Here is a 288,358-nt window from a genome sequence, read left to right as displayed (position 1 = left end):
AGCTTTTGAACCCATGATATTAAGTAGCCCCATAATATTCAGACATGGTATTTGATGTGATATTGGAATGTTCCATATATTTCATTCTAAAATACATGAAGTGGTAAAATTAATCATGGTGAATGAACTCATCTTATATTTTATACCATGACACTTTGTGTTGAATGAAAGATATAAAAATATGTACAAAATCATTCTCTTTTAAATATCAATACCTTTCCCGGATGTGGGTGTGTAACATGTCAAGCTGTATGAGGGCGGCTTGGTGGGTTGGCGCGTGGCTTATTACCACCGCCATCCGGCCTCGCATGAAGCTAGTTTTAAAGTCTTCAGCCAACAACATCAATGCCACATTAATGCAGCTCGTCCCCCCTCTCCAGCCTGCAATTTCATCTGTTATGGCGCCCCTCCTAAATTTCATTCTTGCTCCTCCCCTGCGCTCATGTCATTCCAGTGTTGTCGCAGAGCCTCGCTCTCGAGCCAGCCCAGGGAATCGTCTTGCTCTGGAATGTTGTGCTAATTTACCGCTGGGATTTCATGCTTCACATAGCCCTTTTTGAAATTTCAGCTGTCACTCCTCCTTAGTCTTTCCCACTGCTACCTGTTCTGCTCTTCTTGCTCATTTCAACATGCCTAGATTGTGCCTGAGAATGAGCTGCAGGAGAGGAAGTTCTCGAGGCCGCGTCACCCGCCAGCCCTCCTCCTCTACCTCAGACTCCTCGTCTGAAGCCTCGAACTTCTGCTCTGACAGCTATCCCGTTACCAGGAGTGGTCGTGGTCGGGGTCGAGGGCAGCATAATACAGCAGCGCGCTCTCAGAATTCCCAATCTCACACCGCTCATTTTCGGTTCCCCTGTACTCTCAGTAATTCCTCCTTCATAGCTTTAGTCACCATTGAGCTTCGAGAGGATACTTTTGGTTCGGTTGCTGTTACACCAAGGGTGTCTCTGGAGACGAGGGCAGAGGACAAGCATGGTACTTCTCAAATTAACAATATGCAGAGTAAGGATCCTGGTGGCTCTGCAACCTAGAACATGAACATTCAAGCCGGTTGGAGCGTCCCTACTTGTGGCGATTCTTCAGGCAAAGAGGGCCATCCCTCTGAGGATGAAGACCCCTACAAATATGGGTGTCGCATTGTTGAAGAGTCGCCTTCCACCTCTCATGAAGCTTAATCAGGTCTGCGTTTATTGGTTTTTGATTCTCTGTTGTTCGAAGATGCTCAATTCCCTCCTGGTTTATAGTCATTACATGATTTACAGTTCTCAGGCTCAGACCTTTTTTCCAATGTTAAATTTCCAGTTTCCCCTGCGTGGGCAACATTCTCCTGACTGTGTCTTTGGGTCTCAGTTTCGGATTAAGCTGTTTTTTGGGTCAGACTCCAGTTTTGAAAGGGCAGCGCTTTACTGTTTACTTGTACGGGCCCAGTCAACTTGTTTTGGTCTAGATATACCTCTGGTCAGTCTTCAGCTTCAGTCTGGGCGTTTTCTGTTTCATGGAAGCTCTTCTAGTCAGTCTTCAGCAAGTCTTTTGGTCAGTGTTCAAGCGAGGTATTGTGAGCATGACGCATCTATGGGTTAGACTTCTCGAGGCCACTGGCTCTCTGTAATTTTATTTTTGTATCAATATAGGAGTAGACAAATTCAGGAAAAAAAAAAAAAAAAAAACAAACAAACCTTATATATTACATTATATCTAAATAATTTAAATAAAAAATTATAAAATCTCATAAGGATATCATAAAGGTTATGAAAATTCATGAAATTTTATTAATTTATGTTTTGAGTTTCAAATAAGCATTTAAATATAAATATATATATATATATATATATGGAATTTTATAATTTTCAAGAAATGATTTATAACTGGACATATAACTTAAATGGTCAAATAAGTCGTGAGAAATGCATTTTTTAACTTTGTGTTCTACATTTTTATTAGTATGTTGCATTGAATTAATTTTACTCAAATAAATAATAATATTTATAAATATGATTTTCTTTATAATTAAGTAATATGGATAGATTTATATTTTTAAGTTTCTAAATAAATATCATGAAAAATAAAATTATATGAACCTCCACAATTTTAATGAAAAGAAATAATAAATTTATATTAATGGTTTAACATATTTTTATTTTACTTGAATAAAGAATTATTTTAGCCAACAAATCTATTTGTTCCTAACTTATATAGTAAACAATGAAATACTTATAGGGAGGTAAATGATAACTTTTTTTTTTAAGCATATTGAAAGATATATTTGCAAATTGAACATTGAATGTGTTTCTTTTGTTATGTATAACATTACATGTGAAAATACATGCACGCACACACACACACACACACACACACATATGTGTGTGTGTGTGTTTTTCCAAAGTATAAGTTCTTGTATAAATTGTAGTTATATGTGTTTTTTCAATTTATATTTTTTAAAGCCCATGTGGAGCAGTTCACCTAGTGACTATAAAAGCTTCACTCAAGGTTCTCCTTAGAGCTATATTGTAAATGTGATGTAAATATTATGTAGTGTTGAAATCAAAGCAAAAGGGGACTGAGTCAAAGGGGTACATATTCCAAAGATGAGGGAGGAGAATTTTTGTTGAGGATGTGACAGTTTCTTATGCAAAGGAGAAACTTGAATTGTATAACAATCATGAATGTTGGTTGGTGCATGAAGTAAAGGAATTGATCCTTGAAATTAAATGGGTTGAGGGAAATTACTCAGGCCCATGCTTCCTTAAGAGAGCACCACAAGCAAAGAGGATATAAATTATGAAGGACTAAAAAATAACAAGGACATAGTAGTAAAGAGGTTAACAAAGTGAAGAAAAAAAGGGGGTGGGCTCTCATTCAGAAAGGGGAGACTTTCATTCTAGAGGAGAGCATTGGAAAAGGAGGAACCCTTTGAACTCCTCGCAACAGAGGGGAGGAGACACCTTGTTTTGGAGGAAGAACAAGAAGGGAACTAGAGTCAGCCTCCAATGAAAGCTTTCAGTAGGCAACGATGAAGAGAAGAGAAGAGAAGAGAAGGGGATCAGTTCTCTATCCCTAAAGGCTATGGGTTGAGTGTTAGTCTCTGATGCCCTATAATAGCTTGGGTCCTTAGAGGTTGTGGGTTGAGACAGAGGTCTTTGAAGCCTTGTAACAACTTGGGTCTATGGATACTATGGCATAGGATGGAATCTCTGGAGCCCTGTAACAGCTTGGGTCCCCTTGAGGCTATGAGTTGAGATAGTTACTTTGGAGCCCTATAACAACTTGGGAAAATACCATCTTAAAGTGGAAATAGAGAAAGTATTAATCAAATACTTTGGGCATTCCCTATTGGTACAATGGATTCTGGAATCCCTAGAAGGGGGTGAATCATTGTGTGTGTACTTGGGGGTGAGGTGGGACACCTCTGGACTCCATGTGCTAGCAAAGAAAGCATCCATTAGCTGGTGGGATTGAGCAAGAGGCCTTATGGAGTCCCTATGTTAACTGGCATTGGTGTGTAATCCTAGAAAAAAGTATATCCCCCCTCATACTGTGGAATCTTGCTTCGAGGTAGCAGCTGCAAGTGGAAGTGGTTATAACTGTCCACGGTTGGGTGAAGAGTCATATTCCAAGACCTAATTAACCCGCAACCTTAAAGATGAATATCATGTGAGTGCTTGTTTATTCCTTTATTGAATCATGTTTCATTGTTACTAGTGATGGTTATGTGTTTAAGGACTACGTTTGTGCATTATTGCTTGTTTATGCGATGCATCTTTGTGGGAACATTCGATAGATGTATATATATATTGAATCTGTATATGTGTTTGTGCTTGCATATGGAAGGAAAATGGTGTGATTCTCAGGACTGGTAAACACTATGTGCTTGATGCTTAAATGAGCAATTAGCCATATCACAATAATTCCTAAGCTATAGAGCCAAGGTTGAATCTTAATCTAAATAAAATTATCAACTATGTTAAAAATAATACATTAACAAAAATAAATGAACTCCAAGAGAAGTTACAAAATCATGACTAAAGCCAAGAGAGCTTGAATTGAGCCATTAAAAGAAGTGGGTTCTGAGACCCTTTTTATTGATGTACAGTTTACATAAAAGTTCCTATATTCAGCAGAGCTGGTTATTTTTTTGCAAGTTTTGCATTCGTTTACGAGTTTTTGTGCCATAAGGAAAGCATTCTTTCAATGCAGTAGAGGGTTAGCCCTGGGCAAGGGGGCCACAATATTTTCCTAATCAATCTCCAAACTTGCAATTGCAAAAGTCTCCATTCCCTCCACAGGGACTTTAGGGATGAGGACTACATGTCCATGTGAGCAGCCAAATGCCCAAGAAATCAATGATTGGGGTCAAGGAGCCACTTTTAGAGTTTGCATAGACTTTGGAACTATTGGCGTGTAGCAGGAGAGGTTGGAGAGTCTCGAAAGGTTGTGCCAAAACTCTTGTAGATGATGGACACTGAAGCACCTATGTCACCATATGAGGAACTCCCTCCCTGAAGGCAAGGAAAGCTCATGAGTGAGGAACCAATTAATGAAGTTATCACCTAAGCTAATGAGGGGTAGCACTAGGAATCGCACTAGTAAACCCTTAACATCTGCATTAGAGCTTGATGTTCATTGAGGGGTCTTCCAGAGCTATGACTTAGATCCATAATCAAACATATTGGCTTGAGGGAAACTAGGTAGTAGTCAAGCTTGTCCTTAGGGCTATCATGAAGAACCCCTTTTGTTTCATCGCTTAAGGTAGAGCCAAAATCCCCTAACTAGACCATAGTAGATTGGTGAGGGAAATTGAAAGGTTGTGGAATAGAGGAGTGTAGCTCTAAATTAACTAGATAGGCTTATCCCCTTGTAGGTTTAGAACCCTATAAGTCAAGGCTTCTTATTGACACGCCATATTCCCTTCCAACGTGATTGGTTGGGAGAAGAACCACGTGGCTGGAGGAATCTTGAATGAGTTGAATATGATAAGATAATTTAACTAAGTCATTGAGAATCTTGTCACTTGATGGAACAGGGATTGTCACCATATGAATCCCGTAACGGAGATTGATTTCAGAAGTTCCAGGAGGTCGATATCTCAGGATATTGTAACCACATGTGAAATGGAATTTAGTTGGAAAGATGAGATCAACAAGTTTGTCACTTGACGCACTCAATATCATTATGTGATGGATCTCATAATGAAAATGTGATGTCCAAAGTCTCGATGGTCGAAACCTTGTAACCTTGTAACCCATTGCAAAAATAACTAGATTAAATTGTAGGGATCATGCGGCAGATGACGTGAGCCTGACAGTGTTACTATTGGTGGGCAAGTTGTCCCACAACCCACGTAACCCCGACGGTTACACCCCATAACATTTCAAGTGGGGCACAAGTGTGAGTGTCGGGAAGGAACAGAGTGAGTGTAGCCAACCCGGTTGTGATAACCCGGAGGTAATCACTTGGCATGAGGTAAGTTGTTAACCACAGAGGAAAGCAAGTGCCAATGCAAAATGCACCAAGAGGACCCCACACGACACATCATCCCACAAAGTTCATCCCGAAGCATTGCAAAGAGAGGTAGAGTAGAGGCACCAAGAGATGGGCACTAGGCCACGTGGCAGTATTCCAACAAGCCTTAAGATGGTAACCTTATTATGCCTCGGAAACCCAAAAGAAATTTCTCATACTGTATGATTGGCCGGAGAACATAATGGGTGGTCCCACTACATATCCTAGCCCGAAAATATCTCACTTGACACGCTGCAATATCACGCACTTGCTTCTGACCAAAGCTATCATACTTACCTCTGCACACTACCGTGATTAAAGAACTACATTACCACCAATTGTTGGGACTCCTACTCCAAACGGTTTGAGGTATGGGATTTCTTACCGAGGAGATCCCCTTGACATGTTGGCGAGTCCAACACCATCAACATTTTTGGCGCTAGGAGGGCGAGATGACAAGCTGAGCCCTCAATTTTTTTTTGAATCTCTGCACATCATTCATGACTTACATCACAATCTAACCTCTGACATGTTTTTCTCATGCACATGATTTTGAAGTTTCAGAGGATTTCATCGATGACTTGTCACGAATCAAATACAACAGTGAAGGCAGAATAACCCTGTTAAGACATGGAGTTTCCTTCTTAGGCTTTTGTGAGAGGAATGAAGTCCCCTCAGATGACATTGCCTATGGGTTGTTCGCTCACACGTTCGGATGGCACGTTCAACAATGGTGTCTCACATTTCCCATAACCTCTATTCACTCTTTTAATCACATGATCAGAGAGTTAGGTAATGCTTTCTTCTATTATGACCATAAAGCACTTAATAAAATAATTATCGAATTACGAAAATCACCTATGAATCTGTCGTGCAATTTTGGGATCACTTCCATAATCTTTATTTTCAAATCCCTGAAGATGAAGTTGATTGGAAATTTCTCAAAGAAATATTTCAGTATCTTCTTCACATATCTGAAAATCCACATGAGTTAGAATCATTCAAACCCCTCCCAACATACCTCAGTGTTAGAGCTTCCAAATCTAAGACATACAAGGTCACTGTCACAAGTGACTCTCCATCCTCTTCTCATCAAACAACTCTAGCTCTGCAGGATGAGGTGGGAGAAGTTGCAAACCAATATGTTGAACTTTCACCTACTCCCACCCTACCCGCCCTAGATATTTGTGCATATTTGGACTGCAACACTGATGGTTTTCACGTGATCCCGTTTTTTCAATCTTCGTCCTCTAGTTCATATGATCCTCCAGATTTTACTGTGTTTTGTTCATTTGTTCCAAACTCCACATCTGTTTTTCATGAGGATCAAGTTGTCGATGGATTTGGTGGTGAGAAGCCAACCTGCGTTGTCATTTTTTATGAGTATGTGTGGGAATCTGAAGAACAACCTAAGGTGAAGGATGACCTCCTTCTGTCCACACCTCATACGCTTTATACTAACATCTTCTTTGATTCTTTTATTTCTTATTTTTCTTGTCAAAATTCATCCTGAGATGTTTCTACTTCCAATCATTCATAGGATACATGGGATTTCATCCCATCATTTGATTGCGGAGAGGAAAAGTCCCTCTTTCCGAATCCACTTAATATTTCATCTTTCATTTCTGGAAATTCAGAGGGTGAATTTTTTTTTTCTCATCAAACCCTCTGTATGATTACTCATATTTGAGGATGTTGATGCACATCTCGAATTTTCTGATTGTGGCTGTCGTGATCTTTTTACTCATTCATTTGATCATGATTCTGATTCACTTACTATTGATCTCTCTAAGCCACTGATATTTGATGATTTATCTACTAATGAGGAGGAAACCCCTCAAGATGTTGAGGTACTTCAACCACATTTGATGGTTATGTCAGGTCCTCGCAACCCTCAGGTCAGTTCCACTTCTGATCGGAAATATGTTTAATCACCCATAGGGATTATCCAATTCCACCCTTGCCAGGGTTTATCATCAACCCTGGAAGTCAAGAGCTATGGTTTCTATGAGGGAACAAACAAATTAGGGTAATGGTTTCTCACATAACAAGGGTTTATAATTGAATTCCCCTCTAGGGTTTACAATCCCTAGATACCAAAAATGATGAGAAGTCTACAAACCCTAGATTAAAAACATGTGACAAAACCCTAAATTGTTTCATACAAACCCTTTAGCAAAACCTTAAAAATGAGTGTATAATACCTTGAGATCATACACACCTTCCTGCAACCTTACATTATCCATTCATATAAAGGACTTCATTTGAAAGGAACTTCTTCCCAAGGATAAAGTCTTCCTCTCATAGTTGAAGTTGTACTTCCTTAAGAGTTGTACTCAAGAGAAGTGCCCCTTGGAAGCCTATAATAGTATGTAGCTTGAAAGGAACACAAGAGAGGATTGACATCACAAACTAAGATATAGAATAGTCCACAATATAAAGTGATGAGTTAATACAACAACACAGTTTCAACAAGATTCATATAAATGCAAAAGAAATAGTTCATAAGCATAAGCATAAGTTAAATAACGTACATTGCAAATACAATAAGAATAGTCCTACTATATTCACAACATATGCATGAAACCGTGTTGGTTCTGATTTTATTATTATAAGTGAAAGTTCCATTCATACATACGCCATTGAAGACAACTAGCCCCAATAGTGGAACACTACAGTCAAGAATTCCTTCTCCTCCAAAGAAGTATACTCTCTCTATGCTACAGAGAAGCCAAGGCTCTTCACAATAATCCCAATATCATTCTAATCCTAAGGCTAGCCAAAAGATTGGCTCCCAAAATCCCTTTACATGAGTTATGAGGTTATATTTATAACAAGAGGGGGTGACTCTTCAACTCCCCATTGTGACCTTTGGACTATCCTCATGACTCTTCAACTTCTTTACAAAATGACACATTACATTACATGATGACTCTTCATATTCCAATATTGGCACTTGGAATTTTACTTACAACATAATTACAGATAATATTACGTTTTACACTTGTACCCATATGAAACAAAATAGGGAAGAGCCAACTTGATAGCCTAACAAGTCACAACACTATGATGCTTGATTTTGGGAGAAGTTTAGCTCAGCAACCTCCATTTGTTGCTTCTCGATCACATATTGGTGCCAGGCTTGATCCTCTGTGATGGTGTTTGGCTGGAAGCGGACTCTGGCCTCCATAGCCTCTAGGTACAATGTTTTGGAACCTATATCTAGTTTGTTCTGAAGCATGAGCAACATTGTTCTAACTTAGATAGGACCATTGATGAAATTTTTCATGTTATGTTTGTTTAGCTCCAAGTCTTCTTTGATGGTATTCTATCTCAACTACTCGAAGTACTCTTCGATCTCCTCCCAGACTTTGTTCTTAGATTTGGCTTTGGTGAGGGAACTGAATGATGGGATGTGGTGTGTTGTCACCAATACATCCAAACTACTGAAAGACCATACATATGAGGCTTGAATTCTACCAATTAATTAGGTGAGTTGCTTGTTGTTCTGAATCAACAGTTGAACCTTTTCTTTCTCCATCTCTTCCTATGGCTTCATTTTCTTCACTAAGTCAAGCGGTGCCCCTTTGTATCACATTGTTCACTCTTTCACATAGGTCATGGAAGCTTGTACGTTACTGAGAGTTTTAAAATACCCTTTTCTATGTTGTTGTAGGTCATGCAAACGAATAAATTATTTATGTACAGTGACAAAACCTCTCATATATCTTTTGCGTGGCTTCTCCAAGTGTTGATATTTCAACAAGTATCACTGCTCTCATCTCCTCCAAGTAAACTTGTGTGGAAAATGCATTCTACACTGTTATGTAGAGTTGTTCTGCCTCTTTCCAATTAGCCTACAATTTATGTGCCAACTTCTCATTTTTGGTCATCAAATACTGAATGTTTGATCTTGTTTCTCCTGCACAGGCCAAGTTGGCTTCAAGAATGACATTTGGATGCTTCCTGATGTCCGACATTATCACCCTTTTTCTAATAAATGTAGGTGATGTGTGATCATCTGAAAAGTGTTTTCTCAATGCTTGTACAATCCTCCTTTGGAAATAATCAAATGATAGATTGTACACATCCATCACCAGGTCATCATGAAGGGGAACATCACCCCCCTGCTCGTTCAGGGTTGGCGTTGCTGCTGGAGGTGGTGGAGATTGAGGGATGACCTATGGTGCTCTCAACATCAAATCAACATCTTAATTTGGTGGCTCGTATTCCATCTCCATGTCTGTCACTTCTATCAATTGCTCAATATGTTGAGCAAGCTCTTGATCCTGCATTTGTTCAACTTCCTCCTCAGCTATTAGTTTGTCATGTTCCTGCTCTTCAACCTGTATCGATGTTGTTTCCTCTGTCATTAAGCCTTGCCTTTTTTCTTCCTCCTACTTCTCTTCCAATTCTCTCCTCCTCATCTCCTATTCTTCCTTCAGTTGCTGCTCTATCTGTTTTAGCTTCAGTTCTACTTCCTTTAACCTCTTCTTTTCTCTCTTCCTCCACTCTACTCTCTACATCCTCTACTTCCTCTTTGATTTTGCTACCAAAGTTTCTTTCATGAGAATAAGATTTGCTTTCATATTGCATCTTTGTTCTCCCTCTATACTATCAATAACCTTCCTCTTTCCCTTGTCCTTCATGGGATTGCTGCCTTTTGTTGTTGTTGCTTCTGGAGTTGTTGCCATCTATGGACCTGCCAGGATATGTAAGCCCGAAGGTTATTCCCCAAGAGTACAAGGTGGGATACACCTTGAAGAGAAGAAATATGACACAAGCCAAGTTTTGTGACATTAAACCTATGCAAAGGTAGAAAATCTTTGTGACAAGAAATACCATCAACCCTAACATTCATGTGATATATTTCACTCAAACATTTTTTCAAACACTTTGGTGACAGGCTCAAACAAAACTCAAATTCAAAGTTACAAGGCAAATTTGAAATATCTTGGGTGCATGGTGTCCAAGGTGAAAAAAGAAGATAATTTTTATACGAAAATTAAGGTGCTCTAAATGTACCTCTCATGCTAAAAACAACCCTATTTCCACATCTCTAAAGAACTTAGAAATCTCACCAAAAGGCATTAGAAAAGAGATATGAAATGCAAAACATAAAAGTTAATAAAAATAACTAAATAAGAGCGTGAACTTATTACACAAGAAGGAGGACCTACACGGGAGTTTTGAAGCAAAAGTGAACAAATTTGAAGCATGAAGAAACCACATTACCATTTTTGTGCTTTTTTGGCCAGCCTTTCGTTGTGTCCCTAGCAGATCAATGTCTCCTCTGATAAATCCATATTAGATGAATGTCTCCTCTAACACATCCCTATCATATAAATGTCTCCTCTGATGAAACCCTAGCAGATCAATGTCTCGATGCTCAAACGGGTGGGTTTACATTAACAAAGAAATGTAGGGGAATTCTAGCCACAAATTTGTGGTGATTGAAATCATGGATCAATTTTTTAGCCTCCATGGTGATTCAAATCATGGATTGATGGTCTGGGTGTGGAGGAAGGAGAATAGAAGGGGAAAGAAGATTATGGCATGAAAGAAGCCTCAGTGGGAGACAAAATTTAATATATTTTATATATTATATATAATTAGTCATATATATTATATATAATATATCCAAGGCCAAGAGGCAACCTAGCTAAAGGAATCCAAATGAACTATCAATTTTGGTTCACATAGGAGGAGTCAATATGCTTAGATTATGAAACAAAACAAATCAAAATTTCCCTAATGCTAGGTGATCTCAAAAGCCTCCTACACCATCAATTCATGCATCTGCTATAGCCATTTCACATTTCAATGTGTACAAGCACAAATTGAAAAAAATCAATGTTGGCCCCATTCACAGTTCACTATGTTCAAGGTCAATTAATTAAAGCATCATTTCGTTCATTAATTATTAGTAAATTTTAAGTGGTGGCCATTGGTCCTTAGTTGAGGTAGGCCGATAATTGGTAACAATAAACCTGAGATAGGTGCATATAATTGGTTCATAGCCATCATTTTTGCATTCGTCGGGACTCATATTGTTTGAGATTGGAAATAGGAGCATAAGAGAGATATAATAAAGATGTCATGTATTTTCTGTGACAACAACTTGAGATTAGTGTAAATAATCAGCTTCTCTTAGTTACAAGAATAATATAATATTCTCTACTGAACAAGGGAAACCACATGAAGGTGGAAGCTCTTAATGCCCCCCCACACATCACTCGCAATATTCCCAATACCCAATTTATCTACAATAAATTATTTCAAAGAAACATCGTAAGAATCAAGTATCTTTAGAAATTACTAAGAAAGAGAAAATTACGTTTTAAATGAGAAAGAGAAATCAAATTAACACATATAAATGCAGCCCTTGTACATTTCAACATTTCGATGTCATTAATCTTCTTCTTCATGCAACTCAACATTTATGTCATTCGGTTCGGTAATGCATTGAAATGATCAACCATTTCAATATCATCATCGATGTCATCTTTTGGTTCAACTTCTTCAAGTTCTTCATCTGAAATTACATAATCAATATCATCTTCATTGAGAACATTGTCTCGAAGATCTCCTTGAACGTCTTCAACATATTTGTGATTTGACACATGTTCAACTAACTACCCCTCCACATCATAATCCTCTTCAACATTATCATATTATTCCATGAAATTATTCTTTATTGGCCTTCCTCTTGGATCATATCTAACAACATATGACCAACCTAATCTAGCTGGAATCTCTAAGTAAAAGACTTGTTCACATTGGCTTGGAAGAACATAGTAATCAGATCCTAGCTCAAATGACCTTGTATTAACCATGGTAAATACATTATCATGTTGAATAATAGTTCTGTGAAGATCATGTTCATTCATTTGTATCCTATACCATTTCATGTCAAATAGAACCAGATTGAAGGAATCAATGTCACACTCAAGTGTGTCATCCAAATACCCATAGTATCAATTTTCAAAGAATTGTGGATGTTTTTCACTTATGGAGGAAACATTAGTGACCTAGAAGACTACATTTATCCCATAATCTATTGTTTTCCTCTTTTCATCCCACTTTTTGATGTGAAATTGATGACCATTGCGGTACATAGCCTTATGGTGTTTTAACTACAATATGCTAAACACATAAAAATGCATTGTGAATTAATAAAAATATTCATATAACTCAGAAAGTATCTAAAAGAAACACACCTGCATACACATTAATAATATATCTATAAAATATTGTAAGCCAGTGAAAATGCATACTTTCCTATTTATCATTGAAACCATCTTCTAAATCAATTTCCCTCTATGTAAGATTGGCATCTCAAGCATGACGAGCTTATTTAACCAATGTAGATACCCATTTCCATGATAATTTACCATGATATTATTCACCTCTTTTAATCCATGGCTTCATCCAATAAATATTGTTTGTAATGTATAAATGTAGTGCATCCCACTCTTGACCAACTGTATTAGAAAATCATAATTCACCAATAAATATTAGTTACCATGGTCAATATGATATACAAAAAAAGAAAAGTCTTATAATTCTTATAAAATGTCTTATAAATATTCACATTAAATATTTAATTAATTATCTCTCACTTTTGTCATTATACCTTTCCCCAACAGGTGCTCCCCTTTAATTTTTTTGATGTAGTTCAGATCCCAAATGTGATCCACATGCATATTTTCTACTAATTCAAGAAGATATTGACTAATATACACCATGGATTGATATTCCATATATCCCTCCACCGTAGAACCCTTAGGACATGGTCTTTGTCTAACCAAAGTCTTCAATGATTTCAAGTGCCTCTCCACCATCCACATTGATCTTGTCTATACACGTCCACACAATTCAATCTCCACGACTTGGTGTATGAGGTAGTGTTCTTGTGTATTGAAATATGTTAGAGGTAGATAATTTTTCATTTCACACATTAGCTGAGGAATTTCTCTCTTCCAATGATTCATATCGTCTTTATGTATTTCTTCCAGTGGAAACAATCTACAAATGGTGCAAGAAAATAACATGTTTCAACAAACCATAATATATTACATTACAAGTAAAACAAATGTCATTAAGTTGGTCAACAACTAATTGAAAATTCACTTGACCTATAAATTATTAGTGTGAAATTTCTTGGAATATGTACCAAAAACACTTCACTTAAGTCACTAGGTGACAAGTGACCCTGTTGACACCTAATCATAGGGATTGGGTGAACAAATGTAAATAGTGTAAATAAATAATAGAGAAAATGGAGAGTCATTAGGAGATGAAACTCAACAGTCACTCCCTCATGTATATAATAATGAACAGCCTAAATGAATAATAATAATATCATTTGAGGAGTTACCTCCTGGCCTGACATGGTATCAGAGCCATGGCCATTCTTTGGCTTCCCTCTCTACCTTGTAACTCCCAGTCTGTCATATCTGCCATTATTCTATCTATCCTCTGGCTAGATTACTTCTCTGCATTGAATTAATTGGATGTTGTATTATTATGGTCAATGCACTCTGACATTCCTTCTCTGTCACTGCAGCCCGCCTCCTGCCACTATGCCAACTCCAAAATTTATATTTATGTTTTTTGTAACTCCTAAAATCCGTGCCATATTCTTTGTCTATTGAATGCTCTTTCGGCTTAATATTGAACGCGTTGCTTGTTAGTTTGTTGTGTACGCTCGATGTTGGACTGTGCATTGAATGTCACGCATTAAAATGTAGTGAACTCCATGGCCATTCTGCTATATTGTTCATGGTATCATTCCCTTTTAATTCTGTTGGTCGAATCTTGAGAATAGAGGTTGTACTTTGGGAAAAGAGAAAAGGTCGAGTTCTAGTTTCTGATGGCACCAATTCTCCCTTAAAGGAAATCTAATCTCCCTCTTGTATGAGCGCAACTATTTACCACAGTCTAGATGTAGTTCTCTAAGAATAAAGGAAAAACACCTTTATCATGGGAAGAATCACCTTAGTTCTAAGTTGAGTTTCTGGCTGAAGGGATGAGATTCTATCACTATTGAGAGCCATATTAAATTCTGAGTGTGACGTTGAACCTACCTCACTAAGGGACCAATTTTATGAAGTGATTTATTGGCTATAAAGAGCATACAACTGGCTGGAAATTATCTTCAGTTCGGGCGTGTTGCAACTCTCTTCCTTGTAACCGAGTTGTGGACCAATTCATCATCTACATTTGACTAGTATGCTATGCATTGAAGTTTTTAATAATTTTAAATGTGTCCATGCAATAAGCTTAAGAAGACTGATATCGACGTTACGATTGAAGAGTGACAGAATTGAAAGACTGGTATCATCATTAAGAGAGCAACGATGGGGAGACTGTGCATTGAATGATCATTGCCTCCTTCAAAGATGGGAACACAGTGTTCAGATTTCCTAAATACGTTGTTTGGCATTTGATATTTGTGCAATCATGCCATTTGGCATTTGGTAAGAGGTGCAGTCATATAATTCAATGCATACATAAACGTTGAGTCTTTTTTTCTGCTCTCTCTCTCTCGGTTTCCATACCCCGTAACTCTGCCTTCACTTGAATCTGCTCCCCCATATATATAATAATGTTATCTAGGTTTCATATACAGTGGTGTATATATATATATATATATATATATATATATCTCATTTCATTGTTTTTACTATCTTGGAATCATGGTATAACGTTGTTCCGTATACCACCTTCCCTTACTGCATTTTTTATATATTGACAGCATAATACATTTTGTAAAATGCACTCATTAATATCTATTGTGGGAGTGGTCTTCAATGAGAAGGAAAATATCCTGAGTGGTCTCGGAAAATCAAACACACTCTCATTTTTAATGAGTTGTGGAAAGGAGTGTGTGTTGGAGAAGGAGACAAAGAACCAGAACAACCTACCTCAGACAAGGAATTTGCCATTTGGGAAAATAAGAATAGCAAGGCTTATGCATTGATTGCAGCATCAGTAAATGAAGAGGTGAGTTGCCATATTTCACCATTTTCAAATGCTTTCGAAGGCTTACAAAAACTAAAGGAGCTCTATGGCTCACACTTTGCACTTGAAGTTGTTCAACTCAAGATTAAATTTTTCAGCCTTGAGTTACAAAATGATGATCCTCTTGCTCTTGCATCAGAAGTAAAATCTATTATGCATGATATCAAAGTCACTAATGTTGAACTAGACATTCCTCTGATAGCTTTTCTCAGGGAAATTTATCCCACTTACTCAAATTATATTGAGTCATTACAAGCAAATGGAAACCTCAAAGATATTACCTTTGACTCCCTTGTGAAAAAAAAATTTGAAAGAGAGAAAGATTTTGGGAAGAAGATAGCTCCTCAGTATTCTAAAGAAGTTGTGTGTCTTGCACATAGAAGAATCTTGCTCAAGATTCTTCCAGAGGAAGAGGTGGTCGAAGAGGAAGAGGAAGAAGAAATTTCAGAGGCATGGGGGGCAGACACTCTCAAGGAGAAAAGTCATATTTACATTGCATACGTTGCAAAAGAGATGGATCACATGATGCATCCACATGCAAGTTGCCTTGGGATAGAATTGAGTAGGAAAGAAGCCAACCCAAAGGTAAAACTAATGACAAAGAGAAAGGTAAAGCACATGAATCCGCTCACTATGTTGTCGCACACTGTAATATTGGAGTAAATGAAGACTTATTTAATGCTTCACTTGCTTCTTGGAAACATGATTGGTTGCTTGATTCAGGAGCAACTTGCCACATGACTTTTAGAAGAGATTGTTTTGAAGAATTTACTGAAAACGTTGATGGAGCAGTATACTTTTCAGAAAAATCAAAACTCAAGCCATCAGGCCTTGGCACAATCAGGCTTAAATTTCTTGGTCTTCTAGAGTTTCTTTTGCATCATTTTTTATATCTCCCACAACTGAGGAGAAACTTGTTGTCCTTGGTCCACATTCGCCAGCAAGGACACTCCATTCACATGTTTGATGGCAAGGTTGATGTGAGAAAAGCATCAGACCACTCACTTGTCATGACAGGGATAGAAGAAGAAAGGCTTCTCAAGCTGCAAGGTACCTCTACTCATGCACAAAATTTCTCATAAAATTCTCATTATGATGAGGGTACATTTCCATCAAGTTTATTATGGCATGCTAGATTTGGACACATGAACTATGACAACCTCTGCTTGTTGAAGAAAAATGGTGTTACTGGTTTACCTAAAATTCCTAGGAAACTTAAGCAATGTGATGCTTGCATTCTAGGAAAGCATAGCAAACAGTCTTTTCATGATTCACATTCCAGAGCACATAGAAAACTTGAACTCATTCATTCAGATTTACATGGTCCAATGCCTGTTCCTTCTGCAAATGGAAATAAATATATGATGACATTTATTGATGACTACACTAGAATGTGTTGGATTTATTTATTGAAGAACAAATCTGATCATTTTCAAACATTCAAGAACTTTCATACATGGATTGAAAATGATGCACAATCTCATATTGGCTATATTCACACTGATAATGGAAAAGAATACACTTCAAATGAATTGAAAACTATCTTCGCCAACATGGGATCAAACATCAAAAAACTGTGCCTTATAATCCCCAACAGAACGGAGTAGCTGAAAGAATGAATAGGACAATCTTAAATATGGTGTGCTCCATGATGTTTTTCAAAAATGTAAAATTAATGTTTTGGGCTCATGCAGTTCTATGTGTTGTCTATGTAAAGAATAGATGTCCATCTAATGCTATTAGAAACAAGACTCCTCATGAAATTTGGTATGGACACATTCCTTCTGTAAAGCATCTCAAGGTCTTTGGTTCCACATGTTATGCCTTGATACCAAAGGTACATAGAAACAAACTCGGTGCAAGAAGTCATAAGTGTATCTTCCCAGGGTATTCAAACACCTCAAAAGCATATCGTCTCTATGATGAAGTCAATAAAAAGTTTATCTAGAGATGTAATATTTCTTGAATCATCCAAAGATGACAATGTTTTTGACCGGCAACTTGATCGCTTAGATAGATTCGCAAATGAAAAATCATTTCAAGAATTTGATAATCAGATTCCACATCTTGAAGGGGGGATTCCTATACTAGATCAACCTGTGGAATCTTCTTCTGAAGCACTCTCTCCCCCACATGAAACTCTAACAATGGATGATGCTTTGAGTGATGTGATTGACAAAATTGGGAGACTTAATCTTGATTTAGTCCCAACTCAATCAAATGAGTAGTCTGGACCATCTCAGAAAGGTCCCCCAAAGTAGATGACAAAGACACTTGAAAGTGTTCATCTTGATGAGGTTGGAAAGACAGGAACTAGAAATTCAACCTGACAAAATGGAGATGATGTAGATGACTCTGATTCACCTGTTGATATGGATGTTTCTTATGATTGTGAATTGAATTTGTCTACAGATTTTGAACCAATTTCCTTCAAAGAAGCTACTTCTCATGATGAATGGAAATAAGCAATACAAAATGAGTATGATGCCTTGATAAAGAATGGCACTTGGAAGCTGGTTGATCCTCCATTTGGAACTAGACCAATTAGCTGCAAGTGGGTCTACTAGAACAAGTATAAAGTTGATGGCTCACTTGAAAAGCACACAACTAGGCTTGTGGAAAAAGGTTTTGCATAGAAGGAAGGGGTCGATTATGAGGAGACGTTTTCCCCCATAGCAAAATGGGCTACCATCTGGACACACTTTTCCCTAGCAGCTCAAAACGGTGGGAAAGTCCATCAAATGGATGTAAAAACTGCTTTCTTGAATGGAGATCTAAAAGAGAATGTTTTTATGTCCCAGCCTAATGGATTTGTTGCGAAAGGACATGAACATAAAGTATGCAAACTTGTGAAATCCTTATACGGCCTTAAACAAGCACCGCAAGCCTGGTATGAAAAACTAATTTAGCATCTTCTCAAACTCAATTTCAAACATTATGATCTTGATGATGCAACTTTGTTTGTCAAGAAAGTTGGCAAAACAGTTCTATATCTTGTGGTATATGTAGATGACCTTTTGATGATAGGGAACAATGAGAGCTACATTGCATCCATAATGAAGGAATTGAAGAAAGGTTTTGAAATCACTGATTTGGGCTATGTTCATTACTATCTTGGTATTGAAGTAACTCAACATTCAAAGTCCATATTCCTTTCTCAAAATAAGTACATTGGAGATCTGTTGAACAGGTTTGGCGTGACTGAATGCAATCCTCTAACTACTCAAATGGAACAGAACTTAAAGCTCACATCCATTGAAGGAAAAGAATTTAAGGATGCAACAAAGTATAGACAGCTTGTAGGAAGTCTCAACTACCTAACTACTACCAATATAGACATTTCGTTTGTTGTTGGAATCCTCTCCAGGTTTATGTAAAAGCCTTGTGAGGGACATTTGTCTACTACAAAAAGAGTTCTAAAGTACTTGAAGGGAACTCAAGACTTTGGACTCAAGTATACAGAGATGGGTTACTTCAGCTTGATTGGATACTCTAATTCAGACTTCGATGGAGACAAATAAACTAGGGTATCTACTCCAGGTTATGTTATGAGTCTTAGATCGGGAGCTGTCTCCTGGAGATCATGCAAAAAATCAGTTCCAGCAAATTACACAACAGAGGCAAAATATGTGGCAGCAGCTGAGGCAACAAAAGAAATTGTGTGGCTTAGGAAAATTATGGAAGATTTGCAGGTAAAACAAGTACATTCGACTCCACTCATGATTGACAATACCTCGGCAATAAAGTTGGCCAAGAACCCAAAGTCCCATGATCGAATGAAGCACATCAATACAAAATATTGTCTGATTCGACATCATGTTGAGGCCAAAACAATCCATCTTCGCCATTGTTCCACTAATGAGCAGAATACAGACATCTTCACCAAAGCACTTGGAAGAGAAAAGCTTGAAATATTCAGAACGATGCTTGGACTCACCAACATCCCTTCAGATTAAGGGGGGGAATGTTTACACCTAATCATAGGGATTGGGTGAACAATTGTAAATAGTGTAAATAAATAATAGAGAAAATGGAGAGTCATCGGCAGATGAAACTCAACAGTCACTCCCTCATGTATATAATAATGAACGGCCTAAATGAATAATAATAATCTCATTTGAGGAGTTACCTCCTGGCCTGACAGACCCTAACAACAATTTGTCACTTCTTACAATTCAAATCTACAATAAAAATGGAAACAATGCAACAAAAACATATACGATTCAGAATAGCAAACAACAGTAAAGATATACAATGCAATAAACCAAATGGAAAGACTTTAAAATGAATAAATTCTTTATTGATAACACCTGGTGAAGGAGATGCACAAAAAGGGTTTGTAAATCCCACTCCATGGGGTGGGACCTTTGATGTCCTTGATGCTTTAGTAATCGATCTTCTCTCTCATTGTGTAAAAAACCCAAAACAGTATGAAGAACTCTAATGGGAGTTCAAAAGAAAAGAGACAATAATGGTGATGATGATAATGATCATGGTGAAGAATGAATGGAAAACCCTCTTATTTATAACAAAGTATTGAGTTAATATAAAAAATGGAGAATAATAAAATAATATTGACCAAATCAAGATCTAACTGCTAGGAATACTATATTATATTTATTGGAGAGGGAAAAGATATTTAAAGTGGTCAAGTATCTTTATTTAAAAATAATTAACAAATAAAATGATTTAATAATTATTTTGCAAGGATTAAGAATGGTGTGAAATTGAAATAATTATTAAATAGTGATTTAACAATTATTCCAATAATAGAAATAAGGAATAATAAATAAATAGTGATTTATTTAATTATTCCTAGGGGATTTAGTCAACTGTGATAAGGAATAATTATTTAAACAATGATTTAATAAGTATTCTTACATAAAAATAAATAAATAATGATTTATCTAATTATTCTCATGGGTTTTTTTTTATTTTAATCATAAAATGGTTTAACAAAAGTGGTTTACTAAATTATTTTCCTTAGTGAAAATGATTTTATTATGGTAAAATTAATCCTACATGGTGTATTTTGATCCACCTAGTTAGAAATGACTAGGTGATCATTTTTTGGTGATAATAGATTGCCCCTCAATGTATAGTTAGGAGCAAATTGTATGACCGAAATATGTTGTAGCTTACACTTCCACGAGACACCAAAGGGGAGTCAAAGAGAGAGAGAAAGAACTGAAGTGATGTAAGGAAGGACAAAAATGGAGGGGGTGAGACCTACTAAATTGGTAGAAGTCTCCTTTTATGTTGGAGTACATGATCCCAAATGAGGTGGGGGAGGCATACCTATACGCACTGAGATAACTGAGTACAAAGAATAAGGGTGAGCCCAACAATGTGGGACTGAGCTACAAAGTACATGATATATGCAAGGATAATTTTAGGGGCGAATGTTCGCCCTTTGGCGAAATTAAGGGGTTTTAAATTTTTAGTGGGCGAATATTTTGTATCATAGTACATTTTTACAAATCACCTCAAATAGCCCACCTTATTTTAAGGGAGAGGGTAAAAAAGGTAAATTTAGCCCTTGAAATTAGGACTTACAACCTTCCATTCGCCCATTTTCAAGAATAGGTTTTATTTAAGTGAATCCATTCGCCCATTTTCAAGAATAGGTTTTACTTAAGTGAATCCTATGGGCCAAATACCATATTTATAAAAGAGGTATGGTAAATTAATAAAAATATAAATAAATGAGAGGTATGGTAAATAAATAAAACATTTTTTATATTTACTCCATAAGTCACCTTATATACATGTAAGGGTGTAAACAAATAAAAATATAAGTAAAGTGGAGGTATGGTAAATAAATAAAACGTCTTTTTATACTTACTCAAAAGGTATGGTAAATAAATAAAAATTTAAATAAACTAGACGTATTGTAAATAAATAAAACCTCTTTTTATATGTAGTCCATAACCCTCGTTCTATTTATGAAGGCTCAAGAAAGAGGTTTTATTTAAGTGAATCTTATGGGCCAAATACCATATTTGTAAAATAGGTATGGTAAATTAATAAAAATATAAATAAACGAGAGGTATGGTAAACAAATAAAACATTTTTTTATATTTACTCCATAAGTCACCTTATATTTACGAACACTCAAAAAATGGGTTATATTTAGGTGAAACCTATGGCCAAAATACTATGGACAAATACCATGGACTAGATTGTTATTAATACCATGCAAAAAACCATTATTAACCCTAATATTAGAATTAATAAAAATAAAAATGGCACATGGTATTGACCCATGGTATTCACCAAAATGGCACATGGTATTGACCCATGGTATTCACGTGGAATGTAGCCTATTTAAATGGGGGAATTAAACCAGCATGTAGCCTATGCTAAGATTCACTAGGACTTTACAAAGTTTTATTATTTAGTGAAAGACTCGCCAAGATCTTACAAGATTTTATAATTGAGTAAAATATTCGCCATGCCTGGTGAGAGATTCGCCAAAAAATTATATATACATATTATATTATTGATAAAATCGCCTTCCATTTTTCCAATATACCATGGAGATTCGCCCTTTTATTATATTTATAAATTTAGGGGGGTTCTTAAAATTTTCCCTGGATATATGATATGTTGGCATTAATGAACCAGAAAATAATACAATGGATCCCATATACATAGTGCGTCTGGAAAGACATAGGAAAGGACTGAATACAATAACGTCTGAGTACATGAGACATAATGCCCCTCGAGATGGCATGGTGAGGGAGGATCACAAATAAAGAAGATTTTTTGAACATGAAAGGGCTCTAAATATTTGAATGGATCACCTGAAGGAGACATGCATGTTGGGGGCGCTACAAGTCATGGAAACTGAACCCATCACATATGTGGAATTGTATCTAAGACTGGATTAGCATCGGTGGATATCTAGGCATGTGGGGGAATACCTAAAGGGACACCCCCTCATGAGGTATGGAACATCTCACGCACACCCGAGAATCACTAGGACAATCATTTGGATCACCGAACCGACAAGTGTATGATTCTAAATCATGCAATAAGGAGTTGGCGTCGAGAACATGAGAAACAACCAAGTCAAATAGAAATGATGATTCCCTTTACTTGATCTAAGGCACAAAAAAAATATGAAAGTTCGAACCAAGGTACACCGCCCTCTAGAACATGCATCTAGAATAAAAGTGTTGAATTCAACAGAAGAGGGCCAGCTAGAGTTAAGGAAATAAGGAATCCTTAACAAAGGTGCAAGGTATCATACTAGAGTGACTGGTGGACTGATACCAAGGATGACAATGAAAGAGAACAATATGAGTGGAAGACTGACGACTTCCCTTTTTAGGGCATGATATGTATGGTTGACTTGAAGTGGCTGACTCGATTTCAGAGGGAATGATCAATGTCTCAAACAGGGGTTTGGAAAGGGGAAGCAATAGAGATGGAGGAAAAATATGAATATAATTGGGGGAATGGGACACAAATATGTATGGAATACTATAAGTGGACTCAGGGGGACTCAAAACAGACTCCATAGATACAAGGGTGACTCATCTGGGATGCCCTGAACAAGGGTGACTCGATGATGTTTCCATGTGGGAGGAAGCCTGGAAGGGACTATAAAAACATGAGTAAATGATGGTTACTCATGACGAAAATTGACACGAGTCAACTATTGAAAAGGTAAAGTGGTACTAGAATATGGGTGACTCAAATGCAAAAAATTGATTTTAAGAGGCGGAAAAGTGAGACATCAAGGAAAACATGGTGTCCTGATGAAGTGTCAAATTACCAAAAACAAAGGGAGACCCATTATAGAACTTGGTGAGAGTATACCAACAATGCTGGTGGTTTTTTGAGTGAAGATATGATTTGGTCGCAATGGGCAACAAAAAATATAGGTTTTTTTCCTACTAAAGGCCTTCTTTCCCCTAAATCCAATTCATTTGCAAGTGAGCTATTGGAGAATTTGGAGAGGAGGAGAACACCCTAAATCTTGTGGAGATTGTAGTGGACAAACCAACCATTATAATTCATATCTATGACTTTCAGGTAAGTGGTCTTACTTGTCTAAAAATGGCCTTAATGCTTCTTGGAGGGTTGGTTCCTGGTGAAGAATCAAGGTAAGAAAGAGATACGGGAATGAACTACTAGATAAGGTCTAGGATCATCCCCTCCCACCAAGTCAAACATGGGGACCTGGTGGTAAGTGTAGCATCACATACAATAGAATCCTTGAATATGTGGTATCAATTATCTACGATATGTGATGTGTATATGGCTCGTCAAAGAGGCTAGTAGGACAAACTATCTAAGTAATGAGAGGATAATCAACCATACCTATATGGTTGGGGTCTAGGACGATACTTATGTTAATCAAGTGAGAGGATGGCCAGGGGCCATCATGCCCCCAAACATGAGTACTTCCCCCCAACATGTGATGATGGAGGGGACTAATCAAGTGGGAATGATGCCCCCTAGCTAGATGAGTTTGCGCAGCACCACTGTGTTCCAAGTTCTTAAATAAGGGATTTAATAAGTCGGCCAAAATGGCACGAGATCCTCCAAAGGATGATGTGGAGATGTAGGGGCATATGTTCCCCTTAGTGTTGAATGGAAGGATGTAGTATTTTATGGGCATACTAGATTTATTTAGAGTATTGGACTCAAAACACATTTTGATGATGTGGTTAGCCAATGGTTTATGTTATGGATGTCTTCTTATTAGAAGAACAAATAAAGGATGAAGTAAGAGAAAGGAAATGGTGGATTACCAATCTCGCTTGCCACTCCATATATGAATCAAATGGATTGAATTTCCAAGGTTCACATACATGGTATCACTATACCGAAGAGTGGCTTCAAATATAATGAACTAATGCTAACCTAGAAAACATGGTGGTTGAACAAGAACAATTTCTAAGGGACTGGGTTGTTGAGGTAAAATCTAGGGATGAGTAAGTGGATCATCCCAAGAGTTATCTAAATTGATATGAGACTCTATAGGTTTTTCTAAATGGGGAATAATAATGGTACTAGAGTTAGGACTACTAGATGCATGAGGAGGGTTGGTTAGAATTGCTTCTCCCAGACTCTAAAAAATGGATTTCGCCTTACCAAAAAAATATGTGGAAATGTAATGGCCATAAGGTGTATGTGTTTCAAATTCATGGGTTTGTAGTAAGGGTTGATTGAACCAATTGATCTCACGGTGGATGAAGTCTTTGGACTCCACAAAATATTGGTTATGGGTGTGTTGCGGAAGGAAGTACGGATGATGATGCATATCATCCCAAGGATAAGCTGGAGTGGTCATGGATTCCATGATGTATTTATTAGAATGGAAGATGGGGGGGACTGGAAGAAGAGGGACCACATGATGGAGAATAGAAACCTTAGGCATATTCATGAGAGACAATGTTCACATACGCATCGTCGAGGCTGGGAGACATATGACTAGTAGATGGGACATCTACCGATGTTGAGACCGAAGTGTTCATCTAAGAAGGCTCAACAAAATCACAATAGGATACATCAAGGGAGTTCCAATGCATCAATCTCATGGATGACAACATGTAGACAATGGTAGTGGTGCTATCTGTCATATCAACACCAGGAGGAGGGATCAAAATGGGTGTTTGAGTGACCTCTTGTTTCAGTACAGGGGTGGGACCAGAATCCACAGGTAGAGGAAAGGTGGACTCACTACAAGAGACCTATAATTCGTAAAGCACTTAAAGTGTATCATGAAAGTCTTCGAGATGGGGATAGTGATGACAATAATGGCCATAATTATCACACAAAGCACATGGGTTATTCCTACATAATGATCTATTTTTCTTAGCTAACTTAGGTAAGGTGATATGGACCTCAGGAACTTTAGAATCAGGGAAGGTACCAGAGACCACATTCTTGACATGAGGGAGTTTAGGAAAATTATTGGTGGCATGACCAACAACATCACACAAACTGCATGGAGGAATAGGCTTCAACAGCTTAGGAGAAGTTGAAGTTGTTCGAGGTGCCTTGTCTTGGGCTCCCTTTTTCTAAGCTTTAACTCCCTTGCTAGATGCTTTCACAATATGAGTGGGTTCCTCTAGAGGTTTTTATGGAATTGAAGCAAAGGCAGAGGTAGGAACAACAAGTTGGACCGGGCTCAAAGCAGTGTAATGTTTGAGTTGATGGGGGAGAGTGTTTGTGGGAGGATCAATGTACCAGACTGGGATCCACAAGGTAATGTTAGGAAAACTCAATGTGGCCATGGCAGGTGTAGTATAAACTCCAAGGGGTGGAAATAAGAATGATATATGACCAAAAGTATAATGGCCTAGAGGAACTGCTCCGAGATGGTTAATGCTTGGGGGAATAGTTTCAGGCGGAAAAGGATTAGGAGAGATACCAGCAAAAGGAAGGAATCCTTGCCGAGTAGTACTGAAAGGCTAGGTTGAGTTAGGAATAGCAGGTTGCAGAGGTGATGTCTGTTATGAAATCATACCAGGCTGTTTGTGGGTGGCCCCTGATGCTTGGAGCATGCAAACATTGGATGAGTTATGCTCATAAAGAGTAGGTGGGGGACAATAATAAGCACCAAGAAAAGTGGAATCTTTGTAGACTCCAAGAAAGACATTGGTAAGGGACAAGACAACCTTATTGTCAATCATGGAAGAGATGTTGGACTTAGGTGAAGTCTGGGATTTGGGATCATAGTACGTCAACTGATCAACGGTGACAATATTTCCATTGTGGGGAAAGCACATATTATGGTGAAACACAGATGTGAGAACTGACATAACATTGGTATAACTACGATCCAAAAGGATATTATAGTCTAAGGTAGCATCGATGACTTCAATTTCAATAGATATAGTCTTGTTGAATTTAAGCTTCTGTGATCCATATCAAGTTTAATGAGAAATATTTTGACGGAAATCACATTGTAATATTTTTGTTGACATCTTTCAAACCAATGAGTGTGGTTAATCGTCAGGACAATTCGAAGAACCAGATCATGGCTACAATTTAAATAGGGAGAGTAGATCTTCAACGGCTATATTTGACTAGGAAATAGCTATATTGGACTTGGCAATTTGACTGAGAAACGGCTAAATTTGACTGGTCAACTCGATTGGACCAAGGGAGAGGAAAAGGTATCAATGTTATTGTTATATTCATTACCACCATTTGAATAAAATTAAGAAAATTAATAAAATAGTTGTTACTATTATAATTAAATAAGTAAAAGGTTAGTAAATTAACATGGAGGTTTTTTTTTTTTTTTTACACCACCAAAAATTATAATCACTTAAACAAACATTACTCATTAATAACCTAAAAATAGCTAATATGGAATACTAATTAAATCAATATGTATCTTATGAAATCAAAAACATTACATCAATAATATAGTATGGAAAGATATGTAAATATATGCATTCTGAATTTAATGTAAATATATGAATAAATAGTTAATAAGTTATTATGCAAGATAGTTTCTTTTATTATTAATATCATAGACAGAAATTGTAAGAAATAGCTCACAAGACCCTCACCTATTAATAGACCTATAAAAACAAAATCAAGGATATAATAAGGATATATATATATATATATATATACACACACACACTAATATGGAGTACTAAATCAAAACCTAAAATCATTAATATAATATGGAATAAAATGTAAATATACCATTTCGAAATTACATATATAAATAAATAGTTAATTAGTTACTATACAAATTAGGTTATATATATATATAAATATATAATATATAGATATATATAGATATAATATATATATATATATATATATATATATATATATATATATATATATATATATATATATACAATGTGATTTCTGTCGAGATATAGTCTTGCTGAAAACTGTGATTAGGCAGTTGAAATATAAGCCAAGGTGGTTGTGAATGATGACCATCTTGGGCATTAAGAGTGATGGTGGATGGGGACAGTTCAGGGGAACCAGGTTGCTTCCAAACACTAGCAGCCATCACATAGGTTGAGGTGCCTTCGTCTATTATACACCACTGAACATTGGTGTTTCTAATGGAGACTAGTATTTGAAATGTAACAAATGAAGGTAGGGGAGGATTTTCCGACTTGTCAATGTGAAAAACACTCATATGATTGTCTTGGGGATCCATGACACCCAAAGAAGAGAGTAGAGATTTTCATTGGGATGCCCATGTCTGGGGGACTTCTAGAATTGACATGGCAGGAGGAGACTGTGCCAAGTCATCTACAATACTATAGGTATGGATGACTTTAGCGAAAGTAACATTTTGACGTAATGGCCCTTTAGGGAGCTTGGGAACGACCTCAACCTTAGTCTGAGGGATCTGTAAGGTACCATTAGATGGTGATAAAGGCTCATTGGAAACTTGGGGTTGGGACTCAGTCGTAGACTTATCGATGGCTTGTCATATTGGCGTGATCGAGTTTAAAGGTTGACTTGCTTGGTATTGACCTCATAAGAATTCATCATAAGAATATAATAATCAGAGTGACCAAATGGTGGAGCTGGGTAGGCTTCCTGACCTAATGTTGGCTGGGCAGAAATATATCCTTGGTGAGGAAAAGGATTGGTAAGCACTACCGTTTGAGATGAAGTGGGAGGGGGAGGAGGAGCGATGGGATGCGGTAATCCAGAAGAAATTTCTTGAGCTTCCCATACTTGACACATCTGAGGTAAAAGGGGACACTCATGAGTATAATGACCATATATGTTGTAACACGAACAAGGTTTATTCATATGAAGAACCTTGTTTTGCTTGGGCTGACTACCCTGTTGCTGGGTTGTGGGATTAGGCTAAGGACCCTAAGGGGCATTGGGTGGAGGACCATGGTTGTCGTGATTACCTTGAGATTGCCAGTTCTGGTTACCCTTCCCCTTCTTCCTTTTATTGGGGTTAGGGGGATTCTGTCCGCTCTGCTGAGCATACACTTGACCCTATGGAGGAGGTGGCTACTGTGGTAGAAGCGGAGAAGGCATGGGGAGTTAGGGTGCTGGTGCTGGAGGGGTTGGAGTGCTAGATGGTGCATACGAATAATAAGATGAAGGGGAAACAGTGGGATAAACAGGCAGTGCAATAGATGTCGCTCACATCTATTGATATGGACACAGATATGTATATGGCGTGCTGGGACCTAGATAAGAGTTTCCATGTGGAGGATTGGGGGAGGGATAATTGTAAGAGGAACAGGTCCCTCCCTGAGGTGAACGATAACTCATCGGAGGTGGAACATATAGTTGACGGTGTGAAATGGTTCCAACTATTCCATTCGTGACATGAGATTCCCTCAATGCATTAGCGGGACCACGCCGAGGCCAATTGGAGATGACACTATATACATAACTTGACTGGGCATAAATTAGATAAAATTTTAAGGCTAATTGAAGCACATCTTCCTTAGACTTGTTGATGTGTTTCACTTCTGGAGGAAATGTTAGTGACCTAAAAGACTACATTTATCCCATAATCTATTTTTTTCCTCTTTTCATCCCACTTTTCGATGTGAAATTGATGACCATTGTGGTACATAGCCTTGTCGTGTTTCAACTGCAATATGCTAAACACATAAAAGTGCATTTTCAATTAATAAACATATTCATATAACTTAGAAAGTATCTGAAAGAAACACACCTGCATACACATTAATAATATATCTATAAAATAACGTAATAAAATATTGTAGGCCAGTGAAAATGCATACTTTCCTGTTTATCTTTCAAACCATCTGCTAAATCAATTTCCCTCTATGTAATATTGGCATCTCAAGCAATATGAGTTTATTTAACAATTGTAGACACCCCTTTCCATGATAATGTACGATGATATTATCACCTCTTTTAATCCATGGCTTCATCCAATAAATATTGTTTGCAATGTATAAATGTATTGCATCCCACTCTTGACCAATTGTATTAGAAAATCATAATTCACCATTAAATATTAGTTACCATGGTCAATATGATATACACAAAAATGAAAAGTCTTATAATTCTTATAAAATGTCTTATAAATATCCACATTAAATATTTAATTAATTATATCTCAGTTTCGTTATTATACCTTTCCCCAATAGGTGCTCTCCTTTAATTTTTTTGATGTAGTTCAGATCCCAAATGTGATCCACATGCATATTTTCTACTAATTTAAGAATATATTGACTAATATACACCATGGATTGATATTCCATATATCCCTCCGCCGTAGAATCCTTAGGACATGCTCTTTTTCTAACCAAAGTCTTCAATGATTTCAAGTGCCACTCCACCATCCACAATGAACTTCTCTATACACATCCACACAATTCAATCTCCATGACTTGGTGTATGAGGTAGTGTTCTTGTGTATTGAAATATGTCAGAGGTAGATAATTTTGCATTTCACACATTAGTTGAGGAATTTCTCTCTACCAATGATTTATATCATCTTTATGTATTTCTTCCAATGGAAACAATCTACAAATGATGCAAGAAAATAACATGTTTCAATAAATCATAATATATTACATTACAAGTAAAACATGTGTCATTAAGTTAGTCAACAACTAATTGAAAATACACTGGACATATAAATTGTTAGTGTGAAATTTCTTGGAATATGTACCAAAAACACTTCACTTAAGTCACTAGGTGACAAATGACCCTAACGACAATTTTTCGCTGCTTACAATTCAGATCTGCAATAAAAATTGAAAAAATGCAACAAAAACATATACAATTTAGAATAGAAAACAACATTAAAGATATACAATGAAATAACCCAAATGGAAAAACTTTAAAATGAATAAATTATTTATTGATAACATCTGGTGAGGGAGATGTACAAAAATGGTCTGTAAATCCCGCTCCATGGGGTGGGTCCTTTGATGCTTTAGTAATCAACCTTCTCTCTCAATGTGTAAAAAACCAAAAATAGTGTGAAGAAATCAAATGGGAGTTCAAAAGAAAACAGATGATAATGGTGACGATGATAATGATCATGGTGAAGAATGAATGGAAAACCCTCTTATTTATAACAAAGTATTGAGTTAATATAAAAAATGGAGAATAATAAAATAATATTGACCAAATCAAGATCTAACTGCTAGGAATACTTTATTATATTTATTGGAGAGGGAAAAGATATTTAAAATGGTCAAATATCTTTATTTAAAAATAATTAACAAATAAAATGATTTACTAATTATTTTGCAAGGATTAAGAATGGTGTGAAATTGAAATAATTATTAAATAGTGATTTAACAATTATTCCAATAATGGAAATAAGGAATACTAAATAAACAATGATTTATTTAATTATTCCTAGGGGATTTAATCAAATGCAATAAGGAATAATTATTTAAACAATGATTTAATAATTATTCCTACATAAAATTAAATAAATAAGGATTTATCTAATTATTCTCATGGGTTTTTTTTTTAATTTTAGTCAGAAAATGATCTAACAAAAGTGGTTTACTAAATTACTTTCCATGGTGAAAGTGATTTTATTATGGTAAAAATAATCCTACATGGTGTATTTTGATCCACCTAGTTAGAAATGATTAGGTGATCATTTTTTGGTGATAATAGATTGCCCCCCAACGTAGAGTGTTAGGAGCAAATTGTATGACCAAAATACGTTGTAGGTTACACTTCCACAAGACACCAAAGGGGAGTCAAAGAGAGAGAGAGAGAGAAAGAACTAAATAAGCTAACATGTTCACATCATAAACTCATACACAATTTTCATTCATACATAATAATCACATCTACACAGTCAGTATATATTAGAATGACATAATATCACAACGTACTAACTCATACATGAATGTCATAACCATAACCATTTGCATAGAACAATCCAACTTAGTATGATACATATAACATCAAGGTCTTAATGTAATAACCCTAATCATCAAGTTACTAGCATATAACAACAACAAGTTATATATCATGCTTGTCAACAACATATAACCTAATCATCAAGCTAATTATCATATAGAAATAACAAGTTAACCTATAATAGACTCATCAACAACATATAACATAATATTCAAGTTAACTAATGTAAAAAAGCAATAGCAATGCATACAACCACATGTTACTATCATTCATGACTATTTGACACATGTGCATATGACTACACTAATCAACTAACATTTATCATATATGTAACCATAACATCACAGACATGTACATAAGCCTAATGTATATAACCCTTATTCATATAACAATCCATTAACTAACATACATGCATGTCCAACATACAAACTTGTATCACGACATGATCTTGCCTCGAGGTCCAGTTCTGCAACTTCACCTTGATGATCTGCATCTCTTACTCTATCTCAGCTAACACATTAGCATCATAACATACCAATATCATCATGATAACCTAATTGCGGTACAATGACCTCACAATGCATGTTTGACCTGCTATACATGCATAACTATAACCATGACAATGCATGCATAACAACATATAGACACTTAAATGCATAAAGAAATGCATATACAACCATACACTCATGATGACACATTCCAAAAAAACACCATCAACCTTCACTTGGCGACATCACTACAACCATGACCCATACCATACAAATGAAACAAGCACATGGCCTTACAACACAAGAAACACATATGCAACTGACATGAATGCATGACAGACACACTTCCCATCTAGTCTGAGGGGTGAACCATGCTCTGATACCACTCGGTAACACCCTCCTTCCACATCTACCCAAGTAACCAGCCAACCAGGGTAAACATGTGATGAGAGGCTACTATGATATGATTCAACCTCCTAGGAGACTTTAAGGAAGTGTAATCGATGGAAACACATCAAACATACCTTCCACATCAATAATAACACTCCTATGAGCCATCCCAACCACACAACTATCATGCCCCTAGGTCTCATTGAGTTTTTAAGCTATTAAACCTTTGGATGCTCCCATGCTATGGGCATTTCAACATCCAGAGAGCTCTAGAAGATCCCACAAGCCTACATTTTTGCATCTAGGGACTATTTCTAGTATACCTATGCTAGAGTATGTGGGATTTAAGGCACTTTTCAAGCCTAGAATTCCGGAAACTACCTAGAACTTGTTGTAACTTCTGGAATCCATTAAACACATGATGACAAGATTAATAAACCAAAAACTAACTCCAAGACCAGGCTTGACCATCCCCAACCAAGACTAACATTATGTCAAACACTTGGCATCAATGCAATCTACAGGTATAAACAAGAGATTTAAGCATAGGAGTCTCATACTCATCTGAGAATCTCTAAGAAGCATTGTTCACTTATATCATTTTTTGCATTATCATCTATTAGATCACAGATACATTGTCCATTCATTTACAAGTAAAAACATGAGGAAATCCATACATCATCACTGTCATAATACATGCTTATACCCAACATAATAACAATAGAAATATCAAGGATACATCAGCCATAGAATCCACATATTAGCCAATACATTTATACATAAGATATCAAGGAAATAACCTCTTATTAATGAATGAAAAATCCAACCCAGTATGGGACTACCACGTTCCACCCAACCATAGAATGGCTGAGACAAATATCCTTTCAGCCATTCACCCTTGTGCCATATTCCAAGCATGAATGTGGGTCTCAAATTGAAAGAACCAACCAGGGAATCCTGAGGCTAAACCACCTCACCCTCATCAAAAGAAACCAGGCTTTATCGTAATCCATCTCGTATCACTAGGCCAACATAATAATCATGTAAGAACATGCTTTACCATGATCTCCACCAGATCACTAGGCCAAAGAAAGCATGGATTCCACCTTATTTCTCCACCTACACCGTGAGAAATTTTCCTATCTCCTATTCTCTCAAGATTTACCGCAATCCATACCGGATCACTCGGCCCTAAACTGAGACCCACTCTCTAGGTTTTATTGCATATCCCATCTCACGATTACTAGGATTGATGGAGAGCACCCACATATAGGATTTATTGTATATTCCTCCATCCACCGATCGAGGATTCCTATGCCCATCAAGGAAACAAAAAATCTAGCTGTACTGCAACCCACATTCTGGTTCAGGGGTTACTAGTTTAGGTGTTCTATCATTCGTAGATCCACCTCACTCAACTTATAATCCATCTGGAAATCCATCTCAACTGAAACATGCGAACCCCATCACACCATGCTATCCGGAAATGGTAAGGCTAGACTGAAAACACTGCCACACCTGGGAAAACCCATTCCATAATTGCAAAGAACCACATGCAATACCATTCATGCCAAATCTAGCAAGGAAATCACACATGCAAATCAATACCTATAAAGAATCCTGTTGTAGTTGTGTGATCCTAATCTTCCCTGCTTTCTCTTTCCTTCATCTTGCCTTCTTTGCCTTTCTTGCTCCAAAGCAAAACCTGAGCAGAATCTTACACAATGATCCTCAAAAGCCTTTTTATTAATGTGGCCTCTATCTTCTTCATTTTCCATTATTTTCCTTCATTTTCCTCCTCACATGCAACCTATGACCTTTCACCTTCATTTTCTCCTAATTTTCCATTATTTTCATAAATAAATGTGCCAAAATTGCCATTTTACCTTTCCAAAGCCTTAGCCATAATAACCAAAATGAAAACCCACTAGGATGTTTGGCCCACCATTTAGCTTGGAATGTGTGTTCCATCAACCGTGGTCTTATATTTTTTACATGGATTTTTAACCAGGGTTGTTACATAAAAAAATTATGATCTCCGTTTCTATTTAAATTTAATTAAAACTCAGAAAGAAAAACAAAAAAAATCAATACTTACCTTAAACCCTTGATTCTTCTTGCTTATGTGACTACAAAATTTCACCTTAGAGTTTAACTCCCTCTACCACTTCACAATTAGGGTTTTTCATTTTAGGCATTTTAGATTTAATGGATTTGTGTACTTACTATATATAGAGTGTTTGACATGTAAAGTAGGGGGATCACTTATTGAATTAGATTTAAACCCCATTGACATTGTCCATTTTTTTAAAAGAAGATATATGTTCTATAGTGCGCTAATGTAATATAACCCATTAGTGCGCCTTGTGTAATTCAACGCACCAGTATATTATAGCATGGTTGGTTCTCTCCAATTTATTCATCGCTGCTCCCGGTGTAATATAAAACACCAGCGCACCTTTTCCAAATAACACAGTTATAATTTAAAATAATTTTAAAAAAATATTTTTTGCTAACGGTGCTGAACAATTAAATGCCTAGTCCATTTTTTTTAATGGTGTTTGATTCGTGATGTGTCTTGTGTAATATAATGCATCGATGTTAGTGGTGTTTCTATCACACTAAATCTTGTTAGCACTATCCATTTTTACAAAACATGATCTATTTATTGGTGCACCCGTTGTAATATAACACATTGGCTTGCCTCTGTCAAATAGCATTGTTAAGTGACTTGTATTTAATTTTTTATGTGTTCATTTTTTACTGTGATGATGATGCATTTATAGTTATAAATCACACCTTCATAATTTAAAACTATTTAAAAAAATCAATTTTCGATGACAATGCCAAACAATTAAAGGTCTCATGTGTTTAATGGAATAAACACACCTGTGCATTTATTCAAATAAATTCATTGGTTACCAGAGCTCTTTTTTCTTGATAATTATGTGATTTATGTATAAAATATAATTAATGGCTTATGTATTGAATGGTACATATTGTATATTGATTAAAAAAATGTCCACTATGAAGGTGTTAATTAACAAAAAGATTGGTCGAAACAATAATAGCACATCAAGAAAAGCAGAAAAGGCAAGTTCTTTGTAAATTCTTTACAAAATTAATATGTTTGAACTATATGTAAGTTTAACTAATATATATTGGTTAGTGCGTGTCATGCAGAGCCACAAAATTAAGAAGGTCGATAAGATTATTTCTAATCTAAGTGTAGAAGAGCATAAAATCCTTATAGAAAAATTGCAGAAGGATGAATAAGGTGAATGAAAAAATACTATTCATTATGAGTTTTTTCTTTTAATTTTCATTAATAATATACTTAAGAATATTAGATAACATGTTTCAAACAATCTATTAATTCATGTGTGTTTAATGTTCTACAGTGTGCAACAACGAAGTAAAAGATCAATGTCATTCTCAGAAAAGAAAAATTATAGAACATGTAAATAATGATAAATTGGTCCTTAGCTCATCTAGAGTGGTGCTGGAGCTTAATGAAAGGGGGAGAATTTTTTAGAAAACTATAAGGGATATAGTGGAACAAATGTATAGACGTACTTTCCACTTACAATACAAAAATAAATCCAATAATTCTAAGAACCAAATTACATCTAAACTATAGGAAGTGTTTCCAGAGAAATGGCTAATGAGACATGTCAGACGTGCCATAGCAAAAACATACAACAACAAAAAATAATCATTCAAAAGGTAATATTCCTAACTAAAATGATTTTCTAGAATTATATGTATATATTACTACAAACCATTCATTTATTAATATCAATTTTGTTAAATTTAGTTTCCGTATATCAATATAAAATTAGTTTATTACTTTTTTCAGGAAGATTATGAAAATCCCAAATGATCAACGAGCTAATATGTGAAACATGCTAGTAGGAATGACCAAAAAAATGTATAAGGAGATGGTCAATGAAATGGACATAATTTCATCACAAGAGGAGTCATCCCAAGAAAAATGTTCTTCAAATGTATGTAATCGTGATTGACTTTGTACATACAAAAAAAATTAACATTAATATTAATTTTCAAGTATTTTCTTGCAAAAAGAAAACAAAATGGAACTCATTCAATGCATAAAACGGGATGAAAAGGAAGAAAAGGGTTGATATCAAAGTTTGTGAGTAATTGTTAATATTTCCTTATAGCAACTGAAGGTTTCATTTTTGTATATTTTAAGTTGTTTTACAACAACCATACCTGAATGTCTTCAAATAGGTGCTAACATACAAAGAAGAGCTATCAAAAGAATTGATTGACATTAGGTTAAATATGGGTTGTGAGTATATGTTGGCATATCAAAAATTAATTATGGATTTTGTCAGTATGTTTGTTGTTTTAACTCTCTGATTTTATAATTAATAGAACAAAAAAATCTTTTATATTAAATCTGTGATTTATAATGGAGTTTAAAACATGCAGGAAACAAAGTATAGAACTACGCCAACAAAAGTCTTGTTGCAACAAGGCATGAGACTTGGTTTTGCAACCATGTGCACAGTTTATGAGTCACTTCTTGCTATGGTACATTGTTATTTAATTTACATTGATGTATATTATTTATTTCAATTTTCATTATTCTCACCAATGTAGATACAATTATTACACTTTATTTTTATGTTCGCAGATGGAACAAGATCAAGAAGATGAAAAAAATGATGCAATCAACAAAACATTCCTCCAAATAACTCAAGTCATGAAAGTAGCACGAACACTAACAACAGTTCCAGTGAAGAATGATAATCTATTTGGATATCAACGCAACAGTTTGTATTTTTTGAAATAATTCTTTGTGAAAATTAAACACTTTGTTTAATGTAATGGACATAGTGCCCCAATTGAAAGACAATGGGTTACGAATAACAATCCCATTTTGTATGACAAAGAGCCTCTTATTAATATATAATAAAATACATTTTAATTTATTCTATTGTGTTATCCAATGTCGTTGTGAAATGTTACACCACTGATTAAATATATGGACGGTTAAATATTATAATGAAGAGATGTGAAATCAGATAATATAAAAAATTAATCCAAACATCATATACAAATGCACTGATCAAATTTTAATTTATATGAATACTGTTATAAGATATATGTTGATTTTTCGATGAATAATAGATTTTAAAAATTACAATAATTGCACTTTCACAGGTCGATGTTTGCAAAAAGGAGAAAATATCATACAAAAAATTGGTGCGTCGATAACATAAAAATGCACCGATGCATTATGTTATAAAATCACCGAGACGACATCTTTTTGCATGATCGGTGTCTTTTTGGAAAACGATAGCACCGAGGTGTTTAGTTCTTCAAGCACTAGTATTATTTGCAATTAACATCTCGATGCATTATAATTCTTAACACACCAATGCTTTCATAGAACTAACACCTGGATCCTACAAAATAATATTTCCAACCCTTGTGCATTATTAAAATCAACAACACTGACCCTTTTATATAACTAACGCACCAGTGTGTTTATACAAACAATATGCATTTACATTGCAATTTTAAACAAAAGCACTGGGATTGCAATTATTTTTTGTGTGCCCTGGTGTTGTTCCTTAAAAGAACATTCTAGGGCTTTTTTTTATATAAACGCACTAGGGTGGTATACATTTCAGGCACCAGTGTTCTTTCCATTCAACGCCTCAATGATTTTAGTTATATATGTTTCCTGGTGCATTTATAGATGTAGCACACTGGTACTAATTTGTCCATGAAACACACCGCAAAAAAACATCCGCTAAAACCTTTGTCTGCCCAAAAATTTTCAATTGTGATGAATTTCCATTATAATCTCTGCTAAAACATCTTCTATCACAAACGGATGGTTTAGCAAATGTTTTTTTAATAAATTTTTCCAATTTTATAACACTAAAAACCCTCGTTATAACCTTCGTTAGAAGGTATATTCCTTGTAGTGCTATTAGGCTAACTTGTCCAAGGGGGGTCAACTTGGTCTCGTGATGACACTTTGACTCAAAAACAAAAGTATTTTTCTTTTTCTTTCAAAATTCAAAATGGGACTTGACTCAAGTAAATATTTTTTGACTCGTAATAAAATCTTCTTTGACTCTATAAGCATGAAGAACATGATTTTGACCAAAACTAAAAATAATAATGATGAATATGGTAAATATGTCAAAAAAATACATATTTTAGTACATTATGAAAACTAACGCTGGTTACATTTTTTAACACCATGATCAACATAGAATAGAGAAATAATTACAGGTGGGAGACAAAGTATGGGCTATAGGGGCCTGGTAAGAAAATCAAGGCTCTATGGTATGGTCCCTTTAGGATACTAGAAAAGGTGGGTGATAATGCCTATCGACTTAATTTACCACCATATATGCACATGTACTCTGTTGTGAATGTAGAGAATCTAAAACTCTATGAGCCTTCCACACTAGATTAGGAAGAGGAACAAGTCGTACCTTCTGTGGAGGATTTAGCAGTGTATGCTTAGGCGAAGCTGATAGAAGATATAGTTTCACAGAAGAGGTACAAAACTACAAGATAGGGGCATCATGACCTTTGGCAGATTGGGTTGAAAGGACAACTTCCAGGTAAAGCTAAATGTTATACTCAAGAGAAGGCGGAGGAAAAATGTCTTCACCACATTCAGTAGAATCTTTTGGGGACTAAAAACCTCTCAAAAGGGGAGGTGTGATCCAAATTGGGTTATTATATTTTTTTCATCCATCTGAATGATTTCAGAGTGGAAAAAGTGGAGAAATAATCTCAAATTACCATTTACCGACGAGACCCAGATTAGAAAAACGTGGTCTGAAACCTTTCGAGAGTGTTTTGCGGCATTAAATGACTTTTTGGGGGGCTAAAAATTTACTGCTTTAGGGTATCACCTTTCTTTCTTATTCTACACAGAGACTTTTCAAGTGGAATAAGAATGACGCTAATCAGAGTCTGTATGCAAAAGTTATGCCACTCAAAAGTTGACCTTCCTATTTTCACCACCATAAATTGAGAGGATGCCATGTCAGCCCCATAATTCATGGAAAATGGGCTAGACACATGATTATGATAAATAAGACTTGACAATATTATATATTGTAACTATGGGTAAGAGTTGAGGTAGTTAGACCTAACCACTAGTAGGCTATTAGGTTGTGTTATAACCGGACCACTAGGAGGAAATTTAGGTGTTTTCTTCTTTCGAGTGCATTTGTTCCATAGATGAGTAAAAATAGCCTAGATTGATAGGAGATAGAGCAAGATTATTTGTGCATTGTAGTATCCACAGGTCATAGGTCATACTTCTTTGTACTCACATACATTTTCTATTAAAAGAAAGAGAGAAAAATGACCTCACCTTCCAGTTGGGTTTTTCTCTCGAAAGGGTTTCCGAGGTCATATCTTGTGTCAAATGTGTGCGTGAGATTTTATTTCATTTTTCTCTATTTTCTGCATAATTTTAATTTGCATACATACACTATTAACAGTATTCTATAGATATATAAATCTAAAGAGAAATGTAAGACTAGAATAGTGTATGATATAAGATTTTAAATGTAATTTTATTATATATGTTGTGACGAACTATCAAGTGGAATATCCAAGTCAATTTACAGATCATAGAATCCTTCAGCTGGAATCATAGAAAAGGAAGATTAGGCAATTACAACAACAATTTGATGATCTCCAAATCCCTCACTATTAAAAAGAGCATAATGTTCTAGCATATATGCTCTCAAAGGAAGTTTTACTTTTGAATGTTGGTATTTGTACCTGTTTAGAATTCTGCAATGGTGTTTTATCATCAGTCTTTTCCTTCAATCTTTTTAATATTTCTTTTCCTATGACGAGTTAGCGTTTCTTATTTATGTATGTTTAAAGAATACTTTGATGCTAAGATAAAATTTCTGCTAGGAAATCAAGTAAGTTTCTATGCAACAAAGAGGTTATACCTTTTTATTTCTATTTTAGAAATAATAAAAGTATGGTTTAAAAAAAAACAATGTATAAGCCCCAACATTTAGCTCAAGTGGTTTAGAACCAGATGTGAAGTTTTTTTATATTGTTGCTAGTTGTTGTTGATTGTGGATTTGATTATCTTCTATTCCCTTTGGGTGAGGCCCCATAATTAGGGTTTATGGTTTAACCAATTTACCATCAACGAAATGTAGGGAAGTACTATGGGGTTTCATATGCTTAAATTCAAAAAAAAAAAAAAAACCAAATCCTATTTACAAATCTGAGAACCTCCATGATAAAGTGAGGGTGAATGTATATATGCTTAATTCATATGTTGATTTAATAATAATAATAATAAAGTTAATTTTTACAATTGTTTTAATCTTGGTAATACGAAATGTATTATAAAATATGTATTTTGATGCTTACCGGCATTTAGTAAGCATTTAATTTATATAATTATATTAATATATATTATAATTTTAAAAATGATAGAAAATTAACAAATATAAAGTCAATTTTGGTTATCTTGGATGTACGGATAGAATGCTTGTTATCTTCCCCACCTAGATTCAATTCCATGCTAGTGACATAATGGAGAGAAATATTGTTGTAATGGATTCCTGCCTAAAAATATTGTTGTATTAATCCTCACCTTTACCCTCGAACTAAGAAAAACATAATTTTTCTAAGAAAAAAATTAATAAACACAAAATAATTATACCAAATTAACAATCACTTTATGTCTTCCCAATGCCATGATCATGTACATCTATGACATGAATATAATTTATTATAGGTAATGTTTTAAATATATAATACATTGTACATAGATTTATGAATATATTTATTCTTTTTAATGCTTTTTATAATTTCGAGGATGAATATATTTTATTAAGTTTAGATTTTTGTTAATATGTATTATGAATTGCTTAGGTGCCTGAGGTTGTGTTATCTGACCAGCATAGATCCATCTTAAGTATGGATCTAACATGAGCCGAGAGGGATCAAATTTCTTCACGTGCAAACTTTTTTAGAGTGAAAAATACAATGTGTTATTTTTCATTGTTTAAATTGTATTTTTGAATGCTAAATAGAGTATATATAGGACCAAATAAAAATTTTAACCATAAAAACTTAATTTTTTTTCTATATATAAATATATATGAAATTGATATCAACATAAATTAGTTAACATAGATCTCCAAATAATTTATTTAAACCTCTTGTTGGAATATATGTGTAAAGTATAAGATTTAAACATCTGATTCACACATTTTTTTTACTTCTAATTACTTTACAGCATATTCATTTTTTTTAATTATAGCCGACATTATTTTTCTATTTAGAACATAATTTTTTATTTTATTTTTATTTTAAAGGGGCATGGACGGATGGACAAACTTACACATCCCCTCATACTAGGCTGTAGAATGAGTCTCTCGGCTCAATGAGACAACTGCAAGGGATTTTTGAGATGGATGCAAATTCAACAAGGTACTTAAAGTTCATTTGGTTATAGTTTGGCGGTTCTTTATATTCATTTATAGTTTAAAAACTTGTAATATGGTAAATTGGTTTTTTTTTTAATGATTTAAATAATAATAACAAAAGAGAAGAGTTGTATATTTAATGTGAAGTTTTAAAAAAATCATTTTAAATTAATAAAATTATAAATATTGATAATGATGATGATGATTAACAAACCAATGAGGTCTATAGGACCTTAAGAATGAAAGATATTAATTGAAATTTTTTAATATTTTATCTCTATGATCAAAGAGAAGGGAAAAACTTTTTGTTGAATAAACAAGTCAAGAAGGTTGGTAGTTGGAAAATGTTTTGGAAATGGGGACAGATGTGAGAAAGAGCTAGAGAATCCAAGATAAAACATTTTTCATCTTTAACCCTCTTAGTATCACATAGTTGACAGATTCTTTCATCCCAAGGTGTTTTTTGGATATACGAAGCTCATGGACATGAGAATAATGGATAAACTTATTGTTGTTTAGAAATTTGCTTCTATTAGGGATTAGTTCCTGATTTCTAGGAATTAGTTCTAACTATCCTAGTCATATGCATCTTTATAAGGTTGTAATTAATTATGTTAATTCAATGAATGTATTCGTACTTGTGCGCAGCCTCACGGACTTCTCTCATGAGGTTTTCCAATTTCATTCATTTTTTGTCTTCCTTTCTTTCTAGTTGGTATTAGAGTGGTGGATCAGAGGCCTATGTGTGTTGTCTGTTGAGTGAGCATTGAGTCCTTGAAGGTGGACTGCATGATATCTGGTGAGGAGAGTGAAATTTTGAGTGGCAAGAGCAGGGGATTTATTTATTTTTTGTTACACTTGTGATCAAAAGTATAGTTAAGCCCTTATAGGCATTGCAACAGATCCTCGAGACGAAGAAGGTAGTTCTTGCCAAGGTTTCACATCATTCCCCCCGGTGAGGTGCAGAAAAACTTCAAGGAGATTCAAAATCTACGCATTGATCTTCCCGATAGAAATCGTGGTGTTGAGGATGGTGTGTTGTTTAGGTGGAGAGTCAAATTTGATAGTACGCTCCCAATTCATTAGTTTTGGTGATCTTTAACAATTTAGGTGACATCAAGGCTCTAGGTCAGTGTTCAGCTGTTTTGAAACGTTTTAATGGTTTGGTGCCTTTGTTCATGCTTCTGTGGAGCATCGATTATGCATGTAGTTTAGTTAGATCTTGGAGCCGCAGTGGTGTCTATATTTTGGAGCGGCGGTGGTGTCTAATCTTGGATCTACCCACAACTCCAGTGGTGCATGTTTTTATTTTGGGATTTGTTGATGGGTAGCCTATTCATGCCTCTACAAGTTCTAACGTGAAGCTAGCATGAGATTTGTGCCAGCCAGGGAATCAGAGTTTGGAGCAGTGCCAGCATGAGAGTCATGCTAGCCTATGTGTTGTGAGGAGGTGCATTCGATGTACAGTGTGAGGGAACTGTGTGGGAAAGAAGTGTGCCATCACCACATCCCCTTCAAGAGACTGAGATGTATTGATAGTAAGTAACCTTACGAAATTAAATTTCTTGTTGTGCAACGCTCCAATTCTCCTTCGAAAATTGTCGTGATGTACCTTTCGGTCAAACCAATAGACCAGTCTGGTGGTGCAGGTTCTGATAGTCAAGTGGTGCTTTGCTAGAATGTGGATAGAGTGACCGTATTTTTTTATTATTATGTTCTATTGTAGTGGTGGAGTTGCACCCATCGTGGGGCTTTTATTGGAGAGAAGCATTTTATTACTTTAAAGGCCAATTTTTTCATTATTCAAAAAATCTACTCATATTTTAAAAGGGTTATATATATATATGATTTTTTTTTAATATTTATAAAAAGGGCCTTTTTTTATATTGGGAGAAGACGGTGAATCCCCTTGCAGAGACATACCTGAACGAAGCCAATAAGTTAGATGGCACAAACTACGTCTACTAGAAATTCAAGTTGCAGACACTGTTGGAGGGCTATGGTGCCTGAACTATTACAAGGGGGGATCAAGAAAAACTTGGTGCAGGCACGACAACTATAGCAATTCAAGACTGGGAGAATCAATAAAATAAAGCAAAGGTATTGCTTAGAATGTCTATCAAAGAGATTATAATTCCTCATATCCGTGATTGTAAGACTTTTGCTGAAACTTGGAATACACTGAAGGAATTATATGAAACTAAAAACACAAATCGAGTTCTCTTCTTGAAAAGTAAGCTCATGTACATTAAAATGGAAGAGAACAAATTTGTTAATGCCTTTATTTCCATAATTAAAGAATTGAAAGACAAGTTGGGAGACATAAGGGAGTCAGTACCTAGTATTGATCTGGTAACAATCACGTTAAATGGAATGTCAGAAGATTACCAGATGTTTATTATAGGTCTCACAGCAAGGGAGAAAGCACAAAACTTTGAGGAATTGACAGGTATATTATTTCTGGAAGAAGAGAGGCACAAGTACTTGAAGTATCATAATCTATATTTGGCACTTGTGGCGAAGAAGAAATTCTTCAAAGGGAAACAAGGAGGAGTAAACAAGGAAGACGCTCATCCCATAAAATTCCATTTCCAAAATCAAATCAAGGTATGTTATCTAAATGAAATGATTTTACTATGGTATAAGTCGGCATCTAGCGAGAGATTGTTATAAGAAGAAAAATGATGAATGTAGACATAAACATAGAAGACAGTCAAGACATTTTACAGGGTAAGCCCTGAATTCTAATCTCAAAAATATCAAGTTATTTGTGTCTAATGTTGTGTTGTCTGCTGAAATGGATGATGCTAATACATGGTTTGTGGAATCTGGAGCATCAATTCATATGACATGAAATAAGGACTGGTACAAAAACTTCAAGGAAATTAGCAATGGTGGAAACATCTACCTTGGAGATGATCGTGCATATAAGATCATGGGATATGGTGATATACTTGTGACTTTACCAAATGGAAGCATTAGGTGCATCCATAATGTTATGTTTGTGCTTGGGATCAAGAAAAAATTGATCTCTGTGTCTACAATTACAGATCAGAACCTGAAGGTTGAATTCTTCAAAACTCATTGCATAGTGAAAGATCTGTTGGAACACTGCAAACATGTTGCTTTAGGATTTAGAGTTTGAGCCATGTACAAGCTTGATGTTACCAGCAAAATTCATCAAACATTGACTTCTACAATTATGTCAACATAAATTCTTTGGCATCAGAGGTATGGTCACATTAGTTATCATAATTTATTATTGCTGCAGAAAAAACTATGGTTGAAGGTCTCCCTATGCTAAAGAATGAATATGCTGCTTTTGAAGGTTATGCACTAGGTAAAATTCACAGAGATGAATTCCCCTCTAACTTTGATAGAAGAAGAAGATATGTATTAAAACTTGTAAATTCCATTGTTTGTGGACCCATGCAAACCAAATATTTAGGAGGAGCCTATTGTTTTTTGTTGTTTATTGATGATTTCACAAGGTACACTTGGGTGTACTTCCTCAGGAAAAAGAGTGATGTTTTTTAGTACTTCAAAGAATTCAAAAACATGGCAGAAAAGAAGACAAGGAAGTTTATAAATATTCTCCATTCAGATCAAGGGTGAGAATACAGATTGGGGAACTTCCTGAAGTACTGCAAGGATCCTGGAATAATGCAGCAATTTACAATACTATACACTCAATAGCAGAACAGTGTTGCAAAAAGGAAAAACATGACATTGGTGGAGTGTGCACGAAGTATGATCAAAGGTAAGAACCTCTCAAATTCTTTTTGGGCAGAAGCGTTTTTATCTAAAGAATAGAATTCGAACAAGTTATCTTGATTTCAAGACTCCATTCGAATCCTTATATGGATTTAAACCAACAGTTCATCATTTGAGGATATTTGGGTCTAAGGCCTTTGCACATATTCTAAAGGATAATAGAAAGAGACTTGATGATAAAGGTATCAAATGTATTTTTGTAGGATATTGTACAGAATTTAAAGCATATAAAATGTTTGATCCATCGACTCACAGAGTATTTGTGAGTAGAAATGTAATTTTTCATGAACAGTCAGATAACGGAAACAAGGATAACATCTATGAAAGATGGCACATTCTACCTGAAGTTGAAGACAATAAAGAAAAAGCAAAAGCAGAAGACATTGAGCAGCAAAAGCTTGGGGAAGAATCCAGTGATGTGGACATCATGAGAAGTCAAAGCCCAATAAAAAATGTAGAATTAGAGAACAGAGGTGAAAGCAGTGAAGCATGCAAGAAATCTACTTGGCAGATTCGACTACCTGAAAGGTACAAGGACTATGCTCTCATGACTAGTGTTTTGAATGTCATAGAACCCATGAATTTTAATGAAGCTATTGAATATGAAGAGTGGAGAAAAGCTATGGAGGAAGAATATGAATCTATAATTAAAAATAAAACATGGGAATTGATTGAATTTCCTAAGGGAAAAGAGACCATAGGATGAAAATGGCTATGCAAGCCCAAGTTTAAAGAAAATGGTATCATAGATAAATATAAAGCTATATTGGTGGCAAAAGGGTACTCGCAAAAAGAGGGTATTGATTATGAAGAAATATTTGCACTTGTAGCTAAATTGAACACTATTAGATTGTTAATTGCATTATCTACAAGGTATCATTGGAATTTTCACCAGCTAGATGTAAAATGTGCTTTTCTGAATGGTGACTTAAAGGAGAAGGTGTATTTGACACAACCTAAAGGGTTTGTGAAAAAAGGGCAGGAACATTTAGTTTGTGGATTAAATAAAACTTTGTATGGGCTTAAACAGAGACCTACGTCATGGTATGAAAATATAGATTCCTTCTTTTTCTAGCAGGGTTTTATGAGAAGACAAAGTGATCTGAATCTATATACAGAATTTGATGCAAAGGGGTATGTGGTGTTGATTTATTTGTATGTTTATGACTTAATCATTACAGGAAATTCAGTGAAGTTAATTAATGAAATTAAGATGCAGATGTCACAAGTATTTGAGATGGAAGATCTCGATGAGTTGCATTATTGTTTAGGTCTTGAATTTTGGTGAGATGTTGGTCAGACTTTTGTTTCATAGGGTAAGTATGTCAGAGAGGTGCTTAAGAATTTTGAGATGGATTAATGCAAAGCTTCTTTTGTTCTTATGCACCAGAATGTGAAGCTTCATCTTGATGATGGTTCAAAACATGTTGAGGGTACATTGTACAGACAACTAGTTGGAAATCTAAATTACTTACTACAACTAGACCTGACATTGCATATCGAGTTAGTGTGCTTAGTCAATTTATGACAAGACCTCTAAAAATCCATTGGAGAGCAGTGAAAGAAGTACTCGGGTATATTGAAGGTACAATTGATTTTGGTCTTAAATATATTGATTCATTTGATGTTGATCTAACAGGTTAATCAGATTCAGATTAGGCTGGTAATCTGGATGATAGAAGATCTACTATAGGTTATGCATTTAGTATTCGATCCAAGATTATTTCATGGAGCAACAAAAAAGAAACCAATTGTATCTTTGTCATCTCAAGAGGTAGAATATAAAGTTTTGTGTGCAACAATTTGTGAAGTTGTTTGGTTGAGGCGAGTTCTTCAAGATGTTGGAGAAGAAAAAAGGAAGGCTACAGTGATCAACTGTGACAACCAGAGCTCAATCAAGTTGGCAAATAATCCAATCTTTCATGCAAGGACAAAGCATGTTGATGCCCAATTTCATTTTATTAGACAGAAGATACAGTTTAAGGATTTTTTTATTGAATATTGTAATACTTGTGAAAATGTTGTTGACATTTTCAAAAAACCCCTTGGGAAGATAAAATTTGAATTGTTTAGAGAGATTCTAGGATTGGAAATCAATCATTTCTCCATTAAGGACGAAACTTGAAAATAATGGAGAAACAAATTGGTGTTTAGAAGTTTTCTTCAATTAGGGATTATATCATGATTTCTAGGAATTAGTTCTAACTATCCTAGTCATATGCATCTTTATAAGGTTGTAATTGATTGTGTTAATTCAATGAATGTATTCACAGTTGTGGGCGGCCTCAGGGAGCCCTCTCCTGAGGTTTTCCAATTTCATTCATCTTTTGTCTTCCTTTCTTTCTTGTCATGGGAGTTAGTTCTTATCTTTGCAATGTTCATCTTCTTCTTGGCACTGACTAAGACACAGAGATAATTCTAGTTACCAAGAGTGGGGTTGATCAGCTCCTTATAATACCTTAACTTCCTTTTCCCCTCTGAGTGCTTATCATCGCACAATTTTGCCTTAAATTTGAAAGTAATAGTATTTTTAATATTATCTTTATTCAAGATGATCTCCTCCTATAATCCCCAATATCTAAATATTAATATTTTAGAAATTAATTAAATAATAATAATTACAAATATTATTTTTTAATTAAAAATACAATATTCCTTTATTTAATATTATAATTTAATAAAAATTACTTTATATTACTTTTTATATATAGTTTAGATAAATAACCTGGTTGGTCAAAGGGTTTGATGAAGTCCTTAACTTTGATGAAGTCCTTAACTTTGGGTGTGATAAAGTCCTCTTTGAGTCCATTCGAGTCAAACTCACTCAATAAAGTTAATTCGACATAAGACCCCTTCAAATGAACACACATAGATCTACTATTTTACTAACAACAATTAGTCAAACTCACTCACGGAGTAAAACCCCCACATATATATATATATATTAATTATTTTACTAACAATTTAGCCTAATTAACTTTGGGTTGTGATGAAGTCCAATGAACACACATATATATACTATTTTACTAACAACAAATAATCAAATTCACTAAAGAATATATATATATATATATATATATATACCGCATTGAAATATATATAACGATACTAGAATTTCTGTAACATTTACCTCGTAGAGTAACAACTTTTCACGTCCCCACAAATCCAACGAGTATGTGTGCATTGATAAAAATTGCAGTTGTCTATAATGCGATTTTTTGGAAGCTTTTCTGGTGGGTTTTCTGGTCAAAATCCGACAGCCATTTATTGGAATCGCAACTTTGATAGCTAGTTTCTGCACAATCAAAGCATCCCAGGGGTTTTTTAGGGTGCTGAATCCAAATATGCAGTTAAAAAACCATTTTAAATAATACAAATTAAGATTTAACCTCAATTTTTACTGCCGTGGGAATTTCCAAAAAATCACATTATAGACAACTCCATAAAAATTTAGTGTTTCTCTATTTGAGCACTTGAGCTAGCTTTGAATTATAAGTGTCGCAAGTGTGCTCCTCACGAGCTCTAGATTTCACGACAAGTGTGGTTCAGGTCCATCGATCCACCTCAGACCTAAAATATATGGAGCCACAGAATCTCAGCGATGATGCACATGGAGGTACTGTGATGCGTTTGTCCGATAGGTAGGCTGACACCAGAGCGGGGAATGGTTGCCGCTTTCTTAAAAGGACTTAACATACATGGGATTTCGGTATATGATGAGAATATGTTTAATGCTCAGATAAGATGAAGCATCGCATAGCATTTTTGGAATATGATGTGCATATCCTTAATGTTAGAATATGATGTGGATATCCTCAAATTATTCGCATACTGCTTTTAGATTAGGTTTATTGAATACCATGTTAGTTAGGTAATATATGAGATGTATTGTATGGTGATTAATATTAGGCTTAATGTTACTGCAATGTGATTGACCTTTCACAGAAATACTGTTTATTGGATTTCGGAATATTTTTGTGAGAATATGACGAAGATATCTTCAATATTACTGCTATTCAATTAACATAGAAACTGTCTTAGATTTCAAAATATTCCTGAAAAAACGATGTCCTTTCCGATGTTATTTAATTCCCTTCTTCGTTATCACAAAGCTACACAAAAAAATTCAGGGAGCAAAGATTTTCAGCAGAACAATGGGAGATTGCAGTAAGTATATGTCAAACTATGATTTTTTTTTGCTGAGTTCTGGTTTAGTGGTTAGTACAGAGTGATATGATGCAAACAACTTGGATTTTCAAATCTTAGTAGTTGTCGGACCTTTGTTAATGGAGCAGTATTTGGACCTTTGTCTGGTTTGGTTTCCAAAGACACCCTGGTTTAACTGAATTGTAATCTTTGTGAACAGACGACTTCACCGCATTTCTGTCAACCGCAGTAGAAGCGGCAAAATTGGCGGGGGAGGTGACAAAATATATATACACTTCACACTGCGTTTTGGGTATATACATACACGTACATATACATATTTATGATGAATATCATGTTTATATAATGCAGATAATCTCCAAAAATTTCCACCTTCAAAACAAAGTCGTCGAGCATAAAGGACAGGTAACGCTTTTAGGTTTTTTTTTTATATTGTAAGAATTCGTTTAAAAGGGGCTCCGGCTCAATTCTATTAAGTACCTGTTCCTGGAAAGCAGAAACATTTGTGTTAGTTTTGAATTTGAACTTTTATTTCAAATACAATTCCGAAGTTCGTGCTCTTCTTTATTTGTGTTAGTTTTGAATTAGAACTTTTATTTCAAATACAATTCGGAAGTTCCGGCTCTTCTTTGCATTGTTGACAAGAGCATTGTAAAAATAGTAGAGCATGCCTACTATAGAATTCGTACTGTCTCATGGTCTATAGAAGTGCTGCTCACGCCATCCTCTATATAAAGTCATACTCTCAAATCAATTTAAATTATAAATTATAGATTTAGGTTAATTTTGCTTTATAGATTATTAGTCCCTGCCATCTGGCATCCGGCAGGGACTATTGTAATCGATCGGCAGGGACTTAGCATTAGTTTGCAGCTTTCCTGCGGTGTTATTCGGCGTTTATAATAAAGTTTGCAAATTCCCTTTCCGCCGATGTGCCTGATAACCTAAAGTTCCATTTGCAGCTCACCCTTCGCCATCTTATTTGGCCTCTTCCCGAGGCGGAAGAGGCCCGATCATAGGTTAAATTACCTTTATCCCAGTGCATTCTCCCCCTAACCGTCAACGGTTAGGTTTTAATGTTAACATTAATTCCATTAATTCCTATTTCCTGCAGGGGTATGCTAAAGTTTCCTAAGCTTTGGTGTTAAGCTGCAGGTGTCCGTGTTAAGCTGCAGCTGTCCGTGGATGCCGGCAGGTGTCATGAACCTGCTCTGCCTCTGTACGAGCCCGGGAGAGTTCTGGAGCACCGATAAATATCGCCTGCTGAGCAACCCAATTGCCAAACCTCTGCAAGTCATCCCCTCTTTCGTCTTCCACCTGCTCTTTTGTGCGTCTGGAGCTTTCCACCTGCTCTTTTGTGCGTCTGGAGATTTCCCATTGCAGGCTTCAGATCCTTGCCGTTTTGTTGCAGAGGCTTTCTTTTCTGAACTCGGCCATCTCTGAGACTGTCTCGGCTGCATGCCCATCAGTATTCATCTCAGACTTTAGCAGCTTGCTTTCGTTACCCAGAGTTGCAGATTCTTCGAACAAGAACTGGGGCAGATTATTATGTACTTTGGAAGCCTCAATATTCTTTGAGATTATTTCAGCCTTAGCAAGCTTTTTCTTTATCCAAGAGTTCCAGTAGTTTTTGATCTCATTATCTGTTCTTCCAGGTAAATGGGATGCTATGTATGCCCACCTGCGCATATTTAATTCATTAATGCACTGCCCAGAACAAATAGAATGACAGAAAGTGTTTTTTTAGAATGATAGAAAGTGCTTTTCTTTCAGTTAGGCTGACGCAGCCCAATGTTGAATGCAAGAACAAAAGAAAGAGATGTTTTTTTCAGAGAGAACGAGAATGCAGTAGCCAGCAATGTCAGCAATATTCTGTTTACACCAGAAGCTAATGCTCAAAAAAGCCATAGTGTATACGTTGATTATCCAAAATATCTACAAATTAATGCCTGCAAATTCTGATCTAAGCACATGAATTCAGATAACTTTAAAATTATTATTGGCATGGCATGAGGATGAGGAGGCCGAGCAAGCAAGCATGTGATAGGTAATGTACTGAACATAATTTTAGGCTTTACATCGATGAACTGATCATGTCAGGTCAATTTGCAGTGTAGAAAACACTGAATATCTGTAGTGGTCCCGCAATTCAGAAATTGTTGTTTCACATTATCTGTTTTGGTGTAAAAATCTAAATATAAAGCGATCACTGAAGCATAGCTATAAAAAAAAATTCTGAATATATTGCTAAAAAATTCTTTAATTGTGCTGTAGAAAACAGGGACTTAGCAATTTATGGTGTTGCTAAGCAATTTAGGTTTTATGTTGCTGAGAGTTCTCGTGTTGTTTGGCAGTCTAGAGTAAAGATACTGGACTTTGTGAAAAAGGCCATGGACGAGAGAAAAAGACATCCAGACATACACTACGACGACCTCCTCAGCAATGTCATGGATGATGGAAGGCTTTCGACTGAACAAATACTGGATCTCATACTCAACATCCTCTTTGCTGGCCATGAAACTTCTGCTGTGGGCTTAACTCTGGCCTTGCATTTTTTTGGCCAAATCGCCATGGGCAGTGGATACTCTCAGGGTACGTACCGGTGTTAAAAAAATCACCTGGTTTTGTATACATATTGTCCAAAACATTTTCATTAGGTCATGTAATTTGGGCATTCTGTGCACTATACTACATCTAACTATATTTTGCAAAAATTCGTCAGTCAGAGCATTTGGGTATTGTCAGAACAAGGCAACAACAGAGCCCAGAGAGGAAAACTTTAAACTGGGACGATTACAAATCCATGGATTTCACTCAAAATGTACCTGCGGGATTGTTGGGTTCCATTTTTTCTCCATTTTGCTCCTGTCCAGCTAAACTTGGGGACTGCCCACCAGATGGGATTTGCCTCTTTAGCTCCTCTCTTAATTCTTCCTCACCCTTTGCAAGCCCTCTGCCTCCCAGTAACTGCCACAGATTGAATCTCTCCCTTTGCAAGCCCTCTGCATCCCAGTAACTGCCACAGATTGAATTTCTCTGCTCATTTCCTTCATGTCCAAAAAACCTAAAAACCCCATGACAAACGAAAGACATGCATCATGTAACAGCTCACGATCTCCGAGGCTCAAATTGCAGACACAGTGCACACACAGAACCTCTACCTAGGATTTCAGTCAGTGTTCAACCTAGCTGCTCCCAGATTGCAAAGAAAAACTGAAAATATCGAGAGTCAATCACAATTCAAGGTGACGAAGGAGGGTATTGACGTGTCTAATGAGATGCAGCGGATCGACTTCCGAATACAACGACACAACGACACGGGTGTAGGACATGCACGAAAAAACGTGGCAGGCATTACGAGAACCATGAAAAGTGCGGGATTTGCTTGAATTTTCTGAGCTTTGTAACATTCTTTAAAAAATTACAAAGAGGGTAAGGGATTCTTGTAATCAGTACCTACTACAAAATCATGTAAACTTAACTTCCATGGATCTTAATAGATTTCCACCCAAGAGGTTACCATAAAAAAAAAAATTTCGCTGAGAATTAATAATGTCAACTAGAGATATTCTTTGCACTATGAACACGTTATTTGGTTGCCCCATATAGACTTCATCCACGTCAGAATAGGGAAGTATATTGTTTTTTAAATTTTTCATTTCATCATATTCTCGTCATCAGTCATGTTTTTCATCATTAATAAATTCACTGTTTTTATTTATAGAACCTCTTGACATGTGCGAAAACTCAAAGATAAATAATGTCAAGAAGCGGTGGAGTTACATGAATTGCAACTATTCCACGGAGCGCATATTCCTAATCGAATAATCGAAAAACTCGAGCTCAATGGGCCTTTGGTTCGCTGGAGAAATCGAGGGTCGGGGTGTGAATCCAACATTGAGATTTGAAATTTAAAAATTAACTGAATCCTAAATCAACTTGCATCTCTCAAAGCATGCTTAATCAAGGTATCTTTGTTCCTCAGTATCCATCCATTTATCTAGTGAGCTTGGCGGTGTCTATACTGCCTGCTTGATTCCGGTATCTGTATCTTGACCAGTGTATCTTGGGTGGTGTTCATCGCTGGAATGATGTGGATAGCTCGGTTGGTCCGTGCTAGCTGAGAAGTGCTTGTGTCTAGGTTGATAGCCCTGTTTGTATAGCCTAGCCATTTTGCTCTTGCTTGCTTTAGCCAGGTAGAACCAGAATCAGTAGTAGCAACAGCACCACCAGAAGCAGAGGTAGCGGCAGTATGTCACATTGTTTCTCAGTTCCAACCATCGGTCTATTTTTCTAGTTACCGGTAGGTGGTAACTCCGATCGGAGCGAGTAACTAGCACTAAGCACTTTGCCTAGCTTACACAGTCTGGAGTTGGTGCTGTTTGTGGCAGTTTGAATATAATCATAATAATCGGGCGTTTCAATCGAGTGGAGCACATACTTCGGTCCAACTTACCCACCTTTCTGTTTTCATCATCGCCTTCTATATTGACCAGCACCATCTTAAAACCATTACAAAGGAGATCAAGGAGAAGTATGACTTCTGTCACTAAACTGCATTTTGATTTTGCATCTTTTGTTTTAGTATTTTTCACGTTCCTCCATTGCTTAGATTCAGGTGTTGAAAGATCTTTGAGTTCCCTTGAATCGCGAAACCAGTAGGATTTACATGGATTTGTCTATTCTTTTCATGTCCTGTTCTGATATGAAACTCTGTAACGGATAAGCTTTATTGGCAATGAGAATGTAACCAATCCCCAAGGCAGGGACTAGCTGCGATGCAGCCTCCCTGCCTTGGTTCGTTGATTTCATTAAATTGTAACTATCGAAACTTAATATAATATATCGAATTTACTTGAATATTGAAACTTACCTCTCACATCAATGTTTTCAATGTTTACCTGCATATGATGGCTAGGCTCCTTGAAAGTTTTTTCATAAAGTTTATAATTTCAACTTGCTTTAGCAAAGAGATATTTTCTGAATGCCTTTCATTCGGCTCCAAGCTCGTCTTAGTCATCTCTTCTCATGACATGGCAAGGGAGCTTATGAAGACTACGCACAACCAAAACTTTGTATCAGAAGCTCTACAGCTAGGCCAAAGCCTGTTAACTATTTTTTAACAGTGATTCATGTACATTGTTGCTGGGCAACTCTTTAATGCAGTGGCACTAACTTGTAAAAGTAACTTGGCAGGGAATTGCTGCGATGCAGCTTCCCTTGTTTTTTTTATAAATGTATTTTTAAATGTAACATTTGAATAAATGTATGTATTTTGGTAAATTTCATCCCCTTAAATTCATAAATTTAGAATTAATAACCATTTATTTTGGTTATATATACATAATTTGTAAGCATTAAAGGAACTGCAAATTTCCTTCAACTTAAATAACACACTAATAAAATATTTTAATAATAAAGAAATTTTTATTGATTTTATATAATATATATTTAATTGAAATTGAAATATATTATTTAACATCATTGACATATTTAATTTACCAGTTTTTTTGTTATTAATATATTCTTAAAATACATGTAAAAAATTTATATTCATGAGATAAAAACACATTCTCTTTTTTCTTTTTTTTATATATGTATTGAATTTTTTTTGTTTTATATATATAATTAATTTTCCATGGGTAGTTTAATTGGTGATTAAAATAATGTGAACACTGTGAAAACTAAAAGATTCAAGGTTCAAATCCCCCGCTTACCAAAAGGCTCTTTTCTTGAATTAAAAAACACACATTGATGGAATATATATATATATATATTTTTGCTTAATGTGAATATTGAAATTTTTTTTTTTTCCAAACTACATTATTGTTAATAATATTTTTTTAAATGTGACATATCAATTTCATATTAAGAATTAAATAAATTTCACATTTCCTTAATTGGAAAGTGAAAATATAAGAAAAAAATGAAATTCAATAATATTATATAAAATTATGTTACTTAATATCAACTCTGAAAAATATTTTATTTATGTCTAAGATTAAAATATTTTTTATCAATATCAATATTATTATTACATGCTACGTGTCAACTCATATTTAGTAGTGAAGAATTATAGAAATTTTATATTTTCAATTACTTTACCTTTTTATATAATTTTTTTTTCAACTGTGGTTTATGGTTCTTGAGTGGCATCCGGGCAGATCCACCCGAAGGGGTCTACTCACCATCTTATTTGGTCAGGGCTAACCCCAAGGGGGTCGAGGAGATTTGACCCATGACCTATCAATTGAAAAGGTACTTAGCAACTGGACTATTGAGCTATTGCTTGAAGCTAAAATTTATAAAGTAAAGGGAATTTTGTTTAATGATCAATATTGAATTTTATTTTATTTTTTTATTAATGTAAGTATTATTTAATTATTTTTTAAATGACAATATCCTCTCTTTATTTTTATTGTTGTTTAATATTACTATTGTTTTTTTAATTGATATAACATTATGTTTCTTATTAGTATGTTAGTATGCTTTGATTTAAAGCTTCACTACAACATCTACTCTATACAACAACAACATGGGTGGGACTACTCTATACACAAACTACAATAAACCAATCTACATTCATATTAACTCCTATCAACCCCTGAGAGGGATCAAATCTCTAGAGGTGTAAACCTCTTTTTTGAGTGTAAAAGTTGAGAAATGGTTTGCACTCAAGAATGTTTTAATTAGTAATTATAAAATTAGTAAAATGTATTTTTATTTTTATTTTTATGTAATTTGATCAGTCGAAATGTTTATATAATATAATATAATAAGATATTACAACATCTCTTCCATATTGGGGGTTAGAGAGTATCTCTCGGTGTAAAAATATAATAAAATAAAATAAAATTAAATAAATAAATATATATATATATATATATATATATATAATTGTCTTTAATGCAAAATTTTGAAAGCTTTTACGATTTAATTTTTCTAAAATCCCGCAGGATTTCATTGAAATCACATGGGATTTTTCAAGGTGTTGAATCCATATATGCGGTCACAAAACCAGTTTAATTTCTGCCAAAAGTCACATTATAGACAACTCCTATATAAATGAGATGGTTTTTGGGCATGTGGTATTTATGACCCATGGTATTGACTCATAAGATTGTAACAAAACCTATTTACAATTAATAATATCTATGGCAAAGTAAGCATGAATATCTATAGTTAAAAATATTGTTATATTGTAAGTTTATTGTAAGTATTAAAATTTTATATGTTTATTAATTAAATTTAAATATTGTTACAGAATCATTAATGGATCTTAACTTATAGCTACTACTTATATATTATAGATTTTAATGTTATATATATATATATATATATATATATATATATATATATATATATATATATATATGATATTCTTTTATCTAAAATATTATTCATAATTTTATTAATAAAAACAAAATTACAATATAACAAATTGATTTTTTAGAAAAACTACAATATATATTTCATACTGAGATTTATATTATTTTTAATATTTTATTATTATCTAATTAAACCTTTATGTAAATATTTACCAATATTTTATATTTTATAAATTGAAAATATTAAAATAAATTAACATATTGAACTTACATGTAAAAATATTTAATCTCTTTATATTTGATGGTGCAATTACAATGTATTTGTATACCTTGTGTTTAAATAAATATTATTGTGAATCTAAAACTGTGTATGATTTTACCATACAAATAAGATATTTTCTTTAAAATTTAATTTCTTTCTATGTTAGAAAAAAAAAGAAAAAAAAATCTATTACACATTTGAAATAGTGGCAAATAGGCCCGAAATTTCAAATCCTCTCTGCCTGTTAAATGGAAGTTTGTTGATGTTTTTGTATTTTTCATGCCTTTCATTTTAAGTTCTACGCAAATTTGTGAATGTCAACCTCCCCTTATCTTGAAATTCTCTTTCAACTACCTTTGCATCTCAATTTTCATTAATCTTCCTCTAAAAGTGCCTTGTTTTTCCTAAGTTAGCAGAAACATGTTAATTGTTGCAATTTTATTCCATAGTAATATCTTTTGTTTAATTCTCTCTCGTTTTAATCATATGGTCTCTTATTTCCAAATTAAAGGAATAAGTTATTTCATTCTCAATTTTATTTTATGTTATAAAATATTTGACATTAAAAACTATTTCAATTTGCAAAGTGGATTTAAGGATATAGATTTTGTTATTCATATGATAACTTTCTATTTATATAATGAAAAATAATTAGACCTTGATTCCATTAATTTTTATATCTTTAAATTTTATATGATTTTAATTTAGTGTATATATATCTGTGAGAGAGAGAGAGAGAGAGAATTGATAAAGAAAAAAACTACTAAGACTCATACTTAATGCTTTTGGCTAAAAGATTTATAATAATGAGATATCCATAATTTATTTTTATTCTATCCATAATTTATTTTTATCCTTACTCATCCAAAGCATTATAAATTCTTGACTTTAGAAAATATAAGCAAAACAACTAATCCTTACTTCTTATTTGAGAGTTATGTGTTATAATTATATTAAATTGAACTTCAATTTCATTTAATCATTAAACAATTAATTTATAAAACAACCCAAAATATATTATAACTAATTAAATCAACATTAAACCTAAAAAACAATTACATTATTTTTAAAAGTCCACCGAAAAATACAATTAAATTATTTTAAAAAATACACAATAACATTTTGATTTGTTTTTTTTAAATAAGAAAAGCCTCCAACCTTAAGTGCATACCACTCGCTGAAACAACTAAGTTTTTATTAACCTCAAACCATGTACATTCATAAAACTCATAAAACTATCTGCCTTAGCATTTCTTTAACAAGTCAAAAACACCTCAAAATACTTCAGTGCTTTACTACACTGATAGCAACGATGTAAGCTATAGGCATTTTAAAACCTAGTTGGGCATGGAGTGGGATCAGGATGGCCTCTCAACTCTTGAGGAAGTGTGAAGTGCATAAATAGGCTTATGTCAATAAATTTAAAGTTTTAGGTGCATTCAGTGCTATTAGTATGAATTCTATCTCAATCCATTTAAATTTGAATATGCGAAGTTTTAAAATGCATATGACAAGTTCACACAAATAAATAACATATCCAATTTGGAATTTGATATATGCAATCAATCATATTATTATATAATAATCATTTTAAAAACTTATAATCATATGGTGTCTTCTTAAAAAATTATTCCAGAAAGTTTTTAGTTGAGACAACAATTTGGTTATTAGGATTGTACAAAGTTTGAACCCTTAACCAATTTAGTTATAAACACACAAATTCTAACTAGAAATAATTATGGGTGTTATATGACATTGCATTATACAACAAATTGACGTGAATCGTATAGATAAAATTCAATTGCATTCGGTTTCCAAAAATAAAAATATTTTACCAAAAATTCTATGAGTATTCCTAGTTATAGAGCTTGAGAGTGCAGAACAGTTGTTGGAAACCTGAATTCCCAGTTATAAATATTCAATGCAATTATGCTTTATCATGGAGTTATGGATTCAATACGAGCACGCTGGAGAGATTGAGAGTGCAGCCAACTACTTGTATTTAAACTTATGCTAAGTGGAAAATCCCTTAAATGGTATTGGTATTATAATTTTTGACGGTTTAAATTTGAAATCAGACGTCATTCTGACGGGTTGCAGATATAAAAGAGACGTCACATCTGATGAGTTCTATTTTTATCTCGCCATCAAATACGTCTTGAAACCCAAAATACATCTTACAGCACGTCAAATTCCAGGCCTGGTGGCAAACCCCTTATTATTATTTCCACTTTGAAGCATATTTTCCCATGCCACCATGGCCTGGACGAGAGTCATAGGAGCTTTATCTCATAGTTCGAAGAGATCAAACTCGTGCAAGGGAAGCAAATATTTTATTGACCAAGCCACCCCTTGTAACAATCTAACCTGAGAAAAGAGGACCTTAAGCTTGTCTAATGAAATGATTATTTACGTACTTACCCTTCAAAAGGAAAAAATGGATGTTATGGTGCTCAAGGGAAAATGCTTCAGTTAGGTTTAGTAATTTCAATCACTTCCATCCTTCTTGAGAGCTTTAGTAATTTGAATCACTTCACCCTCGTGACATGTTTAGTAACTTGTGAACCAAAAAGGATCAGAAATAAGATTGGAATCTCCACATACTTTGACGAGAGCTTAGAATCGAAGCAACACAAATCATAAGGGTGTGAGAATGAGTTGAAGAAAAATTCCAAGTTTCTAATGGGGTCACTTCAATGCAAGATAGCTATCTAAAGAGTAGCCTCGGATATCATATCTTCAACCAGGGATAACCATAGACACAACATGACTAACATTGGAAAAAAATTAGCAAGATGAGACTACCCTGCTCCAATGCAAGAAACTGAAAACTACAACATATAAGTTTATTATCCTTTAGGTTCATTATCGCTCTAAAACTTAATAATACAAAATGCCAAAAACAAACTACAGAAATGCATCTTGTCGACTTAATGGAAATGCTTACAAAACATCATATGACTTACAAAAAAACATAGACTAACCCACAATAAACATTAATACGATATGCATGCTGAACTTATTAATCCAAGATGATCATTGGCAAGAGAGGAGAAGAGTTTGTGTGAGGAGAGGTCTGAGATAGAGCATTGATGATCGTGGGCATGTCCTGTTGCTCATTAGACGTAGTCTTTGAATCAAAGACCACAAAGCGCTCCACCCAAGTCAGTATTACCACAATGTCATCCAAGTTGTACTTGATGTCCCTCAAGATTCTCTTTTTCTTCTCCTAACCTGCAAACAACTTGTAATTATATACTTGCTTATCCTGAATTACCATGCTTATTAGAGTTTCCAACTGACAATGCAAACTAATAGAAAGGAGAAAGTAAAGCCTTCTCTTACAAAACTTCCCTGGGTCAGGAACCCACTTGAGGCTACTTCCTCCAATCTCTGAATCAAACAAATATACATGATCACCGAACTCCTTGGCCTCTAAGTGAAGAATTTCCTTTCTGACTTTGAGAGGAGTAGACTCAAAGAAATTGGCCATGGACTCCCATCCAAACGAGCCCCAATGTTTTGAAGAGGATGACCCAGGTGCGCCATCTTTGCAACTAGGCAATCGCTGCCCAAGAGTCATATAAACATATAACCTGCAGACAGAACGAGAAAAGACAGCTCTCGAAGAATGAATGATGGGGACAAACGGAGCGAAGGGAGGGTAGGACCCCAACACAATGTGAACCACAAACCCTGTAGTCGAAGAGAAGGGAGGGTAGGACCCCAGCGCAATACGAACCACAAACTGTGTAATGAAACAAGAGAGAAATATTTATGGGCAGAGGAAGAAAATGAGGAGTTCACAACCCTTACAAACCGATAATTGCCCTAACTTCTCGAGACCCCAAATTTTGTGTGGGCAGAGAACTATATACATTAGAAACTTTTGGAGAAATGAAAATCTAACGATAGCCATTATCATAACCAAATGGAGAAGGTACTAGGGTACCACACTCTGCATACCAGCACATAGAAACTAAAGGAAATCGTAGTTGGGTTAAATTTTTGAGGTGACGGAAAGGGTAATACTGCTGCCAATTTGAATGAAGGACCAGACCCCTAGTTGTGTAAAAAAAGCACAAAGAACAATGACTCCGATGGTGAAAAACCAAACTACCCAAAGATAACCAGACTACCTTGTTGTTAATGACCATACGACCAAGAAATAACCAAACCACTTCGGGACTATGATGCAACCACACAATTATAAATTGAGGATAGTACGAAGAAAACATACCTCCATGAAGTCCAACATAAATCACCCTTGTCCACCATGAATAAGTTGACGCTTATGGATTTTTATCAACAAACACCAAAACAAAGTCTTGTCACCACCCTGGGACACGAACCATTCATATATAGCAAGGTGAGGAAATGAGAGGTCAGAGTTGTTGCGTGATGTGAGAAGCATGAGCACTCATCATGGCAAGCCAAGTGTACAATCTAACGCAATACTTAGCCATCCCAAAAAACTTTAGAATGGTAATCTCATGAATGAATTTTCCCCGGTTGTCAGGAAATTCTCCACCCATAGCAAATCCGCCATGAGAGGGGCGACTCATCTCAGAACATACAGGATAAATTTCGTTGCAAAAATGAATTTCATACCCATAATCCCAACCTCCCACATGTGGAATTTAAGTTGATCAGACCTAGAAATTGAAACATGGTTTGAAAGCAATGAGGTCGCCACGCGAAGGGCATGCAGAGCCAAGTGTAGAACATGGTTCTTACATCGAGGTTTACCACCCCATGTACCATACATATGATTTGCATGCCAATTATACCTCCTGCTAAGAAACTACCACCGTGGATGATCTACATCTCGATTATACCTCCTACAGGGAAATGATCATCGTGAAAGCAATCCTATAGGGGGCGTTTTCTTCTGCTAAGAATTTATCATGTTCCACCTAGTACATGATTTCTTGGAGGTCCTCCCTACATGTCACTGCTAACCAAGACTTAGAAAAGGCCAGAGTCTATTGATTAATACCTTGGTTGGAGTGAGCAAAAGAGAGAAATTCTCTCAATAAAACCCTAGATATTTTATAGGAGATTTAAGGTCAAGAAATCATATTTTGAGTTTCCTTGATGGACACTAAGTGACAGATATTGTAAAGGAGATTTTAAAGCCATAAAATGGTCAACATATTATGAAAATTTCATAGACACCCTAATTATATGAATTTTCAAAATGGAAGAATATAATCACATCGAAAGAACATAATTCACCATAGCATCACTTCGTCAATCCAAGAAAATCCATCCAAGCAATTTTATCCTGCCTAAGACAATTCACTCAACTTGAAATATCCATAGCCAAATTTTTATAAGAGAAAAATTGTAAAATTTCATATTTCAATGGGATCTCTCCCTCAAAGCTCCATGAGAAAATGAGGTGAGAGTTTCCTCTATTTATAAGAGAGAGCCTCAACTCAATATTATGATGAAGTAATATTTTCCAACCTAAAATCCCTTAAATTGGCCTAAGGTGGAGCAAAAGGCCCTCTCTACAAATTAATCAATCTAAATCAATGTAAAATGGGGTTTCTAATGCAACATACAAAAACTAGGGGCAAAATACCCTCACAAATGACCCTTTCCTCAAATGAAGAGTTGTTGGTACAGTGTCCAGCCTCCAAAGACCCTTCAACAACATTAATTTTTCCATAGATCTTCCACTCTACTACCCAAAGCCCTCTAAATTGGACACACAATCCCAAAATCCTATTCCAAGGAGGTCAAGTATGCTCCAAGAAGCATGTCTAACCATACAAATCGATTCCAAATAATGACCAGCTCTAAGCACCCTTCAAGCTAAGAACACCAACCCTATAGAATATGACATCTTCTTTACCAAATCTGTAAAGTACATCCTTATGTGTAGCTAAAGGGGCTACAAGGTATGTTCCCAACTCAATTTCACCATACAAGTAGACATGCTAACCACCAAATCAACCCAAAATCCATTCAAAATTAGCTTCCTTTAATGATCATTTCCTAGAATTTGGTCACCTTAACATACTTTTGCTAGATTTTCATGGAACTTCAAATGTGGTTGCATCAATCATCTTTGTTTATAAATCATTTCAAATGAAGTTTGGTCCAACTTTCCTTTTTTAAATTTCGCTCACAAAACCTTATTTCAAAGCTATCAAGGTTATCCTTCCTTATTACAACACAAGTCGGCGCTAACTTTTATGTATTCCAATGATCATATATACATAAGGTCTCTTTTTTATAGGATCATTGTTCCATGCCACATTTGATATGATTGTGCTCTTAAATTTGTTGCAGGTTTGAGGCACTACAAGAAGTTTTTCAAATTGGGAAGATGATGAAGAGAGGCTCCACACACTTTCTGAGGAATGTTGGAATGATTTATTTTTGTTGCTACAACCTCAAATTACCTTGTATATCTACCACTTGATCTCTTCATTGTATCAAGTACCTTTTCTTTTCTCCAATCATTTGTGACAGATTGCCATTAACCTTGAGTATTAGATACCTTTGGTTTTGTGTTTGGATCTCCCAATCAGAGTGTACTTCTACTCATAAACACTAGCCTAAAAAAAATCAATTTGTTTGACCCTACTCTTTGTTTCCTTACAAAAGCACCTCCATTTCTTCAATACCTATCCACCAATTAGTGTCTTCTTTGTCGAGGTAATGCTCTCAAGGTTAACTTATGATTTTCTTATTGTACAATACATAGTTAATATGTTTCTCACTTTGGGATTCTTGTCCATATCTTACTTTTGTATTAATACCTATTGAAATAGCACATAACTTTGAATTATTAACAATTTTCATAAATGCTTGGGATGTCTTTACTATCATATTTTCATAATATGCATCCTAGTCATCCTCAACCATTGGAGTTTAGGTTTTAACCCTGTACAGAAATTACCTGCATACGAATTCTAAATCATAGAAAAATAAACAATGCGAGAGCATAACACATAAAACACATATACACAAAGATTTCCCCTGGATCCCAAAACTGGGACTACCAGCTTGATTTTTCATTACATTCCTTTCAATGTTACAATACATATTTATACATGCCGAAGCATCCAATACCATGGACTAAAAACCATCGCCTCCAAAACCATGGACCGAAAACCATAGGTAGGTGATGAGCCCCAATTTTGGTACAATTCGGGCTCATTTTGGCCTATTCTATTTGCTCAAACCATTCACTTTTTACTGCTTATGCATGCATTTCTTAGTTTATTCGTGTTGTTTGTAGGAATAAGGGTAGACACTTTATCTACGTGACTAATGCATTATGATTTCAGGTTTTTTGCATTAAAAGGGAGTAAAGACCACGTGAAAAGGAGACAAGGAGGCAATGAGGTGGCACTGCTGGTTTCTAGGAGAGGATGTCCACGGTCTTGGGGACATTCCTCGTGATTCCCACCAAGAACTCCGAGCTCCAATCCATCTTCCCTCCGAGCTTAGAAGCAGCCAGCTGTTCTACAGGAACAGCAGTTATAAATTGCTCTACAGGAACAGCAGTTATGACCGTCCTACAGGATCTGCAGTTGAACTCTAGTTGGACAGCCGAGCTCCTAAAATCAAGGACACCTGTTGGATAGTCGTTTTTGCATAAATACTGAGGCCGTAGCCTTGTAGAGAAGCTTTTTGAACCTTGGCATTACTCTTGTAATTGGAAAGTACGAGCTAGAGCTCAGTTTTTGTCCCTTTTTGTAAGCCAATTTGGCATGACATCAGATTATGAATAAAGAAGGCAGATTTTGATCTAGCTCTGAGTTTTCTTAAGGAGACTATAGCTCTCAGGTTAGGGCCCAACCTAAGAGCCATAGATCCCCTCTGCTGTAGTGTTGTTTCCATTTCGTTTCAGCACTTTGAGTTTTCATTTTCACATGCAATTCGAATTACAGGTTGCTAATTTAGTTGTTTTCATGAGTTTAGATAGGATTTGCTTATGATGAATTGGTTTACAGTTGCTTAGGTTAGAAGAGGATAGATACAATCTATTGGAGCTCCAACAAAAAGGTTGTTAAGGCTCACTGCCATCTCATCTGGGATTGGAGTGCAGTCCATGACTAACCACCAAAAATACACATTTCTTTATTCCATGATTGCTGCAAACACAGTCACGTTATGTTAGATGCTTCCACATGATTCACACCTGCACCACACTCCTTTACCACAGCTTCATGCACATTCTCCTTCGCATTTAGATTGCTGTTCATTGAATTTACAAGCATAGGTAGTTTAGGATAATGCATTCTCGGTTTGGTAACAGTCACAAGCATTTGTTTCATCTACACTGCTTTCTCTCGTTTCATCACTTCGTCCTTCACCTTGATCACACCTGCAAACACATCTTTTACCCCTGCTCCGCTCTGATATCTCCCAAAGTCTTTCACTCCTCACGTGATTCCATCCTCTAGCCCTTTTGTTGACCTAGCCCTCTACCTTCCAACCTACTCCCTACACTCACTCCCCATCCCATTCCTCCACTTCTACAGCCATCACCAGCCTCATTCCTACCTTACACATCTCCCCCTACCATTTCATCACTCCTCCATCACGCCAAACACTCACGGTAGGTCATCCTGTAGCCGTTTGTAGACATCTTGTAGAAACCAGAGTATCCTGTAGGATCCCCTGCAGACTTCCTGTAGGAGGCCACTCACTCGGTTGCCGAGCTTCTGAATGTGAGGAACCTCTGTGGATGGATGCTAAGGATCCCTAGGGACCTCTCCTAGCCTCCCCAACCTATCCCACGCTTTCCTTCCTTCTCCATCCCATCTGCACAACCAAACCCTAGTTAGCACAAAATCACAATCATTCCACACACTTAAAGGAAAAATACAAAAACATGTCTTTCATGATGCAAGTAGTTTAGATCCATGCATTTGCACATATTAGAGGTAACAACAGCCTTGGTTGAAGTTTCATTCACACTCTTTGCACTGTAGAGGATAGACTAGTTAAATTAGGGTTTCCTAGGTTTACATGCTTTGATTTGCTTTCAGTTCAGTTTGTCAAGTAGAGTAGCTTTCCTTCGAGTTAGCTTTCGTCCATCATTGATAAAGCTTCTTCTGAGAGCCTATAGAAGTTGGCTTGAGCCCTAGCGGACTTGTGCCAGCTGACCAAGTGACAGCTGCGACAAGAGCTAGTACTTGTGCATACAACACCGTCGCTTCCAAGTTTGTACGAACTACCGGGTTGATAAAATTAAGAGACAGGAAGCCCCAGGAGTTGTAGCATTATTGCTACAATACTGGAGCTCACCAGTAGGTTCGCCCAACCTAATATAGGGTCCAAAAAATGTGCTTTGTCTTTGAATGATAAGCAGGGTTCTTTGCCAAGAAAATTGCACTTTGGATGTCACAGTCTATTCTTATAGCTCCCTATACTAACCCCATACTTGAACACAATCTCTGCAACCAAACTGCTTCCTTGCTTGCATGAGTGGCTGCCATGTATTCTGCCTCTGTAGTTGATAGTGCCACTACAGATTGTTTCTTACTCATCCAACTGACTGCACCTCCAAATAGGTTAAACACATACCCACTTGTAGATCTTCTCTGATCCAGATCTCCAACCCAGTCTGCATCAACAAAGCCATGAATATCCAACACTCTGTCCAATCCTGGTCTTCCTTGGTAGCACAAACCATAATCACTAGTGCCACGAAAATGCCTGAAAACCCGCTTCACTGTTGTCCAGTGCTCCTTCCCTGGTTTTGACATAAACCTGCTCAATACTCCCACTGCATGTGCAATGTCTGGTCTAGTACAGACCATTGCAGACATCAAGCTACCGACTGCACTCACATATGGAACACGGGACATGTCCTCTTCCACTTCTTGTGTCTTGGGACACTGTTCAGCAGATAACCTCACACCTACAGGAATAGGAACCTTCACCGATTTACTATCCTGCATATTAAACCTCTATAGTATTGTCTCGACATACTTCCTCTGGTTTAACCAGAGTTTCCTCTTTGCCTGATCTCTTTTAATTTCCATGCCCAAAATATAGTTTGCAGCACCAAGATCTTTCATGTCGAATTTGGAGGACAATTGGGTCTTCAAATCCTGGATAATTTCTTTGTCATTTCCAACCAGCAACATATCATCCACATACAAGACCAGATAAATAACACGGTCACCAATTAATTTAAAATACACACAGTGATCTGCTTTGCTTCTGGTGAAGCCAAGTCCCCGTATAAATGTATCAAATTTCTGATACCACATCCTTGGTGACTGTTTTAACCCATACAGAGACTTCTTTAACTTGCATACCAATTTTTTCTTACCCTTCACCGCAAAGCCTTCAGGTTGCTTCATGTAGATTTCCTCTTCCAAATCCCCGTGAAGAAATGTTGTCTTCACATCCATCTGTTCTACCTCAAAAACAAAAGCAGCAGCAACAGATAAAAGTAACCTAATAGAAGTTACCTTAGCAACAGGAGAAAAAATATCACCAAAATCAATACCTGGGAATAACCTTTTGCTACCAACCGAGCTTTGTATTTCTCCACCTTCCCTTCTGCATTTGTCTTCCTTTTGAACACCCATTTGCTGCCAATGGGTTTCCTTCCAGCTGGAAACTCCACCAGATCCCAAGCCTCATTTTTGTGCAAAGATGCCATTTCATCAACCACGGCCTCTTTCCAGAGTTTTCCATCCTCTGAATCTACTGCTTCCTTCACAGTTCTGGGATCATCATCAGTAACAGACAAAGCAAAATTTGAACAGAAAGCAGAAGGACTATACCTTTCTGGCTGCCTTCTTTCTCGAACTGATCTTCTCACAACTGGAGTTTGTGGCTCTTCATCTTCTGATTCCTCCTCTGCTGCAGAGTCTGATTCTTCCTCCTTTAGCTCAAACTCTATCTTCTCAGGTTCCTTTGGTTGGACTTCATGTTTAATAACATTTTTTACCTCTCTGAACACCACATCTCGGCTGTACACACCTTCCGTGTGACTGGGTTCCAAAGCTTATAATCCTTTAAACCGTCCTTATACCCAATAAAGATGCACTTTTTAGATTTACTATCCAACTTGGTTTGTTTCTCCTTTGGAACATGTACATATGCATCACATCCAAATACTCTTAGATGTGAAAGAGAGGGTTTCTTACCAGTCCATACTTCTTGTGGAGTCTTATCCTCCAATGCTGATGAAGGTGACCTGTTGACCAAGTAACATGCAGTATCCACCGCCTCTGCCCGGAATTCCTGTCCTAACCCGGCACCACTGAGCATGCTTCTTGCCCTTTCCATCAACGTCTTGTTCATTCTTTCTGCGACTCCATTTTGCTGGGGTGTATATGGAGTAGTCTTCTGCTGTGCTATACCACACTTCTTACAGAATTCTTCAAATTCCTTGCTGCAAAAATCTCCACCATTATCTGTCCTCAGCACCTTTATCTTCTTCTCTGTCTGATTTTCCACCAGAGCCTTAAATTCTTTAAACCTGTCAAAGACTTCATATTTCTTCTTAAGGAAATATATCCATGTATTCCTTGAGAAGTCATATATAAATGATACATAGTACACAGACTTACCCAGTGATGGAACTTTCACAGGTCCAAACACATCACTGTGCACAAGCTCTAATATCTGTTTCACCCTCTTAGCACCAGAGGGGAAACTCACCCGATTCTGCTTCCCATATACACAATTTTCACAGAAATTAAAATCCAGAGAGCTATGAATCATACCTTCTACCATACTTTTACCATGAAGTATTCGAAGGCCCTTCTCTCCAATATGTCCAAGCCTTTGATGCCACAGCATGGTCTTCTCTCCAGAGACCACTAGATTTTCAGCTCCACGTTCAGGAACCACAGAACTGTTGCACCCATCAACAACAATGCTACCTTGCAGCTTGTACAGAGTTCCAGTCCGAACTCCCCGCATCAATACCAGTGCTCCCCGAACCATCTTGCATGTATCCTTCTCGAACACTGTTTTTACACCTGCATCATCCAACTTGCTTACAGAAATCAGATTTCTGGCCAATGCAGGAATATGCAGAACACCCAGAAGTGTTCTAACCCTTCCACCTTGCAACTTCAACTTTACTTTTCCACGACCAATGATTCAAGCCTTCCTATCATCTCCAAAGAAGACATCACCACCATCGTATTTCTCATACTCGCAGAACCACTCTCTATGGGGAGTGAAGTGAAAGGATGCACCTGAGTCAATCAACCATGCCTCATGATCTACATGTGTACTTGAAGAAGCCAAGTACACATCCCCACCTTCATCTGAGGTGGTTTTTGCCTCTGCAGAAGGAGCATCATCAGATCCCTTTCCTTTATCAGGAGCTTTAGATTTACAGTCCCTTTTGAAGTGCCCTTCCTTTCCACATTTCCAGCACACCACCTTTACAGGTTTTCTTGGAGATTTAGATCTCCGTCTAGATTTAGATCTCCCACTCGATGACTTATTTTTGTTTCTATTCTGGGACCGTCCTCGTACAGACAAGGCATCACCATTCTGGCTCTCCATATTTTTCCGTCTCATCTCCTCCGTCAGCAAGGCTGAGACTATTTCATCAAACTGCAAAGCAGTTGCATTGCTACCTATTGCAATAACCAGACTATCCCACGAATCTGGTAGAGAACACAACAAACTGATGCACTTATCTTCATCTGAAATTTTAATATCAACAGACGCTAACTGACTTACCACAGTATTAAATGCGTTCAGATGCTCTGTCACCGAGTCTCCATCTTTCATCCTCAGGTTATACAGCTTTTTTCGCAGGAATAGTTTATTCACTAGAGACTTAGATTGGTACAAAGTCCCTAACTTGTCCCACAAAGCCTTCGTCGTAGCTTCCCCTGATACATTCAGCAATACTGAATCTGAGACACACAATCGTATTGTGCTCTTTGCCTTCCGATCCAACTTCTTCCATTCTTCATCGGTCACTCCCGTTGGTTTAGTACCTGGATCTACCGCGATCCACTGATCTTTATCCACCAACAGATCCTCCATCTTGAGTTTCCACAACTCAAAACTCTGACCATTGAACTTCTCGATCTCTATCTTTCCGCTGCTCGCCATCTTCTTTCACCACCAGAATCGATCTCGCAGATCTCCCACTGAACAGGGTCTACCACAGGCCCGAGCGAAACCCCTCAGCAACAAAGGCATCCCCTTGAAGCCAAAACCTGGCTTTGATACCAAATGTAGGTTTTAACCCCGTACAGAAATTACCTGCATACGAATTCTAAATCATAGAAAAATAAACAATGCGAGAGCATAACACATAAAACACATATACACAGAGATTTCCCCTGGATCCCAAAACCGGGACTACCAGCTTGATTTTTCATTACATTCCTTTCAATGTTACAATACATATTTATACATGCCGAAGCATCCAATACCATGGACCGAAAACCATCACGTCCAAAACCATGGACTGAAAACCATAGGTAGGTTTGCCCAACCTAATATAGGGTCCAATTTTTTTTTCCCGGGGCGCTGCCTCAAACCCCATGAAGGGGGGCTCCGCCCCCCCTCTAACCCATCGGTTCACTACCTAGGTTAGTCGTGGAAAGAATATAACACAACCCAACATGGAGAATCAATCAATTCACCCCCCAACTCCCCAAGACTATCAAATTTTGACATCCCCAGGGTTACGCTAGACACTCATGGGTAACAGGTACAATTATAATGAAAGGTTTAGCCTTCATAAAAATATAACAATAAAAATGTAATAACTCGATGTCCAGGGCTTAATAAGGTGTTTCAAGGGCTTAAAAATATTCCCCAGGGATAACAAATATCAATGTGTGGTGACATACAATGTAGAGTGGAAGAAAGATAAAGCTTATAAAATGGAAATAATTGTTGGATATTTTTGTAAATTTTCTTGTGTCGGATGGAAGGGAAGACTAGTGCCTTATTTTGCTTGGGCTATGGGCTCATGCATGCAACATCAAAGGGAAAATTATTTAAAGGTCTAGGGGATGGTTTTGGCTATATAATATGAGCCTCTAGTAGCCTTGGATTTGACATAGAATATATTACAAATTGATGGAAGGGAAGGGACTCTAAGGTGAGCTCCACATCCAAATCAATACAAAAGTGACCTTATCTAAAGACAAAAACTATGTATTCATTGAAAAAAGGGTGCTTGGGGCATGGATTTCTTTTCTTTAAGACAAAGTGACAAAGATAGTTTATGAATAGCTCCTCCAATGTAGCAAGACTACTCCTCTATGGCTCCCAGATTGACTTTGATAATCCAAATCATCAATATAATTTTATCAATATGCATCAAGAATATCTACCACAAATATAAAAAATTTGTACATGCATTCCACAATAGCTTAGACAAAGATAAAACACTTTTAATCCAAAGCTTGGGAGTTCTTTCACTCACACTTTACAATTGGAGAGATTAAACCCTTGTATAGGTTTCAACTCAATCTCATTTTATAATAAACAAAAAATTGTTTTCCTAGATCCATTAGCCCTTCGAGGAATATCAACAAAATAACCTTCACAATAGCTTGCTTACTAAAAATAGCTCCAAGAGGTTACAAAAAAATAGCCAATCAAAACAATACGCTTAATATCCTTAAGTAACTCTAATAAGAAAGTCAAACAATAGTAAAATAATGGAGTTAGTTACAACCATATCCAAAAATATATCTAGATAATGGGGAACCTCTTTTAGTTGATGGATATGCCATGTAATAACCTCCAAAAATAATAGATAAATCACTATCCACATGTGCACCCTCCAAGGTATGTCCCATGTTGTGAATCTAAGTCTCAAAGTTAGGATGTCATCAAAAAATGGCATGGAAATCTACACAAGACACCTCCATGTGTACAAATAAATTCAATCCATGAATAGATCCTCAAGATATGTGCTAAATAACCAAATCCATCTAGATGTGTGGCCTAGTTTTTCCCATAAAATGTGATGAAGGATGCACAATAGAAAATCCATGTGGCATGTGCCATCATCTAAAGGCAGAAGACCAAGTTGATATCCATCATTGTGAACATCCTAAAAAAAACCATGGGAATTTGTACAAAGAAACCATCTTAATGTAGATGTATCCATCATCACCATGAAAAGAGTGTGAAGGATGCCTCAATAAATTGAGTGTTGAACTTAAGTGGGTTGTAAACCATACAGATCAAGCTCCAAAACATAGCTACCGAAAAGATGTGCAACAAACCCTTCAAGTAGCACATGTGGCTTCAAAGTGTAGCAACCATTCATCAATTAAGAAAAATTATGTGGATCTCATAGGAGGTGGTTGACTAGCATAAAATAGATGCCATGAACCAAGGGCTGTGTTAACCTCTATCCAATGATAGAATAACCCCAAACTATGTGAAATGCCACCATTTGTGTGCAAGTAAGAGAGCACTCCATGAGAAGGAAGTGTATCTCTATCATAAAGTGGAACTTCATTATCCGAATTTATATAACAAGGAAATCAAGCGCTCTAGAAATGACTTCTATTTGTGCAACAAGGAGTGGGTTTTCCTCTCCAAACATAGGATGCAAACCTAAAGAATCATGAAATAGTGGATTGCTCCCTAATATTGAGTGTCTATTCATCAAATATTACCACAAGCTCTTGATAGACACATCAAACCCTAGGGAACCATCACAAAGAAGTACAACACCATCAACCTCTATCTAGAGGCTAAAAATCACCAAAATTTTATGCCTCATTACTAGACCATATATACTAAAGATATACCATCATGGAAGACCTATGACAAGGCTCCTTTAGCATTCTAGGTGGATTCATCGTTTCCAATGCATGGCACAATGCCCTAGGAAATATCACAATGACCTAGGAAATGTCACAAATCTCAAGGAAAAATATGTCACAACTCTCAAGGCATCTATTACGATTCTTACGGCATAGTCAAATTCTTGTTACTGATCTGATTAGTAGGGTTTCAAAGGTTCGTCCAACCTACTAGGATGGGCACACACAGGGTAAGGGTTGACTGTCATCTTGGCATGAACCCTTGCTCTTTAGGCCCAACTTCCTCCTACAGACCAAAGGAGGATTTCCACTCAATAACTTAACTAACCCAAGTAAGACTAGTGTGTTAAATGGGGTCAAAGATGAGGTGGAGGACTTAATTATCTTGGTTATCTTATTGACTTTTGTGTATAAAACTACAAACAAACAAAAAAAGACTACATAAAAAAAAAGTTAAATATGGAACATAAGTACTTGAAATTGATGTAGGAAAAATATTATAACTAGATATGAAGTTTTTTTTTTTTTTTGGATTATTAGTTAGATGGGTTACAGGGCAAATCAACTTGTTTCCTTGTAACTGTAGACTACAAAATATGTAGTTAATTGTAAGGATAACAACTTGTTTCACTTAAAGAGACCACGTAATGAGTGTTGAAGCACTTCTAATGAGCTAGAAGGTGAGATATAGATTTTAGAAGACCACTTCCAAGCATTAGATTGTTGAAAATAACAATTTCTAGTAATCTAAAAATTGTCTTTATGCGGTCTTGGGATCAAATCCCACTGGGTTCTATGCTCAAATAATTTCCAACAACAAATATCCAATCAAAACAGCTAAAAAATCATATTTTTAGACTCTAAAGTGAAAATTTTGGATTTCCACTTAATAACTTAACTAGCCCAAGTAAGACTAGTGTGTTAAATGGGGTCAAAGACGAGGTGGAGGACTTAATTATCTTGGCTATCTTATTGACTTTTGTGTATAAAACTAGAAACAACAAAAAAAACACTACATAAAAAAAGAAGAAGTTAAATATGGAACATAAGTACTTGAAATTGATGTAGGAAAAATATTATAACTAGATATGAAGTTATTTTTTTTATTTTGGATTATTAGTTAGACAGGTTACGGGGCAAATCAACTTGTTTCCTTGTAACTGTAGACTACAAAATATGTAGTTAATTGTAAGGATAACAACTTGTTTCACTTAAAGAGACCACGTAATGAGTGTTGAAGCACTTCTAATGAGCTAGAAGGTGAGATATAGATTTTAGAAGACCACTTCCAAGCATTAGATTGTTGAAAATAGCAATTTCTAGTAATCTAAAAATTGTCTTTATGCAGTCTTGGGATCAAATCCCACTGGGTTTTATGCCCAAATAATTTCCAACAACAAATATCCAATCAAAACAACTAAAAAATCATATTTTTAGACTCTAAAGTGAAAAATTTGCAATGCAGATCTATAATAGAGTCTTATATGCAAGATTCCAAAGGATACATACTTAGTATATGCACAGAACCTTGATATACATGCATATTTATGTTGTAACAACTACTTAAATATGCAACAAAATAACTTGATACAAGGGATGAAACATAACCAAAATATTTCAAATTAACTATATACAACCTTAGCTAAAACATTATTCAATTTTAAACAATCCAAGGAAAATTAACCTGCTATTTTGAGATGGATTTGGAAAAACTAGCAAAAATACTAAACTAAAATAGAAAATGAAAAAGTTTTGGGTTTTATGAAATAGATGATTGTTAGAATTTCTTACCTTGTGCCTTCAATACTTACCTCAAGCACTGGGTTGTGAAACACACTCCTCTCTAAGACAATTTTGCACTTGATTAGGGAAGTCAGATTGGTTTATAAGAGAAATCACACCCACTTGTGACTTAAGGTATTCTCCACTTTTAGGACCCAAATGGGAGTGGCCCCTAGCGTGGGGTTCTCTAGCCTTCAATTTGAGTATGTGGTGAAATGCAAGATCCCTTCCCAATTGAAGCTCTACACTGGAATGGTTCAATCCTTATTGGAATGACCCACCTGCAATAAAATAACAAAGTGGGATTTCTCCCTAATTCCATCCCCCTTTTACGTTGGCTATGTATCCCTTCAATGACCCAATCCTCTAGCTCCTATGTATTCTTACTAAATGAAAAGTAACTTGTATTAAAATATTTACAAGAATTAATCAAGAAGAAAAGAGGTAGTAAGAACCAACCCATAAATGTAAATTGATTACACATAGTTTGCAAATGAGTTATTTTATTAATGGAACTGAAATCACAAGACAACAACCTTTTGCTAGAGTGGAAACTAATCCTTTACAATAAAAAATCGAACATCTAGTTAGACTCCTCTAGAAAATAATTTTACTAGTCATCCACATGTTGGAGACTTAATATTTTCATAAAATATTAAATTACAAAATTTTGTTTTCCACTAAGGGGTCAAATTAACCCACAAAATTCAATTCGGCCCAACATTCCCTTTGCATTGTGGTCCAAAAGAGTAATGATGAAGAATACTATCCATGAGAAGCCCAACATCCCATCCCAATGTCTCCTTGGTAGCTTGACTTGGTCCAAGGATAATCTGATTTGGTTTTTTAGATGCTTCTTTGACTTCATCACAGTTAATTGATGGTCTTTTCATTAACTTCTTCATCCAAGATACTCCCAACAACTAATTTGACCCTTCAAACAACTAGTTGGCTCACCGAATGGCTAGTTAGCTTGACTTTTCCTCCTTAGTAAATTCAACTTGACAACATGTGCTCTAGATCTCCAATTCATTAATGAATTTGACTTTTTTGACACATGGGTTTGCTTTAACCTAACCTAATATGAACTAGATGTGCCTTCAATTTTCCATATCATTCCTAATGTTGCCACATCATCATTGCTATCATTAGAGAAAATTTCAGCCTAAAACTAGTCTCTTAAGGAAAAATAATAAAATAATAGTTAAAATAATAAAATAAGCGTTATGAATTTTGGGGGAAAAAGAAGAAAACTAATTTTTTTAATTATATTTTTGGCTTATCTCCTTATAGGTTTACTCAAATTTCAAGTGTAGACACTCGTTGGATGTGGAATTAAATTCCACATCCAACGAGTATCCATTATGCATAGTTTTGAGAAGACCTACATTGATAAAAAAATGAAGATACATTAAAAAAATGTGTTCAAAGTGAACACGTTTTTTTAATATATCTTCAATTTTGATCAATGTGGGTCTTCTCAAATAATGGGTACTCGTTAGATGTGGAATTTAATTTTGCATCCAACGATTTTCTATTCTTGAGATTTGAGTAAACCTATAAGAAGATAAGCAAAAAATACAATTTAAAAAAATAGTTTTTCTTATTTTCCCTCCAAAATATTTACATGCACCTCTTTTTAAATTTAAAGGATTTTGATTGATTTACATATTATGAGATGGAAATTAGGTGAAAATTTCATGGGCACTTTTAGGCTTATATTTCCTCTAATGGTCAACGTCATCATGCCCCTATGATGGTTCTTTAATGCCACGGGGAATTTGAGGATTTTGATATTTGGGTTTTGTTCCTCTTCCTTTTTAGATTATTTTTTACATAAGGCATGTGCAAATCTACTCAACATTTTGATATGCCACCTAAAAACCTGGATGACTTGTTTGACCACCTTTGACCAATTATAACTTGCCACCACCTTCACTGTTTGGGAAAATTTTGATGCGGCATCTCACCCTTTCATCAAGTTGACCTGTTGACTTCCAAGACCACTTGCATGGGGAAATGTGAACCACCTTGGGAAACATGAAAAGTTATCTATGTGAGATTGTGATATATGAGAATTGTCTAAGGGATATTGCACCAATGCCAAGGCCACATACATAATCTGTAGACACATAACTATGTGGTATGACATATGTGTACCTTGATGTGGGTTGGACAAGCCCATACATTGGTGATCACCTCTACAAAAGCAAGTTCCCCTAGAACCATGAGTCCTCAAGCAATCCCATCTAAGACCCTCAAATTTTATTCAAGAAAAAAAGTAGCTAGAGATGAACCCAGAGGGATCGATCACAGTGCGACCAAACAAGTCTAGGACACCTAATATAGAGCATCACATGATTTTACAAAACTTTTGACTTGTAACCTCAAGCTTATAATAGTGGTGAAATATGTTGCAAAAAAAAAAAAAAAAAACCTATATGCACCTCGGCTGACATGAGGGGTAACAATTCATAAGGTAGACAACTTTTTCAAAATTTGTAAAGAATAATTTTCATGAATCCAACCATGTGAAAAGTGAAGCGTTCCTCAAAGATAAGTGCCAAAGCCATGCCATGTTCACATAAAAACCTCAGAGTGCTTCATCACCAACATTAAGTAATATGCCTGTAGTATATGTAAAAAAGTGGGCTCTCAATAAAGTTTATTTTCTATTTTACCAATAACCATCATAAAAATATAATAAACATTTGAAAGACTAAAATGTTCCTCCACAAAAATCATAACTCATCAATCCATATAATCCATATAAACATACGAGAAGCAACACCATAAAGCAAAAAACTAGTATTATAATTAATCAAATTGAACCAAAGCCATATTATCATATTATATCTACATAGATTTAGGTCAAATTGACCCAAAAGCAACCATGTAGATATCCAATGGGCCATCCACCAATATCATATCATAAAACCAAGAAGCATGTTGCCCCTATCCATCTAAGAATCAACTGTAACCATAAAAAGAAAACTATGCATCAAGATAAGCAACCATATAAACTACTAAACCAACATGTAACATCCCATGCATCGTGATGAAGTAAGAGGATCCACAACCATGAAAATGAACTACTATGCATCAATATAAGCAACCATATAAACTACTAAACCAACATGTAACATCCCCTGCATCGTGATGAAGTGAGAGGATCCACAACCATGAAAATGAACTATCTCCAAGCAAAATAAAGTTGTATATCTGAAGCGCATCAGTACCCTTGAAAATCATCCATAAGCGTGACGAAGATCACACGTGCTAAACGTCATGTCCAATATGAGGGCAAGAGGGCCAAAAGAAAAATGATGATAACCCCTCCTACTGGTTTCTAACTTCAGTGCTTTGATGTTGTCCATCAACTTGGCATAATGCTAATGATGTCTTCGCATAATGCTAATGATGCTAATAAAGTAGGAGTGGCTTTCGACGAAATGGGTTGGCTGTCATACCAGAGATATTTTGCTATCCCATGAATTTCAGTTTATCCTATATAATGAAAGAATTATTACATTTAACTTTTTAAACAGATATTACTGTTTCTCCGTTTACCAAATTTCATGAAGTTTAATTGTCAATCAGCTGCAGGTAGTCTGATCTATTTTCATTCAATTTCTTGTATAGAGTTTGAACCATATCAATTCAACTTTCTTGGTTTTATATGACACTTTGCTATCGTACAAAAACACCTCTGCACGCTTTCTGAGGAGGTTATGACATGCCTTTGATTGGCATGCTAGTCGTTTCGACTGCTTAGTTATAAATGACACCTCCCCAAGTGGAATTCTAATGAAGCTAGCTATACGCTTCAGTCTTAAACAAGAATAATTGCTAGTAAAATGTAAACATATAATTAACTGGAATTATGTTTCATTTTTAAAGATTGCAACACCTCCCCAAGTGGAATTCTAATGAAGCTAGCTATACGCTTCAGTCTTAAACAAGAATAATTGCTAGTAAAATGTAAACATATAATTAACTGGAATTATGTTTCATTTTTAAAGATTGCAATTTGGGCATCCAGATTCCAAAATGGCCAAGACATCCAATGTAACTCAGTTCCAGTTAGATAATTCAATGCCACAAATTATAGTGACTGCAATTTCCTATTCGGTGGCAATTTTGGCCTTGTCATCCCAATTGAGGAAGCATGGTGTATACTTTTCAGCATTGATCATGGATTCACAGACAAGCTCCTCTTTGATTTCATTCGCTAAAGCTCCTCTGTAATTAGTAGTTATTTTTATGGGTTTCTGAACTATGTGATAGTTATCTCACTTGAAATTCCACCATGTTCTTGATTTTATGTTGCCTTTTTGTGTCTGCTGCGTACGCAGTTTTGGTGATTTTGTCTGCTGGAAAAAGGGGTATTTAGCATCTTATCATGTCTTACAGAAGAATTAGTAAATTTGCGTTTAAAGTCTAAAATTTAAAGGTTTTACTTGTTAATGTTATTTTTATCATGGAGATGCGAGATGCTTCCTGAACAGTAAAGTGTTCCATAACCAGTTTTTTGGAATGTAATTCCCATTTTTTGCAACGCAGGTGGATTTGGTTACAGAGACGGACAAGGCATGTGAGAAGATAATTTTCCAACATCTAAAGCAAAAATACCCAGATCATCAGGTTCATGGTCAATATTTTAAGGTCCTGTTGTCTCTCTGTTTTCTCACTGTAGGTAACATATTTGGTTTGCTGTGCAGTTCATAGGCGAAGAAACTTCTGCAATCCATGGAACTGCTGATTTGACTGATGCACCAACTTGGATAATTGACCCCCTGGATGGAACAACAAATTTCGTTCACAGGTATGAACTTACTAATGCATTAGATTTTAAAGCATCTGCTTACCTTGTGATGTCCAAATGCAGGTTTTACCACTGTGAGATATTGTATGTGATATATATTGCAGTCCTATTGGCTGTTTTTCCGGTCATCTTGGAACATTTATATAATTTCTTTCTTCTGTAATTTCTTCCATTTAGATGGAAATAGGTGGAAAACTATACAAATTTAAAAAGCAAAGTGCTTCAAAAGAGTATTATTTAATGTTATTCTTATTTATCTTCTAGAGTTTCCTCTTATAGCTGTAATAATATAATTTTAAAGGTTGATATTTTAAGGAAAAAATTTAGCTTACAGGACTTGGCTGGCAGGTTTCCCTTTGTTTGTGTGTCAATTGGACTTACGATTGGAAAAATTCCTACCGTTGGGGTTGTATACAATCCGATACTTGACGAGGTGAGAAATATTGCTCACTTTGTCATGACTTGTATGCATGAATGCATTTAGGTTTTGAATGATCCAAAAACTCTACTTCAGCATATTTGGATTTCCTAGTGAACATTGTTTGAACACACATATCATTTCGGTAAATAACGATGTTTCATCATGCAATTAATCAAGCTTTGATATAGATTATCATTTTCTAGACAAGATTCTTTAATTTGTTCATTTTTAATGCTTCAAGCACGCACCAGAGACAGTTATGATAGGGGACAATGCCACACACCTAGGATTGTATTGAGGGTATATTTATGAAAACTCAAACTCCAAACCATTATGTTGGACCGTTTTGGATAACCTGCCCTAGTTGTAGCATCATAATGAATTAACTATGAACATTGAAAATATATTATCCTTGTACTATGAAAGTGTTTTTTTTTGTTTTTTTTTTCCTTTCATGTTTTAGACATGCCAATTATTTATTTCCTAATAATTGAAAACAACAATTTATCGCAAATTTCTTAGATATGACCAAATTAGTGTTAAGCATTTAATGCATCAATTTCATCACTGGGCGTTGAAAGCATTGCTGAACTTTACAAACGATCATGTAGGAAGCTTTTTGAGAGAGTTATAAGCAGTGTTCCACGGGGATGCGCTCCCCAAGGTCGAGTGCACACACACTACACACCCCATGCACTCGGGATAGGGAACGTATGGGGGTGCGTTTCCCCATGCACCCTTTTGGGGATTCATGGGGAGACGCAGGGGGATGTATTTCCCCTATGTGGGGGGTGTGACTCCCCAAAAGGGGTGCTTCTGTGCGTTCCCCCCCAAAAGGAATAGACTTTCCTCTAGGAGAGCGGAGAAGCTAGTTACAGTGCACAATTCTCTACATCTTACACATAGGAAGACACCAGACTATCGGAGGGGACCAACAACACGATGGGATGTGGATCTAGAGGATAGTGAACAGATAGATGATGAGGATGGACCAGACTCAGTTGCAGCATTGTTTGGTTGGATTTCTGTTGGTTACTCAAGAGAGTGATTCTGACCCAAATAGCAACATTCTCATTGATGGTCCTGATGACTTCATGCATTAGATGGATGTAGAGGACCAATCATTGAGATTGAGTCCTTGATGTTGATTTTATTTTCAGTGTTCATTATCCATTTTTACTTTTCAGTTTTAACTTTTGAGTTGTGACACTAGATATTGATGACCTCAAACTGATTCTTAACTCCTCACTCTTAACTATTTTTGAGTTTGAGACTTTGATGTAGAGGACCAATCATTGAGATTGAGTCCTTGATGTTGATTTTATTTTCAGTGTTCATTATCCATTTTTACTTTTCAGTTTTAACTTTTGAGTTGTGACGCTAGATATTGATGACCTCAGACTCATTCTTGAATCCCCACTCTTAACTATTTTTGAGTTTGAGACTTTGAGTCATATAAATTTTGAATTTAGTAATTTACTATTTTAGTGTTTATACTTCAGTATCTAGTATATAGTGTATATTAATACTAATATTCTAGTTTTTTTGCTTTCAATTTAGATTCTAGAATGATGAATAATGATTTTAATTGTTAAATCAATGCAGCTTGTAAAATGATGAGTGATGAATGATATGGATCAATGTATTTGAATATTTCATTATTGAATCTCATGGTATGGATGAATGATGAGTACATCCTATGAATTATGTATGTATCAAAATGAATGATGAGGATGGATCAATATATGTCATTATTTAATTCAATTATGAATTTAATTTTATGTGTAGATCAAATTTCAATGTTCTACTATTAGTCTATTTATGCTTTCATTATTGAATATGAACTTGAATTATATGTGTGTGTGTGTGTGCATGTAAACTTAAAAATTATTTACCCCGATACCCCCCCGCACCCCCAAAATTTCCCTAAAATTTGAGGGTACTCCCACACTTCCCCCTTGTGCATCTCCTCGCACCAGAATCTTGGTGGAATATTGGTTATAAGAGTATAGGGAAAATCTTCTTTCTTTCATGGACACGGAGTAGTAATTTTTTTTTATTGTTTGAGAGATTTATTTTGCATTTGCATATCACATATCTTTTATAGCTATATATAGTTATATAAATCTCAAGTACCCTATTTTTTAGAACATCCCAAATATTATATTTGGGTTTTTTGTAATATCCCCAATTTTGTGAGCATCAGAGTCACTAAGGAATTTGGCCCAATTTTAGTAATATTAATTAAAAAGGGGCAAATAATATTGGAGTAAGTTCGCTAGTATTATTTTATTGGAGAATAACATCAAATTATTATTTTATTAAATGGCGGCAAAAGTAACTTAGTGGAAAATGGCCCCCACCAATAAAATAATATTAAAAAAAGGGTCTAGAGGCATGAGGAGAAATTATAAAAGCAGGATGGGCTTGTTTTGTGAATTATTTTTTGGCTATTACACTTCATATTTCATCTTCTCTTGGAGTTGTTTAGCACAAGGGCCAGAGTTGTTTAGCACCAAGAATTCCAAGTAGAATTCCACCCTCATTTCGGAGAACTTCGAGTGTCTCCCTAGTGAGGTAATTTGGGAGTCTAATTCAGGGCTTCCCTTGAGCTTAATGCAAGAAGATCAACTTTGCGCATTTCTTGGGCACAGGGGGAGTTCGTGGTACAACTTTTGGAACAACAGTTGTGGGCCAAACTCTTTCTGGGTTTTGTTGGGATTGGCGTGCAGAGACAGAGGTTAATTTTTTAGAATATTCTGAGCGATATATAGGGTAGAAACCGAGTAGGGCGTATAGCCAGTCAGAGAGTCATTTGCATTATTTTAGAGGGATTCTTCATCATCTAGATCAGCCCAAACCATTTTTGGGTTTTCTGGGTTTTGGGAGAGGAGTTCAAAGCTAAATTTTCAGAGTATTCCATGGAGTATTCAGCCTTTAGACTAGAATTCTAGCCAACAACGGATTATTTCTTAGTAGTGTGCATATCACTTTAGGACCATTCCTACCACTTGGGTCCAAGACAATTTTCTGGGTTCTTCTCAGCGTGCAAAGCAGGCCCATGTTCCAAAATTTTAGCTCATTTTATGTACTCTTTTATCATAAAATTAATAAAATGGCTCAGATTGTGTGGTTAGACACTTTGGTGTTTTAATTATTATGTATGAGTTCCAGTTTATTTATTATTCCTAGTCCATTACTCGGTATTAGTGGTTAAATTCCAATTATGAATATTACAGTGGTATCAGAGCATGATCTTGGCCAGTTGTGGGAAGCTAGCAAAATCGTGAAGGTGTTGGGAATGTATGCATAGTGATGGGTGAAACCATAGACACCATGGCTCAAGGAAGATTTAGTATGCAAGAATTCTTGGGTGGAATCCATTGGAATGATGAGAGGTTGGCCCTGCTGAGGAAGGTGATGGAATAGATCCATCCTCATCCTTATAGCAGAGACACTAGAAGTGCGCAGTCCATGGGGTTGTAGTCATTCACACCATGTGGGGAAATTCGACAGAATCAAGGCACCAGATCTCCTCAAAAGGAGTGGATGGGACAAGGGTAAGACCAGGGGGTGCTTCTATTGGTGGAGACGTGGCTTTAGATATTAGGAGCCTGAGGAGGAGGTTGAGCATGAGGCAGAGGACACGGATGATTGTAAGGAGCTTGTAGATATACCCGGTGAGATGCGAATGTAACCCTTGTTGGAGATCCCCTTGCTAACTCTGGTTGACACCTTAGTGGAGAGAGTAGAGCATACACTCAAAGGGCCATCTATTGAGGAGGTGCCACCCATGGATGAGGTGCTAACAATTGATGAGGTACCCAACACTATGACCGAGTTTTCAGATGATCGCTGCCAACAATAGATTGATGAGGTGCTTGGAGACATATCCATTGGTGACAAGGTGCCAGAAGACACAAAGGGGTCCAGAGCTATGACCAAGTTTACAGATGATAACCACCCACAACAAGTTCTTTAGTCCCAGGCCAACCTTCTAGCATTGAAAAAGAAGGCCATGAAAGTATGAGATTCCATTATGCAATAGAACAAGGAGCTGGAGGGCATGAGAGCGGTTTGTGTCGAGTCAATGGCCAAACTAACTCGCATTGGGGAACGATTGGATTCCTTAATGGTACATATAGAGTACACATTGGAGCGTCGAAGCAGCCATCTTCGTACATAGATGGGGCTTGTAGGACTAGTAGGTTGCCTCTACACGTTGGAGAGGGAGAGGCAGAGTCACCTCGACAGATTTTATGTGTTGACTAGGATGGTGAGATGAGGCGACATGAGCTGCGCAGGGTGCAACATTCACAGGATGGAGGGCTTGTTCCGCATATGGGAGTTTGTGCATTTGATTCCTCTCTTGGGGTTGGATGGCGAAAGATTTTGGGTTGGTACTTAGTGGAGTGGGTTAAGTGTCAGGATATATCCTTGGCCATAGTTTTGCAAGGGTTGTGGGCTACCAGAGGAGCTCCAGGGCCAAACTATTATTGGGATCCAGGTGGGATCCCCCATCACATTAGGGATTTGGTTGATGATAGCAGCAATTTTTTTATGGATCCAATGCCTGAGCGTATACACACTTTCCTATTTCCATCAAATTTTTGGACAACCCTACTAATAGGGTGGATTGATAAGGTAGTAGGCAGATTCTGTGAGTTTCCATGGCATGCTAGCTGGACATGGGGCCATAGGAGGATCAACACACTTTGGTAGGGGCTGATCGGAGGAGGTGGCATAGGTTTGCCAATAGAAAAAGCGCTGTATGGGGATGAGGATTTTTCACGGATATGTGGGGCGCAGAGGTCACAGAGCAACAACACCTTAGTGACACTGCCACTAGAACTTGGGGAGGTTTTCCTATCAGATCTCTCTGGGAGGATCAGGAGGGGAGGTCCACTCATCTTAGTTTATGGAGGTGTGGTAGTAGATATGGCGACCCTAATAGGATGTAGGATGATTCCTATGGATTTAGTCTTAGGCCTTGATATCCAGGGGTGTATAGGGGTTTGCAGCAGTATGCGGAGGAGCACAGAGGTGTGCAGTGGTGTGCAGGGTTAAATCGTGGTGTAGGAGGAGCAGTTCACATCACAGTGAATTTCCTCATAGAGTGGCAGAGACATCGATACATGAGGGATACAAGTTGATCCGGGATGATGCAACAACATGTAGTAGGGTTCAGTAGTGCAGATAGATGTGCAGTTGGGTGTAGGTGTATGCCAAGGGACACGAGGATACATGGTTATATGCAATAATGTGTGGGGTTGCATTGCGAACTAAGGGAGTGATACTAGCAGGGAGATTCCTTGACGAGGATGTCCGCATGCCATTAGAGTGGACATACCCAGGATGGGAGAGCGGATCGGTCACGGGACAAGCCAAGAACGTCCACATGGGTTCTTAATCATACCCATCAGAACCCATGCATCTTCCACACATTGGCACAACATGTAGTTGATGGGAGCCTTGTTGTCTTCAATCCAGACCCACAGTGTGGATAACGGGATTTGAGGGATTTACCTGAGACGACGCTATGCGATTCAATGTCTCAAGGGCATGATAGATATTCTCCAGTGGAGGAACAGGGTCGGTGCACGAGTTGACAGCCACAGGCTGGGGGATTATGTGAGCTTCTGTAGGGGTGGAATATCGTTTATCACTGATCCTACACCTTGGGAGCTGGTCACGGGGGAGACATGTGCCACTCTTTCGACAAGGCATGTTGAGACCCTGCATGAGCAAAGGATATCGTGTATGATTGAGGCAATTTTCCAGTGAGTGTCTGGGCTCTAGACATTGTAATGGCACATTATCGAGAGGGCGGATGGTAGAATTAGTGGTGATGGTTGGTAGGAGCAGGATGGATCCAGACGCACCGAGTCTATTGCGTGTATCGGATACCCATCTATTGGCTGAATTCAGGGGGTAGCTATTCAGCACATGTGGTTTCCAGTAGTCATCAGTACTATGTAGTGGTAGGCACAGGATAGTTTAGCATGCATTAGATTAGTTCATGATATATGGAGCCTATATATTGATTTCATGCAGGGACTGGAGACGAGGCACAGATGGATTTCAGCAGTTGTCATATTTATGCCACAGCAGGTCTGGCTATGGGATGTAGGGATTCAGTTGGTTGATAGATCACTTTGTCTCGTGATGAGCGGAGTCATGGAAAAGAATGATCTGGTTCATTCTTGAGTTGACACATGGGGGTTCGCAGAGGCCTTCATCATACGGCAAGGAAGGCTTTCCCTGTTGTTGCATAGCTTCAAGGTTAGCTTTGTATTGAGAGGCTTTGGCATCATGGAGATACTTGGGCAGGATGTATTTGGCCTTTATCAATATTTCACCATCGGGTTCCAAGAGAGGAGGATATGGTATGTGCACAATGGGCAGTCAGTTGTAATCAAAGTGGCGCAACGTTGGCATGGTGGCATCTTTTTGAGATTAGCATGGGACTTTAGTATTGAGGGATTCATTTATGAAAGGATGGTGCACGGATTCAGGGTGACTTAGTGGCACATTTGGGACCCTGGTATTGTTTGCAATGATAGTCTGGGTCAGAGGACTGTAATGTTCCAAACTTAAATAAACAGTGATATGCAAAGCAAAAACGATTTACAACACAAAAAATTTCAACAATCAGTAAATGCTCATAAAAACTCCAGAAGTAGAACCAGCTGAGCCATTTTATTAATCAATGGAGCAAGTACAATAGTATGGAGGAATGCACTTGGGCTTGCCTCAATGGCAAGCGTGACAGAACCCAGGTGATAAGACAATGATCTCAAATACTGGAAATGACTACTCCTCTAATGCTCTGCACTGTCCCAGAAAACTAAACTGCAAGAAACTCCACCTCCACTACTCATAAAAGGATATAACTTCAGCCCCAAGCTCCTTGAGAAAAACCCACAAAAACCCAAAAAGGGTTTGGTTTGAATCCAACCTCCCAAATTCAGCCTCCAATATGCCCTATGCCCTCCAAACTGCTCAAGAATACGGCCTGCAAGGAATACTAGAAAAATCCTCCATCCAAGCTTCAGAAATGTAGCAATCTCCTCCACAAATTCTTCCCTTAGCTCCCCCGACAAAGTCCAGCCTCAAAGACTGATACTCTGTTATGAAACTAGCTCACAAAAAGATAGAAAAGATAGATGAATGTCTTAGAAATAAGCCTATTCAACGGGGGAACCTCCTTTACATTACACAAATGAAAAATTCTTGGATGATACAAATGACAAGACCTCCTTTCTATATATATGAGTCCAAGGGGTCATAATATAATCAAAGCCGACATAACAATAATAATGTAAGGGAACAATAATAACAATAGTGGGCTTCTATGGGGCATAATAATAACAATATGGGGACTACATGGGCACAACAATATAATAAGGTGGTTGTACTAATAACAATAAGGGGTTACATTAGTAGTATAGGGACCTAACATGCCCCTCTCCTTCAAAAAGTGTTGTCCTCAATGCTTTAGTAGTTCTTGATGCTTCTATATAAATTCTTGTCCTCCCATGTGGAATCATCAGTGGGTAAGTTCTTCCAATTGATGAGATACTCTGAAATTGATCTATTTCGTAGCTGTCGATTTCTCAGTTCTGTGACTGCTTCAGGTTCCAATATGATTTTTCCTTCCTTGTCAAGTTCTCGCAATACTGTTTGAACTAGGATCTTTTGCAACTTTTGAATGAGTTCCCACTCCTTTGGGCATATGGATATCTGTAAGGCCTGATGTTTGGAGGAACACTTCCTGGAATCAAATGAATAGCATGATCATGTTCACGAATAGGTGGGAGGCCTTTGGGAGTCTCAAATACCTTGGAATGATTGTACAAAACGTTTTGGAGATCTGGAGAAATACATGATTTCGATGTGGGATCCTCTAGTGAACATAATTGTGCAATTACGCCCCGTTTTTATTTATTTAGAAGCTTTGTCATGCTGTTAGAGTTGATTATCTTTCCAGGTTTCCCTTCGATACCCCTCAATTCAACTTCCTTTCCTTCCCAAAAAAATTTCAAGAAAAGTTCTTGAAAATTAAAAGCTATCGTACCCAAAGATTGTAGCCATTGGATGCCTAGTAAAACATCAGCACCACCCATTGGAATGGAAAGCATTGGGCTATTCAATACATATTCTCCCATGGATAGTTTGATATTATGGCACTTTCCAGAGCAATTTATGGTTCCTCCACTTGCAACCATCACTTGAGACTCTGGTGCTGGATATAGGAAGCAATTCAATTCCTTGGCTATCTTACAATGAATAAAATTATGGGCACTGCCCGAATCAATCAACACTATTACCTTTTTCTTCTTGATATGTCCTTCTATCTTGATAGTTTGAGGAGTGGTAATTTCTTCCAATGCATTACAAGATATGGTCGGATTCATTTCTTGATGCGCGATGTGATCTTTCAGTTCTTGAACATTTTTCTTCTTGATATGCCCTTCTATATTGATAGTTTGAGGAGTGGTAATTCCGGCCAATGCATTACAAGATATGGTCGGATGTATTTCTTTTTTCTTGATGTGATCTTTCACTTCTTGAATCTTTTTCTTCTTGATATTTCCTTTTATCTTGAGAGTTTGAGGAGTGGTAATTCTTTCCAATGCTTTACAAGATATGCTTGGATTCATTTCTTCTTTCTCTGGGGTGGGTTTCTGGTGTATATCCTCTTCTTTTGATGCTTCTTGATCCTTTTCTTCCTCCTCTTCATAATCTATGTAAAATAATTTCTTCTCATCACACTTATGACCTTTAGTGTATTTGCTATCACAATTGTAACAAAGCCCTTCTTCTCTTTTTTCTTCCAATTGTTGTGGTGTAAACCTTGTAGGTTATGTAAGTCTAGGAGAAAAAACACTTCCATAATTATAGTTGTGAGAGGTGAGATTCCTTGTTTCCATAATTTCACTTTCAATTTTTCTTGCCCACCTAAATGCCTTCTCCAATGAATCAGGTTCCCAAAGACGAACCTCGTGTTGAATGGTATCCTTTAAAGTCCCTATGAAGACATCAACCATTTTCTTCTCTGGAATATCATGTACCCTTATATTCAATTTTTGGAAGTCCTCAATGTGGTCTGTCATTGAACCCTTTTGTTTGAGATTTATCAATTGGCTAAAGAAGGTGTTTCTCTTTGTATCCTCATAATGTGCTATCATTTCCTCCGTGAAAATTGACCACGTGACAAGTGGTTTACGAGAACAAAGCACTTTATACCATAAAAATTGATTCGGTTCTAAATAATTAGATGCAATATATACCTTTTGTAACAGTGATAAACCATGTATATCAAAATATTTCTCCATCTGTAGTATCCAATTTACCGGATCCTTGCCATCAAAATTCCTCATCTCGCTTTTTCTTGATTTTAGGAGCTCGATCTTGAAACGACTGTAACTCTGTACTTTCAGATCTTTAAGTTCTAAAATTTCGGTCTGTAATAGCCCTCTGAGTCCTCTTTCTAACCCCGCAAGTCTGATCAAGATTTGATTCTCCAATGAAGGGTTATGCCAAATCTCCCACGATGACCTGAGTATAGACTGGTTCAGTAGAGCGAACTTGTACGACGTGCCGCAGGTCACTGTTTCCACCTTAGGTTCTGAAAATGATACCCAAAAAACTACAGTCCGTCCTCTTTTTGTAACTTCTTACGAAAATTCAATCTGATGCTCAGAGCCAAAGTTATGACAATTTTCCCAAGGTGACCTGTTTGGAATGTAATTCGGGGGTCTGTAAAAACCCTAACTTCTTCAGATTATATCTCTGAAAATATTGCGAGACAAGATTTGAAATTTGGAGCCGAGGTTCAGACCAATTTCTTCTCAAATGGGTTTTTTTATTAGCTTCTGAAACTTTGTAGCGAAAGAGTTATAGTGAAAATTCCACGATGACCTGTTTTAGATGAAATTCTGGAGCTTGCAAAAACCCTAACTTCTTGAGATCATATATCTGAAAATATAGCGAGACGAGATTTGAAATTCGGACATGAAGTTCAGAGAGATTTCGTCTCAAATGGGTGTTTGTTTTATCTTCTGAAAAGTCACCGAAAAAAAGTTATAGCGAAAATTCTACGATGACCTGTTTGGAGCAGCGAAACCCTAGAATCCAAAGCTCTGATACCAAATGTTATGAAACTAGCTCACAAAAAGATAGAAAAGATAGATGAATGTCTTAGAAATAAGCCTCTTCGAGGGGAAAACCTTATTTACATTACACAAATGAACAATTCTTGGATGATACAAATGACAAGACCTCCTTTCTATATATAGGAGTCTAAGGGATCATAATATAATCAGAGCCGGCATAACAATAATAATGTAAGGGAACAATAATAACAATAGTGGGCTTCTATGGGGCATAATAATAACAATATGGGGACTACATGGGCACAACAATATAATAAGGTGGTTGTACTAATAACAATAAGGGGTTACACTAGTAGTATAGGGACCTAACATATTCTACCTCCCACGTGTGCACCAAATGTTGTCTCTACGTTGGCCCAGGAAGTGCGAAAGTCACACTGCAGAGAAGCACTCTCCTCCAGCTCCCAAACTCTCCAAAATGACAGAAAAACTATTATGCCTCCTCTCCGGAAATCCTCTCGGCCAAAAATCCTTTGCAAGATGCCACAAACAAAGTCAACGTCCCTTCACTACATCCTCCAGAAATACGCACCACCTGGAGATGAATGCAACTGCTGAAAACCACAATGAAATCCTCCTCCAGAAAGACTGAAGAAAAACCTCTCTAAGGTGGCACTTGAAGTCCCCCGAAGAAAGGGTGATCTCTTCGCTTGAATAACTCTTGCTAAACAGCAAGTGACTCGGTTAAGCAACCAAAGAGAAATTCGATATGCCAAATGATGAATGAAATGAGTGGAGCTTCCTTCCTTATATAGATTTCATGGAGTACTTTTCCCTCCATTCTCCCTCAATCGTGGGTCCCTCACTTAACCAACGACTTATCCTCCATGCAATTCGAACTAGGGAATGCATATTCTCCTAGTGTGGGTGGTCCCCACGTATAACTTAACCACATCAACTTAACCACAACAAAATAACTTATGCTAAGTCTAACCTCCTAATAAAATCGAATGGGCCCCATCACCTCCAAAATTGGCCCCAAAATGTAATAATTAATCTTGTTCCGAATTAATTTAGGAAGGGAAATGATAGTCTTCCTACAAAACCGACAAATTTGTGACCAGCATGTATGACAGAATATCCATCCTTTGGGGTATAGTTTCCCTTCTATGCATATCCCCAGATAAGGTCATCATCCACATCCCTTAATCTCACATGGGATTCGATTAATGCCTGCAAGGAAGTCCTCCACTCCACTTGCCATTGTACTGGAATATCCAAGGCCTCCCTAGATAGCCACGCTTGCTGATAAATAGTTGTATTGTGAGGGTCCCCAAGTTGTGCTATGTAGTCCACTCCATTGTGATTGAGGAAGGTATTCAAGTCAGGTGGGAGATGGTAGGAGTTGCCACTGCCAATCCATGGATCGATCCCAATGCGGATAGACCCACCATTACCAATCCTCCATGTGAGACACTTTCTTATGGTGGGAAGGGTATTTAATACAACCCTCCAGATCACCGATATACCCTTCTTGTTCCATGTGGGTAATCTTAACCAATCCAGGACTGAGCTCGGCCAAATGTATTTGTAGGTGACCACCTTCGACCAAAGGCTCTTGTGTTTCAGGAGTAGCCAACCTAGTTTGGCTACAAGTGCTTGTGCAAAAGCAAGGAGATTTTTTAAGCCCCAACCTCCCCATTTTTTAGGAGTTGCAATTCTACTCCATTTGAACCATGCATAGGGTTTTCCTTCCTTTTGGCCCTTCCATAAAAGATGACCACAGACTCATTGTATCCTTTGTAGTATACCTTGGGGGATCTAGGCCAGAGACATCCAAAAGACTGGTGTTGCTTCCAGAACCACTTTAATGAGCACCAATGTACCAGCTCTAGAGAGTAGACAATGGCTCCAAATGTTTAATCTTCTTTCCACCTTGGCAATCAACCATGTCCAGTCTGCAATTTTGTATCCATCTGCTTTTATCTTGAAGCCTAAGTACTTCAATCCATCCTCTAGTGACAGGCTTTGATAGGGGAAATTTTGTAGTGCTAGGTGGGTTTCCAGTTGTGAGCAGTCAGAGAATGATATAGTAGATTTGTCCCCATTAATTTCCATCCCTGTTGCAGTGCTAAATAGTTTCAACACTTCAGAGAGTGTGATGATGTCTTGTATTCCCCCGTCTAGGAAAATGTGTATGTCATCAACAAAAAGCAGATGAGATAGTGTGCATTGATCCGTTATCTTGAGGCCCATGAACCGCCCTGCTCACTTCTCTGTCGCAATCAGTCTGCTTAGGCCTTCCATGACCATGAGAAATAGCAGAGGGGATAGTGGGCACCCCTGCCTGATTCCACGCTCCGCCCGGAAAGAGTGGGAAGCTGATCCATTGATTAAGATTGCGAACGATATTGAGGTGATGCAGCACATAATCCATCTGATAAAAACCAGTGGGAACCCCAGATGGGTAAGTATCATCCTTAGGTATAACCAGCTGACCCTGTCAAAAGCCTTTGAGAGGTTAATTTTTAGCAACACCCCTTTGAGTTTCTTCAGTTTGATGGAGTGAAGGGCCTCTTGTGCCGAGCCTATGGCCTCATGGATTTGTCGGTTTTGTAGAAAGGAAAACTGTTCTAGAGAGATGTGATCTGACAAGATCGGTTTAATGTGGTTTGCAATAATCTTCGCAATAATTTTATAAAGGCAATTACATAGGGATATAGGCCTGAAATCATTGAAAGATAGCGGGGATTCTGACTTGGGGATGAGGGCTATATAGGTGGAATTGATAGGTTCAAACATTCGACCCAATAACCGGCTTTCTTCGACCACCCCAAGTAGGTCCGGTCCAATGATGTCAAAAAAGGTAAGGTAGAATTCCACTGACTAGCCATCCGGCCCCGGACTTTTGTCCTTCTTGAACCACTTCAGGGTGCTCTCCAGTTCCCCCATAGTAATAGGTTTAATGAGATCCTCCATCAAGTCAGGTTCCACAAATATGGGGAAATGTCCAGCAATGCGGATGATTTCTGCAAGTGGTGTGCCTGGGGGGGCTTTGAACAGCTGCTTGAAGTGAGTGTTACCCAGCCGGGCTAGCTGTGGGTGTGTATTTGCAATCTGACCTTGTTCCGTGGGCATCTGCCAAATGGTGTTGCTGGCTTTCCTTCCATTTGCAAATTTATGAAAGAATTTTGTGTTATCATCCCCCACTTGTAACCAGATAGCCTTGCTTCTGATCTCCATGTTTCTTCGTGTTCCAATAGAATATTTGATCTCTGGGCTTCCAATTCCACAAGATGTAGTTTTTCTTCTATGGATATGAAACCTATTCCCTGTTCATCCGTTAAAGAGGCCAGCTGATTTTCTATGTCAGCTAGGGTGTGCTCCTCCCTAGCTTTTTTCCTTTTTTCCCAATCAATGGATAATCGCTTAAGATTATTCAGGTTACTACAGAATCCTTTGGCCTTCCTCTGATCAATTGGTGGGGGTTGAGCTTTCCAAAAATCCGAGACCATCCTGAGATAGTTGGGATCCTTTAGCCAGGTCGAGTTGAACTTGAAAGGCGCCCTTGGTTTCCTGAAAGAGCCAGCCACTTCCAGATATATAGGGGAGTGATCCGAAATTCCCCCAGTGCCCACCCATTGTCTGTAGTTTGAGAGGGAATTTAGAAGGTCTTCTTGAATGAGATACCTGTCTAGTCTCCTCCCTAGAGCTGCATCTCTAGTCCGTCTATTATGCCACGTTGGCATCTTCTTGTTCATAGGAACATCAATGAGACCATATTGCTCCAAGAGGGTGCTCAGCTGATCTGAGAGTGGATCCAGCTGCGAGTGGTGTCCCCAGGATTCCTCATGTCCGATGGAGAAATTTAGATCACCCCCTAGGATAGAGGTTTGGTTGATCAGGGGATTATCCAGGAACTGTTGCCAGAAGGCCAGTCTGTTTTGATTAGGGGCATAAATGTTTATGATATGGAGATGTTTACCCAATTCAGCCAAGAATATATCCATTCCAAGGAAACCTTGACCTCCCCATGATGAAGTCACCTTAATGGATTGAGGGTTGATCCCAATAGCAAGACCCCCAGATCACCCAGCAGCATCTAGAGCTTGGAAGTGCCAGTCGGGCATGATGGCTTGTAAGGTCTTAACAATCTGCTCGGAATAACCTAGGGTTTCCTGAAGGAAAATAATGTCATAGGGTTCATAGCGCAAGAGTCTCTTAAGGGCTAATTTTTTGAGGGGCTAGCCAAACCCCTGCAGTTGTAAGATAGTCACTTCATCAGGGAACAGAACCAAGGGCGTCTGGTGCTCTAAGTACCCTTTCAATGGTGTTCTGGGCCCTGGGCAACATCAACCCCGACAATTTTGATGGCTTTGGACATCTTGGAAGGCCTCTCCTGGTAGGGTTTATGCTCAATGGTAGAAGATGGGATGCCCAGGTCAAGCATATTAGGGTTTGTCTGATGTCGGGAACGGAGGTTGTAGGAGTGTGAGCCTGAAGCGGTAGGGGAATGAGGAAGGTGTAGATGTCCCTATCCAAGGACAGCCGACGGGGTGGTGGAGAAGATAGGGGAGAGAAGATCAAGTGCACAAGTGATGGGGGAAGTTACCAAACATGAAGTAGATGCAGATGGTGCCAATGAGACAATAAATTGATTAAAAAGCAAAGCAGAGGATAAGGAAGAAGAAACAGTACCCGATGTAGGAGCAACCTCCGCAGCAGACCAGGATCTAGTCAATGGGGGGGATATAGGCGGTATCTGGGGGGCACTGGATGGCTGAGCAGTGACCCCAGCCGCATCCTTTGGACGATCTGGACCTGAGGGTTGCTCGTCCACAATCAGGTCTTCCGTCTGTCGATGCTTCGTTCCCTTTGTAGCAGTCAGAGTAGCAGGCGAGAGCAGTGGGAAATCCTTGAAGAGATGTCCGACCTTATGGCATCATCTGCACCTAAATGGAACTCCTTCATAGTCAAGATTTTGACGACGAGAGAAATGCCGCCAATGGAGGGTTATCTTTTCCTCCAGCCCTTCCCTCGTGTCCAAATGTACCAGGATGCGAGCCATAGTCATGATTCCTGTCTTCTCAAAGGATTGATCATGTTCCAGGTAAGTACCCAACGCGTCTCCAATGCGCTTGAAAACAACAGGAGTCCAGAATTGCATCGGAAGGCTCGACAAACAGACCCAAATCGGCCCTACTCCCAATTGTTCCCTCTCAGGGTCAAACAGAGGATCCCATCTCTTCAGTAGAACAGGTGCTAATTCAATATGCCAGAACCGAGATAATATCTAGTCTGTGTACTCCTTGTGAAAGCGAAGGACAAACCAACCTCGCGCTAGCACCTGAAGGATGGGCAATTCTTTGAGTAAGGAGCCCCAAATCTCTGTGGTCCAAAGATGAAGCCTCTCGATAGAATAATTCTGCCCACAAACTCGGCCTACCAAGACCTTCTTGGTAGTCTCAGTGACTTCACCCATCGAGATGTCTTCGCCCAAAGCAAGGTTGATGTCCTTATCCACAGCTTTGAGGCACCTGCATTTTTTGAGTTTATCAGAACGGCGGGCCGTCGGATAGTCCCGAAGAAGGCCACGGATGCCCTAGTTTACAGTATGAGGGGTGGATTTAGGGTTAGGGATTGGGGAGCTAAAACAACCAAAGCGGATAGGTGTGTTGGGGTTAGGGCCACCAGGGTTTAAGGTAGCGCTGGAGTGTGCAGGGTTTGTGAAGGAGGTAGACCCAGGTGGGGGGATGCCTGAGGAGGACGGGGTGCAGTGCGGAGCAGAGATGTGGGGGAGCTGGGGAAGCGGCACGTCGAAGGTGGGCGAAGGTTGAAGACAAGTACCGAGCAGGTTTAGGGTCGCCAAGGAAAGAGGTGGACAATCCAGGCCAGGGGCGTCATCGATGTTAACCGAGGGCAGGGGATGGGGCACAGATGGCCCTGGTCAAACCGGGGCAGTGTGAGCAGCTGACAGTGGTCGCAGTGTTGCAGCAAAAGGACCAGAACCCGACACGGTGCATTGGTGTGACCAAATGACCTCATGGGGATGAGGGTCCTCCTCATAATCCACATTATCCAGATCCATTGTTACCGACAGTAAATGGTCGGTGAAAGTAACTGATGGAGAGAAAAACGGGAAGACCACGAGGGCAGAGGGCGCCAGGGAAATCACAAGGAGATAGGTAGTTAGGACGGATGGGGTCTGCCGAGCCGTAATGGTTTAGTCCAGACTGTCAGGCGTCGTGATGCTGAGCCACAGAACCCCCATGGTCGCTTTCCTTCAGAGCTCTAGGGTTTCGTCCCCAACTCTCCAACTATGTTATACTGCTAGTTAGAAGTATTATCCCATAAATTTCCCATTTGATAGGGTACAATTCATAATCTCTCTCTAGTATAATTGTTGGAGACATCTATCATAGTAGTTGTCAATTTCCACCATATAACCTCCAGAGTCCATGACTTCCTATAGTGCGTCTCTCCCATCAGTCATCAACAATCCTTGAAATAGACCACCATGTTAATGTAGCGCTACTCTGATTATAACTGAGATGCCACCATACCATAGTTTTGACTCCTAATTTTGCATCCTGATATAGTTGCCATGTTATAGGTTGTTGCCTGGAAGATAGGGATCCTGCTATGTACCATCCATCCATCCCTTGCTTATGTGTCATCAACCTCTCTCTCTGTGGGCTGAACAATAATATGTAAGGCTGCTTATTAATCATATACCTTCTCATATGCACATGTGGGTTCAAGTTTCTGCATGTCTTGTCTATGTATTTATGAAGAGGGATATTGTACATCTCACCTCTTGCTCTTGCTACAAGAAACTCAAGAGTATATTTCTATTTCCTCACTATTAGGAGTTTTAAATACTCCATTATACTAGGAAGCTTGACAGTTGTCCTAACACCCTCTTTAGTTTTTGCTTCATTGCTAGCACACTTTCTACAGGATTATTAATCTTTCCTTTAATGTGCTTTGTTACCACAAAATCTAGCAGACCTTGGAGAGGGAAACCCTACATGAAATGAGCTAGACAAAGTGATAACAATGGGGTAGAGGCCCAATGTCATCTCTGCCAAAACACACTTCTCTTTATGGAATTTCACTGATGAGAGGAGTCCCAATAGAAGGATGATCACTCAAAATAGATATGTTAGGTGTAAAGAAAAAAGTGATCAAGCTAGAGCTCATTCGAAAGAGAGGATCAATAACGATGCAAGGCTTCAATGAAGCAAATCTCTCTAGGAAAAGCCCTAGAAAAGAAGGCACGAGACCTAGGGTTTTGAGGTTTTTCAATGGTGATATGTTATGCTCTTAACCTGCAAAATGATACCCAAATACAGAATATGCGAAGAAAAGATACCCAGAACACAGAATAGCAATGATTTTATTATTCAGAGAGTAATGTTCACTTGCCTCTTCGAGGGGGCAACCTCCAATAGAGCAGAGCTCGATTACAAAATAAGACACGATGCTCCTCGCAGGGAGTCTCTATCCTTTATATATGACTCATACATGCAATACCACGGACCAATACCGTGGGTTTTATTAATACCATCTATCTAATACTACGGCCCATTTGCAACTAACTGTGGTCCCGTCATTAATTGCGGATTAACCACTTACAATTATTAATATGGGCTTTATTGACTCTTGACTATGATGTGATCCTATTACATAAATAAGGGGGTTAGGGTGGGACCCTAACATGATAGGTGTTCACAAGGTCAAGGCCCAAGAGAAAAGTATTCTTATGACATACTTCAACAAGTACTAACCTCATATAACCATCAAGAAATTCCTCAAGTTGAGGGAAAAGAAACTAAGGTTTCCCTCTTAGAGCAACACCTAGGGCAAGAGATTGTATGGATGAAATCTAAGTGGATGCCCACCAAACTTGGAGAATAGGTAGCCTAGACCCTAAGCTTGATGTTTAGGCTCTCAGATCACCAAAAAATCCTCCTATCTAAAATTTTTCCCTAAGCCCTAGATTTTTGCCTTAGCCTTAAAAGGACTGATTTTGTGAGGAGAAAAATATGGAAATTGTTTTGGGATGATCACCAAAGACATGGACTAGTGCCTTGTCCTTTAGGCATATGGAGTCAAGGATGTGATAGATAAGCCAAATTCATTGATAAGAAGGCCGAAATTTGATGCCCTATGTATCAAAATTCTAGCATTTACCCATTCAATGATAAATGGAGTTTGTTGGAGAGTTATAAGAATTGCTCCACTAGGAGCATTCATTACATGCTATACAATGAGAAACATATGCAATTCTCAACTAGATAGACATTAAAATTTATTTTCAACAAATTAGGGCACAATCAAGCATAACCTAGAAGCAACAATTCCATACATTAGACAAATCCAAACTGATAATCTTCAAAGAAATAGCTCCAAAGACAATCCAAAATAGCTTCCAAATATCAAAATGCATTCCAAGAATCTCTAATAGCCAAGAAGGAACAAGTGCGAGTTTCTCCCAAGAGGTCGAATTCCAAGTGTGATGATGATAAGAGACTCAAATGAGATCTTATCTATTTATACATGTCCAATCAAGTTTGATATTAGCCTAAAGCCCCTCTTAGTTGTCAAATGGATGGCAAAAACTAAGTGTGGTTACAAGCCAACCACATAGCCAATGTAAAATCATAACAATAAACCCACAAGAGGGTCAAAATGCTGACATCATCATGATGTAGGCCTCTTGGAGGCATGTGCTGAGCTCTCTTTTTGCAAAAGTGAGTCAAGAGGGCTCCAAAAATCATCTTGTAGGGGTTGGCACCTAGATGTCCATGCAAATCATCAAGCGGCCCCAGTTTTGTGTTTGGGGCACGAAATGGGTCTCATGGGTCTCCTAGTGATAAAATAGCATGTATTTGCTCCAACATTGAGGTCTCAGAGGATGGTGCTAGCCATCCCATGTCTCAATAGTGAGACAAATCTCATCCGGGCCTCAGATCAGCTGCCAAAACCATATATACTGCTAAGTCGGTTGGGGCCACACTGGTCCAAGTGCATCATCTCATGAATAATGTGGGGCATGGTGCAGATTTTTTGGGGTGCTGAAGGTTCCCATCGAGTAAAATTATGCTCTGCAAATGATAGGAGTTCCATGGCTCTCAACGCTTCACTTGTAGGGTGTCCTATGCTTCTCTAGTGGACTTAGGCCCCAATCAAGTTGCCCAACCCATGATGAAACCACCTACCAATCACACATAATGTCTAGTGTTGTATCTTCACCATCAGGTACAATAATTCATTAGTGCATCTAAGTGAACCAATCTTGTTATTCAAAGGCATATTAAGACTTTATATGGAGTTTCTCTTCCAAATTTGGGGTTTTTATCTCAAAGTAATGTTACCTCCGTAGGTAAGAGTGGTTAATAAACAATCCTATTAGGTGTGCCTAGCCCCTAAGGGGAAAGATAGGTCCCTGGTACATCCTTCAGTTAATAGGTGGCATGTGAATGATGATGAAATGGATGGGAAACAAAGGTCTCAAAGCCAAATTCCATGGGTACAAGGATGGCAATGATGAGGGATGTACTCATATTGACTATATAGATGTAGGGAGGCGCAATTGTGGATACATGAGTTACGCCAACCTTTGTCTTTCCACCCCTTATTTTCCTTTTGTTTTTCCTTGATTTTTCTTTGTATCACTGCTTGAAGATCCGGGAAATAAGAGCAACTTGTGAATGATATAAAGCAGTTATTACCCCCTTACAAAGGGGCAGTTCATCGCCTGCCAGGGGTTAGGATGTGCATGGGTTCTTTTAATGATGTGAGGGGTACTCATGGGCCCTAGGAACCAGGGTGATGACCATAATGATAAGGGGTAGAGTTTGTTGAAGAATGTAACTAGTGCTGGTCTTTGTAATTGTATTTGTCAAAAGAAAAATTTATTGTAAGAGAAAAATATTTTTGAAGCATGGGTTTCATGCTCTTTCTAGGTCATAGCCTCCATTGAAGGCTTCTAGGTTTTTTTCAAGTATCAAGAGAGTCATTGTCATATTTCTTAGACTCTTCTTGGGCTTTTGTATAGTGTAAAGAAATTTATTTTTCAGTCAAAATAGTCATTTTGTCCCTCCTCACCAAGTCGGCCCTGTCCTGGAGAATTCACCCCTATTGGAGGCAATTCGACCCTATGGAAGCAACATAAATAGAGGCATCTCGACTCACTTGAAAGGACACTCACACAAGTTCGATATATAAAGATAAAGAGGATGAAAAAGAGAGCGAAGTAAAGGAGAAGAAGACCTAATCCAAGAAAGAAGAAAAATCAAAGTTTCTGGGCATCTCTCTCACACATGCGAAGTTTGCTATGGTTTCTGCACTGAAGCTAGGGGCCAAAACTTGTGAATTAATTGCAGGTCCAAAATTTTAAAGTTGGTGGTTGAAATTCTGGATTGAAGCCGCATTTGAGGAAGTTGATCATCTACTTGAAGTAAGAGTTTACTTGGTGATTGGAGGAGGTATTTGTCTAGGTCTAAAGGATCTTGGATTGTCTCATCTTGATTTCAATCTACTAGTAGAAGAGTTGGACTGGGTTTTCCCCTATATAGGGGTTTCACCCTCACTGAGTGCCTATGTCTTGTGTCTTCCATTCTTGTGATATTCATATACATTTAATTTGGTAATTGCTTGATGAAAGCCAACATAATAAAGAAGTAAAAGAAGCCAACATAAATCACAAGTAATTATCAAGAAAGAGGAATCAAACCCTAATACCTACATACATTTATTTCTAATCTTTGAAGTTAGATATGTGTATCTAGCTAAACCTTAGTAGTAGTAAGAGATTGTTATAAGATTGAATCGCTAGATATGAAATGTTAACTTGTTTGTTGATATACATGATTTAGTTTTATTGATGAAACTAGGGTTTGTAACAAAACCATGGTAAAGATTTACATTGAAACCTTAGATGTAAAATGATGTGATTGGATTACTATCCTAATTTAGTTTTTGATGTACAAGGCTCTAAGTCTCAATGATGGAGTCTAGGGTTTGCAACAAAACACTAGCAAGTTATTGAAGTCCATAATATAAAAGATGTAACCCTTGCTGACTATGAACCTAACTAGGTTTAGATGTCTAAAGCTTGATTATTTTGATGCTTCCATTGTAAATGACATGATTTTGATATAGTTGAATTCATTCTTCTGTATATTTTTACTCGGTTGTACTTGTTAAAGATTTGTAGGTACATAATCTTCAAGATGTTGAAGATGTTCATAATTAAGGATGATTAAGCATGATGGAAAGAGGGAGTTGATGACATTAAAAATGAATATATGATCTTGTTGCCATAGAAAGTATGATGTTCCTAAAGGAATGAAGATTTGAAAGATCGAAGTTCTCTGATGTAATGATGATGCAAAAGAAAGAGTCTGTGTGGTTGAAAGAATAAAATTTGTTGATGGGCTTATTCACTAGTTGAGAGGGAGCCTGGTTGAAAAGATAATATTTTAAAGTTAATAACTTGATATAAAGAGCATAAGAATTATTGAGATTGGAGAATATCTAAATCACTATAGATAGGTTGTTTGTGATTGATGAAGTTGCAAAAGAAAAAAACTTGGTTACGTTGAAAACTGTTGAGGCTGAGTTTGGTGTTGCTAGAAAATTGATGGAAGCTTCTGACAAAATGTATTTGGATAATGTGATGATGATTTAAGCATCATCAAAATAACTAAAGGCCTCGAAGGTTTGTGCTATATATATATATATATATATATATATTGAAAGTTTATTATTTATTGGGGTTGTTATTGAGCAAGATCTCTCCATAAGAAGGTTGAACGTTTGAAGCATGCTTGGATTAGTGGATATATCTCCTTTAGTTGATAAGGAGAGATGAAGCATCTTAGAGCAACAAGATGCTTGGGAGTACATCAAGTCGGCCTGTGATGATGTCTAGATCTTGAAGTAGGGAGGATGGCATTAGTCTTGGAGCTCTGACCTTGGATGTGCACGTAGATCCCTGGGTTGGTGTTAGAGCTAAAGCTTGATGGTACCTAGAGAGGCTGAAGCTTGGAACACACCTTAGTCCCACCAGGTTAGATATTGTGGTCAGGTATCTAATCTATAGCACTATGTGTGCTATAACTCTTCATACAGCATATCATTTTGAGATCTTCCATTTACCTCTGTATATATGTAATTATGAATACTTCCCTAATTAAGAGGGAGCGTTGAAGAATGTAACTAGTGTTAGTCTTCATAATTGTATTTTTCAAATGAAAAATTTATTGTAAAAGAAAAATATTTTTGAAGCATGGATTTCATGCTCTTTCTAGGTCATAGCCTCCATTCAAGGCTTCTAGGTTTTTTCAAGTGTCAAGAGAGTCATTGTAATATTTATTAGACCCTTCTTGGGCTTTTGTATCATGTAAAGAAATTTATTTTTGAGTCAAAATAGTCATTTTGTCCCTCCTCACCAAGTCAGCCCTATCCTGGAGAAGCTGGCCATATTGGAGGAAATTCGACCCTATGGAAGCAGTATAAATAGAGGCAGCTCGACTCACTTGGAAGCACACTCACACAAGTTCGATCTACAAAGAGAAAGAGGATGAAAAAGAGAGCGAAGTGCAGGAGAAGAAGACCTAATCCAAGAAAGAAGAAAAATCGAAGTTTATGGGCATCTCTCTCACACGTGCGAAGTTTTCTAGGGTTTTTGGACTAAAGTTGGGGGCAGAAATTTCTGAATTAATTGAAGGTCCAAAATTTTGAAGCTGGGGACTGAAATTCTGAAGTTAGGGGTAGAAATTCTAGATTGAAGCTGAATTTCAGGAAGCTAGTCATCTACTTGAAGGAAGGTTGACTTGGTGATTGTAGGGGGTCTTTCTCTAGGTCTAAAGGGTCTTGGATTGTCTCATCTTGATTTGAATATTCTAGTGGAAGAGTTAGACTGGGTTGAGTGCCTACATCTTGTGTCTCCTATTCCTGTGATCTTCATATACATTTAATTTGGTAATTGCTTGATGAAAGAAAACATAATAAAGAAGTAAAAGTAGCAAACATAAATGACAAGTAATTATCAAGAAAGAGGAATCAAACCCTAATACCTACATACATTGATTTCTCAATAGATCTCATGTTTGGTTTTTGCCCACGTGCCACATTAAATGCCCCAACCATCTTTTGCATTTTATGATCTTCTTTTTCTTTTGTTTCTTGCTTGTGTCCATGATGTGCTCTTAGCTTTCTTTTAGTTGCATCAACCTCTAGAGCAACATTTCCAACCCTGACCTAGATATGTGGACAATGGGAGGGGGTGTGCCAGAACCTTATGGACCCAGTGGTCATGTTGACCCAAGGAATGAAAAATGTGAAATAGGGCTTGTAATATGTGGAGGGGAGTGAAAAATGTGAAATGGGAAAACAAGACCACACTACCAAAATCGGGGTTTCCCAAGTAATTCCCTTCTTAAAGCCATAGGTCAATAGGGGAGATCCCACAAGACTAGGATTGAATATTAACCCCCCATTTAAGGTGAGGGAACAAAACCACGGTCAAAACCTGCCCTTCTTCCAAGTCACCCAATAATCCATGTCCAAAATGCCCAATGAAAAATAAGCATAAGTTGATCTGGACTTATACAGGAACACGATAGAATACAGATATAAACATAAACACAGAGATGCAACAAAAATAAATCTTCATTTCATTAATATCAAACAACTAAAAGATGCTTACACATAGAATGGAAATAAACTAGCCCGGGCAATGGTAGCTTATCTTTAAGAAGAGATGTTGTCACACGGAATCTGTCAAGGGTGCGGACACGACTGACCTTCCTAGAAGTCTAAGACATTCTAATGACAAACAAGACAAAATGGAGTGATCTTTCTCTAAATACACCTTTTACAACATGAAAACTACAAGTGTTTAGGCTTACCTTATTCCAAAACGCTGTTGTTGAAGTCCGTTCTTGACGATCCGGATGAGCTCCTCCTTCAAGTCAATTCCTGCAACCACAAACAATCAAACAATTACCAAGCACTTGCATTTCATATAATAAAACATATATTCAACATGCAGACCAAGGAACACATGAAATAACTCATTAACACAAGCTATTGAGAAAAATAAACCAGTTTGTATTAATAACGAAACAAAGAAACTCTTACAACCTGGCCTTGGTGTTGTGCAAGTTCCTCCCAGGGTCCATCAAGGGTTTTCCTCTACTTTGACAAAGCTCACCCTCTCCCAAGTAGAATCAAGTGAAGACAATCTCTCCTCACAAAGGCTCTAATGGAAGACCTAAATCCTGCAGCATTTACCCAAAGAAAATGTATAGCTCAACCTCCTCTCCTTCTGGCTCAATGCCTTTATTTATAGTGCTGTAAAGAGGTTATTCAGGTCCACTATCAATGGGATCATCCCCCTCTATGGGTGGGATAGCTCCCTTATTGATGGGATTAGTTCCCCCTTAATAGAGATACATGAACCAACTGGAGGCGCATCCATTTCATCAAACCGACCTCTAGAATGTTCTAGAAGTAACCACAAGTAACTTTTTCAAGATAAAACTCGCGCATTTTGCCTTTTACAGAGGGACGCACCTGTCCCTTAACATACAGAGCGTCCATGGACGCAGATTTTGTGAACATGGTCAGCGTCCCCGCAGGTAAGGCTAGAGAGAACCTGCGACCCCAGAGATAAACATAGTTTTTACAAGACTTTCTCTCTTCTTTGAGTTTGAGATGGATAACAGAGGCATGAGACTTGCCTAAGAGGGTAGCATGACTGTTGATTTGAGCCATACTAACTGTAAGTAGTCAAGGTGACATTTTTTAGTGTAACAGATTGCCCCCTAAAGTGCGAAGCCTGGAATAGAATAGGGTTTTGTAATTCTAGGAAGGGTGAAGCGCTTTATCATTTCAAGGATTGCCTTGTGGATGGCCTGGTTGGAACCTGCAATTTTCAACACAAAATACATGGATAAGATTATATCATCACTGAGGTAGGCATTCCCATACTCAGATTCAAAACTTTAACTAATGGACTAACTATTCTGATACAGGAATGATCTTGCAGTACATCATTTTTATAGACTTTTGTAGACACAGTATGGACGCAGCCATCTGTTTATGATTAGTCTACATAGATAATGAATACAAAACTCCTCGCAGCCTGGATGGTAGAAACTAGATCCAGGGTCTTCACTTCTACTTCCCGAATTGGTACGATTCTAGCCATGTGATTAAATGATTCGATGTCGAACATGTTAGAAACCACTTGATTACCAGTCGATGATGCAAACTGTTAACAAGCGTGAGAGAAACCACCAGTAATGTCAATGGTTCTCAAAGTACCAAGCACAACCCGTGAAATGTGAATAGATGTTTTGATGTCGAACACTTCACGGAATCCTCTGATCGAAAGTCAATGATGTAAACTGACGTCAAAGGCGAGAAACCTGCCATTGATGCATGCAGACTTCAAGGTACTGTCGATTCCTAAGTCATCTTTCTAGATAATGTGTCGATGTCGATAGAAAGCGACCCGTTGCAGGCAAGCCCGCAACACGAAATCATTGTTCAAGTTGAAGAAATGTTGCTGTAAGGACTGACTCAGGGATGGTCAAATGGATGACAAGTATTTTGCAGATGAAAGTTTTTGCTTGCAGACCTCTTGAACACATAACGACACGACAGATGGCTTGGTGACGAATAACTCAAAGTTAATCCCCGAAACCCGGTTAAAGACTTTCAAAGTGATTTGGTCAACTGTGAGGTAAAAGATTTCCCAACCCAGGTGAATGAAAAGTGTCGTGTTCAAGAGCGGTAATAAAGTTTCTTCTGAGACAAAAGGTGACAAATAGGTTCATTCTTCTCTCTTTTCCCCCACCATTTCTGGCAAGTACCTCTTTATTTTTAACAAGCTTGAGGAGGATAACATATGCTTGATTATAAGCTCATCCTTCGGACGAGTCCAACCTAGTTTAAATTCGAACCCTAGGAAGGAGTGGTTCGTTCCTGTTTGTAATTGAACAGGTCCTCTACTGTAAAAGTTTAACGAGCCCAGTATAGGAGAAACTCGGCGTTTTTCAATTTTAGAGAGTCTGAAAAAACTAAAGGAGACTCCACGTTGAACTTTTTCGTATATTTGTGTCCCTCAAGCCCGAAAAAGTATAAAATAATACCTGGGGGAACCGCTTGATCTTGCGACCAAGGAGTACTTTCATAATAGTGTCGTTAACCTGAAAAGTAAAAAGCGATCAAGGACACGTCGTTTTATTTCCTTATCGAGTTCGAAACGACAAAAACCCGGCAATCTTTTCCTGATTTTGCGGTCAGAAAAGAGCTAAAAGGGGACCGTCTTTTAATTCCGTTTTAACGAGTGAAAAAGAAACACTCGGCGATCTTTTCATGTTTTAGGAGTCAGAAAAGGGCTTAAAAGATGACTCTGAAATTTTGTTTGTGAAAAATTACAATTTCCCTCGAAATCCCTTTGTCCTGCACAAAAGCGACACATTACTCATACCTGTTTAAAATAGGCAAAAATACATTCAAAAACATCTTTTCATGGTAAAAAATGAACTAATTCATCCAAAAAACCTATAAAAAGACCTTTTACCATGTCATTTTTACCGTTTCACTGTTGAGGTTGAAAAAGGAGCTTTTGACAAGAAACTTCCCGTGGTCGCTGCGGAAAATCTGACCGTTGGAATCGAACGCCGTCTCATCCAGGTATTTTACACATCCTACTCTGCATTTCTATCCGTTTAGAATCAATTTTTAGGTTTTAGTTTCATTTTTTGGGGGGGTTTTGGTTTTGGAATGCGCCTCTCGGCGGACGCAGGTGCCCTTCGGGTGACCTGCGTCCCCCGACTTTTTCTCATACGGGAAAACGGTCGGAAGACGCAGCCCGCCTTCAGGCCAGCTGCGTCCGGGCGCCCTGTGCTACAAAGCCGGGGTGCGTCCTCCGAGAAACGCGCATTTCAAAACCCCAACTCTCTCAAAAAACCACCAAAAATTCCCAAATTAATTTCTAATTGCTATTTTTGATATGCAGGGCATTAATCATGTTAGACTGGAGAGAAAGAGAGCATGTAGAGGAAGATGAAGCTGCAATAAATCATCAACCTTCCCTGGATGCCCTAAGAGCATGCGGATTATACAAATATTGGACCATACCGGGCATGAGGGGCCAGGTAAGATTCTTGGAATGGCTGGTTGAGCGATGGAACGTACAAGAACAATGCTTTTACATAGGAGGGCACCAGCTCGAGATAGAGCCCTCGGATGTATACTTTCTCACTGGCTTGCCAAACAGAGGTGAGCAACTCAGTCTTGCGGGGACTAGGCCGGGTGGCCAATCCCTTGATAGTCTCCGCGAGAATTGGTGCACACCTGGGGCTCACCATTCAAAAGGCATAGAGATAAAACACATCACTCTGCCGGAACTCAAAGTCATAGCGTTCACGGTTACCAGAATTTGCGGCGCGGCCGCTTTACACATTGCTTCCGGATCCCAAATGCGGATGGCAATTGACTGTTACCAAGGCACCATTTTCAACTGGTGTGAAGCTGTGTCGGCTCATATGAAGAGCCAACTGACCAAGGCAAAGAACGGACGACTAAAGACTTTTGGATATGGGCCTATAGTCGTGAGCTTTGCCTTGGAGAGAATTCCAATGCTGATCCCTCAGCAACTCACTGTTGATATCTTGGGTCCCCAGCAGCCAAAGCTGATACGATGGGTTGCGGTGATGGCCCGGCATCCTGACGAGGGCGCGACAGTAGTTCGATTCTCAGATAGTTATTTTGACTGGTTAGAGGGCCAGCTTTTTGTGATACAGGACTTTCCGTATGCCGGAATGGATTTCAGAGGTGATCCGGACATGGTTCTTCCACAGGGAGAACAATGGGACGACAGAGGTACTTTTTATTTTCACAAGTTTTCTAGTTATGTATTTTTTTGTATTTTTTATATATATCGTCTCAAAACTAATAGTAAACTTTTTCAAAATGCAGATGTTGGTCCACAGCGTCCAGCCAACCTCCGGCCTTATGATAGACTACATCCAGCTGCACCGGTACCGGCCCCACAGGATGCGACAGCAGAAGTACTAGCTGAGTTGGAGCATGATCTAGAGCGTCTCACGGCAGATATACCTGAGACTACTATGGACGACATTCCTATCAGGCTTCAGCGCTTCGTAGTCGCGGTCCCTGGACCGTTTAGGAGATTTTTGCGTAAGGTAGCCCGCGCAGTGGTGTCGTACAGAGAGCACCACCAGTGATTGACTAGTCACTTTTGTAGTCACATGTGACATTTTTGACTTTTTGTACTATCATTTTGCCGATCATAAGGTGTTTTAAACCTATGATCGAAGACGATGTATATATTTTTTGACACACTTCTATCTATATATATCACTATTACCGGCTTATCTTGTTTAACATATGTGATGAAATGTTTTTAAATTTACTTGCATGATTATCGTAAATGTCTGTCCAACATTCGAGAAGCAATTGCATCTGCTAATGTATTCAAAGACCTTGGAATATGTTGATATTCAATGTAATCAAATTCACGTTCCAAGAGACGCACTCTCAAAAACAACCTTAATAACACAGGATTTCTAATGGCATAAACTCTATTAAGCTGTAATACAACAAGTTCAGAATCTAACCTCACTATCAAACGTCGAATTCCAAATGAAATAGATTCGGATAATAATTCAACCACTGCACTGTATTCTGCAATGTTATTCGTTGTTTGACCGAGGCTTACCCCATGCATAGAAACTAACTCGTCAGAGGGCGAATAGATAACCCAAGCTGCGGAAGAGATATTCCGTGTATTACGACAAGCACCATCAGCAAATCCAATGTATGTTTGGAGAGGCGTCGACATCTACAATATCAAGAGTAAAACCAAGATAAGCCAGAATAATGACGAAAAACCACACTTGCTAAGCTAAGCACACTGACTAAACTAACACACTTGCTAGCTAGAAAGAAAATCTAACCTATCTAAAAATTTCTCCATACCCATCATTTTAAGCATAATACCTCTTTAGGTAAAGTCCATTTCTGGGTTTACCCAAAGAGTCCCCATCAAAATCAACTAACTCATAAGCCCCTTTTGCTAACTTTCGCTTTACAATGTAGGGCCCATGCCACATGGGAACGAATTTTCCGGCACCTAGCTTATCGTTAGCTTGATCATATAATAGTACTAGGTCTCCTTCCGAAAAACTTCGAGGGGTTACATTTTTATCGTACTGAGCTTTCATTCGTTTCGCGTGAGTCTCGATAGCTAAAGTAGCGTCACGTCGAGTCTCATCTAATTTAGCCAAGTATAATAACCGTTTCTCCTCTTCGGAAGTAGCTGGAAGTAATTCGACAGCCATTTGAAGTGATGGGATTTCGCATTCAATAGGTAACACAGCTTCTAAGCCATAAACTAGCTGGAAAGGGGTGAAACCTGTTGAATTTTTCACTGAAGTTCGATATGCCCATAGCGCCGAAAATAACATGTTATGCCAATTCGTTCGATGGATACCAATGATCCGTCGAATCATGATGACTAGAACTTTGTTGATTGACTCAACCAAACCGTTGGCTTGCGGATAATAAGGAGTAGAGCTATCGTGGCGCAAACCAAGCTGGCTTGTAAGCTCAGTCATCATGACGTTTCGAAAATGGCTCCCATGGTCAGTAATGATTGCTTGTGGGACACCAAACCTAGTTATGATATGATTGAATACGAAAACTGCAGCTGTCTTGCCGCTTGCGTCGAATGTAGGCATCGCCTCGGCCCATTTTGTAAAATAATCAACCGCGAGGATGATATACGCATGCCCCCCGGCCGAGTGAGGGTTACAAGTAATAAAGTCAATGCCCCATTTGGCGAATGGACCAGCGGCAATTATAGGGTGGAGAGGAGCAGGTGGAGCGCGCATCTTTCGATCAAACACTTGACAGTTGTGGCATGTTCTGACAGCAAGGATACAATCTTTAAACATAGACGGCCAGAAATAGCCAGCGCGCAACACCTTCTGAGCTGTGGCATACCCAGACATATGACCGCCACATGCTCCAGAGTGACAATCATTCAAAACTCTCTCAGCCTCTTCGTGAGTTAAACAACGTCGAAAAACTAAGTCTGCCCCCCGGCGATAAAGTGTATCTCCAATAATTCTGTATTGCTGGGATCGAAACCGAATTTTTCGACGGTCTTCCTTGGAAGCTTCAGGCCGAAAGGTTTGGGTTTGGAGATAGATGATTATATCCCCATACCACGGATCTAAAGTGCTAATAAGAAACAAAGATTCGTCCACAATGGACTCCTCTGCCACAGTCTCTGTGTCAGCACTCGGGAAATCACACATCAATTCCGCAAAAACTAAAGATTTCTTAGACTTGGACTTCTCGAACTCCAAGTCGAACTCTTGCAGGATAACAATCCATTTAGAGTACTTGCCCCCTAGCAGTTGTTTTGTCAAAATATAAATCATAGGGTTGCAATCCGAAATAACTGTAGTCTTGCGGAGAAGAATGTAGTGACGAAAACGCTGGACAGCTTGAACGGCTGCCAGGGCCAATTTCTCCACATGCGAATATTTTAACTCAGTGGGATTTAAGGTTCTACTAAGATAATATATCACATGCTCTGCTTTGAATTCATCTTCTTGAACTAACACCATTCCAATGGTGGAATGCGAAGCTGCGAGGTATAAGAAGTAGTCCTGGTTGTAGTTGGGATGATGCAATAACGGTGCATGGGTCAACGCGTGTTTTAGTGCATCAAAAGATTGTTGGGCAATCTCGTCCCAAAAGAATTGTGCGTTCTGTTTCAACAACCGTGTAAAACCTTTAGTGACCTCGGCGTAGTTTGGGATGAATCGGCGTAAAAAGTTCGCTTTCCCTTGCAAACTTTGGAGTTGGCGCAAACTCGAAGGAGGAGGCAATTTGATGATAGCCTCGACTTTCGAGGGATCGACGCGAATGCCGGCTTTTGAAACAACAAATCCCAGCAATCGACCTGTTTCTATACAGAAAACACACTTGTGGGGATTCAACCGAATTCGATAATGCCTACACCTCATAAAGATTGCTCGTAGGTGGACAAGGTGATCAGCTCGTTGTAAAGAATGAGCAAGCAAATCATCGAGATAGGGTTGCACAATGTGCTTGATGTCATGAAATGCATAAGACATCGCCCGTTGAAAAGTAGCGCCGGCGTTCTTAAGCCCAAAAGGTAATTTGTAATAAGCAAATGTCCCCCATGGACAAATGAATGCCGTTTTTGGTTGATCGGCAGGTAGAATATTGATTTGATTATAGCCTGAGAAACCGTCCATGAAGGAAAACATCTCACTTCCGGCACAATCATCAATAATTTGATCGATATAAGGCGTAGGATAGTTGTCTTTTGGACAAGCTCGATTGATATCCCTATAGTCGATACAGATTCTTATTGTTCCTTGTTTTTTATTGACGGGAACAATATTCGATACCCAATCCGTTAACGGGATCGGATAAATGAAACCTGCTTTCAACAGCTTTTCGACTTCTGCTTTAATCGCAGCCGCTTTTCGAGGGTGAATCTGACGCAACCGTTGCCGAATGGGTTTAGCATCCGGGTAGGTTTTGATTTCATGAACAACAATGGCAGGATCAATTCCCGACATTTCCTCGTAAGACCAGGCAAACACGTCGCGGAATTCTTGGAATAGGGCCTTGTAAGTTTGGATTTCTTCTTCAGTACATGCGGCACCTATATGAATGTTCTCCTCGATTCCGGGCTTCACTGAAATATCAATGGGAATAGTACGAGAAATATTCCCTAAATTCAGCTCTGAATCAGAATGTTTCGTTGGATCCTGAGCGTCTTTGACATATTCAGCGGTAAAGATAGATGAAAAATCATTTTCAAATGCATCATCCTTAGGTAAAAACGAAGATCTGTGATGGAGATCTTCCCATGGTAGATCATCTACACTTAGGATTTCGCGAAGTTGTTCGTCAGATGACACTTCTTCGGGAAACGTTATCCGTTCTAAGGGTGAGGTGAAAAGTGACTCTTCACTGACCACATTCATTTGGTCGGTTGAATGAAAGTCGGTAAAAGACATAAGAGCTTCATAAGCAATCTCATACGGACTCAACGGCATAACATCACCGAGTGAGTCTAGCTCAGAGTCAGAGGGAACATACCAAGGAACACATGAAATAACTCATTAACACAAGCTATTGAGAAAAATAAACCAGTTTGTATTAATAACGAAACAAAGAAACTCTTACAACCTGGCCTTGGTGTTGTGCAAGTTCCTCCCAGGGTCCATCAAGGGTTTTCCTCTACTTTGACAAAGCTCACCCTCTCCCAAGTAGAATCAAGTGAAGACAATCTCTCCTCACAAAGGCTCTAATGGAAGACCTAAATCCTGCAGCATTTACCCAAAGAAAATGTATAGCTTCAACCTCCTCTCCTTCTGGCTCAATGCCTTTATTTATAGTGCTGTAAAGAGGTTATTCAGGTCCACTATCAATGGGATCATCCCCCTCTATGGGTGGGATAGCTCCCTTATTGATGGGATTAGTTCCCCCTTAATAGAGATACATGAACCAACTGGAGGCGCATCCATTTCATCAAACCGACCTCTAGAATGTTCTAGAAGTAACCACAAGTAACTTTTTCAAGATAAAACTCGCGCATTTTGCCTTTTACAGAGGGACGCACCTGTCCCTTAACATACAGAGCGTCCATGGACGCAGATTTTGTGAACATGGTCAGCGTCCCCGCAGGTAAGGCTAGAGAGAACCTGCGACCCCAGAGATAAACATAGTTTTTACAAGACTTTCTCTCTTCTTTGAGTTTGAGATGGATAACAGAGGCATGAGACTTGCCTAAGAGGGTAGCATGACTGTTGATTTGAGCCATACTAAATGTAAGTAGTCAAGGTGACATTTTTTAGACTCGACGTGACGCTACTTTAGCTATCGAGACTCACGCGAAACGAATGAAAGCTCAGTACGATAAAAATGTAACCCCTCGAAGTTTTTCGGAAGGAGACCTAGTACTATTATATGATCAAGCTAACGATAAGCTAGGTGCCGGAAAATTCGTTCCCATGTGGCATGGGCCCTACATTGTAAAGCGAAAGTTAGCAAAAGGGGCTTATGAGTTAGTTGATTTTGATGGGGACTCTTTGGGTAAACCCAGAAATGGACTTTACCTAAAGAGGTATTATGCTTAAAATGATGGGTATGGAGAAATTTTTAGATAGGTTAGATTTTCTTTAGGATATAATATCCCAAATGCGACTCCTGTTCCTAGTTATCCTGGATATCCTCCTCCTGGGGCTGGTGTTGTGACTCAGAGTTTTAGAGATCCTAACCGGCAGTTACCGTTTATTGCGACTTTAGATTTACCCGACTTGACGCGCCTAACGAACGATCCAATTCAATATCTTCCGTTCTGGCCGCCAATGCCAAATAAGTTGCCCAGCGATATACCCAAGTTCGAAGGTAAGTCTGGAGAGGATCCGTCTAATCACGTGATGACTTACCACCTCTGGTGTGCATCAAATTCCATCTCAGATGATTCCATCCGCTTACGTCTTTTCCAGCGCACACTCATTGGTCTCGCAGCCAAGTGGTACATTGAGTTACCACGGGCCTCTTTTTACAACTTTAGCCAGTTAGCTACGTCGTTCTTAACTCATTTTCAGTTACCAGTCAGATACGATAATGGTACAGAATTATTAACTTCGCTAAAACAATCGACATCCACGTACATTTCTGATCACATCCATGAGTGGAGACGTCGAAGAAGATTAGTCAAAGTTTTTATCCCGGACCAAATCTTAGCTGAATGGTTTGTCAAATCATTATTACCAAGAATTACTGAAGATGTCGCTAAGGCCGGAGTAGTTACTGAGGAGCAAGTCATTGCTCAGGCACAATACCTTGACTTAGTTTACACTCAGTCGGGTACGTTACATGAGAAAATTCCGGATCTTCCAAAGTCAAACCAAATCGCTGCTGCTCCTTCGGGATCTCATGCCGCTGATGGTATGATCGGTATCGTGACTACGAAGAGTAAGAAGAAGTCTTCCAAGGCCTCCAATACTCCAATTATCACTTTGCCTGATTCTCTGACAGGAGAGTCTTCTCCTCCTGAACTTACCGCCGACATTCACGCCGTAGAGTCATCTACGGCCAAATCCAAAAATGGTGGAAAGAAGAAAGGAAAGAAGAAGGCTAAAGCAGACAAGGCTCCAAAGGAGAAAACGGAAAAGTCGGAAACCAATGACGAAAAGCGCAAACCTCGCTATCCTTGTCTTATTTGTGAAGAAGATCATTTTACGCGAGACTGCCCTCATCGGGCCGAGGTAGTGAAAATAGTCAAAGGTTCTCCCACTCCTGCTGTGTTAAAAAATCCATTTCCAGAGCAGGAGAATAAGATGATAGGTTCTTCTTCGAATGCCAGTGAAGAACCCATTTTGATGATGTCTCATGTCAGGATTGCGACTCGATCGCAAGATTATGGTAGTAAGGCTCCTGTTGATGGTAAGGAAGCAGAATCTTCTCACTCTAACCCATCAACCTCAGCTCCTGGTTCCGATCCACTACAGATCGAAAAACCTAACCCAGACTTAGTGATTAAGCCGCCCGCCAAGGGTGTACTTCGAAGGTCTGCTTTCAATCCACATGCGAGAGCAGCCCAGAATTACAACATTGTTGAAGACTTAGCTGTTTCACCTTCAGCAATGTCGGCACTCGAAGTGCTGCAATCATGTCCAGCACAACGAAAATTGCTTTTGTCGGCTATTGGAGCTGTCGATGTTCAGGACCCGAACCTAATGATCTTTGATCTAGAAAGTAGTACACCGCGTCTCCCCCATCAAATGGCTTTCCAAATTCCAGTGATAGTCAAAAACAGGCCTATTCATCGGACTGTGATTGATGAGGGAGCTTCTACGTGTATTATGTCGATTCAATGTTGGAGATCGCTTGGTTCTCCTTCATTGAACCAATCCCCCACCATCCTTAAGGCCTTTGATGGCCGTGGGTTCCGTCCGTTTGGTATTCTACAAGAATTGCCTATAGGGGTCGAAGGTAAAACCGTTAGTCTGGATGTGGAAGTGGTTGAGCCCCCCAGGCATTAACGAAAGTTGCCCCCCAGGCGGTAATTGGCCACCTTGAGGTTGGTTAATGGGATTTGAACCTGACATCATATAAACTTCACCTATACTCAATGGTACATTACCACTGTTTCCAACTAATAACCCATGATCAATGGGTTGAGGAGATGCTCCCGCAAAGGTACCAGAAAGTGATTGATACCCAGTAGGAACAGAAGGACCGCCATGTAAAAATGATTCAGGACTTTGTGAAAACACAGATGACTGACCAGACATATTTACAGGAGAATGAATTCCTCTAGGTGGAACCGGAGTACGAGGTGTAGAAAAACCTACTGAGTTGTCTAAAAAATTGGTTAATGCAAGGTACCAAGATTCACTTCTAGGAGGACTGTAAAAGATGGATTCACGCTCCCTTAGATCAAGGGTAATTAGATCTTCAGAATCAGAAACGCCTATTTCTTCCTCTGGAACAAGTTCTTCTATAGCAATTAATCCAACAGGAAGATTTTCGGTGATAATTCTTTCTATTCTTGGTGAATCAGGAACACTAGGAGTTGGAGTAACAGGTTCTGAAATTTCAGGTTCTTCGCCTGTTTCACTGGCAGATGAAAAACTACCAGCAAGCTCGGAAACTGTAACAGCTTCGGGATTGTAACCTGTTTCTAAACTTTGGTAATCTGGATGGACTACCAAGGAAAATTCTCCTTCTTCAGGTGATCCTACTCTACTGCCACTAGGAGGAGTTACAAGGACCTTTAACCCTTCTAAATTACCTGGGTCGTCTCGAGGAGGGGACCCCCTAAGTCTACGGGATCTTCTCAACAATTCGGCCACAGAAACAACTTCAGGAGACTGGCCCGCAATTCGACGGGACCTTCTCGGTAATTCCGCCACAATTAAAGATTTTAACTACAACACACGAAAACAAAGTAAAAAATTTCAAATCAAACCACCTAAAGTCTTCTAAAGAACCAATCAAATTTGAAGCACACGCCTAAATAATCTAGAGCGTCAAACCACACACAAACAGTAGTCTTCCGGACCAAAAACGCTAGTTGGTGATTAGGCCCAACCTCGCAGGATTCAGTACAAAAATAGTGGGTGGAACAGTTACCCCGGCAACCTGCTTAATGAATAGACTGGACCAAGTTCCTCCACTTTAACCGTCTCGAAGTGAAGCGAACCCCCCAGAAAATCCAAGTGAGTATAACCGACGTCTGCTCCAGGTACAGTGGGACCTTCCCTCCACCGTCACCTTGGGTAGAATCCTAGATATTATGGCCACTAAGGTTACCAATCACAACAATTACACCTGGGGGAACAGTCTAAACTCCGACAGCACGCAAGGGCAGAGTAGCAAGCTCCAATCCCCTTACCGGCTCCTTGACAACAATCCAAGGTTTACCGATAAGTGACCCCTGGCTCCTCGACAATGGTTAATCCGAGGTTTACCGTTTGTAATACGTACTGCCTGGCGTCGTTCCCAACGAGGGAGGAATGATCCCCTCACTGGTTCGGACACGAGCTCGTGCTTCTCCTTTAAGAGGAGCTTTCCCAGAATGTAACTGAAACAATTGGATTTGTTCTACTCAAGATAGACTATCTGTTTGGTTTTGTAGTCTTGGAGAGTTAAGTACTCACCTACTCCAAGACCCTAGCCTAAGCTATGTTGGTGCTTCAGAGCCCTAGAGAAATAAAGATTACTAGATTGATTTTAATTTAAGCGTTACTTTTAAGGTTGTTTCTTAAGTCAAAAGGTGATGGAAGTGAAACTATTGGTGTGTTGACTCGACTCGAAACCACTACAAAATGCACCTAGAATGATTTATCCACTCCTTTACTTTTTCGATGAATTGCTTAACTAAAAAGTTGAGAGAATGCAATCTTTATAAAAGCAACTTCTTAATTGAAGACAATCAAAGAAACAATTCGTTTGTCTTTTCCAAGCATAAAAACATAACCTCTCTTTACATGCACGAAAAAACTCTTTTCTTCTTTTGAAAACAAAAAACTACTTGAAACAAGACTTTTTAAGAAGATGTTTTTGTATTTTTCTTTTAATAAAGCAAGTAAATCTAATATAACCAAAAATCAATCTTAACAACTCTTAAAATCTATGAAAATGCACTCATAAGCAAACTAAAGGTAAATTTACTCTAAGCAATCTTAACGAGGCCAAAACTAACAATGATTATTTCTAAGGTGTTTTACTTGATCACAATCAAATCAAGGACTAGCTTATTGCAGAATCAAAAACTAGCCAAAACAAAACTGTAATCTTTTTGTTCTTTTTGTAAAATGGAAATCAATACTTTATAAACAAGTAATTCGAAATTTGACCCAAAACAACTCAAATGGCAAGTTGCTCACAAAAGGAGACTTTACGACAGGCCCGACTTCTAAGAAGGTTGACTAACCAGAGAGATCTAAGGCTGGACAACTTTCTACTATCAAAGTCACTACAAAGCCTTTCCAAAAATCAAACCCTAGGTCGAAACTTCGTTGAAAACCACTAAAACACTCAAAGCTCACAAAACTAGTTCAGGTGAAAATTCTTGACAGGGTACTAAAGGATCTGGGCAGAAAACACTAAGGAAAAACAAAATCTGAAAGCAATTTGAAGCAAAAATGGAATTTTCTTAAGTTTTACAGGAAGACGCAGGCAACCCGTTGTCACAGGTGCGGCCCCGCTCTGTGCAGACGGCAACAGCGCGTCCAAAGACGCACTGTGCAGTACTCAGAGACTGCGTCCTTCTGGGAAAATGAAGAAAAACCAAATCTAACTAAATCTAAAGCTAAGCCACGCAAATACTAATTCTCACAGTCAAAAACCAGAAAATAAAAATGATTTTCTCAAAGCAAAGTTCATATAAAGGAAAAGACTCTCTCATTAATGGATTCCCCAGTGGAGTCGCCAATTTGTCACACGGAATCTGTCAAGGGTGCGGACACGACTGACCTTCCTAGAAGTCTAAGACATTCTAATGAGAAACAAGACAAAATGGAGTGATCTTTCTCTAAATACACCTTTTACAACATGAAAACTACAAGTGTTTAGGCTTACCTTATTCCAAAACGCTGTTGTTGAAGTCCGTTCTTGACGATCCGGATGAGCTCCTCCTTCAAGTCAATTCCTGCAACCACAAACAATCAAACAATTACCAAGCACTTGCATTTCATATAATAAAACATATATTCAACATGCAGACCAAGGAACACATGAAATAACTCATTAACACAAGCTATTGAGAAAAATAAACCAGTTTGTATTAATAACGAAACAAAGAAACTCTTACAACCTGGCCTTGGTGTTGTGCAAGTTCTTCCCAGGGTCCATCAAGGGTTTTCCTCTACTTTGAAAAAGCTCACCCTCTCCCAAGTAGAATCAAGTGAAGACAATCTCTCCTCACAAAGGCTCTAATGGAAGACCTAAATCCTGCAGCATTTACCCAAAGAAAATGTATAGCTTCAACCTCCTCTCCTTCTGGCTCAATGCCTTTATTTATAGTGCTGTAAAGAGGTTATTCAGGTCCACTATCAATGGGATCATCCCCCTCTATGGGTGGGATAGCTCCCTTATTGATGGGATTAGTTCCCCCTTAATAGAGATACATGAACCAACTGGAGGCGCATCCATTTCATCAAACCGACCTCTAGAATGTTCTAGAAGTAACCACAAGTAACTTTTTCAAGATAAAACTCGCGCATTTTGCCTTTTACAGAGGGACGCACCTGTCCCTTAACATACAGAGCGTCCATGGACGCAGATTTTGTGAACATGGTCAGCGTCCCCGCAGGTAAGGCTAGAGAGAACTTGCGACCCCAGAGATAAACATAGTTTTTACAAGACTTTCTCTCTTCTTTGAGTTTGAGATGGATAACAGAGGCATGAGACTTGCCTAAGAGGGTAGCATGACTGTTGATTTGAGCCATACTAACTGTAAGTAGTCAAGGTGACATTTTTTAGTGTAACAGATGTGGCGGCTACATGTCTTTAAACTGTGTTACATTGAGGCTCAAGGGCTTTTTTATTATTGAACAACAAAGTGAAACCCGCACCCTGGGAGATGGAACTCCAAGATTTTGTGGGCCCCGTTGGGGTTAGTTGGGCAGCCAACTTCTCGGGGTCGTAACTTGGTCATACAATCTTTGTTTGGCATGTACAATACCTCATTAGAAAGGTCTTTTCAAGTACTACAAGATTTGCGGCAAGCCCTACCTATGGCTATGGGCTTGTTGTGAAACTCAAAAACAAACATTGTTTAGGGTGTCAAAACAACTCTGAAAGTTCAGGACCTGAAAAACTGCTAAAAATAGTAAATGTTGCTATAATCAAGGAAATTGATGAAACAGACTAGAGGTCTAGGTGGAATAGGCGAGTGGCCACCAATATCCACCTGGATCAGTCCTCCCCCCTTAAGAAGCAATGGTCCCCATTGCGTGCAAATCCTCCATGAGGTGAGGGATGTTTTTTTGAACTTGGTCCTTGGTGAGCCACTTGCCCTGGTGAAGAAGTTGGTCTTCTTTGACAACTCAATATAGCTGGATCCTTTGCTGGCAAGTGTCCATGATCCTATCAGTTGTGGCCTATTCGATACAGCTTGGGTTGAGCTCTATTGGTGTCAGCTGCTCAGCAACGTTGGATGTGTCCAACAATGGGGGAAAGTATGGCCGCAACCAATCCACATTGAATACTGGGTGCAAGCCGAGGAACAGTGGAATGCTAAGCTCAAAAGCATTGTCCCCTATAGCCTTAGTGATGGTGTAAGGCCCATATCGGAGCATACAAAGCTTGCGGTGGGCCCTAGCGAGGCGCTCCTTCTGAAAATGTAACCAAACTTTGTCGCCCAACTGGAACTTGTGTGGCACCCAATGCTGATCATGATGTTGTTTGTACTTAGCATTTGCTCTATCCAATATGTCATAGACTTGCTAGTGAATGTGTTGGATGCGCTCAATGAAGTTGTTAGCCCTGTCAGCTTCGAATTAGACATGAGCTGAATCGGCCTAAGTAGTTGCAAATGGTATGGCAACATCAATGGGACATAGTGGATGGAATCCCATTCCCACCTGAAAGGGGTTGTGGCTAGTTGAGTTGTGGAGAGCCCTGTTGTAGCCGTGTTGGACATAGGGGAGGCTCTCATCCCATGTGCAAGGGTGCTTCGAGTTGTACATGTGCAGGCTATGCACGATCATCCTGTTGACGACCTCTATTTGGCCATAAGTTTGGGGGTGGAAGGTCATGAACTTAGTGAGCTTGGTATCCAACAATGACTAGAGGCTTGACCAAAATTCACTTAGGAACCGATTGTCGTGATTTGAGATGATGAACTGTGGGATCCCAAAGTGTACCCATACTCATTCAAGGAAGAGTTTGGCAATGGCTTTTGCTGTGATACTCTTCTTGCGGGCCGCCAGAATGGCCATCTTAGAGAATTTGTCGAGGACCATGAAAACACAGTCGTTGCTATGTTTGGTAGAAGGAAGGCCCGACATGTAATCCATGGAGATGGATTCCTAGGGCTGGATAGGAGTCGGTAGAGGAGTATAAAGGCCTTGCTTCTTGATTGTACGTTTGGCAATGTCGCAGGCATTGCAGAATCTGATGTACATCCCAACATCTTATCGAAGGTTTGGCCAATAAAAATACGTCTACAACACTACCACTATCTTTTCTATCCCAACATGTCCAATGACCTGACTGTAGTGCACCTCCCAAATCATCTTGGCACGCTCGCTTTAAGGAACACAAAAGTGTCCCAGGTGCAATAACAGTGTGTCTTGGAGGTGAAACTATGGAACTTGCTTATCTTCTAGAAGCATCTGGTATGTGGTGTCAAATTCTGGACCACTCTTATGAATATGCGGCCATCTCAAAGTCTCATGTCCACAAGAGTTGAGCGCAGTGGTCAACGCCATAATCGGCGGTCAGTTGAGGTAGTCTGCAACGTTATTGGTGTTTCCCTTCTTGTTCTTAATGTTCAAATGATTTTTTTCAAATATGTGGACCATTTTTTATGGCAATCGTTCTGCAACTTTCCTTGTGTTTGTATGAACTGCAAGGGTCGGTGGTCTTTGTGGATGACTGTTTCCTTCCCCATAATGTAATGCTTTCATTGTCGACAGACTTGCGCAATGGAATACATCTCCTTGTCATAGGTGGGATACTTTCAGACTGTATCTGAAAGTGTCTTACTGTGATATGCCACTGGATGCCCTTGTTGGGTAAGAACTGCGCCAACAACATAGTCGAAGGCATCTATCTCAATTTCAAATGGTTGTTGCAGGTCTTGTAATGTGAACACTAGTGCAGAGTAGAGGGGATGCTTCATATCAGCAAACGCCTTCTGCTGGGATTCGAACCAAAAGAACTTTGCTTTCGCTCCGCCCTTGGTGACTTGACTTAAAGGCCAAGTGATATGAGAGAATCCCAACATGAACCTGTGATAGAAATTGGCAAGACCTAGAAAGTTACGGAGCTCTGTTAGAGTGATTGGGGCTAGCCAATCCCGAATAACTTGTATCTTAGCTGGGTCCACATGCACACCTCGCTCATCAACGATGTACCCCAGATATTGAACTTGGGTCATGCCAAAAGTGCATTTCTCCAAATTGGCACACAATTTGTGTTGTCATAGGGTTTGGAAGACCTGTCGAATATGGTGCATGTGCTCTTCCCAACTATGGTTGAAGATCAGGATGTCGTCCTGGTACACTACCACAAACAAGTTGGTGAAGGGCTGCAAGATGTCTTTCATCAGCCACATGAAGGTTGCAGGGGCATTCGTCAACCCGAAAGGCATGGCCAACCATTTGAAAAGGCCCTCCTTAGATTTGAAGGTAGTCTTCCACATATCGGAGGGTTCAATCGGTACTTGGTGATAGCCAGACTTAAAATCAATCTTTCTGAAATATTTGAGCGCCTTGAGCTTGTCCAAAAGGTCATTAATCCATGGGATTGGATACCTATTCCATACAGTGATCTTATTCAACGCTCGATAGTCAATACAGAACCTACAGGTTCTGTCCTCCCTTTGTACCAACGTGATCGGCTCCCACTGGGTGATGAACTTGCCCTGATGTGCCCTTTCTGCAACAGCTCCTGAATATGTCTCTTGATCTCATCGTTCTCCAGATTGGAGTGTCGGTAGATTGGTCCATTGGGTAGCAACGCGCCCGGGGTCAGATCGATGGAGTGCTTGACCTGACAGTGTAGGGGTACCCTTGTGGGTGAGGTGAAGATGTCCCTATACTCCTCCACGACCTTGTCCATCTACTGCTTCCATGCAGAGGAGCCCTATCTGGAGGATGTGAACATTGCCAAAATATTCCTCTTGTTCAGAGAACGAATCATAAGGAAGACAAATTTCCTAGTATGGGAAATGATCTTATTGCATTGTTTAGCAGAGATCAAAGAAAGGACAGTAGGTGGCGCTACCTTTAGTATCCTATATAATTTTTGACCCAAAGTAATAATAACAAACCGAGGTCTAGATTCATATAGAGGCTTACAACATGACGATTCCATAGGTATGGCTGACCTAATAAAACATCATAGACTTCCAAAGGGGCAACATTGCACAATACCTCATCTACAAAGGGCTTGATGCTATGAGCCAGACAACACTGCCGGCTGAGACGGAGATCTAGCCCTTGGTGGAGCCATCCGATGGTGTACGTTGTGGGTGCGACATTATTGGCAGCTTCAATCTCTTAACGACCTTAGCTGAGATCAGGGTCTTCTGGATCCCACTGTCAACGATGAATAGCACCAACAAACCCTTTACCCACATCTGCGAGTGGAAGAGGCACTCCCCCTCCTTTGGATCCTCAATTTTCGCCTTTTGGAGCTTGGTGGTGGCTACCGTCGCAGTGGGTTCAACGTCAATGATCTACTTTCCCTTGTCAGGTTTCGTCTTAGAGTCAGAGCATTCATCCATCTCTGAGTCTTTCAGCTTGGCCACCAGCGCCTGCTTCGTGCGACATTCATTCGTGTTGTGAGTGGGGGTTTTATGAAATTCACACCACTTACCGATGTCTTCTTCGCCTTCCCATTATTCTTGGCTTGCGACTTCGAGGAGTTTTCTTGGGGGGTCGCAGCCTGACTCTGCACCTTGCTCTATGGCTTGGGGGAACCTTTGCTCTACTTTGGATTTGCATATCCAAAGTATCACTTCTTCTACTTGAATTTCTTCTCAATCATGGTAACATATCGGTGTGCTGCACCAAGCAATGGGATGTCCAAGAATTCCATTTCCTCCTGAATGTATTTGTGCAAACAACTGCGGTACTTGAGCACGAGATGTTTCTCAGAATCTTTGATACACAATTTTGTGTGCAGCGTATGGAAAATATGCGTCAGCACATGCACATCTTGATCCCTTTGTTGTTGCAGTGTAGTCCATTGTATGTACTTGTCCTCATAGCTCCCCATGGGACGTCTTGGAAATAATTCCAAGTGGGTGTGGCAAAAAATAGTGAGGGTTCTCTCTCATCCCTCTGTTCATAGTAGGTTTCCCATAGGTCCTTGAGATGGGGGGACAGATTTGAGGAGTGCAAAAGAAATATTTTCCCTACTGGAAAATCATGAACAAAAAATATACTTCCAACAGATTTAACCATCTATCTACGGCATCTGCATCTATATGGCCTTCAAATATGGGAATGTAAAGTTGACTTGTACCTTGAAGGGAGTGGCGCCTCGAGAGTGGCTGGTAGATGAATATGCGTCACCTGTGGGCATCCGTCGAAGGATCTGAGCAAAGTTATCCATCATCGTGTTCCTTTGTCGCTTGAGGGCTTCTTCGAGCAATATTTGCAAGGGATTTCCTGCTCCCTTGTCTTTCTTTTCTTCTGCCATGGGAGGTCGTCAGGGTTTTCGAAGCTAGTCTTGCAAAGGTTCAACTAGTTCGAGCCCTAACTCCTTATACCCCGGCCTTGTTGGGGACATGCAGAGAAAAATAGAGAAAGAGCAGACCGCTCTGATACCATTTATCTGGACTTATGCAAGAATGCAATAGAACATAGATATAGACATAAACATAGAGATTCAGTAGAAATAAATCTTCATTTCATTAATATCAAAGAACTGAAAGATGCTCACATATAGAATGGAAATAAACTTAGCTTTGGCGATGGTAGCTTATCTCTAAGAAGAGATGTGGTAGTTGCCTCTGAACAGTGTTACAATGAGGCTCAAGGGCCTTTTTATTATTGAACAACAAGGGGAAACCCTAAACAACCAAAACACTAACCCTAGGAGATGGAACGCCAAGAGGTTGTCGGCCCCGTTGGGGTTAGTTGGGCAGCGAACTTCTCGGGGTCGTAACTTGGTCATATGATCTCTACTCGGTGTGTACAATACCTCATTAGAAAGGTCTCTCCAAGTACTATAGGATTTGCAGCAGGTCCCTACATATGGCTATGGGCTTGCTGCGGACCTAAAAAAAACGTCGTTTATGGGATCAAAATAGCTCTAGAAGTTCAGGACCCAAAAAACTGCTAAAAATAGTAAATGTTGCTATAATCAAGGAAAATGATGAAACCGATTGGAAGTCTAGGTGGAATAGGCGGGTGGCCACCAATATCCACCTGGATCATAAGCACATGATTGCACAATGAAAAACATACATTTTGGGTCAGATTGTGCACCTTCTAACATATGCTCTTGACAGATGGCCGAGGAAACATACAACTGATGCAGGGAGTGGAGATAAAGTGGCACATCACATCGGCTACAAAGTGGCTCTCAAGGGTTCATTGTCAACTAAAGAAGATGAATAGAAGAAACGTTCTCCTAGGGGTCCAAACTTTTGGTGGGTAACAAGTTCTTGGTGACTATCATCTGAAAGCCTTGTAGGTACAATGGATGTCTTCATGCTTGCTTACACTTCATTGACGGTTGGTCCATAACATGAATAACCATCTCACCCAATATTGTGGTTTGAGAATTTCATGATTTCTTCGGAGGGGGTGATTCATGATCCTTCTGCGGCAAACTATATCTTTTCTCAAGCCCTCCAAATCTGTAAATTCTTTGTACCTATTCAACTAACCCATCCGATCTTGAATGCCAATGCTTTTGTCATCCTCGTATGCTATGGCATCTGTAGATGATGAGGATTGTACTTTTCCATCCCTTTCTCCTTCTACCCATTCTTCTTCTTGAAGTATGGCATTGACTCCACGCTCCATAGTTCCAGTCACTCCTTTGTCCTTAGCAACCTTTAACTGCAAAAATTATTTTCCTTTACCAATTCCACCCCAGTGACTAGTATTCCTCCTTTCCTGTTGTGATGGACAATTTTGCTTCCTTCTTTTTTGGTTCTTACCCTTGTTGGCATATCATGTGACCTACAACCCCATTGAATTTAGCTCTCTTTCAATCAATTTCCCTTTGAACCCCTTAAAGTTATGCCCGAACAATCTTTCTGAGAATTCAAGAGCGGTAGGTGAAACAACCTACTCTTCCTCCAAATAGCCAACATGTTTGATTGCAATCTCTTGCAAATGGCATCGTATTAGCCTAAAATTAAAGACAATACTTTGCATGTAGGTTTTTACAATGCTTGGATATTCTCGGATGTTGGTGAAGAAGCATTGGAATATCTGAGAAATTAAAGCGATACATTCTAGATTGAGCATAATGGTACAAAAATTTGGTTAGGGCCACCATATCTAAGATCTTGACTTTTTCACCAAAGGTAAGGTTCCCCATATCATGCGATCCTTGGAAGTTCTCCACAATTCGTTGTAACACCCTTCTTAGAATTTTATTCATTGTAGGGGGGAACAAGAGCAACTATCCTTATGATCGCACTGAGGCAAGAAGCAATTGTAAGTCTTACCTCCTTACAAAGGTGTTCCATAAACTTGTGTTGGATCAAGGAAAGCGTCAATGACTTCAATGCCCAGCTTAATATTCTCCAATCAAATTGGGCTACTTTGGACAAGCATGTGTCTAACTCCTCCAATTTAGAGAGGGCATCCCCTATCTTCATAAACTTCAGATTTGACCCCAATCTAAACAACCAGCTTCCCACTTCTTTTTCTTTCTGTAGATCCCTTATTTGTTGGTGCTGAAGAGTAGCATGGACCCCCTTCGAGAAAGGTTTGTTGATTTACTTTGTTCCTTTCTCCATGAAAACATTATTGTCATGGATCTAACCTACATATTATTGTACTGATGCAGGAATAGTGTTGATTACTTGATGAAACTCCATCATTCACAATAATTCCAACTTTGTCCACCAGTTGCTTCAGAAATTTAATTTTTTCCACCAGTTTAAATTCATATTTTTGTTGCTACAAGAATCTCATGAGTATTTTGTCAAACATGATGAATTTAAACATGAGGATTGTTATTCCTTGAAGATCTAGTGTTAGAAACCTTGTTCACATTACTAGTAAATTCCAAACCCTAACTCGAGGATCTTGGGGCCACCATTTTAAGCAATTGTTGCAAAATCTGATTTCCTAGAGACTTTATTCAGCATATGCACAAACGATATAAAACTGAAAGAATGCTTGATATGCAAGAGAATCCAAGAACTCCCACTTGACTAAACTCATGAATTACAAGGAATGATAAACTCAACTTCTCATAGGGAACAATTTGACCGGTGCAATGTCCCTTATATGGCGCTCCATAACTGTTTTTAGTACAATACCTCTACCTTTCCTTTTGTTGTAATGGCTACAACCACACTCCAAAATTTTTCCTATGCTTCGTTTTGGAGCCTCCCTCCTAAATCTCAGCAGCTCATCTCGCACTGACCCAGGTATTTGTGCTTTGATTGAGCTTCATCATTTGCATAATGGCTTGTGTTTTCTTACATGGTTTACTGTCTAACCCACAAGCCGATCTCTTGACTTGGTTTTCACCTTCCAGGCTTTCCTTAGTGAACTACACAATCCTTGAGGGCAACCGGCCTTGGTCTCGGGAATTGCGCAGTCCAAGCTGACAGTGAACCTTCAGCTCCAAAATTGTGCATAGCCAGTTGAAAACCACACTTCACTTGGGAAACTACGTAGAGCATGAGAGGCATCCCAGAGCCACTTAGCCCAGAAATTGCGCAGAAGCTTTTTTCTCAGAAGTTGCTAAGTGCATGAGCCAGTGGGTTGCCCAGTCCTTCCCAGAACTACACAATCTCTCTAGGAAATGCATGGCAACTTTTCTTGAAAAAGAAAAAAGCATCCCTAGAAAATAGGGATCTATTTTTAGTAGCCCGGAGGAGACACTTGAGTTATTTTGGAAACCGCTGCCAAGTGTTGGTTTTTCTTAATTTTTGGCCTTCGTGTCATAAACCCTAAATTGACCAAATCTATTTAATCGAATCTCCCATAGCTCATTTGCACATTCGATCTTGGAGCTTTGTCATTCTCAAGGAGATCAAAATACCTTCAGTGCAATCGTCGTTGCTTTTTCGGGTAAGTCTTGCTTTTCTAGTCTTTTGTTGCTTTTGTTTGTTTAGCTTGTGAGAGTGTTGTTTCACTCGTTTTGTTGAACGATCGTTGGCATTTTAACTTGTTTTAGCTTGTAGAAGTGTTGTTTTAAGTTTTTCATTTCCTTTCCCAAGTGTCGCATGCATTACCCAGTTTTTGCACTAACGGTCGTCATTGCGGCGACTCTCTCCACATGCTTCGTTTTCCTTCAGTTTGATTGATTCCTGCACTTGTTTCACTTGCATGCATCATCACTCAATTATATATGCACTCAACATCACACAATCTTTCAAATCTGTTTGATTTCACACACTTGCGTAGATCTTGGCTTCCTTGGCCCGGATCTCGTTTTCCCAACATGCACTGCTCATTTCAGGAGCTGGAGCTCAAGGCCTCGGCCTTGGCTTCTGGAATTGTGTAGAGTTTACCTAGGCTTGGCTCCAACTGTGCACTATGCAATTCCAAGAACCATCCCCAAGCCTTGGCCACTAAGACTGCGGAATGCACAGTCTCACCTAGCCTGTGCCTAGACTGAACTGCGCATTGCATAATTTCAGTCAGCAAGACCTCCCCACTGACTGCTGGGATTGCTCAAATGCGCAGCTCTAGCAGGCATCCAGTGACCTCTGTGAACCAGGATTGCACAATCCCTCCCAACACTAGCCCGGTTTGTTGATTGGTCTGTTCTTGAAGTTGCTTTTCGTTTTAAGCTAACATTTGCATGCCATGAGTGTCCTCTTTGTCTCTAGGTACAACAGTTGTTGAGCATCTCCCTATGCATTACAGTTAGCATGGCCTCCAAGAGAGTTGCATCAAAGGATACTGTCGAGAGTAATACTAGGGAAGCAGTTGAGTAGGTGTCAGTGAACTTGCCAGTTTATGCATACACTTAGTTGTTCATTGAGAAAGGCATGAAGTTGACATGCTAGGAAATCAAGGATACTTTTGCAGAGGACTTCAAGGAAGACTTAGAGGATTGACATGTTTATATCAGTATCCAACAATTAGGTTGATACAATGTTGAATGTAGGTACCCTGCCTTCCCATGTGCGGACATGATCCACTAGATTGTCTCACACACAGATCTAAAAACTATGACATTGATCAGTGCCAGAGGGATAAACTTGGCACCGTCAAGGCGGAGAACTATCATCAGATGTATCATTTACCTTAGTCAGTGAACCGCATGGACACACTTTTCTATGCCACCCATAGCTTTGTGAACACTAGAGATATTGTCAAGCGTTGGGTGAAAGAATCATCAAAGTTCAGAATGACACCCAATCATGTTTACAAAACTATGTCTCTCAGGAAGGCCTACCAGTTCTTGATCATCTTTTCATGTCGATTATACGGTCAAGAGAGTAAGGAGACCTTTCCTGAAGGTTAGGTGGTTGTGTTGGACCAGTTGGTGAATGGTGGAAGGCCATTCAACTGGTCGGACTTGTTGGCTCTTCAGTTGAAAGTCCATGTGACTAACACCCGGAATCCACCCAAGGATAAGCAAGCAAGATTCTACATGTCTGCATACTTGCTGCAATTTGTGCCCAACATTAGTTCCTGGCATGAGTTGGATGTGGACACTGATAGAGATTGCCATCAACATTTTTTGCAAGTTGCTTTCTGACTGCGGCTACCGAGGAGTTATGGCGAGGCTGACTGACCATTTCATTATGCAGTTGTACAAGTTGATCTTCGAGCAGGATCCACCTTGCATGTCCCAAGAGGCGATGGAGGCAATACTTGACATTGCAGATTGGTATGACTCACCCAGTGGCACCTTCATTAGGATGTTTAGCGGAGAGAAGCCTCTGCATGTTCTACCAAGGTATGCCACGGAAAAGTTGGTCATGCAAGAGGTCTCATATCACATCCCAACAAGGTTATCAGCAAGGCTACATAGGAGGAAGAAGGCACCATGGCCCGCTCTTTCTTTGCGGATTGGATTGTATGAGATTAAGAGCTTGAAGGATGCAAGTGCCGAAGCTAAAGAAATAGTGAAGTTCGAATTCGACACCAAAGACTTTAATGTGTATGATCCCCACAATATTTGCAAGAACCACTGTGCGAAGGTGTACTATCCATGGATCCATAGGACATTTCATTGGCATGAGGAGGACCCTTGGAGGTACTGCTACAATGACTCCAAGCTCCACGAGCCGGTCAGTATAGCCACATCTTGGAAAGCTACTCTGCAGGCAGAAGCAGCGCAGGAAGCAACAACAACAACAACAACACGCAGAAAGCCAGGGAAGGACAAGGGCAAGAGGAAGATTGCCGAAAACCCAAAGACAGAGCAAAGCTACAAGATGAGAGCAGATCCTATCTTGGAGAAAGTAGCTTTGGCAGCGGAGGCAAAGAGGGAGTAGCGGCTAAAGAGAGCAGAGCGAAGGAAGAGAGAAAAGCAAAGGTTGGAGAAAGAAGAATGAAAGTTGCAAGAAACGGAGAAGAAGTTGAAGGAAGAGCAAGAGTTGAGAAGGAGAGAGAGGGAAGAGAAGCAAAAATAGGAGGAATAAGAAAGGCAAGGCACGATGATAGAGAAAACAACGCCCATACAGGTTGAGGAGTCAGAACAAACGACAGCTGAAGAAGAGGATGAATAGATGCAGGATTGGGAGCTTGCTTAGCAGATTGAGCAACTGATTGAAGTAATAGACATGGAGTTGCGGCAGGAGCCATAGGATCAAGACATTGACCTCATGTCGAAAGCACCCAAGGCCACCTCTCACTCTCCGCCACCTCCAGTGTCAAAACTAGACTCAAGCGAGCAAGGAGAGGTTGTTCTCCTTGATAATGATCCGTTGATGGATGTGTAGAATCTATCATTTGACGAGTTGCAGAAGAAGATTTTAAAGGCACGGAGAAAGCACTTTTCGGATGATTACGTGTCACCTGCATTCGTGAAGGAAAGGGTGATAGTGCCAAATGTTAGAAAGCATCCAGTTGCCCTTGTCGATGCCACCTTGGCTTATGCAGGAGCCACGAGCTCAAATGTTAAGTTCTTGTTAGCCGAGAATGAACAAATGGAAAAGAACTTGCAGGCAGCCAGGCAAGAGGCAGAACAGTACAAAGAGCAAAGCGTAGTTTCCACAATGGCAGAGATGAGGAAAGCGATACTTGCTGAAGTATCAACACTTGAGACTACCATGCGGAAGCTCTATGACGGATTCATCACCGTGCATAAAGCAGTTGTCCGTGTGCATGGCTTACAGCAGCGAAGCAAAGAGTTTGTTCAAACTCTCAAGAACATACATGCTGCCATCACCCATGTGCAAGGTGGACAATGCAGTACAAAGGGGCCTTGGTTCACTTGCAGAAGATGATGAAGCCACAGGCAGAGCTAGCCAAAGAAAATGTCCGGATGTTGATCCAAAACTATGAGAAGATCGCCCCATTCATCAGCAGCATACAAGCTTCATATGCATAGTTGTATAAGTGTTTGGATGTCATGGTGAGAATGCACAAGATCTGTCAATCGGTTCCCTCACCGAAGCTAAGCACAAGAACCAAGTTCGGCTAGAGATTGATAGGTACATGGAGTAGCTAAGGTGAGAGGCCACCAGGGATAACTTGGAGCTACGCGCACAAAACACACAAAATTACATTGGTGTTCCTGTCATGGTCAACACCATGCTGCACATGCTTCAGGATGAGATGGACATAGGTTCCAAGACCATATACCTAGAAGCTATGGAGGCAAGAGTCCGCTATCAAAAAGACACCATCAAGTAGTTTGGGGACATCATCGCACAATACCAAGCTTGGCATCAGTACGTGACCGAGAAGCATCAAGTGGAGGTTGTCGAGTTGGTCTTTCCCCAAACTTTGGAGTCATAGTGTTTTGTCTTGTTAGGTTGTCTCTAGCCTATTTTGTCTCACATGGGTACATGTGGAAAATGTAATATTATTTGTCAATATGTTGCAAGTGAAATTCCAAGTGTCATTAGTGGAATGTGAACAATCGCTATGTAATGTAATGAGTTATTTGTAAAGGAGTTGAAGATTCATGAGGGTAGAGTCACAAAGGGGAATGTCAAGGGTCACCCCACCCTTTGTTATAAATAGAACCTCATAACTCATAGAAGAGGCTTTTGGGAGCAAAGCTTTTGGCTAGGCTTAGGCTTAGAAAATGCTTGGGAGTATTATGACGATGCTTGGCTTCTCCACAGCGTAGAGCAAGTATACTTCTTTAGAGGAGTAGGTGTTCTTGATTGTAATGTTCCACTACTGGGGCTAGTGGCTGTCAATGGTGTATGTATGGATGAAACCTTCACTTATAATAATAATAACAGAGCTAGCACGCTTTCATGCATATGTTGTTATTGTAGTTAGACTATTTGGGTTGCTTTAGCAATGTATGTTGTTTAACTTATGCATTTTCTTATTAACTACTTTGTATGCAATTGTATGAATCTTGTTGAATGTGTGTTGTTGGATTAACCCGTCACTTTAATTTGTGGACTATTCCGCATTTTAGCTTGTGATGCCATTCCGCTTGTGTGTTCCTTTCAGGCTGTGTACTATTACAGGCTTCTAAGGGATACACTTCCTTTTCCCCTCCGTGTGTTAGAACCCCCATGTATCTCACTTGACTTGCTGCAAGGTCACACACTTGCTTCCACCCAAAGTCATCATACTTATCTCTACGCACTACCGTAGTCAAGGCACTACATTACCACCCACTGCTAGGACTCCTACTCCAAACGGTCTGAGGTCTAGTTGGGACTTCTTACCGGGGAGATCCCCTTGAATGTTGGCGGGTCAAGCACCGTCAACATTTTTGGCGCTAGAAGGAGGACTAGATGACAAGCTGAGCCCTTGAAGTCTGTTTTCAATTTTTGTACATCATTCATGACATATGTCTCAATCACAACCCCGACATGTTTTTCTCACGTTGTTGATTTCAATGTGTCGGCAAATGTTATAGATGACTTTTCAAAATACAAATTCAGTGGCAATAATGGAACATCCCTGTTCAGGAACATAGTTGCCTCTTTGGGCTTCTGTGACAAGCATGATGTCCCCTCAGATGACATTGCCTGTGGGTGGTTCGCTTTCACGTTTGAAGGGCACGCAAAGCAATGGTGTCACTCATTGCCCGCAACCTCTATACACTCCTTCGATCACATGTTTAGAGAATTATGTCATGCTTTCATTCTTTAGGACCGTAAAACACTTCATCAAAAAAATTTAAAATTGCGAAAATCACTTGAAGAATCACTTGAGCACTTTATGATCATTTTCTTCATTACTGTTTTCAATTTCTTGAAGATGAAGTTGACTAGAAATTTTTGGAAGGAAGATTTCAATATCTTGTTCACATCTCTGAGAATCGGCACGATTTAGAAACTTCTGACTCTCTCCCAACATACCTTGGGGTTACAGCTTCCGCATCTGATACGGACAAGGTTGTTGCCCCATATGACCCTTCGTCCCCTTCTCATCAAGCAGCTCTAGCTCCGCAAGATGAGGTGGGATAAGTTGTGAATCCCCCAGTTGAACTGTCACCATCTCCTCCTAACCTACCTGCTCCGGATTTTTGCACAGATTTCGACTGCAAGTCTGATGGTTGTCATGTGGTCTTATCTTCTCAGCCTCTATACACTGGTTCCTTTGATCCTTCGGATTTTGGTGTGTTGTGTTCATCCATTCCAAATTGCACATGTGATGTTCACGAGGATCAAGTTTTGGATGGAGTTGGTGTTGAACAACCAACTTGTGCTATCATTTTTTATGAGAATGTGTGGGAGTCTAAAAAGAATCCATAGTGAAGGATGACCTCCTTCTATCCGCACCTCGTCCGCTTTAACCAAACATCTTCCATGATTATGCCATTTTTGTTCCATCTTGTGAAAAATCATCTTCTGATGTTTCCACTTTTGATCATTCACAGAACAAGTGGGATGTTAGTATTTCATTTGATTGCAGAGAGAACAAATCTATCTTCTCGAATCCACCCAATCTCTCATCTTACATTTTTAGAAACTTAGAGGGTGAAAATTCTTGTTTTTCATCACCCCCTCTTTATGATTCATCAGATCATGAGGATGTCGTTGTCCATCTTGAATTTTTTGATCGTGGTTGTCGTGATATTTTCACTCATTCATTTGATCACGATTCTGATTCACCTATTGTTGATCTTTCTAAGCCACCAGTCTTTGATGATCCATATTCTGATGAAGTGGAAACTCCTCAAGTTGTCGAGGCACTTCAGCCTGAGCTGATGGTTATGTCAGGTTCTCGTATCCTTGAGGTTAGTTCCACTTCTAGTCAGAAATCTGTTGAATCTCCCCAGGATCCTCGTCACTCTCTTGTCTACATTGAAAATCAATCCAATTCACATTTTTCGCATCCTCCACTAGAATCACACGATCCTATTGCTCATGGATTAGAGGAGTCATACGTAGCAAGCACTGTTGCAAAATGGAAGTTTTCTTCTTTCTTCATGTTTGCTCGTTTGCCCAGATGGAAGGTGTGTACATGCTCATCCTCCACGCGCAATGTGACAGAACACCATGATACATATGCAGAGTGCCTTTCATGTGCTTTCAATCTTTTCTTATCTGTGGATGCATTCGAACTTCAAATGATTTGATTTGCATTTTTCATCTTTCTTGTTTGTCGGTTTGCTTGAATATTTTCTTGTCAATCGTGTTGTCGCCTACATGGGTCAACCAATGTGTTGATGCCTGCATTGGAAATATCACTTCACGTGAGTTGGCCCATGCTCTGCTTCGCTTAGTAGTAGTAGTGTTTTATTTTGCTTACTCTGTTTTTCTTTGTCTTGCTTCTTTCCTTTGCGTGTTTGCTCGTGCACCCATAGGTTGGTTCCCACATGAAACCATGTTTGGATTCTTAGACAAGCAGGGTGAAACCCAAGAGGACTTGTACAACTATCAACACTTGGTTATCTGTATATTCCCTCTCTTTATGAGAATCTTGCATTTCTTCTAGTCAATGATACCCTGATGGAAAATACGTTCCTTTCAGAGAGAATCATGGTGAAATCACGATGCTTGCACTCTTAACTAGTACCACCTACTCTAATTGGTTTTCTATATTCGGTTAACCCTTGTCAACTCAGTCAAGTAGAGTAAGGAGAGGGGGAAAACCTTAACAAGTATGTCAAAGGTATATATAAACATCCTTCTCTGAAGGGACAACCTCTTCTGCTCTCAATAAGTCGGGATCCCTCTTCTGCCTCATGAAATAAATAAGTGCCTATGCATAGTTCTTTGAAAAATGAAATGAAAAAATGAAATAAAGGTGAAAGAAGAGAAAGGCTTCCTGCGTAGAGAGGTGAATCAAGTAACTTTGCCGAGGTACTGTACAAGTTCGCTGGTAGTAGAGTAATACTTGTGTTCCTGAAGTGACTCCACCGGGATACTAACCAGGCTTGCTGGAAGCGGAGAAACACCAGAGATGAAACTAAAACTATAACAGTCTATAATACTTGTGCATCAATATACCCCTCATTCTCAATCGAAACAATTCAATTTGACTTGGCTTGGTATGTGTGTTGCCAATAGAGAGAATGGTTGGGACTACATCTCTAACTCAAGCTAGTGAAGAAGCCATGACAATCGAAGAATCGAACAATACTTCTGGGAGAGTTAGACTCACTTTACACAAGACAAGGTCCATACAGAGAGCTGGAGTTCTACCAGTGTGTCTCCAATGTTGTAGTGGCTACAACCACCCTCCACAATTTTTCCTATGCTTTGTTTTGAAGCCTCCCTCCTAAATCTCAATAGCTCATCTCGCATTGACCTGGGTACTTATGCTTCGATTGAGCTTCATCCTTTGCATAATGGCTTGTGTTTTATTACTTGTCTTACTGTCTAACCCACAAGCCGATCTCTTGACTTGGCTTTCACTCGGTTCTAGGCTTGCCTTAGTGAACTACACAATCCTTGAGGGAAACCAACCTTGCTCTCGGGAATTGCGCAGTCCAAGCTGACAGTGAGCCTTCAACTCCAAAATTGCGCAGAGCCAGTTGACAGCCAACCTTCAGTTGGGAAACTGCGTAGAGCATGAGAGGCATCCCAGAGCCACTCAACCCAGAAATTGCGCAGAAGCTTCTTGCTCAGAAGTTGCTCAATGCATGAGCCAGTGGGTTGCCCAGTCCTTCCCAGAATTGTGCAATCTCTCCAGGAAATGCATGGTAGATTTTCCCAAAAAAGCAAAAAAGCATCCCTAGAAAATAGGGATCTATTTTTAGCATCCCCGAGGAGGCACTTGAGTTATTTTGGAAACTGCCGCCAAGTGTTGCTTTTTCCTTGATTTTTGGCCTTCGTGTCATACACCCTAAATCAACCAAATCTATTTAATCTACACCGCCATAGCTCATTTTCACATTCGATCTTGGAGCTCTAGCATTCCCAAGGAGATCAAGGAACCTTCGGTGTGATCTTCGTTTCTTTTCCGGGTAACTCTTGCTTGTCTAGTCTTTTGCTAGCTTTTCTGTCATTTTTGTTTGTTTAGCTTGGAGAGTGTTGTTTCACTCGTTTTTTTGAACGACTGCTGTCGTTTTAACTTGTTTTAGCTTGTAGAAGTGTTGTTTTAATTTTTTCATTGCCTTTCCCAAGTGTCGCATGCATTACCCAATTTTTGCACTAACAGTCATTTTTGCGGCGACTCTTTCCACATGCTTCATTTTCCTTCAGTTTGATTGATTCTTGCACTTGTTTCACTTACATGCATCATCACTCAGTCATATTTGCACTCAACATCGCACCATCCTTTAGATCTGTTCGATTTCACACTCCCCTTGGATAGATCTGGGCTTCCTTGGCCCGGATCTCATTTTCCTAGCATGCATTGTGCATTTGTGGAGCTCAAGACCTCGACCTTGGCTTCTGGAATTGCACAAAGGTTGCCTAGTCCTGGCTCCAACTGCACATTGCGTAGTTCCAGGAGCCAACCCCAAGCCTTAGCCACTAATACTGTGCAATGCGCAGTCTCACGTGGCCTGTGCCTAGACTGAACTACGCATTGCACAGTTCCAGTCAACAAGGACTCCCCACTGACTATTGGGACTGCGGAATGTGCAGTTCCAACAGGGAGCCATTCACCTCTGTGAACCAGGATTACGCAATCCCTCCTAGCACTAGCTCAGTTTGTTGCTTGGTCTGTTCTTGAAGTTGCTTTTGGTTTTAAGCTAGCATTTGCATGCCATGAGTGTCCTCTTTGTCTCTAGGTACAACAGTTGTTGAGCATCTCTCTAGCAATTATAGTTAGCATGGCCTCCAGGAGAGATGTATCAAAGGATACTGTCGAGAATAGTATTGGGGAAGCAATTGAGCATGTGTCAGTGAACTTGCCAGTTTATGCAGACACTCAGTTGTTCATTGACAAAGGCATGAAGTTGACATGGTAGGAAATCAAGGATACTTTTGCAGAGGACTTCAAGGAAGACTTAGAGGATCAACATGTTTATATCAGTATCCAACAATCAGGATTATACAAGGTTTCATGCAGGTACCCTGCCTTCCCATGTGCGGACATCATCCGCTGGATTGTCTCACACATAGATCCAGAAACTATGACATTGAGCAGTGCCAGTGGGATAGAACTTGCCACCTTCAGGGTGGAGAACTATCATCAGATGTATCATTTACCTTAGCCGGTGAACTGCATGGACACACTTGTCTATGCCACCCATGGCTTTGTGAACACCAGAGATATTGTCAAGCGCTAGGTGAAAGAGCCGTCAAAGTTTAGAACAACACCCAATCATGTTTACAAGAATAAGTCTCTCAGGAAGGGCTATCAGTTCTTGATCATATTTGCATGTCGATTATACAGTCAAGAGAGCACGGAGACCTTTCCTGAAGGTTGGGTGGTTTTGTTGGACATGTTAGTGAATGATGGAAGGCCATTTAACTGGTCGGACTTGTTGGCTCTTTAGTCGAAAGTCCATGTGAGTAACGCCCGGAATCCGCCCAAGGATGAGCAAGCGAGATTCTACATGTCCGCATACTTACTTGATGCAATCTGTGGCCAACATCAGTTTCCTAGCATGAGCTGGACATGGAAACCGAAAGAGACTGTCATCAAAATTTATTACAAGTTTCTTTCAAACTGTAACCACTGAGCAGCTATGGCGAGGTTGATTGACCATTTCATTATCCAGTTGTACAAGTTGATCTTCGAGCAGGATCCACCTTGCATGTCCCAAGAGGCGATGGAGGCAATACTTGACATTGCAGATTGGTATGCCTCACCTGATGGCACCTTCATCAGGATGTTTGGCGGAGAGAAGCCTCTGCATGTTCTACCAAGGTATGCCACAGACAAGTTGGTCATGCAAGAGATCTCATATCACATCTCCACAGGGTTATCAGCAGGGCTGCATAGGAGGAAGAAGGCACCATGGCCCACTCTTCCTTTGCGGATTGGATTGTATGAGATTAAGAGCTTGAAGGATGCAGATGTCGAAGCTAAGGAAATAGTGAAGTTCAAGTTTGGCACCAAAGACTTTAATCCCGTCTGATCCCCACAGTATTTCCAAGAACCACTATGCGAAGGTGTACTACACATGGATCCATGGGACATTTCATTGGCATGAGGAGGACCCTTGGAGGTACTGATTCAATGACTCCAAGCTCCACGAGATGGTTAGTATAGCCACAACTTGGAATGTTTCTCTACAGGCAGCAGCAGAGTAGGAAGCAACAACAATAGCAACAATAAGTAGCAAGCCAACGCAAGACAAGGGCAAGAGGAAGATTTCCAGAAACCCAGAGATAAAGAAAAGATACAAGATGAGAGCAGATCCTATCTTGGAGAAAGCAGATTTGGCAGAAGAGGCAAAGAGGGAGAAGTGACTAAAGAGAGCAGAGTGAAAGGAAGAGAGAAAAGCAAAGGTTGGAGGAAGCAGAACGAAAGTTGCAGGAAACGTAGAAGAAGTTGAAGGAAGTAGAAAAAAAGTTGCAGGAAATGGAGAAGAGGTTGAAGGAAGAGCAAGAACTGAGAAGGAGAGAGAGGGAAGAGAAGCAGAAACAAGAGGAAGAAGAAAGGAAAGGCACGATGACAGAGCAAACAATGCCCATACAAGTTGAGGATTCATAATAGCCTGCAACTAAAGAAAAGGGTGAACAGATGCGGGATTGAAAATTTCTCAGTAGATTGAGCAACTGATTGAAGTGATGGACATGGAGTTGGGGCAGGAGCTACAGGATCAAGACACTTACCTCATGCCAAAAGCACCCGAGGTCACCTTTCATTCTCCACCACCTCTAGTGTCAAAACCAGTGCCGAGCGAGCAAGGAGAGGTTGTTCTCCTTGATGATGATCTGGTTATGGATGTGTACAATATATCATTTGACAATTTGCATAAGAAGATAATACAGGCACAAAGTAAACACTTTCCGGATGATCATGTGTCACTTGCATTCATGACGGAAAGGGTGATAGTGCAAAATGTCAAAAAGCAACTTTACCCTTGTCGATGCCACCTTGGCTTATGCAGGAGCCACGAGCTCAAATGTTAAGTTCTTGTTAGCCGAGAATGAACAAAAGGCAAAGAAATTGCAGGCAAACAGGTAAGAGGCAGAACATTACAAAGAGCAGAGCGCAATTTCTGCAATAACAGAGATGAGGAAAGCGATACTCGCTGAAGTATCAACACTTAAAACTACCATGAGGAAGCTCTATGATGGATTCATCACCGTGCATAAAGCAGTTGTCCGTGTGCATTACAACAACAAAGCAAAGAGTTTGTTCAAACTCTTAGGAACATACATGCTGCCATCGCCCATGCACAAGAGTGGACAATGCGGTATAAAGAGCCCCCGCTTCACTTGCTGAAGATGATGAAGACACAGGGAGAGCTAGAAAAAGCAAAGTTTCGGATGTTGATCCAGAACTATGAGAGGCACACCTCGTTTGTCAGCTGCATAAAGGCTTCATATGCACGGTTGTATAAGAGTTTGGATTTCATGGTGAGAATGCATAGGATCCTGTAAAACGATTCCCTCACCGAATCTAAGCACAATAACCAAGTCTAGCTAGAGATTGATAGGTACATGGAGTAGCTAAGGCTAGAGGCCACCTGGGATGACTTGGAGCTAAGCGCACAAAACATGCAGAAGTACATTGGTGGTCCTGTCATGGTAAACACCATGTTGCACATGCTTTAGGATGAGTTGGACACAGATTCCAAGGCCATATACCTTGAAGCTATGGAGGCAAGGATCCACTATCAGAAAGACAACATCAAGCAGTTTGGGAACATCATTACACAGTACTAAGCTTGGCGTCAATGCGTGACCGAGAAGCATCAAGTGGAGGTTGCCGAGTTGGTCTTTCCCCAAACTTCGGAGTCATAGTGTTTTGTCTTGTTAGGTTGTCTCTAGCCTATTTTGTCTCACATGGGTACATGTGGAAAATGTAATATTATTTGTCAATATGTTGTACGTGAAATTCCAAGTGTCATTAGTGGAATGTGAATAGTCACTATGTAATGTAATAAGTTATTTGTAAAGGAGTTGAAAAGTCCTTAGGGTAGTCAAAGAGTCACAAAGGGGAATGTGGAGGGTCACCCCACCCTTTGTTATATATAGAACCTCATAACTCATAGAAGAGGCTTTTGGGAGCCAAGCTTTTGGCTAGGCTTAGGCTTAGAAAAGGCTTGGGAGTATTGTGACGAGCCTTGGCTTCTCCGCAACGTAGAGCTAGTACACTTCTTTGGAGGAGCAGATGTTCTTGACTATAATGTTCCACTACTGGGGCTAGTGGCTGTCAATTGTGTATGTATGGATGGAACCTTCACTTATAATAAAAATAACAGAGCCAACACGCTTTCATGCATATGTTGTTATTGTAGTTGAACTATTCTGGTTGCTTTAGCATTGTATGTTGTTTAACTTACGCATTTGCTTATGAACTACTTTGTATGCAATTGTATGAATCTTGTTGAATGCGTGTTGTTGGATTAACCCATCACTTTAATTTGTGGACTATTCTGCATTTTAGCTTGTGATGTCATTCCGCTCGTGTGTTCCTTATAGGCTATGTACTATTACAGGCTTCTAAGGGGCACACTTCCTTTTCCCCTCCGTGTGTTAGAACCCCCATGCATCGCACTTGACTCGTCGTAAGGTCACACACTTGCTTCCACCCAAAGTCATCATACTTATCTCTGCATGCAACCACGGTCAAGGCACTACATTATCACCCACTACTAGGACTCCTACTCCAAACTATCTGAGGTCTAGTTGGGACTTCTTATCGGGAAGATCCCCTTAATGTTGGCGGGTCCAACACCATCAATACCTTCATTAACAATGCATCTAGTGTAGGTTCAACATATGACTTCTTGTTAGCCAGCCAATTATTCCTCTTGCATGGAATTAGGGCTTCAATAAATGAGATTGTTGTGCACTCTGGAATTCATACTCGATCCCTTAACTCGAAACGCTGCTTAGTTCTGCGCTCTACCACTATAGGGGTATTTTGTTAAAAACACAGGATAAATAAATCATCCTACCTACAATTATGAATCCATAAGCCTATACAAATTTTCATGGACACCACTTATGCGCATTTGAATCTCAATTATAGTTTGTCAATGTATTTTGTTAAAATGCAGTACAAATAAATCATCCTTCATGCACAACTTTTCATGCACACTATTCACACCCATTTGGATCTCAATTATCATATGTAATGGCACCTCAATATGTGAAACTTCTTTCAAAGGTTTACCACTATATAGGGGTATTTTGTTAAAAACACAGGATAAATAAATCATCCTACCTACAATTATGAATCCATAAGCCTATACAAATTTTCATGGACACCACTTATGCGCATTTGAATCTCAGTTATAGTTTGTCAATGTATTTTGTTAAAATGCAGTACAAATAAATCATCCTTCATGCACACTATTCACACCCATTTGGATCTCAATTATCATATGTAATGGCACCTCAATATGTGGAACTTCTTTCAAAGGTTTATTAACAAAATATGCATATAAAGCTCGTAGAACAACATGATGAGCAATTACTACAATAGGAGCACATTGTCGTTCCAACTCAATAATGCAGGTTCTAATCTCTAGATGACATCAAGGTAGGATTCATCATGAGGGTAATGGTACCTTAGTTTATCAACTTTTCGATCTACAACACCTACTCTTATTCTTGAGGCTTGTTTTTCTTTATTTCCTCGTAAGTCATTCCATCACAAATTCTCGCATTTATCTTGTATCTTTGGGATTCCACCGATATGGCACATTGTCAATATTGTTCTTTGCAAAGTGCTTGCTCATATAGAAGCAGTACGGTCATATATTAGTCTCTTGTTAACAAAATCAAACAATTTCTTTGCATGGTGTTCCCCATCTTCACTGGTTAGCAGAGTCACACTCCACAACCCTAAAAATTTGTTGACACAAACACGATTGGGAACTGATTATGCGTTGTTACAGAGATCAACTTCAGCTTGTGATCAATTGTCCACATGATCCCACAGATCTCGGCTATGACAATAAGTACTAGGCCCCAAGGGAACTCTTGACCTACACAACAAACATAAATTTCAACCTCTCTATCGCTCATCACAGTAAATAAAATCTCGGCGCTTCGATTAATTTTCCAGCTTCTTCTATGGCTTTGATCCTAGACCTAATGAATCGATCTTCTACCCAGGTATAGAATGATTCTCTTCGACCATGAAACCTTGGCTAGAGTTTATGTTTTTTTGTCCCCTGCGAGGGTTTCTGAACTCGACCCTGTCTTCAATGTATGGCTAGGGTAAATCGACCGCAACTTTGGGCCTTGTTGTCGCGCGGATTGACGCGACAACGCTCAGACCGGGGACTGTCACCTTGATCCCCGATCCCTCCATTTAAGCCTGTCTCCCGCGGCTAAGGGGGGTAGTCCCTGTGAGATGATGAGGCCAACTGTCGACCAGTTGGTTGGGAGACGAGAGATACGATTAAGATAAGCACCAAAAAGATTTAATTAATTTAGCAGACCAGTGCCTTAAGAGATTGTTGTTAAAATGATTACTTGTTAGATGATATAGAAAAATAAACTGTGAACAACAATCATTTGTCATCAAAAGGTATCAGCTAAATGACATAACCAAAACGATATCCAGTAACTGAGAATTTTGAGAAGATAAATGCTTAAAACCACCAAGAGAATCGTAAATCATTAACCAGACATCATATTCGCATCTCGACTTGAAAATTTTAGATCTCAGCATGAAAGATGATAATTCCCGAAAATAACTGGATCTGACGAAGAAAATTTTCCCAAATTTTTTTTATAAAACAAAAGTTAAAAAAATGAAATCTAAAAATTAATCTAAAACTAAAAAATAAAACTAAGCCTAAAATTTTATTTTTTATTTTTTATTTTTTATTTTTTATTAAATCCTTTTTTTTATTTTTTATTTTTCATATTAAAATCTAAAATCAAACAAAACGATTTAATATGAAAAATTAAAATCTAAAAAATTAAGTCTAAAAACTAATTGAAATCTATTTTAAATATAAAATAGAACTATATAAAAAAAAAACTTTAAATCAAAGGAAACTTGAACTAAACGTAATCCAAAACTACGCACACATATACATAATCGTAAAACCCAAGAGAAAACGTTTGAACGATGATACTCAACCACGGGAGGAAGGCGACCCGGCCTCGAATTTTTACAGGGAAACCCTAGCCATAAACTAAAAATCGCATCTAAATTTTAATACTGACCTAAGGAAACAAAACGCATTACCATACAGTTTAATCCATGCCCAAGACCAAGACGAATTACCTGGCACGCGTTTACAGTCAATACCTGGTGCTTGACGAAGGAAGGCGTTTAACCGTGAAGGATTTTCAGTCAACGTTCCTGATGCCTGCGTGAAATTCAATTGTAACTGAACTGAGCGTCGATTTGAAACATCTGCGTAATGAGGGGAATGCGTTCTTGCTGCGGGCGGATAGAAAAGATTTGAAATCGATTTTGAGACCACGCTTTTGCTGAACGCTTGATGGAACGGTCAGATCAGGGCCTAACTACATTCAATTTGCTGGCGTATTTTCTGCGAAAATGCAACCACAACTGTTTGGCCCGTATCGATTGATCACCTTATGCGTTTGCAGGTGCGTGGCGCTGAGAGCAAACTTTTCCTTTTGACGGCGGACAGAGATATGAAACAATGAAACTGTGTGAAAGTTGAAAATCGATGGATATAGACAGGTGAAAATGCGTGTGCAGGGTGGCTTGTACAGAGCGTAAGCGTTTTTTACAACATTGGGTTTTGTTGTGGGTATGAAAATTTTGGTTGTAGTAAGTATGCAGCGTGATGGGGTGAACAAGAGAAACAACATGCAGAAGGGCGATGGAACTGGAAAGGCAGCAGTAAAACTGAGGCGTAAACTGATCAGATTTCTCCACTTGATGCTCACGGGATAACACAAGTTTAAATTTTCACTTGATAGTGCTCAATGCAGTAAGGAGCAGGGAGTGAAGATGACTGAAGTATGCATGATTTTGTTAAGCCTTCACTGAAAACCTTGTAGCTGCAAACACAAGAAAACAAAACCATAACTTTAAATCTGTGTATAGAGCAAAAATTGAAACCCTAAATCCAAAAAAAGAAATTTGAAACCCTAGAACAGCTAATTTAATTTACAGATTTGGCCCCTTGACAGCCAGATTCATCAATAAGCACAGAAAACATTTTAAAAATAAAAATTTAAGGTTTTCACTGTGAAGAACTTCAGAAAATCTCTCAAGCAAATTTGAAAAATAAACCGAATGATAGACCCAGGATCAAATCCAACTGGGCTCAGCAAAAAATGCTTGCGGGAGTTGGCTGGTTCAGCCGAGAACTTCCCCGAACGCCCACAAAATTCCTTCAGAAAATGCTTTCTGCACAGCTCAAAACAACTGTCAATAAAGAGGGCAAAAATGCTGCTAGATCTCAAACAGTAATGGAGATACCTGCCATTACTTCAGAAACCCTAACAGCACTCAAACCCTAGCAAGTGGACAAGATACCTGTGCCCACAATACTCTACAAAAAGCTATTATTAATGGCTGAAAAGAAAATATGCAGAAAATTAAACAATCTCACAGCATTTCAAGAGAGTAACACCAGCAAGATATGGACCCCAAAGTCTTCTTTTATTAACCATCAACAGATTTACAAGAGAGCTTCCTCAGTACCAGACTCACAGATCTTCCGTCTCTCAAAATGACCCCTAGCACCCTACTTAAAGGAAATGCCTCCAACGGCTAGTTCGAGTGATCCATGTAAAAATGATCTCGACCGTTGATGAGGATCAAGACATCTCTTGATCTCATCCGTCGATTTATTCACTTAAAATATTATTATTTTATTATTTAGGGTTTTTGCTTTATTTTTTAATTTTTTTTTATTATTTTTTTTTATTTCATTTTTTTATTATTTTTATTCATTTTTTAATTTTTTAATTCATTTTAAAATGGATCATCGAACTAAGCCTTCGGAAACATCACCTAGGACCTAGGACTTAGGACTCACGAGGGGATTTAAAACATTTTTCAACCCTCAAGACACATTACATCATGACTTTTACAATTTACATCTCAAGGGGATAAACCCATTTAATACAGACCCTCACAAATCACCCAGTTCTGCGACACAACTATAATCTAGCAGATCAACACACTAGGATTCTCCTAAAATTCCAATGACAAAATCCATCCCGGCTTTGGGGTCAGGTTTGAAGGAAAACTCTGCCGATCCATGGATCGGTGAGACGAAAAACCTTCCGGGACGTAGATTACCACTAGAAAGTTAGGTCCACCTAGGCAATTCACATACACGACTCATATCTGCTAAGATTATTTACAATTAATACATGCAGACTGGGTTTACAATTAGATTGATCAAGCTGCTGATGACTGCTAGATGGCATGGACACGCTGATCAGGTGCTGCCCCTTTTTGCAAAGAAAAGGGGGGTGTACTACATGGGTAGTTGACCAGTAGAGGTCAACATCTGGCTCTACTTAGGGACGCGTTGCTGCTTGCAAGAATGTGAGAATCCAGAATCTGCATCCATACAACACAAAAATAAGTAGCGTCCAACCAAAATAATCATATACATTAAGCATAGGAAAGATAAAAGCTCTTCATTTATTAACTATCTAAAGCAGAAATAAAAATGCGGAAAAAACAAGGAGTAGGGTTAGAAATACGATACAAAGGATGCCCTACGGCATCAGAGGTGTTCAATATAGTGCATACTGAGCATTTTCCTGCTTTCAGGCAAATCTGTTGGCTGCTTTTCGGATGTGCCATGTCCAATTTTGCTTATGGTAGGACTCTTTCCTATCCGAAAATCAAGCTGCTCACGGCCGTCTGATGCATCAAATCTTCTTCTTATTTTCTTTCTCTTACGCTTTTTCTTTGTGGCAGGTCGAATTACTGATGACCTGGAACTTTCTGTTTCGAAACTATCAGATGAAGTATGTAAGATATGCATGCTGAGTCTTTTTGTGTCTTGCATCTGATTTTTATCGTTTTTAAGCTTATCTGGATCACCTTCAATTAACCACCTAATGACCTCCTCATAATAAGATGGAACTTGTTGCGGCAAATGAGAAGGCTCCTGGTTTCTCTTATCATCTGACCATTGTTGAATCTTTTGAACTTGTATTCTAATGGCATCCATCTGACTAGAGCATTCATCCCTTATAGCACTGATTTGTATGGCATGGTGTTTTTGCATGTGTTTTATTACTTTATCATTCTTTTCCTTTATGTCCATCAAGCAATGTTGCATGAAATTTATTTCTTCTTTATGATTCGCTTGCATGTCAGCCAACTGATTGTTATGATTGAACGTCATGATAGTCATTTCCTTATCCATAGTTAATAACTTGTTTTGCATAGAGTCAATTTCCCTATCATGATCAGCGTTCATGGTCACCATATTTTCCTCTAAGACTGACATCTTTCTTTGCATGCTTCTAATTTTTGTTTCATATTTAATTTTCATGGCCTCAATTTCCTTAGCATGCTGATTTTGTGTGACCTCCAACTCCCTATTACGTTTTTCCAGGTGGGTGCATAAAGTTTTAACATCATTGATAAGACTAGTTTGATTGCTTTCCATATTTCTTACCAGCATCATTAGATCTTGTATAATTTGTTTTTGTTCTTCCCTTTCACTATTATTTGTCCTTGATTTTTCACTATCATGAACTTGGTCTGCGATATTTCCGGTGGATGACACATTCTGATCTTGAAAACTTTCTTCAACAGCTGGATTTTTTATAATATTACTTTCTTTCTTTTGCACAATTTTAGAGGTAGAAGGCAAGCTGTTTGGACTATCATATCTATCTTTAAAAGCATTGAGAATGTCTTGCAAAGAAGTGAAAAAATCATTAGGAAAATTATTAAACCAATTCAAGGCATCACCCTCTAAAGAATGGACAAATAGACGCATCTTGAAATCTTCATGATTATATTGAGGAAATCTACAATATAAGATCATTACACAAGTAAACATGTTTAAATGCTTTCCAACAGCGACCGAATCACCACCCGAGAACTTAAATAATTTAGAAATGGCCTCTTTCGGAAGATCATGGAGATTATCAGTAAAATGACATGGTTTAAATGAATAATCCATGATGAACAATAAGGGATCAAATGGATGATAGAAAGAGATTTCTGCTCAAGAAAATTAAGAGATGAAAGAAGTGGAGTCGCCACTTGAACAATGAATCTGATTCTAGGATCCAAAAAGTAACCACAAGAAGATATGAGGAAAGCTCCTTGTCTGGGAAGAATGAGAAAGTGGAGTCGCCACCCAAACAAGAAACAAACCGAAGAGATGCTATTGATATGGCGAAAAATAAGGCAATAAAAGATCCAAATGATAACCCAAAAGGTTGAATTTGCCAGCTCAAAATGAGAGATGAGAAAGATGAGAAGGTGAATGTCGATGAAACCTCCAGGAACAGAAAAACTCTATCCCCGGCAACGGCGCCAAAAAATGTTTTCGTGCGGATTGACACGACAACGCTCAGACCGGGGGCTGTCACCTTGATCCCCGATCCCTCCGTTTAAGCCTGTCTCCCGCGGCTAAGGGGGGTAGTCCCTGTGAGATGATGAGGCCAACTGTCGACCAGTTGGTTGGGAGACACGAGATACGATTAAGATAAGCACTAAAAAGATTTAATTAATTTAGCAGACCAGTGCCTTAAGAGATTGTTGTTAAAATGATTACTTGTTAGATGATATAGAAAAATAAACTGTGAACAACAATCATTTGTCATCAAAAGGTATCAGCTAAATCACATAACCAAAACGATATCCAACAACTGAGAATTTTGAGAAGATAAATGCTTAAAACCACCAAGAGAATCGTAAATCATTAACCAGACATCATATTCGCATCTCGACTTGAAAATTTTAGATCTCAGCATGAAAGATGATAATTCCCGAAAATAACTGGATCTCAAGAAGAAAATTTTCCAAATTTTTTTTTTTTTTATACTTTTTTTTTGATTTTTTTTTTTTTTTTATAAAACAAAAGTTAAAAAAATGAAATCTAAAAATTAATCTAAAACTAAAAAATAAAACTAAGCCTAATTTTTTTATTTTTTATTAAATCCTTTTATTTTTTATTTTTCATATTAAAATCTAAAATCAAACAAAACGATTTAATATGAAAAATTAAAATCTAAAAAATTAAGTCTAAAAACTAATTGAAATTTATTTTAAATATAAAATAGAACTATATAAAAAAAAAACTTTAAATCAAAGGAAACCTGAACTAAACGTAATCCAAAACTACGCACACATATACATAATCGTAAAACCCAAGAGAAAACGTTTGAACGATGATACTCAGCCACGGGAGGAAGGCGACCCGGCCTCGAATTTTTACAGGGAAACCCTAGCCATAAACTGAAAATCGCATCTAAACTTTAATATTGACCTAAGGAAACAAAACACATTACCATACAGTTTAATCCATGTCCAAGACCAAGACGAATTACCTGGCACGCGTTTACAGTCAATACCTGGTGCTTGACGAAGGAAGGCGTTTAACCGTGAAGGATTTTCAGTCAACGTTCCTGATGCCTGCGTGAAATTCAATTGTGACTGAACTGAGCGTCGATTTGAAACATCTGCGTAATGAGGGGAATGCATTCTTGCTGCGGGCGGACAGAAAAGATTTGAAATCGATTTTGAGACCACGCTTTTGCTGAACGCTTGTAAATGGAACGGTCAGATCAGGGCCTAACTACATTTAATTTGCTGGCGTATTTTCTGCGAAAATGCAACCACAGCTGTTTGGCCCGTATCGATTGATCACCTTATGCCTTTGCAGGTGCGTGGCGCTGAGAGCAAACTTTTCCTTTTGACGGCGGACAGAGATATGAAACAATGAAACTGTGTGAAAGTTGAAAATCGATGGATATAGACAGGTGAAAATGAGTGTGCAGGGTGGCTTGTACAGAGCGTAAGCGTTTTTTGCAACATTGGGTTTTGCTGTGGGTATGAAAATTTTGGTTGTAGTAAGTATGCAGCGTGATGGGGTGAACAAGAGAAACAACATGCAGAAGGGCGATGGAACTGGAAAGGCAACAGTAAAACTGAGGCGTAAACCTATCAGATTTCTCCACTTGATGCTCACGGGATAACACAAGTTTAAATTTTCACTTGATAGTGCTCAATGCAGTAAGGAGCAGGGAGTGAAGATGACTGAAGTATGCATGATTTTGTTAAGCCTTCACTGAAAACCTTGTAGCTGCAAACACAAGAAAACAAAACCATAACTTTAAATCTGTGTATAGAGCAAAAATTGAAACCCTAAATCCAAAAAAAGAAATTTGAAACCCTAGAACAGCTAATTTAATTTACAGATTTGGCCCCTTGACAGCCAGATTCATCAATAAGCACAGAAAACATTTTAAAAATAAAAATTTAAGGTTTTCACTGTGAAGAACTTTAGAAAATCTCTCAAGAAAATTTGAAAAATAAACCGAATGATAGACCCGGGATCAAATCCAACTGGGCTCAGCAAAAAATGCTTGCGGGAGTTGGCTGGTTCAGCCGAGAACTTCCCCGAATGCCCACAAAATTCCTTCAGAAAATGCTTTTTGCACAGCTCAAAACAACCGTCAATAAAGAGGGCAAAAATGCTGCTAGATCTCAAACAGTAATGGAGATACCTGCCATTACTTCAGAAACCCTAACAGCACTCAAACCCTAGCAAGTGGACAAGATACCTGTGCCCACAATACTCTACAAAAAGCTATTATTAATGGCTGAAAAGAAAATATGCAGAAAATTAAACAATCTCACAGCATTTCAAGAGAGTAACACCAGCAAGATATGGACCCCAAAGTCTTCTTTTATTAACCATCAACAGATTTACAAGAGAGCTTCCTCAGTACCAGACTCACAGATCTTTCGTCTCTCAAAATGACCCCTAGCACCCTACTTAAAGGAAATGCCTCCAACGGCTAGTTCGAGTGATCCATGTAAAAATGATCTCGACCGTTGATGAGGATCAAGACATCTCTTGATCTCATCCGTCGATTTATTCACTTAAAATATTATTATTTTATTATTTAGGGTTTTTGCTTTATTTTTTAATTTTTTTTATTTCATTTTTTTATTATTTTTATTCATTTTTTAATTTTTTAATTCATTTTAAAATGGATCATCGAACTAAGCCTTCGGAAACATCACCTAGGACCTAGGACTTAGGACTCACGAGGGGATTTAAAACATTTTTCAACCCTCAAGACACATTACATCATGACTTTTACAATTTACATCTCAAGGGGATAAACCCATTTAATACAGACCCTCACAAATCACCCAGTTCTGGTTCACAACTATAATCTAGCAGATCAACACACTAGGATTCTCCTAAAATTCCAATGACAAAATCCATCCCGACTTTGGGGTCAGGTTTGAAGGAAAACTCTGCCGATCCATGGATCGGTGAGACGAAAAACCTTCCGGGACATAGATTACCACTAGAAAGTTAGGTCCACCTAGGCAATTCACATACACGACTCATATCTGCTAAGATTATTTACAATTAATACATGCAGACTGGGTTTACAATTAGATTGATCAAGCTGCTGATGACTGCTGGATGGCACGGACACGCTGATCAGGTGCTGCCCATTTTTGCAAAGAAAAGGGGGGTGTACTGCATGGGTAGTTGACCAGTAGAGGTCAACATCTGGCTCTACTTGGGGATGCGTTGCTGCTTGCAGGAATGTGAGAATCCAGAATCTGCATCCATACAACACAAAAATAAGTAGCGTCCATCCAAAATAATCATATACATTAAGCACAGGAAAGATAAAAGCTCTTCATTTATTAACTATCTAAAGCAGAAATAAAAATGCGGAAAAAACAAGGAGTAGGGTTAGAAATACGATACAAAGGATGCCCTACGGCATCAGAGGTGTTCAATATAGTGCATACTGAGCATTTGCCTGCTTTCAGGCAAATCTGTCGGCTGCTTGTCGGATGTGCCATGTCCAATTTTGCATATGGTAGGACTCTTTCCTATCCGAAAATCAAGCTGCTCACGGCCGTCTGATGCATCAAATCTTCTTCTTATTTTCTTTCTCTTACGCTTTTTCTTTGTGGCAGGTCGAATTACTGATGACCTGGAACTTTCTGTTTCGAAACTATCAGATGAAGTATGTAAGATATGCATGTTGAGTCTTTTTGTGTCTTGCATCTGATTTTTATCGTTTTTAAGCTTATCTGGATCACCTTCAATTAACCACCTAATGACCTCCTCATAATAAGATGGAACTTGTTGCGGCAAATGAGAAGGCTCCTGGTTTCTCTTATCATCTGACCATTGTTGAATCTTTTGAACTTGTATTCTAATGGCATCCATCTGACTAGAGCATTCATCCCTTATAGCACTGATTTGTGTGGCATGGTGTTTTTGCATGTGTTTTATTACTTTATCATTCTTTTCCTTTATGTCCATCAAGCAATGTTGCATGAAATTTATTTCTTCTTTATGATTCGCTTGCATGTCAGCCAACTGATGATCCATAATTAATAACTTGTTTTGCATAGAATCAATTTCCCTATCATGATCAGCTTTCATGGTCACCATATTTTCTTCTAAGACTGACATCTTGCTTTGCATGCTTCTAATTTTTGTTTCATATTTAGTTTTCATGGCCTCAATTTCCTTAGCATGCTGATTTTGTGTGACCTCCAACTCCCTATTACGTTTTTCCAGGTGGGTGCATAAAGTTTTAACATCATTGATAAGACTAGTTTGATTGCTTTCCATATTTCTTACCAGCATCATTAGATCTTGTATAATTTTTTTTTGTTCTTCCCTTTCACTATTATTTGTCCCTGATTTTTCACTATCATGAACTTGGTCTGCGATATTTCCGGTGGATGACACATTTTGATCTTGAAAACTTTCTTCAACAGCTAGATTTTTTATAAGATTACTTTCTTTCTTTTGCACAATTTTAGAGGTAGAAGGCAAGCTGTTTGGACTATCATATCTATCTTTAAAAGCATTGAGAATGTCTTGTAAAGAAGTGAAAAAATCATTAGGAAAATTATTAAACCAATTCAAGGCATCACCCTCTAAAGAATGGACAAATAGACGCATCTTGAAATCTTCATGATTATATTGAAGAAATCTACAATATAAGATCATTACACAAGTAAACATGTTTAAATGCTTTCCAACAGCGACCGAATCACCACCCGAGAACTTAAATAATTTAGAAATGGCCTCTTTCGGAAGATCATGGAGATTATCAGTAAAATGACATGGTTTAAATGAATAATCCATGATGAACAATAAGGGATCAAATGGATGATAGAAAGAGATTTCTGCTCAAGAAAATTAAGAGATGAAATAAGTGGAGTCGCCACTTGAACAATGAATCTGATTCTAGGATCCAAAAAGTAACCACAAGAAGATATGAGGAAAGCTCCTTGTCTGGGAAGAATGAGAAAGTGGAGTCGCCACCCAAACAAGAAACAAACCGAAGAGATGCTATTGATATGGCGAAAAATAAGGCAATAAAAGATCCAAATGATAACCCAAAAGGTTGAATTTGCCAGCTCAAAATGAGAGATGAGAAAGATGAGAAGGTGAATGTCGATGAAACCTCCAGGAACAGAAAAACTCTATCCCCGGCAACGGCGCCAAAAAATGTTGTCGCGCAGATTGACACGACAACGCTCAGACCGGGGGCTGTCACCTTGATCCCCGATCCCTCCGTTTAAGCCTGTATCCCGCAGCTAAGGGGGGTAGTCCCTGTGAGATGATGAGGCCAACTGTCGACCAGTTGGTTGGGAGACACGAGATACGATTAAGATAAGCACTAAAAAGATTTAATTAATTTAGCAGACCAGTGCCTTAAGAGATTGTTGTTAAAATGATTACTTGTTAGATGATATAGAAAAATAAACTGTGAACAACAATCATTTGTCATCAAAAGGTATCAGCTAAATCACATAACCAAAACGATATCCAGCAACTGAGAATTTTGAGAAGATAAATGCTTAAAACCACCAAGAGAATCGTAAATCATTAACCAGACATCATATTCGCATCTTGACTTGAAAATTTTAGATCTCAGCATGAAAGATGATAATTCCCGAAAATAACTGGATCTGAAGAAGAAAATTTTCCAAATATTTTTTTTTTTTTTTTTTTTTTATACTTTTTTTCGAATTTTTTTTTTTTTTTATAAAACAAAAGTTAAAAAAAATGAAATCTAAAACTAAAAAATAAAACTAAGCCTAAAATCTTTTTTTTTTTTTATTTTTTATTTTTTATTTTTTATTTTTCATATTAAAATCTAAAATCAAACAAAACGATTTAATATGAAAAATTAAAATCTAAAAAATTAAGTCTAAAAACTAATTGAAATCTATTTTAAATATAAAATAGAACTATATAAAAAAAAACTTTAAATCAAAGGAAACCTGAACTAAACGTAATCCAAAACTACGCACACATATACATAATCGTAAAACCCAAGAGAAAACGTTTGAACGATGATACTCAGCCACGGGAGGAAGGCGACCCGGCCTCGAATTTTTACAGGGAAACCCTAGCCATAAACTGAAAATCGCATCTAAATTTTAATATTGACCTAAGGAAACAAAACGCATTACCATACAGTTTAATCCATGCCCAAGACCAAGACGAATTACCTGGCACGCGTTTACAGTCAATACCTGGTGCTTGACGAAGGAAGGCGTTTAACTGTGAAGGATTTTCAGTCAACGTTCCTGATGCCTGCATGAAATTCAATTGTGACTGAACTGAGCGTCGATTTGAAACATCTGCGTAATGAGGGGAATGCGTTCTTGCTGCGGGCGGACAGAAAAGATTTGAAATCGATTTTGAGACCACGCTTTTGCTGAACGCTTGTAAATGGAACAGTCAGATCTGGGCTCTCAACTACATTCAGTTTGCTGGCGTATTTTCTGCGAAAATGCAACCACAGCTGTTTGGCCCGTATCGATTGATCACCTTATGCGTTTGCAGGTGCGTGGCGCTGAGAGCAAACTTTTCCTTTTGACGACGGACAGAGATATGAAACAATGAAACTGTGTGAAAGTTGAAAATCGATGGATATAGACAGGTGAAAATGAGTGTGCAGGGTGGCTTGTACAGAGCGTAAGCGTTTTTTACAACATTGGGTTTTGCTGTGGGTATGAAAATTTTGGTTGTAGTAAGTATGCAGCATGATGGGGTGAACAAGAGAAACAACATGCAGAAGGGCGATGGAACTGGAAAGGCAGCAGTAAAACTGAGGCGTAAACTGATCAGATTTCTCCACTTGATGCTCACGGGATAACACAAGTTTAAATTTTCACTTGATAGTGCTCAATGCAGTAAGGAGCAGGGAGTTAAGATGACTGAAGTATGCATGATTTTGTTAAGCCTTCACTGAAAACCTTGTAGCTGCAAACACAAGAAAACAAAACCATAACTTTAAATCTGTGTATAGAGCAAAAATTGAAACCCTAAATCCAAGAAAAGAAATTTGAAACCCTAGAACAGCTAATTTAATTTACAGATTTGGCCCCTTGACAGCCAGATTCATCAATAAGCACAAAAAACATTTTAAAAATAAAAATTTAAGGTTTTCACTGTGAAGAACTTCAGAAAATCTCTCAAGCAAATTTGAAAAATAAACCGAATGATAGACCCAGGATCAAATCCAACTGGGCTCAGCAAAAAATGCTTGCGGGAGTTGGCTGGTTTAGCCGAGAACTTCCCCGAACGCCCACAAAATTCCTTCAGAAAATGCTTTCTGCACAGCTCAAAACAACCGTCAATAAAGAGGGCAAAAATGCTGCTAGATCTCAAACAGTAATGGAGATACCTGCCATTACTTCAGAAACCCTAACAACACTCAAACCCTAGCAAGTGGACAAGATACCTGTGCCCACAATACTCTACAAAAAGATATTATTAATGGCTGAAAAGAAAATATGCAGAAAATTAAACAATCTCACAGCATTTCAAGAGAGTAACACCAGCAAGATATGGACCCCAAAGTCTTCTTTTATTAACCATCAACAGATTTTCAAGAGAGCTTCCTCAGTACCAGACTCACAGATCTTCCGTCTCTCAAAATGACCCCTAGCACCCTACTTAAAGGAAATGCCTCCAACGGCTAGTTCGAGTGATCCATGTAAAAATGATCTCGACCGTTGATGAGAATCAAGACATCTCTTGATCTCATCCGTCGATTTATTCACTTAAAATATTATTATTTTATTAGTTAGGGTTTTTGCTTTATTTTTTAATTTTTTTTATTTTTTTTATTCATTTTTCAATTTTTTAATTCATTTTAAAATGGATCATCGAACTAAGCCTTCGGAAACATCACCTAGGACCTAGGACTTAGGACTCACGAGGGGATTTAAAACATTTTTCAACCCTCAAGACACATTACATCATGACTTTTACAATTTACATCTCAAGGGGATAAACCCATTTAATACAGACCCTCACAAATCACCCAGTTCTGCGACACAACTATAATCTAGCAGATCAACACACTAGGATTCTCCTAAAATTCCAATGACAAAATCCATCCCGGCTTTGGGGTCAGGTTTGAAGGAAAACTCTGCCGATCCATGGATCGGTGAGACGAAAAACCTTTCGAGACGTAGATTACCACTAGAAAGTTAGGTCCACCTAGGCAATTCACATACACGACTCATATATGCTAAGATTATTTACAATTAATACATGCAGACTGGGTTTACAATTAGATTGATCAAGCTGCTGATGACTGCTGGATGGCATGGACACGCTGATCAGGTGTTGCCCCTTTTTGCAAAGAAAAGGGGGGTGTACTGCATGGGTAGTTGACCAGTAGAGGTCAACAGGCCTCGATTCCACAACATTAATTTTGTCTTCAAACAGAGGAAGTTGTACTCCCTAATAGCACTGTATCCACGACTGAATTATGGCTGCCACGAATTAACTACAACCTCCTTAGTACAAAACTCAACCTCCATGAACGAAAGTCGAACCTTAGCCAAGACAAACTCAATTTTAGAAAATATTTCAGCCTCTAGGAATTAGGGCTCGATCTACACAGTGAATTCGATCCCTATAAATTTAATGAGAATTGCTCTACAACTTTACAAGTCTGGTAGAAGCCAGTAAAAATTCGGTCGATGGTTTTTACCCTTTCATTCGTCTTCAACAAACAATTTTGTCATGATGTCGTTACAACATTTCTTAATTAAAACCCTTATGGCAGCAAAACTAGTTGTGATACCATTGTAACATCCCTTTATTTATTTAATTAGAATTTTCCAAGTTTTATGGTGATATTTATTCAAAAAATACACTCTAGAATTTCTACAGAGAAACAAATAAATTTATTGAATTAATTAACACATATTTTGTGGACAATTTAACTACAAAACACAACTACTTTATTTATTGAATATTGAGAGGGAAATTACATCATAATTATTTGAAAGGAAACTTGGCAAATAGATAAGTTGGAGTAATTTGTAGCCTTCATACAACCCTCTCTAGCTAGACTCCCCTATCTGTGATAGTGTGTTGCTTCATACTCTTTTTTTTCAAAGATTAAATGGTTGTTGGGGAACTAGAAGCCTCCCCATATATATGCAACAACCCGCAAGCCACAAATATCAGAAAATCATAGTTCAGCTAGGACCGAGACATCCAAAGACCATCTTCATACTTTTAACAAAATTTCCAAAATCTCGATCTTCCTTGCTAAGTGCCAATGACAAACTGGTTGATCCCTACAAATGACTAGCTAAGGTGTTCCTTGCAACACCAAAACTAGAGAATAGTTACATCCATAGCGAGAACAATCTCACCCTCGAAGATGATCCACACCCAGGGTCACAAATCCTCACACAATGCTCAGAGAGCCACAAAATTAATTCATGAAATCATTCAATCATGTCCACATATGAGCTCCTGCTTCTCTTTTTATTATGATGGGGTTGGGTGGTATAAATGTTAGGTTTTATATGAACAACTCGACTTTGGAACAACCCAAGCTACAGCAGATGTGTGGCTCTTCACTCACGTCTTACTGTCACTTCCGCCCTCGAGCTGCCCTACAACTAAGATGACACCAACGTTTATATCGACATTTAATTTGTCAACCCGGGGTCGTAATACTCAGAGGCGTAGCATAGGTAATGCCAGAATACAAACCAGTAACCGGTTTGTATTCTCATCATTAGTCAAATTTAAATAACATTCAAAATGATGGAAAGAATTTAATAATATGCTTGAATTGCAGTCTAGACCAGAAGCATGCTGTCATACTACGCAAAACAAACTGTCACATAATCAAATGGTAATCTATGCCAACACACACTATATCAAATCAAACTATACCAATCTAAGCCAAGGAATCATAAACTAAGAAAACTAACCGACATTAAACCATGCGAGGAAATCTGGAACAAGAATTGAATCTGAGTGGAAGGATTAATATATAAAACTAATGCCGGATTGTATTAATTCTAAAATCGATATTACATATCTGGACTCTAGTGGTCCCCTCAGTCATTCCACTGAGTGCACAATAAAACTTAATCTTCTACATTATAAAAATACCCTGCCTCTATCAAACGCAATACATCTAAGTCCTGGTGTCTCCCTGTGCTATCGATTCAGATGTGCCCCCTCCATGCATGTGTCCCTCATACAGAGCATGGCTTCACGTTTTATAACCATGTTGGCACACCAGCAATCCGAATTTTATGGTGGTCCAATACACAAATTAGAGTTCAAAATCGTTTCAACTAAAAATAAGAGATACGATAACTGGATAGCTACAAAACGATCTGCAGTTCCCCTAGAAAGGCGAAAAACCAGTATTGTAGATATTGCCGGAACACTGTTGAATGCAGTTTGACCGAATGTTTGACTCTAACTCCATGCGTTGTTTGGAAGGCCTGGAATCCATTGAAGGAACACATCAGCATATTGATCGCCTGCCCTCCAAAACCCAGATGGCCATTTTCTTTCATGATAGTCCGAAGTATGAAAATCGTGGATTCCACTGTTGGTGCAAGAACTGGGCTGGTGGAACAGGAAGTGGACTAGTGGAACTGGATCTATACATTTGCCATCCAAGAAACTTGATATTAGTGGTGCTTTGACATGAAAATACCTTCAGATTATTACATAAAGAAGAATTCAAGAATTCACAGCTTATTACCTCTGGGTGACTATATATTAGCATAAAAAGAATGGTAATGGCTATAAACACTTGGTGCAAACACAAGTCGTTTAACAAAAAGCATAAAAGGTCGAGACAAAACAGAGGCTCAACAGATGGCCTATCGAAATACCATGGTCAATACCATGGGTCACCTTTTCTCTTAGTAAAATGACTTTATAATATTCTTTTTTCTTAGTCACTTTTAATTAATTAATTCCTTCATAGCCCACAATTTAATTTTAATTTTTAGGCTAGGCTAATGAGATTCTCTTTGTTCCCAAAACCTAGAAAAAGGGACATCACATCATTCTTACTTAGATACCTAAGACATTGAATGTAACCACCTCGCATGAAACGATGGCTAATGTACATCATGATCATTGACCTAGCTTCATTAAAATAGCATGGTGATCAAGTTGACGACTTGACCAATGAGTGGGTGAGAGGTATCTATGAGGTTGCTATCTAAGGATCATGTGAGGTTGTTGGCTGAAAATATACATCTTAGGATAAAATATTTATCTGAAGGTTACCCATGTATATGGATTGGTAGCATGCCCTACAAAGAAAATTATAGCAATCTCTACTCATAAGTAACAAATAAAATCATTAGAAAATTAAGCCACGCATTGATTGGAGAAAACCCTTACACTTCGCATACAATCCAAGAAAGATATCTCAACTAAGCTCCAAGGAGGAGAAACTCAAAAATTTCAGCCGTGAGAAATAAAGAAGAGAGCAAACCCTTGTATGGTTTTTTTTGTTTGCGAAGTTGTATGAGTCATGAGATGACCGCACGCTTAACCTTTGGCTTGAGAAACTGTGACCTAGGGGCATCTAAGCCGTCAAAATCACTCAGGGATCACACCAGGTCTAGGCCACACCATCCCTTCACATGGATGGATTTTTTCCCATGGAGTTTTGAACCAATGAGCTTCACATCATGAAGTGCCTTAAGAGTACACCCCATCACCATATATTCTTTTCCCTGTGGGCAAAAACCCTTATATGGTTTTGATCTCCATCTTCATCTACAATAAAATAATAACATCCACTACCAAAAACCTTATATCTATCCTAGTGAGAGGTAAAGAAATAATATCCTCTAACTAACTTGAAAGTACAAACTCAACAATACATATTATATGACATACAATCGCTGTATATGCCATATCTCCTCTCCTAATCAATGAATAGCTCCAACATTCTCCAAGAGAAATGATAAAATAATCTTCTTCTTACCCCCTCGTATCAATTGAGGGTAAAATATTTCATCACAATATATGATTTGCAGCATGACACCTATGGAGTTTTGATGGGTTGGGGATATACACCTTCAATCTTTACTTTGGGTATGATGCTTTTATTGGTTGAGTAGATGAATGATCATTCTTGAAGATCACCCTCTTGGTATACTTTTGATGATTATGGAGCTTGCTACCTCATCACGGTGTTGCATTGGTATGCTTGTTAATTTTGACTAGAGAATGTTACACCTTGGTTCATGTATGATGGTTCTAGCATTCCAAGGGTTGGATACTAGTAGCAAGAGATGAGAAGTGGATTATGTGGTGGATTGTTTTGAAAAACTGGTTCTCTGTTCATGCTTTTTTATTTTGATTAAAATAAAGGCCTTTTGTGAGTAGTGGGAAGTTGAAGAAGAAAATGTTCAAGATAAATCTACTTCTCATGATCTACAAGACAAGGAATCCTTACAAGATCTAGATTCCTATTCATCTCGTGATCCTCTTGAGCATCACAATTCAGAATGGAAAAAGTTGAGAATGAAGCCATTGAAGTCTCTTTTGCAGTTATCCATGAAGGATGCCTAGATCATGAGAACACTCAAGCATCTCCTTCATTCCCTCATGAAGACAATGGTATAGTAAGCTATAGTAGTCTTTAAATTTCTCAATTTGATGACATTCTTGTTGTTGATAGTTGGAGAAACTCTAGTATATTGTAATTTTCTTTGGTGCCTTTGGCACATCGGTGTAAAGAATTTTATCTTCTGAATACAAAGGGAAAAACATCATCATGTTGTCAATCTTTTTGAGGGAATTCAATCCGAGTATAATCAACCTTGTTTGAAAACATTTTATGGATGAATAATCTTTTGTTTCTTTTAATTTCTAGTGCATATGGTGTGAATGAAATATTGAAGTAAAAATAGATAATCTTCATTAGAAATATTTCATACTTCAAGAACTTTATTAAAGAGCAATTTCTCTCAAATATTTGACATGTTTCTTCTTCATTAGAGTTCATGAAATGTCCTGGAATTTATATGACAGGAAGAATTTAGAGGTTGCAGCATACTTTGCTAAACCACTAACAACCCTAAATAAGTGAGAGAGAGGACTAAAAGAACAAGATTTACGAGACCTCATAGCCCATATAGTAATAGCACTAATCTTCTCTTCAGACAACCCTAAAATTTCACTCTCTAAAACCCTTTCTTTTGGCTATAATTAACTTCTAGAAAATACATATTGAAATATCACAATTTCAAGATTAGTTCCCAACCTCTTAATGCCACATGTTGGATGTAAAAGGCCTTAACTCTACAGCCATAAACCCTTCATGGGTGGTCTTTCACTTACATTCAAAGACTCGTTTAGCCTCTCAAAATATTCATTTCACAACCTACCTTTTGGCAAAGATAAACTTGATAACATTCAGAATTTTACTTTCTTTTGTGTGTGTTAAAACTGATTGGCTATGAAATATCTAAGAGTTGGTAGTCACCTCAAATTTTGCACTTAATTTCCAGTTTTATGCTAAACCTAGTGTTGCCACTTGATTCCACACCTAAGGTTAGCATGGAGAAAATCCCTAACTCCACTTGGTGTGGCCTTGGGGGCAAGCTGTGAGTTGGGGTTGTCACCCAATTCCCAACTCCTCCATCTAGGCTCTCTCCTAGATGAAGCCAAGGGGGGTAGACCCTAAGGAAATCTAAGGCTTGGTTAGTGAGACTAAACAAGTTCTAGGAGATGAAAGATTAGTTAATCAAGAGATACATCAACCATCAAACATGTAAATACTTCAACAAATAAATGATATAACCATGAGCATGTAGAGATAACCAAATATGTAAAGCAAATAGATAAGCAATGATATTAACAAGAGAGATCCTTTGCAAGAATTGAAACGATAAGACCAGTGCCAAATAAGTAACTTGCAAAAGATAAATGCTTAAGGAAGCCTTGAAAACTACGTAATATTCCCAATTTTGTGAGTGCAAAAACACTAAGGGGTTTTGTCCAATTTTGATTAAAAGGGGGAAAATATTATTTTTATTAGAAAAGTGCAGCAAAATAATATTTTATTGGAGAATGAAAACAAACATTATTTTATTAAAATAGCAGCAAAAAGGTCTTAAGTGGAAAATGGCCCCCACGAATAAAATAATATTAAAAAGTAGTCTAGAAGCATGGAGAGAAATTATAAAAGGAGGAGAGACTCATTTTTTGGGCATCTTTTGACTATTACACTTCACATTTCATCTTCTCTTAGAGTTGTTTAGCACAAGGGCCAGATTGTTACTTAGCACAAGAATTCCGTGTGATATTCCACCCTCATGTCGGAGAACTTTGAGTGTCTCCCTAGTGAGAAAGTTGGGGAATCCATTTTCTGGGATTTCACAGAGCTTATTACAGGTGTTTACTTAGTTCTACATATTTTCTGGGCACAGACGCAGTTTGAAGTGTCCATTTGAGAATCAACTACAGAGGTTGGAGTACCGGAGGTTTTGCAAAAGATTTCTCTCATCGGAGCCAATGATTTTGCAATACTGAAGAGTTGGAGATTTTTGGTACGAATTTATCTTATTTAGAGCAGTGCGCAGAGTTGGGCAGACAGGGGAATTCACACTAATTGGGGCTTTTCGGGGAAGCTGGAATTTGCCTAATATTTTCTAGGTTTTTCTGGGTTTTGTGAGAGGAGTTTGTGGTTAAAATTTCAAAATTTTTTGGGCAGTATTCAAGCTAAAAATAATCATTCCTTCAGCAATGTGTAATTGACACCACTTGGTGGGCTTGATCTTGTCTTGGAGTTAGGCCAAACCATTTATGGGTTTTTATGGGTTTGATGTGAGGAGCTTGGAGTTAAATTTTTAGAATTTTCAAAGCATTTTTTAGGGTAGAAACTCTAGTTCTTTAGCAGCAACAACATTATTTTCTGGGAAGTGCGTACTCCATGTTTGGGTTATAATTTCCCGCACTTGGGTCTTCACATTTTCACCTAGGTTTTTCATTGCTTGTAGAAGCAATCCTAGGTTCTATTTTTTTCACTTATTTGTACGCTATTCTTCATATTTGATAAAATGGCTCAGAACTTTTGCCTTATTTCTTTGGTGTACTAATTGGTGCTTGCGTGGAAAAATTTTATTTGTTGTTGCTAGTTCATGTTTTAGTAATTATTTTTAATTTTCCAATTAGGAATATTATAATGGTATTAGAGTATAATCTTTGTCAGCTATGGGGAATCTATCAAGATCATGGAAGAGTTGGGCATGCATGTATAATGATTGGTGGAGCCATAGACAAACCAATGATGCGAGGGAGTATGCATGAACTCTAAGATGGGCTCCGCAGGAATGATGAGATATTGGCCTAGTTGAGGAAGATGGACCAGGACCATCCTCGTCCTTATGACAGAGACTCTAGAGGTGCGCATGCCACAGGGGTGAATCCATTTACGCCATGTTGGGAAAGTCAACAAAATCAGGGCAACAGACCTCCTCAAAGGGAGTCAACGTGACGAGAGAAGTTAGATGATGGGACCAGGAGAAAATCTTACTTCAGATCGTGGGGCCTAGGACAGATGTACATTAACAACGCGCCTGAGGAGGAGGTTGAGCATGAGGCTGAGGGCACGCAAGATTGCGAGGAGCACGTAGATATACCCAACGTGGCACAAGAGTCACCCTTGTTGTAGATTCCTTTGATAGCGCTGGTTGACACATTGGTGGAGACAGTTGCGTATACACCCATAGGGCCATCCGTTGATGAGGTACCCATAGTTGTGACTGAGTTTCCAGATGATGGTCGCCCATCACAGGTTGATGAGGTGTCAGGAGACAAATAGATATCCATTATTGATGAGGTGTCAGGAGACATATCCACTGTTGATGAGGTGCCAGGAGACATAGAGGTATCCATAGTTGTAACCGAATTTACAGATGATAGCTGCCCACAATAGTTTCAACAATGCTAGGCCGACCTTCTAGAATTGAAAAAGAAGTCCACGACAGTTCAAGAGACCATTCAGTAGTAGAATGAGTAACTAGAGGGCATGAGAGTGATTTGTGACAAGTCAGTGGTGAAGCTAACTCGCGTTGTGGAATGGTTGGATTCCCTAATGGTACAGCTAGAGGAGTAACATTGGAGCATCAGAACAACCCATTTCAGGCATACATAAATGGGGCTTGCAACACTGTTAGTTTATCTCTGCACATTACAGAGAGAGAGGTGAGTTACCTAGTCAAATCTCATGTGTTGACCAGGATAGTGAGATGGGGCGACATGAGTTGCACAGGGCACCCACACATGCATTCGATCTTTCTCTTGGGGATGAATGGAGAGAGATTCTGAGTTGGTACCCGATGGAATGGTCTAGACTCATGCAGATGATTGTAATCCAAAGTGAAGCTCAACAGGAGCTTTCAAACATTGGGGATGTTGGAGGCCCAAGTTGGCATTGGGATCCAAGTGGGGCTTCCTATAATATACTAGAGATGCAGATGTCTACAGCATTGGTGGTATAGTTGACCGAGCATTTGAGCGCACACATTCTCTAGGGGAGTTCATTTCGACACTAGTGGCCAGTTAGTTTGTGAGAAAACTCCATGGGTTGTTTGGGTGTGTTGGTTGTGCATGGGGTCGCAGGATGATTAGCATACTTGGCAGGAGCTTGTCGGAGGAAGTGGCATGAGTAGCCCACTTTATAGGGCATTTTATGGAGACGATGCTCTCTCATTTATGTATTGGGAACAAGATCCACCGAGGATCAACACAACAATGATATCCCCTCTAGCAGGTGTGGAGTTAGGCCACTCAGGTCTACCAGGACAAATGAGGAGATATGACGCGCATCATGGTGAGTTCACTGGTAGAGTGGCAGATACTTTGGCACATGCAGGATGCCATATGATATAGGTTGGTACGACAGTAGGGAGTGGTACCCAAGGGTGCACATAGATATGCCGCCGAGTCGAGTGTTTTGTAGAGGGATGCGGCCTGATGCATACAGGCCTAACTTTAGGCCCTAACATCTAATGGTGTATAAAGGTATATAGCGATGGGAAGTTGTCTGCAAAGGAGCACAGAGGTGCATGATGGTGTGTTGTGGTGCATGGGTTTGCACTATGGAGTCAGAGGAGCGACTCATGTGAAAATTACTAGATCTAACAGTTTCAGGAATCCTATAGCAACCAGCTAAATCTACTTCACCTAGATTTTAAATTACATGACAAACTTATTTCAGATTTCTTCATGAAACATTGAAGTAGATTACTGAAGCATCCTACACCAATTAATTATGATTCTGAAACATAGAAATTGAGCAAGGAAAATAGAAACACACAGGACAGATATTTTTGGACAAATGTCCGTGAAAAAACCCAATGCAGGAAAACCAGTGCAGCAGCTCTGAGGGTTTATTATTATTAAGCAATAGCAAAATCTGAATACGTCACTGAATACCTCACAGGGTTATTCAGTTATAGAGAGAAACACTGGTAGAAGATTTTTTATTTTTACCTCACACAATCACTAAGAAATAGAGGCTGATCCAACCCCAAACTGATTGCCCCTCAGCTTTTCTGGCTCCCTCCGCGCAGTGTCTGCGTCGGCCCAGCATCAAGCTCTATGGGTGTTGCGTCATTTCTTTGGCTAGTTGAACTGCTACCTAGGAAATTTGATTTCTGCCTCCTAGTCTCACACACCAGCTCCCGACTTCTGAAATCAATTTCCTCTCAAGATTTCAGACTCCTCCCTCTCCCTCTATGATGGTTCTGCATGGCCCTTCTGGCCCTACGTCTGCCTCTATGTCAAGGCTTATGGATCACTTACTGCCTCTTTCCACTGATGTATCTGTGGCTGAGAATCTCTCTCGGAAGCTGTTATCCCTGCCCCTCAACTGCAAGAGATCTCTTCAATCAATTTTTTCTCCTAAGAACTTCTCACTTCAGAAAATCGATTTTCTCAATCTTTGTGTGTGTTTTCCAAATGACCCTCAAGCCCCTTCTTATATCTTCCTGTTGGACAACCAACGGCCTAGATTAAAACATAAGCAAAGGCTCAGATCGTTTTGGCTTGATCCGTGGCTTTTTCTAGAAGTTTCACCCCTAATTAGATTAACACCCATTAATATTTTAATTTTCCTAAGTTTAGACTTAGGAACCCCATTAAAAATATTAATTATTTTAATAAGATCACTTCTGGGTGGAATTTCCCAAAACTCTTTCTTGGTTCTTTGGAATACCTGTGCCCAATCCTCCCTGCAAAATTTGAGGCTTAGAGCACATCCGATGCTACCCCAAATCAACACTCCCTCTTAGTGAGGAATGTGCTCTAGCAATACACTGCTTCTGCATACTGCTTTGACTCTGAAGCGTCGTCCTCTGCACTGTTGATGTTTGACATGCTGCCCACTAACTACTGCGCTGCTGCTACTATTGTACTGCTGCCTTTGATACTGCCACTGCCAATGCTACATCTGTACTACAACTCCCTCTCAAATGTTGCAGCTGCTATGCTACGAGCACTGCCACTGCTAACACTACATCTGTACAACAACTCAGTTGCTGAGAGAAGCAACTGAAAACACCCAAAACTGGACAACTATCTAGTGGATACTCATCGGTGCTGAAGCCCCATGCCACCTCTAAAGCCACTGCACTGCTAAAGCTCTGCACTATGCCTCCTTGCACTGCTGCCTCTCTGCTCTGCGTTGCTCACATTCTAGCTCTACTAACCACTGCATCTGTCAAATCAAAACTCCATGGCACCGACTGAAACTCCACCATCCCGCTACTACTAATCATGGGCTCTCGTAGCAAGGTGATGATTCAAGAGGCGGGCTCCTCAAGGATCCGACCCATCTATAGCTCTATTGAACTACAATTCTATATCAGCCACCTCCCTTTTGGAGGTATCTTGGATGTCATGGCGAACTCCTCCTCCTGTTCAATATTTGTGGCTACAACCTTAGGATCATGCTTCTCATCCTTGTCCTTTTTCTTCAAAGGACACTGGGATGCATAGTGGCTCATCTCGCCACATCTGAAGCACTTCACCTTGGAGACGTCCTTCTTAAGTCTCTGTTGCCCCTGCTATCCTTTGGATGCAAGGGTTGCATTATCCTCCTCCTCTACTTTGGGCTTCGACCCACTGTTGTTGCTGCTCTCGTCAAGTTTGACCTTGAGCAGGTTTGCCCTCAGCTCTTCTTGTTTCAGAGTTGCCCACATCTCGTCCCAATTTGGCAATGCATCTTTGCCCATGATACTCTAGACAAATATTTTCCACTCATCTGAGATGGAATTTAGAGCCAGTCTCACTAACTCTGAATCCTAAGGTGTATGCCCTATAGCTGACATCTCATCACGGATCTCCTTCAGTTTCGTGAGGAACGGATCCACACGTTCTCCCTTCTGCATCTGAGCAGATCTCAACTTTTGTTCTAAGTACAGCTTCCGTTGCTCGGAAGATCCTTGATACAATGTGGCCAAGGCATCCCACATCTCCATAGCGGTCCCTTTGCTAGCAACTTGGCACACCACGTGATCCTTGACTCCATCCAGGATCATCCTCTTCGCCTTAGCCATCTCAACTCTGTACTTCTTCAGCGGATTTGTATCTGCCTGGACAGCCATCACATTATCAACATACATCTTGAGGGCATGCTCATCTAGAAGGAAAGTCATTCTAGCCTTCCAGATGGCATAGTTGGAAGCCCCGTCCAACCTATCCTGATCCCTCAAGCCACTGGTTTCCATCTCCTTCGAAAAATGTCGAACAACTCCCTCTTTCTCCCTGTTGCGTAGCTCCTAGGTTGCCTTACGCACTCCCTGATGGAGCCGGTAAGTTGTTTCTCCTCTGCTGTTCAGCAATTGAGAAATATTTATTTCCTCGGCAAGAAATCATTGAGGAAGTATTCCCTCACTATGCGATGTGCTTCTTCCTTCTGACGACTTTCCTGCCCAGCACTCAACTTGCAAAAAACTATGTCCCTCTAGCTCTGCGTGGCTCTGTGTATCTCCTTTTGCCTCAAAAAATTCTCGATCTAGCAGTCTTATCTCTCTGTCGGCTCACTCACTCAGAGACAGACACCACGAAAATATAGCCCTCTTGGCTAGAACTGTGTTATGCCTTAGGGGATTCGAATTGCTGTTTGCTGCAACAAGTTGGCCCTTACTTCAGTGCTAGATCTGCTCTTCCCTGTTTCATATAAACCTAGCTCCGATATCATGTGAAAATTCCTAGATCTATCAGTCTTAGGAATCCTATTGCAACTAATTGAATCTACTTCACCTAGATTGTAAATGACATTACAAGCTTATTTCAGATTTCTTCATGAAACATTGAAGTAAATTACTGAAGTAGTATACACCAATTAATTATGATTCTGAAACATAGAAACTGAGAAAGGAAAATAGAAACACATAAGACAGTTATTTTTGGACAAATGTCCCTGGAAAAACCCAATGCCAGAAAATGGTGCAGCAACTCTGAGGGTTTATTATTATTAAGCAGTAGCAAAATCTGAATACATCACTGAATACGTCACAGGGTTATTCAGTTACAAAGATAAATACTGGTAGAAGCTTTGTGAGGTTTACCTCACATAATCACTGAGAAATCCTGGGTGATCCAACCCCAAACGGACTGCCCCTCGACTATTTTGGCTGCCTTTGCGCAATGTCTGCATTAGCCTAGCGTCAAGCTCTTTGGTTGTTGCATCACTTCTCTTGTTGGTCGATCTACTGCCTAGGAAATTTGATTTCTTCCTCCCAGTCTCACACCCCTGCTTCTGGCTTCTGAAAATCAAATTCCTCTGCAAATTTCGGACTCTTTTCTCTCCCTCTACGCTGGTTCTGCGTGGCTCTTCTGGCTCTGCATCAACCTCTACGTCAAGGCTTCTAGATCACTCACTGCCTCTCTCTGTTGATGTATCTCTGGCTGAGAATCTCTCTCTCCGGAAGCTGCTATCCCTACCCCTCAACTGCAAGAGATCTCTTCAATCGATTTTTCCTCCTGAGAACTTCTCACTTTAGAAAATCAATTTTCTTAATCTCTCTGTGTTTTCCAAATGACCCTCAAGCCCCTTCTTATATCTTCCTGTTGGACAACCAACAGCCTATATTAAAACATAATCAAAGGCTCAGATCGTTTTGGCTTGATCCGTGGCTTTTTCTAGAAGTTTCACCCCTGATTAGATTAATACCCATTAATATTTTAATTTTCCTAAGTTTAGACTTAGGAACCCCATTAAAAATATTAATTATTTTAATAAAATCACTTCTATGTAGAATTTCCCAAAACACTTTCTGGGTTCTTTGGAATACTTGTGCCCAAGCCACCCTGCAAAATTTGAGGCTTAGAGCACATTTGATGCTACCCCAAATCAACAACTCACGCTGCACTAGGTTTGTGAGTAGAGTGACAGATGCATTGGTACATACGAGACACTAGAGGATATGAGGTGACATAGTAGCGAGCGGTGGCATTCGGTGGTGTACAATAGTATGCCGCAAGGCACATTGGTACATAGGAGTGAACAGGGAGACATGGTTGTGTGCAGTGGTGTATGGTGCTTCACAGCAAGACCTTGGAGTGTTGTCTCCAAGGAGGACTCCTAACAGGGACGTCAGGCATACCATCGGGTTTGGCTTAACGAGAGTCGATGAGGGGATGGATGTGCATTTAGGGACATCATGTTTAGTGGAGATAGGTCTTTGACTGAGTTATCAATAGATCTGAGGCAGAGAGAGGGACATCCATAGGATTACCCTTGAGTATGCATACTAGCTCTTGATTATTGAATTTTCGAAGTCTATCTGTTAGAAAATTAATTTGTATTCTGTTGGTTTATTTCTTCTACTTGTTTAAATCGAACAAGTTATTTAATATATTTAAATATCGAAATAAACACAATATAGTCACAACATCTATAGATCATTAACTGAAAGAAAACAAGCACACAAGTGACACCATTATTTTTGGACAAATGTCCCCGAAAAAACCCAATGCGAGAAAACCGGTGCAGCTATTCAGAGGGTTAAATTATTATGCAGTCTATCTGAGGACATCTGGGTGTCTAACTAGCTTACCCAACAAAGAAAAACATACGGCAACAATACCTCTATATCTGAAAACAAGTATTCAAAAAACCTGTCCCACGAAACCCTCTCCGGCAAAACTGAAGCTCAGCGCTGGCCCTTCTGGCCTCTGCGTCAGCCTCTTGCTGACTTGTGTTAGCCCCAAGACCCTCTGCGTCATCCATCTGAGGCACTGCGCAGCCTCTGGAAGCCTTTGCGTCACTCCCTCTGCCCTCTGCGTGGATGACACGGTCTCTCTGGGCTCTGCGTAGCCTGGATTGGTTGTTGCTCTCGCTCTCTCTGCTTCTATGCTGGTCTCCTAGTATTGTACTTGCCTCTCTGCCTCATACTCACTGCCCCTCGCTGCTAATCACTGATTCAACTTTGCTTAGCAACCCCGCTCTAGCAAAATGAATGACTGATCACTCTGGTGTGTTCTCCAACTCACCCTCAAGTCTCCTCTTATACTTTTCTCGTTGGTCCTTCAACAACCGAGATTAAATCTTTAATCAATGGGTAAGATTATATTTGGATTGATCCATGACTTTTGGAACATTCTAACCCAGTTTTATATTAATACCCATTAATATTTTATTTTTCCTAAGTTTAGACTTAGGAACTCCATTAAAAATATTAATTATTTAATATCTCCCAAACCGGTTAGAATCTGCCCAAACCCTTTCTGGGTCTTGGAGATCTCATGTGCTTTATCCTTTCCACCAATTTTCATGGCTAAATCACATCCAATGTTACCCCAAATCAACACTCCCTCTTAGCGAGGATTGTGCTCTAGTAATACTCCTCACTGAGTATCACCCTTATTATCCAACACTGGTCCCTGTGTTGATGCTAGGCCTCCCCGCCCAACATCCTCTGCACTGCTGCATCCTGTATGGCAGCTCCCTTTGCATCCGTGCTGCTGGCGGTCCATACTCGCAACACTGCATCCCCCTCTCATCATGTTGCATCGTGCTACTACATATTGCTACTGCACTGCAACTCAGTTATTGAGAAGTAAGTAACTGATCCACCCAACTACTTACATCCCTGTCAGGCTAGAGACACTCCTGATGCTGAAGCTCCCTCTGTCGCTAACAAGTGCTCCCTCTACCGACCTTTGCACTGCTGCAACAACTCCCTACATCTCGCACCATTGCACACCTCTTTGTGCCATCCTGTAGTGGTGTAACACTCCCGTGCCTCTCGCACTGTTGTAGCCTACTAGCCTCGCGTTGTCCGGGGACTCCTGCAGTGTAGCACTCTCTGCTGCTTCATCCGCATCTTTCTCTACCCACATCCACCAGTCCTGCTACTCCTCTTCGGGGCTCTCGTAGAAAGGTATAATCCAAGAGGTTGGGTACCTCAAGGATCCTGCCCCTCATCGCCTGTAGTCCTCCTAACTACAGCTCAATGTCTCCCCACTTCTTCTCAAGTGGCACATGAGCACTCATGGCACGTCGTCATCCTCCTCGACTTCTTTCTCCACATTCGCTAGCGCTGCCTTCGAGTCAGAAGCCTCTCCCTTGTTCTTCTTCCTCGGACACTATTTCGCAAAATGACCCAGTTCCCCATAGTGGAAGCACTTGACCTTGGAGAGGTCCTTCTTCTTCCTCTTCTCTTCCTTTCCAGCAGATGCTAGAGCCGCATCCTCTTCTTCCTCCTTCTTGATCCCTTTGCTGCTACTCCCCGCCTTGGTCAACTGTCTGATCTCTTCTTGACAAAGAGCCACCCACAATTCTTCCCAATCTGGAAGACTCGTCTTGCCCATTATGCTTTGGACAAATACCTCCTAATCCTCTAAGACTGTGTTAAGTGTGGTCCTCACCATCAATTCCTCATCCGACATGGCCCCTATGGAAGTTAGCTGATCACGGATCTCCTTCAACCGACCGAGGAAGACATCTACCTGCTCTCCTTTCTGCATCTGGTATGTCCTTCACTGATTCTCCAAGAGCATTTTCCTTTGCATGGAAGTATGCTGGTACAATGTCCTCAAAGTGTCCCACATTTCCTTTGTCGTTTCCTTCTCGGCAATATGTGGTACCACATGATCCTTGACCCCATCAAGGATGATGCACTTTGCCTTAGCCATTGCCTCCTCGTACCTATCATTTGTTATCGGGTCAACTGGGATAACCATCATTCTCAAGGCGAAGCCCTTGATGCGATGTTTGTCTAGAATGAACAAGATCCTGGCCTTTCAGACCACAAGGTTGGACGCTCCGTCCAACCTATCCTAATCTCTTAGCCCATTCACGGCCATCTCGCTACTCTTCTGTCGAATCCTCCGAGTTTCTCTACTTCCCTCTTGGAAGTCCTCTGTTCGAATCCTGCTAAGTCTCTCTACTTCCCGTCTAGAAGTTCTCGGTTTGACTCCTGCTGAATCTCTCTACTTCCCTCCTGGAAATCCTTTGTTCGACTCTTGCTGAGTCTCTCTACTTTTCGTCTGGAAGTTCTCGATTCGATTCTTGTTGAGTCTCTCTACTTCCCGTCTGGAAGTTCTTGGTTCGATTCCTCTGAGTCTCTCTACTTCCCATCTAGAAGTTCTCTTCTGGACTCCCTCTGAGTCTTGATTCCCTCCTAGAAATCCTTTTGCCAACGTCAAGTTGCCCCACTCCGATCGTTTGTGCAACTGCAACACTAATCTAAATTCCTTGGCTAGAAATTTGCCTCGGCAGAAACTCCCTCCACCTTGGTCTTTCCTTGTTAGGTATTGTTTTGACCACAGTACCCCACCAGTGTCGCTCCGCAAACTACCCACAACCTCCTATGCCACAACAACTAAAATATTGAGCCACTTGGCTCTACGCAATCCCGACACCGGAAAATCAGCTCCCTCAGGCAACTGCGTCAGCCCTCCTGGCCTCTGCGTGAGCCTGATTTTGCCCTCCCTAGCCTCTATGTTGCCTCTCTTTGGCCCAGACTGATGACGCAGTGCCTCTGCGTCACTTCTTCCTCTATCGCTTTCTGCAAGGATCAACTTTGTCACTCGGGACAACTTAGTCTGCTCTAAATGCTTTGCTAAGTTGATGCTTTTAGTTTTCCAGTGATCTGCAGCCACGCTCTGATACCATGTTGAATTTTCTAAGTCTATCCGTTAGAAAATTAATCTGTATTCTGCTAGTTTATTTCTTCTACTTGTTTAAATCGAACAAGTTATTTAATATATTTAAGTATCGAAATAAACACAATACAATCACAACATCTACAAATCATCAATTGAAAGAAAACAAGCACACAAGTGACACCATTATTTTTGGACAAATGTCCCTGGAAAAACCCAATGCGGTAAAACCAGTGCAGCTATTCAGAGGGTTATATTATTATGCAGTCTATTTGAGTACATTTGGGTGCCTAACCGTCTCACCCGGCAGAGAAAAATATACGGCAACAATACCTCTATATCCAGAAACAAGTATTTAGAAAACTTGTCCCATGAAACCCTTTCTGGCACAATTGAAGCTCAGCACTGGCCCTTCTGGCCTCTGCGCCAGCCCGAGGACCCTTTGCCTTATTCCTCTAAGGCACTGCGCAACCTCTGGGAGCCTCTGCATCACTCCCTCTGCCCTCTGCGTGGATGACGCAGTCTCTCTGGGCTCTATGCTGCCTCTGCTGGACTCTGTGTAGCCTGGACTAGCTGCTACTCTCGCTCTCTTTGCTTCTGTGCTGGTCTCCCAGTATTGTCCTTGCCTCTCTCCCTCGTACTCATTACCCCTCACTGTTGATCACTGATTCAACTTTGCTTAGCAACCCCGCTCTAGCAAAATGAATGAGTGATCACTTAGGTGTGTTCTCCAACTGACCCTCAAGCTTCCTCTTATACGTTTCTCGTTGGTCCTTCAACGACCGAGATTAAATCTTTAATCAATGGCTAAGATTGTATTTGGCTTGATCCATGACCTTTAGAACATTTTAACCCAGTTTATATTAATACCCATTAATATTTTATTTTTCCAAAGTTTAGACTTAGGAACTCCATTAAAAATATTAATTATTTTAATATCTCCCAAACCGGTTAGAATCTGCCCAAACCCTTTCCGGCTTGGAGATCTCATGTGCTTTGGCCTTTCCACCAATTTTCATGGCTAGATCACATCCAATGTTACCCCAAATCAACACTCCCTCTTAGCGAGGACTGTGCTCTAGTAATACTCCTCACTGAGTATCACCCTGATTATCCAACATCGGTCTCTGTGTTGATGCTAGGCCTCCCCTCCTAACATCCTCTGCATTGCTGCATCCTGTATGGCAGCTCCCTCTGCATCCGTGCTGCTGCTGGTCCATACTCACAACACTGCATCCCCCTCTCATCATGTTGCATCGTGCTACTACATACTGCTACTGCGCTGCAACTCAGTTACTGAGAAGTAAGTAACTGATCCACCCAACTACTGACATCCATGTCGGGCTAGAGACACTCCCGATGCTAAAGCTCCCTTTGTCGCTAACAAGTGCTCCCTCTACTGACCTCTGCGTGCTGCAACAACTCCCTACATCTCTCACCATTGCACACCTCTTTGTGCCATCCTGCAGTGGTGTAACACTTCTGTGCCTCTTGCACTGTTGCAGCCTGCTAGCCTCACATTGTTCAGGGACTCCTGCAGTGTAGCACTCTCTGCCGCTTTATCTGCATCTTTCTCTACCCACATCCACCAGTCCTGCTACTCCTCTTCGGGGCTCCCGTAGCAAGGTATAATCCAAGAGGTTGGGTACCTTAAGGATCCTGCCCCTCATCGCCTGTAGTCCTCCTGACTACAGCTCAATGTCTTCCCACTTCTTCTCAAGTGGCACATGAGCACTCATGGCACAATCGTCATCCTCCTCGACTTCTTTCTCTGCATTCGCTAGCGGTGCCTTCGAGTCAGAAGCCTCTCCCTTGTTCTTCTTCCTCGGACGCTAGTTCACAAAATGACCCAGTTCACCATAGTGGAAGCACTTGACCTTGGAGAGGTCCTTCTTCTTCCTCTTCTCTTGCTTTCCTGCAGATGCTAGAGCCGAATCCTCTTCTTCCTCCTTCTTGATCCTAACCCCTTTGCTGCTACTCGCCACCTTGGTCAGCCGTCTGATCTCTTCTTGACAAAGAGCTGCCCACACTTCTTCCCAATTTGGAAGACTCGTCCTTCCCAGTATGCTCTGGACAAATACCTCCCAATCCTCTGAGACTGCATTAAGTGCAGTCCTCACCATCAATTCCTCATCCGGCGTGGCCCCTATGGAAGTTAGTTGATCACGGATCTCCTTCAACCGACCAAGGAAGACATCTATCTGCTCTCCCTTCTGCATCTGGTATGCCCTTTGTTGATCTCCAGGAGCATCTTCCTCTGCACGGAAGTATGTTGGTACAATGTCTTCAAAGTGTCCCACATCTCCTTTGCTGTTCCCTTCTCGGCAATATGTGGTACCACATGATCCTTGACCCCACAAGGATGATGCACTTTGCCTTAGCCATTGCTTCCTCATTCCTATCATTTGTTACCGGGTCAACTGGGATAACCATCGTTCTCAAGGCGAAGCCCTTGATGTGATGTTTGTCTAGAATGGACAAGATCCTGGCCTACCAGACCACAAAGTTGGACGCTCTGTCCAACCTATCCTAATCTCTCAGCCCATTCACGACCATCTTGTTGCTCTTCTGTCGAATCCTTCGAGTCTCTCTACTTCCCTCCTGGAAGTCCTCTGTTCGAATCCTGCTGAGTCTCTCTACTTCCCGTCTGGAAGTTCTCGGTTTGACTCCTACTGAGTCTCTCTACTTCCCTCCTAGAAATCCTCTGTTCGACTCCTGCTGAGTCTCTCTACTTCCCATTTGGAAGTTCTCGGTTTGAATCCTGTTGAGTCTCTCTACTTCCCGTCTGGAAGTTCTCGGTTCGATTCCTCCGAGTCTCTCTACTTCTTGTCTAGAAGTTCTCTTCTGGACTCCCTCTGAGTCTTGATTTCCCTCTTGGAAATCCTTTTGTCAACGTCAAGTTGCCCCACTTCGATCCTCTATGCAACTGCAACACTGATCCAGATTCCCTGGCTAGAAATCTGCCTCGGCAAAAACTCTCTCCACCTTGGTCTCGCCCTGTTAGGTACTGTTCTGACCATAGTACCCCAACAGCATCGCTCCGCAAACTACCCACAACCTCCTATGCCCCAACAACTAAAAGATTGAGCCACTTGGCTCTGCGCAATCCCTGCACTGTAAAATCAGCTCCCTCAGCCAACTGCGTCAGCCCTCCTGGCCTCTGCGTGAGCTTGATTTTGCCCTCCCCAGGCTCTGCGCTGCCTCTCTCTGGCCCTGAATGATGACGCAGTCCCTCTGTGTCACTCCTTCCTCTATCGCTTTCTGCAAGGATCAACTTTGTCACTCGAGACAACTGAATCTACTGCAAATGCTCTGCTAAGTTGATGCCTTCAGTTTTCCAGTGATCTGCAACCACGCTCTAATACCATGTTGAATTTTCTAAGTCTATCCGTTAGAAAATTACTCTGTATTCTGCTGGTTTATTTCTTCTACTTGTTTAAATCGAACAAGTTATTTAATATATTTAAATATTGAAATAAACACAATACAGTCACAACATCTACAAATCATCAACTGAAAGAAAACAAGCACACAAGTGACACCATTATTTTTGGGCAAATGTCCCTGGAAAAACCCAATGCGAGGAAACCGGTGCAGCTATTCAAAGGGTTATATTATTATGCAGTCTATCTGAGTACATCTGGGTGCCTAACCGTCTCACCCAACAGAGAAAAATATACGGCAACAATACCTCCATATCCGGAAACAAGTATTCAGAAAACCTCTCCCACGAAACCCTCTCCGGCACAACTGAAGCTCAACACTGGCCCTTCTGGCCTCTGTGTCAGCCTCAGGACCCTTTGCGTCAGTCCTCTAAGGCACTGCGTAGCCTCTTGGAGCCTCTGCATCACTCCATTTGCCCTCTGCGTGGATGACACAGTCTCTCAGGGCTCTGCGCTGCCTCTGCTGGGTTTTGTGTAGCCTGGATTGGCTGCTACTCTCGCTCTCTCTGCTTTTGTGTTGTTCTCCCACTATTGCCCCTGCCTCTTTGCCTTGTACTCATTGCCCCTCGCTGCTGATCACTGATTCAACTTTGCTTAGCAACCCCACTCTAGCAAAATGAATGACTGATCACTCTGGTGTGTTCTTCAACTGACCCTCAAGCCTCCTCTTATACTTTTCTTGTTGGTCCTTCAACGACCGAGATTAAATATTTAATCAATGGCTAAGATTAGATTTGGCTTGATCCATGACTTTTGGAACATTCTAACCCAATTTTATATTAATACCCATTAATACTTTATTTTTCCTAAGCTTAGACTTTGGAACTCCCTTAAAAATATTAATTATTTAAATATTTCCAAACCGGTTAGAATCTGCCCAAACCCTTTCTGGGTCTTGGAGATCTCATGCGCTTTAGCCTCTCCACCAATTTTCATGGCTAGATCACATCCGATGCTACCCCAAATCAACATTGATCCTACCCTTGTGGGCCTATACACCTATCACTCTTCAGTATTTCTTATAGTAGAAAAGAGTTTGGTTGTTGCCCCTTGATGCTCTAAGTGTGGTAGGACGTGAAAGGCTTACTCAAGACATTTGGATGGGACATAGTTTATCTGAAGAGAGACTTCTTGATGGTGGCATTTGGTCAGGGTGTGAGCTAACGGATACAAGCTCGAGGATTACATGGTTTGCCACAAAGGTATCATATGTCCTGCCCCTGAGCTCACACTTAGGGAGATGATTGCAATGGAGTTGCATGATGCACTTTCGGCAAGACAAATCGGGGTGATATATGAGCATGAGGTACAGTGGATGGTAGACTTCGTCTACAAGAGGGTGTTTAGACTCGAGGCAGTGTCTAGGTGCATCATCAGGAGTTGGGATAATAGAGTTTGTTGTGTCGTCTGGCAGGAGCAGAGCAGTTTGGCATGTATAAGATTGATTCTTGATGACTGCTGGCCATCTGATTACATATAGGAGTCAGAGATGAGGCACAATTGGGTTTTGGTAGATAGCAGGGCTTCATAGCGGCAACCAGTGAGGAGTGGGAGTTGTGAACTTCCAATGTGGCTATGGGATCCAGGGATTTAGTTGACTGATGGATCGCTCCACTTCACGGTGAGTACAACCATGATAGCAGGTGATTCAGTTCATTCTTCGGTTGACACATGCGGGATAGTTGTGGTATTCATCATATGGCGAGGCAAGTTGTTTCTCAGGATCCAGGATAGCCATGGTGTGGCAGACTTTGGCATTACTATGTTGCCCTTGCAGGTTGGGCATAGCTTTGATCATAAAAGATATTGTGGTTGAGTGTTAGAGGAGAGGAGGCTTTGGTAAGAGCATGTTGGGTAGTTAGTCATGACTGGGATGTTGCGATGTTAGCAGGACAGTCTCACACTACGATGGGCATGGGATCCTGACATCATAGGATTTTGCAGTTTAGCTTCCCTTAGGGATAAGATGGTTCTTACAGGGTAAGATATTTCAGATCTTCCATTGGGTTTTAGTGGTTTGTTGTTGACGCGAGGGAGGGACTCCACCAGCATGGCGGGATGATCAACAGAAGGATATCAAGGGGAGCTCATGCAGGCGGGGATTCATATCCACGGGGGTTGGATTATGTCTTCTGGAGCCTACTCCTAAAGTGCATGAGGTTGACTACTCAGTATGGCAGATTCACAAGGGGTTGATCAGGATTTTATATTATCGTGATGCTCTACTCATGGACAGTATGGGAGATGGATTTTGGAGCTTATGCTTGGTTGGACGGTGCGTGGAGCAAGGGGTCCTTCACGTTGATCATGATAGCTTGGGATCATGGTCTCGATGGATTCCTTTATGATAAGAAAGTGCATGGGGCAGGGATGACTCAGTGGCACATTTGGGACCCCAGTATTGTTACAGTGACAGTTTGGGATAGCAGAAAGGGGCAACGCTTGTTCAGGAATTGCTTCAGGACAAGCAATTTTTGGCGGGGAGGACTATAATATTCCCAATTTTTGTGAGTGAAAAATAGCTAAGGGTTTTTTTCCAAATTTTGATTAAAATGGGGCAGATGTTACTTTTATTAGAAAAGTGCAGCAAAATATTATTTTATTGGAGAATGTCAGCAAATATTATTTTATTAAAATGGCGGAAAAAATCTATTAAGTGGAAAATGGCCCCCACCAATAAAATAATATTAAAAAGGAGTCTAGAAGCATGAAGAGAAATTATTTAAGGATGAGAGATTCATTTGTTGGGCATCTTTTGACTATTACACTTCACATTTCATATTCTCTTGGAGATTTTTAGCACAAGGGCGAAAGTGTTATTTAGCACATGAATTCCAGGCGGGATTCCACCCTTATTTCGGAGAACTTTGAGTGTCTCCCTAGTTATAAAATTGGGGAATCCATTTCCTAGGCTTCCACAAAACTTATTACAGGTGTTTAGAGATTATTAGAGGTGTTTACCCAATTATGCATATTTTCTAGGCACAAAAGCAGTTTGAAGTGTCCATTTGAGAATCAGCGACAGAGGGTTGGAGTCCCAGAGTTTTTGCAGGAGATTTCTCTCATTGGAGCCAATGATTTTGCAGTGAGTTTGCAGGACTAAAGAGTTGGAGCATTTTGCTATGAGTGTATCTTATTTGGAGCAATGCGCAGAGTTGGGCAAATAGGGGAATTCACACTAATTAGCGCTTTTTGGGTTAGATGGAATTTGGCCAATATTTTTTTACATTTTTTTTGGGTTTTGTTAGAGGAGTCTATGGCTAAAATTTTAGAATTTTTTGGACAGTATCAGGCTGGAAATCATCATTCGTTCAGCGGTGTGTTTTATTGATAAACTGAGTAATTCACACCACTTGGTGGGCTTGATCTTGGCTTGGAGTTAAGCCAAAACATTTCTAGCTTTTTATGGGTCTGGTGTGTGAGGATCTTTAGTATAAATTTTCAGAATGTTTGGAGTAGTTTTGAGGGTAGAAACTCTATTTTTTCTTCAACAGTAGCAACAATATGTTTTGCGCAATGCATGCTACCTGTTTGGGTCATTTCTAGCACTTGGGTCTTCACATTTTCACCTGGGTTTTGCATTGCTTGTAGAAGCAATCCTAGGTTCTATTGTTCTCACTTATATGTACCTCATTCTTCATATTTAATAAAATGGCTCAGCACTTTCGCCTTATTTCTTTGGTGTACTGATTGGTGCTTGTGTGGAAATTTTTTATTTGATGTTGCTAGTTTATGTTTTGGTAATTATTGTTAATTTTCCAATTAGGAATATCACAAATTTAGAACATGCAATGGAAGATAGCATGTAAAGATACAATTGCACTTGAAATGTAAAGTGTGTTCACATGAAATATACTTGAAGGAAAGGTTGCACGAATTAAATGAAAGATATTCCAAGATAAGTAAATAAACTCCAAATGCTTCAAGATAAACAAGTGAACTTCAAATGAAATGCTCCAAGTACAAGAATATAAATGCTTGCAAAAAGTAAACCCACAATACTTGCAAAATATGAAATGCTACTTGAAAAGTAAATAATACTTACAAATAAAACTTGATCTTCAAGATAGCATGAACATGAAATGTATTGCAAGGAAAGTAAAGTGATGTGTAATGTAAAGATGATCTTGGTTTATTTTATTAGGCCTATTCTACGTATTCTAAGGTGATGCTCCCTGTTTAAACTTTTACTCTTGTAAGGACAGGAATGGTTGCAAGGGACCCCAAGTGGAGAATCTTAGCTTCATTAATGAGTATCCGACTAGTCCCTCAAGTCAACCCACGTGTCGGCGCTCCAACGCTGGACAAACTGAACCTGAACTGCCCAGTCATGTGTTTACCTTTCTCACAAACTTGGGAAAAGAGTATTGAGGAAGGGGTCCTAATCTCTATACAACCAACTTATGTTGGAGGTTAATTTTAGTGAAACAAAATGACAATTTCAATTGCTTGAGATAGTGAAAAATTTCCGAAGTAAATTTGCAAATTTGCGAATGAAACAAGTTGTGAATGAGCTATGTAAGAAAATCTAAATCAAGTAAAATGGAAATCAGATTGTAAGTAAACAAAGACTCAAGTTACCAACTAGATATCACTTGCATGTAAATAAAATCATGATGTTGAGAATATACACAAGTGAATGATTAAGTGAAAATTAGATGCAAAATGAAATGAAGCATAAAATGGGCAATTAGCTCAAGACTAGTGAATGGAATGAGCATGAAACTAGATCAAATACATTATCATGAAATTAGAAATTGCATGAAACTAAACTAAATTGTAGAAGGACATTAGCATGGAAATGGAATTGAATTTGTTTGGGGAAATTGACATGCAAACAACTAACAAAAAGATGATAGCTATGTGAAATGGAAATTGAAATGACCACTTAACTCAATATCAAAATGTATTAGCAGATGGAGAAAGTTGCATGCAATTAGATGATTCGCATTAGATCCTAGAACACTCTCTAAGTTTTCATGAACTCTTTAAAAATCATGCCAAAGTTTCAAGTCTTATAAAGATCAAGTTTATCAGAGATATCCTCGAAACAATTGCAATTTGTGAACAACGCGGAGCAACAAGGACCCTCAGTCAAGCGCGCAGACTGTCAACCCATGGTAATGCGTGCTACCACAAATTAGCAAAACCATAGGTCAATTTAAGAAACGGGGGTAGTTTCTGATATGCGATTAGCTACATTAGCAACAAGTTGCTAATCGCATATCACCGGGCAAACCCCTCAAAGAAGGAAAAGCCCGAGCACCCGGACCCGAAAAATTATAAAATGCAACAGATATCGCGCCGATTCCGTCAGAAGCGGGGTCCCACAAAAACCGGCAGAATATCAGAAGGGCTTCGAGCGGTAAGCGGTTTCAACCGAGTCCCGCCCGATGCCACACAATGGGTGCCACGCGTCCGGTGGAAGAGAGAGAAAATCGCTCACATCGGACGGGTAAACGTCATGTTACTTATCCGCCCGATATGGACGATGACCGTTGGATCTGGAGGCTCCAGATCAACGGCGGAGATGTGTTCCGATGGGTGACTAGATTTGATGAGGTAAATAGGCAGAGTTGTATAAGATTTGAAGCCCGAGGTGGACGATGCATTGGCAGAAGGTCATGTTTCGCAGGCATTTTTGGAGTTAACAGTTAAACGGTCGTTTCGAAAACGTCCAAGAGAACTAGCACTCGGTTCGTTATGAAATAGGTGGCCACCTCCCTATGAGGCGTTATACAATGATGATTACGCAAAACAGAGGGATTCAAATGGACAGAGGCAGGGGAACCAGAAAGCCGAGAAGCGGAAACGAACAGTCAGAAAGCAAATTGGCTTTAAAAGCCATGAACTAACAGAAAGAGAAGAAGGTAAGTTAGAAGCGGAAAGCTGAGAGCAGAGAGAAAAAGTCGAGCCAACCTGCAGAAGCAAAGGCAACATCGAGCCAGACAGAGCTAGAGAGAGTTAGAGAGTCTGTGTACTCCAGAGAAGGCTTGAGAGGTTCAAGCGAACTCCTCTGTATATGCCTGTCATGTATGAGTCTCAGATTGGGCTCATACTACTGTGACCAATAGAGGTCGAGTTTCAGTAAGGAGAGTCTGTGTACTCCAGAGACTTGGGGGATCCAAGTACAGTCTTATTGATTTATATCTGTTGTGTGAGACTCAAATTGAGCTCACTATTGTAAAAACTCTTCTTTGAAAACATAATAGAGAGGCCACCACTAAAGGCTGGACCGGGAGACGTAGCCCAGGAATATTGGGTGAACTCCTTATTAAACTTGTTGTGTTTATATGTTTACCTATTATGTTTTCTCTAACTACTTTAGTGCCTGTGTATTTCACAATTTTGTCGATCCATTGCATAAAATAACATAGGCACATCCATGCACATGAGTCTGTAATACTTTAATTGTTTGTCTTAGATCAATTACAGATCAAGTGGTATCAGAGCTCTAGGTTACTAAGGTTAGACAAGCTTGTCCTGGATTTTTTTGTTGAATGATAACTAGATCAAAGCTTAAATTAGGAGAAGGAGAGTTGGTTGAAGCCAACCCAGAAATTGGAAGAGTCTATCTTAAGAGGAAAATGTCAGAAGAAAGTCCCTTGGAATCAGACTCCTAGTTCATGGACAGTTTCTTGACCATGAGAGCCATGGTAGAAGAAATGTATAGAGAATTTAAGAAAGGTAGAGATGAAGATTCATCAAATTTCAAACAAGATAAAGGAGCAGAAGAATCTCTCCTCAATGACCACTCTAAAGGCAAGGGGAAAGAAGAAAAACTTCCCACACCTCCTGATAGTCCTAAAAATAAAAAGAAGAAGGCATCTTTAATTAAATTAGATGTTAAATTTGATTTGCCGATATATGATGGAGAGTTGAATGCAAAGAAGCTGGATAATTGGATTAGACAGATTGATGTATATTGCAGGGTGCAGAGCATTGATTCAGATAAGAGTAAGATTCAGCTGGCCAGCCTACGCCTTGGAGGCACTGCCTTGGTATGTTGGGAAGGAAGGACACAAGCTGACATGAAGAAGCATGGTAAAATTCTTTCTTTCTGGAGTGAATTTGTTTCTGTAATTAAAAAATAGTTTTATCCACTAGCTTATATGCAGCAAGCCATGATGAGTTGGCAAACTCTTCGACAATTAAAAGGGCAAAGTGTACAAGGCTACACCCAAGAATTTAGGAAAAGATCTTTGATTTTAGGAATTTCTTTAGACTCACCTGAAACTTTGCTGAAGTATAGAGGTGGTATACATAGCTATTTAAAGCACTGTTGATAATATCGGCGATATATCGGCGATATTCGGAAATATCGCGATATTTTCGGCAAAACGATATATCGCCGAGAAAATATCGCGATATTTTCTGTTTTGAAAATATCGCGATATTTTCAAAATATCGGCAAATATCGGCAAAATATCGGCTATATTTAAAAATTTGAAAAAAATATTTTTTATGCTTGCCGATATTTGCTGATATTTTGCCGATATTTTCGCCGATATTGCCGATAAGATATTTTCTGGACCCTCGCCGATATTTTGCCGATACCGATATTTTCAACACTGATTTAAAGCACACCATTCTCATGTTTAATCCCACTAGCATAGATGAGGTATCTATTCAGGCTACACATCTAGAGGCTAGAGGCAAGAATGTGAACCCAGAAGTTGGGGGATCATCAAAACCCATTGCAAGCAAGTATAAAGAAAAGAGAAAACAGAAATGGAAAGAGAGGAAGACAAATACTGTACAAAAGACCAAATCTTCATGCGCTCACTGTAAGAAGGATGGGCATGATGATGAACACTACTGGATTCTACATCCGGAGCTGAGGCCCAAGAAGTACGATGGCAAAAAGAAGAAGATTGTTGCAGCTATTCAAAAATATTTGGGGTCAAACTCAGGGGATGAAGAAACAATCACAACCACAGTTATAAAAGGTTGTCCGCTTTAGAGAATGCAGAAATCAAGAAGCAGGTACAGGAGCTGCTCGAGAAAGGGTTCATAAGACCTAGCACATCGCCATGTGGGTCTCCAATTGTCTTGGTGAGAAAGAAAGATGGCTCATGGAGAATGTGCATTGATTACCGAGCACTGAATAAGATAACGATCAAAAATCGTTATCCCCTTCTCCGCATAGATGATCTACTAGATCAGTTGAAAGAAGCTGTTTATTTTTCCAAGTTGGACTTGCATAGTGGCTACCATCAGGTCAGAGTTGCAGAGCAAGATGCATGGAAGACTGCTTTCAAAACAAAGCACGGATTGTATGAGTGGTTGGTTATGCCTTTTGGCCTAACTAATGCTCCTGCTACTTTCATAAGAGTAATGAATGATGTACTCAGACCGTTTATTGATGATTTTGTCATTGTATATTTAGATGACATTCTTATATTTAGTAAAACATGGGAAGAACATTTGAAGCATGTAAAACAGACTTTAAATGTTTTGAAAAGAGAAAATATTTATGTTAAGCTCTCAAAATGTGAATTTGGCAAAACATTTTTGAATTATTTGGGTCATATTGTAGGGGGTGGTGAATTGAAGATAGATCCCTCTAAGGTTGTAGTCATTGTAAACTGGCCTAAACCCAAATCTGCTACAGAAGTTAGAAGCTTCTTACGAGCAGCACAGTGTTGGAGAAAGTTTATTTCTAACTTTTCCTTCATTGCAGCTCCTTTACATGCTTTAACAGGATTGAACAAGGTGTTTTAGTGGGGAGGCAAACAACAGAAAGCCTTCGACACCTTAAAAGAAAAGATTAGTACAACACAGGTACTAGCACTGTCCGATCTTCAAATACCATTTGAGATTGAAACAAATGCCAGTGACTATGCCATGGGAGCAGTGTTGATGCAGCACGTTAAACCCATATGTTATCATTCTGAGACATTTAATTCTGCAGTAGTTAATTATCCCACATATGATAAAGAATTGTATGCATTAGTATAGAGTGTGAAAAAGTGGAAACATTACCTAATGGGCAAAGAGATAGTTATACATACTGATCATCAACCACTTCAATATTTGCACTCACAAACTAAGTTGCAGCAATCAAGACACTATAGGTGGATGGGTTTTCTACAACAGTTTCATCTTGTCATCAGATATAAAAAGAGCATACACAATAAAGTTGCAGATATGTTGTCCGGACCAATCATAAATGCATCTACTATACTTAAGCATAATTCAGTATTGCATGAAAGCTACATTGAACATTATGCTCAAGATATAGATTTTAAAGATGTATATGCAACTTTAAGTCATGGCAAACAAGTAGAAGAATTGGATTATCATGTTAAGGACCAACTCTTGTATCATTTTGGAAAGTTATGCATTCCACAAACTGAAAGAGTAAAGATAATTCAAGAAGCACACACTTCTCTAATATCAGGTCACTTTGGTGTAAGTAAAACAAATGCACAGCTGCAAAGATTTTGTTATTGGCAAAAAATGCATGAAACAGTTTCTTGATATGTAAGAGGGTGTACCATGTGTGCTAAAAGCAAGCCCAACAATAGAAAACTAGGTTTGTACGCTCCACTACCAGTTCCTTCTCATCCTTGGAAAGTGTTTCCATGGACTTCGTAGGGGGACTGCCTAAATCTAGAAAAGGTCATGACTATTTATATGTTATTGTGATAGGTTCAGCAAAATGTGTATTTTAGTACCCTGTAACAAACAGATTACAGTTGAACAAACTGCAAAGTTGTTCTTTCAGCATGTATGGGTTCATTTTGGATTACCCACTTCCATTATATCTGATCGAGACTCCCGATTTGTTGGGAAATTTTGGTCGAGTCTATGGGAATTGATGGACACCAGACTGAAGAAGAGCACAACTTTTCATCCGCAAACAGACGGCCAAACAGAAGTGGTCAATGAGACAGTGATGCAGTTGCTCAGAGGCTATTGTAGCAAGCATCCCAAGCTTTGGGATGAACATTTATGTTATGTGCAACATGCTTACAACCGAGCTAAACATTCTTCTACACAGAGATCTCCTTTTGAGACCTGTTTTGGTTTCACACCAAGGTCTCCCTTGGATTTTGTCTTTGGTAAAGACATAGCGGTTGATGGACACAATGATGTGGACAAGGAAACCAAGTTCATTGAACAAATCCAAGAGATTCACCAGGCAATACAGGAACAACTGGAAAAGAGCCAAGCCAAGTACAAGGCAAGGCATGATAAGCATCGGATTGAGCATAGTTTCCAAGTTGGTGATCAAGTCTGGTTGTATATCAGCAAAGACAGAATGCAAGGTGAAGGTAAGAAGTTGAAGCCAATAAGGTATGGACCTTTCAAAATACTTGAGAAAATTGGTGAGAATGCTTTTCGCCTTGATTTTCCAACTTACATGCACATCTATTCAGTTGTTAATGCAGAAAGCTTGAGACTATTTGAACCTTCATTGATTGAAGATCCCAAAGAGCAGAGTCAATTGCCTTATATTGATGATCTGTTGCCTAAATATCTCAATGAATTGCAGGAAGATACAGTTCTGGATAGGAAGGTAAGAACAACGCGCAGAGGGGATGTTGAGTACCTCAGGATTGGGCTCAAAGGTTCAAAACGAAGCAGTGCAAGATGGATAGAAATTGGGCAAGCGAGGAATCTATACCCTCACTTGATTGATGCTTAAAAATCAACTTTTGGTGGTCCAAAAGCTTTTTTAGTGGGAAGGCCGTGATCCGAATTGGATCCTAGAACACTCTCTAAGTTTTCATGAACTCTTTAAAAATCATGCCAAAGTTTTAGGTCTTATAAAGATCAAGCTTATCATATATATCCTCGAAACAATTGCAATTTGTCAACAACGCGGAGCAACGAGGACCCTCGGTCAAGCGCGCAGACCGTCGGCCCATGGTAATGCGCACTGCCACAAATTAGCGAAACCAGAGGTCAATTTAAGAAACGGGGGTAGTTTCTGATATGCGATTAGCGAGAGACAAGTCGCTAATCACATATCGTCGGGCAAACCCCTCAAAGAAGGAAAAGCCACGAGCGCCCGGACCCGAAAAATTATAAAATGCAACGGATATCGCACCAATTCCGTCAGAAGCGGGGTCCCACAAAAACTAGCAGAATATCAGAAGGGCTTCGAGTGGTAAGTGGTTTTAATCGAGTCCCGCCCAATGCCACACAATGGGTGCCAGGTGTCTGACGAAAGAGAGAGAAAACCGCTCACATCGGACAGGTAAACGTCATGTTACTTATTCGCCTAATATGGCCGATGACCATTGGATCTAGAGGCTCCAGATCAACAACAGAGATGCGTTTCGATGGGTGACCAGATTTGACGAGGTAAACAGGTAGAGTTGTATAAGATTTGAAGTCCGAGGTGGACAATGCGTTGGCAGAAGGTCGTGTTTCGCGGGCATTCTTTGAGTTAACGGATTAAATGGTCATTTCGAAAACGTCCAAAAGAACTGACACTCGGTTCATTATGAAATAGGTGGCCACCTCCCTGTGAGGCATTATACAGTGATGATTACGCAGAACAAAGGGATTCAAACGGACAGAGGTAGGGGAACCAGAAAGCCGGGAAGCGGAAACGAACAGTCAGAAAGCAGATTGGCTTTAAAAGCCACGAACTGACAGAAAGAGAAGAAGGTAAGTTAGAAGCGGAAAGCTGAGAGCAAAAAGAAGAAGCCGAGCTGACCTACAGAAGCAAAGGTAGCATCAAGCCATATAGAGCCAGAGAGAGTCAGAGAGTTTGTGTACTCCAGAGAAGGCTTGAGAGGTTCAAGTGAACTCCTCTGTATATGCCTGTCATGTATGAGTCTCAGATTGGGCTCATACTACTATGACCAATAGAGGTCGAGTTTCAATAAGGAGAGTCTGTGTACTCCAGAGACTTGGGGGATCCAAGTACAGTCTTACTGATTTATATCTGCTGTGTGAGACTCAAATTGAGCTCACTATTGTAAAAACTCTGCTTTGAAAACATAATAGAGAGGCCACCACTGAAGGCTGAACCGGGAGACGTAGCCCAGGAGTATTGGGTGGACTCCTTATTAAACTTGTTGTGTTTATATGTTTACCTATTATTTTTTCTTTAACTACTTCAGTGCCTGTGTATTTTGCAATCTTATCGATCTGTTGCATAAAATAACATAGGCACATCCATGCACATGAGTCTGTAATACCTTAATTGTTTGTCTTAGATCAATTACAGATCATTAGCATTAGAGTGAAACAAGATGGAAATGAAATCAATCTACTTGCATGAAGAGTAAAAGGAAGAAATAGAAAATTGACAAACACACAAGCTCTCCTTCTCTCAAAGACAGGAGTGTGGGATGCCAAGGGAAAATCCCAAGCTCCCAAGAAAAAGTAGTTCTTTTTATTATTAGTTAGTGATGTGATGGCTCTCTTATAGAGATGACAGAATAACTTGGGAAGAGCTTACAATACTCTTAATGATCAAGGATATTTTTTCCCCAAAAAAAGTCACAAATGAATGATTTAAGATCTACTTGAGAAAGTTTACAAAAGAAAAAGGCTTATAAACCTCGAGTGAATAATGGGATACAAGAGTTACAATTCCTCAAGCATACGAGGTTCTAGAAGAAGAAATGATGAATGGAAAGGAGAGAATATTAGTCTTGAAGGTTTGAATGGAAAAGACTCTAAGACATGCATTTTTTCTCCCCTTATCAAACTTGAATTTGCCTCCAAGCCTTCTCCTAATTTGAAATCACCTCCAATCCCTACGCAAAATCGAATAGGACAAGTTAGCATACAATAGAGATAAGAGCTGAAATATACAAGAGGAAATTGAATGCATGAGATGGAGGAAGTTATGAATCCAATGCTAAAGCAGATACACTTATATTATAACAATCTCCTCACTAAAATCAACTCGCATGAGCTGATCTAATGAGAGAAAGATGGGCCTAAGCCCAATGATCTAGCCTTATATGCTTGATATAAAATGAAGCACAATTAAAAGTAACCAATAAACTTGAATTTCGAATTTGATGGAAGGAAGAATGTGAGGCTTATAGAAACCCCCTTATCAATTGTCAAATGATGTCCTTGGAAAATGCCTAGCTTGAGTGACTTGTGAGCTCCTTGAGGCCTTTGGAGATGGATGGTCCAACCAAAGACATCGCCAATCTCCAAAGGGACTCGGTAACCTATCTTGAACTCAATAAACACTTGCAAAACCAATTGTTAGTGCAAAAGGAGACTTTTCATATAAAGGCAAAGTTGAATTTGTTGTTCAACCAAGAACAACAAATTACAACAAGTGCTCAAGGTATGTCAAGCTCAAGGGAGATTTCAGGTAATCGCAATCTTCCTTCCCTGTACAATAATGCCCTCAGGGATACACAAAATCAATTAGCCAATGCAATATAACTCAATCAAACATAATCATAGCATGAAGAACAAAATCAATGATACATTTTACCTCATCCACAATGCATAGCATCACAAGGCAAGAAGGTATCCCCCAAAGACTTTCCTCTATTGATCAATAGAAATTTGAGTATAGTAACAACAAGCATCTAACTTCTAACTATGAGCAAATGGGAGCTCAAATGGTTGACTTATACAAAAAATGGAGAGAACCCCCATAAGGAGTCCAATGACAAGTGGATAGATGGTGGATATCCCAAGATCAAGTTGAATTCCCAAATGTAGAGCATCAAGCCAAGTGTGAAGTCAAAATATGGTAGGTGGCAGAGTATTCCTTTTTCTCATGTGCCAGAAATGTGAGTTCCCTTTGTTGGTTACCATGTGTGAATGATAGTAGGTGAAGATGGAGCATATTCCCATGAAATCCTCGAGCCATCTGCCCCGAATTCTTGTGTGATGACACATCTACAATCAAACCAACAAACTGCCCTCAATTTTGTGTGTGGCTGCCTTCATGTGTTGCGTATGGGCTGGAGATGATAGTAGGCACCAACTCTGAGAAGTAGTGGAGGGTAGTGGAGACAATACTCCACAAAATTCTCCATCAAATATTCTAACTGATCCTCAAGTTCTGTGTTGATTCTCTATGAGAGATTTGACTTGCCGCACAAGCAAATCGACCCCACATTTGGCCACTTAACTCAACCTCCTCAAGTGCATTAAATCATTTGGTGATGTGGTGCCAACTCACCATGAAACAAACCTTTCACTGCCTCTTTAATTTGACTTGATTTTCCACCTCATTTCATCTTCATTTGTCATGTGGAAATATTTATTATTTTCTCCACTTATTTAATTTTTTGGCAATTTATTTCCAATTTTCCCACTAGACTTAGGAAAAGTGGGTTTTGAGGGGCTAGAAGTGATTTTTCACCCCTCAAAATGTGTCCTAGAAGAATGTTGAGGTGGAGAGGATGAATTTTGAGTACTCATACACCCTCAACATCTTCTAACATCACTTTATTACATTTTACATAAAAAATAATTAAAAAATCTTGTCTTGCGGGAAATTTTTAATTATTAAAAATTCTTATCTAGACTTAGTCAAATTCCGCAAAATTTCAGAGATGACCTAGCATGGTAATATACATCGACCATAGACACTAAGATGGAATAGGGGTTAAATATTCAAGCCATCACACTAGCTTTGGGGTATTCGGTAAGTGAAAAAACTCAGCTAATTTTTCGCCGCTAAAGAGTGGGAATAATTAGCCAAGTGAAAAAAAAACTCTAGGGTGTACTCACTTGTTGATCAAGTCCCAAGTCTCCTAGGATTTTTACGTAGCTTTATTCAATATTCTAGCGACATTTTTACAACTCCCCATAGGGTTGCGGTGTTGAGAAGTGTAGCAAGAAAGGCTCAATTTGGATTAGCCTTGGTCAAATTGAGAAAATTCAAAATTTCCACATCAACGGACAACTTAGAGGCAGTGAACTGAGGTGACATGGCTCTTGTCACTCAGTTCGCTTAGTAAATTTGAGTTAATGGGCTTGGAGTTCAGTTTGCATGTGATTATTGCTAATTTGTAGCGATCCATTTCATTCATTTCTAGTTGTACTCAGTTAAACTAGTTCTAACAGTTAATAGAACTAGTTGGAGGTCAGTTGTGTAGTGGGACAACAATCTAACTCAGAGATCATTTAGTTAACTGATCAATCAACCAAAAATAGCTCATGTATGCAAGGAATTCAAATTGCTCAGGCATGGTGGAGATTCCAAGGCAGTGCAACATTAGTTTTAGACTAGTTTTGAGTGTACAAGTGTTGCATGCATTTAGTGATCAATCCTTGGGAATTGCACAATCATTTTGGAGGAAATTCTTAAAAAATAGGGGCCAATTTCCTCAGGATTTGTGCAAGGAAATAGGAGCTCAGGTGGAGGCAAAAATTGACCAAGTCTGGGTCAGAGCTTTTCATTGAGAAAAGAGAGCAATTATTCACTTGCAAGTTGATCTCAGAGCGAGCAAGAAATTGTAATACATTCTCTATTCATCTTATTAATGCAAGAAGGCTTAAGGGTTTTTTACCAGTTGGTTTCCCCTAGATAAATCTATGTACTTGTGTATGTGATTGATGTATTTTTGCGAATGTTGTTCTAAATTGTGAATTAATTTCCGCAAAGCAGTAGAGTAGAATTGTGTCTCTTGATTTAGATTAAATTTCTTGAGCAGTTAAAATTCATCACCAAATTTCTACATGTGGAATTCGAGCACTGAAGAAGAAAGAGGAGAGAGAAAGGGGCTAGAATGCCCTGTTGACTTCTGAATTTTTGAAAAAAAATTAATGTACATTTTGTCTCATGGGCTATGGAGTCTTCATATCTACTAAGTGAAACTCAATAGTCAGCACCTATTAATCATACAATATTTTCGTTCACAGGTTCTCCTAGAGTCTTAACCTATCTCAAATCTGAAAATTGCAACCCCATCCATCAATGTAAACTAGATTGTTCAAAGTCTTCATATACCATAAATTCCTAATTATTTTTTAGACTAGTTGCTTAGGGAAGGTCCTTTTGTTGGAGATTATTTCAGCATTGTGGGAGTCTTTCATTGAGGTGACAATGGATGACCACTCCAAGTTGTCTTTGAGTTCATATTTAGTGAATTGGGACTTTGACACCTTTAGTGTGAACTTGAACAATAACACCTACAAAGTTGTTTCCTTCAGCTAACTCCTTAAACTAGCATGTGTGGTATTTTAGATTTAGAGTTTAACCTGTGATAGTCCCACCTTTCTACTCCCTATTTTTGTACATGTGGTCATAATTGTGAAGGGAAACATGGAAACCATGACTAGCTAAGAAAAATCTTGCAAACAATTCAAGTATTAAATTGTTCTCTTGAAAACAAATAAAATTATAAAATGCTATCTTGAAGGGAGGGACACACGGATCAAAGTCTAAGGAAGAGTGGAGAAGCGGGAGAGTGCCACTGGTGGAAAAATCTTAAACAGAAAAAGCGAGACTTTGGACCTGTGAATCCGAAGCAAGAAAAAGGCGCCCCCAAACCGCAGAGCAAAGGGAAAAGCTAAGGTGGGGCAACCCAGGATAACCCACCGAAGCCGCAAGCAAAGAACAACATCACGAAGACAAAGAAGGACACGGGAAAGTGGTGTGAGTTCCATAAGAGCTCCACTCACAAAACAAGTGAGTGTCGGGCCCAGAAGGTCACTGGTGGTCGAGCTTAAGGCTTTTGAGTTCGATGCATGTTCTGACTCTAAGTCAGAATTCGACAAGGGGAATGACAAAGGGAAGAAGATCATTGACGCGGAGCCCAGTGCCATTATGGCCACCACCAAGATCCAAAAAATTGAGCCTGAAGATCCAGAAGAAGGGGAGCGCCTATTCCACTCACAGATGTGGGTGAAGGGTTCTCCGTTGCAGTTCATTGTCGACAGCGGGAGCCAAAAGAACCTCATTTCAGCAGAGTTCGTGAAGCGGTTGGGCCTACCAACTATAGCACATCCGCAACCGTACACCATCGGGTGACTTCCTTTAAATTGAAGGAAGGCCTTTTTGAATGGTTGGTTATGCCCTTCGGGTTGACAAATGCCTCTGCTACCTTTATGAGGCTAATGGATGACATCTTGCAACCCTTCACCAACTCATTCGTGGTGGTTTATCTGGATGACATCCTCATCTTCAGCAAGAGTTGGGAAGAACACTTGCAACACATTTGGCAGGTCCTTCAAACCCTTCACCAGCACAAATTATTTGGCAACTTGGAGAAATGCACCTTTGGCATGAGCCAGGTCCAATACTTGGGTTATATCATAGATGAGCATGGTGTGTATGTGGATCCGAACAAGATCCAAGTCATTCCGGATTGGCCAACCTCGACCACTCTAATGGAGATTTGCAACTTTTTGGGCCTTGCAGATTTTTAACGAAGGTTCATGTTGGGATTATCCCATGTCACTTGGCTTTTGAGTCAGATTATGAAGGGCAAGGCGAAAGAAAAGTTTTCCTGCTCTGAGTCCCAACGGAAGGCGTTCGTTGAGTTAAAGTGTCTCCTTTGCTATACATCGGTACTCACACTACCATACTTGCAGCAACCATTTGAAACCGAGACAGACGCCTCAGACTATGCTATTGGTGCAATCCTCACCCAGCACGAGCATCCAGTGACCTATCATAGTGAGACACTTTCCGATACAATTAAGAAGTACCCCACCTATGATAAAGAAATGTATTCCATTGTGCATGCTTGCTGACAGTGGAAGCATTACATTATGGGGAAGGAGACGGTCATGCACACTGGTCACCAACCTCTTCAGTTTATACAAACATAGGGGAAGTTGCAGAACGAACGCCATCAGAAGTGGTCTACATGTCTTCAACAATTCCACTTGAAAATTAAATACAAAAAGGGCAGCACCAATCATGTTGCAGACTGCCTCAGTTAGCCCCAAGTTGGAGCACTGACTACTGTTCTCAACTCTTGTGGTCACGAGACCTCTGGATAGCCACAACTATACAAAAAGAATCCATATTTCGCCTCCACATACCAAACTCTAGTAGATGGGAAGCAAGTTCCTTATTTCCACCTCCAGGACGCATTATTATGCTACCTGGGCCACATTTGTGTTCCTTCAAGAGAGCGTGCCAAACCGATTTGGGAGGCACACTACAGTGAGATCGCGGGAAACTTTAGTGTGGAGAAAACTATGACTGTACAACAAAAGTACTTCTATTGGCCCAAACTGCGATTGGATGTTGGGAAATATATCAGATCCTACACTACTTGTGCCATCACCAAGCCATCCATCAAGAAGTCAAATTCCAAGTACAAGCAGCGACATGATCAACAACATGTGCCACACAAATTTCAGGTGGGCGACAAAATCTGGTTGCATTTGCAGAAAGAATGCCTTACTGGAGCCCATCGGAAGCTCAGACCACTTTGATATGGTCCTTACACCATTACTAAGATTGTGGGAGACAATGCTTTTGAGCTCAGCATTCCCCCATTCCTTGGTCTGCACCCAGTGTTCAATGTGGACCGCCTTCGACCATACTTCCCACCATTACTAGACACATCAAACATTGCAGAACAACTCACACCAACAAAGTTAAATCCAGACTGCATGGAATAGGCCACATCTAATCGGATTATGGACACACAGGTCAAGAAAACACGCTAGCAGAAGATCCAACGAAGTTGACCAACTCATGCACCAAGGCAAGTGGCTCACCAGGGACCCGATTCAACAGAAATTTCCTCACCTCATGGAGGCTCTGCATGCAATGGAGACCATTGCTTCCTAAGGGGGGAGGAATGATCCATTTGGATATTGGTGGCCACCCATCTATTCCACCTAGACCTCTAGTCGATTTCAATTGTTTCCTTGTTTATTTCAGCATTTACTATTTTTAGCAGTTTTTCGGGTCTTGAACTTTCAGAGCTGTTTTGATCGCCTAAACGACGTTTTTTGAGGTACGTTGCTGGTGGGCCCCAGTATTGCAGCAATAATGCTGCAACTCCTGGAACTCCCTTCTTTAATTTTATCAACCCGGTAGTTCCTAACAAACTTGGAAGCGACGGTGTTGTATGCACAAGTACTAGCTCTTGCCGCAGCTGTCACTTGGTCAGCTGGCACATGTCCGCTAGGAGCTTAAGCCAACTTCTATGAGCTCTTAGAAGAAGCTTTTTAACTGATGAATGAAAGCTAACTCAAAGGGGCTAATTTACTTGCAGAAAGAAACTGGAAAGTGGAAAGGAAATGCAAACCCTAGCAAACCCTAATTTTACCAGCTAGCCCTACTGATGCGAAAAAGAGGATGTAAGCTACTGAAAGAGATGTCATTGACTTCTAGGAAGGTAAAATGCATTTGTCTAAGTTATCACTATCTGAAGAAAACATCTTTTGTATTTTTGAATAAGTTGTCACAATTATCATGCATACAATTTAACTGTTTTTGACTGTGCAGAGGTGGATTGGCGAGAGGAAATGCTTGGAAGAGGTTGGGAAGGTTCAGAGAGGGCCTAAGGGGTCCCTAACACCCTTCCAGAGAGTTTCACAGAGTTTGGCTATCAAGAAACCTCATTCGTGAGCTTCTACAGGAAGTCTGCAGGGGTTCTACAGGATGTTTCAGGAATTTCTACAGGATGTTCAGAAATTTCTACAGGATGTTTAAAAATTGGATTTTGGAGGATGGGTGAGTGAGGGAAGATGCATGAATGGATATGGAGGTAGGATAGGGGTCTGAAGTGGCCCAGGGACTGGTGGATGGAGTGGTGAGAAGGTGTAGATAGCTAAGTTGGCTCAAAGAAGGTTGAAACAATGATGTACAAAAACTAGGGTTATGTGAGCAAATGTGGCAAAAGTGAGGTAAGGATTCTAAGTAGAGGGTGGAGTGGATGGTGCTGATGGAGAATAAGCAGATGAAGGAGTGGTACAGGTGCTCTGCAAGTCATTTTTCCAATCTGAACCAACAAAGACTTGTAAATTAAAAGACGTAGTTACGTTGACCTAATTTGCTAGCTGTCAGTAAAGAGAATGAACAGAAGTGTGACCTGCAATGAAACCATGTATTTTAACTCATGCAACTAAGCAAACGAAAGTCTGAACTTGTAACCAACTTCTACACATGAAGATCAAACACTAGCGATTGCATGGCAAAGCAAAATCAGTGTTTTTGTGGGCAGCAAAGTCATCCTAGTCACAACTCCTGATCCCACTGAGGGAGAGGTGAAACCACAGATGTTTGTTGGCCCTTTTCTTGAAGCTTTTTCTGTTAGCAACCGATCAACTAAATCTGAGCATGAAAAGTTATTTTACTCATCAAAAACAACCTAAATAACAAAACAAGATTTAAATCTAAATAGCAGATTTTATTCTAAGAATGCAGCAAAGACACATGAAAGTAAACAAAGGAGGTACTAGGCACTTGAGATGGGCCCAACCCCAAGAGCTACAACCTCCTAAGAGAGATTTAGAGCTGGTGCAAAGCTGGATTCATCTTTATTGAGCAAGAAATGTTACATTCCAAAAACTGTCCACAAGGAGAACTTGAAAATGTGCTGAGAGCAAAGCTAATCTACTGCCTAAAAATCGAACTACAAACTAGCTAACTTCTGCCTACACCATGACTAAAAAATGACTACAAAATGACTATAAAGTGACTAACTGAAATGAGGCCCTAAGCCCTCTTATTTATACAAATTGAGGACCCCAACAGTCCTCCTAAACTTTAGGGACTCGGCTGCCCAAAACTTGCAGTTAACAGCAGTCCTACTTGACTTGCTTGGCTGCCCTTGTGTTAATTGATTTGGTGGCCCTTGAACTCCGAGCTGATGGTGGAGAATTCGAGGTAAGGGCCCATAAATGAAGGGGACACCTTCCTACAAATCCTCTCCACGAATTTGGCTGCCAAGTGCTCATTTCAACCCTTGATTTTGTCTCCAAATTGACCAAAAAGGCTACACAAAGCACACATTAGACTTGTTGGCATAATGACTAACCCAATTCACTCTATTAGCATAAATATAATAAAAAACATGCAATAAACTAATGAGAATGGTGGATTAAGTCGAATTAGGAGGTTGAATGAGCCCAAATAATTATCCATTTTTGGGGCTCATTAGTTGCAGGTCAGTAGCTGTTGGCATGGGTTTGCGGCAAAACCTATAGTTTTTAGAGAGACCTTTCCAACAAAGTATCGTACGCGCCAAACAGAGATAATATGACCAAGTTATGACCCTGGGAAGTTGGCTTCCCAACTAACCCAACGGGGCCCACAAACTCTTGGCGTTACATTTCCTGGGGTTAGGGTTTTGGTTGTTTAGGGTTTTCTCATGTTTTTCAATAATAAATAGGCCTTGGAGCCTCATTCTAACACAGTTCAGATGCATGTAGCTGCCACATCTCTTCTCAGAGATAAGCTACCATCGCCCGAGCTAGTCTTATTTCTATTCTGTTTGTAAGCATATTTCAGTATTTGATATTAATGAAATGAAATGTTATTTCTGATGCATCTTTGTGTTTATGGTTATATCTATAATTTGTTGCATTCCTATTTAAATTTGGATTAGTGGTATCAAAGCGGTCTGCTCTTTCTCTGTTTTTCTTTGAATGTCCCCAACGAGGTCAAAATATAAGGAGTTAGGGGTTAAACTAGTCGAACCTTTGCAAGACCAGCCTCGCAAATCACGACGACCTCCCATTTCGGAAGAAAAGAAAGATGAAAATCTTGTTTGAATAAGCCCTTGAGTGACAAAGGAATGCGAAGATGGACAACTCTGCTCACATCCTTCAGCAGCTACCCAGGGGCGACACATCTGCTTCCAGTAGCTACTCTGGAAGCGCCACACCCTTTAAGGTACAAGTTAACTTCTACATTCCCATATTTGAGGGTTAGATATATGCGGACGTCGTAGATAAATGGTTAAATTTGCTAGAAGGATAATTTTCTGTCCATGATTTTTCCAGCCGGTAAAAGATTACTTTTGCTCTTCTCAAAGTCACCCCCCACGTCAAGCGCTGGTGGGAAACCTACTGCGAGCAGAAGGATGAAAGTACGCCCTCATTATTTTCAGCCGCACCCACTTGAGATTCGTTCCGGGATGCCATCAAGGCGCAGTACTACCCTGTCATGAGCGATGAGGATAAATACATAAAGTGGACCATACTGCGACAGGGAAGCGACCAAGACGTGCTAGAGTTTACCAATGTTTTTCATACCCTTCGAACGAAGTTGGGTATCAAGGATTCTAAGAAACATTTGGTACTCAAGTACCGCGACTGCCTACACAGGTACATCCAGGATGAGATGGAGTTCCTGGACATCTCCTCGCTTGGCACAGCGTACCGATACGCTGTAAAGATTGAGCAAAAGCTTAAAAAGAAAAAGCGATACTTTGGACCTGCGAATTTGAAGCAAGGCAAAGGTGCCCCCAAACTGTAGAGTAAAGGGAAAAGCCAAGGCGGGGTGACCCAGGATAACCCGCCGAAGCCGCAAGCAAAGAACAACACCACGAAGACAAAGAAGGACACGGAAAGTGGTGTGGGTTCCATAAGAGCTCCACTCACAACACAAGTGAGTGTCGGGCCAAGCAAGTCACTAGTGGCCGAGCTGAAGGCTTCTGAGTTCGACGCATGTTTCGACTTTGAGTCAGAACTTGACAAGGGAAATGACAAAGGGAAGCAGATCATTGACGCAGAGCCTGGTGCCACTGTGGCCACCACCAAGATCCAAAAAATTGAGCCTGAAGATCCAGAAGAGGGGGAGTGCCTATTCCACTCACGGATGTGGGTTAAGGGTTCTCTGTTGCAGTTCATTATCGACAGCGGGAGCCAAAAGAATCTCATTTCAACAGAGGTCGTGAAGTGGCTGGGCCTACCAACTACAGCACATCCGCAGCCGTACACCATCAAGTGGCTTCACCAAGGATGAGATCTTTGCGTCAGCCAGTAGTGTCACCTTCCCTACAACATCAAGCCCTTCACGGATGAGGTACTATGTGATGTTGCTCCTCTTGAAGTTTGTGATGTATTATTAGGACAACCATACTTATGGAAGCGACATGTTGTATATGAGTCTAGACCTCGCTTTGTTATTATTTCTTTGGGTACTAAGTTATATAGGATATCGGAGTTAGCCCCACCTACCACCATCTCTTTGATCTCTACTAAGCAATGCAGTAAGGTCATCTCCCAAACTGGGAATTTTTTTTTCTTTTTGATTTTCTCTCAAAGTAAGGGGAAGGTCGTAACCACGTCCATGGCCCCTAGGAAGGGTTCCTCCAAGCAGCAGAAGTAGGTGGATGCGGTCGTGGAAGAATACAGGAACATCTTCTCCTCACCCACAAGGATACCCCTGCATTGTCAGGTCAAGCATCCAATCGATCTGACTCACAGATCACCTCGCCCAACGGGCCGATATATTGTTGCTCCATTCTTGAAAATGAAGAGATCAAGCGACAAATCCAAGAGTTTCTGCAAAAAGGGCAAATCCGACCAAGTTCCTCACCTTGTGGGAGCCCGATTGTACTGGTACAGAAGAAGGACGGAACCTGAAGGCTCTGCATTGATTATTGGGCATTAAACAAAATCACTGTCAGGAACATGTATCCAATCCCTCAGATTGATGACCTGCTAGACCAACTCAAGGGGGCCAAGTATTTTAGCAAGATCGATCTGAGGTTTGGTTATCACTAGGTTCCAATAGAGCCCACGGATGCATGGAAGACCACCTTTAAAGACAAGGAAGGCCTTTTCGAATGGTTGGTTATGCCTTTCGAGTTGACAAATGCCCCTGCTACATTTATGAAGCTAATGGATGACATCTTGCAGCCCTTCACCAACTCGTTCGTGGTGGTTTATCTGGACGACATCCTCATCTTTAGCAAGAGTTGGGAAGAACACTTGCAACACATTCGGCAGGTCCTTCAAACCCTTCGGCAACAAAAATTGTGTGCCAACTTGGAGAAATGCACCTTCGGCATGAGCCAGGTCCAATACATGGGGTACATCATAGATGAGTGTGGAATGCATGTGGACCTGACCAAGATCCAAGTCATTCGGAATTGGCCAACCCCGACCACTCTAACGAAGCTTCGCAGTGTTTTGGGTCTTGAAATTTTTTATCGGAGGTTCGTGTTGGGATTCTCCCATATCACTTGGCTTTTAAGTCAGATAACAAAGGGCAGGATGAAAGCAAAGTTTTCTTGCTCCAAGTCCCAACAAAAGGTGTTCGTTGAGTTGAAGCGTCGCCTCTTCTCTACATCGGTACTCACACTGCCAGACTTGCAACAGCCATTTGAAATTGAGACAAATGCCTCAGACTATGCTATTGTTGCAGTCCTCACCCAACACGGGCATCCAGTGGCCTATCATAGTGAGACACTTTCCAATACAATTCGGAAGTACCCCACCTATGATAAAGAAATGTATTCCATCGTGCAGGCTTGGTGACAGTGGAAGCATTACATTTTGGGGAAGGAGACAGTCATCCATGTAAGAGTAAAAGATCCGATATGAATTTAATTTAAAAGCTATGAATTTAATTAAATTTAAAAACTCTGATATATTCATTAAAATGTAAATTTAATCCAGTAAAATTAATCTGTAAGAAAATCTCAGGAACAGCAGCAACCTCGGCGCTGTCTAATGGTAACCATATGTAAGAACCATCGTTGGAGTTAGGATTTGCTTCCAGCAGAGACACATGGTCAAATCTATCCCGTGCCATGCCCAAAATAGAATGACCATGTGCAGCGCGGATAATAACGTCTTTGGAGGCGGATAGTCCCCATTTCAGTGAGGCGGATGCAATAAAATCCAAAATATTAGCCCATCCACCGTATCCGAACTTGATGGGAGCTTACATCGACTGTCAAAAGGGTGGGACTCCTCCCGAGTTACGATGCGTCTAGATGCGCTTAGCCATGAATACGAAAACCAACAACATCGGTCGAGTCTGAGCATCAGAATGGACCCAGAACGAGATTGTTAAGGCGTGGTTGATGGAACGCATAGGTTATGTGTTCAAATCCGGATCCGACCCAAACTAGATCAATTTATGGGGCTTACTGCGAAATGTTAACTAAATACCACGAGGAGCTCGCAAAGCAAAGCCTTTCAAGAAGCGATGTCATTTTTTTGAAGAAGATTGAAGCCCAGCTCAACTCCCTAAGCAAAGGAACAAAGTTACCCTATTGAGAGGAAAAGTAGAGTGAATTCAAAGAAAACCTAATATGCTGTAAACCATGCCAAGCGTAATTCAAGACGGCCAGATGTAAATTTGGAGATGTTCTAACAAAACCTCAAGGCCATTGACCACATGGGGCATTTCAAATCTCTAACGAAAATATGTATTAATACGCCAATTTGAAATTCGGTACGGATATTCAATGTACAGGGACAACACAACAGTTAAGAAATCAGAATTATCGATTTCATGTACCCATCTGCTCTTCATAAACCCATTAGCATCCATTTCAACTGCCCTTTTCTCATTACCACTGTAAAACGCCGTAGAGAACTCACGCGTCTAGGGTTTAGTGGTAACACACAGCGCTTGTAAACATGGGGTCTTAGATTCAAACCGCAGAAATATAACCGAGAATTTCTTAAAAGTTTTTACGCAACAAAATTTAACCACAAAATTTACACGAGCGTAGGGTCTGTGAGGTCCCGAAGGGTTTGAACGACAGCTCTGATACCATGTGTAAGAACCGAAAAACTGAAATGCAGATACAGTAAGAATTTTAAAGCAGGTACCTACCTGAACTGCTACCTGAACTGTTGCAGATGATGTTGCCTGCGGCTACGCTGCTCCAATTACCGGGAAACCAATTCCACCCAGCCAGACTGAGCAGAGCCTGGCTGCTCAATCCAGTAAGCTTCTCAACAGAAGCTCACTGTCCCCCGTGCCCAGAACCTCAGAATGTGCTTAAAGCTCTTCCAATGGTCAATTTTCTTCCTCCTGGTTTTCTCCTGATTTTCTCCTGATTTCTGTCCCCCCCCTTCTCAGCCCATTATCTGCAGTTTATAGCTTGCGTTTAGCGGTGGCTGCCCTGCACACCAGCGACTCCACCACTTTCTCTCATGGTGACAGCATTCCTCATGAGCGTGAGTCACACTCCCTTTACAGTGTTTATATGTAGCATTAAGGTATTTAACGTTTAAACCTTATATATGTGTTATTGTCATTATAACACTATCACGCTTCATTATAACCATATAGCGTATCCTTTATAACTTTATAACAGTTATATGTACTTTATCATATTTGTTTGTCATTTAACTTTATGATATTCATATATACTTTTGTTTTATTTATATTTGTTTTTAATATAAACTTTATTTATATTTGTTTTTAATATAAACTTTATAACTTTATATTAATTAATTATTGATACTAATACTTAATCTTTATTCTATTTTATTAATATGATTATTTTTTTTAATATTCTAGAGCGTATAATATATGTATTTAGGGATGGGTCGTTACAATCCACACTGATCACTGACCTCTTCAGTTTATACAGACACAAGGGAAGTTGCAGAACGATCACCATCAGAAGTGGTGTACATATCTGCAACAATTCCACTTGAACATTAAATACAAAAAGGGAAGCACCAATCATGTTGCAGACTGCCTCAGCCGGCCCCCGGTTGCAGCACTGACTTTTGTTCTCAACTCTTGTGGTCACGAGATATCTGGATGGCTACAACTATACAAAAATGATCCAGAGTTCGCCTCCACATACTAGGCGCTAGGAGATGGGAAGAAAGTTCTTGATTTCCACCTCTAGGACGCATTATTATGCTACCTGGGCCACATTTGTGTTCCTTCAAGCAAGCGTGCCAAACTGATTTTGGAGGCACAGTATAGTTGGATCGCAGGACACTTTGGGGTGGAGAAAAATGTGGTTGTACTACAAAAGTACTTCTATTGGACCAAACTCTGACTGGATGTTGGGAAATATATCAAATCCCGCATTGCTTGTGCCATCGCCAAGCCATCCATCAAGAAGTCAAATGTCAAGTACAAGCAACAACATGATCAACATCAAGTGCCATACAAGTTTCAGGTGGGCGACAAAGTTTGGTTTGCATTTGCAGAAAGAACGCCTTACCGGAGCCCATCGGAAACTCAGTTCACTCCGATATGGTCCTTACACCATTACCAAGGTTGTGGGAGAAAATTATTTTGAGCTCGGCATTCCCCCATTCCTTGGTCTATACCCAATGTTTAATGTGGACCGCCTTCGACCATACTTCCCACCATTACTAAACACATCAGGCATTGCAGAACGACTCACACCAACATAATTAAATCCATACTGCATGGAACAGGCCACAACTGATCGAATTATGGACAAAGAGGTCAAGAACACTCACTAGCAAAAGATCCAACTATATCGGGTTGTCAAAGTTGGCCAACTCCTGCACCAAGGCAAGTGGCTCACTAGGGACCAGGTTCAACAGAAATTTCCTCACCTCATGGAGGCTTTGCACGCAATGAGGACCATTGCTTCCTAAGGGGGGGGAATGATCCAAGTGGATATTGGTGGCCACCCATATATTCCACCAAGACCTCCAGTCGGTTTCAATTGTTTCTTTGTTTATTTCAGCATTTACTATTTTTAGCAATCTTTTGGGTCCTGAACTTCTGGAGCAGTTTTGACCCCCTAAACGACATTTTTTTTAGGTCCACTATATGTTTGTGCGACAAAACTTGTAGTACTCGGAGATACCTTTCCAACAAGGTATCTACATGTCAAACGGAGATAATATGACCAAGTTATGACCCCGGGAAGTTGGCTGCCCACAAACTCTTATCGTTACATCTCCTGGGGTTAGGGTTTTCTCACATTTTTCGATAATAAATAAGCCCTAGAGCCTCATTCTAACATAGTTCAGAGGCATGTATCCGCCACATCTCTTCTCAGAGATAAGCTACCATCGCCCGAGCTAGTCTTATTTCCATTTTGTTTGTAAGCATATTTCAATGTTTGATATTAATGAAATGAAATGTTGTTTTTGCTGCTTCTTTGTGTTTATGGTTATATCTGTAATTTGTTGCATTCCCATTTAAAGTCGGATTAGATAAACCACCTGAACATTGGGCTAAAGTTTCCTGCAATGCTTGCTTTGAAAACACAGTTGATAAACCACCTAGATGATGGATTCAAACTCCAAGAACTAAGAAATACCCCAGTTGAGACTTGGTCGAATTCCCTAAGTAAGCATCCACTTAGACTTTGAATCTGGCCTAGAAGTGGTCAGTCGCAAGAAAGATTTTGGTGTTGCTAGTAGCTAGCTTATGGTTGGGTGGAGAGTTGAAGTCTCTCCTTCAATTTCCAACCATTTCATGTTAATCAGATAAGTAGAACAATTTGTATCCATTGAACTATGGATGATGAAATTGTATGATACATCATTAGCCAATTTATGGTTCAACACTACTCATGAAAGGTTGTTGAAATTATTTCATGTTCATGGTGAACAAATTGCCTTGTAGGTCTTTATGGCTATGATAAACTTTTGGCACTATGTGATTCTTATTATCTTTATGAACTGTAAGGTTACTTATATGAATATGATTGGTTGTATGAAGTCACTCAATTAACCGATTATTCCAAGTGCTTTCAGTTATATTCCATTTTACGAAGTTAATGGCTCACTGCTATACTTAAGACTATAGACTATTTCACATGTTAAGAAGGTAACTTGTGTGTTGTCTAAATGAGGATTCAGCTAGTGTTGATGGTCATTTAGTTTAAGGGTGATGTAATGATTCTATGGTTCATGCACACTTGTATATTGTTGTGATATTCTAAGGATTCGTTGACCAAAGCATAGTCTGTAGTTTTCTTGTGTAATCTGGCCTTTGAATCCATGTCTCTCTGTTGCTCAATATCTAATGTAAGTTATGCCCTATTGGTACCTTTGAACTGTTTTAGACGTGGTATAACACTTTGAAGGTTTGTTCTCAAAATATGGTCCTTGTCTCTGAATTTTTGTGTTCTAGGCAAATGCCTTCCCTTAAAGAATTATGGTAAATTTCCTTGAATTTTACTTCTCTACAAGCCTTAGTAGTAATCTGGAACTCATATGGGACGAGATGGCCCTTTCAATGTACCTTATATCCAACTCGGATACTTCTTCTTTCTCCAATTGTTAATTGTACCCAGATACTTGATGGGGCATATTTTCCACCTCATTCGCGAATGTATCTAGTAATCCAAGCATACAGATGAACAAGGCATGGACTCATTGAAAATGCTCTGGTTATAGTTCGAACCAAATTTAGTGGTAAACAATATTTATAACTCGGATTTGGTGTGGGCCTAGTATTGATGGTTCATTTGTGTGAGGACCAGATTTTCTCGTGAAGTTGTTGAGGTACCCAGAATTTGGACGTATGTGAGTTACGGACATGCTAGGGTTCGAGGATAAGGCTAGGACTAGATTGGTTTAAGTGCATCAAGGATCTGGGAGATCTAGATGTGGGTTAGTTTGCGCATACGCAAGAATCCTGGAGAAGGTTGGGACCAAATTTCTTTTAAATGCACATAAAATTTGGATGTATGAGGGTCCGGGTATGTCAACAGTGGATAATTGCACGACACCATGGATTACTCCAGAACTATATATAATAAGAAATTATTGCATGTCAAAGGAAAGGACCTAGTGGGCCCCATGCTGATTCCATGTGGTAGTGGCCACTTGGAGCCCTGATACCACGGACTACTCACCACCTCTTTTCCTTTGTTTAACTTGGAATGTCGCAGCAGTGACAACCCTGGGTGGCATGACTTGAACATGGAGGTAATTCCCTATATGATGACTCATTAAGGTGACATGGAGGCCACGTGAACTTACAACGGCCACTGCCCAGCACTTGGAAGTTTAGTTATGTAGTATGAATGTGTCAATGAAGAAGAGGTTGATTTGACCATGGTTCTTGTTACCGCTCAAACTAGCAGGGGTCCTAGGAGGGGTTCTTATAGAGAAACTACTAGGTCAAGTGGAAATAATGGATAAATATCCCACTATCACTTGCGCTAAATCTCCCTTCTCTTTATGGAATTTCATCGATGGGAGGAGTCTTGGTATTAGGAAAATCACTAGGAGAAATATATCAATGGTGCAAGGGCAGTGATTCCAAGAGCCTATTCAAAGGAGAGACTCTAATGATAGGGATTGCTCGCTTTAGAAGCAAGATGAATGGCTCTCCAAGAAGGGCTAGAAGGAGACCTAGACCTATCACTTGGTAAGAAGTTCCTTAGACCTAAGATCCTAGAAGAATAGGGTTTCTAAGAAATCCTTGTGAAATTGGAGTGACAAGGTTGCGGGACCACAAAGAAGCCCTAGTGGACCCAAATGAGGTCAAGGATTTGAGATGAAACTTCAAACAAAGGGGCTTGACCAAGTGAGGGAGGAGAATAAGGATCGAAAGATTGGATTTGACTTGAGACTTTAACACAATGTTCCATGATAAAGCCACTAACCAAAGGAAACCTAGGAAGAATGGTTTGTGAGTTAGGGTTTGCCAAACTTGATATTCCAAAAATGCTACTGCTCAAACTAGCAAGGGTCCTAAGAGGGATTCCTATAGAGAAACTACTAGGTCAAGTAGCCACAATGGGACAAGGAGCCACTGTCACCTTAGTTGATGTCCCTTTCTCTTTACATACTTTCACCGATGCGAAGAAGAGTCCCGATATGGTGGAAGTCACTATAATGATGAGGTCAATAATGATGCACAATGTGATTTCCAAAGCCCATTCAAAGGAGAGGCTCAGATAACAGGTTGCTTGTTTTAGAAGCAAAAGAATGGATCTCTAATAAATGCTTGAGGGAAGGATGACCTCGGGCTTAGGAATAATAAAAAAAATGATGAATCCCTAAGATAAAAACTTCCAAAATCCCTCACTTGTGATTTATGTGTTTATACTAGGGTTCAAAGTGAGGCAAGGATGGCTCATCCAATGGAAAGATTCAATCAAAGTGTGAGCTTTGGGAGAAACTAGGGTGACTTTCCACGAAAAACCCCTTGAGAGAGATACTATAAGAGACCAAGGGTTGAGAGATATATTGTGGTAAAGGCCCATCCAATTATCACCTATTGCTAAGAGAAAAGGTTTTGAATGATGAACTACAAAGTGAAAACCTTTAAGAAATCCCCAAGTCAAAGCAGCTTCAAGGGTTCCCTCTTGGTGTGATAGCTAGGGCATCAATTTATTTGAAATTCCATTGTCGGAATTTGTTCAAAACTGGAGGATGCCTAGAGGAGACATAAATGAAGAAACTTGTTAGGATAGAATCCTAAAATTCCTCCTCCCTAAAATTTCGCACCAAGCCCTAGAAAATATCCTTATCCTTAGGGGACGAAGAAAAGAGGAAGAAAAGAGGTGAAAGAATGATATTTCGTTAATTTAATGTGATCACCAAGGATTTAGGATTAGTGCTTGGCTATTGGGAAGATTAAAGTCAAAATGATCAAGATTTGGGAACTTCGCTCTTCAAGGAGGCTTAAGGAAGTAGCTTCACTACTAAAAAAAATTTCTTCCTTCCAAGATTAATAACATATGAAACAAGCCAAGATAACAAGTGTTTCACAAATTCACATTAATTTTTAGGGCACAATCAAAGCATAGCATTCCATAAATTATCAATAAATTATCAATAAATTCACACGAAAAGAGAAATCACATCACAAAAGAGTATATCCATGCATCATATTTGCAAAATAGAAGCTCCAAGAGAGATAATGAAAATATTCCACACATCAAAATGCATTTAATCATCCAAATCATTCCACAAATTGCAGATCTGAAATATTTAGAAAAAAAATATCCCAAATCCAAGTGATGATGAGTTACAAATGAGGCCTCACTTGTATTTATATGAGCCTCAAATAGTTCAATGGGTTTAATTAGCCTAACAAACCCCTAAAAGTGTCTCTAACTTGCAAAATAACACCCTAATTGGTGGCAAGCCCACCAAATAGCTCCATAACATGAAAAATAAGCCTCTCAAGATGGCTGAAATGATAATACAATAGCTAGGAGGGCCATTGGAAGGCCTAGTGAAGTCCAATATGTGCCAAAATGATTGGAAGGGCTCCAAAAATAGTGATGAAGGGAGTGGCCCCATGATCTTCAAGGAAATGACTTGTGGTGCTCCCAAGTGGTTGTTGGGGCACAAAAATATCCTCATGGGTCTCCAAGTGGATCGGAAAACCCTTTATCCCATCTGTAAGGGCTGGAACAATGATTCAAGACCTCCCTTTGTCTCTCATGGAGAGACACATCCTCATCTGGGCCCTGGAACAACTTCCAAGTGTGTGGTGCAAGTGTGTGGCCGGTTGGGCAAGGTGGTCCACGTACATCATCATCATCAAATAATGGAACATGAGCGAGAATTTAGTGGAGTTGAAGTATCCCATGATGTGTCTATCTACTCTTTGCTATAGTGGAGGCTCATGGCTCTCTACGCTCACCCTACAAATGGCAATGTGGCCCCTCTAGAGAGCTTGGACCTCGTATAGGGAGACTAAACCCCAACACAAAGACCCACCTGCAATCCTGTATAAGATCCAATGTGTCTCCTCGCCTTCCAGTACATCAATCATCAATGCAATTGAGTAAATGAGCTTACAAATCATCAAACCAAGTGGACGCTTCACAGTGGCATGCCCTTCCATAATGGGCTTTAGAATGTACAAGTGTCTCCAAGTTCAAGAAGGAGGTTAATCAAGGAGTCTATTAAGTGGTTTCAACCTCTAAGGGAGTGATAGGTCCATTGTACATCCCTTAAGTGGTAAGTGTCACGTGATATAATGATGGAAGAAGTGGGGCATCAGGAGAAGGCTCCAAGCCACATGCCACAGTACGAGGGTAGAAATGATAAGTGAAGCCCACACTTTGGTGTATGAATGTAGGAGGGAGAAATCGTGGTACATGAGTTAGCCTGGCCTTTGTTTTTCCACCCTTCTTCATATGCCTTTTACATTTTTATTGATTTTTCTTTTTATAACTGCTTGGGGCTCCAAGGGATGAGAGCATGATGCGACTGATGTAGCAGTGAATACCCCTTTAAGGTTGGGTAGTTCATTTCTCACCAGGGGTTGGGACAATCATGGGTTCCTCAATGATGCAGGGGGCTCATATAGGGGCCCTAGGACCCAGGGTGATGGCCATAATGATAAGGGGGTAGAGCTCATGTTGGCTTTTTCCCACGTGCTAAATTTGTATGTCCTAACCATCTTTTTCATTTTGTGGTACATTTCCTTTTGAGAGTGACCAAATTAAGATTTTTAATTTATTTTTTGCTGCATCAACCTCCATGGCACCGTTCTATGCCTGACCCGAAGTGTGGACAAGGGGAGGGGGAAGCTAACTCCTTGTGGACCTTGTTGTCACACAAAGTGTCTAGGCACCGCGACAATGCTCAAAGTAAGGGTTGTCACTCTAATTCTTACTCACTTCATTTAGACTCTCTCCTAGACAAGTCAAGGGGGGTAGTCCCTAAGGTGAATGGATGAGGATAGTCTGTAGAACACAGGTTCTAGGAGGTTTTAAGAATGAACAACTTGATGAGCTTAGAACAAGTCTTGGTCAATTGAGATAGATAGATAAAAATAACACACAACCATAAGATAAAATTGATTATATACCAGTGCCTTTAATTTGAATTAACCATAGACTAAATAAAAACAAGTTATCCAGAGCAAAATTATAAATGTGGGAAAATGACGATCATGAACAATTAAATGTAAAATGCTCAAAACTTTAGCATGAAGCAAAACTTATCTTCCTCCAAAAGTCAGTGTGAAATTTTAAAAACATTTCTTACTCTTGACAATATAGAAATCACAAAAATTGCATTTAACACCAAAAACGCCAAGGAACTTTAAATTAGAGAGTCTAAATGGAGTGAATAGGGATTAGAGTGACAACCCTTACTCTAAGCGTTGTCGCGGTGCCTAGACACTTTGTGCGACAACAGACCCAATGGAAAAATGTGGACCCAAATGAGAAATATGGTGAAGAGGGTTATAATGAGTAGAGGGGAGTGATATATGTGGTGTCAGGAAGCGGGACCACGCAACCAAAATCATGGTTTCCCATGCAGTGCCACCCCTATTGCTAGTAGCCAATAAAGGAGATCCCATGGGTCTAGGATACAAGGTTAACCATCAAATTGGACAGAGGAGACAAGAGTACAAACCAAGCCCACTCTGTCCGTTAAATCCCCCCACCAATCCAGGCGCAAAAGCATCCATGATAAGTAAGCTAAAATCCCCAACTACATAATGAAAGGGTATACCTTCGGGGTTGAAAATCCCACTTTCAAACATATGATCATAATAGATGGGAAAGGGAGCATAATGGATGGCTCAAGTGATGGAGATGGTGGCACATCGAGTTATTTGGTAGCTGCAAGGGGTTGCTTGTTTCTGGCTAAAGACCATCTAGGAGAAAAAATTGTCTTGTGTGTGTCACCAACGGGTGGTGGATAACATATGGCTCCAATTGGGATATGATCTCTCAGTAGAGTGCATGAACATGCTCAAACGGGGAGGTCATGGGAACACCAGAAATCTCTTGGGACCGTAGACCTATTACCTGCATATCAAAGACTAAAGCGTCTCATGATCTCCCATGCTTATGTTAGGCCATAAAATCAAACAACAAGAAATAAATTTTACATTCTAAATGAAATTCTAATCTAAATGCATTTAATCTAGCATGATAAAAGAATATGACATTAGTTCTAATGCAAAACTCAGCATGCAATGCATCCTACTCTAATATGCATGGTTATGTTGTGAAAATGCTAAGTATAGTGATACAGAAAATGAGACCAACATATGATTAAGTCAATTTAGAATCACTTTCCCTTATGAACCATTATGGGGCAGGGGACACAAACATTACTTTTCCCATTGTAAGATTTGCTCGATCAACGGTAAGGGTGGGGGACGAGAACATTTGAGGACCATGCATCAATGGTCATAGGTGAGGAGGAAAAAGAGGAATCCAACTCGTGAAACCTTTCTTGCAATGAAAATATGGAGAACTCAACGACCAAGCTCATAAACTTTCGATGAATAGCAACCTCGGGCATATCCTCCTTATAGCATAGTGAGAGCATAGTGAGATAGATTGCTCATCCATATTTACATTATCTTGATTATCAAGGGAGGAACAAGGTGCACTATGATCATCATATCTTGGGAAGAACCACAATCCCCTTTTAGGGCATTGAGAAATCTCCTCAATCTCATGGCCCTAAAGAGATTCATTAAGAGGGGATTCAAACTCTTCTTGGCTACTAATGACATCATGATCATTGGACAGAGAATCATCGTCTTGAAACATATAAAATAGGCCTCTCCAATGATCCATTTGTTTCCATGCAAATTTTTATAAGGTTTTAGATATGGAGTCGCCAGGGTGAACTTGAAATGCCTAGAGAGATGTTTGCTTCACCCTACAAGCATTGACCTCAAAATTCAATGAAGAACTGGGATTTCGTTCTTCCAATGGAGTCACCAAAAGGATATGTCAATAATGTCGTAAGGGAACAAGACACACATCTTGTGTCCCCGACAACAGCGCCAAAAATGCTACTGCTCAAACTAGCATGGGTACTAGGAGGGGTTCCTATAGAACAACTACTAGGTCAAGAGGCAACAATGGAGCAATAGCCCACTATCACCTCAGCTAAAGCTCCCTGCTCTTTACAGGCTTTCACTAATGGGAGTAGTCCCGGTATTAGGGAAATCACTAGGAGAAATATATAAATGGTGCAAAGGCAGTGGTTCAAAGAGCTTATTCAAAGGTTAGACTCTAATGATAGGGATTGCTTGTTTTAGAAGCATAATGAATGGCTCTTCAAGAAGGGATAGAAGGAGACCTAGACCTAGGGTTGAGGAGCATCTCTTGGTAAGAAGTGCCTTAGACCTACGAATCCTAGAAGAATAGGGTTTCTATGCAACCGTTGTGAAATTGGAGTGACAAGATTGTGGGACCATAAAGAAGCCCTAGTGGACCCAAACTGGGTCAAGGGTTTGGGATGAAACTTCAAACAAAAGGGTTTGACCAAGTGAGGCAGGCGAATAAGGATCAATAGATTGGATTTGACTTGATACTTTAACACAATGATCCTTGATAAAGCCACTAACCAAAGGAAACCTAGGGAGAATGGTTTGCGAGCTAAGGCTTGCCAAAACTTGAGATTCCAAAAACATCCTCATGTGTCTCCAAGTGGATCGGACAAGCCTGTATCCCATCTGTAAGGGTTGGAACAATGATGCAAGCCCTCCCTTTGTCTCCCATGGTGTACACATCCTCATTTGGGCCCTGGAATAGCTGCCAAGTGTGTGGTGCAAGTATGTAGTCGGCTAGGCAAGGTGGTCCAGGTACATCATCATCATCAAATAAATGGAACATGAGCGAGCATTGAGTGGAGCTGAAGGATCCCATGATGTGGCTATCTTCTCTCTATTATAGTGGAGGCCCATGGCTCTCTACGCTCACCCTACAAATGCCAATATGACACTCTAGAGGGCTTGGACCTCGTATAGGGAGACCAATGTAGAAATTTCTACAAATCTAGCTCTAATACCATATAGAAATTAATGTGTAGATTCAGAATTGTTCATGAAATTTGCTAAATCACAAGACTTGAAGCTACTCTATTGATCTGTGGAAGTTAATTCATCATCTAGAACAAGAATCATAGGCATGCAAGAAGAATTTTCACACATGCAAAAAGATTTATCTAGGGGAAAGCAACTACTCAAAACCCCTTCATATATGTATTTCATTAATCAAAGAATAGAGATGAATACATATGCTTGCTCAAGCCTAAGCATAACCTACAAGTATATAGTCTATCCCTCTTCCTTCTTCACTAACTCTGGCCAACACTTAGCCAATTTTCAATCCCTCCAAGCTCCTATTTCCTTGCGTTGTTCCTTGAGGAATTAAGCCCCTATTAACTAGGAAATTCCCTCATCTAGATTGTGCAATTCCTTTAGATCCTTCCTCTGACTGCATGCACCACCTGTACACATGGGAATATGCTACAATTGATAGTATACTACCTTGGAATCTCCATCTCAACTGGGTAACTCGAATTATCTGCATGCATGAGCTAATTTAGGTTGATTGATTAGTTATTTAGATGATCACTGAGTGTGGTTGAAGTCACACTTCCACAACTTGACCTTCCAATAGTTCCTCCAACAATTAGAACTAGTTTAACTGACCATAACTCAATTTAACTAGATTAAATTGCTACAACTAAAATTAACTCAACTTAGGATCCTAAAATTTAGGAATCACTGCACACAACTGAACATCATGCCCCTAACTCGAATTGACTGAGCTAGACTCCTTTTTTTTAGGAATCAACTCAATTAAACTGAACTTTAACTCATTAACTCGAATTGAGTGTTCTTAACTGAGTGACAAGGTCCATGACACATCAGTGAACTCCTGCAAGTTTTCTGTTGATTTGGAATTTCAAATTTCCTCAATTTGATTAAGGAAAAAATCAAAATTGAGACTTTCTTCCTGGGCCGTGGCTAGAAAAGGAAAAAATCGATTTGTTTTTGCTCATTTTTGTTTTCTGAGTGTTGGAGAAGGAAGGGGAGAGCATTGTGGTTGTTGTCAAGGAGGAATTGAGGGTTGAAGAGCCATTATCACCACCAACAATGATTTTTTTGTTGATCAAAGATTGAAGAACAGTGAGACGATCTTCATTTCTTCCATTAACAGGTATGTTCTAAAAAACCCCTATGTTAATGATTTTTTTGATAGATTTAGGGTTATTCTTGCTTGCCTCTTTGCCTACCAACATTTTTCTTCTTCTTCTTTTTTCCATTTGCTATGATTTTCATGCCCATGAGCCAATGCAAGGGTTTTCTCCACATTTGGACAGCAAACTCCATTTCTTTTTTTAACTTTTAAATGCACCCTCTTATTGTCATTTTTCATTGAATTCACATTGCAAATAATGTAGCAAAAAAAATATTTTGTAAAATGAGGTGGTTATTACTTATTATTTTTTGTGTATGGGTGGAGTAACTTTAATCATTAATTCCATTTTTTTTGGTGCCCTAGGTTTGAATTAGCTCACTACAAATATGCCAAAAGCCTTGGACCCATTTTGGGAGTATGGGGAGCCTGATGGTGGGACAAATCAGGCATATCTATCATGCAAATTGTGTGGGACAAGGATGACAGGAGGGGTTACTCGATTGAAATACCATCTGGCTAGACTCTCTCGACTTGATGCTGGGATTTGTACAGTTTCTAGTTCGTAGCTTATACAAAAAGCTCTTGAAGCAATTGATGAAAAAGATAGAAAGAAGGAAGAGGCAGAAAGAAACAACGCTGAATGTGCAGGTAGATCTTTTGGGATATCTTCTTCTGATTTTGAGGCTGAGGGTAGTGGGAGGGGCTCCACAGCATCACCTGCTACTGCTAGTGCGAGGTCATCATTTTTTGTTCCATGAACAGGACATGGAGCACAACCTTCCATAAAATCAATTGTTAAAAAAAAGGAGAAGCAAGAAGCAGATAGAGTTATGGGGAGGTGTCTTTTCTAGAGCGACTTACCTCTCAGCATCACCAAAACCAATCCATTTTGGCAGCCAATGTGTGATGCTATTGTTGTTGTGGGCCCAGGGTACAAAAGTGCTACATATGAGGAGTTGCAGGGGCCAATTCTTCAAGCAGAAAAGCAGGACATCAGCTCTAGATTGGCGGAGTTGAAAAAAACATGGGAAGTTTCTGGATGCATAGTGATGTCTGATGGTTGGACAGATAGTAAGGGTAGGACCCTTATAAATTTCATGGTACATTGTCCTAAAAGTACCATGTTTATTAAATCAGTGGATGCATCAGCACATATCAAAGAGCAGTAACATTATGTGAGTTGTTAGATGGATTCATTCGGGAGATTGGTGTGCAAAATGTGGTGCAAATCATAACAGACAATGCAACTAATTATGTGTTTGCTAGCAGGATGCTTATGGAGAGGCATCACACATTGTTCTGGACTCCGTGTGCAGCACATTGTATCGATTTGCTGCTTGAGGATATGGGGAAACTCTCCTTCATCAAGGAGGTGATTGATATGGCTAGGAGCATCCCCAAGTTTATTTATAACCATGCTTTTGTTCTTAGCCTCATGAGGAGGTACACTAGAAACAAGGAGTTGCGGCGTCTTGCAATCACATGTTTTGCCACAAACTTTATTACTCTTCAGTCTTTGCTTCGATGCCAGTTCGAGTTGAAGCAAATGTTTGTTTCTGATGACTGGCGTGATTGTAGATACAACAGGAGACAGGACGGGAGAGCCATTGCAAAAATGGTGTACTCTGACACATTTTGGCAGGGAGTAGAAGAAGCATGCCTAGTTAGTGAACCTATAGTAAAGGTTTCAAAATTGGTAGATGGGGAGAAGCCTGCAATGGCTTATTTTTATGAGGCCATGGATAGGGCCAAGGAGGCCATTCGTTCTTATTATGCAAACAAGGGTTCTGCTGGGCTTGATAGGCATATGATCTTATGGGATGTGATTGATAGTCAGTGGACAGGGATGCTTCATCGAACCATTCATGCAACAACACTCTTCCTCAACCCTGCATTTTCATACAAATGTACCTTTGATTTTGATGGCGAGGTGATGGAAGGGCTCCATTCCTGTATTCAGAGGATGGTACCTAATCCTGAGCTTTGTAGCAAAATCAATTGCGAGATACAGTTTTATCGAGATTGTGTTGGCCTATTTGGCTTTGATGATGCTATTAGGGAAAGGACCCTCTTCATGCCACGTAAGTGACAAGTCATCACTCATTAGAAATTAGAATTTTCAATTTAGAATTTTCTTATTTATAATTATAGATTTTTAAAATTCAATTATGTAACTTTTATTTGAAAATTTAATTATGTTTTAAGCTTTTGATTTTTTTATTTCTTTATTTTGTTGTAGATATTTGGTGGCGAAGCTATGTTGCAAGGGCACCAAATTTGTAGTGTATTTGAGTCAAACATGTAGCTCTTCAGTGTGTAAGCACAATTGGAGTGTATTTGAGAAAATACACACAAAAAGGCGCAACAGGTATAACTTTGAGCTTCAGCCTTCAGTTGAGCAATTACATTTATTGTAATTTTTTATTTTTTATTTATGAACCTCAAGTGTCAAGAGTCAAGACTCAAGACTCATTAGTTTTTCTGACACTCTTACAAGTTGGAGTTCGCACGCTTCAATGATTTAGTGTATGTGCATTACAATATCTGACTTCGAGTAAAGCAAATAGAAGCACCAATGGATCTAGATGCCATTTCCTTAGACAATATTGATGTACTGTCTCAGTGGAGGGCGGAGTCTGAGGAGCCCATCTTGGAGGAGTCACCTTCATGGTTAGAGCCAAATGATCCATTAGAACATGAGCAACAAGAGGAGGAGGACTCAGAGGAGGAGCAGGAGGCAGAGGAGGAGGAGGAGGACACTGTGGGAGCATTAGCATCAACACCATCTGCTATAGATATAGGAGAGCACAACTCCATACCTAGCACTCATTATTTGACATTAGGTATAGGGGTAGGGCCAGGGCCTTCTACTGCTAGGGGCAGGCCTGGCAAACAACCCATCATGTTTTACCGTAAAAGGGGGAGAGGGCACTGATTTCAGATAGATAACTGCTAGTTTTATTTGTTTTGTTACATATAACTCATGATGATGAGATACTTTTATATATGTGATGTTATTTTTTATTGGTTCTCCACATTTGAGTCCATGATTGGACAATTATCAAGGATCAACAGGATTTGGTATCGCCTTTGATGTATTATTTCTATTTGACATCATATATATCAGTGATTTCTTCATATTTATGTGCCAAGGTGTTTATTTCATGTTGTTATTGCTTTATATGCTTAAATATCTAAAAAAAATGAATATATTATGCATTTTTTATGCTTGCCGATATTTGCCAATATTTTTGCCAATATTGTCGATAAGTTGTTTTTTGGACCCTCGCCAATATTTTGCTGATACCAGTATTATCAACATTGTTTTCAACAACCAAACCGCAAGACAAAGACCCAGCTGCAATCTTGTATAATACCCAATGCGTCTCCTCACCTTCCAGTACAAAAAATCATTAGTGCAATTGAGTAAATGAGCTTACAAATGATGGAACTAAGTGGACACTTCACAGTGGCATGCCCTTCCATAATGGGCTTTAGAACGTACAAGTGTCCTCAAGTTCAAAAAGGAGGTTAATCAAGAATCTTGCTATTTTCCACCACTCATCGTCACAACCAATGTACAATGTAACATGGAAAAAGTGGTGGCAGTGGATCGGTGATGGTAACTGCAGTGAAACTTTCTCATCTGTCAGATATTTCAACTGGCGGGACCACCCATCACTCATTGAATCACTCTTTCTAGGCTCTCTTTAACAGGAGGCCTCCTTTGGATGGCATGATAGGAGCATCACTAGATCAACATCCCTCATTCACTCTGGACCCCTAGTCCATTGTGAGGTAATGGATCGGGGGTGGCGGGGTGGGGGCGAGTCCGACGTGGGGATTCCCGTTGAGACTCCCACATTAAAAATGGCACCACCTCATGGTGGTGCGATCATACCAAGGGCCCGATCAACGACCTATGTTCACCCTAGGGCCCCCATGGTCCACTGTGAGTTAATGGGGGGGTTCGAAATGGGAATACACTTGTGTTAACACCCACTCTAGTATTCGAGAACCCAAAATTAGATATAATTTGGAATCACTGAATAAATCACATTGTCTTGGTCCGGTGGGATCCACGTGTCAGGATTGACATGGAAAATGCCACGAGGACTTGGTAATGGTCTAATGGATGCCACATAAGGGCCTAGGTGATGTGGACTAACTGCGATGACATGACAGAGCTCCTAGACTACATGTGGTTGACACGTGGGAGTCTGTTACTAATGTGGGATTATCTTATTGGTTAAACTTTTGGGAATAACTTTCAATCCAAGAGTCGGATTGAGATAAAATTTATATCACCAGAAATCTCTCGGCGACTTGAATACAATGGTGGTATTAGAATTTTAATTCTGCAAGCTTTGGAAAATAATGATTTTTTTGATGCCATCTTCATAATAGACCTTGGAGGTCGAGTCAATTAACAAGGAACACCTCCAACAACCTAAGATAGTTTAAGGGGGTGAGAGGGAGTATTAAAAAGTGGTATTAGAGTGACGGTTTAACGTTAAACCTGAAGGAGAAGGAACTATCATGGAGAATATTTGAGAAATATTTCAGGGAGAAGTACTTGCCTGAGAGGTACTATGATAGCAAAGTTAATAATTCCACGAGCATAAGCTAGGGCAGCTTACTGTTGATGAGTACACTAATAGATTTTTGGAGTTGTTGAGGTATGTTCCTTATATTGTAGATGAGAAGGTGAAGATGAAAGGTACCTCAGTGGGTTACCACAAGCTTATTGCGACACAATTGAGTTTAATGAGCCAAGAACATTCGAGGACACTATCCAAAAGGCCAATCATTATTTTGAGCAATCCAAACAGAAATTTGAGTTCCAAATAGATTGTAAAAAGAGAGATATGACCATATTTGAGGGAAAATGGATGAAACCATCAGGATATAAGCAAGGAGGGAGGAATATGAAGTTCACTACTCCTTTCAAGAATGAGTATTAGAAAAAATCCACTACTATCAACAAAAATCAGTCCAACAAACCAGCAAGACAAGAGGTCGATGGGTTCAAGAAAGGGCCCTTGTAGTGTTAGACATGTGGAGAGAACCATCTATAGAGAGGCTATCCTCAGCAATCGCAGAATGGCACAAGGTTGTACAATGTGCAAGAGGCAACAACAATGAATGATGTGGCTCAAAGTATACCATGAATTTACACCGCATTCGACAATAGCTAGGAAGATCATCAAGCTTTAGTAATCAAGATGGAAGGTATGGTCATTAACATATTTGTTTCAATTTTAATTGACCCAGGTTCTAATTTTAATTATATCAACCCGAAGGTTGCGAAGAAATGTGCTTTGCAAAAGAAAACTTATGAGAAATTGTGGTTGGTTCAGTTGGCCATGAGAACCAAAAGAAGGGCAGAGAACATGGTGGAATCACGCCCCATGATGATAAACGGTATGTCTACTTCAGCGCTTTTAACCTCTTACCATTGGGCTCATATGACATTCTATTTTTCATGGACTGGCTAGCGGTCCATAAAACCAAAATTGATTGCTATAGCAAGTAGTTAGAGTGCCTCAGTGATGAGGGCGAGGAAATGATGTTGCAGGGGATAAGGAAGCCTGTCATGATTAGGAAAATCTCAGCACTACAAGTGAAAATATGTAGTAGAAAAGGGTGCTTTGTATGCAGTCCAAGTGACCAATGAGTCAAAAAGTAGCAAGGTCGGAATGGAAACTAACCTAGTGTTGAAGCAGTTCAATGATCTATTTCTGGAAGAAATACCAAGATTGCCACCTAAGAGGGACATCAAATTTTCCATCGAGTTTATTCTTGGGGCAATGCCAGCCTCAAAAGCCCCATATTGTGTGAGTACGCCAAACATAGCGGAGTTGAAGATGAAGTTGAAAGAAATGTTGGATAAGTGGTACATTAGACCTAGCATATCACCCTAGGGAGCCCTAGTGCTATTTGTAAAGAAGACAGATGGCATGCTGCAATTGTGCATTAATTATTAGCAGCTAAATAAAGCTACAATGAAGAATAAGTATCCGCTACCTAGAATCGATCACTTGTTCGATTAGATGATTGTAGATACTGTGTTATTTAAAATAGATTTAAGATTTGGTTATCATCAAGTCCAAATTAATTACAAGGACACCCACAAGATATCCTTTGGAACGAGATATGGACACTACAAGTGTGTGGTTGTACCATTTGGGCTCACAAATAAACCAACCACATTTATGTACCTAATGAACGATGTCCCCAACATGTATTTGGACATATTTGTATTGGATTTTGTGGATGACATCTTCGTTTACTTGAAAACCAAAGAAGAGCATATACAAAGTAGTGTTGCATTTGTTGAGGGAGAATAAGTTGTATGCCAAGTGCAGTAAATGGGAATTCTTCCAAACACAAGTTCAATACTTGGGGCATGTTATTTCAAAAGGAGTGGCCATGGAACCCAAAAAGATCAAAGCCATAATGGAGTGGCCATGGACCCCAAAAAAATCAAGGCATAATGGAGTGGCCCAGTCCTTGAAATGTCACAAAGGATCCTTCATAGGATTGACAAGATATTACCGACGATTCATTCAAAATTTCTCAAAGATTGGGCATCCAATTACAACCTTACAAATGAAAGGAGTACAATTCCATTGGACATCAGAATGCACAACTAGCTTTGAGAAACTCAACTACCTGCTCACTCATGCACCTATCCTGAGAATAGTTGGCTCAGAGAAAGATTTCTTAGTCTACACAAATCCCTGCAGGGAAGGGCAAGGTGGAGTCCTAATGCAAGAGGGACATGTGATTTGTTATGAATCGAGAAAACGAAATGAACATGAGAAGAACTATGCCACTCACGACTTGGAGCTTGTAGTGATAGTGCACACATTAAAGATATGGAGGCACTACTTACTTGGGAGGAATTTTGTTTTAATGTCAGACCATGGAGTGTTGAGATACTTGTTTGACCGCCCAAGCTAAATGCTAGACAAGCTAGATGGTTGGATTTCATCACTGAATTCGACTTTGAGATAAGACACATTAAAGGCAAGGAAAACAAGGTGGAAGATGCACTTAGTAGAAGTTTGCAAGTGGATGACTTGGCAGCCATGAGCACTTGTGAAATTGGTGTCAAAGAAAGGATCAAAGAGGCATTGCCACATGACGAGCATTGCCAGCATGTTAAGGAAGGTTTGCAGCAAGAGACAGGGGGTCAGGGAGCAAGAGCTACAAGCTTACCGATGATGGTATGTTGTTGTTCAAAGATAGATAGTACGTGCCTTATGTAGATGACTATAAGGAAGCTCGTCATGGATGAGTTTCATAAGAGACCTTACTTAGGTCATCTTGGTTATCAGAAAATGATAAAAATCATAAAGAAAAAACATTATTGGTCATGTTTGAAGATGGAAGTTGCTGAATACATTGCCAAGTGCCTGGAATTCCAACAAGTCAAAGTAGAATGCAAGAACCCAATAGGATTGCTACAACCAATCCTAATTCTTCAGTGGAAGTGGAAAGTCATATCTATGGACTTCATTATGGGATTACCAAAAACAACCAAACAATATGTTGCCATTATGATGATAGTGGACAAGTTGAGTAAGGCATCTCACTTTATAGTTGTCAAGTCCACCCACATATCCATTGATATAGCTCAAATATTCATGGAGGAAATATTCAAATTGCATGGCATAACTAAGAAAATCATCTCAAATTGAGATGCCAAGTTCACTTACAATTTTTGAAAGGCATTGTTTATTGGTTTTGGAATCCAGCTAGATTTTAGTACCACATTTTATCCTCAAATAGATGGTCAAATGGAGAGAGCGAACAAAATTGTAGAGGGCATGTTGAGAATGTATGTCATGCATCAACCAAGAAGTGGGAAGAGTTCCTACCATTAGTGAAGTTTGCAAATAGTAAAGGGTATCAGGAGTCACCAAAGATGAGTCATTTTGAGACATTGTATGGTAAAAAATGTAACACTACTATTAGTTGGGATACACTCTTGGAACTAAGAAATACCCAAACGGAGCCTTGGGAAAATTCCCTGAGTAAGCATCCCCTTAGACTTTGGATCTGTCTTGGGAGTGGTCATCTACAAGATAGATCGTAGTGTAACTAGCCTATGGTTGGGTGGAAAGTTGAAGTCCCCCCTTTAGTTGCTAGCCATTTCAAGTTAATCAGCTAAGTAGAATGATTTGTATCCATTGAACCATGGATGATTAAATTTTGTGATACGTATTAACTGATTTAAGGTTCAGCACTACTCAGAAAAGTTGTTGAAATTATTGCATGTTCATGGTGAACAAATTGTCTTGGATGACTTTATGGCTATGTTAAACTTTTGGCATTGTGTGATTATTATTATCTTCATGAACTGTAGGGTTACTTGTATGAATATGATTGGTTTTATGAAGTCACTCAATTAATCTATTATTCCAAGTGTTTTTAGTTATCTACAATGTTTATGATGATGATGGCTCACTACTTGTCGTGGCGGAAAAAGTCGTTTGTGCGGACACAACTGACCTCCCTAGGAGTCTAAACTCTCTAGCGACAAACAAGACAAAATGGAGTGATCTTTCTCTAAATATACCTTTTACAACATGAAAACTATAAGTGTTTAGGCTTACCTTATTCCAAACCGCTGTTGTTGTAGTCCGTCCTTGCCAATCCAGATGAGCTCCTCCTTCACATCAATTCCTGCAACCACAAACAATCAAACAATTACCAAGCACTTGCATTTCATATAATAAAACATATATTCAACATGCAGACCAAGGAACACATGAAATAACTCATTAACACAAGCTATTGAGAAAAATAAACTAGTTTGTATTAATAACGAAACAAAGAAACTCTTACAACCTGGCCTTGGTGTTGTGCAAGTTCCTCCCAGGGTCCATCAAGGGTTTTCCTCTACTTTGACAAAGCTCACCCACTTCCAAGTAGAATCAAGCAAAGACAATCTCTCCTCACAAGGTTCTAAATGGGAGTCCTAAATCCTGCAGCATTTACCCAAAGAAAATGTATAGCTCCAACCTCCCCTCCTTCTGGCCCAAGGTCTTTATTTATAGTGCTGTAAAGAGGTTATTCAGGTCCACCATCAATGGGATAATCCCCCTCTTTGGGTGGGATAGCTCCCTTATTGATGGGATAAGTTCCTCCTTAATAGAGATACATGAACCAACTGGAGGCGCATCCATTTCATCAAACCGACCTCTAGAAAGTTCTAGAAGTAACCACAAGTAACTTTTTTAAGATGAAACTTGCGCATTTTGCCTTTTACAGAAGGACGCACCTGTCCTTTGACATACAGAGCGTCCAAAGACGCAGACTTTGTGAACATTGTGAGCGTCCCCGCAGGTAAGGCTTGAGAGAACCTGCGACCCCAGAGATAAACACATTTTTTACAAGACTTTCTCTCTTCTTTGAGTTTGAGATGGATAGCAGAGGCATAAGGCTTGCCTAAGAGGGTAGTATGACTGTTGATTTGATCCATACTAACTGTAAGTAGTCATGGTGACATTTTTTAGTGTAACAGATTGCCCCCTAAAGTGCGAAGCCTGGAATAGATTAGGGTTTGTAATTCTAGGAAGGGTGAAGCGCTTTATCATTTCAAGGATTGTCTTGTGGATGACCTGGTTGGAACCTGCAATTTTCAACACAAAATACATGTATAAGATTATATCATCCCTGAGGTAGGCATTCCCATACTCAGATTCAAAACTTTAACTAATGGACTAACTACTCTGATACAGGAATGATCTTGCAATACATCATTCTTATAGACTTTTGTAGACACAGTATGGATGTAGCCATCTGTTTATGATTAGTCTACATAGATAATGAATACAAAACTCCTCGCAGCCTGGATGGTAGAAACTAGATCCAGGGTCTTCACTTCTACCTCCCGAATTGGTACGATTCTAGCCATGTGATTAAATGATTTGATGTCGAACATGGTAGAAACCACTTGATTACCAGTCGATGATGTAAACTGTTAACAAGCGTGAGAGAGACCACCAGTGATGTCAATGGTTCTCAAAGTACCAAGCACAACCCGTGAAATGTGAATAGATGTTTTGATGTCGAACACTTCACGGAATCCTTTGATCGAAAGTCAATGATGTAAACTGACGTCAAAGGCGAGAAACCTGCCATTGATGCATGCAGACTTCAAGGTACTGTCGATTCCTAAGTCATCTTTCTAGATAATGTGTCGATGTCGATAGAAAGCGACCCGTTGCAGGCGAGCCCACAACACGAAATCATTGTTCAAGTTGAAGAAATGTTGCTGTGAGGACTGACTCAGGGATGGTCAAATGGATGACAAGTATTTTGCAGATGAAAGTTTTGCTCGCAGACCTCTTGAACACATAACGACACGACAGATGGCTTGGTGACGAATAACTCAAAGTGAATCCCGAAACCCGGCTAAAGACTTTCAAAGTGGTTTGGTCAACTGTGAGGTAAAAGATTTTCCAACCCAGGTGAATGAAAAGTGTCGTGTTCAAGAGTGGTAATAAAGTTTCTTTTGAGACAAAAGGTGACAAATAGGTTCATTCTTCTCTCTTTTCCCCCACCATTTCTGGCAAGTACCTCTTTATTTTTAACAAGCTTGAGGAGGATAACATATGCTTGATTGTAAGCTCATCCTTCGGATGAGTCCAACCTAGTTTAAATTCGAACCCTAGGAAGGAGTGGTTCGTTCCTGTTTGTAATTGAACAGGTCCTCTACTGTAAAAGTTTAACGAGCCCAGTATAGGAGAAACTCGGCGTTTTTCAATTTTAGAGAGTCTGAAAAAACTAAAGGAGACTCCACGTTGAACTTTTTCGTACATTTGTGTCCCTCAAGCCCGAAAAAGTATAAAATAATACCTGGGGGAACCGCTTGATCTTGCGACCAAGGAGTACTTTCATAATAGTGTCGTTGACCTGAAAAGTAAAAAGCGATCAAGGACACGTCGTTTTATTTCCTTATCGAGTTTGAAACGACAAAAACCCGGCAATCTTTTCCTGATTTTACGGTCAGAAAAGAGCTAAAAGGGGACCGTCTTTTAATTCCGTTTTAACGAGTGTAAAAGAAACGCTCGGCGATCTTTTCATGTTTTAGGAGTCAGAAAAGGGCTTAAAAGATGACTCTGATATTTTTGTTTGTGAAAAATGACAATTTCCCTTGAAATCCCTTTGTCCTGCACAAAAGCAACACATTATTCATACCTGTTTAAAATAGGCAAAAATGCATCAAAAAACATCTTTTCATGGTAAAAAATGAACTAATTCATCCAAAAAACCTATAAAAAGACTTTTTACCATGTCATTTTTACCGTTTGACTGTTGAGGTTGAAAAATGAGCTTTTGACAAGAAACTTCCCGTGGTTGCTGCGGAAAATCTGACCGTCGGAACTGAACGCCGTCTTATCCAGGTATTTTACACATCCTACTCTGCATTTCTATCCGTTTAGAATTAATTTTTAGGTTTTAGTTTGATTTTTTGGGGGGGTTTTGGTTTTGGAATGCGCCTCTCGGCGGACGCGGGTGCCCTGTGCTGTAAAGTCGGGGTGCGTCTTCCGTGAAACGCGCATTTCAAAACCCCAACCCCCTCAAAAAACATCTAAAAATTCCCAAATCAATTTCTAATGACTGTTTCTGATGTGCAGGGCATTAACCATGTTAGATTGGAGAGAAAGAGAGCATGTATAGGATGATGAAGCTGCAATAAATCATCAACCTTCCCTGGATGCCCTAAGAGCATGCGGATTATACAAATATTGGACCATACCGGGCATGAGGGGCCAGGTAAGATTCTTGGAATGGCTGGTTGAGCGATGGAACGTTCAAGAACAATGCTTTTACATAGGAGGGCAACAGCTCGAGATAGAGCCCTCGGATATATACTTTCTCACTGGCTTGCCAAACAGAGGCGAGCAACTCAGTCTTGCGGGGACTAGGCCGGGTGGCCAATCCCTTGATAGTCTCCGCGACGAGTGGTGCACACCTGGGGCTCACCATTCGAAAGGCATAGAGATAAAACACATCACTCTGCGTGAACTCAAAGTCATAGCGTTCACGGTTACCAGAATTTGCGGCGCGGCCGCTTTACACATTGCTTCCGGATCCCAAATGCGGATGGCAATTGACTGTTACCAAGGCACCATTTTCAACTGGTGTGAAGCTGTGTCGGCTCATATGAAGAGCCAACTGACCAAGGCAAAGAACGGACGACTAAAGACTTTTGGATATGGGCCTCTAGTCGTGAGTTTTGCCTTGGAGAGAGTTCCAATGCTGATCCCTCAGCAACTCATTGTTGATATCTTGGGTCCTCGGGAGCCAAAGCTGATACGATGGGTTACGGTGATGGCCCGACATCCTGACGAGGGCGCGACAGTGGTTCGATTCCCAGATAGTTACTTTCACTGGTTAGAGGACCAGGTTTTTTCGATACAGGACTTTCCGTATGCCGGAGTAGACTTTCGACATGATCCGGACATGGTTCTTCCACAGGGAGAACAATGGGATGACAGAGGTACTTTATTTTTCACAAGTTTTCAAATTATGTATTTTTTATTTTTCATATATATCGTCTCAAAACTAACAGTAAAATTTTCAAAATGCAGATGTTGGTCCACAGCGTCCAGCCAACCTCCGGCCTTTTGATAGACTACATCCAGCTGCACCGGTACCGGTCCCACAGGACGCGACTGCAGAAGTACTAGCTGAGTTGGAGCATGATCTAGAGCGTCTCACGGCAGATATACCTGAGACTACTATGGACGACATTCCTATCCGGCTTCAGCGCTTCGTAGTTGCGGTCCCTGGACCGTTTAGGAGATTTTTGCGTAAGGTAGCCCGCGCAGTGGTGTCATACAGAGAGCACCATCAGTGATTGACTAGTCACTTTTGTAGTCACATGTGACATTTTGACTTTTTGTACTATCATTTTGCCGATCATAAAGTGTTTTCAACCTATGGTCGAAGACGATGTATATCTTTTTTGACACACTTCTATCTATATATATCACTATTACCGGCTTATCCTGTTTAACATATGTGATGAAATGTCTTTAAATTTACTTGCATGATTATTGTAAATGTCTGTCCAACATTCGAGAAGCAATTGCATCTGCTAATGTATTCAAAGACCTTGGAATATGTTGATATTCAATGTAATCAAATTCACGTTCCGAGAGACGCACTCTCAAAAACAACCTTAATAACACAGGATTTCTAATGGCATAAACTCTATTAAGCTGTAATACAACAAGTTCAGAATCTAACCTCACTATCAAACGTCGAATTCCAAATGAAATAGATTCGGATAATAATTCAATCACTGCACTGTATTCTGCAATGTTGTTCGTTGTTTGACCGAGGCTTACCCCATGCATAGAAACTAACTCGTCAGAGGGCGAATAGATAACCCAAGCTGCGGAAGAGATATTCCGTGTACTACGACAAGCGCCATCAGCAAATCCAATGTATGTTTGGAGAGGCGTCGACATCTGCAATATCAAGAGTAAAACCAAGATAAGCCAGAATAACGACGAAAAACCACACTCTCTAAGCTAAGCACACTGACTAAACTAACACACTCGCTAGCTAAAAAGAAGATCTAACCTATCTAAAAATTTCTCCATACCCATCATTTAAGCATAATACCTCTTTAGGTAAAGTCCATTTCTGGGTTTACCCAAAGAGTCCCCATCAAAGTCAACTAGCTCATAAGCCCCTTTTGCTAGCTTTCGCTTTACAATGTAGGGTCCATGCCACATGGGAACGAATTTTCCGGCACCTAGCTTATCGTTAGCTTGATCATATAATAATACTAGGTCTCCTTCCGAAAAACTTCGAGGGGTTACATTTTTATCATACTGAGCTTTCATTGTTTCGCGTGAGTCTCGATAGCTAATGTAGCGTCACGTCGAGTCTCATCTAATTTAGCCAAGTATAATAACCGTTTCTCCTCTTCGGAAGTAGCTGGAAGTAATTCGACAGCCATTTGAAGTGATGGGATTTCGCATTCAATGGGTAACACAGCTTCCAAGCCATAAACTAGCTGGAAAGGAGTGAACCCTGTTGAATTTTTCACTGAAGTTCGATATGCCCATAGCGCCGAAAATAACATGTTGTGCCAATTCGTTCGATGGATACCAATGATCCGTCGAATCATGATGACTAGAACTTTGTTGATTGACTCAACCAAACCGTTGGCTTGCGGATAATAAGGAGTAGAGCTATCGTGGCGCAAACCAAGCTGGCTTGTAAGCTCAGTCATCATGACGTTTCGAAAATGGCTCCCATGGTCAGTAATGATTGCTTGTGGGACACCAAACCTAGTTATGATATGATTGAATACGAAAACTGCAGCTGTCTTGCCGCTTGCGTCGAATGTAGGCATCGCCTCGGCCCATTTAGTAAAATAATCAACCGCGAGGATGATATACGCATGCCCCCCGGCCGAGTGAGGGTTACAAGTAATAAAGTCAATACCCCATTTGGCGAATGGACCAGCGGCAATTATAGGGTGGAGAGGAGCAGGTGGAGCGCGCATCTTGCGATCAAACACTTGACAGTTGTGGCATTTCCTGACGGCAATGATACAATCTTTAAACATAGACGGCCAGAAATAGCCAGCGCGCAACACCTTCTGAGCTGTGGCATACCCAGACATATGACCGCCACATGCTCCAGAGTGACAATCATTCAAAACTCTCTCAGCCTCTTCGTGAGTTAAACAACGTCGAAAAACTAAGTCTGCCCCCCGGCGATAAAGTGTATCTCCAATAATTTTGTATTGCTGGGATTGAAACCGAATTTTTCGACGTTCTTCCTTGGAAGCTTCAGGCCGAAAGGTTTGGGTTTGGAGATAGATGATTATATCCCCATACCACGGATCTAAAGTGCTAATAAGAAACAAAGATTCGTCTGCAATAGACTCCTCTGCCACAGTCTCTGTGTCAGCACTCGGGAAATCACACATCAATTCCGCAAAAACTAAGGATTTCTTAGACTTGGACTTCTCGAACTCCAAGTCGAACTCTTGCAGGATGACAATCCATTTAGAGTACTTGCCCCCTAGCAGTTGTTTTGTCAAAATATAAATCATAGGGTTGCAATCCGAAATAACTGTAGTTTTGCGGAGAAGAATGTAGTGACGGAAACGCTGGACAGCTTGAACGGCTGCCAGGGCCAATTTCTCCACATGCGAATATTTTAACTCAGTGGGATTTAAGGTCCTACTAAGATAATATATCACATGTTCCGCTCCGAACTCATCTTCTTGAACTAACACCATTCCAATGGTGGAATGCGAAGCTGCGAGGTATAAGAAGTAGTCCTGGTTGTAGTTGGGAGGATGCAACAACGGTGCATGGGTCAACGCGTGTTTAAGTGCATCAAAAGATTGTTGGGCAATCTCGTCCCAAAAGAATTGTGCGTTCTGTTTCAACAACCGTGTAAAACCTTTAGTGACCTCGGCGTAGTTTGGGATGAATCGGCGTAAAAAGTTCGCTTTCCCTTGCAAACTTTGGAGTTGGCGCAAACTCGAAGGAGGAGGCAATTTGATGATAGCTTCGACCTTCGAGGGATCGACGCGAATGCCGGTTTTTGAAACAACAAATCCCAGCAATCGACCTGTTTCTATACAGAAAACACACTTGTGGGGATTCAACCGAATTCGATAATGCCTACACCTCATAAAGATTGCTCGTAGGTGGACAAGGTGATCAGCTCGATGTAAAGAATGAGCAGGCAAATCATCGAGATAGGGTTGCACAATGTGCTTGATGTCATGAAATGCATAAGACATCGCCCGTTGAAAAGTGGCCCCGGCATTCTTAAGCCCAAAAGGTAATTTGCAATAAGCAAATGTCCCCCATGGACAAATGAATGCCGTTTTTGGTTGATCGGCAGGTAGAATATTGATTTGATTATAGCCTGAAAAGCCATCCATAAAGGAAAACAGTTCACTTCCGGCACAATCATCAATAATTTGATCGATATAAGGCGTAGGATAGTTGTCTTTTGGACAAGCTCGATTTATATCCCTATAGTCGATACAGATTCTTATTGTTCCTTGTTTTTTGTTAACTGGAACAATATTCGATACCCAATCCGTTAACGGGATCGGATAAATGAAACCTGCTTTCAACAGCTTTTCGACTTCTGCTTTAATCGCAGCCGCTTTTCGAGGGTGAATCTGACGCAACCGTTGCCGGACGGGTTTAGCATCCGGGTAGGTCTTTATTTCATGAACAACAATGGCAGGATCAATTCCCGGCATTTCCTCGTAAGACCAGGCAAACACGTCGCGGAATTCTTGGAATAGGGCCTTGTAAGTTTGGATTTCATCTTTTGTACATGCGGCACCTATATGAATGTTTTCCTCGATTCCGGGCTTCACTGAAATATCAATGGGAATAGTACGAGAAATATTCCCTAAATTCAACTCTGAATCAGAATGTTTCGTTGGATCCTGAGCGTCTTTGACATATTCAGCGGTAAAGATAGATGAAAAATCATTTTCAAATGCATCATCCTTAGGTAAAAACGAAGATCTGTGATGGAGATCCTCCCATGGTAGATCATCTACACTTAGGATTTCGCGAAGTTGTTCGTCAGATGACACGACTTCGGGAAACGCTATCCGTTCTAAGGTTGAGGTGAAAAGTGATTCTTCACTGACCACATTCATTTGGTCGATTTCGGTTGAATGCGAGTCGGTAAAAGACATGAGAGCTTCATAAGCAATTTCATACGGACTCAAAGGCATAACATCACCGAATGAGTCTATCTCAGAGTCAGATGGGACAATCCAAGGATCATCATAAATAATGTTTTCTGATGTAATCATATGAATTGTTGCAAATGAAGGGTCTGCGTTGAGTGGAGGGAGAGGAAAAGTTCCCAGTAAACCGGAATCCTTAACTAAACCTACACCAACGTCCCTATAAGGGATTGTCGTCTTACCGACATGCTGGATACTCTCTGAAGAGGCTGGGTCGGATGAAAAGTATGTCAGCTGATCAATAGTCACGATCTTACCGTTATGTGGAAACTTAATTACTCTGAAGACCGATGAAACGACCGCTGTCATAGCATATGACCAACTTCGACCCAAAAGAAGGTTGTAGTCTAGAGGGGCATCAACCACTTCCACATCCAGACTAACGGTTTTACCTTCTACCCCTATAGGCAATTCTTGTAGAATACCAAACGGACGGAACCCACGGCCATCAAAGGCCTTAAGGATGGTGGGGGATTGGTTCAACGAAGGAGAACCAAGCGATCTCCAACATTGAATCGACATAATACACGTAGAAGCTCCCTCATCAATCACAGTCCGATGAATAGGCCTGTTTTTGACTATCACTGGAATTTGGAAAGCCATTTGATGGGGGAGACGTGGCGTACTATTTTCTAGATCAAAGATCATTAGGTTCGGGTCCTGAACATCGACAGCTCCGATAGCCGACAAAAGCAATTTCCGTTGTGCTGGGCATGATTGCAGCACTTCGAGTGCCGACATTGCTGAAGGTGAAACAGCTAAGTCCTCAACAATGTTGTAATTCTGGGCTGCTCTCGCATGTGGATTGAAAGCAGACCTTCGAAGTACACCCTTGGCGGGCGGCTTAATCACTAAGTCTGGGTTAGGTTTTTCGATCTGTAGTGGATCGGAACCAGGAGCTGAGGTTGATGGGTTAGAGTGAGAAGATTCTGCTTCCTTACCATCAACAGGAGCCTTACTACCATAATCTTGCGATCGAGTCGCAATCCTCACATGAGACATCATCAAAATGGGTTCTTCACTGGCATTCGAAGAAGAACCTATCATCTTATTCTCCTGCTCCGGAAATGGATTTTTTAACACAGCAGGAGTGGGAGAACCTTTGACTATTTTCACAACCTCGGCCCGATGAGGGCAATCTCTCGTAAAATGATCCTCTTCACAAATAAGACAAGGATATCGAGGTTTGCGTTTTTCGTCATTGGTTTCCGACTTTTCAGTTTTCTCCTTTGGAGTCTTGTCTGCTTTAGCCTTCTTCTTTCCTTTCTTCTTTCCACCGTTTTTTGATTTGGCCGTAGATGACTCTACAGCGTGAATGTCGGCGGTAAGTTCAGGAGGAGAAGACTCTCCTGTCGGAGAATCAGGCAAAGTGATAATTGGAGTATTGGAAGCCTTGGAAGATTTCTTCTTACTCTTCGTAGTCACTATACCAATCATACCATCAGCGGCATGAGATCCCGAAGGAGCAGCAGCGATTTGGTTCGACTTTGGAAGATCCGGAATCTTCTCGTGTAACGTACCCGACTGAGTGTAAACTAAGTCAAGGTATTGTGCCTGAGCAATGACTTGCTCCTCAGTAACTACTCCGGCCTTAGCTACATCTTCAGTAATCTTCGGTAATAATGATTTGACAAACCATTCAGCTAAGATTTGGTCCGGGATAAAAACTTTCACTAACCTCCTACGACGTCTCCACTCATGGATGTGATCAGAAATGTACGTGGACGTCGATTGTTTTAGCGAAGTTAATAACTCCGTGCCGTTATCGTATCTGACCGGCAACTGAAAGTGAGTTAAGAACGAGGTAGCTAACTGGCTAAAGTTGTAAAAAGAGGCCCGTGGTAACTCAATGTACCACTTGGCCGCGAGACCAATGAGTGTACGCTGAAAAAGACGTAAGCGGATGGAATCATCTGAGATAGAATTCGAAGCACACCAGAGGTGGTAAGTCATCACATGATTGGACGGATCCTCTCCAGACTTACCTTCGAACTTGGGTATATCGCTGGGCAACTTATTTGGCATTGGCGGCCAGAACTGAAGATATTGAATTGGATCGTTCGTTAGGCGCGTCAAGTCGGGTAAATCCAAAGTTGCGATAAACGGTAACTGCCGGTTAGGATCTCTAAAACTCTGGGTCACAATACCAGCCCCAGGAGGAGGATATCCAGGATAACTAGGAACAGGAGTCGCATTTGGGATATTATATCCTCCTGGAAAACCAGGATTAACCGGACCGTACTGGGGTTGTTGAGGTTGTTGATAAGTGTACCCAGGATACGGTTGATACTGGTAAACCGGTTGTTGGACAGCTTGCCCATGTTGGTACTGTCCCTGGTACGGAGGTTGAACAAATTGAGGTTGAGTAGTGACAACCGTACTTATACCAGGCTGACCTACAGGCATCTGGACCGTGGTTTGAATCGTAGATCCAGACAACGGTAAAGATGTCTGAGGTGTGGTAACAGGGACAGTAGAAACTGGAGCCGTCGATACTCCAGAAGTAAGTATGGTAGATGTAGCGGTAGTTGCAGCAGCCGTTTGAGATGGAGTACTAGGTGCAATTGACGGCTGAGTAACTACCGAAGTTACAGAAGTTTGAACATTTGGCTGGACAGGTTGCGGTTGCTGGGTTGGACCAGAAACTACGGGTTGTCCAGCTTGAGGAACCATCTGTACACTTGGCTGCAACACCTGTTGACCCTGTGATGGATCCCACACTAACATTCCAGGGTATTGACCCGTAACAGGTTGAGGATACTGAGATCCATAACCAGATTGAGGGTAGGATTGATAATTGTAAGGTGCAGTTCCCATACTTAGAACATATGACTGACCTTGAGGCGGTTGATAACCTTGACTTGAGTATTGACCTTGAGGTTGATAACCTTGAGGTAAATACTGATACTGGGGTTGACCTTGACCTTGAGGTTGGTACCCTTGAGGTTGATAACCTTGGGGTTGATACCCTTGAGGTTGCCATCCTTGGGGTTGCCATCCTTGAGGTTGATATTGATACTGAGGTTGACCTTGGGGTACATATTGAGGCTGAGGTTGACCTTGAGGCACGTATTGCACCATAGGTACATACTGACTTTGAGGTTGCCCCCCAGACACGATTTGTGTACCTTGAGGTTGCCCCCCAGGCGTTAATTACGGTTGCCCCCCAGGCGGTAATTGGCCACCTTGAGGTTGGGAAACGGGAACTGAACCTGACATCATGTAAATGTCTCCTACACCCAATGGTATATTACCACTATTTCCAGCAAATAACCCATGATCAATGGGTTGAGGAGATGCCCCCGCAAAGGTACCAGAAAGTGACTGATACCCAGTGGGAACAGAAGGACCGCCGTGTATAAAAGATTCGGGACTTTGAGTAAACACAGACGACTGACCAGACATATTTACAGGAGTATAACTACCTCCAGGTGGAAAAGGAGTACGAGGTGTAGAAAAACCTACTGAGTTGTCTAACAAATTGGTTAATGCAAGGTACCAAGAAGTATTTCTAGGAGGACTGTAAAAGATGGATTCACGCTCCCTTAGATCAATAGTAAGTTGACCTTCAAGGTGAGAGACACCTATATCTTCTTCTGGAGCAAGTTCTTCTATAGCAATCAAACCAGAAGGAAGATTTTCGGTGATAATTCTTTCTATTCTTGGTGAATCAGGGACACTAGAAGTTGGAGTAACAGGTTCGGAAATTTCAGGTTCTTCGCCTGTTTCACTGGCAGATGAAAAACTACCAGCAAGCTCGGAAACTGTAACAGTTTCGGGATTGTAACCTGTTTCTAAACTTTGGTAATCTGGATGGACTACCAAGGAAGATTCTCCTTCTTCAGGTGAACCTACTCTACTGTCACTAGGAGGAGTTACAAGGACCTTTAACCCTTCGTACTGACCCGGAATGTCTTCAGGAGATTCACCCCGCGATTTACGGAGTTTTCTTAACAAATCTATTCCGGTAACAATCTCAGGAGACTTGCCCCGAAGTCTACGGGACTGTCTCGGTAATTCCGCCACAATTAAAGATTTTTAACTACAACACACGAAAACAAAGTAAAAATTTCAAATCAAACCACCTAAAGTCTTCTAAAGAAGCAAACAAATTTGAAGCACACGCCTAAATAATCTAGAGCGTCAAACCAAACACAAACAGTAGTCTTCCGGACCAAAAGCGCTAGTTGGTGATTAGGCCCAACCTCGCAGGATTCAGTACAGAAATGGTGGGTGGAACAGTTACCCCGGCAACCTGCTTAATGAATAGACCGGCACAAGTTCCTCCACTTTAACCGTCTCGAAGTGAAGTGAACCCCCCGGAAAATCCAAGTGAGTATAACCGACGTCTGCTCCAGGTACAGTGGGACCTTCCCTCCACCGTCACCTCGGTAGAACCCTAAAGATTATGGTCACTAAAGTTACCAATCACAACAATTACACCTGGGGGAACAGTCTAAACTCCGACAGCACGCAAGGGCAGAGTAACAAGCTCAATCCCCTTACCGGCTCCTTGACAATAATCCAAGGTTTACCGATAAGTGACCCCTGGCTCCTCGACAATGGTTAATCCGAGGTTTACCGTTTGTAATACGTACTGTCTGGCGTCGTTCCCAACGAGGGGGAATGATCCCCTCACTGGTTCGGACACGAGCTCGTGCTTCTCCTTTAAGAGGAGCTTTCCCAGAGTGCAACTGAAACAATTGGATTTATTCTACTCAAGATAAACTATCTGTTTGGTTTTGTAGTCTTGGAGAGTTAAGTACTCACCTACTCCAAGACCCTAGCCTAAGCTATGTTGGTGTTTCAGAGCCCTAGAAAAATAAAAATTACTAGATTGATTTTAATTTAAGCGTTACTTTTAAGGTTGTTTCTTAAGTCAAAAGGTGATGGAAGTGAAACCAGTGGTGTGTTGACTCGACTCGAAACCACTACAAAATGCACCTAGGATGATTTACCCACTACTTTACTTTTCGATGAATTGCTTAACTAAAAAGTTGAGAGAATGCAATCTTTATAAAAGCAACTTCTTAATTGAAGACAATCAAAGAAACAATTCGTTTGTCTTTTCAAAGCATAAAAACATAACCGCTCTTTACATGCACGAAAAAACTCTTTTTCTCTTTCAAAAACAAAAGCTACTTGAAACAAGACTTTTAAAGAAGATGTTTTTGTATTTTTCTTTTAATAAAGCAAATAAATCTAAGGTAACAAAAATCAATCTTAACAACTATTAAAATCTATGAAAATTCACTCACAAGCAAACCAAAAGGTAAATTTACGCTAAGCAATCTTAACGAGGCCAAAACCAACAATGATTATTCTAAGGTGTTTTACTTGATCACAATCAAATCAAGGACTAGCTTATTGCAGAACCAAAAACTAGCCAAAACAAAACTCTAATCTTTTTGTTCTTTTGTAAAATGGAAATCAACACTTTATAAACAAGTAATTCGAAATTTGACCCAAAACAACTTAAATGGCAAGCTGCTCACACAAGGAGACTTTACGACAGGCCCGACTTCTAAGAAGGCTGACAAACCAGAGAGATCTAAGGCTGGACAACTTTCTATCGTCAAAGTCACTACAGGGCCTATCCAAAAATCAAACCCTAGGCCTAAACTTCGTTGAAATCCACTAAAACACTCAAAGCTCACAAAACAAGTTCAGGTGAAAATTTTCGACAGGGTACTAAAGGATCTGGGCAGAAAATACTAAGAAAAATCAAAATCTAAAAGCAATTAAAGCAAAAAATGGAATTTTCCTAAATTTTACAGGAGGACGCAGGCAACCCGTTATCACAGGCGCGGGCCCGCTCTGTGCAAACGGCAACAGCGCGTCCAAAGACGCACTGTGCAGTACTCAGAGGGTGCGTCCTTCGGGAAAAGTTAAGAAAAACCAAATCTAACTAAATCTAAAGCTAAGCCACCCAAATACTAATTCTCACAGTCAAAAACCAGAAAATAAAAATGATTTTCTCAGAGCAAAGTTCACACAAAGGAAAAAACTTTCTCATTAATGGCTCCCTAGTGGAGTCGCCAATTTGTCGTGGCGGAAAAAGTCGTTTGTGCGGACACAACTGACCTCCCTAGGAGTCTAAACTCTCTAGCGACAAACAAGACAAAATGGAGTGATCTTTCTCTAAATATACCTTTTACAACATGAAAACTACAAGTGTTTAGGCTTACCTTATTCCAAAACGCTGTTGTTGTAGTCCGTCCTTGCCGATCCGGATGAGCTCCTCCTTCACATCAATTCCTGCAACCACAAACAATCAAACAATTACCAAGCACTTGCATTTCATATAATAAAACATATATTCAACATGCAGACCAAGGAACACATGAAATAACTCATTAACACAAGCTATTGAGAAAAATAAACCAGTTTGTATTAATAACGAAACAAAGAAACTCTTACAACCTGGCCTTGGTGTTGTGCAAGTTCCTCCCAGGGTCCATCAAGGGTTTTCCTCTACTTTGACAAAGCTCACCCACTTCCAAGTAGAATCAAGCAAAGACAATCTCTCCTCACAAGGTTCTAAATGGGAGTCCTAAATCCTGCAGCATTTACCCAAAGAAAATGTATAGCTCCAACCTCCCCTCCTTCTGGCCCAAGGTCTTTATTTATAGTGCTGTAAAGAGGTTATTTAGGTCCACCATCAATGGGATAATCCCCCTCTTTGGGTGGGATAGCTCCCTTATTGATGGGATAAGTTCCTCCTTAATAGAGATACATGAACCAACTGGAGGCGCATCCATTTCATCAAACCGACCTCTAGAAAGTTCTAGAAGTAACCACAAGTAACTTTTTTAAGATGAAACTTGCGCATTTTGCCTTTTACAGAAGGACGCACCTGTCCTTTGACATACAGAGCGTCCAAAGACGCAGACTTTGTGAACATTGTGAGCGTCCCCGCAGGTAAGGCTTGAGAGAACCTGCGACCCCAGAGATAAACACATTTTTTACAAGACTTTCTCTCTTCTTTGAGTTTGAGATGGATAGCAGAGGCATAAGGCTTGCCTAATAGGGTAGTATGACTGTTGATTTGAGCCATACTAAATGTAAGTAGTCATGGTGACATTTTTTAGTGTAACACTACTACACTTAAGACTATAGAATATCTCATATGTTAGGAAGGTAACTTGTTTGTTTTGTGCTAATCGAGGATCGGCTAGTGTTGATGGTCATTTAATTTAAGGGTGATGTAATGATTTTATGGTTCATGCACACTTGTATATTGTTGCGATGTCAGAAGGATTCATTGATCAAAGCATATTATGTAGTTTTCTTGTGTAATTTGGCCTTCGAAGCCATGTCCCTTTGTTGTTGAAAATCTGATGTAAGTTAGGCCTTGTCAGTGCCTTTGAACGCTTTTGGACATGTTATAACACTTTGAAGGTTCATTCTCAGAATCTGGTCCTTGTCTCTAAAATTTAGTTTTCTAGGCAAATTCCCTACCTTAAGCAATTATGGTCAATTTCCTTGAATTTTCCTTCTCTGCAAGCCTTAGTAGTAAACCAAAACTCATCTAGGACTAGATGGCCCTTTTAATGTACCTTGTATTTGGGTCAAATACTTCTTTTGCCAATTGTTAATTGTACTATGATACTCAATGGGGCGGATTTTCCACCTCATTTGCGGATGTATCCAATGATGTGGGTCTCCAAATGAACAAGGAATGGACTCATCAAAAATGGTCTGGATCTAGTTTGAATTGGATTTAGTGGTAAGCACAATTCAAAACTAAAATTTAGGGTGGTCCCGACATTGGTAGTTCATTTGCACACGGACCAAACTTTCTCGTGAAGTTGTTAAGGTTCTGAAATCTAGGTGTAGGCGAGTTGCACACATGTTAGGGGACCAGATTGTATTAAGTGCATCCAGGATCTAGGATATTTGGATGTGGACGAGTTTTTGCATACACGAGTGTCTTGGATAAGGCTAAGACCGGATTTCTTTTAAATGCACATAAAATCTAGAGGTTTAGGGGTAGAGAGTATGTCAACAGTGGATAATTGCATGACACCCCGGATTACTCTGGAGTCGAATATAATGGAAATTTATCATATGAATCCAAAGGGAAAGACTAGTGGGCCCCACGTCAAGTGCCACGTGGAGCCCTGATACCACCCACCACTCACCACCTCTTTTCCTTTCTTTAACTTGGAGCACCATGTCAGTGACAACTCCGAGCGACATGACCTGGAAGTGGAGGTGAGCCCCTATATGATGACTAATCGGGGTGACATGGAGGCCAAGTGGGCACTAGGTGAGCTTACCATTGCCACCGCCCGCCACTAGGAAGTTCGAGTATGTAGTATGAATGTGTCGGTGAAGAAGAGGCTGACCCAGTTTTGGTTTTGGTGTTGAATCATGCCACTACCCACCGCTCGCTACGATAACCAATCTAAAATGTAACATGGAATGGGTGGTGGCAGTGGAGCAGTTATGGTAACTACCATGAAACTTTCCCATCCATTGGGGTCGTCAATTGATGGGACCACCCATCACTCATCGGATCGCCCTCTCTAGGCTCTCATTAATAGGAGGCCTCCTTCGGACAATGTGATAGAAATATGGCTAGATCAATGGCCCTCATTCACTTTGAGGCCCCCCCTAGTCCGCTATGAGTTAATAAGGAGGGGGGGCCTGACGTGGGAATTCCCACCGAGGGTCCCACATTAAAAAGGGCGACATCTCGCAGCAACACAATCATAGTAAGTGCCTGATCAATGGCCTACGTTCACCCTAGGGCCCCCTGATCCGTCGTGAGTTAATGGGGGGAGTCTGAAACAAGAAACCACTTGTGTTAAAACCAACTTTGGTTTTCAGGAACCCAAAAATAGATATAACATGGAATCATTACATAACTCGTAGAGTCTTGGCCCAGTGGGATCCACATGTCGGGATTGATGTGGAAATACCATGGGGACTTGGTAGTGGTCTAGTGGATACCACTTAAGCGCCCAAGTGATGTGGACTACCTACGATGACATAGCAAAGCCTATGGACTACACGTGGATGAAACATGGGAGTCTATTCATTAGAGAAATTTTGAGGTCAAAAATGGGCCTCAAAACAAAAATGTACGAAAAAAAATCAACTTTATAAGGACCAATAGGATTCAATATGATGATGTCAACCATGGAGATGATTCACCATTTTTGGAGTAAAAAATAAAAATAAAAAAAAATCAACTTATCTCCCTACGTTTTTACTCAAATTTTGAGCGAGGCACTCGTTGGATGCGGAATTTAATTTTCTATCCAAGGAGAACCCATGTTGCATACTTTTGATGGACCCTACTACACGAAAAATGTGAAATACATGAAAAAACATGATACATTTTTCATGTAGTAAGGTCCATCAAAAGTATGCAACATGGGTACTCGTTGGATGCAAAATTAAATTCTGCATCCAGTAAGTGTTCCCGCTTGAAATTTGAGTAAAATTGTAGAGAGATAAGTTGAAAATATGAGTTGAAAAAATAGTTTTTCTTTTTTCCCTCCAAAACTTAATAAGGTAGTCCAATTTTATTTTATTATTTCCACTATTATTTTATAATATTCCTTCAGAGACCCATTTTAGAACTCAAAATTTCTCTTATGGTTGATGTGGCATTATCTAATTGGTTAAAATTCAATTGGGCATAACTTTCAATCCAAGAGTTGGATTGAGATAAAATTTATATCACCAGAAAGCTCTCGACAAGCAAAACACAGTGGTGGATTCCACAAACTTTAGAAAAAGAGAATTTTTGTGACCCCATCATCATAATAGACCCTAGAGGTCGGGTCAATTATCAAGTAACACCTCCCACACCTTGAGATAGTTTAAGGGGTGCAAGGGAGTGTTACATGGCCCTTCCTAATTCTCCTCAAGAGTCAAGAGTGGATGCCATCATCAAAAGCATATGTGTTCAAGGAAATCTGAAAAAGGTGGATGTCTCCTCTAAATGATTTTCATAAGTGTTCAATAAGACCTCAATTCATGGATCCGATACATGAGAGAGGGAAGTACGTATCTCGAAAATCAACGAGGAATCAAGTCAAATATATGGATAGTCATAGCTCCATGATACTTAACCATTAAAATGTCATTGCGTGAATATATGTGCCATTCTTATATAAGGGATGGTCCATCCAATGTATAGTCAACCGAAGGCATCTCCATTGGAAGATTAATCTTTCATAAGAAAAAGGCCCCCATATGTGATGTCATGAGAAAATAATAAACTAAAAAAGGTGAACAACTCCCATCTCAGGAATAAAATGGCCCAAAATAAAATAATATAAAGTTGCCTTCACATATGTTCCATCACTAAATGCATGCTCCAGGAAAAATATGGTCTAAGGTGTATCATGGGGGTGACCCCATTAAAATAAAAATAAATTCCCTCCACATATATGCCCATCAGAATACAAAGTCATGAGCCAAAGTCATAACATAACAAAATGGATCATGTGGTACACTCTCTCCTAGTGAAAAACAAATAACACCATCATGAACTAGAACCACACCATGTCACTCTTGATTCATCAATAATCTCTAGGGTGTTCCATAAATAAAAGCCACATCATCCTCATCCAACTCCCCATCCATCCAGAGCCTCATCAACCTGTAAACCTTCCTTTGTGATAAAAATCACAAGCATAGTGAAGAAATTTACTCGTGTAGCCCTCATGCAAAATAAGAAGTAACACAATAGATCAGTAGTAAATTTTATTGACAACTGAAAGACAATTACAACACCACAAATAAATAATAACTATTTTAATCTGTAAACTCTGTTTGTCAATTGGGGTTATCTCAGGTGGTTGGGCAGAATGGCTACTATCTTCCCCACCCAGGTTCAAATCCCCACTAGTGACATGATGAGCATGGTTGTAATGGCATGTGCCTATGAATATTGTTGTATTGGCTTCATGCCTTGTGGGATCTTAAGTGAGTATATTTGTGGGTTGGCTTAGTACCAGCAACCTCAATCTAGCCATTAGGCTGAGAGGGAGGTTGATTTCTTGAAAAATAAAAATAAAAAAAATTATAATCTCTACCTCCAAAGTGATTATGTTGGATGTGTTACAGCACCATTTTTGAATTACTAAGACTTATTATTATGATGCACTTATGAAAACGATCATTTCTTCTTCTATAGGAGAATGTCCCCAGCCTTGCAGGAGATTTCTAAATTATGAAACATATAGAGAACTTTAGTTTTCATATTATATTGTGCATGCCTCATTATTCAGTCGAGAACAACAAGAATCTCCTCTGTCCTGATTCAAGTCTTTAATATTGAGATTCGGAGTCAGCTTAATCAAGCCAATACACATGACATCATAATTATCAGTAACCATGCAAGTGGTCCTCTAAGGTCATAGAGTTCCCAACTGAGGCTGTATCCCCATGCCGCTTGGAAGGATTCTAATCTTTGACATGAGAGAATCTCCCTCTCTTCTCAAAAGAGCTTTCAAGCGTCTGCCTGGACTGTGCAACAGAGGCTTGTGGTAGTGCCCCCTTAATCAAATTTATGTCAATTAACAGTAACTATCAAATTATTTTTGATCCAGGAATGACAATCCACCTATAAATAGTTATATATAATGTGATTTCTATGTCTCATTTTTCAGTATTAAAGGTGCACTTTTAAGTAATTTTGGCTTTTTATCATGTTTTTTCCATTCTTTTTATTCTTGTTCAAATACAACTACCTTGATCTCCTGAAATAAATTTCCTTTTTCATTTTGCCTGCTTGCTATTCTCCAATAACTTTGGTGTTGTCCTTCTTCGATTTAGTGCCTAATTACGTGTCTATGATCTTTCAGATGTTTACCGCCATTCGAGGAAGGGGGTCCTTTCTGAACGCAAGTCCTATAAGCTGTAAGGGGACAAGGTTTTATTTATATCCTTCAATGTTCATAAATAGTTTGGAAACTTTCACGACTTCGATAGAATTGACACTGCTCATTATTCCCTTCTGTTCTGCAGCATCTTCTCAATCAGAAATGATAAATGCTCTTCTTGCGACTGGGGTATGCAGATGTTTTTCGGTCAAATTATCAATGAATAATACTTTCTACTTATGACCTTGTTGCTTTCATACTATGAAAGAATTCTATATCGTAACTGTAAATAATTATGTTGCATTATATTTCATATCATATGTGTCCTTTTCAAACTAATGATTCAATCCCCCTTCTTCAACAGATTGGAAAACATATTTTAACTACTAAGACATTTTTCGTAGATAGACGGATAAAGTTACAAGTATGCAAATGAGATGGATTCATATACAACCACAGAGCTAGTCTCCCATATTTTATTGCCAGGGAAAAACTATATTTGTCTGAGTATTGTGCCCAGCAAATAGCTAAATCCAACATTTTGTCTTCCATAAAAAAAAAAAAAAGGATAAAATGGGGGATGCTAATTGAATCTCTGGACTTCAATTATTAAATCAGAAAGCCCATACAGCAAAATTCTACCTTTTGACAGTTCTTATTGGTATCTACGGAAGCACTCTAACAATTCTCAGTAATACTTGTGCCAGCACTCTATATATCTTAATCTGCAGATAACTGACACCATTTATTTCTGAGCTAAATAACATCTGATAAATGTAAGGATTTCTAATATACAGAGTCTGCTTATAGAATAGTGCCCTGTTCTAAACTGTAGATCTTATGACATGTGGTAAATTGTAATTACTAATAAGCTGCACCGAGCCATCTCTAATACAATACAAAGCACTACAATTTATCAGTGCATTGTCTACTATATCCTGTAATTAGTATATAAATAAATAGAATGAGAGAACAGAATAACAAAATGCAGGTCAATCATGTTTGTTTTATGATGATGGTGTTTGTTAACATTCATTGGGACTATCTGTGTTCTATCAGATTTTGAGAGAAAAAAATGGTAAGGAATTAATTGGTTTTCATTAAAACTTTATTCCTATACTTGAAAAGATTGAAGAGAAACTTTCCTAAATCTCCATAGTCTGGATGAGTTAAAATGTTGGGAAGGGATGAGTTAAAAGTTTGGGAACGTTAGTGTTATTTCAAGTGTTTTGAAATTGAAACCTAGTGTGGACATAAGTAGAACATTCTAAGAAAATGTTTTTTTCATCGCCCATGTAGATTCATCATAGACAGCCACTTTTCACTATTAGGCTCTACCCCCAACATAACTATGAGCCTCTTTATACAATTCTGAATTTACCTAGTTAACTACCTAATTGATAACCAATGGGAGTTGGTTCACTGTTCAACTATAGTTGTGCTATTCTTATACATTGATAGTTAGAGCAATTTGGTGGGCTGGATGTTGCCTTCGTGGATTTGTAGTATGTGGGTCAATCTATTACCGGTATAGTGGATTCACCCTTAGTATATTTCCAAACTAGTGGATTTGTTGACTGGCCAATTCACTATCATGTGGAATCACTCCCTATTGGATCTTGCACATTTTTATCAGAACCAGATTGGAACTGGTGGAACCAATTAGTCTAACCAGTTTGGACGTGAAATCTGTCCAATTAGTTGTCTTGATCTTACCAGTTCTTTATAGAATCATGTGGTTCTATATGACATCATACAATGTGAGTAAGGACCCACGAAACTCATTTTTTTTTAAGAAAACAATAATTTATAAGGATGCACCCTAATACTCAACCCTAGGGCTGATCTGTAAACTGTCATGGATATTCCACTAGGCAGTTCGTCACAACAAATATGATAAAATTATACTTAAAAATACAAAATCTACACTATGAGGGTTTATTTCTATTTAGATTTCTGGATCTATAAAGTATTGTTTATTGTGTATGCATGCAAATTATAATTATGCAAAAAATAGAGAACAGTGAAATAAAAACTCACAAACCACAATTGACACAAGATATAACCTGGGAAACCCCTTTCGATAGAAAATCCAGTGGAAGGTGAGGTCGTTCTACTCTCTTTCTCTGAAGAGAAAATGTTTGTGAGTACAAAGAAGTAAGGCTTGTGGCCTGTGGGCTACTACAATGCACAAATCCTCTCAATGTGCTCTCTCCCTATCCTTCTTCTCTACTCTATTCGTATATAGAACAAATGCACTTAAAAAGAATGAAACCCCTTTTTCCTCCTAGTGACCCAGTTATAGCACAACCTGATAGCCTAATAGTGGCTAGTTTTGAATTCCTCAACTCTTAACCAGAGTTACAATATGGAATCTTCTAGAATCTTCATGATTATGATCAAGTTGCTAGCCCCTTTTCCATAAATAATGAGAGTTGATGTGGCATCCTCTCGAATTATGGTGGTCAAAACAGGATGGTAAACTTTTGAATTGCATAACTTTTGCATACAGACTCTTATTGAAGTGATTCTTGCACTGTTGGAGATGTCTCAGTGTGCATAATAGGATAAAAAGGTGCAACACTAAAGCAACAAAGTTTTACCCTCCAAAAAATACTAGTTGTGTTAGTTTTTGTAGCATTGGATGTGTTTTAGCTACAAAATTTGGTCGAGAGGCTAGAATACATGAGATCTCCTAAACCCATAAATCATTTCTGGAAATTCCACCTAGAGATAGCTTAGTTAGATTATTAGCCAATTTTTACATATTTCCTAAGTCTAAATTTAGGGAATGTGGTTAATTAATTAAAATTAATTAAGTCAAGGTGAGAATTCTCTAGAAACTCACATGGATCTACTTTAATATGATCCTATCCCTTGATTAAGTTTTAATCTTGGTCGTTGGTGCTCCAACAGAGGATTATAAGAAGCCGATGGGCACTTGGAGAATACACCAGAGACACTTGAGCAATTTGATTTCCAGAGAGCAGCAGCAGTTGTCGGAGAGCCAAAGATCGAAGCAGAGATAGTGAGGGGCAGGGACAGTGATCCAGAGGAAGTTTTCCAGATTTGGAGAGGAAATAACAAGTGATAGAAGTGATCCATGCAGAAGCAATGCAAGGATTGCGTAGTAGCTAAAGCAAAGCAACTCGATTGAGTTGGAGAGGAAGTTGATTCATCTTTGAGAGGTTGAGAAAGTATTCCAAAGGGCTAGAGAGTCACTTCCCGCAGCAGAGATAGGCTAGACGACTTGCTCAGAGGCAAATTCGAGCCACACATGTGAGAGGTAGTGTAAGGACTGTGCATACGACCTACGCTGGGGTTTGGATGACTAGTTTTTTTGGGAAGCCAGTGTTGGGATTGCTTGTGGGGTGAGAGAATTTTATCTCTAATTATTTATGTTAGATACTTGTTGTTTGGATTGCTAGTTGGGCATCTATAAATTGTACTCAGATTTTGTTGTTGCTTAATAATATAAAATCCTCAACTCCTGCACCGGTTTTCCCACATTGGGTTTTTCCGAGAACATTTGTCTAAAAATAAATGTGTTAGTTTTTATGTGTGTGCTAGTATTTTCCTAGTTTCGAGCGTTATTATTTCCGCAGTATTTTATTTGTGAAGGTTGCAGTATGATTTATTCAATATTTTTCATAGCAAATATATTGTTAAAATTAATTAACAATCAAAAGAATAATTTCCAGTTGCTGCAATAGGATTTGAGTTTGAATTTTTCACATGGTATCGAAGCGTAAGTGATGGGTCGGGAAGCTCAGAAGCTCAGTAAAAAAATTTGTTGCTAAGAGGGGGCAGCAAGCTGAAATTCCTAGAGGCTACACAATTCATTGACAGGCATGCCAAATTGTTGGGGAAACAATTCAATTTTCAGTTGTAGGGTTGTAGAAAAGTCGGTTTGCGCGGGTTAGTGATTCTTACAATTAGAGGGAGCAGTTGCAACTCAGATTTTCGCTAAGTAGATTCCTTGGCTGGACGCAAAGGGTTTTGCAGCAGCAGAACCAGTATCAGGTGGAAGAGAAAAGCACACATAACAGAGGGAAAATTTCTCTCAGGGAACTTGGAGTCTCAAGAGTTGGATTTTTCCTCAGAAGTGTGAGTAATAGAGCAGCAGTCGAGCAAAGGAAGGGGGAGGTTCCAGAGCAGATCTAGATATGGCCACAATAGGGCTTATTGATTAGGATAGGTTGGCTGGAGATTCCAACTATATCATCTGGAAGGCTAGGATGTCCTTCCTTATAGATGAATATGGCATGAAAGCCTACATAGATAATGTGGTGGCAGTTCCCTAGGATGCGGATCAACTCAAAGAATATAGAAAGGAGATGGCGAGGGCAAAGCAGTTGATCTTGGATGGAGTCCAAGATCATATAGCCTTACATTTGGCAGACAAAAGTACAACAAAAAAAAATGTGGGTAGCTCTCTCCACACTATATCAGAGTTGTTTTGAGCAATGAAATATGTTCCTAGAAGAAAATCTCAGATGCATCAGGATGCATAAGGGAGAAGGCATAGATCCCTTCCTCACCAGGATTCAAGAGGTCCGAGATCAACTTGCAGTTGTTGGGGCAATGCCTCAACCATCAGAGCTAGTACGGTTGGCACTAAACAGTGTCTCGGAGGATTGGCAAGTCTTCGTCCAAAGTATATTGAGCAGAGACTCGCTACCTTGATGGGACAGGATGTGGGTTGATTTGCACCAGGAGGAAATGAGGCGAGCTTTGCTTAAGATCTTCATTAGTGGTAGCAGAAGTAGTGGATCGAAGGGTGTGAAGGAGGAGGAGAATGCATCCCTAGCATCGAAGGGTCCCAATCAGGGGCAGGGGGAGAAAAAGAAGAAAAAGGACCTATCAAAGGTCAAGTGCTTCAAGTGTGGTGAGTTCGGTCACTACAACATGCAATGTCCTCTCAGGAAGAATGCCAAGCGAGAGAAGCAAGATAAGCAAGCAGCATCTGTGGAAATAGATAAACTTTACTCTAGGCTAGAGGAAGAGTTTTCTTGTTCGCAGATATACCTCCAAAAGTGAGGTAGGATGATTCGGTGTTGTAGCCCCAGAGAGCTACGAAGATTGGGCAGGGTCCTTGAAGATTCCACCTCATAGGATCATTACCTTTCTATGGGGGCCCACTGTATTCAGTGGTAGGATGGATCAGTGGAAGTTGATGCAGTCAGAACTAGAGTGACATTTGTAGACTAGTAGTACTCAGATGCTGAGGAGCACAGAGCAGTGTTGACAGTAGAGCAGGTGGCTCAGTGCAGAGTTAGTAGCAGCGCAGGTTCTTCAGTGACAGTGCAAAGGTTGGTAGCAGTCAGGACTCAGGAGACAGATGCATCATACTGCACATAGATAATTCAATATTTTGGATGCTTCTCAGCTGTAGTAGTTGTAGTTGCAACAACAACAAATGAGAGGGAGTTGCAGTGTTGGAAGAAACATAACAGTGTCAGCAACAACACAGATGCAACATTAGAGTTGTATAGTAGTTGGTGGGCCATAGCAGGCAGTCAGTGATAGCTAGACATTAACAACGTGACAGGAGATGACATAGTGATAGAGTGTTGTGACAGGGTGTGCAGCACTAGAACACAGTCATCGGTAAGAGGGAGTGTTAGTTTTTGTAGCATTGGATGTGTTCTAGCCACAAAATTTGGTTGAGAGGCTAGAATCCATGAGATCTCCAAAACCCAGAAATCGTTTCTCGAAATTCCACCTAGAGATGGCTTAATTAGATATTAGCTAATTTTTAAATTAGTTGATGCCTAAAAATGCTTCCAGAAGGTTTCAGGCCCCAAATTACCAAACTGGGTCATGTAGGTAAAAATGGTCCTTCTTACCCGCCAAAAAAGGTAACCCCATAGGAGGACAATTTTCTCCTACATTTGATAGCCAGTTGGTAAGCCAGAAAACCAACAACATGCATCATTATATGATGATATGCCATGTTCCTCTGACATTTGTAGCAGCCGTGTACCTCTTACCATCCAACATTAGCACTTGGGATCAATGTTATCAGAATCGGATCGATCATCGAACCGATAAACCCCCAGCATTGGAAACTGGACGGAAACTGGTAAAAAATCTAGACCAAAAAATTGGTCAACCGAAAACACATAAAATGTTCAAATTTAAAAAAACCACATATGTTCACGTGCATCCATATGAATCCAAACCATTTATACACAAATAAGCAAAAAATATCATTTATAGAGCATGTAAGGGTTCACATAACCAAAATAACACTGAGTGCAATCCATATTTGAACCGAAAATACATAAAAAAAACAAGACCTATATGACCTCTAGCATTCAAAAAAATCATTCCACAACAAATACCTACATATCATCAAAATATTTGCCTATATTGGGATCTTTGTCATCAATATCACCCTCTAAGCATTAAAATAAGATAAAAAATGCTTAGCATATCAATTCAAGATTTTGTTTGAGTGATGTGTACATTTTTAGTAGGATCATGATAGAGGAGTTCAACAAATAATGCCACTAACATCAAGCTACATAGAGGGATTGGTGCTCTTGATTAAATGCTAGTTCGATACCCTCTTACATGACAAAATCCAATGGAAACATTACAATCCTAAAATCTTGAAAAATTGTTAAGTCTACTGGATTTTGAGTGGGATCTAAAATTCTACTTCCTCCATATGAAATCCAATGAGGTCAAAACCACTCTTAAACATCCCGAGTCATTTCATGGAAATGTTAAAAATTTTAGTAAAAGTGGCATTCTCCTTTATCTTCCATTTTCATGAGGATGAAAATGAAAGATAAAGGAGAATGTCACTTTTACTTTAAGAATTTAACATTACCATGAATTGCAAAGAAATAGTAGGGCCATAGGATTGAATGTTAGGCACCTATTGTAGGCTAGTCCCCAATCAGGAAAAAATTTAAAAGAAAAAAAAGCAAAAGAGGCCCCACTTGTTGCGTTCTACATGGCTTTACTGAACCGATACCAAATTGGTCGGTTCAATAAAAATGGCCTGTTTGCTACCAAACTGGTTGGTTCTATTAAAGAATCGGCAAAAAATGGTTCAAATCATCGGTGTGAACTAGTTTTTGCCTCAAAATGGTCGAACCAACCGGTTCAGACCAATTCGGTCCAGTCCTAATAACACTGCTTGGGATGAAGTTGGGTTGTTATTCAAAAGGTACTTTGATCATTTTGCAATCAAGTGCTCATACTTATTTGTTTTGGGCATTTATTATGGATGGTGGGGTGATCTAGAAGATTGATAGACCTTGACCATAATCTTGTTCTCTCACCTTACCAGGGGGTTAATCTTTGACCCTAGTCCAGTGGGACCTCCCTTAAGGCCCTTTGGGTTATAGGAGGGGCACTACCTGGAAAGCCATGATTGAGATAACATGTTCCATCTTCCCTATACCATACTTAACACCTTCCATGCCACATTACAAGCTTCATATCTCACCTTCATTCTTCAAGTACAACTTGTCATTGGTTCTTGGGGATTTGACACTCATATGTTCACATACCTTGAGTAGGGCCCGAAACTTTTCCCTGGGAGGTTGATGTAGCTAAAAGAAAAGGAAAAAGCATATCATGGCCACAATAAAACAAAGCAAAAAAAAATCAAAATGCAAAAGATGGTTGAGACATAAACATTAGCACGTGGGCAAAAGCCTAGCATGAGCTTTACCTACCTCATATGGTCATCACCTGGTTCTTGAGCACATGATGTTCCATTACATAAAAAAGGAACCCTTGCATGTCCCAACACTAATGAGTGATAAACTAATTCATCTTTAAGGGGTAATAAAATTACTACATCATACAAATCATGCTCTAACCCTTTAGCTATAAGCGATAATACAAGGAATAATAAAAAAGAAGTAAAACACACACAAAAGGGGTGCAAACAAAGCTGATTTGGTAACTCATGAGTCCATGAATTCTCCCTTCCCACATCTTTTCACTTAGGATGTAGACTCACCCATCATTTGGTACCTTTGACCATGGCGCTTGACCATGAAGTCTTCTCCCCTCCATTTCAAGTTAATCAACTAAGTAGAATTATTTGTATCCATTGAACTATGGATGATTAAATTTTGTGATATGTCATTAGATGATTTATGGTTCACCACTATTCATGAAAGGTTGTTGAAATTACTGCATGTTCATGGTGAAGAAATTGTATTGGATGTCTTTATGACTATGTTAAACTTATGTCACTATGTGATTCTTATTATCTTCATGAACTGCAGGGTTACTTATATGAATATGATTGGTTGTAGAAGTCACTCAATTAACCTATTATTCCAAGTGTTTTTAGTTATCTGTAATGTTTATGAAGTTGATGGCTCACTACTACACTTAAGACTATAGACTATCTCACATGTTAGGAAGGTAACTTGTGTGTTGTGTGCTAATTGAGGATTCGACTAGTGTTGATGGTCATTTAGTTTAAATATGATGTAATGATTCTATGGTTCATGCACACTTTTATATTGTTGTGATGTCATAAGGGTTCATTGACTAGAGCATAGTGTGTGGTTTTCTTGTGTAATCTGACCTTTGAAGCCATGTCCCTCTGTTGCTGATATAAGTTAGGCTTTGTTGGTATCTTTGAACTGAAGGTGCATCGAGGGATTGGTTCTCTTGATTAAATGCTAGTTCAATATTGTCATACATGACAAAATGCAATGGAAACATTACAATCCCCCCAATCCTGAAATCCAGAAAAACTGTTAAGTCTGTTGGATTTTGAGTGATATCTAAAATTCTACTTTCTCCATATGAAATCCAATGAGGTTAGAACCATCTCAAACATCCTGAGTCATTTCATGGTAATGTTAGAATTTTAATTAAAGGATGCTTTAATTTAAGTATTTAACATTACCATAAATTGCATAGCAATAATAGGGCCATAGGCTTGAATGTTAGGCACCTATTCTGGGCTAGTGCCCAACTAGGACAACAATTAAAATAAAAAATGCAAAACAAGCCCCACTTGTTGTGTTGTATGTGGATTTACTGAATCGGCTAGTTTAGTGAAAATGGTCTGTTTGATACCAAACTATCTGGTTCCATTATAGAATCAGTCGGTTCGGTACTGAATTGGCCAAAACAGTCCAAATCATCAGTCTGAACTGACTTTTCCCTCAAAACAGTCAGACTGGTTCAGTTCGTTCTTAATAACAATGCTTGAGATGAATGTGGGATTTAATTCAAAAGGTATTGTTGCCACACAATCTAGCAGGGGTCTTAGGAGGGGTACTTAATAGAGGACTACTAGACCAAATGACAACAATGGGACAAAGACCGACTGTCACCTCAGTCAGTGTCCCTTGCTCTTTATAGACTTTCACCGATGGGAGGAGTCTTGGTATGGAGGAAATCACTAATAATAGTGGGATCTATGATAAGGCATAAAGCTATTTCCAAGGCCCATTCAAGGAGAGGCTCAATTAGGGCTTGACGAAAGAAAATCTCTCCAAGAAAGACCTAAGAGTAGAGTCAAGACCTAGGGTTAAAGATATTCAATGATGATGACTATGTCTAAGGGAAAGACTTCTAAGGAGATACATGACCTCTCAGGTGGATTTGTAAGATGTTTGCACACCTTGAATAGGATTTCGCTATAATTGAGAGACCTAATTAGGGTTACGCTTGAACTAGGGTTTTTAGGATAATAGCTGGAGGAAATTCCTTCCAAAGCACTCTCTAAGTCAAGGTAAGACAGAGGAAAGGGGTTCTTGTGAGTTATTCCAATGAATATTAGGCTCATACTACCTTCAAGGAAGCCACCTTGTCAAATAAGGACCACTTGAGTTACCCTTCTAGGATAATGGCTAGGGCATCAAATATCTAGAGATTCCACCGTGAGAATTGCTTCAAAATTTGAGATCCCCTAGAGGAAACAATAGCACAAATCCCTATCTAAGCGGATCTGAAAAATATTCCCTCCAAAGGATTTTGTAGGGTGCCCTATCTAGTCTTCTAGGAAAAGCAGCTGAAATTTTTGAGAAGAGAAAAAGAAAAGGAAAAGAGGGGTGACCATCAATCTCGCTCGGACTAGTGCCTTATTCTTGGGCTATGGAGTCTATGATGATTAAATATTTTCCAAAATTTGCCTTTAAGGAGGCCGAAAAGTGATGCCCTAGCATGCACTCTTCAATAATTACCTACTAAATTTATATGGCTTTTCATGGAACAAGAACCAAATCCCATCCATTAGGAACATTCATCTAATATCATGCAATGAGTAACATGTGCAATTTCCAATCAAACAATCTTTCACAATGATATTCAATAAATTAGGGCACACAAGATCTAGTTAATTGCCATAATTCCACACATTAGACATTAAATGAAAAAAAAACTCCACAATATAGCACTTACAAGATGATAATAGATATATCCAACCATATAAAGACAAGTAGCTCCAAGATAGGACAAAATTTTAGCCTCCAAAGATATCGAAATGCATCAATAGAATATCTAAGTAGCATCCAAGAAAAAGTGTGAAATTCTTCTAAGTGAGAAGTCCCAAGTGTTGATGATCATGTTTGATACAAATGAGACCTAGCTTTATTTATATGAGCCTCTTCTAATTCAAATTAGCCTAAGATGCCCCTAAAAATATTTGAATGTGTAAAATAACACGACTTTGGAGACAAGCCCACCAAATAGCTCATGAAGTGTAGAATAAGCCATCCAAATGAATCCGAAATGATGAAACAATGGTGTAGGAGGGTCATTGGAATGCCTAATTGAGTCCTTAAGGTTCCACAATGAAGAATAGGATCCCATGAATGATGGTTAAGGGGGTGGCCCCTTGATCTCCAAGTAAAACATCATATGGTGCTCCAAAGTGGCCTTGGGGCAAAAGTAGTGGTTTCATGGGTCTCTTAGTGTAAAATAAGCCTATAGACTGCACCAAATGAGGGTACAGAAGATGGAGCTTTACCTCCCATGTCTCAACAATGAGACAAACCTCCTCTGGGCCTCGGATCAGCTGCCAAACCCTGTATACAATGCTAAGCCGGTTGGGGGCACTGCTAGTCTAAGTGTATCATCTCGCATATAATTTGGGGCAATGAACAAGACGCTAAAGGTGTTGAGGTTTCCCATGGCATGAGATAATTCTCTATCACATGATGGAAACCCATGGCTCTCAAAGCATCCCCTACAGGCATCGATATGATCCTTTGGTGGGATTGAGCCCCAATTAAGTTGCCAAGCCCATGATGAAACCACCTGCCAATCCTATATAAGATCCAATGTGTCTCCTCATCTTCATATACAATAATTCATTAGTGCAATTGAGTGAATAAGCTTGTTAATCAAGGGCATAAATGGGGACTTCATAGTGGGTTTCCCCTCCAGATTTAGGGCTTTGAGCATGTAATGGTGTTACCTTCCTAGGTAGGAGTGGTTAATAAACAACCCTATTAGGTGTTCCCAGCCCCTAAAGAGAAGGACATGTCCAAGGTACATCCTTCAAGTGGTAGGTGTCACGTGGATAATAATAAGGTGGATGGCGACAAAGGGGTCTCAAAGCCATATGACATGGGCTCAAAGGTGGTAATGATGAGGTATGTCCACATATTTGGGTGTATGAATGCAAGAGGGAGAAATCATGGTACATAGTTACCTTGGCCTTTATTTTTCCACCCTTCTTCATTTGCCTGTTTCCTTTTATTGATTTTTATTTTATTTTATTTTACTGCTTGGGGCTCTAGGGGATGAGAGCATGTTGTGTATGATATAGTAGTGATTACCCCCTTAAGGTATGGAATTTCATCACCCACCAGGGGTTGGGACATACATGGGTTCCTTAATGATGCAAGGGGCACTCATAGGGGCCCTAGGAACCAGGGTGATGGTTGTAATGATAAGGGGTAGAGCTCATGTTCGTATTTTGCCCAAGTGCTAAATTTTATTTTCTTGTCCATATTTTGCATTTTGTGGTACATTTCCTTTTTTATGTGGCCATGATATGCTTTTATCTTTCTTTTTAGCTACATCAACCTATGGGGCATTGTTCAAGCCCCAACCCAAACATGTGGACAAGGGGAGGGGAATACCAGAGCCTTGTGGACCCAGAGGGGGAAATGATGAAATAGGGCATGTAATGTGTGGAGGGGAGTGAAAAAAGTGGAGTGGGAAAACAGGACCATGCTACCAAAATTAGGGTTTCCTATGTAGTGCCCATCCTAAAGCTGTAAGTCAGTAGGGAAGATCCCACAAGACTAGGGTTGAGGATTAACCCCCCAATTAAGGTGAGCGAGCAAGACTACAGTCAAAACCATTCCTCCTTACAAGTCACCCAATAATCCATACCCAAGTTTGCCCAAGAAAAGCAAGCATAAACACTTTCTTTCATAATGAAAAGCCATACCTTTAGGATTGGACGACCCACCTTCAAACATACGATCTCGACAGATGGGCAAGGGGACATATGACTAGCTCAGGGAGTGGAGACATCTGGCACAACATCGACTACACTAGTGGCTATCAAGGGCTATTGGCTATCGGCTGAAGACAAATCTAGGAGAAAAATTCTCCTACCCATAGGTGGTGGGCAACAGGTACTTTAATCCTTTTGAAATCAAGTTCTTATACATGTTTGTTTTGGGCATTTAGTATGGATGATGGGGTGATCTGGAAGATCGATAGACCTTGACAGTAATCTTGTTCTCTCACCTTACTAGGGGTTTAATCTTTGACCCTAGTCCAATGGGAGCTCCTTTAAGGCCCTTTGGGTTACAGGAGGGGCACTATCTAGAAAACCATGATAGAGATAACGTGCTCCATCTTCCCTATACCATACTTAACACCTTCCATGCCACATTACGAGCCCCATATCTCACCTAATTCTTTGAGTACAACTTGTCATTGGTTCTTGAGGATTTGGCACTCATGTGTTCACATACCTTGAGTAGGGCTCGAAACTTTGCCCTGGGGGGTTTATGTAGCCAAAAGAAAAGGAAAAATCATATCATGGCCACACAAAAAAAAAAAAAATCAAAATGAAAAAGATGGTCGAGACATAAACATTAGCAAGTGGGCAAAAGCCTAGCATGAGATTTACCTACCTCATATGGCCATCACCTGGTTCCTGAGCACATGATGCTCCATTACATAAAAAAGGAAACCTTGCATGTCCCAACCCTGATGAGTGATAAACTAACTCATATTTAAGGGGTAATAAAACTACTACATCCTACAAAGCAAGCTCTAACCCTTTAGCTATAAGCAGTAATACAAGGAATAATCAAGAAGTAAAAGGCACACAAGAGGGTTGGAAACAAGGCTGATTTGGTAACTCATGTGTCCACAAATGCTCCCTCCCCACATCTATACAGTTAGATGTGGATACCCCATCAGTTGGTCCCTTTCACCATGGCACTTGACCATGAAGTCTTCTCGCCTCCATTACCACATCATTGTCTCAATTAGTGTCTGAGTTAGATTATTAACCAATTTTTAAATACTTCCTAAGTCTAAACTTAGGAAATATGGTTAATTAATCATTATTAATTGACAAAGGTGAGAATTCTCTAGAAACTCACACGGATCGACTAGGAAATAATCTCAGCCATTGATTAAGATTTAATCTTGGTCGTTGGAGTCCCAACAAGAGATTATAAGAAGTCGATGGGTAGATGGAGGTACACACAAGTAACACTTGAGATTGATTTCCTTGGTCAATTCAATTTCCAAAGAGCAAGAGCAGTTATCAGAAGAGTTTGAGCCAGAGAAGGGAAGCAAAGAGGGGCAGAGATAGTGAGTTCGAAGGAATTCTTACAGTTCCGGGGAGTCAGAAAGAGGAGGCCAAGATTTACTATAGGAGGTTGCGTAGAGGTAGTGCAGAGCCTCGAGAGGGAAATTCAATACAGCTGAAGAGGAAGACGTTTTTAGTTCTGGAGGTTGGGAAAGTTTTCCTGAGGGCTGAAGAAGCATTTTCCCAGTTGGCAGTAGGCAGGATGACTAGATTGGCAGTTGATTCAGGAAGACCATTTGAGGGATTGCGCTAGTGTGATGCAGGGCTTGCAGAGAGCTGGTTGGATGACTAGATTTTTAGATGCATTCAAGTGTCAAGGTTGCTCGGAGAGAGGGTAATTTCCCTCAGATAATTTTTCCAATATTTCTCTTGAATAGATTTTCCAATTTGTGATATTTATTGTACTCATATTATTTCACTGTTGCTTAATAATAAGAACCCTCAGTTGTTGCACTAGTTTTCCCAAGTTGGGTATTTCTAGGGTCTTTTTGTCCAAAAATAATGGTGTAATTTTTTTGTGTGTGTGTGCTAATATTTTATCAGTTTCTAGTTTATATTCCACAGTATTTTTATTTTTGAAGGTTGCAGAGTGATTAATTTGTTGTTACCTTAGCAATAAACTGCTAATTAATTAATAGTTAGAAGAATTAATTCCAGTTGTTGCAATAGTTAAAATTTTCACATGGTATCAAAGCAATTTTGATCATACGGGGTAGCTCAGAAGCGAAGGAAGAAATTCGTTGTTCAAAGGGAGTAGCAAGATGAATTTCTAGGGTTTGCGCAGAGCCTAAGCCAGGTAGTGCAAATTGCTAGGCAATTCGATTTTTTAGTGCAGGTTGGTAGAAAAATTCGGCTTGCCAGTTCAAGTTATTCTAGTAGGCAGAAGGGAAGTTGTAGCTCTGATTTTTCACTGGGAAGATTCCTTGTTTGGGTGTAGAATGGTTTTGTAGTAGTTTGCAGTAGCAGAATTAGCGTCGGATGGAAATTTCTCTTAGAGGGTTTCTAGTTTAGAAATCAAAATTTCCAGTTGCAGTTGGCAATAGCTGCAAGCAGAATTTCTCACTCCAGAAGGAAGTGTAAATAGAAGATTCAATAGCCGAGCAGGAGAAAGAGGGAGTTTCCATTTCAGTTTCTAATATGGCCATAGTTGGGCTTAGAGATCGGGATAGGTTGGAGGGAGCCTCCAACTATGTCATCTCGAAGGCTAGGGTGTGTTTCCTATTAGATGAACATGGCCTGAAGATCTATGTAGAGAACATTCTGGTATTTCTGACCGATGCAGATAAACTTCGAGAGCACAGGAAAGAGATGGTAAAGGCGAAGCAAATGATCCTTTATCTCTGCATCCTTATTTACCCATCCCAATGGATATGGACTTGGATGATCACAAACTTTGAATCCCGATTTGTTCACCAGCTCTATTGCAATGAGATTTTCTTGTGATTCTGAGTCTAACAAATTATCTTCTTATAGAATACGATAAAAAATGAGATATCCAAGACCCATGACCATAGAAAAATTCACCCTCTAGATTCCAAGTCAAATCCTCCTTTCTGCACAACATATTCATCATCAAGAGATTAGCAACAAGAGATGTACCAAGGCAAGACTTCCACAACCTTTCTTTCAAACTTTGTCCCTCCACTTCTTCATCCTCTCTATGATATCAAGACCAAATTCCATCAAGTATGTATATCCAAATGAGCTCCATCTTCCCTCTATTTACCCTATCTAGAGGGGGTGCAAATAGACATGTCCATTGGGGCAGGGCAAACTTGACATCCAAAGGGATTTTTGACCCAAAAGTACATATTAAAAATTATTTTTTCTATTTCCCTTTACAATAGGTCCAAATAAGACTTTAACTCTTTGACTCAAAAACCTAAAAGCATGAAGAACATGCTTGTCTAGAAAAATAATAATAAATTTTCTTTTCTTTTTCTTTTGCATTTTACATAAAAATACATAATGGTACAAATTATGAAGATCGAAACTAGTTACATTCTCCAACACTCCCTCTTAACTAGGGAGGTATTCATAATTGTACAATTGGCACATGGATACTCTCAAACTGAAATATTCTCACAGGAAGATTCAGATTGATAAGCCATCTACAAGCATCAATATCTTAACCAACATTGTCAACATAGCAAGGCCTTTAACTGGCAAGCTCTTCTTCTTTCAACGAATAATGCTAGGAAGCTTTACATGAGACATCACACTACCTCTAAGGCACATACCCCATCCGGATGTTCACTAGGTATGTCATTTTAGGATTGTTCTTATCTTAGAATACCCATCCTCAAAGAATATCAATCCTCTTTGACCACTCTTGTCTTGGATACTTGTCCAATCCTTAAAGAGTATTGGTCAACTTCCTATCTTTGATTTTCTATCCTCAAGGAGTATCAATCTCAGATGTGTATTCAATCCTCCATTCTCTTTCCTAGTGCCTTCACTAAGACTTAAGGCTGTTAGTCTTGGTCTAGTGCACGACACATGGTGAATATGAGGTCTAACATTGTTTCCACTCAACCAGAGAGGAGATCTTCATCCCTTTTTTATTAGGGAATAGATCCTTGCTCCTTCTCAAGTATTTAAGGAGACTTCTTTCTCCCTCTTAAGCATAGAGGAGATTCCTAACTTCCTTTCAATTGGGAAGTTATCTCTTTAGTGTGTCTTCATCAATACATAAGCTGCTAGTTCTTCATGGAGATCTTCAAGTAGTTGCATGGCTCCTTCTTTCCTTTGTATCTCATCATATTGAGCTTTTATATATAATGGAGCCAAACCTCTTCTTCAAATTGTGACAGGGTTCATGCCATCAACCTTTCATATCACTTTCCTCTTGTCATCATCAACAAAGGCATTATATTGGGCCAATCAAAGTAGAGCTAGACATAGCTCCTTCTAATCATGAAAGTGATCTTCATTGTCATCAAAACATAAACATCAGGTTATCTTCTTGTATTGCTACCTTTCAATCCCAAGATGATGTAGACATCTTGACCACATAATCCTCCAAGGATTACTAGAGTCATTCACTTAATCCATGTATTCATCGAATTGAGTTCAAAACAAACAGTTGTACTTGTCTTAATTGCCATGATGCATTTCTGCAACATTTTTCCAAGTAGCAAAACCATATACCAACCAAATAACCAATACCAAAACATCAATATCATAATTACCTCAATATGATGGCCTTTCATCAAAGTATCAGATTTTGCATACTTGTTTCCTTTGAGATCAACATCCTTCCGCATATTGTACAAAAATCCTTCTCCATGCTTTTCACTTTTCAATCAAAGTGCCCATGGAACGAACTAACCAACAAGATACAATATCTTCTTCCTTGGATTCATCATTTACAATTCTCTCTCTTTCTTCAGGAGATCATATATGATGTTGATCAATATCATCAATGCATTCCTAGAATGAACTCATCAGTTGGAAGTTTCAACATCATGTCCATCAGGGTCCTTATAGTTCCCTCTTTCCATCATGCTCATCATTTTTCAAGGAGTCATCAACAAACACGAGTGTTTCTTTTCTTTCTTCTTCCATCCTTCTCATCTTGCTTCCATAAACCAAGCAAAATATACAAAGACAAGCATGATATTAGATTTGTCAATCTAGGGTTTCCATGGTTTCTCAGAGGATATACTTCTAGGGTTCTAGTTACAAACCCTATATTTCTTAATCTAACCCTCATTAGGCTTTTTAGCAGAAACAACAACCCTAGGGTTTTGATTTCAAACCCTAGGTTTTATCCAATTCAACTAAATACCCTAGATTATCCTTTCAAAATTTAAATTTGCAAACCCTAGATGTCAAGAGCTAGGGTTTCTTTAGAGGGAACAACCAAATAGGGTTAGGGTTTTTTCACTCCTAGGGTTAATTTAATCTAAACTAGGGTTTATAAACCCTAAGTACAAAGAGTCTTAAAGACTACACACATCTACAAACCCTAAATTCTCAAGATATGCAACAAATTAACTACAAAACCCTAAAGACTTTTCAGACCCTTTATCTTCATCATAATCTTGACTCACAACATAAAACAAATTGTACATACCTCTTACCATGCCTTCTTCGTAAGGATTCGGTCCTTCTTCAATTGTCAAGGGCCAATCATTCTTCAACAAAGATGCTCCATGGTTCACAAGATCATAGTTTTGGTTCCTTTCTTGTGTCACAACAAGGTGACTCAACTTCTTCCAAATACCTAAGTATTTTCAATCTTTCAGAGATGATCCATCATGTCAAGCATCACTTGACTATCACATGAAGGCTACAACTATATTGAAATTATAGCCACATTCGGTTACTAATATATGACTCTATATCACTGTCATAGTTGTCATTAAAGTTTTATGCCAAGATTGCCATCATACATCGAAGGTTACTGTTGTATATGTCGTCATCTCATTGCCATATACAACTTTGTATTATTGCTAAATATACATTAGGGCTATCTTTGCATTACCATAGACATGTGATCCACAATCCATTGAACATGCAAAGTATGCAAGTCATGTGTTAGCATGTTTATTCCTTCAACAAGAATAAGGCCACTGTATTATGCTTGAGACCATTGTAATGTGTTACTCAGGGCATAGAGAAAGATGATTTCATTATTTTGATATCATCGAGCCATTACGTTCATTAGTGAACTTTCATGCTTGTTATCGTCAATGCAATGAGTTGAGATAACAAAGCTATTGTAGAAAGCAATGCCATAAACATTGATGCAAGGCACTTAAAAGCGAGCTAATGTAGAGTAAGTCGATTTATTATAAATATCATTTTCAAACCATACGTAAAAGTCTTGTCTCTATATATAGAACTCTGAGCCATTCAAGTGTGATCCATAGATTATGGTGCAAGCAATTCATCGAGAAGCCATCATAGAGAATTCATACGACCCGAGCCTCATATCAAATGAATTTTACTATTATAGTAAGTGCAAGCAGCCTCAAATGTAAGTCACAAACAGGAATTCGATGAGTCTGGCATCCATAGATTTTATACGTCATTACTAGCCATCGCAATGTGATGTCGACATGTACAGATTAATGGCATGGTGCCATAGTTAAATAGATAAACGATCCAAATCTTATAAAAATGCGAGTTATTGTTATATTGAGCCATTGTAGAATACAAGGCTACATCATATATGCGATCATAATGCTATCCACAGTGATATTTTATCGAACCACTGAAATGTTAAGCCACAGAAAGGAGGATCCGATCCACTGAAAGGAAGTGAGATTACAAAATTACGTGCTACCGATAAACGAACCATGTGCCACAAATATCTTACAGAGTGTGTGCTACCGTAGCATAGAGCAAGCTTTCAATCATAAGAGTGAACTAGAGAACCATCGATATTTAATACCAGTGTCGACTACACAGGATTAAATATTTTTATTAAGGATTCCACAAAGTCTTCATCAAATATGCCAAAATTAATGTGATCTTCAAACCTCCTTGCACAAACCTCAGCTCTGATACCATGTTGGAAAATCGGGAGGTTTCACAATTAGATTAGATTTTCCTTTCAACGATAATTGCTTGTGAAATTAGTTGTCTTCTTATTAATTTTTATTTTGATTCTTTCATCAAACAATTATCATAACATGAACATGAAGATCACAGAAACAAAGGAACACAAGATATAGGCTCCAAGCCAGGGAAAAACTCCTCCAAGGAGAAAACCTAGAAAAATTATCTTCTTATAAAATTGGATCAAAAATGAAATATCCAAGACTCATGACCACATAAAACTTCACCTGCTAGATGCCAATTCAAATCCTCCTTTCTACACAACAAATTCATTATCGAGAGATCAGCAACAAGAGATGTACCAAGGTAGGATTTCCAAAATCTTCCTTTCAAACTTCGGCCCTCCACTTCTTCTTTGTCCTCTATGCGATATTTTAGACCATATTCCATGAAGTGTGTATATCCAAATGAGCTCCGTCTTCCCTCAATTTATACCATCCAAAGGGGGTGCAAACAGACATGTCCATGGGGGCAAGGTTGACTTAATAGATAGGCCGACTTGACAACCAGAGGGGTTTTTGACCCAAAAATACATATTAAAAATTCCTTTTTCTTTTTATTTTAAAATAGTTTTAAATAAGACTTTGACTTTTTGACTCAAAAACCTAGAAGTGTGAAGAACATGCTTGTCTAGAAAAATAATAATAATTTTTCTTTTTCTTTTCCTTTTGCTTTTTACATAAAAATACAATGGTACAAATTATGAAGACTGAAACTACTTACATTCTCCAACAGTTATGTGGTGAAGCTACTTTTATACACAGATGATCTTATTCTAATTTCAAAAACAGAACATGGATTAAGAAAACACTTAAAGGTCCTACAACACTTTTGTCAAGAGGTCATGATGCAAGTGGACATTGCCAAGACCAAAATCATGATATTCTCTTTACATAGAAAAGACAAACCAGTCACCTATCTTTTCGAAAGAATAAAATTGGAGACAGTGAAAGAATACAAATATCTTAGGATTAACTTCCAATAAAAGATCAGTTGGGAAACTTGTAGAGCGAAAATGATACAGGGAGGATGGAAATCCTCATACTTAGTCCAAAACAAGTGCAGAAAAGCTAAACTTTGGGATAGGAAAACCAAAAAAAGAACTTTTTGGTTTGCTGATTACACTGGTTTTTCTCTACAGTTGTGAAGTATGGGGAAGTAGCATGTCAACTTGCAACTGGAGACAACTAGAAAGAATCTAGAAGAAACTAATTACTAGCAATCTCAAAGTTAAATCCATAGTCCTGTATGAAATTCTTTTAGTTGAAGCAGGTCCTTTTCCATTGGAGGCAATAGCTATAATCAGGTTAATAGGCTATTTAAAGAAGGTTGAAAACATGGATAACAAACATTGGTCCAAGATTGCCATGGAGGGGAGTTAGACTGTAGGAAGGAAACATGGATGAAGAAAAACAAAAAGTGGTTGAGTAAGTGGAGTATCAAACTACATGAATGTCCTAACACCAAAGAAGAAATAAAAAAAATTGTGTTTGAAAAATTTAGGACCGCCATGTGGACCAATCATAGTGGGCGTAAAAAAACATATTACATCAAAGAGTTTAACCCAACTTGTGACCATGGTGAGAAAATATATTTAGGGGCAGCTATTAAAGGAAAAGTAAGGTTGTTAGTTGCACAACTGAGGATGGGATCACATCACCTTAGATGTGAGACCAGTAGGTGGAGAGTACCCAAGGAAGTTTGGGAAGAGAGAACTTGAATATTCTGCAATAAGGGTGTGGTGGAGACAAAATGGCACTTTGTCATGGAATTTGCAACATCCTATGACGATATCTGCATTAAGGATTAAAACAATTTAAAGGTCAACAACATGCACCATCTATTTGACGAGGATAAGATCAACCATATTGCTAACCTTCTAGTCAAGATCCATAGCAGAAGATCCGACATCGAAAGGAGCATGAAGATGAGCTAGGGTTGTTACTCTCTTGGTCCCTTAGGATGTTCAACCTCGTGGACGTAATTAAACTCAATCAATCAATTTGTAATTCAAATTTTTATGTGGTCCACCCCCTCCCCCTCAACCCCCACGCCCATTGTTTCCCCTAGTGACTCTCTGTCCAATCTTATCAACCTCTCCTTCCCTCATTCTTCCCCTTTATTTTCCTTCAATCCTCCACTCATTTTGAATCCTCATACCATCCATTTCTCTTTTCTAATCACCTTTTCTCTTTGCACCCACGAGGCAAAGCCCCCTCCTACTACCTCATTATCCAACTATAACCTTCAAAAAAAATCCATCCTTTCTTTCACCTCATAGTCAAATTCTTCAAGGGATTTAATTCCTAAATCCATTCTTTTCTATGGATTGGGTTCCTTTGGGCACCCTAAACAAAAATTCTCTAGTCAAGGTTGAAAATCTTATCTCTCAATGCAACAATGTCAAGCAAATGTCGAGATTCAGTTAGGGAGGTAGAAATATATTATTGGGGTTCTTAGAGCATTAGCCCCTTTAGGGGTTTCTTGAAATATTTTATCCTTAAGTTGTAGGGTATTATCCAACCCTGTAAAAAAATTGGCCATTAAGATCTAGTGTGAGATTAATGGGGTATTTCTTCCCAAAATGATTTTTTTTTAGCTTTTGATGCTTCTAGTAGATCAAGGGGTCTAATCTTAGGTTGGAGGAAGGATGCATTAAAAATCTTATTTTTTTGGTCAATTAAGTTATGTATCACAACTAATCTCTATGCCAAAGATCTAGACGTGACCATACTCTATCTAGATGTGTATGAACCTTATGTGGATAGGAAGGATTTCTAGGAAAAAAACCTTAAAAATTCCCCTAAATCATTATGGTTGCATTAAATTGGCGGGGATCTAAACTTTACACTGGGGTCATGTGAAGTTTGGGGTTTTATGGCCCATCTTGATCATCTTATAGACTTCTTGTTGGATTGCTTAGAAGAAGTGGGATTTATAGATATTCAACCTCCAAAGCTCGTGGCACATGGAGGAAAAACAGAGCTAGGGATGTAAGGATTGCTTAAAGATTGGATTGTTTTCTTATCTCGGAATCCTTCCTTGATACCAATTTGAGATATCTTCAATGGATTTCGAAGGGTGGGGATGCAAATCATTGGCCCATTATCCTAGAGATGGAGTCCTCTCCTCAAAAACCTCCTTGCCCTTTTAAATTAAATCCACATTGGTTCAAGGACCCTTGTTTTAAATAAGAAATACAAGATGTTTGGAGGCCATTCCCCTATGATGATAGAGTGTCTCCTCTCATCCAATTTCAAGATAACTTGAAATGATCTAAAGGAACCATTTTATCCTGGGCTAAGTAGAAGAGAGAGAGGGACATTAAAACATTGATTGAAATAAAAGAGATGATAAAAGGTTGTGTGGACAAAGAGATTGAAATTCCCCATTTTGACATTCTTAGAGAAAAGTTAAAATCTTTGGAGGAGAAGTGTCGAAAAATCCTTTTTGATTGGGAGGAGTGGAGAAACAACAATCAAGCCCTTCGGCTACAGGCAAGAGATGACAATACAAAATACTTTAACCATTTTGCAAACCATACAAAAGTTGCCAATACCATCTATGATATCACAAGGTGAGATGGTTCTCATGCTACTTCTTTCAAGGTTTTGGTAGATGAAGGTTCCAAACATTTTAAATCAATCTTAAAGGAAGACTCTCATTCTCATGAAGGAAGTCTCAAAAGAAGATTCGGAAAGGGTCATGTATAGCTTCGAGAAGGGCAAAATCCCTGGCCAAGATGGGCTTCCAATTCTTCTTGCCCAGGCCACGATGGGCTTCCAATTGAATTTTATCTAGAATACTGTGATTTTGGCAAGGATTTGCAAAATATTATTGAATTCTCCAGGACCTTGAGCCAAATTCTTTCTCCCTTTAACTCCACTTCAGTAGCTCTTATTACCAAATCTAATAACACTTTTTCCTTTAACTAGTTTAGGCCCATCTCCCTATGTAATTATATGAATAAGACTATTTCTAAAACTATCACTTTGCACCTCAAGGATGCTCTCTATGAGAACATCTCTCCTAAGCAATTCATGTTTTTAAGGAGGAGTTCGTGAAGTTATTAGCCTTGCTCAAGAAGTTCTCCATTCTATTCAGTTTGGACATCAAAGCAATCGTTTATAAAGTGGACCTTTCAAAGGCCTTTGACAGAGTTAACTAGTTGTATATTAAACTTCTTTTAATGTACCTAGGGTCATGTCACTCATTTGTAACTTGGGTCCTAAACTACATTAGCTCGACATCATTTTCCCTTCTAATAAATGGTGCAGCCTCGCCATTCTTCAATGTGGAAAGAGGACTCTGCCAGGGATGCCCCCTCTCCCCTCTTTCTCTTGGTGGGTAAAGTATTAACTAGACTAATCAAGGATTCCATAAATAGGTAACATAAATAGGAATAAATTTAAAGGCATATCTACCAGCCCAAATTGTTTCATTTCACATCTATTATTCATAGACAGTATTATGATATTCTATGATTGGAATTTAAAGCATCTAAAAAACTTGAAAGTCCTCTTGGATATTTTTTCTATGGCTACCGGTATGGTCATCAACAAATTTAAAACATAGTGTACTGGTGGAGCTTATTAGATGATGAATTAAGGGCTATTTCTCTCTTCTCAAATTGAGGAAATCGGAGGATATAAATACCTGGCTTTTATCCCAAAGCCAAAGAACTATCTAAAGGTATATTAGCACTGGCTTCTAGAAAAAATAGAGAAGCATATCCATGTTTTGTGCAATAGATGGCTCTTCCATGCAGTGTTGTGAAAATCGCGATAAATTGAAATTATCATGATTTTTTCGATACGCCAATTTATTGCGATTATTATAGGAAATTATTGCCAGAATTTTTTTTTAGCCGATTTTTATGAAATTATCACGATAATTTGAAATTATCGCGATAACAATCAAAATTATCATGGGGGTCTCCGGCAGCGAGGTTTTATAATGTTTTTTTTGGTTTTTTAAGGGATGCTAAATGTTTGAAATGCATTTTTTTTTTAAAGAAACAAATAATTTTTGAGTGGGGCAGCTTAATGATCAAGTCTAGGCCCTAGTATTGATATGCTATTCATGGTAAAAGTGACATTCTCCTTAATCTTCATTTTCATCCTTTTACTTAAACTTTTAACATTACCATGAAGTGACTTAGGATGTTTGAGAGTGGTTCCGGCCTCATTGGATTTCATATGGAGAAAGTAGAATTTTAGATTTCATTCAAAATCCAGTAGACTTATCAGTTTTTCAGGATTTCAAGATTGGGAGATTGTAATGTTTCCAGGTGACACCACCTGCCGGGGCTACCCCTACCACCAGTAGAGGACGTGGTCTACCTCCTATAGCTCCTACTTCTAGTTCTTCAGCTTCTAGAGCATAGCAGACTCCACTGCCAACTCCACTAGCACCAACATCTACATCTAGAGGGAAAGGGAAAGCTGTGGCATTTTCTCGCAACAGGGACAGAGGAAATCAATAGGATTAGACTTTAGTTATTTTCTTCATTTTATTGTATATGACATTATGACATGATGAGATACATTATTATATTTTTTGTTGATATTTTGACGTTGAGTTGGGACTCAGGAGTCAGGACTTACTATTCAAGACATGATTCAATGTTATGTGTGATTTTAGCACTAGAAATGATATTAAACATCTTATATATTAGTTCTTTTATCATATTTATGTGTCAATGTATTTATTTTATGTTGTAGATGGTTTAGATATTAAAAAAATTGAAAAAAATGAAAAAAAATGAATATTTTTGTACCAAACGATTTTTTCCCGATTATTTCCAATTATTTCCCGATAATTACGATTTTTTCCTCGTGCCGATATTATCCCGATAACGATTAATGCAACATTGCTTCCATGCTGGTCGATTGTACTTGTTAGGAGGCGATCTCAGTTCACTGGGCTTCTTTAGCTTGGATTCCAAAAGAGATATTGAAAAAAAAAAAAAGATATAGCTTTCCCTTCATTTCTTATGGTAAGGAAAGGAAGAGAAACATCCTTTTGTATTAGCCTCCTGGAAATCGATTGGCATGCCAAAGGCCCAAGGGGGTTCAGGCCTTAAAAACCTCTTTTTGGTTCTCAAAAGCCTTTTCTGCAAAAAGTTTTTGGAGACTAATCCAAGGAAGCAGTCTCTAGGCTCAGGTAATGCATCAAAAATACATCAGCCCCTCATAGATCTCCGTTGAAAACTTCTTGGAATGGCTCTATCATTTGGAAAGCCATTATTCAGACATTTCCCATTATTGGTCAAGGATTGAGATTGGACAGGAAGCCAAAGAAATCATATTTTTCCTGAAAAATTAACTCATAAACCTTAACAGAGAAGGCTTCCTCTTTCTAAATCAATTCTCCTGCAGGGATTTTATTCATGGCTCACAAAATTGGGTTTCTTCAGCAGACCTACAGTTGGAAAGGGATCACGTTGCGGCTTGGGAAAATTACATGCGTGATCTTCAACAATTCTTTGCCTCTCATAGACCAACCAGATCAACTTATTTGGGTGCACAATCCTTTTGGTGGATATTCTTCCAAATCTGGATACGTCTGTCTTGCTCAAGGAGATCTGCTCCCTCTTGATCCCTAGTGGGGAAAAACTCTGGAAATTAAAATGCCCACCTAAAGCAAAACTTTTTGTGGTTTCTTCTCTGCAACGAGGCCCAAACTTGGGACAACCAACAGAAATGCTCTTTTCATGGACCTAGCAAATGTGCTTTATGCTCACAAACCAAAGAAACTGTTGAACATCTCTTTCTGTTCTGCCCTTTCATTCAAGCAGTATGGAAGGAAATCAGAAACTTTGATGACAGGTCATATGGCTGGGAAGGATTCACAGTAGAAGAAGCCCTTAATTCATGGTTATCTTCACATCACAAAGCTCTTCTAGCATGGGGGTCTGGTTGGACAGAAATTATGCTATCTTTGAAAATTCTGGGCCTTCTTTCCTAAAAGTAGCAATTCAGAGCTTGGCCATTGTGGACTCTTTCAAATCTGTTCTTACTCCTAAGCAGAGGCCTCCACTTCCTGAGGAAAATATACAAACTGATTCTCCTTGGGAATTCTTTGATGGAGCAGCTCAAGGAAACACACTCCCACAACACCACCTCAGGAGGGCGCTGGAGGAATTCTTTTTCTCTCTTACTCCCATCATATTTCATTTTCTGTTTGTATTGGTTCAGCCACAAACAACTTTACAGAATTATTGGCATTAAAATTACTTACTCTTGCAAATGAACAAACGATTACCCCTCTACATATTTATCCAGACTCCTTGATAGTCATCAACTGTATGAAGGGCTTATCGATACTACACCCTTCAGCCTCTATTTCAAAACATTCAACAGATTAAATCTTCTTTTTCTCACATTACATTTGATCATATATACAAGAACAGAAATGAAGAAGCAGATCAGCTCTCAAAAGCTGGCGTGGACTTGGACCTACGCACATGGAAGGTTACAAAAAGCCAGGAAGGCCAACAAACAGAACATCTTCATGACCCTTGGTTCTAGTTAAAGTAGTTAAAATAAATGACATCAAATTTTGCAGAAAGTCTTTGAGCTTATCAGTGATATATATGCGTTTTATATGTCAGATTCTGGAGTAAAAAGTTTTGTACAGCAATTTAATATGGTCCTTTTGACTGCATACTCATTTTTAAATCATACCTTGCTGCTGGATCCTCTTGGACAGCTATTTTTGGGCCTCATGGGCAAGCAGGAATGCATTGCAGGATTTTTCTCCAGAAAAAAAGAAATGAAAATAATAAATAAATAAGAACAACAAAATAAAATTTGGTTAGCCTCCTGAAAGAGCAGGACTGTCATGGCTGCATAAGTGGGAATCGGGATGGACATGGAAATGGACAAAGTTACGAGCCCTGGCACCGTCAACTCTCCACCTCTGTATTGATTGGGCAGAGTTAAATAAATAAGCAGTCTCTTTGTTGAATGTTTCAGGCCAGTTACAGCAAGCTCGTGTCATTGTGATAAGTGGAAGCCTAAAACATATGTCAGAACACCAAAATATATTTTGGAGCTGTCGAAATGTTAAAGCTTCAATATTGCATTTCAATGAGCAAAGTCTAAAATATGTTGGTGAGTTTCAGTTGATGTTTTTAAGCATTTGGGACCAGCACATAATGACATCCAATGCATTTGTTATATCCGAAGTCTGTTTCAATATCGCAAGCTGGACTGCTGAGTTAAAACCAACTGAACATCACAGAAACATTTTTAAATTGCCAGTGGTAAGACCGTTATCTGGGTCAGGCTTCAAACTGATGTTTTTTATTTGAATGGTTGATATATGTTATTGTTCTGAGATATTCTCGAATATCCAGTTGAATATGGTATGCTAAAAGTGGAAAAAATCTCCATAAGCTCAGCAAGCTAGTAATATAGATTTTACACCAGAAGAATGAACGATCAAACCCACAAATTCACATCTATTCACATCCCATCAGACCCACAAAATCAAATCTATTCACATCCTAGCGTTTCCTGAAAAGGTAAGATAACCAAAGACTAAATTGTCTCCTCCGCGAAGTTAAATAGAGGAACACAAATAGTTTGAGTTTATCACATGAAAATTATGAATGAGTGAGTGAGTTTGATTTTAACGAAGGTAATTGTCTTCTCTCTTCTGCGAAGTTAAATAGAGGAACACAACTGCTTTGAGTGAGTGAGTTTGATTTTAACGAAGGTAATTGTCTTCTCTCTTCTGCGAAGTTAAATAGAGGAACACAACTGCTTTGAGTTCATAACATGAATTTTATAACAGCTTATGAAATAATGAGATTCTAATGTCTATTATATTAAAAATAGTTCTATGTTTTTTGTCTTTTGCAATTGGCATTTTTCTTATTCAAATTGATAATGAGTTGGCTCATCCTTTTAACAGTCCCCTTGCTGAGAAGATAATGCCAAGAAACCTTTGCTAATATATTGTCATAACTGTCCCTGATGTCCCTGAAAGCATCACATTCCAAAATGAAATGTTTTTCAGATTCCACTGCCCCGGAAGTGCAAAAAATACATTCATTCTTCCCAAGCTTCCTTAGATCTTTTCGACAATACAGTTTCACACCAATGTTCATGTGAATTAATTATTAATTGAGCAATAAAAATATTTGCTCTCCCAGAAATGTTAGTTCCATTGTACTTTTTTTTGTTGGAGATCACAGCTAAGGTGGAATTCCTCAACATAGTACTTATTTTTTCTACCCAATTATTTTCCCCTATAAGCTTGCCCTAACTTCTTTCTAACAAAATTCTTTAACTCATTCATTCTTCCCAAGCTTCCTTAGATCTTTTCGACAATACAGTTTCACACCAACGTTCATGTGAATTAATTCTTAATTGAGCAATAAAAATATTTGCTCTCCCAGAAATGTTAGTTCCATTGTACTTTTTTTTGTTGGAGATCACAGCTAAGGTGGAATTCCTCAACATAGTACTTATTTTTTCTACCCAATTACTTTCCCCTATAAGCTTGCCCTAACTTCTTCCTAACAAAATTCTTTAACTCCTTGCTATTTTGCCCTAACTTTTTCCTAACGAAATTCTTGAACTCCTTGCTATTTGTGAGACAGTGATTGAGGTAACAAAATTCTTTAACTCTTTGCTATTTGTGAGACAGTGATCGAAATAGATATTCCATTTAACTATTTTCTTTAGTTTATGAACTGAAATCTAAAACTAGTGTTTTTTTTTTTTTTTTTCGTCTGGGTAACTGCTAGCCCTTACAGCACTCGATAATTTAGGAGTCATTTTTATCAATCGTTTACAACTAGGGTGATATAAGTCAGGGATAGACTACTTATTCTCGTTGCTTAACATGCAGTTCGGGACAAAGCGCGATAAAGCAACCGTTGATGCCAATACAGATCGCATTAAAGGACTGCTTTTCAAGGTAAATCCATGCTGCAGTCATAAACACATGAATGAACTAAAAGTTATGCTGCAATGTTTGACACTAGTTGCAATTTACTCATGTTTGAAAGGTGCGCTCTGTGCGCATGACTGGTTCATGTGCATTGAACTTGTGTGGAGTAGCATGTGGAAGGCTTGATCTCTTCTATCAATTAGGATATGGTGGTCTCTGGTATGTACTATGTATAATGCACTGCTGTAATAGATTTAAAATTTTATAGGGAGACATGACGGCGATAACTTTGTGATCATTGGATTAAACTAAGCCTCTTGGATTCATTAGGGATGCAGCTGCTGGAATACTAATAGTTCAAGAAGCTGGTGGTTGTGTCTTCGACCCGTAAGCATTTTTTTCTATCAACCGAGGATGCAAATTTGTTGGAACATAAGTACACTTTTGCTTTGAGATTTACTATAAGATGTATCATCTGCAAAAGTGTTTCAATTCTTGATTCGTTCAACTGTTTTTGACTGTGTAGATCAGGGGATGATTTCAGCATTACATCTCAGCGAGTGGCAGCTACTAATGCCCATTTGAAAGAGGCATTGGTTTATGCCTTAAGGGGCAAAGTATAAGAATTAAAATCGAGACGCTATCTTCGTTGCTACAATTAAATGATCATCTCAGTATATCTAATCGAGTTTCAATTGATTTTATACTTTCGCTTGCCCAACTCACTGTATGTCATGGTTTCATGTTCACTAAATTGAATATGATACTCCTATTATGGAAAGACTTACACCAACTGAGAACAATGAAAACAAATTATTATTATCGCAAGTCGTATGTTAATCTAGGTGGCAAACCCTGTTGACAAGAACTATGAGCACGTGGTAGAATCTTTGGGCATAATTAGTTGACTGTGGGTTTCTTGAATGCATTGGAAGTTGAATGATAAACAATAAGGGAAATAATTAGGACTGGAAATGAGGATTAAAATAATGAGTAGATTAGCTATTGTAATTAAAAAAACTAAATGTTTTTATATCATGTGGATATCATGTGGAAGAGATGTTTATGTGATAATTATAGTGATAGATCCATTTTAATGTGATAATAATAGTGATAGATCCATTTTATTTTTTTAAGTGGTGATTGTTTAAATATTTCAAGATGATAATTGTTTTTTTTTAAATGCATTTTTTTTATATATAGAATATATATTTAATTGACATTGAAATATTTTATTTATGCTTCACATTAAAATGTTAATATATATCTCAATTTTATTTGGAAATAAAAAACATATATATGCATACTACATTCTTTTTTTATAAATTTATTTATGTTATAAATATTTTTTTAAATGTTACATCTGCACCGTATATTAAAAAATGAATGAATTATAAATATTTAAAAAAAACCTATTAATGAAATAAGAATTTTCTATATATATAAAATCTATATCAAACTTTTTAACTAATAAAATGTTATATATATATATATATATATATATAAACTTGTATTTCATTCATATTGAGAGGAAAGTACATTTTGTATAGACACATTGTAAGTGTGCATTCAACAAGGATCTTCCTAGATCCTTTTGGGGCAAAAATAGGACATTTACATATGCTAATAAGCATTCGGAAAATGCGGCCAAAAATTCATGAAATGGAGCAAACAAAAACTATAAACCTACAATAAGGTATTAATATACATGGAGGAAGATCAAATAATGTAGGAATCACTTGTCTTCCCTTTCGTTCCTTTCTCTTTTTGGACATGATGTCAATCCCCAGCTTTGAGATCCACTGGGACCAAAGCCAAATTGCACTTGGAAATCTCTAAGGATGCTCTTTATCTGAATCTGAACTTTCTTATATGTGGACATGTTTTGTGCCAATTGTGCCATACTCTTTTTATGTTGTATTTTTCTAGTTATCTATATCCTAAAATGCCACAGAAACAACATGTTAAGTCGCTATTGTTGAAGAAAGTGTAACTAGGTTCGGTCTTCATGACATTGTAATTATGATTTTTGTAAACAAGAAAATGAATTTATTATTATTCCTTGTTGGATGGGTTTCATGAGCAAGAGGTTTATTTATTTAGTGGCTCTCATTGAGAGCCTTAGGATGTATTATTAAGAGTCAAAGTCATGAAAATCTCTTCTTGAGCATATATGTAATGTATATGAGTCTACCTAGTGTCTAGATTAGCCCTCCAAGACAAGCATAATCCTCTTGAAGAAGGCAGCAAGCTAAACGATGTAAAACACAATCACGTCGACCTATAAATGAATTAAAACCAAAGTCATGTCGGCTCAATAAAAGGACACAACAATTCGTTGTGACATGTCAGCTTAATATGTGGGTCAAACCACTATAAATAGGCATGTAAGTTCAGAATTACAGTCAAGAAATTTTGGATATACCTCTGCAACTTCGGATGGCACTGTGGGTATAGGAATCTCGAATGAAGACAAGGTTACATTGTTTCGATTGGAGAAGGATTCTATGGTTTTCGGATAGATATTGCAATAGTACACACTTTCGGCATAACTGTGACAAGGCAGTCTCAGTGTAAGGAGAATGTAGTTATAGTCTTGGTGATGAAAGGTGGTTTCAGTATCACACAATAACACACAGTCTTGGCATAATGAGAAGGACTCATAATAACACACTCTGTCTCAAAGGTGGAGTCATGATCTTAAGCATAGATATAGTATCAATGGAGACACAGTCATCATCTTAAGTATAGATATGGTATCAGTGAAGGTGCAAATATGAAACAATCACAATCTCAGTGGATTTAGGTACATATCTCATTCATATACATGGAGATCGCGTTGGTGTAGTGAAGACTTAGATGAATGGTGCAGTAATGGTGTTGCAACAGTAATGAAGATCTAGGTGATGTAGTAGTGATGGTTTCAGTATTATCTAAGCAATGATGAAGAAGATGATTGGTGTCTTGGTCTTGGAGTGACCTAGTAGGTCAAGGGTCATGGTCTTGGTATTCGTCAATTGGAATCTCTATAAGAAGAATTTTGTGCAGGTTTTCCTCTCCAAGAGGGAGAGGTTTTGGCCTTGGAAGAAAGCCAAACATCTTGTGTTCTTGTCTCTTTGTTTTTGGTAACTATCTAATGAATATAAGAAGACACATTCTAATAAGAACAAGTGAAGATCGTGCTAAGAAGAAAACCTAAAATATCTCACAAGTAGTTATCATGCTAGAAGAATCTCATTAACCTACATTGCCCTAGATTCTTCAACATGGAATCAGAGCTAAGGTGCTGAAGTCAAAGAAAGGGCAACAAAAAGAGACATTCAAGGATCAGCTTCAAGAAGGGCATCAAAGCAAGTTGAAGGGCTAATTGTCAAAATTGAAGGATCAATCTACAACAACAGTGTACATCAGCAAGGATTTTTTGTCTATGCATTCAAGGAGATAGTTTACAACAACAAGAGTTTGTATCTCCACGGTCATCATCAAAAGGACACCAAGACCAACATCAATATGTCGACAAAACAAGGTAACTCAAAGGACCTCAAAATCAAAGATCACCTCATCTTGGAACAGGTTGAAACCTGAGCAGCAATCCTGATTTACACTACAAAAGAAGGCAAAGCATATTGAAGGCAATAAGGCATGGTCATCTTCAAGAAAGGATCATCTCCCTACCCTAGAAGAAGATCATCCGAAGAAGCAGCAAATCATCCTCATCAAAAGGAGAAACCTTGTCTATTAAGGAAATATTATCTCATTCAAAAGAGGGTCACTAGGAAGAAATACCAATACATCTTCTTCAACCATCATTAAAGCAATCAAGGTGAAGATTTCATCTTCACATGTCAAGTAATTATCTTTTCATTATATAATCAAATTTGGTTAAATGACTTATTGTTTGCAAGGAGATCTATAAATTGGTTGGATCATCAAGATTCCTTGCATAAAGAAGGAGGATAGACATAATACTCTAAGTAGCTGAAGTCATTGAAAAAATCAAAAAGTCTCCTTTGAATTCATGGAAAGGGATACTTATGAAAGATCCCGTCATATAGCAATATTGGAGACATCAAAGAAAAGTATATGATAAACTCATTCTCTGAAGGTGCAATGAAGAAGGTCACATGAAATATGATCTACATGAAAATAAAGGGTATCAAAGGATGTAGGATATCTTCATAAGGTCCCATCTACAAGATCTAGGAACAAAGATAACCATCATTGATTATAATGCACTAAAAGATAATCATGGTAACAAATATCTTTGGAATAAGAAAGTTACCTCATTCAAAAACTTATGGTCTCTATGCTAAATAGAGAAAGACAAGTTGATGACAAAAGTATTGAAGGTTAAAGAACCCAAAAATTTGCAGAAAAGAAAGGGAAGGTTGGTTCTCAAACAATACATAATAATATAGCTAAGATTCAATGCTATGGAAAGATTATAGAAAGAAGCTCATATCAACGGAAAGATGGAGGAAGTTGAAGAAAAGGGACCAACTCTCTCCTATGAGTAAGATGGTATCCCTCACAAAAGGGTCCTATCATAAGCTCCTAAATCTTGTGTTATAGATATGACCAAGATAATAAGATGCATCATGGCATCATGGAATAATTAGAAACAAGCGCATGACATCACCATGGGAATCATGAAGGAAAAAAATCCATGGCAATTAAACATGAAGAATATAGCTCTTGGGAACCTCATTGAAGAAAAGGAAAAATTCATCTAGGACAAGGCTCATCAATAAGTTAGAAAGGAAACATCTCCCAGATGGGGATATACAAGATCCTCAAGATTCTCTGATGGAATCCTCATAAGAGGGTTCACTAATCTAGAGAGGAAGCAAGTGTTTCATCAGGTACTCCAACTTATGGAATTCATGAATGATGTGTTGTAGTGGCTACAACCACCCTCTAAAATTTTGCCTTAGCTTCGTTTTGGAGCCTCCCTACCAACCATCCTTAGCAGCATGTCTTGCACTGTCAAGTACATAGGATTCATTTGATTTTCAGGGGCTTGCCAGCCTATGCATGTTAGTTTGCTTCACTCCCTTCACAGGTTGCCATTCCGGACTTAAGCTAATTTCTGGCTTAGCAGCGCCCCCTAGAAAATTGCACAATTACGGAGGGGAACCATCCTTCCCTCCAGAAATTGCGCAAATCTGCTGGGTAGCCTGCTGGGCTCAAAAATTGCGTAGAACAGTCAGACAGGCTTCCCAGAGAAAACTGCATAATCCAGCCCAACACTACAGCTCAGTGTTGCACTAAGCGCCCCCCCCCCCCCCCGAATCGAAGCTCCGAAGCGCGCCCCGTACGGAAGCGCCTAGGAAGTGTCGTACGAAGCGCGCTTCGGAATTTTGGAAGCGCGCTTCGGGAAATTTTTAGCGCTTCCTGGAATTTCCAAAGCGTCGGCTCCGAAGCGCGCTTCGTACGGCGCTTCGGGCCGCCGAAGCGTGGCGCTTCGGAGCAGGAAGCGTGCGCTTCACGCACGCTTCGGCGGAAAGGGGCGCGCCCAAGGGAGAAAAACACATTTTTTTTAATTTTTTTTTTTAAGTTATGTTCACTCAACCTTAAGGGGGTGGGTTAGGGTGAGGTTAGAGTGATGTTAAGGTGAGGAATGAAAAGAATAAAGCCCCCATTCATTCCTCATTTTCTCACTTTGAGTTTATGAGAGTTGGAGAAGAGAAGAGAGGAGAGGAGAAGAGAAGAGAGGAAAGGAGAGGAGAAGAGAGGAGAGCTTGGAGGAGTGAAGAAGGAGGAGCTAGGAGAAGGAGGAGGAGCTTGGAGCAAGAGCTTGGAGGACTTCATCTACAAGAGCTAAAGAGGTAAGTTCAAACCCTAAACTCCCTTGTTTTTTTGAAATTATTTTTGTATTTTTCTCCTCCCTCTCCTACTCTTTCCCATTGTTTCTACTTGCTCCTTTATTTACAGGTTGCCGTTGTCCACCACCTATATCCATATTCCAAGATGGTGTTCTTTTGGCTTCTATGTATCATTCCACTCTTGGTTTTAATGATGGCAAGGGTGAGGAATAGAAGGGAAGAAACAGAAGAGGACATTGGTGATGGTCCTAATAGTAGTGACCCAATGTATGATGAGGAGGAAGGGTTTGAAGAGGAAGGGGATGAACTTGAAGGGGACACTGAAACACAAGATGGGAAAGCTACATCAACACCCTTGTGGAACTATGTGACCAAACTTGATGGGGGAAAGGGTGGTGGATCTTACAAATTTGTGTGCCCTCATGGTTGTCATGGAGGAAAACCATATTGTGGTTCGTATACCCGTCTGAGGAGGCATCTTTGTGGGGTGCTGGACAATGATGAAAAAAAGGGTTCTGTGGGGGTACAAATTTGCCCAAACATTTCAACTGAAGAAAGAAGAAAATACATCCAAATAGAGATGGCTGCACAACAAAAAAACAAGAAACAAAAAACTCATTCTGAATCAAGTGCAACCTCTAAATTTGGTAGTTGCTCATCTCCTCATGGTACTTCTGCAAGCTCTGGAGGTAGAAGAACAATAGGGGATTTCCTTAATGTTGCTGGGAGGGATGATGTGGATGGAAAGATAGTCCATTTTCATTGTGCTTGCGGTGTACCATTCAATGTGCTTCGCTCTCCCTATTGGCATGAAATGGTAAAGGCCATCAATGAAGCCCCAAAAGGATACAAGGCCCCCAACTATGAGAAAGCTAGAACAGTGTTATTAGAAAGAGAAAAAGCTAAGGTTCAAAGAGCTTTGACACGTTTTACAAATGAGTGGGTAGATTCTGGGGTATCCATTGTATCAGATGGGTGGACAAATATTAGAAACCAACATTTGATAAATGTTCTTGGTGTTTCTTCTAGTGGTGCAGTATTTATTGCATGTCATGACTCCTCCCCCATCACTACATCTGCACAAAACATTGCAGATCTCCTATTGAAATCAATCAAAGATGTTGTTCCGAATAATGTGGTTCAAGTGATCACAGATAATGCAACAAATTGTAAGGCAGCAGGAAAAATTATTGAGCGTACTCATCCACACATCTTTTGGTCTGGGTGCCTGGTTCACACATTGAACCTTTTGATGCATGATATTGTGAAACACAAAGAATGTGGGTGGATTGCTGAGGTTTACAGGAGAGGGAAGCAGCTCATTAAATTCATCACAGGGCATACAAGGGTAAACTACTTCTATGGCACTTACTCCAAGTTGCAATTGCTTAAAATTGCAAAGACAAGATTTGCTAGTTATTACCTCACCTTTAGGCGGCTAGTGAAGGTGAGACAAGCTTTAACTAATCTGGTGTGTGCTGAAACATGGGATGAAATTAACACTGACATAGATGGTGCTAATGCAGTCAAGGACACTGTTCTTGACAGTTACTTTTGGGGACAGGTTAAATATGTTTTGCAATTCACCAAACCAATTTATTACATGATCAAGTTTGCAGATTCAGATCGACCAGTAATTGGGGAGGTGTATGAGCAAATGGATAGCATGTTGGGGCAGATTAAAGACATTGTTGAGCCTAGAGATATCAACTTGTACAATTATATTCTTGTAGAGGTGCAAAACCGATGGGAAATGCTAAATGTTCCATTGCATGCATTAGCATATGTTTTGACACCTAAATATTATCATCCATCATGGCTTTCAACACTAGCACCTGGGGGGGGGAAGCAGGAGAAAACCACACCAAGATCAAGAGGTTCACCAAAAATATATGGCTGCATTGAGTAAATTAATCCCTGATGAGGAGGAGGCTGCATTGGTACGGAGACAGGTGAGCAACTATACGCTCAACACTGGTCCATTTGGGAGCATGCATGCAATTAAAGATCGAGAGACTTTTTCTGCTCTTGAGTGGTGGAACATGCATGGAGGGGGTATTCCACTTCTACAGAGTTTGGCATTGCGGGTGCTATCACAGGTGGTAAACACTTCTTCTGCAGAGAGGTGTTGGAGCTCTTATTCTTTCATCCACAGTGTTAAAAGGAACAGGTTGAATTTAGACCGGGCAGAGAGCTTGGTTTATGTTCATTACAACTTGCGATTGTTGTCCCATTACTGTGAAGATGCAAAGTCTAATAAAGACTTGTTGATTTGGGACAAGAATCCAGAGGAGCCCAATTTGGAGGATGGAGTGTTGCGACTAGAGCAATTAGAGGATGCTCTTATCCAGGTATGTCCATTGTGGTATGAATTTTCCAATTTTCCCTTATAAAGCATTTCTCTAATTCATGTTTTTAATTTTTTTGTTAACTAGTGTTTTTTTTTTTGCATGAATTTTTTGAGCGATTCTAGGATGATGATGACCATGTTGATATGCCACCACCCCCACCCCCATCTGGTCCCTTGGTTCCTAGGTTCCATGGTTCAACACCAACAGCAGGGGGTTCTTCTTCATCAGTGTCAGTGCCATGACTTCCACAAGCACCATCTTCTTCATTGCCACCACGTGGAGGCCCGCCACCACGTTCTATTCATGGTAGAAGGACGAGAGATTAGTAGATATATTCACAATCTACTACTTTTTGTCATAGATTACTCATTAGACTTGTAGACTTGTGAATTTGAATCTTGAACCTTTTTGGCTTGGTGGTGACCAAGTGACATATTTTGTAAACATTATTATTTGAATTTTGGACATGATAAATGTTGACAGTTGCTCACTTGCTAGATAAATCATAATATGCTCTATGTTTTATGTTTTATAATATGCTTAAATGTTTTATGTTTTATAATATACTTAAAAATTTGATGTATGTTTGTAATAGCTAGAATATAGATGATTGTTGTACATACTAGTAACTACAATGGAATCATGGATGCCATATCTATCTTGATTTATGCAAAAATATGCATGTTTTCATGTCTTCTACAATTAATTTGGTATTTGGGATGTTTGTTTTGAGTATAAATGCAAAAAAATATAATATATATATATATATAGCAGACGCTTCCACGGACGCTTTGCTTCCTAGATTTTTGGAAAATGACGCTTCGGCGTCCCCGCTTCCAAAAAACGCTCCCGCTTCGTGCAACATTGCTACAGCTCAACCCAGAAATTGCACAATTCTGGGTAGCAGTCACTTGCTGACCCCAAAAATTGCGTAATCTCTCAGGGACAGCCAGCCTAGCTCAGCTCAGAAATTGCGCAAATCCCTCTTTCAGTCTGGCACACTGTTGCATGTGCTTTTAGGTTGACCGGTTCCCTCCGAGACCTAGCAAACTTGATTTGCATGCATGGGCTGCTTTCCTGAAATAGCAAAAAGCAACATGCAAACAATCATCCATAGATTTTATGGATCTATTTTTAGCAACTTGAGGTTACATGCAAAGATCGTTTTAGAAACTTCCCTCCAAGTGTCGCTTTTTCCTAGATTTGTGGCATACACGTCATGAGCCTCAAACTTATTTATTAGATGCTTCAGAACTCATTCTTCACATTGATCTTGGAGCTCTGACATCCCACAACACATCTAGGAGTCTTCGACACATCGAACTCAGTGATTTCCGGGTAAGTCCGCTTTACATGTCTTTTGAAGCATTTATGTTGCTTTTTGTGTTTTGGCTTATGTGAGTGTTGTCTGCTTGATTTATGTGAACGCTTGTTGTCGTTTGCATGCATGTTAACCTGCACAAGCACCATTTCAATTTTCATTTGCATCTCATTATTGTCGCATGCATGACACTATTTTTGCACCCACGGTCGCCAATGTGGCGACCTGTGTCACACACATGCATGTTTTCCCGTTTTTTGAATCATGCATTCGTTGTTTTCATGCATGACCATTCACTCTTACTTACACCCAGTTTCACCATGAATTCAAATCTTCATATGTTTTTGGTCACCCGTCGGCAGGTCTGGGAAACCTTGGCCCGAGCCTTGCCTTTCTTAGAGAGCTTTGCACATTTCTGAGAAGGAAGGCTTTGCCTTCCTCCTAGAAAATGTGAAAAATTGGCCAGACAACCTTCCTCCTAGAAAATGCGCAAAACTGGCCAGACACTGTCCTCCAGGCTTTTTTTGCGCAATTCTGAGAGGCAGTGCTTTGCTCACCCAGAAAATTGTGCAATGCAGTCCCTAGGCATGCATGCCTTATTGATTGAAATTGTGCATTGCGCAATCTCAGCACCCAGCATGTCAGCCTGGATTTCACATTGCGCAATTCCAGCAGTCAACTAGCCTCTCGAGAGTGCGAACTGCCTTTTGCGCAGTTTCAGCAGTCAGTCTCTCGGCCTCCCGTTGAAAATTGCGCAATCATTGCCATCAGTCTCCGGGGTATGTTACATGTCAGTCCTCAAGTTTGCTTTGGTTTTCAACTGACAAATTGCTTGCCATGCATGTCACCATATCTCTAGGTATAGTAGGTGTTCGTCAATCTCTTAGCAGTTCAAGTTCAATGGCCTCCAAGAGAGTAGGGTCAAAGGACATTGACAGAAGCACAACTGGAGATGCAGTTGAGCAAGTGTCTATGAGTTTATCGATTTATGAAGACACCAAGCTCCTCGTAGACAAAGACATCAAGCTCAAATGGTAGGACATCAATGATACATTCTCTGGCACATTTGAGGAAGATATTGAAGGTTGTAGGGTCTATGTTAATATCTACAAGTCTGGCTTGTACCGGATTGCATGCAGGTATCTCACATTTCCATGTGCAGACATGATACATTGGATCGTCTTGCACATTGATCTTGAGACGATGGTGTCAAGCAGTGTTAGCTGGACAAATATTGATACCTTTAGGGCATAGGACTATCAGTAGATATACCACTTGTCGAAGCCAGTGATGATAATGGAGACACCCTTCAACATACCCAACAACAGTGCAAACTCCAGAGATATATTGAAGAGTTAGGTGAAAGATCCAGCCAAGATCAAGATGACACCCAACCAGGCGTACAGGACGAAGATACTGTGGAAGTCATATCAGTACTTGGTCATCTTTGCATGCCACTTATACGACCAAGAGAGTAAGGAGACCTTACTGCAAAGTTGGGTGATCACGTTGGACCAATTGGCCAATGAAGGCAAATCATGCAATTGGTCCCACATGTTGGCTCACAAGCTGAAGGAATAGGTGACAGGATCTTGACATCCGCCCAAAGGTAAGCAAGCATAAATATACATGTCCGCATACATTCTGGATCCAATCTGTGCCCGTCAGAAGTTCCCAGGCTTGAAATGGGCATGAAAATCAATAGAAACCTCTGTACACACTTATTGCAAGTTGTTTTTTGAATGTAGCTTCCACGAAGTCATCACACAGTTGTCAGACCATTTTTTCACCCCAGTGTACAAGATGATATTTGAGCAGGATCCACCTTGCATGTCGAAGGCAACAATGGATGCATTGATCAACATAGCAGATTGGTATGCCTCACATTTTTTCACCTTCATACGAATGTACAATGCGGAGAAGCCTCCACATGTTCTATCGAAGTTTGCCATGGACAAGCTCGTCATGCAAGAAGTGTCGTACCACAACTCAACAAGATTGTTAGCTAGACTGCATCGGAATAAGAAGGCACCTTGGCCCACTCTTCTGTTGTGGATTGGGTTGTACGAGATACGAAATCTCAAGCATGTTGATGCCGAGACAAAAAATTTCAAAAGATATACTTTCAACACCAACAGCTTCAATCCATACGACTCGCATTGCTTTGTAAAGGATCACTGTGCGAGAGTGCAATTTCCTTGGATCCACAGGGAGTGTCATTGGGTTGAGGAAGACCCATGGAGATATTGTCATAGATTCTCTAGGCTCAATGAACCTGTCGGCATCGCGTGGAATGGTTAGAGAAGTAGTGCAAAGAAACATCTAGGAGAGCACCAACATCAGTAGCGGTAGAGGGTAACATACCTGCGCATGACAAAGGAAAGAAAAAGATTATTGACATCGCAGAGGTAGAACAAAAATGCAAGTTCAAAACATACCCAATTGTGGAGAAAGCAGCTTTGGAGATAGAGGTGAAGACGCAACTGCGCGACAAGAGGAACGTGCAAAGGAAGAGAGATAAATAGAGGATGGAGGAAAGAGTGAAGGAGTTGCAAGAGTTGAAGTAGAAATTCCAAGAAGAACAAGAGTTGCACAGACAGGAGAAGGAAGTGTAGCAGGGACAGACACAGCAGGAGGCGCAACATGCATAGATTGATGAAACTGCGCCCATATAGGTGGTAGAGTCATCCGAGCAGATGGCACAAAGCAGATAGGGTGAGCAGTCACATGAGCAAGACTTCACTCAAGAGATTGCAAAGATACTTGAGTAGATAGATATGAGACGGAGCAGCCAGAGTTATAATAGGACATCGACCTCATGCCTTACAACCAAGAGGTCGACCCACTGGCTTCACCAGATCCAGAAGTAGTGCAAGTCTTAAGCGATCAAGGAGATACCGAGATCCTTCAAGACAATCCGGAAGAAGATATGCACAACATATCATTCAACAAGTCACATCATAGAGTTGTGCAATCACTCAGAGTGACTACTCTAGATGTCCACACATCTCCTCTGTAGTTTGAAGAACGAGTGATCGTATCTTATGTGCGCAAGCATCCAACAACATTGGTCGATGCTACCAGAGCATATGCCAAAGCCACTAGCTCGAGTGTTTGTTTACTGATAGCAGAAAATGAGCGAATGGCTAAAGAGTTACAGACGACCAAGAAAGGAGGAGAACAGGTTATCGCATCCACCAGAGCAGAGTTGAAGAAGGTGATACTCGATGAAGTATCATCCCTTGAGACAGTCATGTGGATGTTGTATTCTATATTTGGTACCGTGCATAAGGCAATTGTCCATCTCAACAGTTAGCAGCAGTGTTGTGCTAGGAGGGCATGTATCTTGTCAAGTCTACATAATGTTGTCGATCGCATGCAAACATGTACAATGAGATACAAGGGATCCCAATTACACTTGCCTAAGTTGATGAAGCCCAAGGTGGTAGAGTTGAAGGCACGCATCCGGAGTCAGAACCAGAACTATGAGGAACTCTCGCAGCTTATCACTAGTTTGTTAGCTTCACATGCACGGGTGTTCAAAAGCATGGATGTTGTTGTGCGCGCACATGAAATACCATCTCTTGGGACATTCACCAAGGCAAAGACAATGAATCAAGTCTGACTGGTGATGGACATGTACTTTGACGAGTTGATGCGCATAGCCACCAATGTAGACTTGGCGATCAACGCAGACACTATGCATCAGTATGTCGTTGGTCCAGCCACACTCAAGACAATGATGTGCATGTTATCAAACAAGTTGGACAAAGGAGCCAAATCAATGTACCCAGATGCAACAGAGGCAAGAGTTCATTTCCAGAAATATGTCACCACAGAGTACATGGACACCATTGCGGACTACCAAGCTTCGCATTAGTTCGCTATCGTCGACCATCATGAGGATGTTGAAGACTTGGTCTTCCCATAGTTGTCTGAGTATTAATGATTTCTTGCATGGCTTGCTTAAGTCATTTTGTCTCACATGGGCGTATGTGAAAATTCTATGTAACATCTTGTAAATTGGAAGTCCAAGTGTCGACAGTTGAATGTAACAATCACAGAGTAGTTGAAGAGTCATGAGGGTAGGTCTACAGTCACAAAGGGGAATGTCAAGGGTCACCCCACCCTTTGCTATTTATAGGACCTCATAACTTTGTGCAGCCAAGCTTCCGATAGGAGTATCTTAGAGAAAACTTGGAGTGTAGTGTAACGAGCCTTGACTTCTCCACAATGCGGAGCTAGTACATCTCTTTGGAGGAGCAAGCGATAGTGACTGTAACGTTCGGTTATCGGGACTAGTGGTTGCTCATGGTTGTACTATATGATTGGAACTTTCACTTCTTAATATAACAGAGCCAACATGTTTCATGCATGTCTTGTTATTTTATTTCAGTTATCTTGGTTACTCTAATGATATATGTAGTTGTTTGCTTACGCATGTATGTATAGACTCTTTCTGTATATGTATGTATGAATCTTATTGAGATGTGTTGTTGGTTTAACCATCACTTTGGATTTTTGGTTCACCTACCTTCTAGTTTGTGATGCATCTTTGCTTGTGTGTTCCCTTCCAAGCCATGCGTTTCCACAGGTTTCCAAGGGGCGCACTCACCCCACTTTTTGTGTGTTAGAACCATTCATGCACCTTCCTTGGCTTACTGCGCATGTCACACCCTTGCTACAAACAAGGACATCCTACTTACCTCTGTGCGCAACCTCAGTTAAGGCGATACCGTACGACCGATTGTTGGGACTCCTACACCAAATGGTCGTGCGTCTAGTTGGGACTTCTTACCGGGGAGATCCCCTGACATGTTGGTGGGTCCAACACCATCAACATTTCTGGCACTAGAAGGAGGGCTAGATGACAAGTTGTATCCTCTCATCCTGTTTTGAAACCTTGCACATCTATCATGGATACTATCAGACTCTTCCCTCCATGATGTTTTTCGCATGCGGAACCTCTTGACATTACAAGGGATTCTTTTGATCTCTTGTCTGATTTCACATATGATGGTGAAGACGAAGTGGCCTGGCTTGTTTACTTACAAGACTTCTATGAATTTCTTGATGATGCAAATGACTTCTCTAAGGAAGAGGTCAGCCTGCTGCTTGCATACACACTTCGCGAATCCCCACAATGGTGGTGTTGGAGTCTGCCACCCAGTAGTGTGCACTCACTTGAGTAGTTTTGTTATCTCATTGAATCTACTTTCCATCATTTTGATCCAGAACCTCTTGAATTTTTTTTTTTAAAACAACGGAAGACCCCATAAGAATCGCCTATGGATTTTTGGGACTGCATCCGTGTGTTGCAATTTCAAGCTCTGTAAAGTCAGATGAAACTCCAGTATCTCATGGACAAATTTGAGTATTGTCTTACCAAATCTATCAAACCCAAGAAGAAGTTCAAGCTCAAACCTTTCTCAGCATACTTCGGTGATGGAGATGCACAATCACAGATGGACACGGTCGCTATCACAAGTGACTATCCATCATCCCCTCGTCAAACAGCTCCACCACCACAGAGTGATGTGAGAGAACATGCGCACATGTCCGTTCAACTGCCACATCCTCCCAACATCACTTCTCTCAATTTTCGCATAGACTTGGTTGCGAAGCCCATGTATTGTCATATGCATGTCTTACCTCAACCTTCGTCTTAGTGTTCTGCTGATCCTCTGGATTGCACTATCTTTTGTTCTTCCATTCCAGACTCTACACCTGTTGTGAATGAGAATCAAGCTATCAACAAAGTTGGTGTTGCACAACCAACCTGCATTGTGATTCATGAAGAGTATGACTAGGAGCCTGAGCATCAACCCACGATGAAGGATGATTCCCTTTTGTCTGCACCTCCTCCATTTTTTTCCTAACACCTTCGGTGATTCTACCATCTCTGACTTCACATGTGTATTTATATCCACGGATGCACCCATTGTTGATCATTTGCAGAACACACTGGATGTCAGTCCATCATCCGACAACAAAGAGGACAAATTATTCTTTGAAAATCCACTTGATTTTTCATCTACCTTTTCCAGAAACGCAAAGGGTGAATTTTTTTGCTTCTCATCTACCCCTCTAATTGATTCATCATATCATGGGGATGCCGATGAAATCAGTGATTTTTTTTACCATACCTATCATGATCTATTTACCTCCATATTCGATCACGATGATGATTTTATCACAGTTGATTTTTCAAAGCCCCCTGTTTATGATGATCTTTCTGTCGAAGAAGTCGAAACCCCGCAGATTGTCAAGGCACTTCAGCCCAAGTTGATGGTTATGCTAAGCCCTCGCTGCCCTGAGGTTGGTTTCACTTTTGATCAGGAAATTGTTGAAACACTCGAGGCTCCTCATCACTCATTTGTATGCATTGAAGATCAATCTCACACACAGATTATGCTTCCTCCACTTGAACTGCACAATCCCATCGCTCATGCATTGGAGGAATGTTACATAATAAGCACACGTGCACGATGCAAGTTGTCTTTGTTTCTTTCATTTTCTTGCATGTCATAGTCAAGAGTATGCATATGCTTAACATCTACACATGGTGTTGCACAACATCATGGTAAGTCCACGGATTGCATGTCATGCGCTTACACTCACTTATGTTCTGTGGACACTTTTAAGCTCGGAGTGTGTTTGTCTTCATTGTTATATCTTTCATGTTTGCTAGTTTGCACATATGTTTTTTTTGCAAACCATGCCTTCACCAACATGGGTCGACCAATGCACCGGTGGCTGCATTGAAAGTATCACTTCACGTGAGCAGACCCATGCATCGTTAGCTGAAGAGTAAGAGTAGTGTTTGCTTTTGGGTTGTTTTCTTTCATGCATATTTGCTTCTTACCTTGCATGTTTGTTTGTTGCATGCTTGTTTGTTTGTATGCTTGTTTTCTTACTCACTTTGCTTATGCATTTACTTCTACTTTTGCTTTGCTTTATTGTTTATTTTCTTGTTTACGTATGTAGGTCAG

The 288,358-nt window shown here is 39.3% G+C and overlaps 1 protein-coding gene across 2 annotated transcripts; it reads left to right on the top strand.

The window, feature by feature from the left end:
- The first annotated feature begins 49,522 nt into the window (after positions 1 to 49,522).
- LOC149239802 (inositol monophosphatase-like) lies at positions 49,523 to 272,697 on the top strand. Of its 2 annotated transcripts, none has more exons than XM_089367217.1 (12): positions 49,523 to 49,666; positions 49,866 to 49,921; positions 50,018 to 50,071; positions 79,366 to 79,446; positions 79,524 to 79,627; positions 79,976 to 80,060; positions 242,595 to 242,649; positions 242,758 to 242,801; positions 271,828 to 271,896; positions 271,988 to 272,088; positions 272,200 to 272,256; positions 272,401 to 272,697. In XM_089367217.1, exons 1-12 carry the CDS (start codon positions 49,654 to 49,656, stop codon positions 272,405 to 272,407), a joined length of 726 nt encoding a protein of 241 aa, XP_089223343.1. In that variant the 5' UTR covers positions 49,523 to 49,653; the 3' UTR covers positions 272,408 to 272,697. The 2 variants fall into 2 exon arrangements, with proteins under 2 accessions (XP_089223343.1, XP_089223342.1); XM_089367216.1 differs by having other exon boundaries at positions 272,396 to 272,697.
- The last annotated feature ends 15,661 nt before the right edge of the window (positions 272,698 to 288,358 follow it).

This window comes from Pinus tabuliformis, chromosome 8 (genome assembly GCF_031772625.1).
Source record: "Pinus tabuliformis cultivar Carrire ecotype Pingquan chromosome 8, CPIR1, whole genome shotgun sequence".
NCBI lineage: Eukaryota > Viridiplantae > Streptophyta > Pinopsida > Pinales > Pinaceae > Pinus > Pinus tabuliformis.
The sequence above is the reverse complement of the archived record's forward strand: the minus strand, read 5'-3'. Positions and strand labels throughout refer to the sequence as shown.

Bases quoted from the DNA above. Each gene is read 5' to 3' on its own strand.
- LOC149239802 (XM_089367216.1), top strand. The intron at 50,072-79,365 runs GTAACGCTTTTA...TTTGCAACGCAG, and splicing joins TCGTCGAGCATAAAGGACAG to GTGGATTTGGTTACAGAGAC. The intron at 80,061-242,594 runs GTGAGAAATATT...ATGATCTTTCAG, and splicing joins ACAATCCGATACTTGACGAG to ATGTTTACCGCCATTCGAGG.